Source organism: Typha angustifolia, chromosome 8 (assembly GCF_048772165.1).
Source record: "Typha angustifolia cultivar Huaian chromosome 8, ASM4877216v1, whole genome shotgun sequence".
In the NCBI taxonomy this organism is placed as follows: Eukaryota; Viridiplantae; Streptophyta; class Magnoliopsida; order Poales; family Typhaceae; genus Typha; species Typha angustifolia.
Window position 1 is genome coordinate 4,612,028 of NC_133246.1, and position 223,402 is coordinate 4,835,429.

A 223,402-nucleotide genomic window follows, 5' to 3' on the forward strand; every position below is an offset into this window, starting at 1 on the left:
GAGCTCTTTCAGCTTGAGCTTTTAGATAAGATGTCAAGGAAATACTCTCGAACAAGCTTATTCTTAGGATATATTTTTTTAAGTGTATATCCTTTAAAAAAAAATTCTAAAGTTAATTTTTGTATGTATACCTCTCAAAGCATAAATAGGCAGCTCTTAAATTCTTCAGAAGACCCCACAGTGAAAATTTAAAAACTTAGTGGAGGATTGCAGATCGATGAGCCAATTTTTTGGAGACATAGTCTTCTCTCACACATTTTGAGAAGTGAACAAAGCTACCGACTGGGCAGCGAGAGTCAGTAGACTTCTATTCATTTAGAATGATGAGTCCATACTTTGCTAACATGATCTTGATCACAGCTAGATTGACTAAGTTAAGAGAAGTGAAGATTGCTTGCATAATTGAGACTATTCTCCGCTCCACTTGGTCATCGTAGTAGTTAACTATTTTACCCACCTTGAGATCATCATTAAACAGCCACATCTCTTTGTGGTGATAGTCCATGCCATGTAGATCTTTGACCACAACTAAAAGAGCTTGCTCACCAACCCAACATTAGAAAGCTTTAGCCTCCAAATAATTTATTGTGGTATGTTAAGTTGGTGGCTTAGTTTGGTGGCTCAGTCTAATGTCTTAGGTGTGTTGGCTTAAAAGAGTAGTTCGACGGTACAATAACATATTTATTAGCTAAAGATTTAGTGAGACATAAGTGTTTTTATATTAAAAAAACACTGATCATTTGTCCATCTTAAGTTTAATTTTTAAATATTTTTTAAATATATATATATAATTGCTCCCACATAAAGTTGTGGTAGGAAAAAGGTTTTAACTCTTTGGAATGATATTTTAGCACTCTCATATAAAATTCCAAAGCTTCACCAGAGATTCAAATCTTAAGTTCTGACTCAATGGTAGGAGGTATGTTAAATTAAGCTGGGACAGTTCGGGTCCTTTTCTCTTTAATAATAAAACAAAATGCAAGTTGCTGCATGTTGTTACATCTTTAATAGTATAGTAATTAAGACTTTTATTCTGTAACATGATACCAACCCAGAGTATAAACCTATAAGGGTGAAACTATAATTTGGCATATTTTATATATATATATATATATATATATATATATATTGGTTAAATATGTTATACCACTCAATATTATATATCAAAATCACCTCACCATTGCTATACTTTTATTTTGTATCATGAAGCCATCTTAAACCTTTTTCTTTTGATACATATTTATTTAAAAGAATTGCATGACCATTAAAGTCATTTTATTATCTTTGTAAACTGTATTTAAATTTATAATTTAGTTAAAAGTGCAAGGAAACACAGTGATACCAAATAAAGTTGATAAAGATGACAAAGGCAAAGTGAATTTGGTCAAGTTATAGGGGTATAAATATATTTGAGGTTTTGAACAAACTGGTGCTTTTCTTTTTCACATCTAGTTCAAAACTTAAATTCGAATATATGTGAGTTAAGTTTTTACGAGAAAAATACGAAAAAGAGTAAAATTAAAGATAATTTTATTATTCAAATTAGTAAATTTAAAATTTAAATATCTGAAATGGTCGAATTTAAAAACACTCATTAGATATTAAATTATAGATGACTGAATAAGCTTTTTATGCATATAAAATAATATCGATCGGAGATCAGAGTTTATATGAAAAAATATATATATATAAGTAAAATATGAATAAAACTATTAGCTTATGTTGGTAATACTATTCACCTATGAAATTATGTGCTAATTTACATAGGTACCAACATAAGTAAATTTTAAATCTTAGAAATTGTAGAATTTGAATATACTCATTAAATTTGAAGTTGTAGAGAATTAAATAAGTTTTTAAATATATATAAAATAACGTCGATTAGAAAATATTGAATGAAATATAATTTTATTATTCAAATTGGTAAATTTAAATTTTAAACATCTAACTAGTTGAAGTTAAAAATACTTATTAGATATGAAGTTGTAGAGGATCGAATAATTTTTTCAATATATATAAAATAATATCAATCGAAGTTTATATAAGAAAGATATACATAAAATAATGAATAAATAATATCAATTTCACGTTGGTAATACTATTAACCTATGTAATTCTGTGTTGACTTACATAAGTATCAACATAAGTGAATTTTTAGCCTTCAAAATTGTTGAATTTGAAAATTAGTCAAAGATGAAGTTATAGAAAACTAAATAAGTTTTGCAACTATATAAAATAATGTTGATCGGAGTTTCTATGAGAATGATATAACAAAATGAATAAATACAAGACAAATTTATTATTTAAATTAGTAAATTTAAAATTTAAGCTTTTGATTGGTCGAATTTGAAAATATTAATTACTGATGAGATGTAGAATACTCAATGAATGAGATTTATAAAGCATAATATCAATTGGAGTTAATTAAAAAAAAATATAAGCAAAATAATGAATAAAGCTATTCACTTATGTAAATATGTGTTGACTTATGTAGGTGCCCACATTTTACTGCGAAATGGTCAAATTTAAAAATATTCAATAGAGATGAAGTTGAAGAAGACTGAATAAACTTTTCGACGCATATAAAATAACATCAATCGATGTTCACATAAAATTATAAAAATATATAAGCAACCTAGTAAATAACACTATTTACTTACGTAGGCTATTCACCTACGTAATTATTTATTCACTTTTGTAGGTGCCATAGTAGAAAAGTTGTAGATGACTGAATAAATTTTCTAATATATATAAAATAATATTAATTGGAGTTCATATTAAAATAATCGTAGCGCTATCATAGTAGAGAAATAATTGAAGACTTTAAAAATTACACTGTAAATTTTGTTTTTAATAATAAGGAGGAGAATATGGAGGAGCTAAAAACATCATCATCACGATTCTTTTTTTTTTTTTCTCTCTAAAATAATACATATTTGATGTATGGACGAGGAACATATCTTTATCATTTCTGTATATGATGTTAAATGAAAAGTAGGGCAAGCACAGAACAGTTAAAAAATAGTAAATTAAAATTGCAATGAAAAGATAAAATCAGAGAAAATATAACCTAAATATATATTGGATTTTTAAAGCAAGTCTCCCCTTTTTCTTTTTCCCTCCTCCCTGTGGGTAATTAATTTAGTCCAACCCAGCTGTCTTCCTCCCTCTCCTACCATGTCCCTTCCTTTGATAAACACAATTATTCACTTAAAAGTATAATAATAATAATAATAATAATAATAATAATAATAATAATAATAATAATAATAAAATGAGGGAAGTCTTCCCACCTCCTCCCTATTAACTCTAAACAAACATCAAATCCTTTTTATTTTTCCTACCGACTACTAACCAGAATACGAATCCAAGAAACCGACGAACTCATGGGTCAATCCCCAAGCAGCAACGGAAGAAGACGAGATGAATACTACTACCAAAACCCTCCTCCTCCTCCTCCTCTTCTTCCACCTCCTTCCTCCTCCTCCTCCTCCTCGTCTCACCCCTCTTCCTCATCCTCTCCTGCAGTCCCATCTGGGTCTTCTTATCCATCTCGACCCAACTATTACCAACAGCAACCGAGTTCTGGGTATAGCACCGTGAACCGCCCTCCTTATTGTCCTCCTCCTTACTACGGGGCCAATCGGGGAAGTGGGTGGTTGGCGCCGTCTTCCTATCCGTGGTCTTCTGCGGCGGTGGCGCCTCCGCCCCCGCCGACCGCTACCCCGCTGCCTTACGTCGAGCACGAGAAGGCGAAGACGGTGAAGAACGACGTCAATTTGCACAAGGGTACGATCCGGCTGGTGCCTGACGAGCAGAACCCGGATCAGCACCTGGTGGCTTTCACCTTTGATGCTCTGGTTGACGGGAGGTATGTGCGAATTCGAGTTGATTAGACTCTTTTTTTTTAGTTTGCAAGTAGTTTGGATCATGATCTAACTTAATCACTAGAAAATTCTGGTAGCTCAATGTTATAATTTAGTAAAATCTGAAAGTGTGAAACTCAAGTCATCAAGTTTCATGTGTTCTCGTAACCATATTTGGTTTTTATTGTTTGGAGTCATCAAGGAATTAGAAAAGGTGGGCAGTTAAACTGTATTGATCATATGCCCACTTTGAAAGAAGAATTGCCTCAAATCGTAGATAGCTATGATACTTTAGGAGACAACTACATATGTTTAAATTGCATTATGTGGATGAACCAAGGATAAATAATGGGATATTTGTTACTTATGTGAGAAGAAACTAAATATACACTTCATTGGCATTTAACTAGTTGATCTGCAGCGGAGCTCGATTTTCTTAAGCTCTACAAGTTTTGTAAGTTTAGGATTTAGGCTACTACTTTTTGACTGCATTGTTCCATATCTTACGTTCTTTATGTATCTATACAAACAGCTGCTGAAGTTGTAGGTCAGCGAAAGGAGGAAATACTAATTTTTCTTCTGAATTGCTCATATAGTTTTCTAGTCAATATTCCGGGTTGATCTGGATTGGCCTCAAGCCTTAGCAGAACCTCATAAAACTCTAAGCCAGGGCCATCCTGATTTTCTTTGAGCTTTTTGGTATCCAGGGGCTTAGGTTGTTAAAAGCCTAAGCTGATACAGCTTAAGATCTAATGTACAAGGCAACTAAAACAGAAAGCCTTTTAATTCCCATCTATTTGAGATTGACTATATTACTATTACAGTCTATACCAAATCAATTACTATCATGTCTTTTTCTTATTCCTCCCTTTAGCATCAGTTTTGTCTGCCTCTTCAGCTCAATTAGAGGTGTAAGTGACCCGAGCTTGGCGAGCTGAGTGTAGCTCGGCTCAACTTGAGCTTGAGATGAGCTGGATAAGGCTGGCTCAGCTCGTCTCAAGCTCGAGAAAGCTTAAACTCAGCTTGATAGCTTAGGAAGAAGGGATAATAGAAGGGCAACAAATCAATTGAAAACCATAAACTTACAAAGCCCAGATTGATTACAAGAAAATTATTTTTTACAAAAAAATGAATGAAAGAAGACAGCTACGCATATAGAAATGAGAGAAGGCACCAGCACAGCAAAGGCACCCATTTGATTATATCTTTGACATGGCCGAGTTATCCTGCAACCTCATACTTTGCGCTATACTCGATCACACTCCAGCTCAAAAGGGTCATGGCAATTGAGAAAAACTAAACTTAATCGCATTGCTGGCATCGTAAAATTCCCCAACAAGGCTCCTCCCATAAGAAGGATCAGAGAACCCATCTTTCATCCCAGAGTTACCCCTCCGTAATATATTGTTATGCCTTGGGAGCCTTCCAGTTACAGCTGCAGGAATAACACCAATTACCTCATTAAAATCCAAGATTTTGTACTGGGTATCTCTTAAATTTGAGCAAGAACTCACATATCGTTGCATTAAAGAATATAATGTCTTTGTGAAGCATGAGAGCTGTAGGGGGCAATGATGGGTGGGAATGATTTTGATGATGAGAGTGATGAAGCCTTGTGAGCTTTTTTAACAGCCCTACACTCAACTATCATTCTTCTTCAAAGAAATTTTTTTTTTTTTTCATAATGGCACACTGTTTTGTCCCCATTAGACATGCTTAGGCCAATGGTACACTATATTGTCCCCATTAGACATGCTTAGGTTATCCTAGTTGACGCTAACATATCTCTAGCTGCTTTTTAACTTACTCCGATAAATTTATTTCATATTCACTCTTTTTGAGTTTCTTTTCCTACCCAACTCATCCTACTCAACTTTGGATTTCTTAATTGTCCAATATTTCAATTGATAATGTATTTTATTCAATTAACCTTCATATAAACTTGTCAATTTAGCTTAGAGGCATACAGTGAGTCAATGGTAGTGATAAAGTACTACATATTAGATATTTGTCCTTTCTTACCAAACTGCTCTACTGTTTCTTTTTGCCATTCTCTCGTCAATCTCCTTGTCTTATCAACTATAGCCCAAGGCAACAAAAGCAATCTCTTTTATTTATTTCTTGCCATCAAGAATAGTTCTGCACCTTCATATCCTTTTTGATGCTCGATTAATAAAATTGAATCTTGATGGTTGGTTTTAGACTTACTGATTCCAAACATTTAAAATCTTGTTTTTCCTTTGTGCTAATAGCTTTTGGTTAAACTCGATCCTTATTCATCATTAAAACATTGTAATCCACAAACAACGTGCAAATCTCATCTTGAATATTTTTGTTAGTTAATTTATAACCAATGCAAAGGGCTTATCACTGAATTTTTGTGCAACCCCTTGTCATGGGATATCAATTCATCTCTCCTTCGATTGCATGATTCGAAACCCAACCGTTTGGATATCCAATCCCCGCTATACAGTTTGAATTTATATTTCTTTACTTAGCAATGAGCATGTCAAGTTTGAATCAATCTCAACCTAACTCATGTGATCTTATTACATGAAAAAAGAGATAAAACATCTCGGACATACTTAGGTTCTATAATGTGGATCTTGGTCTAGTAAATTACAGTCTAACAGTACAAACTTAGAAAGTAGTAAGTTGATTAGGGCAATTTGTTTTGTCTCTTTGCATATAGTTTTATTGTATCTGCAGTATCTGCAGCTTTTCTAACCTTGCCTGGTGCATTTGTGCTTATCCCCCCTCTTTTCTCTAATAATAAGTTTTCCTAATGCCATTTGCCTGGTGACAAATTGCGTCCTCCCTTATTCTTTACTTTAATATATTTTTCTATCTTATCAAAGTCCATCGTATACATGTACCTTTCCTCTTTTTTATCAACTTATGCAACAACAGTTTGTCGGGGTTTCCAACTAGTACCTATGCAGTTGGAAATCCACAACAGGCATGAATCTGTAGTGCCATCAGTATATTGCTCCACCACTTGATCTATCCTTGGTCGCTGCTCCATCCTACTCATGTCAATTGTTGTGGCCCAATCAAGCTTGACTCGATAAGGCTTGAGAATAATAATGTAATATCTAAAAATTATGCAATATATAATATAATATGAACATTTAGATTAAGATCTAAAGGCTCATCATATTAGTCATACTAGGGCTATATTTTTTAGTCATGTTATGACTGCAACAGGAGGAAATTTTGGTTCAGTTGTATCTTTTTTATGTTACTTAATAGTTTAGGTTTTCATGACCTCTATGTTTTTGTAGTTTGAATTATTTACATATGGAATGTTATTAACAATAGCCATATTCTCTATTCACATCTTGTTCCATTCAACATGAATCAAACCTAATTCAAGCTTAATTCAAGCCTGAATCAAGCTTGATCTAGGTTTGAATCTGCAATATAATTGATTGGCTTATTTAGGCTCGAGCTCGAAGTTTGCTTTGAATCAATTCAAGCTTGATTCTGAATTCAGGCTCAAAATTAATTTTGCGCTCTCAGTGGCTTTGTTCAGAGATTGGCTCGATTACGCCCCTAGGCCTATACAAAGATCTATGCTACAGCTCATTGTAATATGTAGAAACTGTTATATTTTGTATGAGAGGTTTTATCCAGGCTTTGTGACAAACACTGTTTTTGTTATAAAATCTAATCAAGTTAAATCTTATTTATTATGTATAGGAAACCTGAGATCCTTATAAATGCTGTAGGCAAATAAGTCAATTGCTTAGGATGATTTATAGAACTTGAGAATTGAGATTGCAGGTTCTTTCCCTTAAATATGTCAAGTCTTCTGAAGCTTGGGATTGGGACTGCATGAAAAAAGAACGGAGAACCATACTACCTGGAATATGAGAAAAAAGCATTGTTCTTCTTATTTTCTTTCCTTCTATATCCTGACTAGAGACCTTCTTTGAATGTCCCTCTACACATAGTTTGTCTTGAAAGATCTCAATTTATTTCTCTTGATCCTTATTAGCATATGGTTGCATAGTTATCTTATACCATGTAATGATAGGTCCTAGCATAGTAATGTTAACCTAGTAAACTAGGAACTAATGAAAATCCTATATAAAAAATGGGCCGCCTGCAGGACCAGGCATGCTGACCGTTTGTGTTACGGCACCATAGCATGGTAATTATCGTTTAAAAAGTATGATTGTCATCATATTGGTCGTGATTTAACAAAACTGCATGGCAGCTGGTAATTCTTGTTTGAAAGTATGATTGCCATCATACTGGTCGTGATTCAACAAAGCCATTGTGTAGACATGGTTCAATATTGATTTAGACTCACACTTTGTTTCTCGGTCCTGCCAGATAAAAATTTGTAGGCTAACTTATAATAAGCTCCAATTATTATCTTCTTCTTTGGCTACAGTGTAACTATATATTACTTCGCCAAGGAAGGAAAGGATTGTAATTTCTCTCCAGTTTATCAAGATATGCATAAACCTTCAAGTGTATCTTTCCAAAAGGGGCTAGCACAGAAATTTATCCAGCCTTCTGGAACGGGTTTTGATCTAGGATTTTTCGATGTGGATGATCTCTCAAAACCATTAGATGGAGATATCTTCCCACTGGTTGTTTATCTGGAAGCATGTCCACCACCTCAAGCAATGGTTGAACAGCCTACAAGATCTTCTTGTGCACAGATTACTCAAGCTGTCATAGAAATGAGTAACAGTGAGACATTTCAAGCCAAAGTAATAAGGCAGATATTGTGGATTAACGGTGAACGTTATGAATTGCAAGAAATATTTGGCCTCGTAAACTCAGCAGAAGCAGATTTTACTGGTGCCGACGATGATGACATGGGGAAAGAATGTGTTATCTGCTTGTCCGAACCAAGAGACACCGCCGTACTTCCTTGCAGGCACATGGTGAGATCTTCATTAACAGTGTAATTTGCATCTTCTGGAGCATATTTTTGACCTAACTGAAGTGCTATTACTAATTTGCATAAAAGTTTGAACTCTACTAGCTCCCTGATTATTGCTTTCACTTTCAGTGTATGTGCAGTGAATGTGCAAAAGCACTCACCCTTCAATCAAATAAATGTCCAGTATGCCGACAACCCGTTGAGAAACTAATGGAGATAAAAGTTAACAATGCTGAAAGCTGAAAGATTAAAAGCTGTATCTTGGTATGGTTGTTTCTCACGTCTCTTTGTTATCTTTTTAAATGGAATTGTTCTCGCGTATGTACAGATAGTATGTAGATACTTCAATGACAGAGAGGTGGAATTATATGTTTATATGTTAACGATGGTTATTTCCGTGACTTGGATAGTTGCATGGCCATTCTTTTGTCATAGTTGTATGTAGTCTTGTCCTACAAATGAATTGGAACCTGCATTATTTGACTTGAAAAATTAGGAAGTGCTTTTAAATAATACATACTTGTAAACTTGTATGACGAAAGAGTGCAACACAAATCCTACATTTCTGGTTATCAGAAAAGGCTATAGACAAACACATGTTTGAACGTTTATACAAAACTTTATGTAATGCTCCTTTATTAGCCTTTCACTGCCAACTGAACTTTATGTCTATCACTGCAACTGAACTTTATTTCTTTCAGATTGTTCAGTCTGAGCTATTCAATCACATTCATAAATGGTATTCACTACCAGATTTTATGCAGTCTTTGTTTCACTGGGATTGAGCTCTTATTTTTGTAAGATTTTTTGCAACCTTACCAAAGTTTTCGTAGTCTTTTAAGTGTCAGCCAACCTTTGTTGACTTAATTTGATGAATGTTGAAACCTCAAACCTGGAAGTGTTTGACAGCTTACTGTCCATACTGCCCCTACTCTTGCATCATTGGTCCTTCAAGTGACTCATATTTTAGTCAGTGTAAATGATATCCCCACATTGTTGCAGTCCCACAGTTTAACTATCCTACTGACTTCATCCCTATCTTTAGCTAGATATTTTTTTTATTTCAATACTTTGGAAGCAAAATATCTATAGCTACTAGATATATGAATGCCTTTATCATCTAATTTGATGCCGTATGCATGTAAGTTACCACCAAGGTGACCAACAATGATCAACTCCACTTTCTTACATCTTTCTAGGTTTTTGCCAACTAAAAGGCTGTTTTAGTTTTAGTACAATCATCATCACCATAACAAGTTATTCATCTCTTATATTCCAAGCATTCTTTGATTAGAATTGCCAGACAATTATATTTCCTTCCCTCATCCAACGGAACACTTAGCATAAAATAGAAGGGTGGCAAATTGTATATTTTCATAAACCCAGTAGATATATAAATTTGTTATTCATCATATTTTATGCTGCTGACAGAAGTAAAGACTTTGGTGACAAAGTGGACTGTGTTAGTCGGAGTTTTTACCATTTAATTATATATAATTTTTTTTTTTGTTTACTTTAATATATAAAACTGAACGTAGATGTGCTACATTAAGTCTAATATTATTAAATCCAAAAAATTAAATATACATTTAAATCATGAAAACTAACTTAAAAATTCATAGGATAGGACCTCGGAATAACATCCCTGTCGAGTGGTAAAAGGAAACAAAAGACAGAACTTTTGATTTAAGATTCTGTCTTCGTTTCTTCTCCAACACGCAATTCCCCAGAGCCGAGAAAGAAAGAAAGAAAGAAAGAAAGACAGAGAGAGCCATCAAATGGTAGCTGCAAACCCAAAGTTTCCGACAAACGCTGCTAAGGAGAGAAGCAAATGATGTAGACAACTGGAGGATGGGGGCCGTGGAGCGGATCCCAAAGCGGCCGCGGCTTTAAATGATGCTGCTGCTGCTGCTATTCTCTCTCTCTCTCTATATATATATATATACATACCTAACTAAATTATGCCCCCCCCCCCCCGGTCTATTATTTCTACAGAAAAAAAAGGGGGGGTGGGAAAAAAGAAAAGAGAAGAACTTTTTTTTCCATGTACCCCTCGACTTCGAAAAATACCAGTCAAGCCCCTCCTCTGGGGACATAATTATATGCACCCCCAAAGAGAAAAAAAAAAAAAAAAGGTTGGGCCCCACGGGGTGCAGACATGGGGAACAGGGAGCCCTGGCGTTGGTCCAATGTTTTGACCAAAAGGATGTGTCCGATATTGGGAGGTGTGCCGCTGTGTACAAAGTCCTGTTTTAGGTTTGATTGATGAGAGAGAGAGAGAAGAGGAAAAGTAAGTGAAATTGAATGGGCTAATTCTTTCAGATTTCTTTTTTTTTTTTAATTTCTGTGCCTATTTTAAGTCTGCTGTTAATTTTCTCTTTCGTGCGTTTAATTTACTTTAATTGAAATTTAAATATAAAGTTCGGTGACTAAGCAAAATCGCCACTTTCAAACACAATTTGCTTTTAGATTTAGTAATTCATATGAAAACTACCCAAGCTTGAGAAGTGAAATGTTACCGTTGGTGGTTCAATTTAGCAATTTATACGTAAAATAAGCTGTTCGATTTAAGGATTTTTCCGAGACACAAACTCAAAATTTATTTTATATAAGTTAATTTCTAGTTTAGCCACTTATATTTAAAAGTCAATGTCCAATTTTTAGTTTAGAAACTCTTTTTATTTATTATTATTATGCAAGTTTTATATACACGTAGACAGGAAAGAAAAGTGGCAAAGAATTGGAGTTCGTTCATTAATGATTCATTTCAAGAAGAGACCTCCTTTTATGTATTTATTCCGAAGCCATGAATTGCGGCACTAGTTTGCCAAAGGAATCAATCAATGATAGAATAGTTTGCTGGTACAAGATCGGAGAAGAAAAAAAAGGAATAGAGGACTTGGATGAGGATGAACTTGTTCAAAGTTCAAATAGGTAAAAGGAAGTCTTTGGAGATACTTTGAAACATCTTCCAACCTAACAACTTTTAAGGACTTAATTAAACTTTTTTTCTCCTAAATTTTAGTTTCAGTATCACTTTAACCCCCTCTTATCTATAAAAACGTACAATTGTTTCTTTATAAATTTTAAACTCTAACATTTGGACACCTCTTTATATGAGTAGATTTTATAATATTTTTAATAGTTTATGGGGTCGAATTATTCGCTCTCATAGTCGTTACTTGATTAAAATTCTAGTAGTGTATGTCAATCCATTTCATCTTTTGCTTTCTTTCAAACTTATAAGGGTCTAAAAGAAAGTTAATTTTCTTAAAAACACAAATTATTTGACTAACATAATATATATTATGTTGTCATCTTGAATGCTACCAAAATATATTTGTATATAAGATACAGTTCAGAGTAATAACTATCATTCATCTCTGCATGTATTAATTGCACCTCCGCCCCCCTCTTCTAATAATTCACAGAACCTAGAGGGACAAGTTTTAGATCCATGAGAGAACTCCCCCTTATGATGGATGATGGTTCATCTTCATCATGCTCCAGTTGTTTAGATCCGTGGGTGTGGTGGGTCACTCGTGTGCCATTCATTATTATTTCCTCATCAACTACACCTGTTTCTCGATTTCCATGGCAACCAAAGTAGCCAGCACTGTGATCATCTGACACAGTTAAATGCCCCCCCTTTTCTTTTAAGAAACAAAGAGGAGTGAAACAAGGGGAAAAGAAACTAATAACACCTGAAAGATCCACGAGCTTTAAGGTCTAAATCTAGCTCTTTGAATGATAAAAAAATAATGATAATAACAACTATCTAATATCTCTTATGTTTATAGGGTAGGGTGATCTCCAAAGAATCTAAGATTGATCGGCGTGATAGTATAAATGAGAGAGGTGGGCACCATCGACAAGAAGAAGAAGAAAAAGGAGTTATTAATGTCATCATTCATCTCCATTAGTTGCACCTGTGAGCAGGTGCTGTGTCACGTGATACAGCTGGTCTTTATTAGGGTACGGTAGATCACCAAGAAGAAGAAGAAGAAGAAGAAGAAGAAGAAGAAGAAGAAGATTGTATGTTACTACACTTTTAACGAAGCCTCTCTGTGGCTTTGTTTGTTGCCACTTGCATATGCTTCCATTAAAAGCCAACTCATTATTAATGCCACCTTTGAAGTACTGCTACGCGTTTTTTAAGTACTCATGATCATCGTTTCTGTGGACAATAGCTTAATGGGTTGAAGATGATGGTAACAGTCAATATCTTCCAGTCCGAGAAGGCTGTTTCAGGGACTCTCTGATGGTACCCATTCTTAAATCTACCAGACAAAATGCTTCTACTCCTTACTGTTTGATCCAACTAGTGGAATAAATGCAAGATATAATAAAGTCTCACCTCTAACTTATAACACTTTTAAAAAACATAAAGAAGCGAGAAACTTAGTCAAAACTATAGTAAAATTCTCTCACAAGGGTGTTAAAGCTTGCTCTTAGTGCCATTAATATGTCATTCTTGTCAGGTAGTTTCAACCAAAAAAAAAAAAGAAGAAGAAGAGAAAGAGTCTTCTCTAATAATCAACCCTAGCATGATGACTGCTAGCGAATTCATCGTAGGATCACATCAAAACCTCTTACTAATGGTAGAAGGCAAACGCTAGATTCTCAAATCCTACAAACCCGGAAAAACTTATTACTGTTTTTCTTTGTTGAGGATAAGTAGATCTCGTGGACTAAAAAGTTCATTCAGTTCCACAACTATAAATAAATTAAAAACTATAGTAAAATGGTAATACTTTTTTGCCGGCGTTATAGAAGATTGCCAGTAAAACCAATATCCTCATGATAGCATCTGCGTTTGGAAGTAAATGAAGAGTTTTGCTTTAAATGAAGAAGTGACAAAGAAAAGGTAATTAGAGTTCTGTTGTACGTGGAAGAATTACACCTGAAAATTAATGTGCTTCTCGTCTTGGTATTTACTCTCTGTGAATCTCTTGCTATTTTACCTCAAAGGTTGGGCTTGGTTTTGGACCTCGAGGTTCATAAAAACCCATCCTGAGTGTCATTTATACCTTAGTCTAGTATTTGATTGATAAGAAGAAGAGAGAAAAAGAATGGTAACTCTTTATTATTATTATTATTTTTCATAAAAAAAGTCTCTAAACGTAGTTTAAATAGAATAAAAAAGAGAGATAAGACAACACCCTAGAATAAGCTCCACACTTAGTTTTAATAGAACTGCGATTAAAAAAATTATCAAATGGAGTAGATTGGATGGTGGCAAGCCTCTCTATTGGCCAACATCGACAGTTAGAAGATGGAGATAGATTATATGAACAAGCAAACACAAAAGTAGAAGATGGAGATGGATTTGTATGAGCAAGCAATGGTTTCTTTCCACTTGGTATTAAATATTCTTTCTTGTATGAACAAGCAATGGTTTCTCTGCGATTAATGTTATAAATCTTTCCTGTAACGGGTCAAAATAAAGAAGGTTCTTAAAGCACAAAAGGCTCCAATGGATCGAGCACTTAAATTAATCTGAGATACTAATGGCAACGCATGCAGGGCTGTTTGGTTGGGCCTCAATCAATTGCCATAAAATAAAAAGGAATAAAAGAAACAGATGGTGTTCTTGGAGAGTAACATGAAAAAAGTTTGTGGTCACTTTGAGAGAGAGAGAGAGATGAAAGAGAAGAGGGAGAGGGAATCAGGAGCAGTAAATTGCCAACCCAATTCCTAGGGTTAAATTTGATCACTAATTCCTAGTCTTACCCATAATTTGAATGTAATTTGTGTTAGTATATTAAGGGAAAATTAAAGTTTACTCCAATGTGATATTGTTCCATTTTAAATTAACTCTAATATTTTAAATTTAAAACACTTAATTCCTTTGTGGTTGTTACCATAAATTTAGTAATACTCATAAGTGAACAAATTTTATTAAATAGATGAGCAAATAAGTTAATCGATCCCACGACAATTTGTTAGAAATCATAAAACTGATTGAAATTTGTAAAAATATTTTAAAGATTTTTGCTTTAAAATTGTGTGAGAGAAGTAAGATTATTAGTTATCCTAAAAAGATAATACGGAGTAAAAATTTTAAATAATTTAATGTATACTTTTTAAGAAAAATAACTAGTACCTAATATCCCTAGGATATTCAAATTAGAAAATATTTTATGGGATAATTAAGTTTTTTCATATGATAAATAATAATTGTAATTTGGTATATATCATAAGGTGGTTAAGTACTTAAATTTAAAGTATAGGGAGAGAAGTTAAAATTGAGCCAAACCTAGGTGGAATAAATTTTAATTTCCTTTATTATTAATAACTAGGTAACTTAAAAAGTTAGATTGTTAAACAGTGAATGGATAATATTTATTATACCTTAACATGGTCCTTCATGTGTATGTATACAGAAAATAATCACTTTGATGCCAATCATGAAAAATTAAGAGGAAATTTAATGTTAGCAAGTGGATTCAACTAGTCCTAACGTAGCTAGGTGATACCCTTGTGGAGGAAAGAGTGGCTAAAGGATAAAAATTGCTTTGTAGGTGGTTTGGCTTAGAGTAGCGGCCCGATGATATTTTATCTTGGGATTGTTCAGTAGTATTTGATTTAGAGCAATGGTTCGGTGGCAAATAAGCTTAGAGTTTGGATTGGATAGCTTAATACTTTGGCTTGGTTAGATGAGTCTATTTATAACGAAGTTATTAGGAGGACTAACCTAATTGTGCAACCTACTTTCTAGTATATTATAGGGCTTTAGTACCTTTATATTAAAGGAGGGTTAGCTCTTTGTCTGGCCTGCGTCTATCCTACACAACCATCTTCAGTTAAAAATATTGGTTTCTATTAGTGGTATTATTATTTTTTAGGGAATCAAAAAACAAACTTGTATAACTCACTTTATTGTGGAGTCTGAGTAAGTTGCTTTTGGATTAGTATGCAAAGAAGCTGAGTAATTAAAAGATTCTTTGATTGATTTGCTTATGTGGGCAATTTCTATGTCTCATATTTTAATTTATTATAATAATCAAGTCACTTTGTCATGGTAACAAATCATATAATCTTTAAATCTTCTTCTTTCATACTAGAAATAAGAAGTTTAGAAGACAACAAACACATCAAAACTATACGTAGAATATTACTCCTCAAAAAGAAAGTCTCTAAATCTAAGTTAGACTAGATCACCTTATCCATAGACAATGGACCCCACTCAACGCATTTTAATGTTACCTAATTATCGGTAAATTTAAGGTGTGCTCAATTTGATTATACACTTGTTGTTATTACATGGACCGATCGAGGAAGCTCTTCTTTGCTTCTTATAAAGCAGAGTATCGTGATCAAATCAAGCAACATTCTAAACAAAACTCATCGATCGATTATGAATTATGGACTCTATTGTGGACAACTGTCTTTTACTTCATAACAAGTTCTCGGATTCTAAAGTAAACATGAAACCGACAAAGCTATTGATCTCAAGAATCCTCTTATGCAGCTTTTGATCTCCGACATTAACGGAGCGAATTTCATTTGTAAGAGAGTGAATAAACATTTTTGCTAGATATTTATAAACTAGGCACCAATGGGAGTTCCACACGGTGACGAGGACATTTTGGTAAATTGAGATGGGAGCAAAGAAGAGAAGAGGAGTATTGATTTCCGGTTACCAAATTTGGTTTGGCTTGTCTGACATTCTTAGCTACACGCCCCTGCGATTTACTCATAATCTCACGTGAGCTGCTTCATCTCATTCCTCTCACTCTCCCCTTTCCCCTCCCCCCCCCCCCCCCCCCCCCCCCCCACCACACCCCCCTGAGACCGAGACTTCTCCCTTTGCACACAAAAGGAAACCTCCTCCTATTCGCTAAGTTATATCGCAAAATTAGAAGGAAAAAACCATAAATAACGGCTAAAAGAAGTAAGTCATTTATGCAAGAAGAAAACAAGGTCCTTTTTTGAAAAAAAATTTGTTTGGCGACGTGGCGGAGGTACACACAGTGCCTCCTACTGGTAGGGCCTAGTTTGTGAATAAATATATTATATAGTTTTCCAGAAAAAGGAAAAGAAACTTAAAGAAGAGGAGTAACACTGCAAACAGAACTAAAAAGAGACTTAATAAAGAGGAAGAGACGTTGAGGGAGAGAGAAAAGAGAGGCTTCATACGACCGACACAAAGACTTGAGAGGAGGTTTTGATGGTCACTGTAATGACTGAAGTGATCTGAGATCTCTTTTCCTTCATCACCTCTTTCTTGTTTCTCTCTCTACCTCTGCTCTTCTACTTGTGGAGAAGATGAGTAAAGAAGAAGATATCAAGATCCTCAAGATACAGGTGAGCGGTGGATGTGTGTGTGTGTGTGTGTTTATGTTACCGGTTTCTTGGTTTATTCTTGGCACTTCTCCATTGTTTTGATGGTTTTTTGGGCTCAATTTGCAGACATGCATCCTGAAGGTGAACATCCACTGTGATGGATGTAAGAAGAAGGTGAAGAAGCTGCTTCAGAAAGTTGAGGGTACTTCCACAGTTCCACTCTCATCTCATGCCCATTTTCCTTTCTTTCCTTTCATTTTTCATCTTTTGTTTTGATCTGCTTCTTCTTGTTTGTGGATGTATTAATGATTTGTTTGTTGCTTGTGGATGCCTCTCCTCTTTTCTTTTTCCACTTTCTTGTTACTGTTCATCTCAGGGGTGTACACAATAGCCATAGATGCAGAGCAGGGGAAGGTGACTGTTTCAGGCAATGTTGATCCTACCACCCTCATTAAGAAGCTCAACAAGGCTGGCAAACATGCAGAGCTACTTGCTCCAAAGATCGGCAACAACAACCACAACCATTTCCAGAAGCCTCAGCCTGAGAATGGAAAAGGGCAGCAAGACAAGGGAAAGCCCCAAAAGAGTGGTGGTGGTGGTGGTGGCGGCGGTGGTGACCAGAAGGGTCAGCAACCACCACATCAAGTAAAGAATCAACACCAGCAGCAACAGCAACAGCAGCAGCAGCAGCAACTACATCAGCAGCAGCAACTACATCAGCAGCAGCAGCAGCAACTACATCAGCAGCAGCAGCAGCAGCAGCAACTACATCAGCAACAGTTGCAGCAATTGCAGCAGCTGCAGCAGATGAAAGGATTCAAAGATCTGAAGCTGCCCCAAATGAAGGACCTGAAAGTCCCCATCCAGAAGGACCAGAAATCCGTGAAATTTGCCCACCCGCCCGCCGTCGGCGGCGATGAGGACGACGACGACGGCAGCGATTACGATGACGAATTCGACGACTATGACGACGACGAGGGCTTCGATGATCTCGACTGCTTCGACGCCGATTTCGACGAGGATTTCAAGAGCATCAAGATCAAGCCTATGAACCCACCACCAAATGGGAATGCGGGGAAGGACAAGAAGGGGGGAGGAGGTGGTAATGGTGGGAATGTTCAAGTGCAAAACAATGCCAATGCTAGTGGTGGTGGTAAGAAAGGTGGAGGTGGAAATCAGAATCCCAATCTCAATGGTAATGCCAAGAATGGGGGATCCAATCAAAAACCCAATCCCAACACCAATAATGGCAACAAGAATGGCAATGCAGTCAATGGAGCTAACATGATGGGGCACCCAAAGAAGGGTGGTGGAATTGGTGGAAAGAACGATGTGGGTGGCGGTGGTGGTGGTGGAGGTGGAAGCCATCATCCAATTATCAACCAAAATTTGATGATGGGAGGCAAAGTTAATTACCCTGCAGGGATGGGGGGCATGGGCCAGATGGGGAGCATGAATGGACTCCCCATGGGCCAGATGGGGGGGGCCATGCATGCACCCATGGCCCACATGCATGGCCCCATGGGCCAGATGGGAAATATTCCCGCGGCCGTCCAGGGCCTCCCTGCCGGCCGACCGCCTCCCGGGTACTTCCAAGGGGGGATGGCGGTGCCGCCGGAGATGATAACCCCGGCGGCGAACCCGTATCAGCAGCAGTACATGGCTGCCATGATACATCAGCAACAGCAGCAGCAGCAACAGCAGCAGCAGCAACAACAACAGAGAATGATGATGAACGGCCAAGATCCGGCGTTCGCGCCGATGATGGGTTACATGCGGCCGCCGCAGATGCCGATGCCAATGCCGGCTCAGGCAATGTATAACATGGCCCCGCCACCAATGGCCGCACCCCCCGGTGAGCCATACACCCACTTCTTCAGTGATGAGAACACCAGTAGCTGCTCAATTATGTGAAAAGGGAGTTGACTTTGCTCTCTTAATTTGGTGGATGGTGGTGTTTATGCTTATCTTAATTTCCTTTCTATGACTCAAAATTTCTCCTTTCAAATTACATGGGAGAAAGTAATCCTCCTCCTCCTCTTCCTCCTCCTCCTCCTCCTCTAGTGGAAATAGGCATATGCCGACGGTCCCCTGCATATATTTATGAAAAAAAAAATATGGGTAATTTTGTTTGTTCTTCTGTTAGTTTCCTTCTTGAACTGGGGGGCTCTAGTAGCTAGTAACTTAATCATATCAATAGAATCTTTCTCTATAGGTATATGTTTAAGGTTGTTTTAAGTTCTCTTTCAAGCTTTCATAGCGTATATTGTTGTGTCAAAATAATAGTGGTAATAATAGAGACTGCAAAATATTCATCCTTGCTTTCCACCGCTATATTAGAGTAGCTTCAAGTGTGTATATGCTTTGCTTGGCACTTTGTGGCATTGAAGCTTCTCCTTTTCTTTTACTTTTTTATTTTATTATTTCTTTTCCTTTTGCTTTTTAGATATGCTTCTAAGGAACACTCAAATTGACAAGCCAAATCCTACAACCAGGGAAAATTTAAACGTTGAAAGCATTAGCCAGTAAGAACCTACTCTAAAAATTAGTGGTTGGACTGTGGAGAAATTTCAAAAAAAAAAGAGGAAAGATTAGTTGGCAAAGGTACATAAGGCTGCAGTGAGAGGAATCACATGGCTCATGCGTTGGGATGGGAGTCACCTCTCTCTCTTTTTTACTCTTTAGAGGGGAGTAGGGTTAAAGATAGTTCACTCCCAGGTTATCAAATCAAAGGTTTAAACTCACGTAAAACCTTCCTCCCCCCTATCTTAAGTATAGAAAGAAAGAAAGAAAGAAAGAAAGAAAGAAAAGAGAGAGAGAGAGAGAGGAAGAGATGCTTTAAATTTTTATGGGGAGGCGAGCAAGAAGGATAGAATGATGATGCCCTTCGGTTACTTCTCTCTCTCTCCTCCTTTTCTTTTCACTCGCTTCTTCTCTCTCTCTCTCCTCCCTATGAACTTTTTGACCTAAACTGTACTGCCGTAATTGATTAAGATGTACTGCGGCCGAGAAGCAAGCTTTGGATCCGTTCCTTTCGTACGTGTCACGCGGCTATTGGACGCACTGGCTGTTCTTACTGTGATCAGATTACACATTGTTATAAAGTTTTTGTTTTTATTTTCCTTTTTTTTTATGAGAAATTCTAATCTCGACCTCGATTACTACGATATAGGGGGGGAGCAATCGTACGGACGGGCAGATGGGAAATTATATATATATATATATATATATGAAATAAAACGGAATCATCATGGATGGGGTTAGTACCGGTATTGTATGCATGTCTTTAGAGGATGAGATCCAATTCCATCCCATCCCATCCCATCCCATCCATCACACCAACAATATCGATATGGCATCTGTTGGATTCTTCTTCTTAGTATGCATGCCTGCATGGAGATATGTGACCAGTAAAACAATAGAGTTTTTGGTCCTATCTTTATATATTCAAATCTTGGGGAGGGTAAAATAAATTTGGTGAGGGAATAAAATGGATTTAAGTGGGTCTTTGTAGTGCAGAATTAGAGGGGGAATAAATATGAAATTAACTTGGAATTTGGTTCTTGAACTGCTGTGTATCATCTAATCTTGCATTGGATTGTGGGTGGGGTGGTGGGGGGTGGGGGTGTGGGCCCGGGTTTAGCAATCACGGGTTTAGGGTAATAAATATGGACAGATGCAGTACAGAGAGCGTGCTGGGTTGTTTGACTCCTTTCTAAAACTAGTGATTGACCATACTAGTCCCCAATCCCCATCCAATTGCATCTTCTTAAGTTCATTATGAAATTAAAGTTCTATTTTACTAAGGTCATAATTAACAAGCATTTTAGCCCTCGTTAGGTTTGAGACTAAATCCCGAACTCAATCAGTTAGTCTTATTATTTAGCTACTGAACCAATTTAGAGGTCTTTTAAACAGTTTAAGAGAAACCCTAAACTCAAAGGAAACATAAGTTCATATTTTTAAACAACCACTTGTATGATTTCGATTAAGTTAGTTTTTCAGCGGTTTAAGTTAAAATTTTATTTTTATATCATTTTTTTAGAGCTACAGTAAAATAAATCCTTTTGGTAAGAAGCTTGAGGGGGCAATCTATATTTGTAAATAAACTTTGAAACATGGGTAATTTGGTCAAAGGTCTTCTAAAATTTGCACCACCTTATAGGTGGCTTTGAGTTTTGGTTTTGATTAAATGGAATTAAGTAGGTTATTTTGAAATAATTTATTTTAAAAAAATTATTTTATGTTAAATGTAGGATAAAATCTTAAGCTAGAAAAATAGAATAAACTCCTTTATTCTGGATATATATTTATCCTACATTTTGGTTGATATAAATTCTTCAAAATATATCATCTTCTTATTTCAAAATGCAAATTACTAATTTGTCCTCTCTAATAATATATTACTGAATTGTAATGTGATTATAATATAAATACTTTGATGTAATACAGGGAGTCCCTTTGTAAGACTGTTATGATGAATTAAGTTACATTAATTTTTGGCTAAAAATTCTGAAAATAATTATGATATAGTAAACATAGAAAATGGGAAATGTGGTGAATTCAATCTTTTTATTTCTTATTCCAACGATCGCAATTATACATCATCTTATTCTATATTTTAATCCTCTAATTTATCATTCCTTTTCCAATAAAACACAAAACGAGAAATAATTATTTTTTTTATTTCAAAACAAGTTCTTAGTTTTTTTTTTAGTTCTATTTTTTTTCTTATTCCACAACTAACTGTGCACTTACCCTGTTAAGAATATCGCGCAGTTAACGTATGGGATGTGATAAGATCTCTCGATGAAGAAATCAAGCAAAAGTTTTTCATGCTATCTATTATTGCCAACTCCTTTTGGCAACTTTGGAAAAACCGCAATCTTGGGCGCTTTAATTTGCCAAATACCTCCTCTTATGTTTGCTGGCGTAACATTGTCATTATGACCATGGATTATCTTAAACCTTCCATGACAACTATCTCCAAAAAACGCACTCCTCCATCCTTGATTGGGTGATCTTCTCCCCTCTCCCCAACACAACTGGATCAAACTAAACTATGATGGGTTTTTTTATCACTCGTCTGGTTAGGGTGAAGGAGGTTGGCTTTTTAGGGACTCTGACTCGAATATCTTGTTGGCAGGTGGTGCCCCTATTTGATGCACCACGGATCTATTTGCTGAAGCATGGGCACTTCGCAAGGCGCTTGAACAAGCTAAGAGCTTGGCTATTCAGAGACTCTCAGTGGAGTCTTATTAGCTCCAATTTGTAAACGCTCTCAAAACCAACAACAGGGACAAATACATAAAGAATGTATTCATTGACATCTGTCATCTCCTCGGTACCTTCAACAGCATAACATTGATCCATATTCTTAGAGGAGCAAATGATGCTGCTAACTGGTTGGCAAATCATGTTGGGAAAACCTATTCTGCTTCTATTTGGGAAGGCTCAGGAGTGCCTGAGTTAACTTCTATTTTGTGTTCTAATGTTGCTGGCATCTTACATGGGCGGGGCACCAATATGTAATCCTTTTTGGGGCATCTTGCCCTTTGATAAATACATTCTTAATTAGCAAAATAAAAAAAAAGAAATCAAGCTCAGGAAAGATGAGCCATTGAATTGTGTTATTATTATACTCTATATATTCTTTTGTATAATTAGTTTGTCCCAAGACCGTATGATATACATAGTTTAATTACCCATTATTTTTTACATCCTAATGCTCACCACCTTTTTACAATCAATGGTTTGGATTTTAATACACCTAGAATTCATTTGACGAGATTTATTGTCACTCCTTATCTAGGTTAGTGGTCCTCGAGCCAATGTTGAGCTTATTCTAGGGCCATCGCCTATTTTCCCCTCTATTTTTTTTATTTTTGTGTGTGTGTATTAGGATGTATTATGTATATCTGTCTTATGAAATGAATGAATTCCTTTCCCTACATATTTTCTCCTTAAAAAAGAAAAGGTTTTGTTAAATCTAAAAATAAGATAATTCTATATATCACATCCTAAATTTTATCTATTTTATTATTCACGTCTCATCTTTAAGGATTTTGTAATCTGATATGTAAAATCTCCCTCCGGCATAGGTACGTGCTCACCCATGTGTCCACATAGCATGTGCAGTGGATGAGACAAAATGAGCAGGACCATTATGTAGAGATATACATATATTCACATTATTTATCTCAAGATAAATCATACTATCATTTGAATAAATGTGCTAATATATCAATGCTAGAATTTCTAATAATCATACCATGACAAATCATCTGTTGCCATAACAAACCATTAAGATACAACTAATACTCAAGTAAAATATTATTCAATATGTATTATACAAATTGTTATCTAATATAATAAAGTACAAATATATTCTATATAAATACAACTCTATATAAGTTATCTTCTATATCATCCCACGTCTAGCTCAACTCACATTCGCTTTGAAATGAGACTTCACGATAGCTCAAGTGACTATCACATACCTCATTAGAGGGTTAGAAAAAAAATAAAGAGTCATGAGCTAAAAATTTAGTGAATAAATCTTACCCTAAATTAGTAATACTAAATAGAGAGTAAATTATGTACTGGATAATATGAATCAAAATTAAGCATCATATCATGAATGAGCATATAAATATATTCTCAATAATATATAAATGTATAATAGATATCATGTTATGACTTAAGTATATAATTTTTGACAATGTACACATAAATCTTCAATTATACTATCATCATAACTCTCTCAAATGTAACATATATGATGCAAGCCGATCATGACCATGCTATAACATCAAATGCAACCTCAATGATGCATAACAACTACTCAGTAATCATATATATCAGATAATAATAAAATCATATACATTTTTTGATATTTCAATCATCAAAATCATCATTGAATAACATCATTATACTAGACCACCGTGCATTGTCAACATTCAGTACTCGGTTTCATCATCCTACCCAAATGTTAAAAGCATACCTAGCCATCTGTTAAAAATATATTAGTCATAATCATAACATATCATCCGCAAAGGGTATATCAATAACTATCAATAACGAGTATCCCATCTAATTGATAAACTCACATATGGATAATTCATCACATATGCCTTAACGAACAACATGTGTTTTTCAAATGTCTGCTGCGTACATAGACTACTGACCTCGAACATAAGGCTATAGGATGATATTTCTCACTATCAATTTACCCCAAGGCACTCCTATCCTTGGCGCCTATTTGGATATTCTCACGTTTTCTACCAACTATCTAAATCAAATTTTATGTTTTTCTTTTAAATAATAAATCATATGCATTCATCAAGTATCATAACAAACCATGCATCTCAGTAATTTAGGTTATAAGAAAGTTTGAAGGAATATGATGTAATATAGTCTTTGATCATATATCTATCACATACATACTCATGCTAAAAATCATTTCAATATAATATAGTTACCTCTAATCACTTTTATATATCCTAATATCCATATTTAAGACCAATCTAATTAAATGCATGATAAAATATACTTGACTATAATTATTTTTATATAAGATTATATAATAATGCCGAAGGCCAAAATTGAATGCGTATATATAATATATAATATATCATAATATGAGAAAGCTCTTTGAAAAATAGGACTACTTACTATTTGATTAGAAGATACAAAACACGTATCCAACCAAACGTCAACTTATCACTAGCAGAATCCAATGGATATCAAATAAAAAGTTTAGAATCTGAAAATATTTATTAGTTTTAAGTTAGCCGTTTATTCGATTAGAAATAATTGATATAAAATATGATGATTTATTAGATTTAGAGTTATTACTTTTATTTTTATTAACTAATTAGATTTATAATATAGATATAAGTATGATACTATAAATATACTATTATTATAAAATGCTAGTAAAGAAATAAGAATAAAATTATTTGTTCTCTTTTTATATAAAAATTATAAATAAAAATATAAGTGTAAACAAAATCTAATTGTAGTTAATTTTGTAATTCTTACTCTTGCTTGATTAATTAGGAACCACATATAATTTATCCTTAACTTAATTATATAAGATAGTAAATAAATGAGCCTACTATTTTATTTTTATACACAATAGTATATAATTAATTATTTGAACAATAGCAACCTGCAAACAAATTCTAACACCCAGAATTTTTGCTCTCACTTGCAATTAACTAGAGATCTATATCAATGTGTCCGGTATTAGCAACGTAGGATCAGATCATCAGAGTATACAAAGTAATTTGTAAGCGTTCAGACCTTCAATTGAATAATATGGTCGACATTTCGATACAATAATATGACTAACAGCAACTTCAGCATCATCATCTGAACGATTCGCCATGGTCAAATATAACAGTTGAAGCATTTATATCAATTTGCTCAAAAACAGGAGCCTACACAATTTAAGCAGTCAGGAATTTACAGTAGCAGGAAGCAGTCAATTCCCTCAAGAGATTGCTACAACAAGACATAACCAAGGGTTGGTATCAGAACCAATATTAGTTGTATGTCAGAAGTAGTTTTTGAGTAGAGGACACTGGCTGCAGCTGACCTGGATTCTCTTATTCTTTATCACTTCGGAATCAGCAATTGACACGAAAACAATAACAACATCATCCACAATCTTCCAACTTCTTGAGCACTCTCTTGGTCCATGGCAATTAGATTTGTAACTCTGAGAAAATTCTTGGTTGTCTGTTGATTCTGACTGTTTATTCTTCATATCCAGGTACCCGTGGAGCAATCTCAACATCAGATCCGTCATCAGTATCAAATTCTGATTCCTCTGAGGAGTCAGTCAGTTGGCTCTCCCCATTGCTTGTGGTCTGGCCTTTCTCTGTGGAATTTGTCCATCCGGATAAGACCATCCCTTCTGGTTCTTTATCCTCATCAAACTCCTCCCTGCATATAACACCATAGCAGAATGATGTCTAACCATGAGTACCTATAGTATTGCTTGTGTATGAATGAGCACATGAACTGCATAGCAAAATAAAATCAACTAAATAAACCAGACACAAGATCTAATTCTTAGTAATGATAAATTTGTACCATTTTGTAAGATCAATTTTCTTAAAGAAATGGGAATCCCTCAATAAACCATCAAAGAGCAAACTTTTAGCCAGTTATTTTAATTTATAAGTACCTTTTGGGCATCATCCGAGTTCCTTGATTCCAAGAATAGATTTGGCCCTTGCCTTTTTCTTCAACTTTTTAAAATGTAGCAACATGTTTGGTAAAAGCAGTTTCTTCTCTGACTATGAGAAAAAAAAACATGAAAATTCTGAAACACATTTAATTGGCATTCTAGTAAGACTGAAGTTTGTTGAAGGAAATGAATACAGATAAGAGGGAACGATGTTGGCAGTAAAGGAAAAAAAGAGAGATTTAAAAGTAGGTTGACACTTTCAATTTTTAAAATTTTCACAATTTTGGTAAATTGTAATAAGTTATGGGGTCAAGTACAGAAAAGAAAGCAACCCCAAAAGCAATTTGCCTTCAAGAAAGATTTAAAATTGAATAAGAACTCGCGTATTGGAAGTGATCAAAATGAAAAGTTATTTTTCAAACTCACAAAAGGTCTATAGTTCTATCGCCGATTTTTTTAACATTCTTTAACTATTAAAAAAAAGGTGATGGATTGAAAATGGCATTATATCCTTTTCCTTAATAAGATAGCTATGTTTATATTTCTCTTTGTAAGAATTTAATGCAATTTGCAAATGTATACAATATACTTTCTTGATATTCATGTGTCTAGATTATTTATAACGAGCATATGCATAAGTTGAATGAAGAATTTTGCAAAATTTCAAGTGAAAGACAAGTTTTTTAGAAGTGGTTTGAACTTACAAGTGGTTCGTAAGTTTGTATACATTTTCTTACTTTTGTAAAGACAAATTTTTTATGTGCAGGCATTTAATGTTTGGTTCTAACCAATTTGAGAACAACATGAGTTTTCGTCAAGAGTGCTTGAATCCAATAAAAGTGGTTCGAACGCATGGGTTCAAGTCTAGTTTTCAGAGCCTGTTTTGCAAATTTTGAAGAGCAGTTTAGGCTACTCTTTGAAAATTCGTATAAGGGTTTAAGACCTAACCCTAAAGAATCTTTTTTAGATAATTGGATTCATCCTATTATCTTTCAGAGAGAATTTTGAAGAACATCTCACGGCTTTGAACGAAACGTGTTGAATTAAGTTTTTACTCATTGTGTTTACATTAGATCTGAAAAAATTATGTTTCGAGGGTTATTAAGACAAAAGGACTTAAAAGCAACCGAGATTAGAAATCAATTATTAGAAGCAATGTATCATGGATTTGAGTGAACAAGACCTTACAGATATAGCCGTGAAATCAATAAGCAGTCAATAAGTCATTCTTGCAACTGCTATGATTATTAGTAATTAGTTTTGATCCGACTTTAGATGTGTAGAATTTTACCCATGTTTAAGGTTTTTTTTATACATAATAATCCTTGTGTCTGTGATTGTCTTCTCACACTTTATTTTTTGCATTTATTATATTGATAGTGTGTGATAGATCTAATTTCTTAGGACAATTTTATTTTTTTTAATTAGTATCAAAGTGGACTCTTACTCCAAAGCATGGATGGCCGTGCCGGTGGCGTACCGGCACATGGCACGAGGGGTGCCGCACAACACCCCTCCTAATAGTTTCACCGCTCGCCGTTGACCTCGTTATCGAGCTATCTATTGTCGATCTCCGTCGCCGTTGCTAATCGGCGGCGGCGGCGGCGACGGTGAAGGTAAGTATCTCTTTTTTTCACTCCTCTTACGGCATGGCCAGCAAGTGCCGCGGCACGTGCCGTGCAAGCCGGTGGTCGGCACGGTCCGTGCCTGTGGCACGTCCATCGTTGCTCCAAAGAGAGATTCTCTAGGAGATAAATTTTTTCAGAGAACGATAATCCTTTCATCTTTCATTAGACCTTTCTTATCTGATGGATTAAGCTATTGTTATTGGAAGGCTAAAATGTGTGTTTATTTGATATATTTAGATGAAATGGTTTGGTTGTTGTTGGAACTATTGAAATCCTCCTAATTATGAAGTTGATAATAAAATTATAGAGAAATTTGTCGACGAATAGAAGAAAGTCGATTATGAGAAATTGGTTTGAATAGCAAGACAATAAATGTTATTTTAAGTTGTGTCATTCCTGATGAATTTTGACAGTCAAATTTGTACTTATGAAGTAATCAAGGATGCATTGAATATCCTTGAGAGTACTCATGAGTCATGAGGATACTTCTATTGTCAATCTGTCTAGCTACAAAGACTAATAAAAAGCCTTGAGACTCTCCGCATGGAAAAGAGTGAGTCTATTGACAAGTTTTATGCGAAATCTCATGTTTTAATTTAAAAGACAATTCCTGAAAACAGTATTGCTAAAAAGAAATTTAGGTCATAACCTAAAAATTTTCAGTCTTAAGTCGTTGTTATTGAATGAAGCAAAGACATAGATTCCTTAAAAACCAAACAACTTGTTGTCAACTTGCAAACCTTCAAGTCCTTTCTTCATTCGCCTTGAAAGTCAAAAGGCATTGCCTTCACCACTACTAGAGATGAAAATGAAGAGTTTTGTGAGTAATGTGAGTTAGATCTAAGATGATAGCTCTCTTCTTCAAGAAATTTAAGAATTTTTTAAAAAAAACATAGAAAGTTGCCTAAAAATCAAGACAGGAGAAAGAATTTTTGAAAAGAGGAAAAATCTTAATGGTTTGAATTCTACATTAAATTCTAAAACTAAAAATAGAGTCATTAAGATGAAATGGAATGTTATGAACTTAGATTTAGGCACATTGCATATAAATGTCTATATTGCCTTAAGAGGAAGGGTAAAGTCATAAAGACTACTAAAGATGACTCAGCTGAATTTAAAAATGATGATTTCGAGACTGAAGAAGAAAATTGTGTGGTTTTTACTGCTTATTCATTACTGCTAAACTTTCTATGATCTTTTGAGTGTAGGTGCACAAGATAAAGACATGTCCTATTCCAAAGACGATTCGAAAATTCAACGAGCATACAATAAATTATATAAAGAGTCTGACAAGCTGAAAAAGATGAACATGAACTCTTGACTAACTTGAAAGGCATCGAATCTGAATAGAAAACTTGCAGACAAATTCAAAGAATAGCATGATTTTTTTAGTCAAGACGGCAGATCAACTGGTGAACTGAAAGAACAACTAAGGATGCTGAAACAGAACAAGTGTTTAATGAGAAAGGTGACAAACTAGATGAGGTGACTTGATGTCTAAGTAAAGGTAAAAGATTTTGATGCAATGTCTTAGATGTTTAGTTCTAACCACTTTGGAGATGACATGAGTTTTCATGAAGAGTGCTCAAACCTAATAAAAGTAGTTCGAACACATAAACGTAGATTTGATTTAATGAGTCCGTTTTACAAATTTTTGAAAAGCAGTTTGGGCTATTCTTAGAGGAGGTATATAAGGGTTTAAGATCTAATCTTAGGGGTATCTTTTTTCGGTAATTAGATCTGTCTTATCATCTTTTGGGGAGGATTTTGAAGAACATCTCAAAGCTTGGACGAAACGTGTCGATTCATTTTCAACTCATTATATCTATATTAGATTTGGAAGACATCTCAAGGGTTACTAAGACAAAATGCTAACCTCGAGTTACTAAAAGTGTGAATCAATTAAGAGAAGTAGTATATCATAGGTTCAAATGAACAAGACCTTACAGATATAATCGTGGGGATTGATGGACAGTCTGGAGTCAATCTTGTAATTATTATAGGTATTAGTTATTGGTCTAAATCCCAGCTTGAATCTGTGAGTTTTATCCAAGTTTGGAATTTTTTCACATAAAAATATGTGTCTATGATTATCTTCTCATGTTTTATTTTTCATATTTATTATATTAATAGCGTGTTGTAGATCCAATCTCATAGAGCATTATATTTTTTTCACTCTGCTCTTATTTTCCTCCAACCATGAATAAATAACAGATAGTGTGAAATATCAAGCACTAAGGCTATATATATATATATATATATATATATATATATATATATATATATATATATATATTGTAGTGAATTTGCTATATGGATGATAATTCCAAAACTTTCATGTTGTAACATTTTATTCATAAATTTATCTCTAAAACTCACTAAATTATCATACTATGGTACTTCATCTATGTTTCTCCCAAAGTTGACATAAAACCCAATAGATAATCTCTGATTTATTTTAACCAGGTATATAGAATAGCAAAAAAGGTTTACTTTCTTTCTTAAATTTTCACTCTAAGTTACAATATCTCTTCCAAATTCCAAAACACTATTTGTAATTCCATTCTCGTCTTGCCCTAAATTTTGTCTTTCCAAGCATCATGAAATCCACAAATTGTTGAACGTCATTGCCAGTTAATCATCCAAAAAGCTGCAATTAACTGTCAAATCTACTTAAAAGAAATATTGGTCCAAATATTAATTAAAGGAAAACTACACGAGACTTAATAAACTGAGACTGAAGAAACAGAAGTATCGTAGAATCATATGTGGGACTCTGAAAAAATCAGCATCTCAGGCTTGATAAAATCATCTGTAATGACAGGGAAACAAATGCCATACAAGAATAGTGGGAGGAAAATATCACCAATACCTGTGCCTGATGTTAATGTCGCATGACAATTCCTGTTGAAAATCCTCAACAGTAAGCTGAGTCCCAGTAGTAATTGGAGTAAGAAATTCATCCAAGACCTGGACAATATAGTTAGCACTTAGCACAATCATGCAAAGATACTATAAGAGCACCAGCCAAAGAAAAAAGATTATATACATAGCCTAAAATCATAATTTACATGAAAATAAGAAAATTATACTACTGAAACAAGACCACCTTCCAAACAGAAAAGAATAAAGAAGTCACAACCTTGTCAAGATTCAAAGCATAAATGGCAGCAACATTTTCCTCCAAATCGTCACCATCTTCAAATATGAGTGTTGAACTTTGCATCACCAAAGGTAGGTTCATGCCAAGTTTACTTTTTACTATCTTCTCGACAACATCCCGTAGCGTTGTGGTATAAGTATTAACCTCCAGTAACAGAGGCGTCTGTCTCATTTAAATTTACTTACCATCAGATCTGTTGCATGCTAGAGTGAAATAAATATCATACCTACAAATCACAAATATTATAGATATTGAACTATCAAAGTACCTTGGAACAGACATAACATGATTTATTAGGCTCAAATGGCTTCACTGGCATTAAAAGCATCTCTCGTGATGGATGTTCAAGACAATAAGTCATCCTGTCAAATAAAAAGTTAGCCACGAGACAACCTCATTCATTTCAGAAAAGAAGAATCAGAGATAGAAAAAACTTATTTAAAAATTACATAGGTAAGTGTGAGCATATTTGGGTGCACAATCACACAGAATGTCATGGAAAGGGGGTAAAATAGAGGAGTTAAAATCCAAATATATATTAGTAAGAATTGTTTAACAAAAGTACGACCTAGTACGTTGGTACCCAATGTTCAAGAGAAGGCACCATTGAAAAGTTCGAGAATATACGTACCTACTCTTCTGCAAATCACCCTCGATCAACTTAATTGCCTCAATAGTGATCAAACCAGCAATAATAGCATTTGTCGTTGCAACCGCATGCACAATGTTGCCAGCAATACCTTTGGCTTCAAAAAGGCTATGCAGAGGAATCCCATATGATGATGCCCTGATATTTGCTGCAGCAGTCACAAACTCTAAAGCTAACTGGTCATCTTTGTCAAAGTTCAAGTTCCCAATATCCTGAAACCAAAATTAGTAACTCGCTTAGCAAAGTTCTACAATATAGAGAAGTCACATAAACATGTCAAGTGTACGAAGTGGAAGTAGACCTTCTCTCGCTTCTCAATGAATAATCTCAAAGCCTCCAGAAAGATTCTTGAATTTTCTGCCAGACACCAAACTTCCTGTGGATCACTGAGACCAAGAGAAAACATAGCAGACAGTGTTGAATCCTGATTTTTGCAGTCTTTCAGGTACACATTTTCCTGAGTGAGTTTGTCTGGCAACACATCTGTAATATATATAGGGCGAGGTCTGTTTCTGTTCTTCCATGTATCCTCATTAGCTAATGCATCTTCAGTGTTATGTCCAAAAACATGATCATAAATTTTCCGACCATACTGCTCAGGATTATCGTTTGGGCTTTGCTCAAAAATATCTCTAGGTTTTGAAGTACTACTACCATCGTCAGAATGCACATCAAGATCATTGGCCATATCTCTAGCGCCAAATAACTTGGGAAAAAGCAGGTCTTTTGCCCAAATAATACAGTGAACAAACTGCAAAAAACAGGACATAGTATATACAATGAATAACAATTTTAGATAGTAAAAAACTTAATTTTTCACTTTATAATGTAGGCATATTATGTGGAAGCTTTGCGTCAATTATAAGAAATTTTACAAGAAAAAGTAAAGGTATCTGTGTCACTGAGGAAACATCAAATTGTATTTTTTTTCCCCCATACAATGTTCTGACAGTATCTATACATAATAAACAGTATGTAATGTGCATATATATATATATAGGCAGCTAAAACAGAGCAGGCATAAAGAAAAGCAAAATTGGCAAAGACTGACCTTTGATGGTGTGCTGGTGATTGTGCACACAGGATAGGTCTTTGGGGTAGGTTTTCCATGACATTCGTAGCACTCTGTTTTGCCCTTCACATGGATAGTAACCTGCACCATGATGAAAGCAATTATTATAAATTAATGCAGAATCAGCAACAATACATCTGGTCATCCAAGGAATATATATATAGCTCATATCTTAATTGATATATTTCTGAAAGCTAACATATAATCCACTGCCTAAGAAAACTTCGAAATAATACACCAAATAAGTACTTAAGATTAAAGTAAAATCAAGTCAATAACTGCCACATGTGTCAATGGAACACTGGAATATAGAGTTACAAGCAAAGTGCAAGGCTTTGTATATTTAGAATAACCTATATATGGCATGACTAATTGAGACAGTCTATGTTTTCATATAAATAAACAAGAGGGTAGGATAGACAATAAGAGACCAATCTCTTTGGTAGGTACATAAACTTGAAGTTGTTTAATAAGATTTGATATCAAACAACTAATAAATTTGGTTTTCACGCAATGCAAACAACAACTAATAAGATATTCTAATAATGTACAGGTTGATCTTAACAGAGATACACTAAAAATTATCCAGACTAACAACTAACAAATTTGCAAGCTTCAAACTATTTATATATGTGTGTGTATATGCAAGTGTGTATGTATATATCATTTCATATTGCTCCAACTATTACTTAAAAAGAAAGAATTCTGAGAGAAACCTGAATCAGGAGAAGCTAAACTAATTGATTGAGCAAGACTTATCCAGCTACGCATCCATACCAAAAAGCCTTGTGTGTACATCAAATTATCTTTATCAGATCTCATCATGTGCCATTATGCACCTCTTAAAGACACAGACCGATTTATTTTTTATTATTTCTGTTTGAAAGGGCACTTGATGCTTCATGAAAAACAAGTAACAAAAATTAATACCAGAACACTTGCTTACTTCACCATTAATTACATAGTGAAATAAAGTACCCTTCACCCCTAAAAGATTAAATAGACATCTATTCTCTAGTAACTTTAATAATTATAAGTGAAAACAGGTTCTTGTGAACGAGCAGAGAAACAAAAGTATATGTGATGCTGTCCATATAGGATTTGTTGGTTAATTCAGTATCTATGCTGATAAAAAGGACTTAAGCTGTTAAATGATAGGCGGCAACCAAATTTTAAGAGGTAAAACTAACAAACTCTAGAAATGAATGAGAGGAAAAAAAAAAAGACTTGCAAAGCATCTCATGGGAAAAGAAGAATGCTTATTTACTTGTATGCTTTATCAAGAAATCCAGATAAACTTATCTAACATCTCTAGATTCAGATAATTGCATTGAATATTTGATCAGCTCCATACTGGGAAATCAGTCTAAAGGTTAGATAGCAATATAGTAATAAGAAATCTGACTTCAAAAGCTTGTAAACATAATGTTTAACCAAAACAAAAAATAAGTTTTATATCTAATATTCAATCACATTACCTGCCCCAGGAATCCTGTAGTTCCACTTTCAACCAAAGGGACTTCAGCAGCTAGGCAAAGTCGGTTAACATGTCTTCTAGCATTCAAGTTATCGAGAGCATTAAGGACCACACTGAATTGCTTAAAAAAATCAGTACTGAATTGAGGGTCCTTAATATTTGCATGGTATGGTGTTATATTGATGTGGGGTCTAAACTTTAAGATAGCATCTCGAGCGACCTGATAAGAAGGACATAGAGCACTTGGAACAGTGGCATAAAGAAAATAATGTTGGAAATTAACTGGAAAAGTTAGACAATTAAAATTGCCTACTTTAGCCTTAGATTTGCCAACATGACTCTGTCGAAATAAAAATTGCCTGTTCAGGTTACTAACTTCAATTGTGTCCATGTCAATCTGCAAATAACATCAAATTATCTAATCAGTATTTAGGAACTTTAATAGCTTGGTGAGCAAAAGTTATCAAGATTGAATTTTGATTGTCCTGAAGTTATATCGAGTGGTGAGAATAATAACTTCGAAAAATTCATAACTTCATAAATAAGAAGTGGGAACATATAAAATTGGTCCGAAAGTTGCTTATCGTTGCTAATTGCTATGTATCATCATCTCATGACTCCATTTTGCCATTTTGGCTTAATAATCAAAGAAAATTAAAAAAACCACTTTAGAATTTCAAAATGACAGGTTGAGTTATTTGATGTACTACAAACATCAAATAATATGATGGCATATATAAAGAGAAACACAGTTAGTGGAACCAAAAGAAGATTACTGCTAGAACTACTTCTTCAACTCAACTATTTGCATTTCCTTTTTGTTCCACAAAAGATGAGATATCACCCTGTTTGAATAACGAAACCAAAAGTTACATCCAACAACCCCTTATAGGAGTAACTCAATCTCCTGTAAATACCAAAATTATCACAGTTTCTGTTAAGACAACAAAAATCAAATGCATGTCTCTTTCTCCTTAATAATATTCTAGATCAAACTGTCTTAATGAAGTGAATAGCCTTTAACATTTCTTTCCTAATACATTGCTTCACATCTCAAAATTTCTTTGGTTGCCTTGTTCTACAACAACCGGCGCTAGTTTTTGTGCAAAAATAAAAAATAAAGAATTATTCCTCCATCATCCTCCATCTTCCTATGAAATTTTCTTGAGAAAAGATTTGAGACTAAGCCTCAACCAAGAATTTGCCGCATGTTTCATTTGATTCATTCTCACAAAATCCCTACTCCAACAGGATGATAAGAATCAACCAACAGGATGATAAGAATCAAAGTGAGCGTTTCCTTACTATGTGGATATCTTGGAAGCCCGCGAGCGCGAGGTTCTTGAGAAGCTCGCACCCAATGCCGCCGACGCCAACCATCAGCACCTTGGCGTTCTGCAACCACTCGATTCCATGTTCTCTCACCTCTCAATGCCTCAGAGAGCAAAAAAGAAGAGTAGGAATTGAGAGAGTTTTAACACATCGAGATGAGAAGGGTACCTTGATCGCCTCCGATTGCGACTCCAGAGCCATGAGGATTGATTTCTGGAGGAGATCTGTAAGCGCGGGGAAGCCAAGGAGACGACTTTAATAGGGTGGCAGAGATGGGGGGGTCATCGAAGGGTCGGAAGAAGTCTTCCAGAAATGAGAGGGAGCGGTAGAATGACAACGGATTTTAAATGTAAATTTGCAGTTGACTCCTTTCAACCCCCTGGCTGTCCGAGTAAAAACAAGAGAACATTACAAATAACACCCTACACTTGTGGACAACTTCTTCTTTTTTATTAAAAAAATATAATATTTTGTTAATCTTTGAGATTAAAACAATAATAACTTTTAATTCGTTAACTTATGGGTTTCAATGTTTTATATTTTAGAAGCTTAATTTTATCCTATTTGTCGGAATCTAGTGTTTTGATTTGTCTTTAGGCTGTTTCTAAGTCTTATGTTAGTTCTAGAATTATATCTAATGCAGATAATAGGTTAACTTAATTATAGAACAGCATAACCAAATCAACCCTTAAAACACTAAAATCTCATTCAAACATTAAACTCATGGAATCAATTAATCCAAAATTAATGTTATTTAATCTTAAATATCATATTAAGAGGCTGGTAGTGCCATTAAGAAGCGTGGATTTAATTGTTCTTTTGCATTTATGTATTACTAAGTCTTTGTTATTAATGAAAAAGGATGGAAGAGCCCATGGATGTCTTTGAAAACCAGCTATATTAGTATAATGTGCTAGTTGTCAGGTTTTTGGTCAACTTCATCGAATACAAAATCTAATTCCGAATTCGATGTGAGATTTATTGGGTCAACTATATCTGTATCAGAATCGAAAGCAGTTTGATTTCTATTTATGATTTTCTCTGGTCTTTTCTACTTCCTTTTCTTTTATCTTATCACTTATGTAGATTTTTACTTTCTTGGCGTCAGCCCTCAATTTTCAAACTGACGCTTTGGGTGCTTGTTGGCTCTGTTAAGGTTGGCCACCATCTTCTCCTCTCACTAGAGAAATTTTTCGACTAGTGCTCCCTCCCTTCTCTTTTTCTAGCCAGGCACTAGGGTAAAATAGAAGTTTCTTCTCTTTTTGAGGTTTTCCTTTCCCCTCTTCTCTTTCCCCTTGTTGGCGACTAAAGCTCGTCGGCCCCCTCGCATGAATGGGTGTTTAGGCGGTGGAGATTGAACCAACAAGGTCAAGCTAGCATCGTCTAGAACCCAAACCACCCCTCCACCTAACACATCCAACCTGCTTTATCTCCCCACAACTACGATCCTTTCTATCCTTCTAATCTTGCCTCCTCTTTCTTCTTAGTTGCGTTGTCACCTACCTAGTTGATCTCTTCCTCAGTCACCACAATTGATTCTACCTCCCTCTTTATTAGCGCCTTCGACCATTCTCTTATGCTTCTTTCGCTTCCCTTGGCTATGGTGGACATTAACTCTTTTAGTTTGCTCAAAGCTAAAGCCAACAACCATAAATGACCACCCACTCTATTGCCCACTGCATTACCTCCTCATTGGCTTCCCTGCACCATGACCAATGGCCAAGCCATGGATTTGCCTCTGTGTCCAATAGTGAGCTACCCTACCGTTGGTGGATTTATTGTAATAGTCTACAATAGTTGCTAAGAAGCTAACATATGTTCTTAAGGTCATTTATCTTGATTAGCTTTGTGGTGGTTAGTTGGGTTAATTATGTTGGGTTGATTGGTTTCTGTGCATGTTGGATCTAGTTTGGACAAGAAAAATCATAAGACTATTATCTTTTATGAGATATACTTCGAGTTCAAGTCTCTTGCAACTGAGCTTTCTTGTTAGGCTGAGACTAAGTGGGAGGTTTGTTCTAAGGTTGATACTCTATTCCCTCAAATTATTTTATTTGTTTAAGCACTTATATAGTTACATACTTATACCTCACACTTTACTATTCGTCAGTCTACTCTCAGCCAAGTGTGGGGCTTGTTTTAAGATTACTATCATATCTCTCGTATGTTTATTTGTGTATCAAAATATAACAGTTATTTAAAGCTTAATGAATTATCTATCGATCAACTTTTATCAAAAAGAATAAAAAAAATAGTCTGCATTTTATAAAATAGAAACATGCAGTGCACAACGGAATATAGAATAAAATATAATTGATTATATATTTGATTGATTTTATAAAATGTAGAGAATTCAAGTTGGATTTAAAATTAATTAGAGACTTAATTTGGACAGGAATTGAGCTTAGCTTTGAAATATACTTAGAATGTGCTTATCGAGATTCTCATGTGCTTCTTTTGACACCTCTATGCTCTAAAATGTACCCAGAACTTCGACAACATCACAGGTTGCTAAGATGCGATGGTTCAGAGGGCTCAGAAGCTAAAGGGAATAAATCTATTTTATTCCAATTTATTCCTTTATCAGAAGAGCTTACCTTTTCTTTCAGAGGAATAGCATATATACAAAGTTAATCTTTTTTTTATTTTTATTTTTTAAAGTAAGATGTAGCATTGCTATCTTTACACTGAGATATCAATGTAATGTGATAGAGCTCAATTGGTTAAAATAACTTATATTATATGTTACTATTTTAACACTGAGCTTAATTACTCATTTCTAAATCTCACTATCAGGTTATGTTCTTAGGTTGAAATAAGTTTCAACCCTAATCTATTTTAAGCCCAACCTATTTCGAGTAGTTTTACGAGGCATACAACTTGAATTGAATTTTGAATGGCATAAGCGACAAAATTAAATTAAATTTTATTATTTTATATATATTACTAAATATAAATTAATTTTTAGCTTGATCTAATTAATCAAGCTCGACTCGTTTTAAATATAAGCGGAGTTCGATAATAATAATAGTATATTTTCGTTATATTTGTCAAACTACTACCTTATACAAATTTATTTTTAAACTACTATATTTTTTGCGAGCTTCACACGAAAAATCACTATAAAAGATTATGATTCTTATTAGATTCATTAATTTGTTAAGATAATGAAAAATATATTTTCTATATAAATTGCGTTTGGGAGAGTACCTCAAGGTCTAAATAAATTTATTATGGACAAATTGTTTAAATATTAGTGATTTAGCTTAGCAATTTGATTCGATTTAGTTTAATAGCTCAACGGTGTATTAATTTAAAGGAGCAACTCTGCAGCGTGGTAGCTACAAGCAATAACTCGATGAAATAATGACTTGAAAAGGTAAGAAGATTATTGAGACCAACTGGGTTTTTTTTTTTTTTTTATCAATGTTGTTCGGCTATTCTTCTAGAATGATTTAACTCATCTATGCTCCTGTAATTAGTTGAAAAAAGAAAATTGAAATAGTCCCGCATCAAGATTTGGAGCAATTCCCCTTTTCGTAGCAACCGAAGGCAGCAAAGGCTCACTCCCTTTTTCTCTGGGTAGAAGATGGGCGACCTCTCATCTCAGCAAGGGAGATGGAGAGATCTCGACATGCTCCTCGCCAGGCCCGGCAACATCGTCTCCAATGGCTTCGACCCCTCCCCGACCGTGAGTCCCTCATCCTCTCAATTCTCTACCCCTATGCTCTCTTTCTCTTGTCTCAAATATTTCCGGGGATTCCGGTTCTTGGATGCAGCTGCGGGAGGAGATCGGGGAGTACGCGAGGGTTTTGGTGGTCGGGGCTGGTGGGTTGGGCTGCGAGCTGCTCAAGGATTTGGCTCTGTGTGGTTTCAAGAGCATTGATGTCATTGATATGGACACCATCGAGGTCTCCAATCTAAATCGCCAGTTCCTCTTCAGGTTTAAAACGATCCTTTTGGATTTGCCCTTCTTTTCTCGTTCCTTCTTAGAATGGTGTTAACTTTAGGTCGGAAAATCTATTTAATTTGTTAATCAGTATGCATGTTTGAACTCATTTATTGCATTATTAAGTACTGACTGAACTAGGACTTGTAAAATTTGGTTCCACTCAAATTATTTCCTCTCGTGATTTACTTGTTAGAAAGCGTTTGCATTAATTCATCCACAAGCATGATCTAGTCAACCACAAACATATGATTATAACCTGCATAAGCATTCTAGCATAATCTTTCACTGAGCTTCAAGAGAATCCTGCTTTCTAAAGTGTTCCTGATACATATATAATTATATACTCTCTCTTTGATAATGGTGCTACAGGCTACAAGATGTTGGAAAGTCCAAGGCAGAAGTAGCTGCAAAGCGCGTTATGGAAAGAGTTAGTGGGGTGACTATTGTACCTCATTTTTGTAGGATTGAGGATAAGGACATAGAATTTTACAGCGATTTCAGTATTATTGTTCTTGGTCTCGATTCAATTGAGGCTCGCAGCTATATAAATTCTGTAGCTTGTAGTTTCCTAGGTAAGTTTCTCATATTCAGATAACACATTTGGTTCCTGTAATAATTGCATTTGAGATTTGTTGATTTTGCTTTTTTTCCTTCCTATATTAGAACAGTATGACAATGTGTTCAGTATAGCTGCTTGTTATTAAGGGTATCACATTTTATATTAATGACATACATATGCATGCTTTTATAGTTACTTTCACTCCTCCAATATTAGCTAATATGTGTCATTTTTATGGTAAATGTAGAGTATGACCATGATGACAACCCAGTAGCAGAAACAGTCAAACCTATGGTTGATGGTGGAACTGAGGGTTTTAAAGGTCACGCTCGAGTGATATTGCCAGGGTCAACACCTTGCTTTGAGTGCAACATTTGGCTTTTTCCTCCTCAGGTGAAGTTCCCATTATGTACTCTTGCAGAGACACCACGTACTGCTGCTCATTGTATTGAATATGCACATTTGATCAAGTGGGATGAGGTACTACTAAAATCTCTTCATTTCTTGATACTTTTAAAGCTTTTGGGAGTTTAATCATTTGAATCCATTTTGGTAGGTACACAGTGGAAAACCTTTTGACGCTGATGATCCTGAGCACATGCAGTGGGTTTACTCAGAGGTTTGCTAGCTTATAAGGTTCCTCACTCTTTCATCTAAATTTTAGTTCCAACTTTTCATGTGTAATACTTACACAGGCTCTAAAGAGAGCAGAGCTTTTTGGCATCACTGGAGTTACTTATTCCTTGACTCAGGTACTCTTATCTTATCTCTTTTTTTTTGGTTGCTATTAAGCTTAAGTACTTAAGACTATCTATAGCAACCTGTTCAAGAATGTCACTTAGGCCTTTTATGTAAAGGTTCTGTATTTTAAGCTTTAAGATACTGCAGAAGTACATCGTCGACTGTTTTGGAGTATTATAGGAGTAAACAACATATTCACTCTTAAGAATGACAATTAGACATAACATATTCACATATTCGCTGTTAATAAGGGCATCAAACATCAGGATTATCCATCTTATATAATTTATCTAAATGTAAACATCATATTAGTTTTCATATATGACCCCGTTGTGGAGTTCCAAAATTATCTCTGGGCTTTGTCCTTTTTTCACCCTCTGAACCTGCAAGCAAGCTCTCGTTTCTTTAATATGATGTTAGTGAACCTTTTGTACTTTTTACAAAGTTAAAAATCATTCAGTAGCAAGCTATATCTGTATGTTGTGTAGGGCGTCGTCAAGAATATCATTCCAGCTATTGCTTCTACAAATGCAATTGTATCTGCTGCTTGTGCTTTGGAAGCCTTAAAGATTGTATCTGGATGCAGCAAGACTTTATCCAATTATCTTACGTGAGTCTTGTTTTCTGATAATTAATCTTTTAAATTTAGAAATTGGAAACCTTTATTTTAGCTTTCTGTGACTGAAATGTTGACAGTCTTTGACTCACATGTTTTATGTGATATGTTCTAATAGTATTGACATTATTTCAAGACTTTATCGACCACTCAATCTTAGATATAGATGGTTAATTCAATTCAAAGGGCATTGCAATGTACAATGCTCCCAGGGATATAAAGTCTAGGGAGGGAAATTGTATGTAGCCGGCAGCCTTACCCTCAATTACTGAAGAGGTTATTTCCACAACTTTGGTCTTTTGATCAGTTGAATAATAGGACACTTTAACTAAATGAAACTATGTTTTAGGTGCCAAAAATAGTTTGAACCATGGTTCAAAGTTTCAGTTTATTTCTATTTTGACCCCTTAAAAGAAAAGGAAATTTCAGGTCACAATAATTTGGTTTCAGCTGCAACTTGGTTTCAGCTGATTGTGGTCCAAAACAAACGTCAAACCTAGCAACCTTGATAGTTTTGGCCTTAACCATTGAATTTGGTCTTAGTTTTCAATAAGTTCGGCCACTACAATTCTCTCGGGTGAAACTTCAAACCATTGTTTGAACTGTTGAGGTCACTGGAATATCCGGTTGATAAAATTTTATCTTGAGGAACTTTGATAAGCAAGATTTGAAATTTCATTCTTGGAGTGTTAAGCTGATAAGGGACCAGATTTGCTATTTGCAAGTCTAACGATAATGCTATTGATGTCAATTCTACTGTCAAGGCATAATTTATATGGTGAATGAGGCTAACAATCTTATTTTCTGATCTAGAAAACAATTTCAAAGCTTTAGAATATCATCTCTTATTCTTTTCTCTTTACTGGTAGTAGATACTTATTGTCGGAATTAACTATAATTTTTATTTGCTTACCTCTGTCTATTAGAATATAAAATATAAAAATTATTGTTCTTTAATAGCTTAAGCCAAGGGTTCTGAGTATCGAAATCATGATCGATTGAAAACGATACGTGTCAGCCATATCAATACCGACAAATTTGTAATTATGTGAAATTGTAAAAATTATTTAATGCAGACAAATTTCCAAAAATTTAGAAAAAAATACTAAAATAAAACAAAATTACTTACATAGGAAGTCTAGAAACAAAAGTACTCACTCAAAACCACGTTATATTAAAAGTTGGATTTATAAATTTCTGTGTTGGTCATTATCATTATCACTATGAGAAAATATTAATGGACCGCTAAGTATTTTAAAGAGTGATTGCATCAAACTAGTCATATCAAATGACTAATTTTCTTATTATGTCTGAGGATTAGGAATTTAGAATAATAAATAGCATATGAATTATATGACCACTTTAAAAAATGACTACTCTATGAATCAGAGTTATAGGCAATGGCAGAGCTAGTAATTTTTGTTGGCCGGGAGGCAAAACTATTAAAATTTATTATAGTTCAGTATTCAAAAGTTATTATATAAGTTAGTTAACATCAACAAACTTTTACCGGACAAATATGATAGGGCACTATCCCACTTTTCTCGAAGGAAAAAAAGGTTTTACTTGTACTTGTGATCAGGAGATAATAGATTAATGTTAATTAATCTGAACTTGCTAAAGATTATAGTTATTTTCTAGGACCTCAATGAGATCTAATTTTCAAAAAGCATTCCATTGTTGAAAGAATTGCTATAAATTTTGGGTATCTGTATAAAAAAAAAAAATCAAAATGGTTAAAGGGAATCGTATTTTGATGGTTAAAAGGATCCTATTATATGAGTGTTTCTGTGTCCAAATTTTAGTGACATAGGTTTAACTAAGACATCGTGAATTCCCACCTCTCAAAAGAAAATAAAAAACAATATTGTTTTCAATTTTGATTACCTATTTCTTTTATCTTACCATATAGAACCAACTAATTTATATTATATATCACCCGCTATAAAGCAGAGATATGGTTACAAGATATGTGGATACTTTAATATGGGATACGATAAATTTTTAAAAGTAGGATATAGATTGGCATGAATACGTTGATCAATAAAGAAATAAATAATGTATTTTTAATCTTTTGTCAACCAATATAACATATGGTAAAAAAATGATAACATCCCAAAAATGATAAGATAAAAGAAAAAAAAAGCTACAGATTTAATATCCATATATTTAAAACTTTAGAATAATATTATAACAAAAATTAATATGAAACTCAAAATATTAGTGAAACAATGAAATCTAATTCAACTATACATTTACAACTATTTTGGATCTTTAAATGATTTTCAAAATATATATTTAATTCACTGTCAAATAAACAAAACTTAAAATATCATAAAGGATCGAATGATCCTATATACATAATGTATATGTTTTATAGCATCTTTTAGCAACCCAAAAAAAAAAAGATTGGATGATCAAGAAATGTATTGTAGTCATATCTCGCCGTATCGGAACTATTATTTTTAATTCAGATATTTCTCTAGCAGTATCAGATAGGTATAATGCCATATTGGAGTTTGATACATATCAGATACCGGTACAGAGATTAAACGAAGTATTTGTGCTTCATAAATCACGGGATTACTATTAGCATATGCACAAATTCGATATTTACTCTATATAAAATCTGTAAATACAAAGAATGTTTTGGGGGGATTACGTAGAATAAAACAATATAAGGGTGCGGCTGCAAGATTAAAAATTTGTTTGATTTTCCATATTTTTAGCCTAACATGTTGACAATGGACCCTACTGAATGGTTGGGAATTAATGTGAAGGGAAGGACGTGACATTTCTCATCTAACAAAATTTATGATTGAAAAATAATCATAATAACTAAATAGTTGGGCCTAGGAAATTTTTACCAATCAAGAGAGGGCAATTGTCAAGCTCGACTGATATATATGTATATCTTTAGTTTCTCTATTTTTAACCTATGACTTTTCTCAGCAAATGTGGGAGAGATGATCTCACTACCAAGTGTATCATCAAGATCAGAAGTATTATTGGTGCTGTTAATACTACTTTATCCATTGTTGTTGAACAATTCATATTAGCCTCTACCCTCATTACTGTCAGTCCTTCTTATAATGCCTCATTTGACTAAGGGTTGTTTCTATTATCCAATAATCCATCAATTATTTTGCTATGTGTATAACCTCATACAAAAAATCTCATTTCAGACTTATCACTATCTATAGGTTGTAATACTTTGACAAGAAACTCGAATATTGCGGTGATAATTGCGATATTGTCTCAAAATATGTTTTTAAGAACTAGCTCTGCGAAGCTTCATCTATCTTTGATCTTTAGGTTTCATCTTATTAATTTATATATGGAAAATTATATCAAGAGTGTCATATGGGATTAGATCTACGACATGCTATTAATAATAAAAAAACAAAAAATAGATGTGAAAATACTATCACAAAGTGAAAATAAATTTACGTGGTAAAATCGTAGACATGGGTAAAAAATTATGGATGCAAACTTGAATTAAAATTAATCACTAATAATCATAGCAACTACAAGATTGACTTACAGACTATTTCCCCACGACTATGTTTATAAGGTCTTGTACGTTCAAACTCATGATGCACTGTTTTCCGTGATTGATTTTGTGATCTTAATGACACTTGATATTGATTCTCGAGATATAGTTTTTTAGATTTGATGTAAATATAATGAGTACAAGATTGATTTAGCACTTTCGTCTGAAGTCGTTGGTCGTTCTTCAAAAGTTTCTTGAAGTATAAATAAAAACGACTACATAGGGTTGCGTTAAAAACTCCTTATATACCTTCTTCAAATAAGGTATAATAAGCCCTCAAAGATTCTCTATGAAAGCTTCACATTCACAAAAATTTATGCATTCAAATGTCTGACACCAAAAGTCCATGTTTTGCCTTTTGCCTTTCATATATAATTAGAGCACATCTTTTAACACCTGTACATCAAAGGTCTTGGACTTTTTGGTTCGAATCTCTTTTAATATGGTTAGAACAATTTCCAGAAGATATGCCTTTTCACTTGAAATTCTTTATGATCATTATGAGACTTTAGAATATTTTGAAACATATCGCCAATAAAATAAAATTCTTATAGGATAGACTATTTTTATGATGTAAATATTCATATAATATCATCCTTATATTACATGATGCTATTCGATACTAGAAAATGAGTGTGTATAATGATGCGGAGTTTTATGATTTTTTCACTACCAATTATTTGCCTAAGTAATATAAAGAATTCAGTTATGGTTATATATAAAGTTTGTCATCTTTTGACCTTTCTGGTTATATATAGATTGCTGGCTAGTTATCATTATTATCATTACGAGCATTTTGTCTTTCAACTTACTGCATGCAAACTAATCATAATCTTCTCTATTTTTAAGAGTGTTAGTTCTGCAAAGTAATCAACTAATCATGATAGTTTTTTAGGTATAATGGCCTTGTAGGAACTCACGTCAAAGTCACTGATTTTGTCAAAGATAAGGACTGTCTTGTATGCGGACCTGGCACTCTTCTTGAGATAAAACCCTCAGTTACTCTTTACCAGGTAATTCAAACTAGTCTTCACGCCAGAAGTTAATTTCTTTTTCTTGCTAAGTTTATATTTTGTGATCTTCATTTGATTTTCATATGTAAAGGCTTCTCCAAATTGTGTATTTTGCAAGAACCATATTTGTGGAAGACGTAGAAAATAAAAATAAATAAGAAACACATTAATATAAGGAATGTGGTTATTTGCCATGATTTTTTCTTGTTCATGAACTGGGAACTGTTGGTACAGTGCAGTTGTTTCATTAGAGAGATTGGTCTATTGGAGAGGGGATTTATTAGCTTCTGATGAAGCACACATAAAGAACAATTAGAAGTGCCAGTTTTGATGCCATAAGTGGGTGTGCATTTGTTTCAATCATGTGTTCTAGATACACTTGCCAGCATAATTCCTTTATTGTCAACCGATTAGATCTCCCTGCATATTAGGTATTCTCTTAGTGAAGGTTGCTTAACAATTTGCATATATACACGTATAGACATATATGATGTGATTGTAGACTAGACAAATATCATTTTGGTTAAATTTTTGATCATTTGCTACCTGTAATTGGCAATGATTTAGATCCAGATACTATATCTCAGCCATTTCTGGTTATTGGGTTGGTCTATAACTGTAGGTTTGTAAGATCCTTCCATGGCTCATATAACATTTATTTGAAAAAATAAATTTGTACTTTTTAAAGACTTTTTAAATTAATTATTAATAGAATATTATTTTATTGATTAAAATTTATACTACATATAAATTCAATTACAATCTTATCTTTGATTTGATGAAAGTTATTTTAAAAATTCTTTCTCCTCCGTCCTAGTTTTAATTTTTAAGTTCACTAACAAGAGAAATAAACAATACCAAGTATGGACGATGCCCTATCAAAATAAAATCTACAAGGATGTAACTATGGTATATCATCTATATGTAAATCTATATATAATGTGTTTGGCATTGGAGGGGTTGCTTATCTATCTACTTCCAACTGTTCGTATGCCCTATGAGAATGGTTAAGGACCTTGTATAAGTATATGCTTCATTTGGAACTCTGGATTCTTCAAAGATGGTTGGTGTAACAAGAAAATAAGCATGCGTGTACATGAAAATTATTGCAGAAGCGAGAAACTCTATTAATTCTTATTTGAGCTTAATGATCTGATTATAAAAAGGGCAAGGTTTGTCAGTAATTAATATCATAGTTGCAAGTAAGCACAACTTGTTTATAGGCTGGGGTGGGGATGGGAATGTGGGGAATGAATTACGCTTAGTTAAGAAAATGTTGAAATTTGCTGAGTTATTATTATATCATGAAACCTCTTGTTTGAAAAAGAAGCGAAAACAGAAGTGCTGAGAGAATGGAAGATGTCATTGGATCATGTTTCCTTTTCCTTGATTACACATGTGCAAATTATATTGTTATTTGCAATCCATTTCTAATTGAGTTGTGCACCGCACCTTTTGCCTTTGGAAAACCTTAGCAATAATATATTACCATTTATGGAGGAGCTATTTCCACGTTATTTTACTGACAGATTATGCTCGTCTTTTTCCCTTGTGACAGTTCATTGAAATGCTCGGGCAACATCCTGAAATTCTTTTGTCAAAACCTAGTGTCACACACCAAGGCAAGAATTTGTACATGCAGTCGCCTCCGATACTAGAAGAAATGACTCGATCAAATCTTACTCTTCTAATGTTTGATCTCTTGGGTAAAGTCTCGAGGGACACTCTTCATGTCAGTGGTGCTTGTGAGAAGAATGGCAAGAAAGTATCTTGCCTAAGGAAATTACGAGTTGTATTTCAAGGAGTTGGAGATGGAATGACGGACATGGATACAGCTGGTAGCTCTTGAATTTGTTCATCAGACAACATATCGAACATTCCATGCAAAACAGATTATTAGGTGTTTATAGTTTCAGATCTCAAATGGTACAGTTTTTTCTTTTGACATTCTGGTGATTAGTTATGTTCTTGGAATCATTTGTCTAATTTGAGATCAGATGCAATGTGGGTTCTAGTTATTTGGTACAAGTACCAAATAGAAGTAGGAAATGGTATACAAAACTTTAGTGTGTCAATCCTCCAAACGGGGCCAGGTTGGATCTGTCCACTCTACTGCTCAGTGTCTGAGATTATTACCTTTCGAAGAATTCAAAAGGGAGAAGTATAGATTGTAGAACAATGGGTTGTGATGCCGGAGGAAACAGAATATTGGAGTTGATAATGACTATTCTTCTTTGTTCACTTGAGAAATTCTATGTAAAGACATAATTTTGCCCTCATTCGTCTTGTATTAGATGATTTTTATCTTTTCTCTTTTTGAGTATAAAAAATATATGAAACAATGTGTTCTCATAGACAGTAGTTCATCTTTTCCTTTTTTCTTTTTGCCGACCTATTTGGAATGAGTGCATGCATGCTTCTTTACTGCAGTTTTAAAAGCTTAAGTAGAAACTTGCTTAAATTTTGCTAAAGAGGTAGTAAATTTAAAGGATCTAGAAGGCCTGTTTAGAAAGATTCAGTTGCTTTTATGTGCTATTGCTTGTGCAGTTGGCTTTCTCGTACAAGTGCTATATATATATATATGTTTTGATTAACATACCGTGTTTCATCTCTACTGATTCAAGCAGAGAATACCGTGTCTCATTAATTCTTGGTTCACTCTAGAGCCAAATATTGAAAGTAATATTATGGTATACATACAGCAGCATGGATCAGCAGTTCAGCTCCATACGGTAATTAATAGTCATGACCACAATAGGCATACATTGCTTGTCTGCACTGCTCTTGGAAATTCATAGAAACAACACTGAGAACACCAATAACAACCCGAGAATGCGAACATTTAAACAATCTGGTGGGCAAGGTTAATTAACAAACGGATACTGCTCATACCTGGTGGCACAATCAACGAGCACCGATCTCGCTCCGATCCTCATGCCACAAGTGCTATTCATCTTCTGCTCCGCCGACCGGAGACAAAGCGAACAATCTCCGGTCGTGAGGTTATTCACGCACATCGCATGCCCATATGCAAAGGCATTAGGGTAGGGGGAGATGTTGTAGTAGTTTTGATCCTTGTAAGTTGGTGTAACTGTTAGCAGATCCGAGAGGACATAAGCCAGACTGATAGCAAAAGGATCTCCGCTGGTGTATGTCTTGGAGTTGCATAGCACTTGAGTGATGTTGGTGTTGGGAATGCTACTGACCATTGCTCCAGACATCATCACTAGCATAGCAATTGTGAGGCTGTTCATCTTTCTCCTAGGGAACAGATAAAAAAACCAGGAGCTTTAAAATTTAAATCCTTCTCAAAGTTGTACCTTTGTTGCCTTGGTATTTGACATTTCAAAACAGAACTATGTCCGGATTTATTTGGCTTTGTATGATATTTAGATGCCCTCTCCTAGCTAGTTTCCGGAGTTCTTTGGCTTTCTCTGGCATAGGAAAGTTATCTTCATGGAGTGTTGTATTTGACTTATCTTTCCAACATTAGATGCTTCTTTAGTGATATAAATAATTCACAATCTTACGCTGTTTAGAGACTAGCAATTTTAATCCTTTATATTCCAACAAATTAATATATTAAGCTCTTTTGTCTAGTATTCCAATAGTTGAGACACTCAGTGATTAAGAATTCAACTAAAAGAATAACTCAGAATAAGGAGAGTCTATGAGTGATTCATTTATATATACACTTAATTAATTTCCTAGTAATGTCTCATTTATAATGTTAAGAAAAAAGGATCTTAAAAAAACAAATAAAAATGCCCAGGTCCGGTTGCCGGCGATTCCTTCAGAAAAGAAAACCATAGTTAGCTTTGCATCATTGTTTGATTAAAGGCAACATTAATATGATTTAATCCTTATTACGAATAATTTACAAAGAGATAATTAAGGAAAAGTCCTCCAAGAGGATAGCCGAGAAGGCAGGGAAATCACTCCCTCCGCCAGTGTAAATTTGCATCAAATTAACCCTTGCAGGACGTCGACGGCCGTCGTAACCCCGTTCGGGACCATCACTCCGACCAGTAGAAGGCGACGGAGGGGAGAGAGACTCGGGAGACCAAACGGGGAAGAATTTAATACTTTTCCCAGTCATTGATTTGAATTAGTTTTCATGAACCTCAGGATGTACACCTTTTGCTTTAATCTCAAAATAATACTTAATTAACTATGGAAATGTTGTAATTTTTTTTTAACATCAAATTTTCTAAACTTTTTAATATTTTTTTATACCAAAATAGATTGTTTTTTATATTTATTATTACGAAGAAATTTTTACCTGTAGCTATAACTAAAACATTGAATTTATAAGTATTTTATGTTTTTATTTAACTCGAGTTTGACGTTTTTATTTTACAATAAAATATTGAACATTTCAGCATTTTATTTGTAAGAATTCATTTAATTTAATATTTTAGTTGCTTATGTTAAAACTTTACTTTTATATAAAAACTTTTATCTTGGTAGCATTTCTACCCTAATGGTAAAAAGCTTATGAATTAAACATTTTTTGTATTGCTATAATGCAATAGACCTATTTTGATAGTAAATTTGAGGAGCAATCTATATTAATAAATAAATTTTAATACATGACTACTTTGGTCAAAAGATTTAATAGATACATTTACATATAATATGTATTAATAAATAATTTTTTGAGGCGAGCCTATCCAACTGAGCCAAAGCGAGCTAGCTTCAGCTTATGCTCATTAGGCTCGACTCACCCAAATTCGGCCCGAACCTATCCGGTTTTAGTCGAGCTAAGCTCGGCCTGAACCCGATTTAGGCCTGGCCCGACTCGAGCCCAATATGGTAGTGGGTGGCATAAGCTAAGCCTTTGCCTACCCAGCCCGACCCGAAAGCTCGATCCACTACTCTCATCTATAGCCTAACCCATAATGTATACATATTCATATAATTATTTTAGTCATACATTAGATATTTAGTAAACTATATATTAATATATATGTATGTTTTCATGAAAGATAACTAAAACTTCTTCATATAAACCCATTAAACCCGGCCCAATAAAATATAATAATTTTATATTTAACGCATTATGTTAGAGCCATTATACCCAACCCAAACCCAATATGTAATGGGCTAGTGGGCGGTAATAGGCTAGAATATTCTAGCCCGACACGAACCTGGCCCGGATCGAGTAATTGGTGGGTCAGGCCGTGAACAAATATTTAAGCCCGATTGGCCCGAAAAGTCTGGCCCAGCCGATGATCATGTCTACTACAGGCCATCCCCGTGGGGCCCTCTCCCAAGTTCCAATAGGCATCTTTTATTAGCTTTAAAAGCCCACAGTCTTCATCTTGGGCTTGGTCTTGGGCCAAATTCCACCGTCCCGGCCCATTAGATTAACCTCTGGAATCTCTCCTCCCACAGAAATGAGAATATGAGCTGGATCGGGTGAAAGGCTGGAGGGAGGAGCCACGTGCTCCACAGTCATCTGCCACCTTACCTTCCCCCACCCAACCGACCACCGCCAATGCTGTCACGTGTCCCAACTCAATACAAGGGCTTAGACGTGCATCTGATACCAGAAAGAAAACAAACATTAATTGCAATCTCCTCCATTAATTTATTACTTAATACTTCACTGGATGCCAACTCCTGCAAACAAACATCTGGCTTCCAAATTAGACCCAATCTTCGGACCGCATGTCTCGCCTTTATATATTATATATTATATACTTTTTGTTGTCTGACATTATAGATTCACATTAGATCAACTGAGGGTTTATAAAGTAAATAACTTTGAACCTTTGACCTCCTCTAAGTCTAGGAAGAAGACAATATATACCAGTGGGAATAGGGCTTTGAGATGACATGTATTCTGATAACAACTGAGGGATGGCAGCATCCCCAGCTGTTTGGTGACTGACATGCACTACTAAAGCATATATGTATATATAGATGGAGAGAGAGAGAATAAAAACTGGAGCAATTTTAATAATTCCTGCAACTGGTAGTGAACTGTGAGACAAGTCCCCTGTAAAGAAGAAGACTTATTAGAGTTTTCCACTGCTCCATCTCATTAAGACAGCTATCTATGATCTGTACTCCCTATGATAGGATGATCAAGATAAAGGTGGGTCTTACTTTTCATGATATTTTCATTGATGTTATGATTCATAACTAAGTTTAGCGTTAGTTAGTAGGTCATAAAATCGATTCCAATTCTAAAAACTATTTATTATAAATTAACTATTTAATTATTAGTGATTTAATTCGTTCTGGTTTACTAGAGAAGTAGTTTAGCTGAATAATATTTTATAACTTAGTATGTTGGTTAAAATTTAGTAAAACTTATGTGTCTTTATATTAAGAAAATGTGACCGACTCTTTGCTTAACTCATGTCTAGTTTTTACTAGAAGCCTATGTTAGGATCTAAATCAGATGATTTAGATAAAAATTAGCTGATAAAATTTGGTTAAAAATTAGCAATTAGTGTTGGGTTGAAGAGAAGAGACAAAGTAACCCTCACAAGGCTACAATTACTTAATGATAAAGGTACAAAATAGTTTGTAAAAATGAGGGGAAAAGATTTATTATGATTGCTATTGGATTGTTCAAATATCACCTAAATTTTTTTTCTAAAAATAGTTTTGAGACCTACTCATTGAATCGAAACAAGATTAAAGTAGAAATTAGATAGTGGGTCAAGCCACACCATACTAACACAGTTGACTAGGGCATAACTAGCTTAAGCTGTTAACCATAAAATTATTTCTTCTACTAGTGTTACAGATTTTAATGAAAGTCAAATATCACCTCAATTTTACCTAATTACAATTACAACTTCTATCAAAAAATGTAATGAAAAATATGGTCCATGAGATAAAAAGTTCCTTTAAAAAAGGCTCATATTATATTAATATATAATGTTTCTCGAGTTTAAATCTCATTAATATTAATTTAATTGGGGCATTATTAAATTTTTACTATACAGAGTTATATGTTTGGTTGGGACTCTTTTAATCAATTAAAACAAGAGTAAAAATTTTATACTTCTAAACAATAAATGAGTTTTGGGAACCCAGGGCTTCTACTTAACTCACTAACTAGTCTAAAAGTTTAGGTTGTTAAAGAACAAAGTAACTTTTATATTTTATATTCTAACATCTGATTACATTGATATCTCTTAATATATCCTCTGAATAACTTCTCCAGACCATTGTGATTAAAATTTCTAGGCTATAACATGCATTGAACCTGCTCACCAGAGCTGTTGCAATGTATATTGCTTTCATCCAGCTGTGCAAGAAACCAAGCTCAATAACTACTGGAAAGTAGTTAACAAATGTCAAAACTATTCTGATAGGAGTAGTCATTAATGTTGTATATGGACATTATCCATTACTGGATTTCCTAGTTCCTGGCTGAAATCTTATCTGCTAGCTAAATGGATAGGATTCTGAGGATCCAAACCCGATAAATCTGAGCTGGATAGGATTTGATTGGTGGGTTAGACTCTATAGTGTATCATCCTTGGCCACCACTATGAGAGAATTTAAAAATAAATAAATAAATAAGAGATTATTATGTTTGAAAAAAAAACTAGAGATAAATAATAGAGAATTTTGGCTAAGTGAAGGTGAAGCAAGTACTGGTCCAACGGTCCACATCATCAGCTGACGTGAGATGTGGAGCTTAAGTAGAGTGGTTGACGTGGAGGGAAGTGAGCCTTACTAGTTATGACTTAAAATTCAACTCTATAATTAAAGAGTGGGCACTTCTATTTTCGTCAAGAAAGAAGCCAATTTTAATTAATTCGATCTATTAATATGATTAATTCGAGGGGGTTAAAACCATAAAAGTGGAATTTAGCTTATAAAAAAGGGAGGCCGAAAGACATTCCTCAAGTTGGTGGTGCCATGGGAGCAGAGGAGGATGTGGTGGAGAGTACGTTGGATGATTGATGTCTTCGTTGGCAAAGTGCTTGCCTGATGCCCCTCATCCCCCCCACCCCCTTCTCCCTTCTCCCTTTCTCCCAACTGGATAAATATTAGAACGCGTTTATAAATCCTATGCACCAAAATAATTCCATCTAAATTTCCTGGGGCCAAAAAAGAGGGATTAGCCAACTGCCGTGGGGCCCAAAATCCACACCGAATCCACATGCCCTCTTCCCCCCATCACCAGGCTCAACTATTAAACCCCCATTGTCCACCCCCCCTCCCACAGAAACTACAAGAGAAAGGAAGGAAGGAAGATCTATGGAAGTAGATGGTGATAAGTAGATAGAAAAAGATCCCAACTTTCATCCATATTTATCATTCTCTCTCCCTATCTCTCGATCGATTTGTTGACGGTGGTAGTCTATGGAGGTGGAAGATGATGTCTTCTTTGCAGATCTCAGCAAGCAGATTGCGCTGCTAATAATGGATGAGGAGGAGGAATACCCTGTGCAATGCCCGCCGCTTCCAGCCCAGGTTAGTGCCCACGTCTTATAGGAGATTTATATCTTAGATGTTTGGTTTGCTAGAAGTGCACAGATTCATTAGTGTTTGTTTGGAATTGGAATGGAAACAGGAGGGAATGGGATTCCCTTACTTTCCTCAGGCCATCATCCCACCGTCATATACCTATGAGGTGGCACACAGAAGGGAAAGCAAAGGAACAGGGGTGTTCATCCCAAGATCCACACTCCCAAGGAAGAAGAACAGATCAAGTAGGCCCAACTCATTCAATTCCAAATCACAGAGGCTGCAGCATGAGAGATCTGGAGTAGCAGCAGTCTCCCATGTTACTAACAACACTAGTCAATTGTACTCTAAACAGGCCTCTGTGGCAAGAGGTGGTGCAGCAAAGGCTGGCCTCTTCTATTAGCTCTATTACTAACTCTAATATTCTGGCCCTTTAAGTTTGTTTTACAATTGTTAAAGGTCACATTAGTGATTGCTTGTAAACTTGCCAACAATAAGATTTTGCCATAAGCCCCAATTGTATCTCTGAAGAGGGCTCAGAGTAAGCTGCAGCACCCTCTTCTTTTGAAGTCTGTAGAATATTATTGATTGCTATTTTGGGTGGGCCAAGGTGCTCATTGTATGTTTTTTAATCAGGCTGGTCTAATGGAAAAGAAGGTGAAATAATTTAGCACCTTTTGATCTGTGTTGAGCTCATATTATATTCAGTATCATGTGATAAGATCCAGCTAGCTCTGAGTGAGTTAGGAACTTCCAGCCGTAGCTGGAGGGTAGTGGCAGCCTGATCTGAGTGGTTGCCAAACTTTCAACCAAGTAAAAGTTTACTTATATTTGACTGGTAGTCAATCATGTGTTGCAAAACTATACTTCAATCAAAAACATTATTAGGTAAATGGATTTAAAGTAGAGCATGAATTCAATTCTTTAAGTATGCCGTTAGATGTAAGTTAAAACGCATTAATTGTGCATATTTGCCGGCCCTAATAATGCCCGAAAAGGAACTTAGAATTTAAATAAGCTGATACATTGGTGCTATACTCTCACCAAACCTAGTCTAAACAAATTCTATCATGGCTAAACTAGTTATCTACACGACGAGCTACAGTGTCCAACTCGGCTAAGTCCGATCCTCATACTAGTCAGGCAGGCTAAAGGCTGGAATTTGAACTCAATCCAGATGGGCCAAAGCCCATGCCAGACTTTATCCTGCCCATGCATAATTATAATGCCTTTGATATTAGACTTTATCCTCTCCAACGCCTCGTTTCAATAAGAATCATGATGTCACGAATATTTCTTGAAAAGCATCAGAGTAATAAGATATTTGTTGAAGATATGAAAATCTATAGGACCTAACTTTTCTCCATAGCCATCCATGCCAGATAGCACCAGAAACAAACTTTTTATCTGGAATCGTAACTTAGGGGACATCAAATCTTTATCATTATAGATGTGTAAACAAACCTCCAGTTGGACGTCTGCTTAAATAGAGAGGATGCTAACTTGACCCTAAAATGATTCACATCACTTCATTGTAATAAAAGAATAAACTGCAGCAAACAATGACTTCCTTGCATATATAAATCAAGAACTTATTACATCTATCACCATATATTGACATATATTTCAGTATCAGAAACCTTTCAATTAGAAGAACTATTACCCATATATAAATGTATATATATATATATCTTACAATGTAAAGAAATCAACTCTATTAACAATCAGCAGCCAAAATTGCCGGTTTTCCTCTTCCTGACTACCTGAAATTAATTAGAGGAAGTCCATGCTCAGCTCCAATGGAGCTTCTCCTCTTTCTCTCTTTCTCTCTCCCCCCATTCTCACTGGGAGGGAAGTTAACTTTTTTTTCACTCATTGCAGACTGCATTGAGAAGAACATGGCCTAGCATCAAGTCTACAAAGTACTGGTGGCCCACCACCCCATCCCTCCACCTCGCCTTCGCCGGCGACCGCCCGTAGTGGACGCCGTCGTTGCACCGGTTGTCGTAGTGCCAGGGGAACGTCATGTCGAAGTCGTCGATCACCCCGCCGCCCGAAAGCAATCCTTTGTCCTTCAGCTTCTCCAACAGAACGCCATTGAACGCCTCCATCTTGCTGGGGTTGAAGGCGAGGTCCCTCGCGTACCCTCCCGTGGCGATCGTCGACCGGTAGAATATTCTCGGCATCGTCTTTCCCCTCTTCTCGACCACATGCCTCATCACCTCCTCCCAGAACTTCGCAGCGTACTCCGCCCCCTCCGCGAACGCCCGGATGCTCTTCCAGTAGATGCCGTCGTGCAGGCCGGAGTTTAGCACCACGGCGTCCGGGACCCGGTCCTCCTCCTCCTCCGTCGAGAAGTACTTCCACAGCATCCTCTTGAACTCCTCGTTCCTCAAAGATTGCAAGCCTAAGTAATTCTCAGTCGCATTCCAATGCCCATTGAAGATGCTGGTGATCCTGACCGACTCCGACTCGTTCCTCGGGTTCGTGAAGCGCAGGTCGAATCGCCGCGGCACGGCGGAGATCTCCGGCCGGCCGAGGATAAAATTGAGCATGTTCCGGATCGTGTCGACGTGGTTGGAGTCGCCCCAGAAGAAGATCCATTTGTTCCTGAGGCATCTCCATGCTGAGTCCTGAGCGAAGATCTTGAAGGAGCAATGGGCGGAGTAGACCCAGCCGTTGCTCTCCAACGCCCCCAATGGCCCCTCGCACCATGGCTTCTTGCAGGGGAAGTTGGGGTCGAGGCATCGGTATCGGCCTTGGTCGTCGACCTCGCAGGATTCCTCCCCGCCGTGGCGAGTCCACCGGCCCGACCAGATCTCCTTCGCGAAGTCGGCCCTGCGGCAGACGTGTAAGTCCGGTAGGGTGCCGGCATTGCTCCGGCGGAAGCTAATCGGGATTCTCCGCACTTCTTTACGGTAGTTGAACCTTTGCGGCGAGAACTTTAGCCCCTGGAAGCTCCGGAAGAGGAGGACGATGGTGAGCTGGAACTCGCCGGAGGAGTCCGGGTGGACTTGGAGCTCGAAGGAGTAGGAGCCGTTCCCGTGGTCGACGACGGGCGGGCGCGATTTCCAAGAGTCCCCGGAGAGGTCGGTCTCGAAGTAGTCGCCTCCGAGGCAGCGCGGCCGGCCGGAGGCGTCGAGGGCCGAGAAGGTGAACCGGTGGATCTCGGCGGCGGAGAGCTCCACGCGTGGGGCGCCGTCGAGGGCGGGGAGGGAGATGTTAGTGGCGACGGAGTCACGGCAGGGCTCCCCTCCAGGGGAGAGCCAGCGGGAGAGGAGGGTGGAGGTGAAGTTGGAGGGCATGGGCACGGAGATCCACTTAAAAATGGCGGGTCTCGGCGGCGGCGGAGGAGAAGTAGAAATGGAGTAGGTGCCGACGTAGAGGTTGAGATGGAGAGGAGGAGGAGGAGGAGAGAAGTCGAGCGTCCACAGGGAGAGAGAGAGGGAAACCAAGAGGGCCACGGAGAGGAGCTTCGAGAGCAACCAACGGTTGGGGAAGGTGGCGGTGCCTTCCTTATCGCCTCCATGGGAAGCTTGCTTCTCCATTGGAGCGAGTGCCGACATTCTCGGGAAGAAGGAGGAGGAGGAGAAAGAAAAAGGAGAAACGGATTGGAGTTGGGGACCTTGAGGCTGGGGACCTCGGGGTTGGGGTTGGTTAATTAATTCCATAGACGAAGAACACGGGTCAAGTATCGAGGGACCCGATTCTGCCCCCATTATTTACGCAATAAAAAACAAAAGGATTTTGCCGAGATAAAGGTAAAGATAAACTAATCTAACCAACCCTATACATATTCTGTTTTGCAACTCTTTTCCTAAACTAACTAAATACTAAATAATAATAATAATAATAATAATTTATCCTTTTTCTCACCTGCAAATCTGCAAGCAAGCAAATCAATACGTTAGAATCGAGAAGAGGATCCTTCTCCTTCTCCTTCTCCTTCTCCTTCTCGAAAAGAAATAAAAGGGTAAATGGGATATTACAGCGACGATGGATTACTATATTTATATGACATCGGGAGGGAGGGCAGCCGGGGAAGTACTATAAATGGAAGAACCAGCTCATCCCAGAAAAATTATTGGCTCCGTACAAGTTGGTATGGTTTAGTTATGATGTACTGTTTGTAAAACGGAATTAGGTGCAACTCACCCACTCTTGGTTAGTTCTATCTCAGTCTCGCCTCCGTCCACGTACTTTGAATACCTACAAAAGAATTTAGTAGAGCTGGTGGTTGTAATTGATATCATCATGCCATTGCTCTTTTGGATAGATGATAATTAGGTAGGCCTACTTGGCTACTTATGGAATCAATCTAAGGCCCATCATACCATCGATCATCGCTTCTTTCTTATATTATTATTATTATCATTACTTCTGAAATAATCTTTCTTAGTATATACCGTGTTCTTAATTTCCAAATATATTTTTAGCGTATTTGGCTAGGCCCTACTCGCAATCTTATTTATTCGAATAGTTTATCTTTGACACGTCATTTACCGCACATGAACTCGATTGTTAGATTTACAGTGCTGAAACAGAAGTGTATCTCCAAATTTACATTTGGATTATTAATTTCTAAAAGAAAGAAGCAAAATTGCGGCTATATTGGCGGCCACTATGCCACAGGAGATAAGCAAAGGATAACAGGAAAGAAATCTAAGCTGTTCCCGGACAAGATCCACCAGAAAAGATGGAATCAAAAGGAGACGATTTCGGCGCCTTCATCGAGAGATTCGAGCTGCATCCTCCTCCTCCCTCTCCCCAGCAGCCTCCACTCCCTTTGCAAGGTCTCACTTTTGCTGTCAAAGATATGTAAGTTTTAATTTCTTCTGCTCAATTCCTTCAGAATTTGCAGTTCTAAAAGCTTTTTATCCACTCAATGCTTGATAAGCCCTTTTGGGTAAACGTGAATTTACTTGTAGATTTGATATCAGTGGCCATGTCACTGGCTTTGGCAATCCAGACTGGGCAAGGACGCACCCAGCAGCTACATCTACTTCTCCTGTTGTCTTGGCAACTATTGCTGCAGGTGCTGTATGTGTTGGTAAAACTATCATGGATGAGATGGCTTATAGGTTAGAGATTATAGATGTTTCGCTTCTATTAGACCATTCATTGAAGCTATTATATCATGATTCAATGATTCATGTTAAAGGTTTGTTGCAGCATAAATGGGGAGAATAAGCATTACGGCACACCTGTTAATCCATGTGCTCCGGATCGAGTGCCAGGAGGATCGTCCAGTGGGTCTGCTGTAGTGGTTGCGGCGAAGCTTGTTGATTTCTCTCTAGGTTGTGTCTCACAAGAAGTTGCATTTTGTAGTGCCATATGACCTTATTGATCATCTGTTCGTGTGTAGTGTGGTGTAGATTATTGGTTCATTAACTCACAGCATTAGATTTTGAGTCAATTAGTTCTCTAACTAGTTTAAGCAATCTACATGCTTTTTTGCTGCAATGAGTTGGGTTTTCTCTTCACTGTCTTTAATCAATTTATTTTTCTGATTGTAATTGGTTCTTGATGCTCTCCATAGGTACTGACACTGGTGGAAGTGTTCGGGTACCTGCGGCCTATTGTGGCATTTTTGGATTTCGGCCTTCACATGGCGTTGTTTTGAAAACTGGGGTCATTCCAATGGCTCAACGCTTTGATACTGTCGGTACACTTCTCACCACCTGATAAGGAAATGGTTAACTATCTAGCATCTTTAATTATTTGTCAGTAAAGATTGTACATCAAGATGCTAAGTCATCAGCTCATGTCGCTAAACCTTTCCATCAGAAACTATGAAGACAAACCTATTGAGTGAATAATTGTTACATTGTTGTACATTTAATTTAATGAGCATGTGTGCTATAACTAAATTACCAACTAACATGCCAGTTCCACAAAAGGGCTGATACGATCTGTACTATCTCATAGCATGACTGCACTTGACACAGACTGACATGGAAAGATTAAGAAGTTTGTGAGAGTGAAATACTATAGAGCCAAGTGTACCACAGAAGTGCTGATAATGCACAATAATGCATTGTAATTTTTCATTCACTTAATTATTTTTGACAACTGATTAGTTTCAGATGAAACTTCAAATTATAATTTCAGCACGAGCACCAACAGATTTCCATGTTTCAAAATTTTATGCGAAATGCCTATCCATTACTCTAAGCTCATGCTGTTGTTGACCTCTATGCTTAGTAGTTCTTTGACATCTGTATTAGTTGTTTGACACAAACTTTTCATCCAGGATGGTTTGCTAGAGATCTCACAACTTTAACTCGAGTTGGCCGAGTATTGTTACCGTTACCGTTACCTATTGATGCTACCAAGAAACCTACTCATGTTATAATTCCTAGTGACTGCTTCCAACATTTAGGTTCTCCAAGTGACCAAACTTATCATATCCTCAATGTATCAGTTGAGAAGACCTTTGGTGGTAAGTGCGTGTTCTTTCTGTTAAACTTGACTCTGCATTCACTTCTTATTTCCTGGCATACTTCAGCTTGTCATTGTATGTTTATGTACAATTTGATCACTTCAGGTAATACAATAGACAATAAGGACCTTGGAGACTATATTAGCAACAATGTTCCAAGCATAGGAAATTTCATCAGTAAATTCTGTGAGAATCAAGCATATTCTATACCAGCATTGGCAGTTCTTTCACATTGCATGCGGTTGATTCAAAGGTTATAATCTTGCAATCATATCTGATTTAAATTTCTGGAGTTGTTTTTATTTGATCTTTCTGTGCTTTCACTTTCAAAGTCTACTTGTGGAATAAGTGATGGAAAAGTCAGAGGTTTCTTGTCATGGAACCCCATAGTGAAATGCTATAAATTGCTTATCTATATACAGTTCCATATTTGCAAAAAGTTATTTTTCATTCATTAAATGTGTACATGATTTCTGTTGCACACACACACACACATCTTGCAACCATATTTTTCATCCATGTCTAGTACATATATAATACTTGTTTTGTTTGGTATGACTGAGTTTTGTTGTGGTGCTTATTTTAAGATGCTAGTTTTACCCCCAGGTTAGGTGTGATATAGTTTTGTTAATTCTGTTTTGGTGCTTGGGATTTGATTTGGACGGTAAGTCCAAGTAAGCACAAATGTTATGCTGCTTTTTATTTTATTTAAATGAAACAGGGCAATGCTTGCCTTTTGTCATACATATATATATGTGCATGCATGAACTATCAGGAAATTATGGTTTTCCATATAAAATTCTTGCACTAAGATGTTGACCTAGGGGGATTATTACTTATTACTTGAATGTCTTCGTAATTAGACTTGATCAATCTAAACAAAATTCGACCATATATTGATCATTATGACATCAGACCAACTAATGATTGTAATCTGAAATTTGCACTGTTTTTATATTCTGCATCACCAAATTCAACTGTGGTGTATCTTGTAGCTTCATTCAGAATTGGCTCATGTACTCAATAATTCTAATCAGCTGCACCCTTCAAGAAGAAACACCAATATGTTCTTTATAGTTCATCTCGCATATAAGTTTGTAATTGTACCATCTATTTGCTTACATTTGTATTGATATCTTCCTCAGTTGTTAAGATGTGTTCTTATATTCCTTACGGTAAATAAATTAAGTCGTTGGAGATATAACCTTTATATTCAGAGACATCCAATATTCCTCATGGTATATACGTTGAACTTACCTTGAGATTTGTCCTCACCATTTGAAAGGAGTTTATCCCTCCACGAGTTCATATCTAAATCTTACTATTAAGTGTTCATATCTCGGAAGTACTTGATAGTATAATAATGTTTGATTTTTGTTCAATCCTCTCATGATAGAAGTTGCAGAAACATTTGGTAAATGACTCCCAAGATTCTTTTCGTAGAATTGAATATTTAATAGTGCTATTATCGAGTTTCTTAATGAAGAAATGCTCAATTGCAGATTTGAATTCAAGAATAACCATGGAGAATGGGTCAGCACTACAAAGCCTAATTTAGGTCCTGGAATACTAGAACGAGTTTCGGAAGCCCTTACAGCAACATATGAAGACATAGAGTCCTGTCATGCAGTAAGAACGGAACTCCAGTCCGCCTTGACTGCTCTTTTGGGGGTAATCCTACTTCCCATTTTTCGCCTGTCATCTTTTTTTTCCTATTTTCTTTCCTTTGAACTTATTTCTTCTTTATATGTGCTAATTATATGGACAAACACAAATAAATTGAATGTATAAATTCACGTCCAATATAACAAAACTCTTTGAGTCACTTGTTTTAAATACTCTTTTATGCTCCTTGCTAACCCCTCTCTTGATGCTTTTGCTTACTCCATGATTACATACAACAAACACCAATGGCAAGATGAACTAAAATCTCCCTCTTTTAGTATTTAATGTGATATATACTCTTTACAGAGAATTAAATCAGTTTGGCATTCAAGTAGTTTCTCTAGCAATGTTTTTATTTTCTCCTGTAGGATTATGGTGTCCTTGCAATCCCCACAGTTCCTGGGCCTCCACCTAAACTGTCCATGGAAGCTATCACACTGGAGAACTTTCGCGCTAAAGCATTCTCCTTGCTATCTATTGCTGGAATGTCCGGATTTTGCCAGGTATTAGCTAGTTTCAGTATTCACAACGCGAACACAAGAGAAGAAAGACTATATCAAAACTTCTTCTTCTTTTTTTGTTTGCAGATTAATGTGCCGCTTGGCATCCACAATAACCTTCCAGTGTCTGTTTCTCTCCTAGCAAAGCATGGTGCAGATCATTTCCTTCTCAACGTTGCGCATCAGCTTTACGACACCCTCAAGGAACAAGCAAGCATCACCTGGGAATAAGTTCACTGAAGAAGTTGCAGAAGATTGTCTTGCAAATGGTAGAGTTTAGACTCTTCCTGCTTCTCCTCCATCTCTCCCATCCTCTCCTTCACGTACTGCTTTCAAGAGGTTGGATAAGATGCTTCATGCATGAATTGCACTCTTTGTGCAAGTTGGTGATTTGAGGCAAATAGGCAAACAGATAGCTTAACTATCCTTGCAATTTACTCCCGGTTAAAAAGTAGTATAAATGAAACTGGCTCAACTCTGGTGGATGAAAATATTTTTGGGCCCTTTTGCAATTTACCTTTTCCAAGTATACTTGCAAAAACCACCTCTCCTTGTGTCTTCCAATGAAGTCTAGGTGATATTATATTTTGACAACAACGAGAGGAATATGTACATTTAAACCAGACTTTTTGTCTGAAAGCTGTCCTGAGATTACCTACCAAATCACACTTGGGTATTAAAGGAAGAGGATTTGAACCATGAGCAATGATTCCATACTAATAATTTTTATCTGCTGATAAATTAAAGAGTATATAAAACATCTTACATATGTGACTAGATTAATCGATAAAAAATTAAATTTAAGTATTTTTTTTATTACTTAACCGTTTTTATAATAATAGGAGTGTCAATTGTTACTAATTTATTATAATTTTTTTATTCTTACAATCTAGAAAATTGACCATATAATCGCGGCTTCTATTAGGAGAGATAAATTAATAATTTTTATTCAATCATTTGCTCAGTACCATTAATGTTATCAGCAAGTATGGGTCGAGGTTGACGGCGATCCTTGGGATGGATATCTTTCATTATTTACTGTGTCACTTATCCTTGGAACCTTGGCTATGGCCAGAGAGTTTAATGGCGTATCATGTATAACAGGGCCCTTTCTGAACCTTTCTTTATCTCTTTCATTTTGTTAGTCGGAAGCAGACCCAAAATGGATCGTTTATTTAATCCTGAGGGACTCTAATGGTAGGCCATTATGTGCAAGAGCAAAGAAGGGAGCTTAGAGTTAGGAACTCTTTGGTCAGAGGCAAAAGGAGCTTTAGAGGCACTGCGGACTGCGGGCAGTATCTATCTTGAGAGCGAAGAATTCGGAGCTGGAGATAGAATGCTCACGAACTAGTGGAGCTGCTAATTAATGGGCTAACGTTATACCCACATGTAGATAAGAACAGAGATTCTCGAATTTATTATTATTATTATTATTATTATTGAAGAGCTCGATGGCTTAGATATGGAGATAAAAAGTCAACTCTTTTTTAGTTAAAAGACACAATTCAAACGAAATCATTAACAACTAAATATTTTCTTCATAATAAATCTGTCACTTGGGATGGTACTTCTCTTGTTGTTGTTGTTATAGCTGCGAAGTCCACTTTCCCTGCAACAAGTCTTTTATTCTATTTAGAAAAAATGGGAAAGAGATCAGTGAGCTATGCGGTGGTCAGAATCCCTTCTCTCTCTCTTCTCTCACTCTTTTTATTTTTTAATTACAAATCTAATTTCTCCTTTGGACATCAAATTTGCAGCTAAGATTCTTTGGAAAAGCTTCGGTTACTTGATTCGATTCGATTCGATTTCGATTTTGATTTTGATTTTGTTCCTCCTATGGCTTGTGTGGAAAGCTCAGATCGACGCCTTCACGGACGCGGCATTCAAGGGGAACCCTGCGGCCGTGTGTTTCTTGGAGGCGGAGGGCGGGGTGGTGGACGAGCAGTGGATGCAGTCGGTGGCCAAGGAGTTCAACATCTCCGACACCGCCTTCCTGTCGCGCGCCATTTCCGCCGTCGATTCCGATGCTGGCGGTGGCGATCCTCCCTCTCCCCGGTTCCACCTCCGATGGTTCACCCCGGTTTCCGAGGTCAGTTGAGGCAACCCATTTCCCATTTAATTTCAGTTGATTTCATTTCTAAATTAAATTTCCACTGTTTGTAAAATAATGCAATTGAAATGCATTTAAATCATTTCAATTATCTCTCATTTTCCTATGTTAACCTTGATCACAATTCACAAATAAGAATGAAACAAAATGAAGGTTGAGATTTATTTTTTTAAAATAAAAAACTTGTAAGCAGGAAATCATACTGAAATCCATCCAAATCCACAGAAAAAAATTGATATTCTGAATCAATTGAATTCCAGGAATTTGTGGTTTCGAAACAGGTTGTTAAGCTGCAGAGCACAAATAATGTGCAGAGAACGTATACAGCTAATGAACTACTGAATAATCAGAAGAATTTCTTCTTCATAATTCATTTTTCTTCTTCATCCATTGTCAAGAGAATCTCAAAGGCACAGGAAACATTGTTTGTGATCAATGGTACTCTTGAATTTGGTCCATTATACATTTTGAATGTTTGATTTGCATAAAATCTTTTTCCCCCCCATTTTTCAGGTCAATCTTTGTGGACATGCAACACTAGCGGCTGCACATTTCCTTCTCATATCTGGCCTGGTAAAATGTGACACAATGGAGTTTCTTACAAAATCCGGAGTTTTAACAGCTAAGAAAGTCCTTGGACTAAAGCATCTAGGTACCTCAAACTTTTCACTCAGTGAAGGGGAAGAGAAGTTCTCTATTGAGTTGGATTTCCCTCTGATCCCAGTGGTAGATTGCAACTCCTTAGAGACCCCATCAATTCCAGAAACTCTGAATGATGCTTCGATTGTAAATATGTGTAAAACAGCCACTGATGGTGACCTCATTGTACTCACTCTTCCTTTGCAATATCTATGACTGGGTAGATTAATCATAGTGTAGTTTTATCTTTCCTTGATCACTAAAGTTTCATTCAGAAAAAATATTCAACCATGTGGTAGCCTTTGTTTTCAAAGAATCCATGTTTGCAAAATTTGAACTATTTCATTCATCGGCATGCATCATGTCTGATCCATTAGCGGGACTATTTAGCATGTCATCGAAGTATATTCTTTCTCCTTTTCTACTTCAATTTAGTTGCTTCCTCTTATAATGCACTTTTGAGTTTAGAGAGATTATTTTTAACTAAACTCAAGAAGCTGAACTCTATGTATGTAGGTGGAACTTGCTTCAGGGAAAGAAGTTGCTGATATAAATCCAAATTTTACTGAATTAAAAGAATGTCCTGGAAGAGGAGTTATTCTAACAGGGCAAGCTCCTGCTGGATCTGGATTTGATTTCTTTAGTCGCTTCTTCTGTCCAAAATTAGGAGTCAATGAGGTAATCCCATAAATTATATTTCAATTCACCTTTATTGTTCTGCATGTTTACAGAATTAAATCTGTATCATATGTTTGTCAACATTCATGCTTTACAGAGGTGATGTGAAGATAAAAAAAGTTCATATTTCTCATATTAAATAGTCCAAATGGAGTATATTCCTTACTAAAGTTCATCTGATAGGATCCTGTGTGTGGTAGCGCGCATTGTGTGTTGGCACCCTATTGGGGTAAAAAGCTGGAGAAACAATGCCTTATCGCTTACATGGTAATTCCTCTTATACTATTATTTGGTTGACTTCAAGTGGATTTTAAAGTCAATTGCTCTAATCCAGAAATATGATGATCATCTGCAATTGCCTCTATTGACTCAGGCTTCTCCTAGGGGTGGAAGATTGGACCTACAGTTGGTAGAGGAGACCCAGAGGGTGAGGATTAAAGGAGAAGCTGTTACTATTATGGTTGGTACCCTGTTAGTCTAATATCAAGCACCTTATTTGAAGCTCATTATGCTGATTTAAGGCTTCACACACAACAGCCACAGATTTAGCACTGCTCTCACAAGATCTTGACCCACTCCCCTTTCAATTACTAAGCTGGTTATATGTCAGGTTTTCTTTCTTCACATGTCTGAGTCTTCTATTTTGCCATCCCACTTAATTTGTATGTAGGATAATTAAAGTGTGTTATGTTAATGAATTTTTTTTTTTAAAATTTTGTTTGTCTTGGAGGATCATGAAACATCAATTAGCCGTGGTTTCAGATAATCAAGAATATTAAGGAAAGCCCCTGATCCAGGAGGATCAAGGGCTGTGCAACTCTTTTGATACGAACTCTAACAAGCCATGGTAGATAAAGCAAAGAAAAAGAAAACTGTTGTGATTGTGCTTTGAGTAAGACTTTCCTCGGCACTGTTGCATCTTTCTTGTAGAGAGAGCAACATTTTAATGAAAACACCTCGATGATTTGAGTTGATGAGCCTAAAGGGAGAAGTATGGACACAAAATTGTCGTATTTTACTACCCTTCTTTTAATCACTCCAGCATTTCTTTTCAACAACTTCTACAATAGGTGATCATTACTCTCTCTATTTAATTTTTAATTTTTAATTTTTTTTTTCATATAGCATATCAAATATTATTAGAAGGATGACAATGCGAGAGTAAGTAATGAATTGATCCACTTTGGAAAGGCATATAATATATTTTTGATGTGAATACATGATGAATTTGATATATTGATGTGATTATTCAGCATAACTGGGGAACCAGGAAACGATTATATTGTGCAAGTTCTATGTTACTGCTGTACTGAAATCATGGTTTATGATGGTCTCTGATGCTCCATTCATCTGTAGGACATAATTTGGTACAATTATTCTTTTTCATACAACTCCAATACATACACTAAGCATACTTCACCCAAAAATAAAAGCAGACATACTCTCTGTCCACTTAAAAAATGAAGCAAAAAATATGTAATTTGATAAGATGTTAAAAGACCACATGAAGTTGCGAATAAACTTAAATGTCTATGCTCTCTTTCCATTATTCCATCGAAAATTACAAATGAGCTAAACTTGTCTGAGACCAAAACCATTTACAGTGCTTTAGACCAAACTCTCCTATGGTACTTATTATCCTGATAGTTTTCTTGCCTTTGTACTAGAATCAAAATATACATGTAAACAAGGACGCATCACCAGAAGGAGCAAGGGACTACATATTAATATAGGGAATAAATAAAAAGGAAAACACTATAAGGACGAAACTGTTTAAAGTTTCCTTATTTCATTGAGATATAGAAACTTCAGCCCCTATCTAAGAGAACAACCTCGAGATGTATACAAAATTGTCATTAGCTTTTCTGTAGATTATTCCTTCAATCAGAAGAGTTCCTTCTGAAGGTTTAATGATGAGATTATATAAACCTTAGAGCACACAGGGGTGTTCAGTTCATATTACCTCCAGCAGCAAATAACTTCTCAAAGCGTGTAACAATGTGTTTGCCATATGTGAAATCCTTCAGTTCTTTCATGTGAACTTTGATGCGCGAAAGAATGATTTCTCTATTCTCATCATCACAAATCTCAAGGGCCTTCTGTACAACATAATTTGCAAAGCGATCCTTTATCATTGCCTGCCAATTAATTCAGCATCCAACTATAAGATACTGATAATTGAATTTTAGTACAAGTCTAGCAATTAATCAGGAAAGCATGACACAGATTCTCCAAGATACAAAAAATTTTCTCATAGCATGGGAAAAAATGCACGTCAGCATCTAGTTACTGTACATTCTTTCCTGACAAGCACCAATTTCCAAACATCAGTGCTTATCAAATTTTAGGTATGCTCTGACAAATCACCATCATTAAAGATAATGATCATAAAGTAATTGAGATGGTAGTTGAAATAGCCTTCATCTCATATTATGGCCTTAATTCAGACGTTCGTAAGAACAGTCTTAATTGCGAATCGCATATCTTGTGGTTAAAATCTTTGGCAACCATTGAAAATTAAGTTAGCATCTTAAATTTAGAAGCTTTTCTAGGCATTGAAAAATAAGTTTGGTTACTAAGTAAATACACACATTCTCTAGTGCACAATACCATGTAAGCAGAATAATGATTTTATGCTGCTCTAATTATACCTCATCATATATAGACCCAATTCTGTCAACATAAAGATTCATTTGTTACCTTTCTTCAGTAAGAGATACATAAAGCATGTCATATAATAATGTTTTACCATTTCTTTTAAATCACACTTATTTTCCATTGGCAAAAGAATAACCTAAAAGACGGCGCTGACAAAGACAGCTGACCGATTATGACTAGCAAATTCCATAGAAATGTCAAAGGAAAAAAAAAAAAAAAGGATTCTCAAAACTGGTCCCTAATGGGGAGCTATGTTCTAATACAAAAGGATAAGGGAGATCACGCGGAAGAATTTAATAACTTCTTCTTGCCTTGCAAAAAGTAATTTTCAAGATCAAGAAAATCTGATCAAAATTTCATTCTTCTATCATCTTCAGCAAATATACCACAAACTAAGGTAGTGCCTTTACTAATAAAACAATTATTGCCATCACAACCCAACAACCACTCCACAATCCTACAATTTTTACCACAACCATTTTATGCCAACACAACCACAACCGACATTGGGTTTCAATGCCAGGTCTTCGACAACCTCCTTCTGCAAGTCCCACACAACAGTCCTCTATTTTACTCAATTCTGGGCACAATACTACTTAGTTTAGTACTGCTACAGTGTTACAGAAAATCTGCAAGAGTTACAGTTGATCACTGAGCTTGTACACAGATTAGCTACAATTAGAAATGCCTTCTTTCTGCTTTAAACACCTATGGTGTTCATTTTGTAGGACAAAAAGGAAACAAACAAAAAAAAACCAGTATGTACTGTTGATTTGCTCCAGAAACACAATATTGTTTTGTAAAAGTTAATGAAGATAGAGACAAATCTCATTCACATAGCAATACAAAGTACAAATTTCATATGATATGAACATGAATGCATCAATTGAAAAGGAAATGATTCAAGTCAACCCATACATATCTTCAACATGAATAGCGTTCATTTTTGATAGGTTGTGGCAGCTATAAAAAAAAATATTTTTTTTAGAAAAAAGAAAAAGCAAGGGCTTCATGCTGTTCATTATGAAACAGCTGATGTTTCGATGATCATAAAGACCAGCAGACCCACTGTGGACCAGCTTGGTCTGGTTGGTGTCCTAGAGAAAGATGTATCCACTCAAGATTTTAGAAGACTGTAGAGTGCCAGGTAAGCGGATAAGGGGCCACATGGTTCCTAGGTGCTAGGCAAGTGCCTAGGCGGATACTTAGACATCAAATTGGTTCAAATATAAATACCTAAAATCATGTAAGCTTAAAAGAAAAGTTAAAATGAATACATAAAATCATATCCGAAATAGTTCAAAAGTTATCTAATGTTATTTGATATAATGGTATAAGAAGATCTTATTAAATACAAGAAAATTAGTCACATATTTAACACTGTAAACTTCAAGAAAGAAGGGCATTTTGGCCATTTGATGTTGGATCCATCTGTTAACTTTAACAGCCATATGTTAGGAATATTTTATATATTTTCTTAAAATTTTAACCATAATGACAGTAGTAACAGAGTAAAAGAGTCCAATGATTTCAGTGACACTTAATTAGTCTAAAGCACAAAATTTATCAAGATCAATATACTTAACAAGTTCAGAGAGTAGGGCAGACCTGCAAGGGTTCATTTCCATCAGTAGAATCAATCATTTCCTTTATTAGAAGCTGGCGTTCTTCGGGAGTTCCATATGTCAAGCATTTCTCAACAACATTTGAAGCAAATTTTTGTTGGCTCATCATGACTATCTGTCCTGCAAGCCTGTAAATTATGGCAGATCGCTCTTCTTGTTTTCCATGTTGCAGGACATACTAAACAAAGAGACAGTACTACAAAAATCAGTGGATTGTGCATGGCTAACATTAACTGTATTTCAGTGATTGCATAAGTGAAGAGACGAAAGCAAAATATAATAGAGGAAAAGGCAGATGACCAAACAACATTTTAATTTTTAAGTGTTACCCAGATGTTACTTGAGAAGACCTCTGACTTATCTTAAAGCTTGATGATATGACTCTAAGAAGACTCCAAACCCACCAAAATAATTAGCCAAAAGAAGTTCAATCATAGAACGTAGTTACAAAAATACACGACAAATCAGTATTCAGAAGACTAGATCTGTCATATTATCTAAGTTCTAAAGTCCTTTTCTGGAGAAGGAATGACTAAGACAAGGCAATAAAGAAACAATGGCACTTCAAGATTGGCATACAATATCATACATAAATGAAATGAGTTAAGTAAAAAGGTAATAACCCTTACAGCATACAGAAAACTACTAGAAAGATGCATGGTAACATTCAAGTGAGGAGAAAATTCAATTATTACATTACAATGTTAGGTACTGAAGGAACAGTAACTAAGTTTTTGCATAAAATGTACCTGAATAACATAATTCCCATATTGGTCCTGTGTCAAAGTGCACACAGATTGCATGATCTCATCCATCACTGTGCTTTGAGTTTTTGGATTCTTACAGTGCTCCAGAACCCTCTGTGACAGAATTCATACCACATGAAAGAAAATTAAATCTATTTAATTATTTAAGGCATCAAAAGTAAGTGTCTTTTGCACCTGAATGACTCTGCAGCCATATGGGTGGGTAGAAAGCATTAGAACTTGTCCATAGACAGATGATATGATAAACTGGATCTTGTCTTCTGGGATAAGCTCAATACACTTCTGGATTACATGGTTGCCATTCTGATCTCTAATGCACTTAGTGACAGAACCATCAAGTTCTGATGCAAGTTGAATCCGCTGATCCATGTCAACCACTTCCATAGCCTGAAAAGAACATTTTGTTAGAAGTAGATCCAGGAAAATTTATCACAAGAACAGGCACATTACAGATCAAGATCAATTTTCATGTGATGTGTATGCATATATGCACTAGAATTAGGTACAACTGATAATAACTACATATATGAACGGGCATCAAGAAATCTTGTGTTTATGACTGCAGTATTTATAGAAAGACTAACTGCTAGGAAAATAATGGAGATGACAATAATAGATAGCTTATTGGCAAACAGAACTGCAAATTTAAACAAATACCTAGCATTTAGTTGCTATTTACACCTAAAACTGCATACAAGACATAAATAAATTTTAACCCATATGGTACAGTTATGATGTTAATTTGGTCATTTCATCTCCTTCGAGAAATGGACATATCTGACAGTTGCTTCAACAATAAAAGGCCCTGCCATCTAATTATGATAAATACTAACAGCTAGTAACACAATAGATAGCCCCGAATCCGTCTATATTTAGTCAAAACAGTTTCAAGTTTATAATGGCAAAGCAACGTTTAAACCTTGTTCCATTTGGTTTTCTGTCATATCGTGGATGGCACCTATCAAACTGCACTATTAAACTCTTGGGGGCATGAGTGTGTAGCATGAGGTTCAGATTCACTACAATTTAAAAGGTGGAAGTGATCAAACAAGATCAAATATGACATAATCAGATAGAAGGTTTGGGGCTGTGGTAACATGTTTCTTTTTTGTTAAAGAAACTGGGTTAATGTAGTTCACCTTTTCTTGCATGTTGAAGAGCAACAAATTGTATATCTATATCATCTGTTGTGCATTAGGCATTAGTTCCGTTTAAAGAACAACCTATAACAGATCTACCTACTCTTGGACTACTACACAAAATCTACCAATATTAAGTTAGATTTAAGCGGCATAAAGTCCGATTCTAACAGGATCTCAAGCATGAGGTCTCTAGGATTGGTCAACCCACATATGAAATGGAAAGAATAGAAGAAGAGGTATGCTGTCTAAACTGCAGGTGCTATTAAAGCTGCATTCTGGGTATGGAAAGGTTCTTGTTTTCTTCTTTCTTGAGTGAATCAAATTAAACATGCTAAGATACTTAAGATTTCGGAAAAAGTTAGGTTGATTGATGCCTTCAACACAATAAGAATCTATAGCACAAAGGGTGTCTCAATGCACAAAATCACAATACATACAAATTACAACTTCTTATATTGTGGGGCATAGTCAGAGAATGGAAATGTCTACTTGTCCATAATTAGGGTTCTTGGGTCCTGTAGTGATTGATGTAGCTAGTGAGTGTTGCATGTCCAGTACTATGCATCCACACTAGATGACCTTCTCAGGAAAACAAGAAGAGAAAAAAATAAAAAGAATAAACAAATCAAATGAATATCACAGTATTGAACTTATATGACATTTTAATAAAAACTTAGATTCTCAGCATTCCTGAAAATAACAAATTGATACAGAATGTAAAATTAATCAGAAGAGATAAAAAAACTGGGATAAATTTAAGGATTTGAACTGCAGCCTACACCAGAACTACCAAAATAGATATATGAGTAGACTAAATGGCTAACTAACCAACCTTCTGGATTACTCTGCAACCATACATTTGAAGACTTAGATGCAAAACATGACCAAGAAGTTGAGAGATCAGCTGATTTCTCTGGTTTTCTGTACCAAGCTCAAAAAACTGCAAGATTGTTCATTCAAGTCTCAAAATATTTATAAAAAACTAATAATAGCATTAGCTTGTAAAAAAAAATACCAGCATACTTTCTGAATGACATAATTCCCAAATACATCAGTTGTCAGAGCAAGGGCATAAGTTACTATCTTAGGGAAGATTTTGGCTTTCTCATCAACTGATGCGGTTTCAAGTTTTTGTTGAATAAATCGACTTCCATACTGATCTGTACTGCTTGAGAAAAGTTGAAACAAAAATGTCAATCACGGAAAGTATAGAAGAAGTTAGAAAGAAGAAAAGGCGCAAGATCATAGTATCACCAAAGTACCTAAATTTAATAACATGATCCACTATATCAATAAGTTCTAATGATTGAGCTTTGCTGTTCTTCAGTTCATCCAACAAAGATACTTCAAAGCTGTCTCTTAGAAGACTATTTTTATGGTTCCACAATTCCATAGATCTGCTATTTGCAATTCCGCGCAGGTAAGGGAAATGTGATTGTTGATCACTCTGGCCTAAAGGGTTCCCAAGACCCAAAGAACAACAAACAGAGCCAGTTGTTTTGAATCCCAGATGTGGGAAGCCAGATATGGAACCAGGATATAACCTTTGACTTGCCAGACCAAATTTGCATGAGAAGAGCTCATTCTGCTGAGCTTTCTGCTGTAAAATAAGCGCTTCAAGATATGGTTCCCAACCTCGAGGAACAGTGGGAAGACCTACCGATGCAGCATTGATGCAATTATTTACTAAAGGATAACTATTCATGCTTGGAACAGCTCGTACTGGAGCACCAGAATCCTCTTTGAATGATAGAGGGTGCAGTGTGTCCAATACTGGAGCCTGGAGATCAGATCCCAATTGGTTTCCCATTCTATTATAGTATTGCCCTACTGTACTACCAAAAAATGTGGCACCTGCCAAGTAAAGTACCTAGTAAGATTTTTGGTTCAGTTAGATAACCAAACAATAAGGTTTCTGTTATACCTGAATGAAGTTTATTGTTTGACATTGGAATGCTTCCATCCATTACCATACCATTAGACAGGTTCAAGCCAGACAAAACAGCTGATATATCAGTATAATCTGGTGTATAAAAAGAAGTACCTTGAAAACCTTTTGCGAGTGCTTCCCTGTCGACATTCGCAGCCTTCCCTAAAGAAGGTGTAATGCAGGGGCTAGGAAATTGCCTCATTTGTGTGGGATCAGAGAATTTACTATTTGTGAGAGAGGATCCATCAACAGATGCCAAGGGATTGGACATTGAATGAAAGCTCTGGGTTCTAAGAAGGCTGGGAGAAGTCACTCCAGATTGCTGGTGATCAATATCTTCCTGTCCATTGAGTCTATTAGGCACTCCATTTGGATCAATAACACAATTGAACTTATTGGAGCTTCTTGACTATGAATAATATGCAGAAAAGGATGCTGAATTACCAGAATCCTCCTGCAATTCAACAGTTTACTTTCGCATATTATGTAAGACATCATGAAAGAAAAGAAATGAATTAAAAAAAAATCAATGCATCCAAATATATTCTGTTTTGTCCAGCAAACTGATAAGAATAATATTTGCCAAGCCACAAACCAAGCAAGAAATAGGTAACATATATTAAATGGACTGCTTTTACAACTTAGAAGGAAACAATAATTGAGCTAGGATTAGAAAAACTTGTGGTATAGTCATATAGAAGTTCTATCTGCAATTTGTGGTATAGCCATGTTAAGTGCTACCAACTGAGGTTTTTGATGTAATATTGCTTTCAGCTAGATATTCTTTTGCAATCTGAGCCTTTCAAAAGTATTTATTACTATTTTAATGACAAACCTCCTCCACGCTTTCATGTAGCCAATAGCAGTATAATATTATATTTTCCTATCTTATGTACTAAAATAAGGGGGATATTCCATACTTTCAGTAGGACCTTTATATGCCGTGTGCAGTCTTTTAAAGACTTAAGGGAGTTATTTTCTAGGTAAACCACTAAGAAATTGCATGGAATACTCAGAATTTACAAACTCAAAACTCTTCATCAATGTTTTCTGAAATACAAGCTCAAAATTCCTTTTTATGAATGCTCTCTGAATACTCTTCAGTATCATTTGCAGAACCGGATGGCCACATTTATAGCTCATCCTAAGATCCAGAGTGTCCAATTCTAAATGCAGACATACAACAATCGTAGACATTTTTTCCCTGCATCCCCTTATGGACCCAAGGGTGATGTGACAGGACTGCACGGACCTTGTATTTGTGTGCTCAAATGTACCGTTACTGTATGAACAAATCTAATATCTACCAAAACAAAGGTAAAATGTCCTTTAATTCTATCTCATGAAACTTTCAACATATTGTATCTTCAATAATTTAAAAACCAACTACTAGCATTGGTTAACAACGCAAAACAGTTAAATGGTTAACAAGAGATCATAGTACAGGACAAAAGAAAGCACCTAAAATTCACTGAACTGATCAACTAGTACTAAAAGAAGAATGTAATGCTCTTACCTTCAACAAATCTGCGTAGCTCTTTCTTCTTGCCTTCGATCCAATTAGACCATCAGAGCCCTGATGGAGCCAATCAGAAGAACTTTGCTGAGACATGATCCTCTGTGCTCCGCTGCTCGCACAGTCACCCAATCCATTCCTCCTCAACTCTCCGACCACACCAGGGGGAAGCCTCTGCACAGCCACCAGCTCCTCCTTGCTCGATACCGTCGGCCAAAACCTCGAGTTCACATCGTCATTGGTATAGTGGTTGTTTGATAAATTACCTGAGTGCAAACGCATCTCCTTCTCCGGCAATGGCCTCTCTCCACCATCAATGTCGAAGAAACTCCTATTAGTTGCTCTTGATCCTTCCACGGTTGGCGGAGCGCTGCCACTACGCTCGAAGGCCACGGTGGCTTTGCCATGATTCTGCTCCGTAAGCAGCTTCTCGATATCCTTCTCGACGTCGCCAAAATCCCCAGGAGCAACCGAACCCATGTTTAACCTATCTAAGTACCCAAAAAATCCAAACAAACAAACAATAAAAATGTAAATTTTGTGAAAAAGAAAACTAGCGAGAGAAGAAGAACAGCTCTAACTTAGACAGCATGCATTGAATCAGGCACAAAACCAATCACCTTTCCGAGAAACCCAGCGCCAGTCGATCAAATAATAGCTACCAAGAACGCCTTTTAATTCAAAAATCGGGTTTCGTGCAACGGAGAAACGAAAAATAGTAGATTTTTGACTCGAACTTGATTGAATCTTGTACAAGTTTAACGGATTACGGAGAGATCAATCGAAAGAACGAGAAATTCTAGGGTTTATGGAGTTAAAACCCATCAGAGCTGAGGAGGAGATCAAATAAAGACGAGCGAGAGCCAGAAAAGGAAGATGGCGGAAAGCCTGAATGAATTAGGAAAGGAACATAATCAAATATAATAAATTACAAATTGCCCCTGCATAAAATTAAACTTAAACTTGTTTCATCTTGCTCCCAGTAATTAACATGAAAATATTTTTTTTTCATCAAATAAATTAAAATTTTATTAGAGAGAATTTGTCTACTGCAATAAATATTAGGGTTAATTATGCTGACACCCTGAACTATACCCGATTTTTATAGAGACTTCTTAAATTTTTTTTATGTTATAATGTTACCCTTAAACTTTAGGCAAACTGAACAGGTAATAGTGGCGGCAAAAAACGCATAATGACCAACTATACCACTAACAAGTTAAAGAGGTCATAAATTTAACCATAACCAGTAAAATAAAATAAAATAATTAAATTACAAATCACCATCTCCTCTCCAAACCTGCTATCATTCCTCCTCCCCAAACCACCCAACCTCATCGCCGGTGCACCTAGCCTCTTAGCGACATAACGACCAAGGGCCTTCACAAGCTGCGAGACAATGAGCCTAGCTCACCAAAAGGCAAACTCATCGCCTTGATACTCGCCCTCATTACCCTCACCCCCATTGCGCTTGCCCTCACCGCCCTCACTGCCTATGCCACCCTCCTTGGCCACCTCCTCTTCTATCCGATCTAACTCCTCCACTATGTGTGACCTTGCCCACACCGTGTCGCTGTCCTCAGCCATCCTCGCCTTCACCACCCGTCCTCGGCCACCCTCACCCACGCCGTGCTGCGTTGCCTTCTCCCTCACCACCCTCGACCTTGGCTGCCCTCACCTTCACTACCCATGGTTGCCCGTGACCTCGCCCTCCTCAGACGTCGCAGGCGAAAGCTCCTCCTCAAGGCCGGCGGACGGTGCTTTGGTGAGCATAATTAAATCTCATTTAATTATCCTAATTTAATTAAAAGATTAAAACAAAACTATATTTAATTCTCTATTAATTTAATTGAAATACATAACGATGGTCTTTAGGTCATTTCGGAAAAATATTACTGCCACGTAAGCTGATTACTCACGGAGGAAAGAAAGGGCGGTAGATGATAATGCGAAAGGGCGGGCAGGCTTCATGGATAAGCGAAAGGTGCCATGGAATAAGGAATATCTCGAGTATAAAGTGTGACAACTAAATGCACCTCGAGGTGGAGCCAAGGAACTGGGGGACCTTCTCGAGCTCTAGAGCTAGCCTATTCAACAAGCTCAAACCACCACTGGATATAGAACCCTTGCTGGTGGAACTAGAACAACCCGAAGATTCGATCATTTTTGGTATATAGATAGGGCGGCCTGCCCTTAGATGTGTATCCCGTGGTGGCTATAGATTGTATATTCACTTGATTTGGATCTTCAATGAGTTCTGCGACTATAGGATGGATCTAAACCTAGAACTGAAAAGCCTCCGAGATGTGTAAAAATGAACCTTCTTTCATAAACAAGATAGAGGAAGAATGAAGGGAATATCTTATCGAGGACAAAGAGAAGCAGGACGAAGAGCAATGACATGATATGTGCGTCATGGTGGAAAAATATGGGTATTTCAATATATTTCCCGACAAATAGAAGATAGTAAGACCTACGGAAACACGTATGGGTTCGGGGAAGGGATCCCCCGAATATTGAGTATCCGTTGTTAAACTAGGTTGAAAGATGAAGTTGTTGACGGACAAACTTTGCGTTAACATCGACTGGGATGGGATGGCCAAGCCCCGGTTTCCAGGGTTAGCGTATTCCCTATGTTGAGCCTACTCAGATCAGAAATCCACTTTTTTATTCTCTTTCGCCTATCGGTCGGCTTTAAGCAACCTTCGCATTTCTTGCTAAGATCCCAAGTCTCCAAGTGAGCCCTCTTGGCCACCCACGACCTTTGCTTTTTAGAGAATCTCGCTCCGGTGTCGTAGGACTTGTAGCTCGGTAGTCCACCGGGTAGGTTTGTTTATCCTTCTTTTTTCGAGTGTCTTCTTGGATAGTTATAGCATCCCATAGGCGCGAGATGTACCTTGTGGGGAGCGGCAATCCTTTCAGGCAGTGGTCGTTTAGTCCATGGTCCGTTGGATGGTCGATGCAAGGCCAGAAATTGGAACACATTGATTCCACTTGTTCCTGTCCTTCGCTTCAGGGCTTGTCCCTCGGTGTGGTTAGTACTCCATACTGTCGGGCAGCAAAGCTTACACGGTTCACCAGGGCCTCTTTCCTCCTCCTTTTTCTACTCACTCATAGGGGTCTGGACCCTCACAATGGGGGAGGGAGTCGACTGAACATCTCAGCCATTTGCAGGAATTTCGCCCGCATCCGATCCGCAATTCTTGTTCACCCCAGATGATCGTGTTGGGTGAAATGTGACCTCGTACTATTGTATCGAGTGAGCAACAGCCGTTTCATCACAGTACTGACTTATGGGCTAATGGTTCACACTTTGGCCAAGTATCCTATAGAGCAAAGTATTGAAGGAATGGCCATAGGAACGGGCACATCATGACATCTCCCTCAGTCTCGCCCGAATGACTTGGTTGGTACTAGAAATGTTAGAAAAAGTAAACGAAAAGAGTAATAAGAAGTTGACACTTCCCGACCCATAATTTTTTAGATTATTAATAGTAATTTATATATTTATTATTAAATTTTGATAGAGAAAATTAATGCTTTCACATTAGTAGAGCGGCAACATGATACAAATGAAAATTCAAATTAGTATAATTTTAAGCATAATCACTGGTGTAATCTAAGATTTCCCAGCCAAATTTAGTGGCCAATTCGCATTAAAATTCTATTTATCTTTCAACGTCGATTTCAGTCTCTTTTATATGAGAGGCTAAAATTCCTGAGTCAATATCCTACTTGCATGAAGAGTTTTGTAGTACATTTAATGTTTGACAAAGTTTTTTTAGTTAATCGTATCAAGACGAAATAAACTTACTTAAAACACATACTAAGTATTAGTAATTATATTTCTATCTTCCTACATTATGTCTTAATATTATACAACGTAACTCAGGAGTAAGAGTATCATTTATCTTTTATATTTTTCTCGAAATATGAATATTTCAAGTTTGATCTCTGGTGACGAAATATACATACAACACTTATACTGCAATAATATGTTAGTATATTAGGTAGGGGTGAAAACGGGTCGGATTAATTCCGACCCGACCCGCTATCCGACCCGACTAGGATCGGATTCGGATAAAAAAATTTTATCCAATTCGGATACGGATAGAATTTTTGAAAAAAATTCGGATACGGATTCGGGTACGGGTCAGATATATTTTTCGGATTCGGATACGGATATCGGATATCCGTTTACCCGCATATATTTTTCAAATGATTTACAGTTTTTACTTTGCTTATTTAAATAGTAAATATTAATACTGTTACTAATAATATGTTATAAATTATTTATTGAGATTAATTTCTATAATTTTATATATTTAACATACAAAAAAGTTATTTGTTGTAAAACTCTTAATTTTATATTAATTATATCTAAATAAAATATTATAATTATTTTAAATTTAATTAATATCCGTTTAAGATCCTATGCTTTATCCGAAAATTATCTGTATCCGTTTAGTTAGGATATGGTTTTAAATTTTGCTATCCATCTAATATCCGTATCCGAACTAAAAATACGGATCCGGATATAAATTGACCACTATTCGATCTGTATCCGATCCGTTAGGGCGACCACACAAATCACATACTAAATAGTTGAAAAAACAAGAATCCAAGGTATGCCACAATACAAATGGAAAAATATTATAATATTCATTATAAGAGATGAGATTATAACACACTATCAATAATAACATATAAAAATAATATGGAAACAAAGTTTTTACGTGAAGAAATCTTAAACTAGGTATAAAAAAAAATCATTGAAATAAATCACTAAAAGATATAATAATAATCTTACATATTATTCAATGATCTCTACGACTCAATCTGAAACAATCTTGCTCGCTTACACTGCTTCCCTTCTAAACTTCAGTGATGCTCGAGATTGATTTTTCCGTCTCAGTGACCTTTGAGACATAGTTCTTTTAGACTTAATATATATGCGTTGATGATTCGACATCTACAGTTGCGAAGTGATTTCTAATAGCCAACAAATGATATCAAGAGATATGATAAATTAAAACCCCCATATATCTCTTAAAGATAAGTTAGAATATTTATTCTCTAGTAATTCTCTTAGAGATAAGGAAATACTCTTAAAAGATTCTTCGTATATTCTTTTAGAGATAAGACAAAAAGATCTTCCAACGCAAAAAAGAAAAACCATGTTAGAATAGTCTGACTTAAGTTTGCATACCTTGTCTCTATAACTTCAAACAGTTACCGAACTATGTTCGAACACCTTGTGATGTACCTCTATAAATTCAAACTGGGTGGCCTTAACTAAAAATTCCCCTAAGCTTGAAAATCTTTAATTTATATATTCAAGTCACTTGTACATATATTAATTCCTTGACTCCAAAATCTAACTTCTGCTTTAATATTTTTTATTAAATATTTCATAATTTCTTATAAACTTGTGCATATGCTTAGACATAAAATCTAGATATGTTATATGAATAAAATTATGTTTTAAAACATTATTTGTTAATGGGATAAATTAGATAAAATCTTACAATAATAACTCTACTTTCATCTCCTACACTATGTTCTAATATTGTATAACATACCTCGGGCATAAGGGTATCAATTATCTCTCATATTTTCTTGAAATATGACCCACTTAGTGGCAGAGCAAAAACGTATCAATTTGCATCTATGTGACAAAATATACTTAATACCCCTATCTAAAGGTGAAAGATATGGCCCAATCTACCCATGCCCAAATGGTCGGGCCTGTTGGCCCAGCCCCAAGCTTGGCCAAGAACTCCCATAAGCCCAGCATGTAGCACTATGATATAACATTTAGCCCAACCAAGCCCAGGTAGGAACCGAACCATTCCTGCACCAAGAAGAACGCAACAATGAGTACAACTATAGCAAGCTCGTCTTTGGCAGCTCACCGACTACAACAAGGTCATCTTCGTCGATGCCTACATCATCGTCCTCCGTAACCATGACCACCTCTTTTGCTTCCCTAGCTCTCTGCTATCAAAGACTACCCCATCGTCTTCAACTCCAGCCTCGTCGTCATTCAGCCGTCGAGCTATGTGTTCAACGCCATGATGGCACTGCATCATCGGGTGGTGTCATGCAACTATAGAGTTACCCACCTTGCTCTAGTGCCGGTGGAGATTGCATAACGAGATGGAGGAGGGGTTGAGATGGGCTTTTAGGCTATCAGAGAGGAGGAAGACGAAGAAGGCGTAGGAGATGGAGTTTAGTAATGGCTCGCTCGACCTAATTTTATTAGTAATTTTTAACCAAAACATAAATTTTAGCAGCATTTTTATTGAAACGCTTTAGATAAAATTTCATATCTCTTAGTCTACGAAGATTTTTACTTAAAAAAATACTCAACAGTTAAGTATTATACTAAAATACCTAACGGATATTTTAGTTAGAATTCCAATAAAATAGACCTCTTGTAGTATTTAAGTTTTAACTGCTACCCATTCCAGCAAATTTCTCTTACACCTACCACTAATTTTACTTTTTTAGTAAATGATTTTAGTCAAATATTTAATCTAATATTTAGTTCGGTTTTAATCCTGCGAACTTTATAAATATTAATTTAAATTTTTTTTACTTCTATTATTATTAGAATTCTAGTTTAATTACTTATTACTGATCGATCACATCGAAATTGATGATTATGAAATTGAGCCAAAAAAAAAATAAAAAATCTCTTGTCTGATTTTAATTTATATTAATAATAATTTAAATAGAATTAATTCTTAAGTTTTCGGGCCCCCAACTGGACCCGGCTTCTCCGTCCTCCTCCTCTTTCCTCCCGACTCCTCCCACTATTCTCTCTCTCTTTCTCTCACCATCTTTGAGGAGGGAGAGAGAGAATGGTACAGGTGAGGCCACAGTTCGTTCTTTTCGGGGATTCCATCACTGAGCAATCCTTCAGGCCCGGCGGCTGGGGGGCGGCTCTCGCCGATACCTATTCTCGCAAGGTCGGAGATCTATACTCTCATTCTTATTCCATGAGTCCTCAGATCTCCCTTCCAAGCTCTATGTTTTTTGTTAATTAGAACGAGAGTAATCCAAATAAACAGCGTTTCTTTCATCTGTTTATTTGCGACAACATTATGCGTGGAATTGTCATTTCTTGTCCAACAGAAGCTGTTGGGTTTTTCTTTTCTTTTTGTTGCCTGGTGGTAGTATAAGTTGGTCTGATTTAATTCTATGAGTTCTAAGATTAGTCCTTTTTCTCCACAAAAAAAGAAAAAGAAAAGAAAAGTGGAGGAGAAAATATTGAGTTTTTTATTTTTCCTTTCTCCTTCCAACTAATTGCTTATATGTCTCTCATCTTTATTTTCTTCATATCAGGCTGATATAGTTGTTAGAGGCTATGGTGGATACAACACAAGGTGGGCTCTATTTTTGCTCAATCACATCTTTCCTCTGGTAAGGGAACCATTGGAATTCAGTAACTTTCCTCATGCTTGGTCATTGAATTCTTTCTTTTTAGTTCTCTCAGTAGGAACTGATCGACATAAATTTATTGTGCAAATTTCTAGCTGAAAGTTTCTTTCATCTAGCTTGTAGCTTAATATATTTAAGATTTTGGTTGGTTATGTCAGATATTGATATAGCTAATTTTTGTCAGGAGGTCTTAAGTTTAAATCTCGTTAAACCCTTGTGAATCCCAATTTTTTGTTATTTGTTCTTGTGCGGTTTGCAACGCCAATATCCTATTATCTATCATCTATCAGTATTGTGCAATGTATAGGGGCCACACATGAAAAGATGTTAAGGCATGATATACATGTTGGCCAATTACCAAATGATTTACATTTTTGGGTCAATCAGTTCAACCAGCAAGTGCTTAGCTGCGTATGTTCCTCAAAATGAGAATTGCGTACTAGCCATCTGCTAATACTTTTGATGGATACTACGAAAGGAGGCAAATACAAAGGAGGATGTTAAGACCAACTGTTTTCTTGAAAATCATTTTACTAAATGTATAGTAGGCTGCAAGCACTTAATACAGGGATTGGAGTTTTGGACAGTTTTACAGCATCGTTATGTGTACTTTCACTTTATCTTACAAACAAAGGCTGTGGGTAGACAATGGTACGATTGGTGGAGAAAGAAACTGTGATCAGCCAACTTGCTTGAAGAGAAGCAAAGTTAATCCGAACTTATCTTTCACACCACCGTACTATTTAATTTCCCCTTGTGAAAGATAAATCTACTCCGTAAATAATGCTGTACTAGCAAAAGCTCTCTAGTCTAAGAAATGAATCAAGGAAGATCTCTAGATGATGATCATATGACCCCTTGAATAGAGAGCAAGCTTGCTAAACTAGCCATATGAATAATTACTGAATTACTATAACCTGCATTATGTTGCTACAGTAATAGCAGAAAAGGCTTCTTGATATTCCTAAGACCATGAAAAGATTGATATATTTATAAAGTTCTATTTATTTGGTGATCTGATCTACTCCAACCATTGACACTTTTTGTTGTGATCTCCTGTCTCCACCACAAGATTGTTACAACTGGATACGGTCCTATTATTCTTTCCAATTTTTTAGTTGTTACTGCATCAATTGCAACTCTTGCTTGATAAAGTTTGAAACAATCAAAAGTGGCTGTTCATATTGATGCTTTGGTAATTTGATTGTCTAAAATTGAGAAGAAAATGATGTGATAACTCAACCAAGGCTGTATAATAGCTTAATAAACATCCCCAAAACAATGCATAGTCACTAAGGTTGTAAAAATAGCTTGTGGGCTTGCGAGTTTCATGAGCTCGGCTTGATCTCTAAACAGGCCAAGACAAGCTCAAAATAATAATCGAGCTAAGACTTAACTCGCTCAAGCTTGACTCGAATTAGTTCAGTATATATGTTTTATAAATTATAATATATATTTATGTGTTGTGGCATAATTGGTTATGTGCTTCAACTTCAAATAAAATGACCTGGGTTTGAATCCTAAGTTTTACGATGTAAAAAAAATTTAATATTTTGAATTAGTTTTATCACATTTAGTCCCACATCGGAAAGCTAAGAAATAAGAATCATCTTTATATCTATCCACCTCTTAAAAGCATAAATATTGTAGTTATGAAGTATATATTATAAAAAGTTGAAAAATTAAACTAGCTCGAACCGAGCTAGACATTTCCCTTTTTTGAGCAGCTCAGCTCATTTACACCCTTAATAGTCACCCAAAATAATGATAACATTCTGTTCTTGTGATCGTCATTTAAGAATCTTTAACCAACGCTGCACTAGTATAGATTGGTATGTGAAAGCACAATAGATATTGCAACCTACTTATTTCATGAAAACTATTGTTATGTTATCAATTGACTTCACAATCTATCTTAATCTTAGTTTCAGAATGGGACTGGACCGGGTGTTTAGATAGGTGAATAATGAACCAACTGTCAAACTGGTTTGGTTTTGTTATCAGACCAAAAAAAATAACCTACGCAATTAGAAACTGTCTAACATGGCAGTTGAACTGGCAATTCGTGCAACTGGCCGTTTTTAGTGAACTGGCCAAGTCTTACATTTTTGCAACGTTACTTAATTATTGTTAATATTTAGTTTTTATATTCTTTATTCTAAGGGTATTTTAGTCCTAAAATTTTGAAAATATTTAGTTAATAACATATTTGTGTTTTAAAATTTTGTAATTGTTAATTTATCAAATGGATTGATTTCTATAGTTCTATTTGATTTCATGTTTCTTGCTAATCAATTATATTTATATGTTGAAAATGTTTAACTAATAATACATTATTGTGTTACTATTCATGAATTGATCAATATGTTGTTAGCTGTGATATGCAAAATTATAAGTTCTTAAAATTTGATGTTGTTAAACATAAATATTAGTTAAAAATGGCTAAATAATAGAAGACATAAAATTATACTGCTTTGATAGATATTTTTTTGGTTTTTATAGTTATTTAGAAATTAGAACTACCTATATATTATTTAAATCTCTCTTCATTACTGCAGACATGCTCATCATCACCACCACCTACTGCTACAACCATATTTTTTGGTGCTAATGATGCAGCCCTTCTAGGAAGGACAAGTGAGCGACAACATGTCCCTGTTGAAGAGTACAAGGAGAACCTCAGAAAAATTGTTCATCACTTAAAGGTAACAATCATAGCTTATTTATCCTAATATGTTTTTGGGGTGCACATGATCATGGTTATACTTGGCGCAACCAATTTAGTTCTGAATTGAGCCGGTGTGTTACTTTTAATATAAAAAAAATGACGTCAATAATTTAATGTTTCTCTTCTTTTTCCACAATAGTTCTGTCGCTTTTCATAGGTCTGATCATTGAATATACCATGAGCTTGTGATGTATTACTGCACTAAGCAGTAAAGTAGCCAGTTAGAAATTTCAAAACCTCTGGCAACTTTTATATTGATTTACTGGTGTCATTTATGTAAGGGTCTTTACGAAATGTCAATATTAATTTTAAACAGTTTAATCAATAATTTTAGAATCTGAAGTATTTTCTAGTTTTTGAAGTACCAAACGGAACTTTGGCAGAAACACACTAAAGCTTCAACTGGGAATATACAAGGCAAAGTGGTTGTAAATTTGTGATGAAGGTGCTCACAAATTTTTAAGTGATTTTGTTTGAAAGGAAACAGTGGATAATTGGACTTACAAAAATGTTTAAAATGTCAAGCAATGAGGTAGAAATAACAAGGAAAGTATGTGCTACTATCTAGAGAACAGCTTGCATCAGATCTGACATGATTGTGTGATTATAATGTTAGATTACTAATAGTCTATTCAACAACTTACATACCATCACCACAAAAGTTCCTAAAGCGATGCAGACATGGAAAGCTGATAGTTATTATGTTGTTAGTTGTTGTGCTTTCTTTGGCATGGACAGCATGATTCACTCGCATTTTGAGAGCAAATGCTACTCAAGCTAAAGATGTACATTTCACTCTTGAATACCTTTCGCCTGCCTTAGTAGTTGATAGTTGTCATGACAGACCATTATGAATGATCAGATAGGTAGAAGGTACAAATAGCAGCTAGATCTGGCATAGTTGCTGAATCAGCTATTTGACAGTTGAAGAGAAAAAGAGGTCCATTTGTCAAAATACATCCAAAATTTTATAAAAAAAATGAAAATCTAATTTACATCACATTTGCTGTGTAGCAATTTTTTTTTTTTTTTTTTTTTGGAAGTGCATCTCTTAGGTATTACATTTTTTTTTTCTGAGTGTGCATACAGATAACACTATGTTATTAATAAATTAATTATCTTGGAGACATGTTGAGCTTCTTATCCAGAAACTTCGAAGCCATCTACCTATTGTCAAAATCAACACCTAGAAATCTAAAACTTTACAGATCATGACAAGTTATATCAGCAACTTTTATTCCTTTTTTTCCATACAAGCTATGAATATCGTTACAACACTTTAAATATTGTTTTATATCCTTATTATTGTGTATAGATACACAAATTCTGTTATATTACAACTTGGTAAATTATATGATATTCAGGAATTGTCACAGTCTATGCTGGTAGTGTTGATCACGCCTCCTCCTGTCGATGAAGATGGGCGTGAAGAATATGCACGGTCTGGCATCTTTCTTTCTTCTATAGGAATCTGAGATATTAAATCTCTGCAGATTGATTTCCTTCTGGTAATTTCGGTGGAGATTTTGGCGATAAAATTGTATTGTATTGTAAGACTACAAGTAAAAGCCTAGAATGATAATTCAAAAGATTTATAAACATATTAAAGTTGGAAATTATTGACATTTAATTGTAAGGTACCAGTTGGTTTGCTTTTACATGAATTCCTAGTCCTAGTTTTTAGCTTCTGTCATGCTTGGCCTAAAATATATCTGTTGCATCCAAGCTAGGTCTTGCCAAATTCAGTTTAATGGGGGGCCAATCAAGCCCCAGTTCATTCTTTATATCATTCTGCAACAAATTTCTTGCAGTAATAAATGAGGGGTTAGGTTTTGACCTCTGTCAAGCCAACAGTTGAACCAGATTTCTAGATCTGTTTAATTAAGCCAGCCTGGTTATGCACATACCTAGGTAATTGACTACAAAATTTACTTCAGGGGGTCAAGCACTATAAGCTCAAATGATTTCCTTCTTATAGAACCTGTTTGATGCTGCACGCCTAGTAATGCTTCTAATTTATTAGTGCTATTGAACATCCTCATACTCTTGAGATGCTACTTTTGGCTACTCAGTTTCTGAAACAAGCCTTGATTTGTTTGTCCAAGATCTTTGTATGGAGATAATGCAAGGAAACTCTCGGAAAGGACAAATGAGATCACTGGTGTTTATGCAAAGAAGTGTCTTGAGCTAGCCAAAGAAATGCATCTTCCTTGCATTGATATCTGGTCAAAAATGCAAGAAACTAAAGGATGGCAGAAAATGTTCTTGAGGTAAGTTTGATTTTTGGCTCCATTGTATGTTTATCTTCATATTAAGCAGCCAGATGGATTAATTAGCATTGATACTTAATTTCCAAATATTATCAAGTATCAACATAAGCAGTTGACTGTTCTTGTTTCCAATGTTTTCCTTTTCATATTTGTTAGGAAGACAAGAACATCATGTGGTGCTTGATTTTACAGAAAAGTGATCCTTATTAAACTGTGTAGCTAATGAAAATCAAGGATCAAGATCTAGAATGCCTAATTTGAAAAGGTTTCTTGTCTAGACATCAAACACCAGAATATGCGGAACTTTTAGAAAAAGAGAAATTGTTGATTTTGATTAGAACAGAAATTCAAATTCTCTTTAGTGGTTTGCGAATATCCAACCTATTTGGTTGATATGGTAATTTAATCAATGATGTGGATTGCCTAGAGATTGAAAGAGAAAATGTTTTCCTATATCGTCCTGGTTAGAGAATGTAAGTTGTGGTCTCATAGTAAATTGATATGTCCTGTATTAGCATAACAACATCCTTTTTCTGGAGAATAGTCTCGACTGTTACAACATTTATGTTGCATTTACACTCACATCATACCTATTGTTTTGCAGATTCTGGTTTCCAAGCCATGATTACACAAAGTCACAGATAAATTTTTTAAATATCTTTACCAGTTTCCTCCATTTGTATTGTACTATATTGCTTTCAATAGGCATTAGATAAATCCAGAAGGCCACTAGTCATTGTAATCTGGGTAAGGTACTTCATGTTGCATCCTTCCCTAGTTTTAGGTGACCAGAGGACAATCACGATGGCTATCATTTTACCACTCTGGTATGGTTTTTTACTAGAGCTGATCATGCTGTCTCAAATATCAGTTTAATGGGCAGTTTTGTGTTTCTATTTTCCAGCGATGGCTTGCACCTAACATCAGAAGGAAATGCAGTTGTCTATGAAGAACTAGTGCAAGTATTCAGGGATGCCGGTCTCTGTGCTGAAGAGATGGACTATGACTTTCCTCACCATTCCAAAATAAATGGAGATCATCCTGAAGCTGCATTTCATCAGCTAAGATCTTTACGATCTTTGCCCATCTTTGCATTATCTGGATCTCCCAGCTCCCTCTGTGACGGAGATTTTATTGCATAAGTGATCATCATTGACTAAACCCCAACTTTACATGCACAAGTGATTTCAATTATTGTTATTGTACAAACTTTACATGAACGTCATTTCATTATTGCTATTAAACCACTTTTACAAGTTGCAACTCTTCAGGGTGTCTCTTTCCTTCTCTGTTTAAGTAAAAAAAACAAGCTTATCTATCAAATGTATAGTTGTTATAACACTCTTCCTGATAAAAGGAAAAGGAAGAACAATTGAACCTTGTGATTCACTAGTACTTGTCATTCATCTGCTTCAACTTTTTCGCAAGAACAACCTTTGAATAATCTTTTAATCATGGTTTATTTTCAGGCCCAAACTTATCTTGGTGTAGGAAATGAAGTTAATCTACTTCTTAAGAAAGGGCATTGCTTTTTATTCCTTTGTTTCAGCTGATAATCTAATAGATCTCAAGTAAATTTATACTTCAACATTGGATTCAACCGAGCTCGAATTGGCTTTACTGGTATCAAAAACAAAGTAGGAAGCCTAGCCTGTAAGAGGGTAAAGAAGTAAAACGGAGATTAAGTTAAAGATCTTTCTTACTCAATTACCACTTTTCTTCTTCTTCTTTTTAAATATCACATATCTTAAATATGATATTTAACAATCTAAATATTGACCATTTAGTTATATGTATTAGCTTAATAATATTTATCGGATATATACTAGTCAAATCAGCGTAATATATGAATTTTCTATACTACGATATAACTATAGAATTTAAAGACAGCAAGGTGATATAATTATACAGCAGGAAGATATACCCCAAAAACTAAAAGAGAGAGAGAGAGAGAGGCGTAATACGTAAAATAACTTTGGAATAGAAAAATATTACTACTAACTAAATGTGGAAAATGAGTCAGATTTGGGGGCTGGCTTCGTACGTCGTAACCAAACCCTACTTATATAAGAAAGAATGAACAGCCATCAAAAAAACCTCTTGTGATTGAGGAAAGCGGGAGAGAGAGAGAGAGAGAGAGAGAGAGAGAGAGAGAATCGGATCGTTCTCGTATCTCTTCCCTTCCTCTTTTCTCCTCCAATTCTCTAGTGTTTTTTTCCCTTCTCAATACCAAAGGATAAAACTTAGATTGCGCTCATCTGCATCCTATCTTTCGATCTAGTTGGGTTTGGATCGTTTGGGGCCTTTTTGTTTCCTTAATCCTAGGGTTCGCGAGGTGGCATTCCAGCCCGATCACCATGACTGCGACGGCGTCGTCTTCATCCAAAGGGCCACGGTACGCGCCGCCGGATCCGACCTTGCCGAAGCCGTGGAAGGGTCTGATCGATGGGAGCACTGGCTACATCTACTTCTGGAACCCGGACACGAATGTCACCCAATACGAGCGCCCGGTTGTCGCCGCCGCCCCAGCTGCCCGAACCCCGCCTCTCGCAAAACCTGAGCAAGGCTCATTCTGTAATCAGGTAATTTCTCACTGAAATTTGCATGTAAAATCCTGAATTTAATCAGTTTTGCACTTCAAACCCTTGCCGTATCTGCAAAATGAGCAGAAAGCTCCCTTGGTTAGGCTGAAGATAACACCTTTTGAGTGGATGCTATTGAAAAGGAGAATGATGATTGTAGAATCGCTGCCTTAATCTCAAACAGCGGTTAAGTTCTGTTGAAATACCTAACGGCACGGGTTGAATCACAAATTCACTAATATGTAGGCTGATATATGCCAATTTTCTCTCTTCTTAATTCAAATTGCATCTGAATAAGTAATTCCAATCCGATCCTTTTGAAGGTGGTAGTGCTCTTGAAGCACTTGAAACAGCATGAACATTGCTGGTACTTATACCTTCTCTATTAATGCTGCAATTCCACTGCTAGAGATCCTATGCTGCATGATGAACACTAATCTATTGGTCTTTGGGAACTCATTTGCTATTGTTATAGAATATGAGATATATTTATGCTTGCTGACAATGATTTTGAACAAATTGTTTTTCAGCATTCAGAAGTCAGAAGTAGCAGCTTGAGTTCAAATAGTTATCCACTAAAGGCTAGTCATGAGTCATCTGCTAGTGCAGTTAGCATGCAAAACCTGAAGGCAACTGCTCGAGGAGATAAACCATCGGATACGGGAGGGAATTGTTCTATCGAAGCCTACCGTCGTCAGCATGAGATTACTGTCATAGTAAGTGCTCCGGTATTGCTAGAATTTCTGCTTTATTCTTATTCTGCAAGGATCTTAAATGCCCATATTTATAATTGCATGTCATGCATGCATATATAATAGACTCTAATATAGAGCAGATATGAAAATAGAAATATGATCTTAAATTGTGATTTCAGTGGTTGTCTCTTCGCTAGATACCTTTTTCTACAAATATTGATAAATGTAAAGCCTAGTTTAATGCATTTGCACAAGAGCTAAATGCCCATACGGTAAGGTTGAGGTGCTGAATATGTTCTCTTACAGATAGCATCTAGAAAATGCAAATAGATGCTTTTGATGAAGAAATGTTGTAAAATGGATGATGTGGGATCTACGTGACCGTTGCTGTGAGTGGGACAAATTCTCAAGGAAAAAGTTTCTATATATTAGATAATTCTTTTTGATTGGCTGTAGAAGAAAGGAAAATTATAACCCTATGAAATCAGTTGTAATGGATTTTAGAATTTCTTTATGGGTGTAGGCAAGGTTCTGAATTTTTATTTCCAATTCTGTTTTGATCTCAATTGTTCCCTCGCAACAAAAAATTACAAATCTTTTGGCATTTTCAGATTCAGTACACTTCGCTAAACATTATATTAAAATTATAAGTTTGAAAATTAGAAATAAAGGACACAAAGAGAACTACAACTAAACAAAGAGAAAAATAGGCCACCAGGATAGGAGCCAAGCTTATTCTTAGCTATCATACTCCTTTCCTATCGTAGGCTAAAAGAACACTGCATAGATATTTGCTTCCTAAAAAGGAGACCTCCTCTGACGATGGTAGAAGAAGTGAAATGTAAGTAGGGAGTTTTGATCTCTCGGCAATGATGATAACATTGCTAGGAAGGTCGATGGACTGACCTTGGAGGGTGACTAATTAACAATGACATGCTCCATCCATTTTTAATGGGATAAGTAGCTTTTAATTCACTCTACCTTGTAGTTTTCCTCAAGAATGTTAAGATGATTCTCATATTTCTCTCTTGTTGGCTCTTGTTGCAACCACCCATTGTGGCGCTAGCAATATGCCCCTATTCCCTTCCCTGCAAGTTGCCTCAGTACAACTACTTGGAGGTCTCTGTGCAAGTATTTAAGAAGATACAGATGGCCATATTACTCTTTGTGCTGATGTAGGATGATATTCATGATGGTAGTGCCTAATTGTTTTTGATGTCTTGACACCTAGACTAATTCAAACCATATGTCAGCCAGCCCGATAAATCAATTTAAAGTTAAAGGACTAAGGATCTGGTGCTTACATTAGGGATGCTTTGAAGATGGAACTTAGAAAGTTTGTGTGGTTTTATTGTATCCTTATCTTGGTTTGGGTGTATTAGGAGATGCAATATTCGTTTAGTAATGTGAGTGTCAATATAGTACCATATTACTAATATATAAATCCTAAGGACATATAGAAAGTTGCACAAATTGTCATAAAATCAAAACTATGATCCATGTACACTCTTCTTGACTAAAAACATATCCAAATTTTGAAGAAAAATACAAAACAAAAGATTATAATCTAAAGTTTATCAAGTTCTCCCCTCCCCCTTCATACCAATTTGATGCTTCTCAATTTCTTATATTCTCTCGTTTTAATTATTTCTATTATTGATAGTTAGGTGATTAGTTTTATGTTTTTAGTTGACAGCCAGTAAGCTTTTGTCGTGAGAACTATATAAATAGATTTATATGGAATTAATGTTGTGTCTCCAGCTACTTTATGTTATTATCATGTATGTGTTCTTTGTTATAAATTTTTTTATACAATTTTAATTTCCTTCCATTCACTCAGGACTTCTTATCCTGTTTCTTGTTGGTGACTCTTTGAAATTATTTCACTTTGAACTTTGCTTTCAGGGAGATGGAGTCCCAGAACCCTTTAGAACATTTCAGTCTACATGCTTTCCCTCGGAGATTCTCAGAGAGGTAATTATTTCAAAATCCTATATGCGTTTTGGAAAAAAAAAAAAATTCTTAAACTATCGGCACCAGTCTTGCTGAATTGGTTTTGCAAGACTAAACGGATGTTTTTGCATAATTCAAGCTTTACCTATTAGTATCTTGTAAGATCTAATTTTTATTTCCATTTTTGTAGTTTTTGCAGCAGGTGCGATATTAGCTCCTAGGAGCTAATGTCGTACTCTGTGAAGGTTGTCTGCCCTATGTTGGGAAGCCTGCATGCAGTTGGAGTGCCCTTTACAATGACCCAATTTGCTCCAAGGAGAGGCTAATGCTGTTTGGGCTGCTGCATTGGGCTGCCTTGTTTGGAGTAGACTCTCTGAGTCAACTATTCATGACCAGGGATGCCCGTGTTGGTTGGTCCAGCCTGCACCTGGTCTGAACAATAAGAAGGCCCCTCTCATGCTCCAGCTTGCATACGCATCTGGCATAAACTTAACTCTAAAACATAAAAGAAAACTTTTTGTATTCTACTTCATGATGAGACTCAAATATAAAAGAAAAAATAATCATGTGAACATTTTGAAGGCTATAACTTGTATCCACATTTAATTTATTGGTATTTCAGGTTCTCCAAGCAGGCTTCTCTGCTCCCACTCCAATCCAGGCTCAGTCATGGCCAATTACTTTACAGGGACGTGATATTGTAGCTGTTGCAAAGACTGGATCAGGGAAAACCTTGGGTTATCTCCTTCCAGGGTTCATTCATCTCAAGCAACTCAGGAATAATTCTAAGATGGGTCCAACGATATTGGTTCTGTCACCAACAAGGGAGCTGGCAACTCAGATACAAGATGAAGCTGTGAAGTTTGGTAGATCATCAAGAATTTCTTCTGTGGTACGTTCTTCTATAAATTAGTTTTATTGAGGTCTCTGGTTTAGTCAAATGGATCTGCCAGATGCCAGACATGCATCATCATCATCATCATCATACTTGCATATACTATATTGTCTTCTTATTTCCATCATAGTGCTTTTTATAATGTCATATACCTATTTTACCTATGCATTTCATTGATGATGTTGTTAACATTCTGCTCATACAAATCTGGATAAAGTGCTTATATGGAGGTGCTCCAAAAGGTCCTCAGTTGAGGGACTTAGACCGTGGTGCAGATGTTGTGGTTGCAACTCCTGGACGTTTGAATGACATTCTGGAAATGAGAAGAGTGAGCCTCCACCAAATTTCATATCTAGTTCTTGATGAAGCTGACCGTATGCTTGACATGGGATTCGAACCACAAATAAGGAAAATTGTGAAAGAAATACCACCACGTCGCCAGACTCTTATGTTCACTGCCACATGGCCAAAGGAGGTCAGGAAAATTGCTGCTGATTTACTGGTTAGTCCTGTTCAGGTTAATATCGGCAGTGTTGATGAGCTTGTTGCAAATAAAGCCATAACTCAGGTTTGTATGGAAATTTTTGGTTCCATTTCATTGTTGCTAGATATCATTTGTTTCATCTTTTTCACCTAATGCTTATCTTTTTCTGTTAATGTAGTATGTCGAAGTAATTACACCAACAGAGAAACATAGACGACTTGAACAAATCCTTCGGTCACAACAGCCTGGTTCTAGAGTCATAATATTTTGCTCTACCAAGAGAATGTGTGATCAGCTTGCTAGGACACTTACTCGTCAGTACAGTGCTGCTGCTATTCACGGTGACAAATCCCAGGTTGAGAGGGATTCAGTTCTGAGCCAATTTCGCAGTGGAAAATCCCCTATTCTTGTTGCTACTGATGTTGCTGCTCGAGGTTTGGATGTAAAAGACATCAGGTTACTCCATCTCTCTTCTTTTTTACATTGCAATTTTAGTAACATGAATAATTGAAAACAATAGAAACATGGTTCTCGCAAAAAATAAATGTATATGTTTTTCCTGCTTTCTTGATTCTTTCTTACTTAAGTTCACTTTGTAAAATCTTGGTGCTACAGGGTAGTGGTCAACTACGATTTTCCAACTGGTGTTGAGGACTATGTTCATAGAATTGGAAGAACTGGTAGGGCAGGTGCTACAGGAGTTGCCTATACTTTTTTCTGTGCTCAGGATTCAAAATATGCATCAGATCTTGTTAAAGTTCTTGAGGGGGCATGCCAGAGTGTCCCTTCACAGTTACGGGATATGGTCTCTCATGGTGGATATGGTGGTAAGTTTCGCTACTCGAGGTATGATGCACGTGCTCAGGATCATTCATATGCTGGTGGTGGTGTACGTGATTCTGGCCATGGCCGAAGTGGTGATTGGGGGCCAACCATTGATAAATCATACAGTTCTGATGGTCAAGGCTCTGCTCATTGCGGAAGCTTTCATGACAGGTCTCTCTCTCTCTCTCTCATATGGTTATGTATGTGTGTGTGTGTGTATATATATATATATGAAAAAAATAATGTGTAAGATAATATAGTAAATGGTTGCTCTCGCCACCTTAGTTTTGGCATGTAAAGACACTGAAGTTCGGGTCCTTACTAGTTATTATTTTGATGATCCTCTCATTTGTCAGTTGAAATCAATTATCTTTTTTTCAAACGAGAGGAAGGGGACAGTTTATGACACAGTAAGAGAAGACATGATAGCAATTAATTTAACAAGAAACCTTACATTAGGTAGAGCTGACGCCACATATTTGAGACTTGTTGGTTGTTTTGTTCTTGATTCGTTTCATATTGTTATCGCTACTTCAGACAATTTTTATTTGAGTAATCATTTCAACTTTTTCAACTTTTAGACTACCACAGAGCACACTAACATGATGGCATCTTGATCGCTTGATGTAGTATCCTATTTACTGCCTACAGTATTTCAGAACATTGTTTGAAATAAAGGTTGGAGTGGGCTGTACTGGCAAAGAGGATATTTATTACTAGTTATTTCTGGGACCAGGCTAAAATCAGGGTTCCCCTGTGGGCTTCTCGTTTTGGGCTTTGCATGTAATTTGTTACATGCACATGATGGACGTTAGAGTACATGCATATGATAGATGTATAGATGTGTGCAAACTGAATTTAACATTTTATTAAAAAGTTCATACCTATAGATCTCTGGCTTGTTAGCATGTAATCAAGTGACTTGAAATACTCGATTACTGCAACTCTGAAGCATGACGTTGTCTTCTTATGGACTATGTGATGCTTTGTTGGTATTGATGTAGATGTGAATATCCTTTTTGAGCTTGTGAATTTTGATGATATTGCAGGTATTATGGTGCCCATCAACGCAACTCTCGTGATACAAAGAGCGCCGTAAGCACAACAGACCATGCAGTGAGAGACTCATTCCATAGTAGGAGCCTTAATTCTACCTTAAGCAACGATATGGGGCATGGTGACTGGGACAATATCCGCCGCAGGAGTCGCAGCAGGAGCCCGAACGGTGATGTCCATAATAGCCCCACTAGGAGCCATGGCGGCGAGGGATACGGTGAGCCTGCAGTTTGTATGCAGTCTCAGTAAGTTTCTTCACACTACAGTAGTAAAATACTAAAGTCATGGATGGCTTCCAAGAAGCGGAGGACATCTGTTCATGGAGGATGGTTCAGATTTTTTTTGTAGGATAGTAAGATGGTTACTCTTATCCTATTTTGGGTGTATGCTGTGTCAGTTTTGCATCCTCGAGTAAATAGGATGTGACTAGAATCTTAATGCTTACTTTGTTGCTTCCGGATGGAGAACTTAATGTACATATGGAACCGAACTTGTTCTGTTTGTACTGCTACAGTTTCTCCTCATATGATCCTTTTAACTGTTATTTCGGTGTGGTTGTTGCTTGTCGTAATTATGGTGTATGACAGACTTTCTTTCAGAAGTTTTCTTTTGTTGCAGACGAGGTCTGTCACTTACTTTCTTGCTCGATTAATTACATTTTATATTTGAATTAACTACAGTTTAGTCTTAAAGTTACTGTACCCCTGAATTTTGTTTTGTGCACCAAACTCTTAACTAAGTTTCAATTATTAGATTTTTTTATTCTAAAGTTAACGAGGTTTTTTTTTTTATAGAAAGTAGTTAGTGAAAAGGTGGACATATAGATACAAAATGAAGTTCACGCTGTAAAAATATAGATACCATCACAACAAATTATCATAGACAGACGTTCTATATCAAAATACTTTTATGTTATATATTTCTAATCTATTATATTATAGTTGCATTATACTCAAGTAAATTGATAATTATATTAAACAAATGAGACGAATCTTCTCCACGGATTCTGGTCAAAATTTAGCCAGATTTACAGCCCAGAAAGCTGCTAAACTAGCAGGCATCATCTGCTTGTAGTCCGGAGCTTTAATAGATAATAATAGAGACGTGTACAGAGATAATGGATTGCTGGATAAGTGTTTCTTGTAACTATAGCATTCCTTGGTCCCCCAACAATCAACCGAGAAAATCCAACACACTTCACCTGTCGTTCTGCTATCTATTGTTTGATTTTGTTTTATTCTCCCAATCAGTTCAAGCAAATCATCTACTTGGGGAACACGAAAAGAATGCCCCTTCACGTTTCCTAACGTAAAACAGAACCACTCCGTGACCCAACAAATTTATTGCCCTGTTCTTCTACATCTACTCATAATACTATAGCTAACTAAGTAAGTTCTAAGCTTATTTACATCACACTGTCACCTCTAAATCTATCACAGAGTGTCATAGATACACAATATTTATATAAATTTATCCTTTGCCTAAGCATTTTTTTATCAAATTAAATCGTTAATTTAGACATTTTATGTGGCATCCAGCTAAGAAATAGTCAAAGAAAACTCCTGGTCCTTCCAAGAAGTGTTCTTTGCATCTATATCCTTTATTCATATAACATCAAAAAGAGTGTTTTTTTTTAAAATAATTTCCACCTCCATAACCTCCCAGAGTTCCAGCTCGTACGACAGAGATCCCAAGTGGGATGGAGCCAAAGAAAACCTAATCGAACAAGCAAGGGTAGTTCAGGTAATTCACAGCTCATATGTTTCTCGTCTTCACCTTTTTTCGTTGGACGTGAAGTGGTCCACCTCTGCAAGGTATATATATATATATATATATATCTCATAACAAAGACATAACCAACGTGGCACTACCTTCTTTCTCAGGCTAGATTTCGAATTCCTCACTCCTCTCTCTCGAACACCAAATCGACCAATGCAGTTGGATCTTAACTCCTTTCCTGAGATCTACCCTTACTTTGGATTTCTCTTACATTTACTTCGGAACTCAGATATGTAGAAATCTATGCTCTCTCCAATAGATTCTCCAATCTCACCCTTCGATGCAGGGCAGGGCAGGGCAGAGAAAAGACACTGGAAAACGACTGGTCTACTTGTATACTATATTACTATCACTACATAGGAAAGATAAATAAAGCTTGCATTTACTCAACTTAAACATCATTACAAATTACTCCCACAAATCTTTATGGCTTGTCAAAAAGGCAAACTCAGTTCTCCTTTCAGTATCATGAACAGTGTGATTCATAATGTTCCTTCTCTTTTTGATATAACAAATCGTCATATTTATCTTGGGTGGTAGTTGGTTGCTATTAGTTAGGAATGATTTCAGGAAAAAGGAAAAGAGAAAAAGGAAAAGCTACCATCTGTTCATTTCTTCATCAATGTGACATAGGAAGTGTGAGAGATTTGATTGCAATGAAATAGTAAAAAAAAGAACAATAAAAATTAAGAGTGTCCCCACCCATGGAATTTCCTACCAAAGTGGTTAAGTGGGGAAGCAAAGAATCTCATTCAGTTCCATGCTTTTATTGTGTGTAAGCATCCAACTTTACCTTCTTGCTTCTGCCATTTGCTCTCCTGCTTGTCCATCCCACTAATTAATTAATCCTTCTGATGGAAAAATCCATCCAAAGTTTAGCATCTTTCCTCTCCCCATTTCGTTTAAGGAGGTGCCCAAGTTTCCCTTCACACGCATTCCTTCGTGGGTATTGTTTAATTGTTTGGAAGCAGTGGCTTTATTACTCGTATTCTTCTCCAAGCTCAGGCTAATCTATGAAACTAGCAGCAGCTGATGTTTAGCCTTTGATTAGCTTCTTTTTGTTTACGTCTCTTCATTTACTTCCAATTGTTTTCACAGTACTGTGAGTAAGATTACGTTTGGATCTCTGGTTTGTGTCTTGTGGTTGGTTTGTGGATCTCCTCTTCTTTTGGACTTCCGCGTCGGTTAAACGTTTAAGGACCCACACCTGTTGTTCTTGCTGTCTTTTGCACATCCTACGTCCCAAGACAACTCATAATCCTGGCATTCTGAGTTATTGTTTGCATCCTGGAAGAGCTCAGAATGCCAAGAGATTGCATCAATAAAAACAGTAGCAGCTGAGTAGTAGTAGTAGTAGTAGCTAACAAGTTGTTAGGAGTTATTCACCATGCATGTCTCAACTGGATCATCAGATCATTCCTGGCAGCCCCTGGCGACCGCCGATACCACCACCGCGAGTTACTGGTTGAATTGGCGAGTGTTGCTATGCGCGATTTGGGTGTTCTCTAGCATGATCATAGCATCCATTTTGATATGGAGATATGAGGGTCCTGACTCCGAGAGAGAAGGAGAAGGCGACGGCGAAGGCGAAGGCGAAGGCCGGCGAGCTACCGTCGGAAATTTATACGACGATGAATCTTGGAGGCCATGCCTTAAGGAAATCCACCCTACTTGGCTACTAGCTTTTCGGGTTGTGTCGTTCTTCATTCTTTTGGTGTTGCTCACAGTCAATGTCATTGTGGATGGAGAGAGCATCTTTTATTACTATACTCAGTAAGCCTACTTCCTCATTATACTTTGCTTGTGATTAAAAGTTATATTAATCTCATCCAAGTATGTTGCATCCACTGTAATGTTTTGCTGAGTGTACGTGTCTCTTCAAACTTCTGCAACATGTAATAAGTGCTAAATAAGAGTGCCATTCAAGTCTCAATTCTTGTTCAAATGCCATGTCAATTTGCACAATATCATGTAGTAAAGGCCTCTTTCTGAGAAAGGATATGTTGGTTGCAATCAACCAAGGTCATGAGGTGAACTCAAATCATTCTTATGGTTATCATTTTTATGATTTCTTAGCATCAGGCCTTCTCCTCAGACTACACAGAGGATGAGATGACACAATTGGTGTTCCAATCTGTTTGCATTTATGTATACTATTTGTTCTGCTACATGCTAGCTCATCTACTCGATTGCTACTTACTACGATGTAGAAACTCTGCCATGTGTTCAAATTATTTTAGTTCATATCAGCATTATATTTTCAACAATTTGTTCTTAACGGATGATTATTTCTCTCTACATGCTACATGCTAGTTAACTGTCAGCTTATATCTGGCATGTTCCAGTAACTAAAGTAGTGAAGCTCCTTATCGAGTTCTTCATACCAGTAAAATTTAGCTGATTTCTGAATGTGCCTATGATGTTGTTGATTGGGCAGGTGGACATTTCTGCTGGTGACCGTGTATTTTGGGGTATGTTATTTTTATCACTTGGAAGATTTCTGGTTAATCTTTTGCTAATTTTACTTGGCGTAGGCAATTGGCTGTATGCTGATAATTTAATCGGATTTCTTCTTTCACTGATTGTCTAGCTTGGCTCGTTGTTGTCCATTTACGGGTGCCATCAATATCTCAATAAAGTTGGCGGGGATAGGGTTGAGTTTGTAAGGTCAGACACAGAACATGGAGGATATTTAGCTCCTACAACAGAGGCAAATGCAAATGTGCATCCTTCGAAAAGCTCTGGTTCCTGTGAAAATGACAATCGAGAAACTGCTGGATTTTGGGGTTATCTGTTCCAGATTATTTTTCAGGTAGCTTCCTTGACTAGAAATGTTGTTTTAATCAGTTATCCTCCTATCCATGCGGTGACAAAATATGAATAAGATAATTGATAGTTAATAATCGTAACGCATTGACTTATCCCACAAAATAAAGCATTCTGTATGTTTTGTAGAACAAATAAGTAATAGAAGCTGATTTTGAAAATTTCTAGCATCAAATTGGTGCCGTAGAACCTTTTTATATGTTGGGTTGTATTTCTTGAGATTGAACCTTCGATTGGTTCAATGCATATCCTGTGGATAGGTTCTAATACTGATGTTCAATAATATACCCGTACAAAGAGCTTACCGGGAAAGCAGCTTCATCTTAAAAGTAGAATGAGGATGTGCCAAATTTAAACTTCCAAAGAATTTATACTCAGAAAAAAAGAATTCTTTTCTTCCTTCAAACTTGCTAATCAATCAATTTAATTATTTAACCTGTTACTTTATTGCCAGACAAATGCAGGTGCAGTGATGCTGACAGATAGCGTATTTTGGTTCATTATTTTCCCTGTTCTTGCCATCAAAGATTATAATCTGAATTTTGTGAGTATTCATGTTTTCCTGCTCTTATACTTTTTATTTTATACTTTTCCATAGACTATCTGGTAGTACTGCTTGTTCATCCTATGGAACTGAATTATTAGAAAATATTCTACTTTTTTAGTAGTACTAGATTTCTTTTTTTTCATCTTACCCTAGGCTATATATGTGCATATCTGCAAAGTTCCCGACAGGCTAATAATCTTATCCTAGAAAACAACTGATGTGCTTCAGATAAAAGGTTGATTGAACTACAATTCTGAAATAATCTGCACTTCAGTATCATTCACCAAAGGGAAATACCTATGAGTATAGGATGTTTCTTTTTATTTCTCTGGTAGCTAAGACATCTGGACTATGAGATGTCATCGAGTAACAGTTTGATAGGTAAATAAATTTAAGCATATCTTTCTTCTTCTAAAATAGAAAACATCACTTGGTGATAGTACAGCTTGTTACATTAAATTCTTCTTCTTACTGACAAACAAGTGGAAATGCCTTCGCAGACGCTTATTTGGATGCATTCAATTAACGCAGTCTTCCTTCTCGGTGATACTGCATTGAATAGCTTAGTAAGTTCTTATATTGTAGCTCAATCAATCAAGTGATTCTTTTGGTTTATCCATTGACATTTTCTTTGGATGGTTCTGCTAGCGCTTCCCCTGGTTCCGCATTTCATACTTCCTACTATGGACAGCTATTTACGTCATTTTTCAATGGGTCATCCATGCTACCATCCCAATTTGGTAACTTTTGTGATAATGTGCTTTTGTTGCTTGACAACTTGTATTTTTTATGTGCTCATTCTCTACTTTTTCCCTCAAACAGGTGGCCTTATCCTTTTCTTGATTTAAAATCTCCGCAAGCTCCTATATGGTAATTCCCTTTTCCAACAATAAGAATTGCTCTTGTTTGTTCCAATCTGCAATATATGTTGTTACATCTAGTTGATTGATTCATTAATTTTAGGCAACTTCTCATCTTAGTCTAACTCCATATCTTAGTTGATAACATGTGAGCAATTAACAGACAGACTAGACTGGATACTGGAATGAAATAGCTTTTACTTGAACAAGAAGATACCTCTCTTCCTAATCTTCTATCTTAGCTATTGCTTGAAACTTGTATTCTGTTTATCACTTGAAACTTGGATTTCTTTTATCTTATTGTCATGCTGCACATATTTTAGCAAATAGATCTTAACATGTTTTCCTTTGCTACACATGATTTCTCAGGTATCTCGTGGTGGCATTGATGCATATCCCCTGTTATGCTGTATTCCCCTTACTTTTGAGATTGAAATATCTCCTACTAGCAAGGTGGTTTCCGCAGTCATTCCGGTCTCCAAAGTGATACGAGATGAAGCAGATTCATCTTGTATATATCTATGTTTTGTTTAGCTAGCTGAAAAAAGACCGAGGTGACTCCTAGAAGCAGCAAAGCAGCCAGTCAGAGTTTAATGACAGGGGCATCCTATTGAGCAGCCAGGATCAGCATTTATGACTGAAAACAGATTGCTAAGCTCGAAAGCGACGAACGTATTAATATCTGAAGGGATGCCAGACATGAAAAACAAAAACAATTTTACTGTACATATTAAGCTACATCTTTAACCCTTCTTTGATTGTTAGGCTAATGACTGCCACTTGACACATATAGGTGGTCAAAATGTTCAAGAATTCTATTCTTTTATACTCTCCAATTCATACCATATATAAGTGAGTTTTGTATTGAACAAATTGTGAATTGCAAACATATAAATCAAACCCATATTCATTTCTTTGTACCTTAGAAATGCTTACTTGGAATCTCTTGTGCTTGTTTCTGTGAAAGAATCCTTTATGGGATATAATGGAGGACCCCTTTGGATGCTTTTGATCACTTCTATTGTGGGATATTATCTTGGAGGAGTTGGGATTGGTTGCTTGTTCTGCCACTACTGGCAGACCCTTTCTGAGAAAAATATTCTACAGGCTGAAGCAAAGAGTGTGCACTTTGTTTTATTCCATTGCAGTCCTCCCACTTGTTACATCTCTTTTGGAATTCCCTGGTCCATCTTTGTAGAGTCCCCAGACTGCTTGGGTTCAGGAATAAGTTCAGAGAAAGTTAACATAGAGACACTCTGCTCTGTGCTGTTACTGAGTCCTTGACATTCTGCAGAACATCAAGGGGTGGCTGTCTGCTTTGATGTAAATGTAAAGGGAGAGCAGCAACACTTGATGTACCCCTTAATCCTAAAAATTTAGGATATTCTTTTTCCTGTTGTTGTTGTTGTTGTTATTATTGTTGATATCAGCTCTTTCTTATCCGGTAGCCGGTGGCGGTTGCATAGGCTGGACGAAAGGTAAACCATCGATGTAGTATCTAATAAAAAACTATTATTTAGTCGGTGTATAAAATATAAAAAATAATATTTTAAAAAATTAATTAGACTCAGATGTAGTCTTTTAGTATCTATTTCATTACAATCCGAGACCATCCTCAACTCTTTAACACATTTTTTCTCCTTTCTTTTACTCCCGTAATTAAATGAATATGTTATCTTATAAAATATAACTAACAAAATATGTGTTTAACAAATATAATATTATAAAATATAATCAAGCAAAAAATTATTTATTTATTTAGATACAACATTTAGAAAAACATATATCTCTTAATATAAATATATTTTTAAATACAATAAACTAAACCACCCTCAGTGTTTTGTTTCTACGTATTTTTCATTGTAAATTTTCTATTTAATTATATATATATATATATATATATTTAGATTTGATATTGGAATACGTTCTAATAATACAGTAATATATTCTAATTACTAAAAAAAATAGCAACTAAAAGCGAGAAAGTTTTAATTAAAAAAGGTAAAACAAAAATGTGGAAAATGAGAAGGATTTGGAGGCTTCAACCATCCATTAGTCGGCTGGCTCCGTCGCCCGTCTTCTCCAAAGGCACTCGAGAGTGAGAAAAGCGGGAGAGCTATCTTCTCTCCTATCATCTCCTCCCATTCTCTAGTGTTTTCCCTTCTCAATCCCAAAGGATAAAGTCTAGATTGCTCTCATCTCCATTCTTTCTTTCGATCTAGTTGGATTTGGATCGTTCGGGGCTTCTTTTCTTTTTTAGTTCTAGGGTTCGCGAGGTGGCATTCCAGCCCGATTACCATGACCGAGTCGGCGTCGTCTTCATCCAAGGGGCCGCGGTACGCGCCGCCGGATCCTACCTTGCCGACGCCGTGGAAGGCTCTGATCGATGGGAGCACTGGCTACATCTACTTCTGGAACCCGGACACGAATGTCACCCAATACGAGCGTCCGGTTGTCGCCGCTGCCAACGCCGACTCAACCCCGCCTCTAGCAAAGCCTGAACAAGGCTCATTCAGCAATCAGGTATATTTCTCACTGAAATTTGCATGTAAAACCCTGAATATAATCAACACCTTTTGAGTAGATGCTGTTGGAAAGGAGAATGATGATTGTAGAATTGCTGCCTTAATCTCAGACAGCGGGTAAGTTCTGTTGAAATACCTGACGGCATGGGTAGAATCACAAATTCACTAATATGTAGGCTTCTATATGCCAATTTCCCCTATTCTTAATTCAAATTGCATCTAAATAAGTAATTCAAATCCGATCCTTTTAAAGGTGGTAGTGTTGTTGAAGCACTTGAAACAGCATGAGCCATTGCTGGTACTTATCCCTTCTCTATTAATGCAGCAACTCCTCTGCTAGAGATCCTATTCTGTATGATGAGAACTTGACTATTGATCTTCTGGACCTCTGTTATAGAGGATGAGATATATTTATGCTTGCTGACAATGATTTGAATAAATTGTTTTTCAGCATTCAGAAATCAGAGGCATCAGCTTAGGTTCAAATAGTTATCCACCAAATGCTAGTCAAGAGTCATCTGCTAGTGCAGTTAGCATGCAAAATCTGAAGGCAACTACTCTAGGAGATAAGCCATCGGATACGGGAAGGGATTCTTCTATCGAAGCCGACGGTCATCAACATGAGATTACTGTCATAGTAAGTGGACTGGTCTTGCTATAATATTTATTTTCCTACAAGGAACTTAAAAGCCCATATTTATAATTGCATGCCATGCATATACAATATAGACCCTAAAATACGGCAGATATGAAAATAGAAATATGATCTTAAAGTGTGATTTCAGTGGTTGTCTCTTTGCTTGAGACCTTTTTGTACAAATATTGATAAAGCCAAAAGCCTAGATTACTCTAAGATAACATCTGCTCAAGAGCTAAATGCCCATACGGTAAGGTTGAGGTGTTGAATATGTTCTTACAGATAGCATCTAGAAAATGCAAAGAATGGATTTTTGATGAGGATATTGTAACCCTGTAAATTCTGTAAATTCTTGATGAGGATATTAGAAAATGCAAAGCGGTTTACGTATGAGAGAAACTACTGAAGTGTTCAATGTTTTATGTGGAATTGCTAAACTCTTCAAGGTTCATTTTTTTTCTTTCTGAAAGAAACAGTAAAAACCACAATCCTCTTCTTTCTTTCTTTGAAAAGAATCATTCATGTTGGTGGTCACATCCTTATTGTTGTCAAAGAGGAAGGAGCCAGTCATTTGGCGACTTAACCCGGCCATGTACTCCTTGTCATTCTCCATCATGGTCACGGACTCCACTAGCGAGTTTAGGCTCTAGTCAATTCTGAACGACCCAAGTAGTCGAATTCTCTCCCTATGCACCCAATTAGCCAGATTTCACCCTCTACCGGGTGAACAATCGAAGTTATCTATATGTTTTGGGGGATCAGAGAGGGTTTTTATGGTTGGATTACCCAGAAATGGTGACATTGTTCAAGTACTCTTTGTTGTCGATATATTCAAAGTAATATTAGTTAAATCAGGTTGAAGGCAACTAAATTCATTATGGTATTATTTGTTTATTTTTTTTTAGTTTTGGTTAGAAAAAGGAGTAATTACTTCTCTAGGTCATCTTTTTAAAGATTTCCTGACATTATTTTCCAATTTTAGGAAAGGCAGAAATTGGTCGGAACAGTTAATTGGGGCACTGCGACACTTTTTGGAGTCTTCACGGGTTTGTTATATGGTGGAACCAAGGAGGCTGCTGCATCTGTGGTAAGATATAATTTTTTTTCTGAATTTTTCGTTTTTTTTTTTCTGTTTTAGAAATAGCATGTAAAAGCTCATAGTATTGTTGCTGTGGGTTTATTTAAAGATAAATATGAGGTAGATGAAATCAGTTTATTTATTTTTCTTAAGAAGAAAAGTACATTATAGAGATTTTTCGTTCTCTCTCCTGTTAATGTTGGCAGTTAAATGTAAGATGTACGGCTTGAGTAGGAACGAGGTGAAATTTGATCTCCAAAATATAAGCATGAATGTTTAATCTAATTATCATATTTTATTCCTGTAGTACAGTAGAACCAAAGTAATAGGAGATAATCAGAGATTCAGAGTTGATCTCCATGATATGTTGGTGCTCAGACAGCATTAAGATGTTGTCAGCAACCTATTTTCCTACAGCGTAGACTCATATTGATCACTTCAAATTGAGATGCATCCTAAAAATGTCTCTAAGCATTTCGAATGCCAAGACAGTAGTCTCAACATGTTGGAGTCCATGATCTTGTGTCACACCAGTCTTTTCCATTAGGTGAGATATATATATATATATATATATATATATATATATATGACTTAGTAATCTTGACATGGTAGGAATTTTTTCTCTTAACAAGTCATTCCTAGGACCTAATATGCTGATAAATAAACTACATTATCAAAAATATATGTGTGGCATTGGCTTTGAGATCTTTTCTAGAACCTGCAATGGTCCTACAAAGTCACAGGAATCACCAATCTTCACCATTAGGCAATATATATATATATTCTAAATCACCTGATATGCTGATAAATAAAATACGATATCAGAAATATATGTGTTCAAATATTGGTTTTATCTTCGAGATCTTTTCTAGAACCTGCAATGGTCAGACAAAGATCATCAATGTATCTTATTCTCTCAATACTTCCTGAAGTAGGAATGCAAGACCTAACTTTTCGTCTTTCATCATATTTTACTTGATAAAATCATGTTTCCTTCTGTATCGTGGATATCAGTCTTTGCAATCCGGTCCTCTACAGAAGAGATAGGAATTCATTTTTATGGTTTTTGGTTAGTATTTTGTAACATTTTACCACTTCTTTTTTATTCTAGCACTTATCCCTCTTTTTGGAACCAAGCACTAAATTGGAATTGGAACGAAAATTTCCTTTATTTCTTGTTTATACTAATTACAATTTTTTTCTTATTCCACAATCAAATGGGTCCTAAACGTGGAAGCAAAATCTTGAGTTCATGTTGTGGTGACACCTATTATAGTTTATAACTGCAATTCTCTCTCTCCCTCTCTCTCTCTCTCTCTCTCTCTCTCTCTCTTCATTAGTTGAATATATCTTATTTGTAGAGCAAGGATGCAGAAGTTATGCTGAAGATGGGGAGCACACCGGACAAGCGTGAGCAATACAGATTAATGAGAGATGCCATGGAGAAGAGGTTCAACAGGATAACCCGTGGTTCATTAGTTGGTGGTGTTCGCCTTGGCATGTTCACTGCAACATTTTTTGGCATACAAAATCTTCTTTCTGATAAGCGGGGTGTGCATGATGTACTGAATATTGCTGGGGCAGGATCCGCTACTGCTGCCATGTTTGGTCTTATATGTGAGAATCTTGACTTATTTCGTCTGCTCTAAGCCTCAAATATTCTGCCTAGAATGTTAGTATTTTGTAACATTTTAAGTGTACATAAAAAAGTTCTTTAGAAATGAAATATTGCCACTTTTTTTTTTGGTTAGTTGATATATTCATCTCAAGTTCTTGATTCACCTGTTCTTCAGGATGGGATGAACACTGTTCAACTAAGCAAGGTTAAGCAGTAATGTGACACCTAAAGTTAATTGCCTATGGATAAACACTTGGGTTCCTCAAAGTTTTCTAGTAGAATTAACTATATGATACTAAAGTGTGTGAGCTCAAGATATTGTAAATAACTAAATTGTGAATAATATGCTTCATTTCATATTTAGGCAAGGGTTATTATGATACAGTTTTCTGTATTGTATTGTATTGTATTGTATTGAGGCTTTGTTGTCTGAATTGGATGTATATTTAATAGTTCACATTTCCACCAATGCCAAACTCCTAATTTTTGAAGGCTGATATTTCTTGCATTGAATACAGGTTAGCAAGCAGTATATTGAAAACTTGCACATGGTTAGCTATGAAATTCTAATGGCAGGCTGCCAGGCTCACTATGTCTTATGCTACTTCCTTCCTGATTATTGTTATTTTTTCTGTAATTCGTTTGTTCACGCTGTAGCCACAGGGGTTCTTGTATTTCCATTGTATACTTTTCTGTCTATTTAATTGGTTATCTACAGTCTTCGTTTATTTTTGTTAGTTCCATTTTTCTCCATGTATTCTTAAGTTTATGATTGTCCAGATTTCTTTTCGAAATCAACCTGGAAAATTATAATTTATAATTGCTATGATAGATGACAAGAAAATTTCCTGTCAACTGACTAGTTAATTTTGACCTTCAGTACCAGGTTCGATGATGTGGCGCACTAGGAATGTACTGCTTGGGTCAGTTCTCGGAGCTGGAATTTGCTTTCCTCTTGGTAATGTTTATCTCGCATAACTTCTATGCTTGCCTCTACCAGTCACTGTATTTTTTTTTCAAGAATCACTTTATCTCAGTGACAAAGGTATCCTTCGCATTTTAATCTTCAAGACAAATATATGGAAGTTATACCAAATATTGAGAGTATGGCACAAAATGACCCTGAGAAATACAACACATTATTAGTATCATATGAGTCATTGTGAAAAAGAGCTTTGGAAACTGATACCCATTATTTTTCTAAATTTACTCTCTTGAGGCAACTTAGTTCAGAATCCATATTCTCGACTGAATAAATTATAAATCTATTAATAAAAATTTTGATTACTATCACTATGTAAGTCTAACTGATCGATTTGTTTGTCTTCATGACCAACATAACTACTCTGTAATGTGCTTAACAGTTCACTTTTATTAGTAACAAAGTTGCCTTTTAGAAGTTAATGCAGGCTAGATATGACTCAACTTCCTTTTCTGTTTCTCAACTAAATCTGTCCATAAAATTATTGCAATTATATAATATGTCTCCGGCTTATTTTATTGAATACATCTGATCAGGTTGGTTACAATTGAAGCTGGTAGAGAAGGCTAATCAAGAGATTGCAAGTTCTAACCCATCATCTGATTTGACTGAGAGAGGAGAAGCAAACCATAGTCGTGTTGGTGCTGCAATTGAAAAGCTCGAGGGGAGGTTAAAGAAGTAATACTTAAATTCCAATTACAATATTTTCGTACCATCTGTTGGCTGATGGAAGGAAGAAACTGTTGTCGGCTCATGGAAGGAAGAAAGGGAAAATTCGAATTAAATTTGAAGATACGGAGTTTTTTCAAAGTGGAACTTGCATAGGCAGAGTTCCTTTGATCTTTCAGGACTTCTTTCCGGTGCAGCATAAATCACAAGATTTGCCTGGATCAATGCCCTGTCTAAATTTATATACTTAATTTTGTCATAGGAATGTTCTATTACTATCAAATACTGTATGTATCTCTCAGGGTCTTTATTGTTTTGAAATTTAAGATCCTAACCCCTTGCAGTTTGATATCCCAATCCCTTTCGTCTTGAGTTCAACTGGTTTGAAACTTTTTCCTTACGTCGTATAAATATACAGGTATCAAACAATCACTCAAAAACATTTATTTTCTCCCCGTTCTTGGGAGTCAATTGCAGGGTCTGGATACAAAGAGGAAACGCTGAATGCGGTCTCGAGAATGCAGTCGGACTCAAGTGCTGTAATCTCCAGTTCTCGTGCAGTACCTACCGTTTCTCTTTACTCTATATTCTTTTATTAACAGTCCAGCCTACGTTCTTCTCTTTATTGTAAATTTGTTTCAAGATATTTCGTGCTTTACTTTAATCTCTGTCTTCAATTTTTATATAAGCAAAGCTGTTGTCGATGCACCAAGACCAAGAAAAGGAGACGCATTCTATTGCATGCATGTGGTGGCAAAAGCGAAAGCAAAAATTACTTAACTCATCGACCAAGCAAAGAATATGTTCCTCTCCAATATCTCCATTGGTTTTTTATTCTTTCCAATGCTTTTCCTGTCTCTCCACTTTCTTACACACAGCTGAGTCAGCTACAGTTGAAGCTATGCTCTTCCAACTTCCCTCTGGTTTGCATCTATTACATCTCTTCTTCTTCTTGATCATGGCGGCTGTGGCCGCGGCCTTGCCCTTCGGGAGCCTGACGTGCCGATCCTACTGCGGCAACATCACGGTGGACTACCCCTTCGGGCTCCAGGCCGGCTGCGGCCACGCCGGCTTCCGCGAGCTGCTCTTCTGCATCAACGGTATGTTGATGCTCCACATCCCCTCCGGCTCCTACCGCGTCCTCGACATCGACTACGCCTACCGCGGCCTTACTCTCCACGACCCCGCCATGTCCGACTGCTACGCCCTTCGCCGCCGGCCCCACAATGCCGTTGCCAATGATGGCTTCGTCGTCGAGCGGTGGCGCGTCCCCTACCTCCAGCCCGACCCGGACAACGTCTTCATGCTGCTTGGATGCAGCGCTGACTCTCCCCTGTTCCAGGTATAAAAGCTTATGCAGTTAGAGATGGTAGTTTTATTCGTATATAATTCTCTATCTCAGTCAATCAGGAACAGTTTTACATTTAAATAAAGGAGCTCGTGCTTTAATAATTAATATCGTGTTAATTAATTAATTAGTTATTTTCTTTTACAGTTTTTTTTCCATAATTGTATCGTAATTGCTATTATATTTTTTAAAATATCATAATTAGGCACCCAGATGTTTATCTTTTTCAAGAATACCGTTCTTTCAATTAAAATTAAGAACTTAAATTTTAAGAATTGTTTAAAATGGTTCAAAAACTGTCTAATGTTAATCTGATATCATATTACAAGAGAGTTAAATATAATGTGAAAAGAAAGAGTGGTATTTTACACCCTAAACTTTTAACTTTAGGATAAGGGTATTTTATCAATTTAAATCTATACACTTTGAAAAACTACCTGTCGAAAATTAATCATAAGTAATTAGAAAATCTCTTTCTTTTTAAGCTTAAGTTATTATCACAATGATAAGATTAGACGAGATTCAAAAACATGACTTCTTATTCTGATGCCGAGTTAGTTTAATTTCATTGTATTCTCTAAAATCTAAAAGCTGTTATCAAAGAAAAATAATTCTACTAATGTATATATACTCTGACACCAGGGATTCCCGGACAGGCATCTGCCCTGTCGCAACATCTCCGGGATGGGCTGCGAGGACTACTACCGCTGCCCCGTCTGGGACCGCCGCCGCTCCCCGGCCTACGGCGAGAAGACAAACCCGCCAGAATGCTGCGCGGTGGAGTTCGCGGCGATCCGGGAGATCAACATGAGCCACTTAGGATGCGAGGGGTACAGCAGTGCCTACAGCCTCGCTCCGGTGCGGCCGCCGGGGCCGGGGGCGTGGGCTTACGGCATTCGCCTCGCCTACTCGTTGCCGATGGATAACAAGGGCTTCTGCGGGGCGTGTCAGGCCACCGGCGGCGTGTGCGGCCACGACAGCAGCAGCGGCGCCGATCTCTGCCTCTGTGGGGACTGGAACTCCACTTCCAACTGTGACTCTAAATGTACGTAAACGCTTCCTTTCGATACAACAATGCATTCATTCTGCATGCATTAGCAATGCTTTGAAGAACCCAATTCCCAGATGAATCTTTCATGTCACAATGAATAGAACCTCTGGATCCAACTTTCCATCCTCTTTTTCTCGATGCCATTCAAGATTTTAGAACTACGACTAACTGTTTCTTTCGTCTTGGCTTTGGCGCAGTTAGCTCGCTTGCTCCGGCGATCAAGTCGAGATCACTCACGGCAACGCTAGCATGGGGTAAGTTTTTAAGCAACTCCTTTTTCTTTTCTTTTTTCTCTCTCTCTTTTGTCTCCTATGAAACTAATAACCAAAATAATGGAATGAATTATCTCACATACTACTGGGAAATTTTAAATCTTTAAAAACAGTGGCTTTTATATTTCATTTCAGAGTTAAAATATTTTAATGGGCTCAAAAATAGAACTTAATTTAAATAGATGGGTAGTTTTTATGAGTGTGGGAGGATTTAGACTCATGACTCTGATTCTAAATTTCTAATACTATAACTACCGACTACTCTAAAGGGTTTAAATGATCAAAAATATTAATTTGTATATTTCATATTTCAACAGTACATTTATACCAACCAGAAAATAATCTTACGTGGGATAAACATATCGCTCATCTTTCTGAAACAAGTTCTTTATCATAACAGAGCATTTGTTTGCCTAACGCAGGTTTGCTATTTCCTTTGTGGTTTGACTACCAGCTCTCAAGAAGATCATGATTGCTCTCTCTCTCTCTCTCTCTCTCTCTCTCTCTCTCTCTCTCTCTCTCTCTCTCTCTCTCTCTCTCTCTCTCTCTCTCTCTCTCTCTCTCTCTCTCCCTCTCTCCTTTGACTTGCTGATTGTGTTCATTTTTTTTTCCTCCCCTAGAGGTGTTTTTTCTCTATCCTATGTGCGGTCGTGTGGAGTTTTCAGTAATCCCTTGTCTTTTTGAGGTATTCTAAATCTCAATTAAGCTACAAAACAACCCTTGAGGGAAGTCAAAACTCCCACCTCATGGAGACGTATTTCTCAAACCACTAGGATATAAAATGATTTTGGACGTTTATATTTTACGTGTTAGGATTAGCCTAATTATAATCTATTTCTCATTATCTTCCTAGTAATATACATATACCCACAGTACTGCTCATCTATTAATATGAACATCCAAATTTAGAGGAAGACTAGTTAAGCCGTAAAGATTCCAGCTTAGCTGGTCAAACATCTAGAATAAATTGATTCCAAGAGGAGAAGAGGAGAGAAATTTAGCATAGAGATATATTTTCTCTCGTTTAGATAGAATGTTTGAAAAGATAAACAAGAATAGAGAAGAAAGTCCATCCCATCGTAGCGTGAGAGATAAAATAGTTCCAATATTTCTGGGAGACAAGATCTACTTCTTCTATCTTTTCAAAGCACTATCAACGTTTTCTACGAAAGAAAACGAAGCACTAAGAACATTGTCTGTGTGGCTGCTTTCATTAGTTGACATTAGAATGGGAATCTAGAAGGACTATGTGTGGATGGCCGACTAGTTACTTTCTAGCTACCTGGCCATATTTTCTTGGGGAGAATGTGACCTGTGATATGATATTCACCAATTGAATGGTTAGATACATTTTATGAGATGAGTCAAGGCTGGTTTGAATTCATTGGAAAGTTTGGATTATTTATACACTTTTTAATTTACCAGCCACAGTAAACAAAATTATATTTGCCTAACATATTAATAAAATCTATTTTATTAGCTTCTCAAAAAGTGCCGCGGAATATATAAAAATTTATTTGTATCACTTTGTCTCCGTATAATTTAAATTAATATAAAATTGTTTATATATCTATTCAAACTATAGAAAAAATACAAAAGAAGATTTGGTTTCTTTAAATCTAAAACAGAACATACTTTCTTTTATTTTCTTTTATCTAAGACTATAAATATTAAATATTAGCTATTATTTACTTATGACAATATACCTCCTTTTAAATATATGATCATGAAAATTTTTAATCATCTTAAAAATATAGAGAGAAGATTTATCTTTACTCTTAAATAATTGAATTATTAACATAATATGAGTACTATGATCATTTATATTTCCTTTGATAAGTTTGGATTGAAAAGTTGAAGATTTTATATTATTTCAAACCATAAAAAAAAGGGTGATATAAATAAAAGTTAAATGGAGTATTTAATTTTAGGGATAACCACTTAGGAGTAGTTTTTAAATTCACCAACAAAAATTGTTATCCTCTAATAAATTAAGCTTTTTAAGGATTTTCTATTGTTTCCTCTTCTTACTACTAGTTTTTTTTTTACTAGCTGGATAGCTTCAAGTTTAATAATTAGTTTTTATCATCTGAGAATCCCTCAAATATGAGAGCTTAGAAAAGAGTTTATATTTGAATTAATTACATTTGACTCTTTTTTCGAACATCCACCGTTTTTCACATATATTTTCAATTTTTCTTTTACCACGTAGATCTCCTGAACGAAGAAATTTTTTATGAATATTTTTCTTAGTTCAAAATATTATATACATATATAAAATAAAATTTAGAATGCCCATGTAAATAAGGGTGAGGTTTAGGGAGATTATATTCTAAGATTTGTGGCAGACTCTTTCACTTAAACATACATGACATCCCTCTCTACCAATAGTGCTCATAGTTCATTCTATTATAATATGAACTGTCTCAATATTCTCAGATACAACCTGAGCTTTATAAGTTCTTACTGCTTTAGTACTATTTTACTTTTGTAAGTGTGAAGATGAGATCTCCTATCATACAGTGAAAATGTGATCATTCATGATGATCCTTTGTCTGGTCCAGACTTAAAACATGTTAATTTAATTAGATGTTGATGGGATGAAATTAGTGAGCATGAATATTTAGGTGGAGTTAGGTAGGTGTAAAAGAGATACTTATTCATGAATTAAATAAGATTAGATTAATGGTAGGTGTCCGAATAATTATCCGTTGAGAACATATCAACTAAATATTATTTAAATTATAATAAATAATTTACTAATTATTTGCACCGTAAATACACTTGATCCAGCGAGACATTTTTTCAATTTTTCTTTTCAAGTTTGCTCATGTTTGCAATCAATAAATTTGAATAAAAAATTAATTATGTTTAGTAGTTATTAAATATTTATATTCTTTTTTTGTTTCGTAGTTTTATTATGCATTCCACAGTTATTGAATACACTTTGTATTTTTTTTATATGTAATTCATAGTTATTAAACATTTATATTTTTTATAAGTTTTACAATATTATTATGAAATTAGTATTTATTGAACATTCGTATTTTCTGGTTCACCGTTTTATTACGAGATTTAGGGTTAACAAACAACTATATTTTTCTAAATATTATAGTTTTTTTATATAATTGGCGGTCATTGAAAACATATTTTTTGATTCATAATGTTATATTTACTGTAATCCGATGGTATTAATTGCATCTCTTGGTGACCAAATTGAAAGATGAACTAAAAAAAAGTCTCTTACAATGAACAAAAGAAAGTAAAACGGATCTAAATGCACAATTTTTTTTAGTATAAATCACTTAAAAATTATAAGTATTAATCTTAATATTTATAAAGAATAAATTTATAATCTCTGTTATAGATTGGCAGGACTCAGCTACAAAGTTCCTGCGTGATATTTGATAAATATTTATTATAAACAAAATAAAATGATAATTTACTTGAAAGATCTCCAGGTTGCCTCCCATGAGACCCACTTGTTATTATTATTATTATTTTGCTTTTAATTTTAAAGTCTTCCACTTGTCAATTGGGCCAACTATTTGACTTCTTAAAAGAGAAACCTTAGATTTTTTTTCAAGAATATATACATTTAGTCAACTTAGCCATTAATGTGAAGCCTCTACAGCCTGTGTTTTTGATCTTCCCATCACCATGCTAATATTATTTCAATTTTGTCTACTGCTCTCAATTAAATACCAACACGACTCATTTACTAATCGAGTTAAAATGTATTGAATCATGCTTAACATGGAATACCTTATCTTGATCTAATTCTAAACCAAATAAACCTTGGTTGCAGCTCTCTTTGATGTTGTATAAATAAAATTATGATACACGCATGAATGACTAAATAAAGATAACCCTGAGGCATTTTTTTAATTAGTTTATTAAATGTCATCGCATTCGCAGCAGTTGTATGTCTATTATTGGGGGTGCTGCGGGGTATGAATTATTTGGCATATCAAACACTTAGTCAATTTCTTTTTTAAAAGTCAAATTACTGCTAAAAATAATAATAATTTCTGTAGTACGGTATTGTTTGAGTTAATATTACTATAATTTTTATTAGCTTAATAAATAATTATCTTAAACAGAGATTCTTAGCGAATTAATCATTAAATTAAGAGATTTATTACAAATCACATCCTATATTTTACCTATTTTATGATTTACACTTCTTATTTTAAGATTTTATAATCCGATCTTTCAGTTTTTTCGATAATTCTAATTTAACATCCTGACGTTATTTTGACTAATTAACGTCGACCAAGTTATTAAAATATTTCCACCGTTCTTTCTTATTTTCTAGTTCCTCCACCATCTTCTCCACCTATCTTCTCCCACAATCGTTGTCGCCGCCACCATCAATTTTCCTCATCTTTTTCCTCCCTCTCACCGACCTCATTTTCTTATTCTTCTTCTGCTGTTTTGGAAAGTGAAAAATAAAATAAAAGAGACAATAGAATTTAGGTATTTATACGTTGTTTTATACATTATAACGAGATATTTCTTTTTTAGTACCGTCTAAATTAAGCCAGGATGTTAAATGAGAATTATGAAAAAAAAAATAAGAGATCAAAACAAAGTGTGAATAACAAAATAGATAAAATATTAAATATAATTTATAAAAGCTTCTTAAATCAACGCGTGGTTAGAGGGAATTGCTAGAAGAATTATACGCTTGTTAGGAGGGTGATTTACTAATCACTTTTCTTAAATAGTTTTTTATTTAACATTGTGGTGCGGTGATTTCTTAATTAAGAATCGTAATCGGCAAAAATTATAATAGATTAAAACATAATTTAAACAGTGTTTGTACTGTGCGTACTTTGGTCAAAATCTAAGCCAACTTTATGGAAGCCAAATCCGGGATTCAACTTGGCTGCTTAGAAGTCCACATATTTTCTATGCACGGTAATGACTTTGCCAAAAGTCATTTTAATATCTTAAAAGCATGTCGGCAATTGGCTCTCATTGGGTTGGAGTTAAATCGAGTAGGAACGAATTAAGTTTAGATTAATACAAATATGAGTTATTTATTGAACATATTAGAATATTAGATATGAACACAATAAACCGTAAATAAATTTGTTGGTGTCACCAAAGAATTATGAATGAGTTATCGGCGTGATATATTAGTTATTTGAGTTTTAAATAGATTATGATATCACAAACAAGTTGGAGGTTATAAACGAGTCGAGTCATTAATCGAACCGAGCCCTTGAACTAAACCATCATGCCATCAAACCACCACATAGTTTCTTCATAATAATTGTTTGGGATTGAAGTTGATCGTATCCTTAGCCACAGAGAAAGGATAACTATTAACTTTACAAGAGTTGGTCGGTAAATTCACTCTCAATTTATTAGGAGTTAAAACGACTTTAAAACTTTTCTTTGGATAAGATCTATTGTAAGGCTAGATGCACAAAATAAATATGCTCATGTTTAGAAATGCGTTATATGAGCTTCACACTAGCGCATGTCGGCATCAAATCCATCGCAAGCCTAAGCAGATTCAGTGTAATGATGGTTGAATAATAAGAATACAATTTTCTTTTATCATTTATGAGTTCAAAGGTAGATATGGGTTGGACAAAGTGTATAGAGACACTTAAGTCTTACCAAATTTTAACCAATATAATAAGTTACCTAGTTTAAGCTTCAAGCCATGTATATTACAAAAAAAAATTACTCCAAACGTTGTCGAAACCTGCTCTAGGTCATAGCTCCATCGAGTTGCTCTAAGAAAGATATAATCATGCATTTAGGAGAGCTCTCCTAGGCGCACACGATATAGATATGGTGCATGGTAGGCCGTAAGATTTTAACGTATCAATTTTTTTTTAATATATTTATCTTTTGAAAACTTAGATTTTCAAAATTTCTGTCAAACAAACAAAGATTGACACAACTTGTCTAAACTTTATTCTTACAATAAAAAGTGAAGATAGATAAATACATTCAACATTTTATAGAGCGAAGCTCCAATAGAAAAGCCTGTTAAAGAACTATAAAAAGACATTTACGACTTAATAATTAAGTTGGTAAAACATGCATGAGTAGATTGACGACAACCCTGCACATGCGTCCGGTTGTGTGAGTAGGACGACCGGAGTTCCCTGCTCCACTCAAAAACCCTCGTTTTTCTTTTCTTTTTTCATTTGTTTGAAGTGTTACCGTTTTTGAGATATTTCCAAAAAAAGAGTTAACACGAAAATAGTAAGCATTAATTAGACAATATTTAAGTTTGGTTTTTGGACAATGCCTGAGAAGTTCCTGCATGCGATAGATGGTAAAAAATATAATTACTTTGATTGTTAGTAATAATTACTACTAATAATTCCTAGACGTTGGTCGATAATAAAGCAAAACCTTGTTACAAATTAGAGGTATGCGGAGTACAGTGGTAGTAGTTTTGACAGTAGGAGAGAATCACATAAATTAAATTATTTTTATGATACATAAAAATAATCCGATAATAAACTAAAATTTTCCCTCAATAATGTTATTAATTGATTTTCCAGCGCATCTCGGGGGAGATCGAATGCAGCGGATCCACGGGAGGCCACCTGTCAGTCTGACACACATTACAAACAAAAATACACACTCATGTCCACGTCCTTTCCAAACTTTGCAACCCTAACAGGGCGGGCCCCTCTCTCTCTCTCTCTCTCTCTCTCTCTCTCTCTCTCTCTCTCTCTCTCCGGCACGTAGAGCCAAACGGAAGCAAGCGTTTCCTCCGGTTCGAAAACAAAAGATTTCCTCCGTCTATATTTCTATCCTCTTCTTCTCCCCCTTTCCTCCGTAGCCTCGGCCATTCCATCTCCTTGAGGAGGGAGAATACAAAGGAGAGGAAAGAATCGACGAAGAAGTAAGACGCTATGGAGGCGACGGTAGCGGCACGGCGAATCTTCTCGTTGACCCCGTGGAATCCGAAACCCGTTACTCGAGCTCCAAGTATTGTCTCCTTGGCTTTCCCCTTTAAAAGACGCCCCCACTTTTGCTCGATTCCCTCCGTCGTCTCCACTTTGTCGACCGCGACTCCGCTCGTGAAGACGTCGACGCCCGCATCGTTAAAGGAGGTGATTGATTCTTGATTTTTCTTTTTCTTTTTCTTAAAGGAGGTGATTGTGTGTGTTTCTCACGATTCGGATCTCAAGTATTTATTACCTTCCGAGAATAGCTGATCGAGAGGTTGATCGATGGAGTGGATCTGTCGGAGGAGGAGGCGGAGGCGTCGCTGGATCTCCTCCTCCGGGAGGAGAATGAGGCGCTCATCAGCGCCTTCCTCGTCCTCCTCAGGGCCAAAGGAGAGACCTACGAAGAGGTGGGTAAAATAATTAGTGCTCTTTGGTGATTTATGCGGTTTGGGAGAACTTTTTTTGTGTGTGTGTGTTTTTTAACTCTATTTATGTAGATTGTTGGATTGGCGCGGGCAATGATCAATCGGTGCACGAAGGTGCACGGCCTGGAGAACGCGGTCGACATAGTGGGAACCGGCGGCGATGGGGCGGACACCGTGAACATCTCCACCGGTGCTTGCGTCCTGGCCGCTGCTGCCGGCGCGAGAGTTGCAAAGGTGAAGTCTTTTGCTTGTTTGGAGAATGGTGGAAATTGTATTAGAGTCTCGTGATGCTTTGTGGTGGTTTGCAGCAAGGGAATCGTTCGAGTTCCTCTGCCTGCGGAAGTGCGGATGTGCTGGAAGCATTAGGGGTCAACATCAATTTGGGTCCTGAGGTAGTTTTTGTTTTTTCCCTTTCCTTTTTCTTTCTGTTAATGATGATTGCTTATTTCACAGAGTGATAGTCGATCGAATTGTATTCGTGATTAAAACGCCCCTTTTAGGTCTCTATGGACTTCACTATACAAAAGTTTATTCATTTTGAATAGTCAACTTTTGTGGCTTTGGTAGGAAATGGATGAGTAGAAATTCTTCCAGTTGACATCAATATAGTAAAAGTGAAGGAAACAATGAAGTATTTCCTACTTTGACAACAAAATTGATAGATAGAACTAAGATGAAGCTTGGAAGAGTGGAGCATCAAACAGAGAGGTATGACAGCAAGGAAGTAACATATTTATTAGAAGAAGAGGGAAAATATTTTGTTAAAGAAGTACTTACCGAAGTTTCCAATTAATCCACTAAGATCTTTTACATGAAGATAGATTAATCCACCTCTAGTGAACTGCATTTTGGATGTACCATTTGACTGGTGACCCTTTGGCAACTTAAGGTAGTTGTCCATTGATTCTCCAGTTTTTATTTCAATGATTTCATCAACATTTTACATGATTACATTTGAGGTACTCCTTAGTGACTGCATTTAGTCACCTTCCAATATGCTTGTCATGCACAATATGAATGCCTAATGCAAATAAATACAAGGTATCATTTGAAAACACAAATCCAAAAGAAAAGTAGATAATTGTTCAGCAAGCATGGATTAAAGGGATTAGGCAATAACTATAACAATAGTCAAATGTAAAGTTTTGCATGCTGGTTTTTGAAAAATAATCCTAAAATAAGGGTTTTGTTTATAAATGTGTAAGATCAGCCTCTGAAAATATGAGAAAGGTTGAAAATTCATTAAAGGAGGAGGACTTTTGTTATTAGAAAGCTGGGACAACAGTAAAGCAATGAAAGAGTCAGTTGAAACGTTTAGGTTTAGATTTCTCTGGTATATATTCTGTAGATGCTGAAACCTTGACCCTTGTCGTTACTTTGATGGCTCAACTATTGGATCTGATTGTGTGGAAAGATATATGCACTCTTAACTAGGCTTATCAAAGGTTAAAATAATTTATTCTTCTTATCTCCTTTTTTTCCTCTTGAGTTAATCTGTAGAGCTATTACTATATGGGAATGGAACCTATTTCTACTCTAATTGATGTGATTCATAGAACATGACAAGCTTTAATTTACATTAGTTATTATCTTTTTGAGTTTCTCTGCTTACTGTATTGCTTCTTGGGAAAATGCACGTTTAATCAAGTATTTTTCTATTTTTGTTGAACTGTACTCATCAGTAACTTAGATTCAACAAATTTCATGGTTTGTCTTCATGGATTAACTTTGTTATAATCTTATTTTCATGGCATAAGGAGGTGAAAATGTGTGTGGAGGAGGCACGCATAGGATTCATGATGGCTCCAAATTATCACCCAGCAATGAAAATTGTTCGTCCAGTGAGGAAAAAGCTTAAAGTAAAGACAGTGTTTAATATTCTAGGTCCTATGCTCAATCCAGCAAGGGTACCTTTTGCTGTCGTTGGTGTTTACAATGAAGACATAGTAAGTTTCCTTTTATAGTGGTTATGCATATTTACAATATTTAGCTGTTCACATTTTATGCATTTTATTAACGTAATTATTTTTGAGGGGTGATTTCTTTTATTGTTGAAGAGAAAAATATGCAGATGTTTTACAAGGATGATTGTAGGGGCATATAGAACAGATCTTGCTAGCGGACCTCACTCTAATTAGTATTAAGTCAATTTTAAAGCTCTTTCTCTTTGAATGGAATATGAGCTGTTTAAATTGTTAATGGATGATGATTTACATGTCATGCCATCATGGTCTTTTCTATCAATTGGTAGTATGTTTATTCACTTTATACTCTTATGCTACTTGCTATCCTGATAGATGAGATCATCAGAAGTGACATATCTTGAAACTATGCTTGGATAGGTCATGAAGATGGCTAAAGCACTGCAACGATTTGGGACAAAAAGAGCATTAGTAGTTCATTCCAAGGGACTGGATGAAATAAGCCCACTTGGTATGATAACATCTTCATAAGTTTAAAGGATTGGTACTAGGATTGTTGTTCTTACTCCCGAAAAGTTTACTCTTATTATTGCTAACAAACTGCGGAAATTGCTCCAGGACCCGGATATTTCTTGGATGTTACTCCTGGGAAGATCGAAAGATTGCACTTTGACCCGCGTATATACCTAACCTTTCTCAGCATGTTATATACGCTCTGAACTTTTCAGGCATGATTATCCTGACCACTGGTGTGACTAATGTTTGCTAATGTTTCCTTTCAGTGGAGTTTGGAATTCCTCGCTGCACTCTCAAGAGCCTGAAAGGAGGAGGTCCAGATTTTAATGCCAAAATTATGAGGGATGTCCTTTCCGGTGAGAAAGGTCCTATTGCAGATGCCCTTGTAAGTAGTCCTTTTCCTAAGTCCCTATCAACTTTACCTAATTTTGTCCTTTTTGTCTTGTGTAGCATTGGTTATTTGAGCTGTATATACTAGTTTTGCATTTTTGGTCTCATAGTTCGATTAGAAATATTTCTGTAGTAAATCGAATAATATATTTTGTGGTCATTTGAACAACAGTAGCAGAAACTTCCGTGCCCACTTACTACTCAGTGTTGTATGTTTATAACTGATGCTACTACTAAAAAGGCTGATGCAGACCTGAAACTCAGTCCAATAGAGACATTATCTTGGTCATAATTCGTATGCTGATTGACTCGAGATATTTTGAATATGTAGATCCTAAATGCGGCAGCTGCTCTTCTGGTAAGTGGTCATGTGAGCAGTTTACATGAAGGTGTGGCAGTAGCTCAACAGACACATCAATCCGGAAAGGCCATTAGGACGCTAGAATCATGGGCAGAGCTTTCAAATGTGTGTATATTTTGATATTTTCCTCACTTTGATTCTGCGGAATTGATGCACACACTTAATGGTTCACGTATCTCACATTTTTCCCCTTGTTATGAATGCAGAGATTTTGAGATTGAAAGTGCCATGGTTGTGTTACGACAATCCTACAAAAGATTGGGAGATGTAGAACCTCTGAAGAAGTACGAGGGGGTGAAAGATTTCTGTGTTTCTACTATTGTAGCCTTGCATGTTGGCAATCGTGCTAGTCATTCCTCAGAAATTATGTTATTTTATTGCTTGTGTTTTTCCAAAGAGATCTCTCGTCAACCAGAGCAAGAACCTTGTCGGGTGATCCTTCTTTTGTTTCTTGTAAATTCCTCATGCCTCTTGTTCCCATTTGTTAACTTGAAAGTTTTAATTCAAACAAAAGAACTCCAAAGTCAGCAGCTGTGAATTGCGAGCAGTTTTCAATGTAGGCCAATTTTAGTTTGAAGGCTTGATGTTGTTGCACAAAGTTATCTGCCTCTAAACTTATCTTTCTTCGTAAGTTAGTCTTTAATAAAAGGAGAGCTTAGAACTCTCGAAATCTTAGTACTGACTAGATAGATTCGAAGGATCATATTATTTGGAGATTGCAAAGTGAGTCAAGCCCTTTTATCGTCTTTACGTATCTTTCACCGTCTCTTTCTCTTGTCCACCCACCTTTGTGTAACTTTTTCATGAGATAAACGTCAAGAGGTCAAACTAAGTTCCAGGTTTCGTCACTTCACCGGCTTTGCTCCTACCTTGCTTCATACTATACAGCTAGGAAAAGGTGGGAATCCTTACTCACATCTAAGAGTCCAATTTCCCTTTATTTTAAATTAATTCACATTATCATTAAATAGATGTTCAGGCACAACAAGAAACAATAGCAAACACTCGAGATGAACCTAAACACCCATTGCACTTGACAGTAACATGAGTTGTTCCCTCTTATTATCTTGTGTTTGCCACCAAACCACACCAAAGAAACGATCAAATACATAGAAAATGTCTATGCCGCAGGGCTGGCAAGGGCCCCGGATTCGGTCAACAGAGGCACCAGCGTCCCTGCATTGTGTCTTGCAACCATATCTGCAAGAGAAAGGTAACAGTCTCCTCAGAGAAAGAAGAACAAGAGCCCCAAGTTACTGAGGGAGGCACCATTTTAGTACGCGAGAAGAAATACTACAATAGGAGATGACATTATACAAAGAGTAAACAGAGGTTGTTAAGTCTTTTGGTAAAATAGCAAAACTGAGATAAAACATCAACTATATCTTATCCCACAACGAATTGAAGCTCAAGGATTAAAAGACAGCCAGCCAGAAAGGGACTTACTGTCACAACCACCGATATGCTTTCCACCAATGAAAATACTCGGAACTGTTCTCAGTCCAGTCCACTGGGCCAGTGCTGACTGAATTTCTGATCCATCACCTTCATGAAATGAAGTAAAATGTCTCAGAAAATTCCCAACAATATTTTAAAAGTATATATATCAGTAGGTTGGAATCTAGATTAATCAATCAACGAAAGAAGTGAGTTCTCTAAGGAGGAAAGCATCATTTACATAAAATAAGACGAGGTAATTTACTTGACCACTCAACCATAATGAATGGCTGGTTACATTTCCCTTCAGATTGTAATTTTCATTACAAAAAGATTACTAAAAATCCTGATGATAATGATCAAATTTGCACTATTGGTTCTACATCTAAAGCACAAATACCAGATTGCTGTATATTGCAACAATTTGTAATCTTCTCGATCCTCATTTCCTGTTTTATACCATTCTCTCAATCCCACATAATCTACTATAGATAAACAAGCAGCAATACACAAGTATCAATGAATATATATCTCCCTTCATCTAAATGTAGGGTCATGCTGAACAACAACAGGAATTCAGACATAATGGATTACTGTCATGACATAAATTATCAATCGAGAGACGAGCGTTGAGACTAGTATCTTATCTTTAGAACAAACTGATTCCCTCATGCAGCCATGTTAAAGACTTGACTTGAAGGATCCATTAGAAAAGAAACAATATAGCATGCTAACCAAGATACCATATGAAAATGTATGTCCAGCAAAAGTAATGAAATTAAACAGAAGACATCATTTACTATCTTCTGCTGCTCTACAAGTATTAAATACTATTATCTCAAAATCTAGAGAATAAGAATGGTAAAATAACAGAGCATACTCACTTTCCTGATCCAACTCAACCACCTTATACTTTGCTCCCAACTGAGTTAGCAACTGTTTAGCCCGTACGCAGAATGGACAGTATGACTTGCTGCAATCATCAAAACACAATGTTATAGTCCAATAGGAGAGAAGGTTATTCTATCTTAGTAACATAAAGAGCTAGCATGAAGCCATGAACAGTTAAGGGCATAAATGTGAGTAAAACCAGGAACTCACATTATATTTACAAGAAATATAACGTGAAAAAATTCATTAATCTTCTATTATTTTTTCTTAAGAATAATTTCACTTATACCTCATAACCTATCACCATTTTAAGACCTTGACAGCCCCTAGGATTAAAAATAAATAAAAATTCGTGTAGGGGTCCATATTAATTCAAGGGTGTATATGTGGATATTTTTTCTTATTTCGAGGGTGTAGAGCGGTAGCTCAAAAAGTGTACATGAAAAACAATAATAGTTTGTAGAATTCTAAGTGAAACTATCCCTTATAGTCAATTCAGAATTAGGATAAAATGGTGCCCTACTCAATCATAAGTATAAATTTACCTTTCCTACAACAGACAATTTCCCCCAGGTCTTCTCAGTCCTCTTCTTTCCCCCGTTTTTTTTTTCTTTTATTTTTCACAAGTTTTTGAAGAGAATGAATTGTTGTTTACTACCAAATACTCGCACTTTCCAATTATCCAAAGGTAATAATCATCATAGAGAAATAGAATTTCCAACGATCTCCACCCCATTTGTTGTGTATAACTTGAAGAAAAAAGAAAATTGAAAGAAGAAAAAAAGATGGAATCGTGACGACGAGCGATCCTCCAAACGTATTTAGGGTTTTGAGATGGTAAAACAAAACCTAACCTAACGTTAGAGAGGAAAAAAGAAAAAGAAAAAGGAATCGAAGAGAAAGGAGGGGGGAATCAAGGAGAAGACCTGAAGACGACGACGGGAGCGGAAGCAACGATCTCCTTCGCCTTCGCAAGCGCCATCTCCGATCTCGATCTCTTCTCCTCCGCTGACAACGATGAAGAAGACCAGATGCCCCCCATTGCCCGTCTTTTAATATAGCCGAGAAGGTTTATTGAAGACAAGTGCCCCCCTCTCCAAGTCTTCTGGGATACACACGTCGTTTCCATCTGAGCGATCAGTTTGCACGGCCACGATACGGCCACGTCGACGAATCTCGTCACTTTACACCCGCTTTGAATTCCCATGTCCTGCTGGGATATCACGCAGCCCCATATATTTGCCATAATTTTTTTATGAACTTTTGAGTTAAGTTTTAACGATGAAATTAATTTAGTATAAATAGTACTTTATTGTTATACATTCTTTAGTTAAATTAACGAAGAGAAGTGAATGAAAATTAGTTATGAAGTGAGTATTATATTAGATATTTGAGAGAAATTAATATAGTATGTAAGTGATAAACTTCTTATAGACTTTGAACCCAAAAGGGTATCTATTCTGTGAGTAAAGGTTAATGTACAACAAGACATTTGAATAACTGCTTCTTTTTGAGTGCAAAGTAGTCTTTGTATCTTAGGAGACCAACGTCCGCTGTTCTAAAAGGAACCGATGGAGAGCGAATTAGTCTTAAGGAGATAATATCCAACACCAGACTCGACTATACAGATTTTATATTATGTAATCTGTAAGTTTATTTAATTAATTTATTTATTTTAGATCAAATTTTTTATGATTTTTGAAATCAGATTATTATCGCCAACAGATATTTCAATTCTGCCTTATATGCAAGGCTATGCAAATCTCTGGATCAGGCTCTTTACTTTTAGTCAATATTTTTGGTGGAAAGTCTAACGCAAAACATCATTTACTAACTCACAATTATTAAAATTATAAAAATGCATATGTATTTAGAGAAGCCAATCAAGCTATAGATTGACAGGCAAATTTCGGTAGGTCATTAGGATATGATGATACTTAGGATGGAGGTTTCCTTTGTTCCAACTTTTAATGAAGTGATATGTACTCAGTAGCGCTGAGTTATAAAATATTCCTTTCCAAATAATAATCGTGCTAAAGTTATTGGATAATTCTATTATGACCCTTCTAAATTATCAGTCATTTTTATATACATCCTCCCCCCCCCCTTTTTTTAATACATCCTAAAGTATTGAAAGCCTCCTAATTTACTCTTCCATTAGTTTCTGGTTATGTTTTCCATCCATAAACTGATACGTGACTCACATATAAATATCTTTGTGATTCTCGTACCCTGTATTTAGATGGCAAATTTTTCTCAGATCTGAGTAGTTTAGAAACAATATAAAAGGTGCTTATGAAAATAAGAAAATAGTTAAAAAAATCTAAGTAGAATTATCTATATAATTATATTCAGTTTTTTTTTATATATATTCTGATACAGATAGTGAATGGATGATAATCTTAATTACCATATCATGTACAGATATGGATCAAATATTATATACATCTGTACATGTTTTCGAATTTATAAAAACTTATGAAATTAACAGTCAATATATATATATATATATAATAGGTATATATTCTCTGTATACGAATAGCAGGATGGATTTTTCACATTTATTTGGGGCTCACAAAGTGGACACGAATCCCGAAGAGCCACCACTACCAAGTAATGGATGCCAATAACAGTAAATAATATAAAATAATTATTTATTTGTTTGTTATTTAAAAAGAAAAATTAAAAGCTTACGTACCCAAATAAAGGGGCCGGTGGACCCACCAAAAAAATAATGCAAACCCCAGGAGACTGATAAAAATAATTAAATAAAGCTTATGATGCACACAGACTATTAGCAAGCTAATGAGGTCTTAAGTAGCAAGACATTCATATTTGACCATTATTTAACTATTTCATTAAAACGATCAAAATTTTTTATATGAGCACTAAAGTCTTGTTTCCAGAACAATTACGAACACACAAAACTGACAACTTAAACAAGCTGATAGCAACTGTGAAGACTGCTTTAAGGATCAACATGCAATCTAGGTTCTCTTTTATTCGATTTCGCTATTATTTTGGGGAAGAGAGTATACCGAGTTCTCTAAGACGAAGTCTTCCATGGCATCCTGCTTCAATTAATCTCACCAGGGAGCTACTTCGAAAATTAGAGTCCTATTCACAGAACTGCTGGGGATAGAATCTTCTCTTTAAGTTTCTGCGCAACGGCGTCGATGAACTCCTCTGTGTTTAGATAAAATTCCCTTGATACCCTAAAGTAAATAAAAAAGAGACCATTTTGATCATACAAACCACACTAGAAAAGGGAAAATAAAAGGAGAGAAGCAACTATAAAAGCGAACACAGAAAAGCACAATGTACATAGTATGCCATCATCGTGAACCACTTAAATAGTTAGTTAGACACCCATAAATTGAGTATGAATTACAAACGGATGCCATTTGAATTCAAATTTTGAGACCATGTACTGAGCTATCGTCTATTTCTATGCACGCACCCAGAACATTTTGTTTTTGGTACACATAGGTCACCCTAAATTATTAAAAACATCTCAAATTTGCACCCTATTAATTCACCATTCTCTATTACATTGTTCGTTCATAAATTGTCATGTGACTCACATAGATAGATTTTGTGGCCTTTGTACCTTTACTTTTTGATAGAAAGAAAAAAAAATGTTAATATAGAGAGGTATTTCTGTCTTCTCACATTTTTTGTCAACAGCATCAGAGGGGTTAGAGGTGTCCAATTTAGGGGTTTATGTGTACCCAAAAAAAGAGTTAACGAAATATGTGGAAATGGACAATAGTTGAGCTGATGTAACTTACGACATGTGTGTTACCACTGATAGAAGGTGGGCAGAAAAAACATGAGGAACAAGTTGCATAGATACCGATACAAGAGTCAAGACAAATGCATAAATTCCCATGTCAATCAGTGACCTAATGTTACTTGAACTGTATGTGATATTTTGACAGATAATTGTCACACGAAATCACCTATTACAGAAGTGATATACTACACGGTAAGAACTCAACAAGAGCATTACAGAAGTGATATACTACACAACAGAGAGTTGTTTACAAGGCATAGTTATATCAAGTGCAAGCAGAATGTTTACAAGGCATAGTCATATCAAGTACGAGCAGAACACTCATCATTTCTTTCTTTCTTTTTCCTTTCATATATGATACACTTGCCAAAAGAAAATCCATTAATGTGATATTCCATGTATGTGTCTTAATACTCCAACTTCATCTTAACAAATGCCACAAGTTCCAGCAAGTTTATTTATAGTTATGAATTATAACAAATTTCCACCCTGTGATTCGTAATCAACAGTTTCATTGTGCAATTTGTGAGTTGGTAATGATAAGAAGTGTGTTGATTAGGATACATCAAGCTTACTTCACAAAAATAATATCTGAAATTTGTACATGATTAAAAGGAAAATCAGATGAATTATACTGACCTGGGACCATGGATAAGAAGTGCAAGATCCTTTGTCATTTTACCAGATTCAACTGTTTCAATACATGCAGACTCAAGCTTCAGCACAAAATCCAGCAGCAAATCATGTTTATCAAGCTTTGCTCTGCATAAAACAGACCATAGAGGTTAAATTGGAAGGATGAACAATTTTATAACAAAGCATCTTGGACATTATTTTACCTGGTCTAACCTACAAAACTATGACATCTGAAAAATCTACAAGTTAAGATATTTCCAATTAAAAATATCAGGTACCTATGCTCAAGTCCACGGCTCCATGCAAAGATGGAAGCAATACTATTGGTGCTAGTCTCTTGTCCCTTTTGGTGCAGCCTAAAATGTCTAGTTACAGTCCCATGAGCTGCTTCAGCTTCTAATGTTTTACCATCCGAGGATAACTACAGAAGAGAACTTCCATGTGATATCCAACTACAATATAGTAAACTCAACAAGATCAAAAGACAATGAATAAATGGTAGCTACCAGAACTGATGTCATTAAGCCCAATGAACCAAAACCTGCAGGCACCCATAAATTTTAAGGAATCAGCATCGTGATTCCATGAGACATTCTGGGAAGTGAATGAAGTAAAATAGAGAAAACGAATGGACTTGATCGTAGAAATGTCAAAGAAGGAACAGCTGTCCCATAAGTTTTCTATACTGCCTCAAGAAAGTCCTCCTAAGAAAGGGTAAACCCAATCATTTAAGAATTGCTTCAAACATCCTTTAATGATACTCCCTTCCTTTAATGTCAAAGAAGGAACAGCTGTCCCATAAGTTTTCTATACTGCCTCAAGAAAGTCTTCCTAAGAAAAGGTAACCCCAATCATTTAAGAATTGCTTCAAACATCCTTTACTGTTATCGCATCCCTAAACTGAACCATGTATGACAACCTCAGATTTCTAAAAAGATCTCCGAGAGTAGGAACCTTTTTCATCATTTTAGTGTCACATCTTAGTCACTCATAATCTCACATTTTCCTATAAATAACAGAGTCATCTAATCACCAAAAGTAAAAGCTGCAAAATATGTGATATAAGGTTACAGAAGAGGGAGACAGAGGGTACCAGATTTGAATGATTTCAGGGTATAACTTATTCCTACGAACGTAAATTACACATTTGCAGTTCTTTTGCAAGCTTGTTCTATCCATATAATATAAGCATGAGGGAAAAAAAGTTCTATCTCATGCAATGTATGACATGCAACACAAAGATGATAGATTTGTTACTACATCAGTGTGAAAGGAAATCATATAAACCATCTTGAAACCCACCAGACTATAAAATCAGATATAATGGAACAATAGTAAATACAATTAATAAAATGAAAGTGTATATCGGAAGATTCTTAAACATATAAATTTGAGATTCTGGCATATATACATACAATATAACTCATTCATTAAATAATCTAACATAAAAAATAGCATGTCTCAAAAATCTAAAAAAGGGACCAATAATCCTTATGCAAAAGGACATGCATCTCTCAAACATAAAAGTAACATAAAACTTCCCCTAGTACTATTCTGATATGACTTGTTCCACATCATTACTTCACTGGAGTATCATATCCTCTTTTATTCCTTACCATTTGACAGAAGAAAAAAAAAGAGGCAAGGTACTAAATGGAAACAACCAGACATACCATGGCTGGTACATGATTGCTTAACCTGCAATATTGTTTCAACTAGAACTGGCAATCTTTCTTAGATCCAATATGTTGAATGTGGCCTTACAGTACAACAAGAGTTAGCTTTCTTTTATTTTAGATTGTTGCCTCTGTGCTTGAGGATTTGACTGTAATGATGACATATTCATAGAATAGCTACATAGGGATTGGCAGAAACTTGAATTCAATGCAAATTAACAAGACAAGAGCAGCACATGCATTATATTCATAGGGCATCTCAAGTATCTCAAGTTTACAAACATTCATCAGAGAAAAACTATATGAAACTTGAACGCTGGATAACTAAGTGAACCAATCAACAAGGATTACGAGAGAGTATAAGAAAGATGGGAGACACAAGAAACTGCACAGCAGCATCAATAGTCAAACATAGTGTAAGTTACTCATTTTAATTCTGCAGAGTGGAAACCTAGTAACAGAAGAACTTTATGCACCTCAATGAGATTGTGGAGAAAACATAGAGAGGTTGAACAAAAAAAAAGACTGGACTATAGCATGAGAAAGAGCATGAAGATACCATGAATAAGGACAAGTATTGGGAAATAATACAATGGTGAGAAATGGAGAGGCATTAGTAGGGAATTATACTTCATTTTTGGAATTGTTGCAGAATTTCTGTATTTTATAATTTTGTTGCAAGGTATAAAATATCATATTTTTATCTACTAAATGGCCGAACAAGATTTTGGAAGCACATTCAAGACCTTGGGCAAGGAAGTCACTCTGAACATCTCCATCGTAGTTTTTGCAGGCCCACACATACCCACCATCACTTTTCACTGCATACGCCACCATGTCATCAATCAACCGATGCTCATACCTAAATGAGTGAAAACAAAGTTGGAGATATTGTTGAACAAATGTTTAGTAAGACAAATGGTTTATTCTCGTATAGATAATCACACACCATATTGACTGCTCTTCAAACTTTTCCTTCCATTTCTCTTCATACACCTCCTGAAATATGTCTTTAAACCTAAGATAAGTCAAATTTATCCAGAGTCAAATTCTGTCCAATTCACATTAAATGGATCCTTTGGAAGTTAAGCCACAAAAGGTGAAAGTCCCCTTCACATTACCAGAAAGACGCAAAATTATAAAGATCACAAAGCAGATGCAAACTTAACAGTTATTGACATTAACATAAAAAAAATTATTTTCCTCTCTGACAGTCATTATTGCGAAAATAAATAGATTTAAGAAAACAACAAATAATTAATTCATTCTTTAAGACCACATGTGCTCTATCAGGGCTTTCACAGGGATAGGATGAGCAATAGTGCAATACCACTTTCTCAGTAAATCATTCTTTCGTTAATCCAGATGCTGAAGAAACAGCATAGCCGAGCACTCAAATCAAGGTTCTTTCCTAGTCATTTAGTGATTAGTAGGGTTTAAAATGTTGGGAGTTTTTTCCCCCCTTTGAGAATATTTTTTATTTGTTATAATAGGAACACAACAAACACCCATTAGTCCAAGAAAGGGAATTGCTGAACTCAAATCAACAAATGAGTGAAAAAGTTAAGATGCATTTGGAAGTGCACAAAAAAATCAAAAATTATACTTGCCACCTTAACATGCCAAAGGCAGACACAACAAGATTAATATCCAAATGCTTAATGAAACATATATGCAAAGGACTAGCAAATCTAATCAGACAATTAGATCCATTATGTTTGCTATTTAATAGACAAGAACAGTGATGGGAAACAGCAGTACCTGCCATCATATTTCTTTAGAATTGTGTTCTTGGTGCTCAAGTAAAGAGGCCATTTTTTTGCGAGTGCCATCGACATTGATGATTCAGCAAATGCTCGAATAGACTGAAAAGAGCTAGACCAGTTTTAGCATCAAAGACTACAAGAAAGTAAATGAAACTATGAAGTATGAATTTTATGACTTTTGAAGTGAGCACCTCATCTACATTGTACATTGCCAATGCAATACCAGGCCCCTTAAAATCATAAACATTTAGCTCCACAGGTGCATCTCCATCTGGGACTAGTTTTACCAAAGCAATACAAGAGAAAATACAGAAATAGTCAAAAATACAACCAACATGAGTACTGATGCGCTACAAGATAAAAAAGGTAAAATATTGGAGCTCACCAAAAACCATTTTAAGTTTCCCTGGACCATTAATAACCATATCGGTTGCTCGATATTGATCTCCAAATGCATGCCTCCCGATGCATATAGGTTTATTCCAACCTGCATGTTTAAGAAATTGCTTATAGTCTAATATTCATAGTATGGATGGTCTTTCAAGTTTAACAATCCAAATTCCAACTTACCTGGAAGAATCCTCGGTATATTGCGGCACAAAATTGGCTCACGAAAGACAGTTCCTGAGGTGAAGTTAAGAAGGAGAGATTTAGGAAGCATTTGAATGTGTATATTGGAGAGAACAAACACCCTCAAGATGAAGGGCAACCACACATAAAGGGGCATGTTAGCTCAGAAATATCAAGAAAACATAGAAGAGAAAATTAAGATCAATCATACGGTTAGCCATTGTAGATAAATGTTTCTATCACATAAAGTTACACATGGAATGGACAACAGAATAAAACTTAATGATAAATTCCTTAAATCACAGCATTAAAATTGACTGCCACCTCCAAATTAAATTGATTTAGCTGCCAAAGGTAGAACACAACACAAGGGGTGCATGAGAAGGTCCTTAGGGATACAGATAGACATGGGGTACCACTATGGATCCCAGTTGAAGGAGATGAAGAATGCAGGGGGATGCAAGGAAGTAATAGAGATTAAGAAGAGGAGACAACCAACTCTTGGACTATTTTAAATGCGCGTGCTTGATGACGTAATCTTAGACAATTTTTTATGAACTGTTAGTAAAAAAAGAAAAGAAAGAAGAGAAATAACTGGGAGTTGGCGCCTACACAACAAGTTGCTTCCTTACTAAGCCGTCCTGGCAAGCTCAATCAAGTCAATTATTATTCTTTACTTGACTTATTATTAAGAAAACTACTCACTATCAAAATGAAAGACGATCTAGAATCTACCAAAGAAGATAGTCTGATTAAAAAAAAGTACTAGTAGTTATTTTAAGGTTCCAAAAATTAATATCGGGATCGGCCGTCCGGAAAAATAATACGTATCGGCAGTATCGGCCACATCGGCCGACTGTATCGAATCAGACTATTTTAATTAAATAAATTTTAAATATTATTTAAAAATGTTAAGAAATTTCTAAAAATTTAGAAAAAAATATAAATAATAAGAAATAATAATTACTCACATAGAAAGCCTAAAAAGTAAAAATCTCTCTTCCTCCCTCTCTTTTTTTCTATCTCTCTAACTATTAGTTTGAGCTATCCCACTCTCTTCCTCACTCTCTCTTTCTTTTTATCTTTTCCTCTCTCTTTCCCTCACTCACACACACACACACTCTCTCTACCTGACTCTCTCTTCCTCTTTCTCTCGGCTGCTGTCAGCAGCAGCTGTTGCAGCCCCCTGCAATAGGGCCGAAACCAATCAACTGGCTGGGATTGGCCAAAACTGAGAACTATGGTTAGTCTAGACTTTTCTCTCTTCTTGAACTCTGTTAAGAACTACATATTATATAATTGACATTGAAATAGCAAAGAGGAAAATAAGGTGACAGATATCCACATGATGACCATCATGCAATATCCAATGTTCTAGCATCCTCCACTTCACAGAATTTGTTCCATCAACTAACATATTTAAGATTTTAAGGAATTCCTATGCATTTCCATGAAAGGTGTCTACCTATCATTTCTGACTTTAAAGGGCCTAACAAGGATACAAATGTTATCCAGAGGCCATAAAAGGAGTTGGCACATGCGTATTAAGTCCAACATAGAGGGACAAAAAAATTAGTTAAGATTCACCTTCAAGTTACTTAAGTTCGAACTTGGTTGATTCCTATTATCAATAGTCAAAACTGTTAGCAGATCAAACCTAGTAACACATTTAGACTTAGTAAACAAGATTTAACATTAAAAAATCATGCCCTTAATAGAAATGCTTTGTACACAAGTGGTCATTCTTAAAATTCAGAGAAATTGGTCTCAAATTATGAATATACCCTTTTCATGTTGTATGATTTAGATCTGTTGGAAATTTCAACAATAATCTGGATTATTCATACAGTGCCATCCGTAGATAGATGCCAATCATTATTGAATTATGATTTAAAACTAAAACGGCCATGCACTTATGATCAAATAATGTAGTCTTGTAGGCTTTTCAGAGAACACCATTGCTACACATCTACTGGCTTATGGAAGAATATCTGGCATAAAGAACTAAAACAAGTGCACAACGAACCATTTAAGATGTTCCTTATGGTGCCATTGGGGCTCCTCCACATGGACTTGAGCTTGAACTCTTTCATCCTAGCTTCATCTGCGTTAGGAATAGAGAGAAAAATCAATAATCACTACCTACAATAAGTCCTTGATGGATGAAAGATGTAATAAATAAATAAATAAAAATGGCATTGTCATAAATGTTAGCCTGATAAAATTAAGTCTTTGTTTTCACAGACTGAGGAAGAAGAGAATCATCTAAGTCATGAAAAAGATATATAGTTCACCAGACAAGTATAATTCTGTCTTCAGCCTGACAAGATTTCCATGTTCATTTGAACCTAGGTTATATCTAAGACAATTCTAGGCGTATTTCCTTAAGATTATCACATATCAAAATAGCAGCCAGCTGGAAGAGTTTAATAAATAACAATGGATTATAATAAACAAAAGAAATAAGGTAGTTCCCTAGTTATGTTAGAATATAAAATTCAAAAATCATCATTCTCTAATAGTTTAAACTTTTGGATTAGTTGATAAGTTAATGTGCTATCAGAACCAAAAGTGATGGGTTCAAATTTTGGCAGGCTCGTCTGAGTTAATATAATAAGTCATTCTACCAAAGCCAAAAGTGACCTTAGTTCTCATTTTATTTTACATTTCGTCAACAAATGCATAACTAATTGAAGATTCTCTTCTTTTTTTTTAAAAAAAAATTATTGAAGATTTGCGTTTTAGCTTAATTTTCCTAATAAATCTCCTACAAGTACTACAAAGTAACCTTAGTGTTCTTTTTTATCTTACATATGGTCAGTAAATGCATAACTCATTTAAGATTCTTTTTTTTTTAAAACATTGGAGAGCGACATTTTAGCCGACTTTTTCCCCAACAAAACTCCTACTAAATACAACAAAAGCGGTCTTAGTTCTCTCTTTTATTTTACATTTGGTCAACAAATGCATAACTCATTTAAGATTTTTTTTTCAGAAACATTGAAGAGTTAGATCCTAGCTAATTTTTTTCCCAAATAGGTCTCCTACCAAGTACTACAAATGTGGTCTTAGTTCTCTCTTTTATTTTACACTTGGTCAACAAATGCATAACTCATTTAAGATTATCTTTTTTCAAAAACATTGAAAAGTTACATTCTAGCTAATTTTTTCCCAAATAAATCTCCTACCAAGTACTACAGATGTAAAGTGTCAGTTCTCTCATAGTTTCATGCTTCCAAAAGCAGGTAGAAGTTGATGCTGCAACAATCAAATGCAAATAGCACAACATAAAAATGCATTCCAATAAAACTCCAAACAAAGACAATAAAGGCAGCACAGTATAGAAATGATAGATCACATAACATGCCTCGGAGACTGAAAATAATGGGGAAAAAAGAAAGAAAGAAAGAAAGAAAGAGCCTATGTCTACCGGGAGTTATAGTCGCACACTTCACAGCAACATTATACCTGTGCAAAGAAGGGATGAGAAGTATAAATTTAGAGAACAAAGTTCCAAAAGATATTGAAGTGGCTATGTAGTTCAACAATGACACTTTACATAGAAATATGAAATAATAATTATATAGTAAAAAAAGAAGTCCTATAACAGTAGCCTCATTTGAAGCTTTTTGACATGAAATTGCAGTAATAATAAAATGGCTGAAAGAAGACACATCCTTGTTCAAATAGTTCAAATGCAAGAGTATTCAAACAAATTGGGTAAGAAAATAAACCAAAATGTTATTTGACCAAATTACAACGCGAAACATTAGAAGCCAAAACGCTTACTTGAGGGTAGCCTCCGCACTCTCAACAGTAACCCTGTCATCAGTAGCATCTCGATTCAACAGCCCCAAATCAAAATACTTAATATCCAAGTCTAAATGTGGATATATAAGCTGCAATTATCAGAAAGAACAAAAAATAAAAAATAAAAAAAATCAAACATTGATACTCGTGACACTAAAAGAAACAGAAAAATCCCACCTTATCCTTTATCATCTTCCAAATGACCCTCGTCATCTCATCACCTGCAGAAACGACAGTCTCATTTGATTGAGAAAAAGAGAGAGCCGAAAGAATAGGGTTTGAGAGATCACCGTCCATCTCAACGATCGGGTTTTGGACTTTGATGCGATCTGAGGCGGCGACGGAGGCGACGCAGCGGAGGGAGCCGTTGAAGGCGAAGGTGCGGCTGGGGAACGCGGCGCCGCAGAAGAAGGCCCCATGGGAGCTAGGGTTAGGGTTTTGGAAGAAGAAAGTAGGGTTAGGATTCCGGAACGCTGTCGAAGAAGAGGAGAGCGGCATCGCCATGGCTCCGAGACGGAGGCGCAGCATCAGAGCAGAACAGTGGAGCGTGAAGAGAAGAGGAGAAACAACTTCTTAACAAAACGTTGGTGCATGACTTGTCAGCAAGTCAGAGGATGCCAAGTAATCGGACGTAGTAAGTTCCTGCAAGCAGACATTTAGACAATCTTTGAAGGACTTAAACCCTTTCCTCTCACGCAAGAGGCGGCCTCGTCGGGTCGGAGTTTAGCCAAATTGAACATGTCGCGTTAACGGGTCAAATAATTTCATAAACCCGTTTCGTTTAGATAGTGGGAATAGATCCGACTATAATCTCTCGTTTCATATTTACGGAATAACTAGAAGGTATAACTACACAGAGACCCCTAAACTATTGTATATTTCATTTAAGTTTACAAATAGATTGATTACAAACATTCTCCAAAAATTAATCATCTTGCATCTGATCAAACGAGTTAGAATATTAAACACGAATATAATTTATTTATTAAACAAAGGTCATAAACTTAAGATATTAAAATTTATATAAATTAACCAAATTATAAACAATTTCTTTTAAGATTATAAATCACCTTCTGAGTTATAAATAATTTTTTAAAATTATAAATGTATTAGTCAAAGAATAAACTGATTAATCATTAGTCAAGTTATAAATAAATTATTTTGTTGAAAATGAATTGGTAAGCCAACCATAAATAAATTAAATAGGTTGAAATAATAAACACGAACACAGATCGTCTACTACTGGAGTTAGACGAATTGATAAATATAAAACCTATTCAAGACGGGTTTAATATTGAGTTATTGGTCGGATAAATTTTTGTCACCCCTAACTACGTCACATATATTCACATTCAATTTTTTGGAATATAAGCAAGGCAATTTTCATTAGTTCTTGGACTTTTTTGGTAAACAATTTCTCCAAATGCAGGTGCCATTTTACTTGTAGAGAAAATAAAGAGTTAAAAAATTAAAATTTAACATAACCAGTTTTTCCATTTACACCATCAGAGGTGATTCAAAGTGTCACAATAAACAAATAAATATATAAAAATAAATAATAATTGTTTAAGTGTACTAATAGATCCACAAAAAGTACTTGCAATGAAAGTGTTTTAAGTTTCTTTTTTCTTAATTCAGTTATGATTTAAATGCAGTGTTGATACCAAATCTAGTAATATCATAATAAAATCTCAGTGTCATTCATACATGAGAAACCATCTGGCAAAGGCTTACCTGCATCAGAATTCATCTGGTGGCATTCAATTTAATTTGGCAATGGTGGCATTCTAATCTAACTTGATTTCAGAAGTACAAGCTTTCAGCTCAAACCATTAATTATGTAATAAAAACTTTGGTCAGCAGAAAGAGGATATCAAACCACAAAATAAATTGAAAGAAAATTTCACTGGATTGAGATGCAGAAGCTGGAATTAAATGGCAAAAGTACAAAGGAAAAACAAGAAAAAGAAAATTTGTTACCACCTTTCCAATATAAATTTAGTTTGTGGTTAGAAAAAACTTCAACATCACTTAAATAAAAGTATATATCTATAACTTTACTTATATTTTATTATAAAATATAATTATTATATTAAATAAGTTTATATAATATTTTATATTTGATTATTAAACTGTGAATAAGTATGTTAATTATAGTAAAAGAGTTGCTTAAAAAAACACATGTAATAAAATTTTATGCGTACATATAACTTACTTTATTCAAGATTTAACTATAATATATATAAATAAGCATTTAATTATAAAATACAATTAAGAAAAACTTAATTCATAAGTATTCTTTAAGAACCAATCAAATGCCACCCATAATCTCATACACAATTGAATAGCCAAGTGGCTCTGCCATGTTATATAGATGTATTTACAATCTCAAGTTCTAAGTTTGGCACATTATTCAGATAACATAACTTCGAAAAATCACATATAAACAGGACATTCATGTCTGACTCACTGGCTTCCAAAATCCATGGTACAATGGAACTATAAATCAGCAGAAGATCCAAGAAGAGCCATTGTTACCTTTTGAAGGACTGTATCAACAACACAATAAAAGAAGTTAGAGATTAACATCTTTTACGTCCTTATCAATTATACTAGAAGACAAGGAAAACTATGAAAAGAACCCTCTTACATCAACATTTCTGGAAGCATCCTTCAATTGCTCTGTTAGTTCTTCCTTTGCCCGTGCAGCTGTAAACATAAAAATACATAATGAGTATATAATCGTCTGCAGAGAACTCTCATCCTACTTTCGCAGATGAAAGAAAATTAGGTGTGTTAAATTGTTAACGTACAGTAGAATGCCAAACTGAACACTAACTCGAACAAAGGAAACAATCAACATCACAGCTCCTAGAAATAGCTAAGATTTTGTGATTCCATATATTACACGAATTATCTGAGTACACTTGCTAAATTAATGGAGCATGTTTTTTCTTCATGAGGTTTGGGCTCTTGAAAATGTATTTATCTCCTGTAAACCAGTTTGGCCACATACAGTATTGTTACAAACTTGGTTGATATCAGAAACATCTAAAGCAGTCTAAAGTAGAAAATCTATACATTACTGGCCAAGTTTATGATGGCAGAGGAGACATCACTAAAATTTAGGAATTCCCATGTTCAGCAAAAAATTAGTAAGATTTCGGCAAATTGTATTCTAAAACCAAAAGAACAGGAAAGGGAGTGACCTTTAGCAGAAATCCCTTCTATAGCCTTTGATGTTTTCACAGCAAACCTTTGAAATGATGGGCTGTTATAAAAAAAAGACCACAATGAGTACAATATAATAAATACATAATCTTATGTGCTGGATAAATTCACATACATTTTACGTCAACAACAGAATAATTAAGGAAAAAGCATTCACAGGCATTGGAAATACCAAAATAATATCATCATCAACAAATAACATAAGCAAAAGCAAAACGGGAGTTTCTACCTTAACAGTCTAGTGAGGAAATATAGAACCAACAAGAAACATAGTTAACCAGCAAAAACTAAATTCCATGGGAAAGTCAGCACAGAAGTGCAAGGTGACCTCAAACTAAAATTACTGTCAAGCTTAAGAGAAAAGGTATCATCAGACAGTCTGCCCACGAGATAGCCATCTAAAGATTCTAAACAATTTTCGGGAAGGTAAGCACCATAATGTTGTAACTGGTCAAACTTTATAGGAACGAATTCACAAGATTGAAAGTTCAATCTCTATTTCAATATATTGTTGACTATCTGAAACAATGGAAACAAAACGATAAAGTGAAGAATTAAACTGGCACAACTCAGTCAATAAGATGTTCTTTGGTTTTGCCATCATCCAATGTGAAGGGTCACTATCTTTATCCAATGCAAGCATAGAAACTATGATCTCTCTTCACTGTTTAAAACGTGATGACGCATTTCTCTCTCATCAAGGCGAACAATTGGGCTACTAAATCCCACGATTTAACAATGACCAAGTAATCAAAGTACAAACTTATCAAATTTTGGATCCAAATAGGGGCCAAGAAAGAGAACAATGAGGAGAATACGACTAATAAATGTATGTAACAGTTGCACTATACCAACTTCGACCAAAAGCACCGCAAGTTGGCTTAAACATGGCAACCAATTACAACAAGCAATATGGCTTCAAGGGAACGAGTCCATTGGGAATCGAAATCATCCTCAATGACCAGATTATGAAGCGGAAATCAAAACAACCAACCCAAAAATAATCAGGAAAATACACGGTTATAGGCAAAATTTGACCTTTTTTAAGGCCAAAAAAGAAAAGTTACCAAATCATATCACTACTCGAACAGATCATCGAAAACAACAACAAAAACATAACATAAAACGAAAGAAAAGTACTTAAAGAAGGAATATCTAATCCAAATGATTGAGTTCCCCTGATCGACGTAACTCATAAGTATCTAATTAGATGTTAAAAAGTTACGACTTGGGGAAACTTACTTGTTGGCGAGGCCCTCAACGACGATCTCATTGACAAGGTAACCAACGACTCTGCCGAGGAAATTCCCACCCGCCATGACGACGTATAAGCTATCTCACCTCACTCGATCAAATCGAATTCGAATCGAATCGAATCAAATGAACAGATTACGCGAGAGGGTGGGTACAAAGTAGGAAACTAGAGAGGAGAAACTACTCTTTTCTTCCCTTCTCGAATCCACTAGAGAGGGGGCGAAAGATACGCGAGGTCTTCCGTGATATAAGTAGGAGGGCGATAGGTGTCGACGGTTGAGATACGAGCATATGCAGGCCGAACGGTTGCGATGCGAAGTTCGAAAACCCTATAAATTTGTCGTAGTTTTGCGTATAAGCCCTGGACTGAAACGCAAATAAAAGTTTGCACTTTTATAGATTATATATATATATATATATACTCTTAATCTAACCGTCGTTATAGTCAGTTTTCATATTCGGCACCATTTTCTTCAAAACCATATTATATTAAAAAAAATATTAATCAAAAAAATTTAATTACGTGTGTCTAATTTTTTAATTATACGTTCTTTTTTCATTAAAATTGATTATGATAAGTATAATTATACCTTAATTAAAAATATATTATTTAATATTAAACTATTTAAATTTGGAGATAGACTTGAATTTAAAAATGATTCCCTATCTCTATCAGTTATTAAATTTAATTTAAATTAACATTAAACTAACAAGAGATATATGTAAATAATAAAAAATAATAAATAGATAATTTTTATTAAACTTTCATCAAGTTAATTATAAAAAGAGATTAATACTCTTTTTATGATATATATATATATATATACATTACTCCTAGTTAAGGATATATATATTTTACTTAATAAATTATTAAAATAGAATGTGCAAGGTGACATATTTTTAAATAATAATTACTTATTAAATCAAAAATATCTTTTAAATTTGTTGCATTTCTATTATACTTTTAAGAACTTCAATCATTAAATTTTTATCAAACGGATAAATAATTAACTCTACCGTACGAAAAGAATCCAAACAAACCATCCTTTGTAGTTTATTTACACAAATAGACATTCCATCTTAAATAGTTGATATTAAAAATGGGTTATATAAAAAGTTGATTAATTTAATATTTTACTCATAAATAAAAATACTAAAGTTTGCGGTTCAATGTGGCTCTGGGAATTACTATATATTATTTTAATTTATAAAACTTTTATATATTTTTATAAAGATATATTTTATGATTAAAATAAATAATCAAGAAGATGCTTAATGAGACAATAAAACGCCATAGTCTCAGACACGTACGCTTGCAATAATTGAGACGTCTCTATTGTATTTATATTATATGTTACAAAATTGACTCCACCGACACGCTACAAACCTCTAAAGAATCTAGATAAAAGTTCTTGACCAAACTAATTTTATTTTATAATTTATAACTTATTTATCAAAATAGACAACACCTAAATTTAATTATTAAAAATATCTATTTATTCTAATCTTAATTAGTAAAATGCTTAACAATTAAGTGTTTTTTTAAATAAGACTTTCTATCTAAGTTGTTTTAATAAGTTAACGCTAATAAAATTAATATTTTATTTTAAAAATTACTAATTAAGTGTTTTGGTTACGGTTTTAACTTTAGATATTAATGAGGAGAAGCCTTTTAAAAAAAATTAATTTAACACAAAAATGAATAATTATATATATACACCCTCTAAAACATTACTCATTTAAAAATAGATGTCTCTATCCATTTAATATATTTATTTTTCCTCAAGAAAAATGTCACGTGGATTGCACGATGATTGCTTTACTTTTGGTTGAGAGTGAAATAGAAAAGGAGTAAAGATACTAGAGATATTTAATTACAGATAATTTAATAGGTATCATTTTCCGAAAAGATATAGAATCGATTCTAATCCTAAATAATTAATATAAAATAAATTATTTAATAATTTACTACTAAGAATTTAATTTTATTTACTTTACCTAATGTAAGTTAGAAAAAGTAGAGTATAATGAAATAAAAAAACTTATGCAATTAAAAAATTACTAATAAATATTTTAAGCTCAAAATTTTAAGAAAAGATTATTATAGTAATTGACATATATGTATTAACTTTAATTATAATATGTATTTTAAAAGTATAATATTTAAAAAAAGTGTTTAGTGGCAATCATGTAAAAGACCTTAATAAAAGAAATGCATTCAATTATTCAAACCATCGATAGAGATAACTCCCTCTCTCTCTCTCTCTCTCTCTCTCTCTCTCTCTCTCTCTCTCTCTCTATCTATCTATCTATCTATCTCTCTCTCTCTCTCTCTCTCTCTATCTATCTCTCTCTCTCTCTCATCCACTTCTTACTGGCATCGCGTGATAGAAAGAGCCCACCCAAACCCAAACAACACAGCGCTGCCTCTGTTAACAACTTTCACGCTCTCCGAGGATACCAAAACAAAAGCAAGAACTGCTACTAGTCCAGAGGAGGAGGAGGAGAAGACGACGAAGTACCTCTCCTCTCTATGGTCGGTTTCGAGCTCTGCCATGGATTGGAGGAAGATTTCTCTCTCCTTCGAGCGCGCATTCTCTTCCCTCTCCTCTAAGCGCAAGGTGGTCTCTGGCTTCGGTGTCTTTTTGGTAGCTTCTCTCTCCGTCGTCTTTCTACTCTCCTCCATTGATGCTCCTGCTAGCGCCTACTCTTCTGCTCTCTTCTCTTGGTTCCTGAAACCGCCAAAGATTGAAACTTTTTCGTCGAGCAAGGAAGGAGGAGTCGATTTCGAGAAGGCCCATGATGGGAATTCGTCAAAAGGACCTTTTGATGGAAGGGAGATGGGTAATTTGACTAGTAGGGGGAATGGATCCAGCAACTCGGTGATTGCGGGTGGGATTCTGGAGAAAACCCAAGATGGGGAACTTGGTTTAAGGGATAAAAATGGAAGTCTTTCGTCAAATGGTTCATCTACTGGATTAGTATCAGATTTGGGAAAGAACAGTACTGAGAATTGGACTGAGGAGATTAAAGGCTCGAATAGTTCAGTGGATTTTGATAGCAAACCCAGCGGAGGGGATGACGTTGGGAGTTCCGGAGGACAAACAATGCCATCAGAGAAGATTCATGGAAGGAATTCTTCTTCAAATGAGACTACCGGTCGTGGAGGAGGCATACCTAAAGCAACTATCTTTGAGACTAAAGATGGAGATGGAGATCATCAGAGGAACCAATCATACGGACAAAGAAAGAACTTTAGTCATAGCAGCAGTGAAGCAAACCTTACGGCGAGGATGGCGGAAGCTGGAGCAAATGAAAAGGGAGAGCCCTCCCAGAAATGTGATATATTTGATGGAAGATGGGTGAAAGATAAAAATTATGGTTATTATCCTGCAGGTTCTTGCCCATATATAGATGTTGATTTCAACTGTCATAAGAATGGGAGGCCTGACCGCGATTTCTTGAAATGGAGATGGCAACCTTATGGCTGCAACATTCCAAGGTGATTGCATTTTCAGGATCATTTTTCTCTCTTCACTAAAAATTTCTTTTGATAGTTTCACTCTGGCAATACCAAGTAGATTTATGAATTAAAGTTGGTGTTTTTCTTTTTAGACCTCAGCATTGGGATATACAATAGCAGCCGGCCTTGCTATTGCAAATTTGTCCTCTCCTAAAGTAAATACTATTCTTTTTGTGTCACAATTAGTTCCTTGTCAACATCTATAGATTAGGATTTCTTTTAGGAATTCACAGTTCAAATTTTGTTTTGCATGAGAAGGGAATAAAGAAGTACAAATGATATTTTATTGTATCTGATATCACATTTAGAATATTTAGAGATGTGTTTTGCTGCAAGCTCCAAATAGATCTTGCACATGACACTAGAACTCAATCCTAGCAAGCTTAGTTTTGACTTTTCAATACAATGTGTACCCTGCCTCTATTTTCTTGATGCCCCTTCTAATTTACTAAATATTCTTTCTTTAGATCTGCTAATTTCTTCTCTGATATTTTTGCTTGTACAATATCTAAAATGCTGGTCTTATAGATCGATAATTAGATATTAGATTTTTTCTGTTTGGAATGAAGATTAAACTACATTATTGAATAATAACATTATCCAATCAAAGGAGTCTGGCTTTTGTGTCCTGGTATTGGTGTAATATATTGTTGAGTTGTTGTCTATATTCATTTAAATGCATATTTCATTCAAATAGTTGGAAATGAGTTTGTCAAGTCTTCACCAAGTGATATTGTAGTTAGTGGTGCCCCTTACCATCCTAAAGGCTGACATCTTGTCCTATCGATGAAGCTTAATAGCAATATCTCAATGTAACCGTCAACCATTTTGATTATTTCTTAAAGTTGATAAGAAGGACATTGCTGCCGGACTATTAATAAATTAACTTTTAGGCAATGAGAACAACAGAATGGTGACACACAAACATAGAGAGGAGTTGTTTCTTTATTCTGGTAGCAATTGGAATTGAGGGAAGGCATCATTTATATCCTTTTCTTTTTCTATTGGCTATCTTTTACTATGTCATATTTCTCTACACCTGAATGTTAGTTAATCAAATAATAATTTTCTTCTTTTATGCTTCTGACAGATTAAATGGAACTGATTTTCTGGAAAGGCTAAGAGGAAAAAGGATTATATTTGTTGGTGATTCACTAAACCGTAATATGTGGGAATCTTTGGTTTGTATTCTTCGTCATACTGTTGGCAACAAGAAAAGAGTTTATGAGGTATCAGGAAAGAAACAATTTAAAACAAGAGGCTACTACTCATTCAGATTCGAGGTACTGATTTACTTTGCATACTATACAGGCTTTCATTTAGGAAATTATATTGGTTTGATTAATTATCCAATAAATCTCAATGCAGGATTATAAGTGCTATGTAGATTTTGTGAGATCACCTTTTATTGTTAAAGAGTTCTATAAGAATGTGAATGGATCACTAGATGAGAAACTGAGGTTGGATATATTGGATGAAACAACCTCAGCATATCGTAAAGCTGATATCATAGTTTTCAATACAGGCCACTGGTGGACTCATGAGAAAACATCAAAGGGGTGAGTATAGTACTATAACTATTCTTTCTAATTACCATATGATTACATTTCTTCCATGTGGACTGTTGATGCTTTGTTATGCACTTTAAATTAGGTTATGTCCTCATAATTACAGGAAGGAACTGGCAGTTTGTAAACGTTATACCCTGCATGATTTTTTTTTGGTCGTCAGAAGTATTAATCTATTCTCCTTCTATTCTTTTTTTCATTTAACTATGGGAAGCAGAATACACTACTATCAAGAAGGCAATTATGTGTACCCTGTTCTCAAGGTCATGGAAGCTTATAAGAAGGCTCTTACAACCTGGGCTACATGGGTAGACAAGAACATCAACTCCAAAAGAACTCAAGTTGTCTTCAGAGGATATTCTCTCACCCACTTCAGGTAATCCTATCATTATTTTTGTTAGCAACTTAGCATTATAGTTTATACTATTTGTAACCCTGAAATTCTGGAATTTGAGTATTTGACAAGCTGTTCTAATGGGCAATGGCTCTACATAAAAAATGATCTATGCTTTTTGCTAAAGAAGTTAAGGCAATTTTAAAAGCTTGACTTTTGCATTAGTTCATCAAATTCGAATTGCGAATTACACAGTAAAAGATAAGCTACACAGAAATTGTCGACATGTATAAGCAAGGAACAGGCCTGATGATACTGGAAAAGGAGTGTTATGATTTGGACATCTTATGTCCAGAGTGCTTCACTTTATGTGAGTTCTGACGGATGCACACCTTTTATACATCAAGATATTTCAGCTCAGATTGAACAATCAAATCCTATAGGCAAGGGATAAAGGTCTGAATGGTCTAATAAGTGGAAGAGGGTAAAATGCATGATTGTTTAAACTTGATGGATGGAGTTTTTGTTGTTCTAAGACGCTTGCTGCCTTTGGCTCTTTGGATCTTATGTTTGTTGGCTGAGACAAGTTTGAGGAGGTTTACTTATTGTCTTTGTGAGCCTTCATTCCAGCTAACAAGGCAGAACGTACTACCTGCCAACTGGCCATATAGGTCTTTGAGTAAACCCTCCCTTGCCTGAACTTTCTTGGCTGTGAACTGGCACCAATATGTGAAGAGTTCATATCTGTACAAAAATGTCCAGAGACTGGTCATATCTTCTGTTAGACATTTCCCTAGTAGGAGTTCTTCTCTACCGACAACTGGTTGACTTCTGTTATACTGAAAAGGAAACTTACCTTATTAGCACTCTCTATGCTAGGTTAGAGAGTAGGGATCAATAACTGTATGCCAAAATCCCATGGTTTCAAATTTCTTTGCATTCGCTGAAGTCTTTGTGAATTCGGCACCTTTCTGCTTTCAATATCTTACATCTCTACCAAAAAGTTTTTGAATCTTTAGAAGTTTCAATGTGTGACGCCCACAAGGTCACATTGTAAAAAACTTTTTGCAGATCTTAAAAACTTAACATCAATTTCTACACCAGAAAACATGGCAAAAAGCTGTAGAAAATACTCTGCAGACAAAAAATATGATGAGAAAGGAATTTTCTGTCCTTAAAGATGAATTTACGGTGTCTGCTCAAAGTAGGGTGCAGTTGAGCCAAGCTTGTTTCGAGACATGGTAACATATGCCTAATTTCACTGTTGATTTGGTTGCAGGGGTGGACAGTGGAACTCTGGAGGACAATGTCACAAGGAAATGGATCCAATTTTTAATCAATCTTATCTTCACCATTACCCTTCAAAGATGAGGGCTCTGGAGCAAATTCTGCGACAGATGAAAACCCCAGTGTTATACCTCAATATCAGTAGGCTCACAGATTATAGGAAGGATGGTCACCCTTCAATATATCGAAAGAAATATAACTCGGTGGAGGAGCAGATTGCAGCTGAGAGGTCTCAAGACTGCAGCCACTGGTGCTTGCCAGGAATACCGGATTCGTGGAATGAGCTCCTCTACGCTTCTCTGCTGATGGCTGGCAAAGGATCTTGGAGTTGATGAGAAGGTGTTTCTTCTGTGTCATCTATGACATGACTTCCAATACTCTTGCAGAATTTCCAGTTGCAAAGCTTGGAAATGTCAGTATAGATGTTTACACATATTCAAAAAAGATCTCCATCTGTAACTATCACCACATGAAACGACAGGAGCAACCACGAAGGGCATTCCAAAACATTGCAATAGATTCTATCATTCTATTTATTTTTGTTTGTAAGTGAGAAACATCTCTCCCTAGGAAAGTTTATGCCAACTTGTTATAATCTTTGTAGAATATTGATTTGCAGGTGCATAATAAATTCAAGTTTGTCATAATTGCGCGTGGTAGCACGATATTTTGTTACAGTGTATCTTAAAGGTATGATATACATTGTCGGCCGGTTTTAAGTTAACTAACCTCATCTAACTTGATTTAATTTAATTACTACTATTTATTAGTTATTCTTGTGCACTGTAAAGAGTCGCACTCTTTAATCTTTCATCTGTCCACGTCTTAAGGTTTTGGATATTAGAGATCTATACTTTTTCACACAGTTGAAGAGACTGGATGCAATCCATCATGGGTGAAAGAGAGGTTTGGAATTATGAAAACAAGTCGGCGATAACTGCTACTAAACAGATTTAGACCCTCTGATCCTGAAACTGGAAAACCATCTACAACAACAGAAGATCTACCATAGCATAGCAGGTGATTATTATTTCCACATAAAAGAGCTGGAAAAGAAGAAGAAAGAAGAAGAAGAAGAAGAAAAAGTGACTCCAATCAGAGTGCACCCTTGCCGTTTTGTGACTTGCCGATTTGCCATTGCTCACGCCGAGGCTGCACCGGAATTTGGCGAATCCGGTGGCCGGAAGGAACATGGGCAAACTGGTTAGTTCTTGGAAGAGAAAGTAGGAAGTAGCCTCACTCCTCCTTTTGAAGCGTGGTGGTCTCAAGACCCACAGAGTTGCTCCTGCCAGAAATCCTCCATGCTATCAAGAGGCAAGAGAAAAGAGAAGAGTGGAGAAGAGAGAAGAGAGGAGAGAGGGAAGAGAGGAGGGATATATCTTACTTCTTAGATGAATCTGCATGTCTTACCTTTAAATAGCTGTGTATGGTTGGAAGTGGACAAAGAGGCCTTCAATAAACTAAGCCTAAGCCTACTGAAATAAAAGGGCCCTTGCCTTTTGGATTAGACTGCAAATTTGTACAAAGTCTTCTCTCTAAAAGGAAATATGATATTATCTTCAAAATCCTAACACGCCACCCGGCCACCCTAGTCTGGTCCGCACCCTTCGTTTCAGGAATAACTTTTTTCTTATTCTATAATATAATATATATTTTTACTTTAGAATAACAAGTACACATCATAACGGTCTCGTTCATCAAAATTAATTAACTTTTAATATCTCTCTCATCTCATCGATCTATTTCATATTAAATCAAATGATATATATTTTTCTATTTATTCAATAATTGCACTTATTCCTAAATCTATATCAAGAAGTAATTATCTTGCTAAAGCAAATTGGTGCAATCATCATAGATAGAACTGTATCCTAACTTAGCTGCTGCTTCTTTTCTTCAAATCCTTTCACATCAATTAAGGAGATTGGTCCTGCTGCACTACCCTTCTGTTAAGAATTATTAATAACATCACTTTCCTGGATTCACATCACGAGGTTAGGTATCTAGCTCTTGATATCATTTGAGTTACTGTCCTAAGTCCTGTGTGGTTTTACACACTAATACATATCAATCCATGCAGCTCTTGTGCATCATGATTTCATTTGCATCCTAACCTTTTCCCATACTCTTTATTTGAGTTAAACTAAGATCTTAAGTTATTAAGTAACGTATCAATAATATATATACTGCAACGTGGACAAAATGACCCGATAACTTAAAGGATCAATAATGTATGTCATATATATATATATATATTTTCTGAAAAAAAGAAAAGAGAGGATCAGATGATGAATTTAGTGGAAAAAGGTGAGGGCTTTCTTTCAGTAGAAACAGGATTTTTTAGAAGCTAATGCTTTTGTCTACCTGTTCACCCACTATCTCATCTCATGCTTATCCAAAACAAAAAACAAAACTTTTTTACATCATCCAGTCATCAAATAAAAATCCCATCCTTTAACCTTCTCTGGCAATGATAAACTTTCCAAGCAAATCAACATGGGCATCTTTAGTGGATCACTATTCCCACCACCAATAATTGAAAAGGGTACCAAAAAGGAAAAATTGGGTACATGCCTGAAGTGGGAATTAGTGGCTGGGAGTTGAGGGAGGAAGGCTCCCAATGGTTGAAATAAATTTTGAATAGCCCATTTGAACATATAAAATAATTTGAAATTAAAACAAAAAAAAGAAAAGAAAGATTAAATGGACTGAGAGTAAAAACTCATAGGCTAGAAATTCTTGGTATAGTGTTATAATAAGATTAATGTGAGATGAATTGAAACTAGCCAAAGGTGTTAAATGGACCTTTTGTTTTCTTTTGGGTTTTGGAGTTGTATAACATTTTCCTTTTGGCAGTGATCTCCTCTTCAGAAATGCACCCAATTATGACACTTAGACTATCCACTCTTTCTCTGCTTTCTATGTTGGCTGCCCATATTTTTGCTCATGCAAAGAAACAAGCAGACATCACTTCATTGTCTCTTGGTGGATCTTTTTTGTATCAGCAATTGGATTATTATATTTGATATATTCTCATCATGGTGGGCATGATTTCTGGAGATGATTCCAACGTTGTTGAGGTGCAGCTGAGGAGAAAGATTGGAATGGAGCCTACTGACTTTTTTTTTTTTTGGGGGGACCTTTTTTCAGTTTTTAAGGGACCATCCAACTAAATCCCAGGTGTGCAAATCAGTAAATGGCTTGGCTTGGCAGCTTGACGGCTTAGAGAATCGGCTCGGTTTTATTTTTAAGAACGATTTGGGGATGCAGCGGCTTAAAATTTTGATAGAATGATCGTTTGTTGCACGATAATAAGATGGTTGCTTAAATTATCTAATCTATTATTTACTATATTTTAAGATTTAAGTGTCTTTATATCAATAACAGAAAATAGTTATTTGTCTTGCCTATATTTAATACATGAGCTTAAGAATTTTAGAAAATTTATTAAAAAAACCCTTTTTATTATTTTCTTTTATTATATATATATATATATATTGGAGCCCTAACATCTTATTGTTTATTTACTTATTACTTGATCATTATATTTTATGTTTACATAGTTTCTATTGAAAGACTTTTAAATCGTTATAAAATCTTTTTCAAAATATTGTAATTCTCACTTCCTCGGTTATATCTAATTAATGAAGTTAGAGTTTGAAAAGAGCATTTTCCTTTTTAATTAAAGTTGCTAAAGATAGTCCGAAGAGAGGAAGAGCTATCTAATGTCACACATCTCAATACAGTATCAGAAAGAAAATCGCTGATAAATATTTTACAGAAATAAATTCTAGTTAGTTATACGAGTTTTGTTTATTTTAGCAAAATAAATTTTAGTTATTTTATACCGAATGATAAAATACTTTTGATTGGATGTAAAGTAATACCCGGTAGTAATATATATTTATTTAATTATAATATTTTTTATTACAACTATGAACTTAAAACACCTCGTATACTTGCGCTACGAGGAAATGATCATATATACTGTAAGTTAATGCGGGGCAATAAGCCCGTAATGTAAGAAAATAATTTTGCACCATATGTAAAATTACAATGCCCTGTGAGATAATTTTAGACTAGTGCGTAGTTATAAGCTTGCACTGTGAGAAAATAATCCCGCATTACGATTATATAACTGAACATTACGGAAAAATAACCATGCACTATAGGGTAATTTTAGACTAATGCGAAATTATAAGCCCACACTACTAAAAAATAACCCTATACTATGTAAAATAGTCATGCATTGTGAGGTAATTTTAGACTAGTGCATATCCGGATCCGTATTTTCAGTTCGGATACGGATTCGGATACGGATGGACGGATAGCAAAATTTAAAACCATATCCTAACTAAACGGATACGGATAATTTTCGGATAAAGAATCAGATCTTAAACGGATATTGATTGAATTTAAAATAATTATAATATTTTATTTAAATATAATTAACACAAAATTATTAAGAGTTTTACAACAAATAATTTTTTTGTATGTCAAATATATAAAAATTAGAGAAATTAATCTCTATAAATAATATATAACGTATTATTAGTAATAATATTAATATTTACTGTTTAAATAAGCAAACTAAAAATTGTAAATCATTTAAAAAAATATGCGGGTAAACAGATATCTGATATCCGTATCCGAATCCGAAAAATATATCTGACCTGTATCCGAATTTTTTTCAAAAATTCTATCCGTATCCGAATCCGTATTCGAATCGGATAGAAATTTTTTATCTGAATCCGAATCCGATCCGAGTCGGGTCGTAGTTAATCCGACCCGTTTTCACCTCTACTAGTACAGGATTATAATCTTGCATTATTAGTTATAAGCCTACACTACGAAAGAATAACCCCACAATGCAGTAATAGTTTTGAACATTACGAAAAATAACTATACAGTATAGGATAATTTTAGACCAATGTGGAGTTACAAACCTGCACCGCGGAGAAATAACCCCACACTGTATGTAAAATAACCATGCATTGCGAGATAATTTTATACTAATGCAGGGTTATAACTTATAATCTCGTAATATTAGTTATAAGCTCGCACTACGAAAAAATAACTCCACACTACAATAATATTTTTAAACATTATGAAAAAAATAACTTTAGACTAATACAGGATTATAAGTTTGCACCTTGAAAAAAATAACCTTGTATTGTGATAATATTTTCAAAAAAATAACCATGTACTAAAAGGTAATTTTAGACTAATACAGGGTCATAAGTCTACATTTTGAGAAAATAACCTTGTACTGCAATAATATTTTTAAAGTTATTTGAAAGAGTGCAGGCTAATATTTTTTTTTTCATCTATGCAAAATGTACTAGTCTAAGAAGAAAGAGATGTGATTTCAATTGTAGGAGAGATGGCCAATATTTAATATATGAAATAAATAGAAGAGAAAATCTCAACTGTAACTTGAGATACCAATATTTAAGAGAAGACGACCTCTCCCAACAGAAACGGGAGCTGCCCGTGCGTGGAAATGTCATGTATTGCGAAAGCTAGCCACAAGATTGTGGTGTATAATTAAATGTTATCTAATCTATGAGTAAAATAATAATTATGATTTATTATTAAATTATTTTTTAAAAATTTTATGAGATAAGATGAGAACGTATAATGAATTAATATACTAAAACAAGATAAGTTGTTATTTAATTACTACACAAGAATAAGTAGCTTATCTAGAAAGACTATTGTTTAGCAACTTAGCTAAAAAACACACAAAAACTTTTTAAGAATAAATAACACAATAAACTTGATAATTTCATAATATTCAGATTAACTTTAATACACTTGTACTGTTCATATGGAAAATCAGTGTTCGGGTAGAAGAATCTTTGAACGCACCTATTCATCATAAAATTTAAGAACTAAACGACGAAGGTAGCTTGTTGTCTAACAAAGACAAATTGAATGGGACTCCACACACCAGTAGGTAACTCAGCCTACTTAATAAAGAAGACATAAAAAATGTACAATGAAAAACAACATGGTCCATTTTGTTGGACGAATTGGTCAGTTACCTGACACTTCCATTGGGAGGGCTTCACAAACCAATTTTCACCTGAAAATATCACCTAAGCAGCAGCTCTACAAATCAACCAGGTTACTTCAAACGTTTGAAGTGTTTCATGCATGTTTGAAGAGTTTCATGCTGAGCCAGTGCAGGTAAACAGCCACAACTATTACAGGTAGTGTCAATGGCACAAGCAGGCAGTAGTATCTGTCATGAAGGAATTCAAATACAGAAAGATCAGCAATGAAAGTGCAATGCTTGGTTGCATGGAAAAAAGAATGCTAATGAATATAAGTTGGAACAGAGTAGATGGTTGTAATATTCTGTATGGTAATAACTGCATCTGAAATGCTGACATGTTATGGTTTGGCTCATGCTACCAGTGCATCAGACCATACAATTTTGCCAATAATTGAGCAACTCTAGAATTTTACATGTGAAATGTCAGCACATATCTGACAAACAAATTCTTTCATTATCACTCCCTTCTCTTTATTCCAAGTTGTTTATGCAGAACAAGTTTTGGAATCTCATGAGGTAGGTTGTACAAGCAGATGATACACAAGTCATCTGTATAATGTAGAATTGCAGCTAGCTGAAATGTAGAAGTAAGCCTTTCCAGCGTTTACAGTGATAAATATTCCACTTGATCTAATTTAGTGCAATTAACGTTTAGAAACGGCTGACCAAAACTAAAACCTAGCTTTCCAAGTCCAGCCTTTGTTTTTAAGGACTTTCTCCATTGCATTCAAATGCCAAAGATTGATGCCACAAGTGCTAATTTATAATTTATATTTTACCAATATGTGGCATCAGAAGCTTATGAGGATATATGCTCCCATTTTATTTGACAATAATACAGGTGAAAGATGGAAGGTGTGATGACGTCACGCTGTGCAGCTGTGGAACATATCCAATTCAAGACTCAAAACCATAAGCTAAACTTAGCAGCAAGCTCACACGTCAAGGTATTAGAAAATAAATTAAATGGCCAAGACTCAAGCTAGTAGCAATTAATTAAAGTATGAATCATGTCAATAGCAGCCAAATTCCAGTCATGAAATTTCAATTTCTCTTTGTAAAGTGTCCAAATTCATGTAGTTTTCTTTAGCTTGCCTACTAGGGCAGAAATTCAAATACAAAAGATAAAGCCTTACTTCAGTCCTGTTTCTGCTAGGTGAACTTATGCATGATCACAGACGATAAATATATAACTCATTTATAAAAGAATTCCATAGATCCAGAAGAATGCTCAAGAAAAATTGTTCTTCAAAATCTTCTGATGTGCTGGATCTTTATATTCTAAATTTTAAAGTTAGCTAAACTCTTATCTACTTCTCTCCAAGTCTGTGAGATATGGTTGAAGATTTTAATTATTTTTCTTTGTCCATATGGTAATACCTTCATATGTATTATACACCTTCAAAAAAGGCACTATATATAATCAACAAAAGCAGTCAATGCTAATAGTGACTATAGGGAAAAAAAAAGGTCCAAAAAAACCCAGATGTTAATGAAGAAAAGGGATGATCAAGATCTGCTACAATTTTGTGGACAATAACCTCATATAAATACATTGCAATATCTCAATATGGTACCAAATAACTAGTAACTTGCCCTTACATCAAACAAAGAAGAAAAACTTTCACTTTCATTTATATGCTCACAATATCATGAACTCTAAAGGACAAATTCAGACAGGATTCAATTTTAGAGTTTATAGATACCTGTCCCATATATAGTGAATATTCTTTGACACAGATATATATGTCCACATCTTCTACTCAATTTTTCAGCATCTGTTCAAACCAAAACCTAAGGTGGTGTTTCATTGGTGCATAACCCTCCCTTATTTGTAAATTAACTCCTCTTTATTTGTAAATAAAGTGTCAAACACTAATCTCTTTCTAGAAGTATGGTTAAGTGTGGTCAAATTGTACAACTTTCAATTCGACACAGTTTTCTTTATCAGGCGAGGGCAGGCACCCAATTTCTTATCAAAATGAGCATATAAACTCGTTACTTGGGTTTAAGGCTTATACACCAACCGAGGTTTTACAAGACTGCAGGCGGACAAGGGATTATGATGCCTAAGCACCAGGAAGGCGCCCAAAATTCAAGACGGTTTAAAGATAAACAAATATAAGAAAGAATAGTCAATGAAAAAGTTAAATTCATACATACAATCTAGAAATATAGTATCGTATTCTTGTTAAGAACCACACTAAGCAATTCAAATCAATTAATTTATCAGGATCTACAATAATTTTGAATTTCGAAGTCAGCATACATACCAAAACATGGTTCAAGATATTAAGGCCGGTTAAGAGGGACCTAAGGGGAGCCTAGTTATATTCTGTCTAAGGCTGGAGACTAGCATTAAAACGGAAGTATTTTAAAATAATGACACTAACCGAACAATGTTTAGCATTAACTACAAATATCAAGACTTGCTTTCGTGTTACTAATTTTACTGAAGCTAAATCAAGTTACAAAACCAATCTTATGATGTGATTCGTTAAATACTTTCCAATTGATTGGTCTGACTATTGCAAGAGTGAGAACACGATCAGTAAGTCTCCGAGCATCACCAAGTACAACAACGGCATAAAACTAACAAGAACGACGAGTTAACACAGAACAAATCACTTAGCCTCATAGGAAAATGTTCGTGCCTGGTAAGGTGCCAGGGACCAATCAGAAAGAGTAATAACTAATATCTACAATTATCACGCACCTGTCATTCTGAATGGCAGACAAAACTTGATTCTCAAATGGCGGAAGAAACTTGGATAAGATGGCCGCGGAGAAAAAGCCCAAGAACAGAACAAATCCAAATGCAATAAAGATTGATCCTGATAAGAGATCTCCTCCGGAGCGCAAAATTGATGAAGACGGCCTTTCTAACATGACAAAATCCTTGGATATTTCAAATAATCGAACTAATAGGATTTGGATGTCTTGTAATTAACCTGAGTTCGAGGACGCCGATGAGGAGGATGAAGGTAAGAAGCCACGTGTAGGTGTCGATGTCGATGCCAGCTAACATGGACCGAACGGGTTCAGCCGGATCTATTTCAAAGCCCGAAATCTACGGAAAGTTGTTCGTCGAGCTCTTGAAGCCAACGGTGACGAGATTGTCCTCCTCCTCCGCCTCCCTTACGGGTGGCCATGCGCCGAGCCTCTGAGTGGGAGGTGACAAACAGCGAGGAGGCAGAGGCGATCGCGGCGGAGGAGGAAGAGCCGATCGACGGCGAGGACGAACAAGGAGGTAGAAGGCGAAGAAGAGAAGTGTGGAGAAGATAGAAATTGAGGGGTTTTTTGTGTGCATATATACCGTTAAAAAAATCTCTTTAATTTGCTTATACACCCCTCTAAATTTATATTTGCATATATGCCCTCAAAATATATGCTATCTGCGTAGTACTCACCGATTACATCTTAAATTAAGTCTTACTAATTTAATACATAAAATAAAGTACCCTTAGCTAAGATTAATTAATGAGAACTAGAATAATAATATTTTTATTTCTTACGTCTAAATTATTTTAATTTTAATATATTATTCAAAAAGTAGGATTTAAAGAGCATTAAAAAATCGTGTTTTATGAGCTGCGCTATGCCCCAACATATTTATAAATTACACCCTCTATTATTTATTTTACGATTTCACACTTATTTTTAAGAATTTTATAATTCAATCTTCTTTTTTTCGTTGTCTATTCTCGTTATAATATATAAATTACTTAAATTACTTATTTTTTTTTCTTTTTATTCTTCCCATAAGGAAGAAAAAAAATAAAATGAGAACAAAGAGGACAATGGGAGGTAAGATAAGGAAAAACAGCCACTTCGACTAAGGCGAGGTGGTAGAGAAGGTAGATGAGAAAAATGGTAAAAATATATAAAAGTTAAGATTGAATTCGGAGATATTTTAACAATTTGATTGATGTCAGTCAAAATAGGATTACAAAATTATTAAAAATGAAATGTAAATCACAAAATAGATAAAAGGATGGGGTGTGATCCGCAAAACTCCCAAAAAGAAAAAAAAAAGCAAAAAAGAAACTGAGGGCTTTTTCGACTAAACGGGTCGGTATTTGGGCTGGGCCACGGGCTTATGGTATCAGGCCGGGCCGGATGGCAAAGAATTGCGATTCTTATCGGATATTATCCGACCCGTTTCAGCAGTATCCAAACCAAGTTAAGTATCCAATCGTATACTAACCTACGCCAGAGTCAGGTTCCGTCCTACTACGTGCAGTCATATCCTACTTCGTCCGTCCGACATTGACTTGCACATCATGTCTGACTCTGACCCAAACTTCCGTGCCTGACCAACCCTGTCTATCTTTGCGTGAAAATAGCAATGACCAACAAGTGCCCACCTCACCAAGATTTCGTGCACCACGATCCACAAACTTCAACGGTCCTGATCACATCTTGTTAATTACACCCACACACACATATATATATATATATGTATATCTATATATATATATATATTTATTTTTATATTTACCTTCTTTTTCACAGTTTCACCTCCAGTACCAAGATTCTCGGGTGAGCCTATTCCCCCTGGTTTCCTGGTGAGTCCAAAATACTAAACTGCCCCGGATACTTGCCTCATGGTTGGTTGTAGAGTTTTTTTGATAAGTGAGTTATAGACGTATTCTACGTGAGTTATAGTTAACGTAAGTTCATAGACATATCTAATTTAGCAGAAGAGCAGTATAGTATACAGATAACATGTTAAGTAACTACTTATCTGGCATAATACTTGATGTACAGATGTAGGATGAACAAAACTGGAGAGCTGTGAGGGTGTTTTTGGGAAGAGGAGGGTTTTATGTAGAGCCTATGGTATGTAGGATGTGAGGTTCCCTCAATACTTTTTTGTTTTCTTTTTCCTGCTACACGTCAATCAATCAATCCAATCAATCAAAACCAACTTGTAAAATAATGGAGTGGCAGTGGAGTAACCAAAATTAAATCATAAAGAATAACCCCCCCCCCTCTCCCCTTTTTAATATTAATATTTATGTAAGTATCTTATTAGGATTAAGATGGATGCCTCCAGTGTTGTAAAGGAAATGTGAGGGTACGAAGAATCTCACTAATTGTAGTCAAAGTAAAAGTAATGGGGCTTCAAATCATCCTAACGATTTGTTAAACACCGAGCTCAAATTCTCAATCCTTCGAGGTGGCACGTGCGTGTGGCTGGCTTTGCCTTAAGATTCGCGTTCTCACATGATCTGATCGGAACTTACTAGCCCACGTGGCTGCCATTCGGAAGGAGTTATAAAGGGTATTATAATAAAGAAAAGAAAAAGGGAAAAGAAAGGCCAAAATTATTTTCGAAATGATTTCCGTTAACTGAAAAGCTCCGTGATGAAGCCCAACATTCGTTAGGATAACTAATCGGGTAAACCTTTTTTTGTCGCTAGTTAGACTACGGCGTTAGAGACGCACGTGCGGACTCCGATGAGCGTTCGGAAACCGCGAAGTCGCGACCACGTTAGCGAGCTTTAATTAACTATAATCTATTGGTCGTATCCTAATTAACGAGTTCCTAATTAATTAACGATGTGTTTAATCTAATCCGGGTTTCTCTTCGTTTAAGAAAGTTCCTTTTTATTAACGCGGAAGAAAGCCCGCAGTCTCCATTCGCGGAGGAAACAATCACACCACACTCCTTACTCTCTCTCTCTCTCTCTCTCTCTCTCTCTCTCGCTCTCGCTCTCACTAGTACTTCCTCTTCTCTTCTCTTTATTCTTAGTGTAGACGACGACGAGAATTGAGATCGATCGACCCCGCACGATCTCGTCTCGATCGCGATCGCGATCCGATGGAGGAGATGTACACGCATCGGACGGTGGAGGATCTCCACGGGCTAATCGCCGCCGCCGCAGGAGGGCTCGGCGTCGGATTCGACGACCGGATGGGCTCTGCGGGCTATGTGGTGGCCGCGGCCGGAGACGACGACGACGCGTTGAGGGAGATGAAGGCTCGGATCGCCTCCCATCCCCGCTATCCGAACCTCCTCCAAGCCTACATCGATTGCCAAAAGGTACCAAAGCTCTTCTTCTCACTTTCGCTAGTTGCACTACGTTTGATCGTTTTGTTTCTGTATAGGTGGGAGCACCGCCGGAGATCGCGTCGCTCTTGGACGAGATCCGACGAGAGAACGGAGGGCGGACGATCTCTGGATTCCTTGGAGCGGATCCCGAGCTCGACGACTTCATGGTTTCGACTTCCTTCTTCTTTTCTGCACCTTATTAAATATATATATCTCTCCCTCTATATATATGTATTCTCGAACAAAGAATTAATTATACGCAGGAGACTTATTGCGACGTGCTGGTGAAATACCGATCCGACCTCTCCCGGCCGTTCGATGAGGCGACCAACTTCCTCAATAGCATCGAGTCGCAGCTCTCCGATCTCTGCAAGCCGCCTCCTCCTTCCACTAGCTTACCCCATTTCCCTGGTACTTCATTTCTCTCTACTCGTTCTTCTTCTTTTTTCGTTAATACAAAAAAGAAAAGCAACATAGGATATGATTGGGATTATTGCAATTGGAAAAAGGAGTTTGTCGTCATGGTGTAATGGAGAGAGGGAGGAATGATCTCTGCAGCGACTCAAGCTCAACTGTAGTTGACTCGTTGCTGCTGCTGCTGCAGTAATCTCGACTGCATATTAATTGAATGAAATCTCTATATGAAAGAAGCTGTTTTTTTTTTCTTGTTTCCTTCCCCTTCTGGGGTTTGTCGTTTGCTACTCACATTTATTCGCCATTAACATTAACTTCAAGGCCGCCCAGAAAATAATAAGCTTCTTTCTTTTTTTTTCTTCTTGTTCCCCTCTGTGCCTTTCTCTGCCTTTGTCTTCTTTCTGCTCTTCTCTTTTGCCCTTTCTCCAGTGCACAGTTAATAAGAGAGAGAAAAGAAAAGAAAATTAACTTGGTTTTGGCCTCTTGCCCATATGGGCTTTTCACATTATGGCTTACTTGTGTTCCTTAGATGCTTGCTTCTCTTGCATTATATTTATATATCCATAGATCTTTGCTTCTCTCGTAGTTTGGGGTGTGAGAGTTTGGAAAAAAAAAATTGGCCGTCTTGGGAAAGGCCTATGAATACGATATTAAACTTAAGACACACCTTCTTTGTGCCGTGCCTAGGGAGTTGTTCTATCTTATTATATAATGTTTGGATATCTTTGAAAATTACCTAAGACAATGGTTTGTTGGATTCGCATACGCTTGCAATGTTGTAGAACATGCACTTTTTAGTGACTTGCCACATATACTTCTCTGGCAATGTTCTTCAGACCTCCTCACTCTTACCATAAAGTCTCTTCTTATTCTTTCCATTTTGCTCCTTGAGTTTTATTATAACCAACCATTGACGTGTGCATTTTAGTATTTTTCCCTCGGAAATGCTTGGGTTGATGAACTAGAGGTATGCAAAGTACTTAATCTGGTAATATCTAGCAATTTCTCAGTAATTATAGTGCTTCTTTTGCATTACTTAATCCTGTTTTCTCAAAGGTAGGAAAATATTTACTTCAATGTCAAGCATGAAAGGGAATATATATATATTAGTAATAGCACATATTAGATGAGTAGTTTGAGGATGTTTTCTTTTGGTTGTTTTTTTGCTATTATGAATATATTGAGAATATATGTAAAAGTTATTTATTTATTTATTCCCAATTTTATCCCAGTTACCATTGAACATGGTCAAGGAGGTAGTGGGCTTGTGCTTTCACACTGTTCAGTCTGTTCTTAAGTCTATTATTTCAACTGTGGCCCTGCTGTTGCTCTTTCTTCTGTACTGTATTGTTGGACTGACATACTCATATTCATTTATAGTTCAACTGTGTCCAATCTAGCTCCCATCAATTGCATATTTCATTCCTGACTACCTGACAACACTGGTCGTTATTACAACAGATATAACTGATACTTGCATTTTGAGCTATACCAGTATTAATATGTAGCTAATTCGTTAGTTAGCATACTGCTTATTACGTGCATTTGAGTGTGATATGGTTTCAGTCTTTCAGTTAGTTCCTTGTGAAATCTCTTCATTTCATTCCGACTTATTGTTCTTCATGTTTAGTAATCCTGAGATCTCACGAACGGTAAGTGGCATTTGAGGGCATTATCCTTTGGTGTCAGGGTTTGATAATATTAAGATCTAGAAGAAGTCTGAAATATTTTGCTTTAATCTCTTGGATTGCAATGTGCTATTGTATGGAAGGTAAGAGATCAAAGTGCAATGTGACCCTTCTGCATCTTAATGGTTAGAGATTCTTTTAGGAAAAGGCTGATTAGTTGGTGAGGATCTTATATTGCATTGTCAAAATAATAGAAGTTCGATTAAGTATGTTGTAGTCAAGGATCTCATAGTTGTTCTATCACATCGAACGCCATCTTAAGAGTATTTGAGGAATCACTAACTTGATTGCTGTGGATCACGCTAGCAACTTATACAAGGTGTATACTGAGTGGCTAGGAATCAATTACTATCCTTTTTCCTTAGACCTCACTTCACATGCTAGACCTTCATTATTTTTCAAAACCTGTGTATCTTATAGTAAGCTGTTGTTATATCTTCACCAATACTAGGATGTTATTTTGAAGAAAAAGAGGTATAATTTGTAATAGGAATTCATGCTGGGAATTGTTATGCTCAAAGTACTTCATTATCAATTAGAAATGTAAAAGAAAGTACAGATATATACAGTGATCAGCGAACATGCATGGGATTACCAACATGTTGAAAATTAACTCCCTGAGCAGATTCATCTTTCGTTATAGTCAACTTTAGCCATATTTTTCTTCTTCAGTTTTATGTTGTTTGTGGATGCTCTATAACCCTCCTTAAAATTTTACTTCATGACATTCCAAGTGGCCATTTAAAACTTCAGTGGCCAAGAATTCTTATACATGTTAGAATAGCTGCACATACTACGAGTAAACCTGGTTGACCTATAATATAAGTTTTTCTTTAGACGTTCATATGTATGCATCTATTCTTATTGACTATGGCTTCGGGAAGCTGCCACCTTTGTCAGTAACTAGTGATAAAGTTCTAAGTTGTTGTCATTCTAATATAATCTACCTGGTTACTATAATATGGCCAACTTATCTCCAGATAACTAATCTATATTTGTGTTTGATCTCTCAATGTTCCACAAGAAAACTGGACTCTAGTGTATGATAACATGGCTTCTTTTCCAGCAATACTTTATTCCAGCAGCATTAATGCCTTCTCCTTTTGATTATAGAATAATAGAACTACAAAGAGTTGTTGGTATTAACACACATAGGTACTCCATTTGTGTACTATTAAGTACTAATGTTTGGTAGCAAAAGTCGATTATACCCTTCTGGGTAGGCGGGCTTTTGCACTTTAGTGAAGGGTAATGTGGGCAAAGAAGTTTTGGGTTGGCCCTAGGAGATGAGTTACTGGAGAGTGGCAGTTCATTAATGGCTCCCAGCCCGAGGACGCCCCCCCACCATTTGCGCCGGTAGTCTGCGCTTAATTTACTCTCTCTGCCATTATAGCCTTCTTTCGCGTATCACCACCTACACTTTTCCCTTATTACTAAAAAGACCCTTCAAATTTACGTGCGGAAAGTATATCGTACTTGCGTAGTTGTCTCGTGGGGCTTTTTGAAATTTAATTTAGTCTCCTTTTCTTTTCTATTGGTAAATTTGGGCTTTACTGAGTGCTTATATTTTCTATATTAATTGCATATCTGATTATGTTTGAGTGCACACAATGCAAAGTTTTCTTTTACGGGCTATATTTTTAAAATATTATAATTGCTGTTAAAATCCTTGGAATTTTCTTTTAATTGCCAGGAATATTTATAGAATAATATAAAAATATTTATCATATATTTTTATATTTGAAAAAATTGAGTATTTTTTAGGGCATGAGATTTAATTAATTTTTCTTACTCGTAAGTTTAATTATATGCATTGTTAAAAGAGCTCAGTAAGCCAGTAATTTAATCCCTAATAATAATGTTCTGAAAATAGGTAGTGTTAACGTTATAATATTCTAAAAGAAATACTCTTTTGCAAAATAAGAAAACTGTTATTATTGTTGTTATGGGTTTTTTGAGAGGTGAGAATATTATGTTTTGGGATTTGGCTGTTTCGGCTGCATGTTAGTTGGGTTTTGCAATTAAAATGGTATGGTTATGCCAAGATGAATTTGTAGCTCTGTGGTCGAGGTGGATATTTTGCATCATGAGGAAATCCATACGACAAGACAGCATATAAAGGGTTAAAGTTAGCCTGTTTCTTTCCTCCTCCCTCCCCACAAAGATGCCAAAAGGAACACTCTCGTGAACGCTTCAAAAGGTTTTCTTACACAAAGAAGAGAACACCCAACCTTTGGAGAGGAAAAGGAGCTTGTCATATGGAATCCTGGGCACTGTAGACCTCTGACTACTCAACCTTTGGAGAGGGAAAGTAGCACACGTGGCTACATTACACTGGAGTTGTATGCTCTCTTTGTTTCATGCTTTTATATATATTTATATACATATATGTAGGTATGTATGTATATATATATATATATGCTCCCTTCCTTATGTGTGCATTTAGGACCACATGCATGCACTCGTGGGGGTGGTGGGCCTGTGGTATATATATAGCACGTACTTGTTTGATCAGCAACCATTGCATGCATGTGTTGTTGCTATTAGAACTCATGCAGGCTTACCTATATCATAATGGAAGCATGCATAGGGCAACAGTTTATGCTGCACGCCTGCATCATAACAATATCATGGTGATTGGTTTGGAGAAGACTATAGTGGATGAGCAGATAACTGGATGATGATGATCATGATGATATAAGGGCTGTTGATACGGAGTTCAGCTCCTATGCTTGCTATATTCATATCTGAAATATGGTCAAAGTCCTATTATTTCTTGGATTTTAGAAAGTTGTGGATCTGAAAGACAATAGTAAAAATGAATTAGAGCGATCACTTAGTGCTTTACTTGCTCTGAATCTCCCTCTTGTGTGCTTTGGAAGATGGAGTCAAGTGCTTGCAAGTTAACTATTTTTAGGGATGCAATTTAAGCTACAGATGAAGTGATTTACACATTGCTATGGTTTTAAAAGCACGACTTATTCTCTGGACCAGATGAGGCTACCGGATCGCCGGAAGAGGAAGTCAGTGGAGGTGAAATCGAGGCCCAGGAATCTCATCTGAAAGGTGAGGATAGAGATCTGAAAGACAAGCTTCTGCGCAAGTATAGTGGCTACCTAAGTAGCTTGAAGCAGGAATTCTCAAAGAAGAAGAAGATAGGGAAGCTACCAAAAGAAGCACGGCAGAAACTACTTGACTGGTGGAGTGCTCATTATAAATGGCCATATCCGACGGTAAGCGATCGATTACATTGATGCTATCACATACATATACAGTTTAGTTTTTCATGAGAAATTATTTAGGTGTAAACATGCCTCCATATTAATTCTACTATTGATAGACTAAATTACTTTTTTTTTGTTTTACAACAATTAATTAAATATTGATTTGTTTTTTATTTTACGAAATCCTTTAGTCTTATGTTTCTATTGGATATAATGCATCTTCTACAAAAAGATAAAATAAGGGTTAGAACGGTCAAATTTTAATTGTTTTAATGAAAAATTACTTAAACTGTTAGTTTAAGATAATTAATGGTTGCACAGAGATTAAGACCACAGGGGGGGTTAAGTGGCAAATGAAAGTTCATGGAGCCATTTAGATTTCATCAACATTTAATTGTTATTGCTGCCATTTTAGGCTTCTGAACCTGCTAGATTACAACCATTTTATATTTTGGCACTCTCACTTTTTGAGAGATATACTACGGAAACTCACTAATTACCCTGGCCTCGTCTGTTTTGAGATAATCTAGAATAGCTATTCCAGATTCTTACTCCTAAAATTGTACCGCTAATTTAGCACAGGATACTGTAATATGTCAATTGTTACTCTAGATTCTTACTCCTACAATTGTACATCTTATTTAGAGTAGGATATTCAAATATGTCAAATAGCTATTCTAGATTCTTAGTCCTAAAATTGTACCTCTAATTTAGAGCAGAATATTCTAATGTCTAATGCGAACATGTAATTTAGAATAGTGTATAAAAGTTTTTTTTTTTTTATGTGATATAAAATAGAAAAACTGTACAAATGAAAAAATAAAAATTAACTTGGAGCTCTTGATTTGACATAAATTTAATTAAAGTATTCTCATTTATTATAAGTATGCGCGGGATAATTATAAGCATACATTATATATTTCTAGTGCATGCAATGCATACTTCTAACTATATAAGAAAGTTGAGAAACCGAACGAATAATTATATATTTTTGATGTGATATAAAATTAAGAAATCTTACAAATAAGAAAGAAAAGTTAACTTGACATATAAATTTAATTAAAGTATACTTATTTATTATAAGTATGCAATGCATAATCATAGGTATACGTTATATACTTGTAGTGCAGAAATGCATACTTGTATTATATAATTAGATAGTTGAGAAAATTGAGCTAAAAATTTGGGTGGGAAATTCAAGCCAAAACTTTTAATTTGTTGAATAAGATAAGTGGGTGTAGTGAGACTGTAAAATAATTTGATTGATGAGTATTATAATTTAAATAGTGTTTTTAATCTAGAATATGAATAATTTGATGCTTTCTTTCTTAATCTAAAATAAGGAAAAAGATAATTCCTTAAGCTGTTTGTAGCTGATGATTTCTCCAACTGATATTGTAACACAAACAACTGTAACCTTTTATCTTGTTATGCTTCAATGGCGTAGGAAGCTGATAAGATCGCATTGGCCGAATCAACTGGCCTAGATCAGAAGCAGATAAACAACTGGTTCATAAATCAGCGGAAGCGACACTGGAAGCCATCGGAAAACATGCAATTTGCCGTCATGGATAGCCTCTCGACTCCTTTCTATGTGGATGACTGATTTAGATGATCTTCGGTTGAATGAATGAATGAATGTGTGAGAACGAACTGACTAGATTCTCTTCTCTGAATTCCCAGTAGGAATTCTCCCCAATTGCAGATGATGTAGGGAATTATACAGTATGTTGTAAATACTTGATAAAAAGATTTCTATGTATCGGATCTTTTTGTTGTAACTTTTGACTGCTTGGCAACTTGGGTTAGTTCATTTGATCCATAGGCAAGTTTTCTATACTATCTTTTAATACATATATATATATATATATATATATATTATTCTAGGACAACTAATTATAAGGCTTGTAATTGTAGCCTTTTGTTTCATATTTTAGGTCTGCATACTAAATAGTGTACCCGGATAGAATTTTTCTTTAAGGTTAAGTATATTGAGCTCTCCTAAATTATCACCATTTTTATAAACATCTCTTGGATTCTTTTGACTTTGTTACTTAATTACCATGCAGTTATTAATTTTTTTAGTTAGAGAGATGAAGGAGGAGCAAAATTGTGACAGATTTGTATTAAAAAAATGGTTAAAGGGTTAGTGATTTTAATTGAAGAAAACCTTTTGTGGCCAAAACCGATTCTGGTTGACGCATTAAAAGATTGTTATTTATTCACCTGGGAACACAATGTTTGATGGGCAGACTTAGAATGGCCAAAAACTCTACATTTGCATGGTTATTTATGCATATGCTTTCACTCTTCTTCCAGTGATTGGCAAATTTAGTACCCTTAGAAAAATGAGATGTTTCAAATGTTTTCAACTAAGTTTTTAGTTCCCCTTAGCCAAATAAGATGTTTTATGTGTACCAAGAATAACTAAATGCTACTTAGCTTCATTAGCAGTGAATATATATATATATATATATATATATATATATATATAGTTATAGTTATATGTTTAATGTTAATATAAAGTATAGTCTACCAAGATTCAATTCAATATTAGGAGGAGGAGAAAGGACATTCTAGTCCAAAAAATTACAATATACTTTCTCACTTATTTTTATCCTTCCTTTTCTTCTTTTTTTCCCATAATAATAATAATAATAATAATGCAATATTAGAATACTTACACTAAACTCCTAAACTATTGTCCATTCCAATATGCAACCCTCATTTTTTTTTAACATATTACTTTCTAAACTATGAAAACTATAAAATATTTCTCTTTCTTTTCTTTAGAATAAGGGTAAAGATTGATGCATGTATATTATTTTTAAACTAAAAAATTAGGGGTTTTCACATAATTGTTACTAAAAAACTTTAAAATATTATAATTGTCAACAAAGTTATCATGCTATTTCAAAAATGTCATTCTATTAATTATTATTTAACTAATCATAATTAACATATAACTTTGCATAAATTATGAATAATTATTTAAAAATTATTTAATATTATACCCAGTATCATATAATAGTATAACCAAGTATATCTTATTAATAAATATTTTACACTCTAAACTCAAAAAAAGATAGGGGTATTTTGGAAGTTTTAGTGAGAAGATCTACGTGGATTATTATCACTATAATAAGTTTTCCCCTCTGTGAGCATGCCCAAGTTCTATTGGGCCAACTTAACCCATTTAAAGCCCGTCTAAGTCTAAGCCCAAATGGTTTACTCCCGCTTTCTTCCCCCCCTCTCCCACTCTCCCGCTTAAACCCTAAACCCCGTCTTCTCCGCTCTCACCCACTCTCTCTTACTTTGTCCTGTGATTGTTTCATGGCCATGGCGGCATCTCTGAGGCGGAGAGCGTACCCTCTAATGACGGCGGGCTCCTCCCTCCTCTCTCTCCGGCGGCAGCGCCTACTCGGCCTGCGGGCCTTCTCCGGCGGCCGCATCAGGTTCCTCTCCAGCCTGCCGGATTCCGAACCTTCTTCTTCTTCTTCTTCTTCTTCCTCCTCCTCCTCCATCGCCACCTCCCCCGTCCCTGGTCGGAAGGTTCTGGAGAGCTTTCGAGAGGAGTTTGAGATCGGCTCCCGCGTCATCTCCATCGAGACCGGCAAGATCGCCCGCTTCGCCAACGGATCGGCCGTCTTCACCATGGAAGATACGAACGTCCTCTCGACGGTCGCCTCCGCCAAGGGGAATGATGCCGCTCGCGACTTCTTGCCCCTCACGGTACTTCACCTTCTTCGTTTCCTTGTTTAATATTCATAAATTCCTTCATGAAAGAATTAAGTTTGTTCCCTTTTGCTTTCCTTATGATTTTCGTTAGTTGCAAGCTTACCTTTCTTTTCTGTCTATTGTTTGAGGATAATTTTCGGAGTTTCTATACTTGGATCACTTATGCAGCTAAATAAATGACCTTTTTATGTTTTTACCGTTAGCCTCTTCATACAGTAATTGTTCGGGAAACATACTATTTGGATATTTCAGAAACAGATAATGCGGTTGACTTAGTCTCAACAATATAATTATCTGTAATGAGACTATTTGTTGTTGATAGTTGATAAGTCACGACAGAGACTTACATTTAGCTAACTTTTGTGAGGATTTTTTCTTTTGGTGTGTATATTTCGTTGCAAAAGTATCGCACTGGTTGTCAACCTATTTAAGGAAACCTCCTCTTTCATCCCTCTTTGGGACCATTTTTGAAAGATAGAACCATCATCATGAAGGCGGAAATAAAGAGTGCGGCAATTTGAATAAAAAATGTTTATTGACATATGTATTGAAGGCCTTGTCCTTAAGGATGAGAAAGACACCTCAATAGTTACAAGATATAGGTTTGCTTCAACAGTGCTTATGGTATAGCAAATTTAGTCTCGCATATTTCATAAATGAAGATGTGGATTACAGATTAGAATAGGTATGCTCGATTAATTCTGATACCATTTAATGGAGTTTAAGAGGAAGCTATATAGAAGTGAAGTTTGTCTGAGTAAATCTTTCTATCCTTTGGCACTATTAGTCTTAGGAGCTGTTTAAGGAGATTATTTATTGAGAAGTTTGTGAGTTCTATATGACTTTCATCCATCTGATTAATTGTTGAATACACCTATGAATGGATTAATGCATTTGATGTTTTTAAAGTTTTAGACAATCTTTACTTTTATTCCTCAGTTGTGTTTTTTAGAACTGGGGATAAAGGATTTGCAGTCCCCTGCCTTACTGCTTGGCCATTTCACCAAATGTGATCCAAATTGGAACCATATCATACTGAGCCTTTTGCCACTATATGGTGCCGGTTATAACACAACCCAATGAAAAGGCTCCAACTGAAGTGGTATATATATATACAAACGACTGTCAATCCAACTTCAACCCTCTAAATTTGACACCAAATTCCTGACAAAAGTAAAAACTAGCAACAATGGTAATTGCCAGAGAAGCTACAACGCCAGTTGGTAGGTAGCTACATGTAAGATTGGACCAATAACAAAATTTCTTCTGAAATGCAGGATTTTTCTTGGTAAACTCATATAGGTTTGATGCTCCTGATTAGAGGATGCTTGCATGTTCATGTTCAGATAAATTGATATTTCATAAGCTACATCATAATTAGGCATTACCATACCATACTTGACGTTGCCTATCATGTTGTAGAAAGTAAGACTGGAACAGTTGTTGTCCATTTCCACGGATTTGCATGTCTCATCATAAGTCTTCAATGTTTTTTTTTTCTAAAATCAGTATTACTGTGTTTTTCATGATTTTTGTCTTTAATTTATTAAGTGTTTTATGTTGGAAGGTTGATTATCAAGAAAAACAATATGCTCAAGGCATCATTCCTACGACATTTATGCGTCGGGAGGGTGCCCCTAAAGAACGAGAACTTCTATGTGGTCGTCTAATAGATCGGCCTATTAGGCCACTATTTCCTCCTGGCTTTTACCATGAAGTTCAGGTTTGCTTGCTATACAGATATTTCTTTTATTTTCAGGCTTCTCTTTTTATTTTTAAATATATTGATCTTGATTACTACTGGTGTTTATAGGTCACAGTGAATGTACTTTCTTCAGATGGGAAGCAAGATCCAGATGTAATGGCAGCAAATGCGACATCTGCTGCTCTTATGTTATCTGATGTTCCTTGGAATGGTCCAATTGGGGTGATACGTGTAGGGAGGATTGATGGGAAATTTGTTTTCAACCCTACAATGGATGAGGTATGCCCTTAATTTTTGTCACGTATTCATTGTGTTGGTGAATAGGTATATTTTCTTAAACAATTATCCTTATTACTGTTCTTATTATGGTGGCTGACTCCCTAATCAGTAATCACTCACATCAATTAATAAGTACCAATGCCTTAATATATTGTATCTCTTTTTCCATTCATGAAGTTGATTTAGTAAGTTTCTATATTTTGCTTTATTGTGCAGCTAAGCTTGAGTGATCTCAACTTGGTCTATGCATGTACACGGGATAAAACATTAATGATAGATGTACAGGCCCGAGAGATTACAGAAAGGGACCTTCAAGCTGGATTAAAGCTTGCACATCTTGAGGTCTTTCTATCTCCTTTTATTTATGACTTTGCATGAAGCTTGATCGTAATACAATTACTCTTATACTCAGGCAGTCAAATACATTGACCCTCAAATTAGATTGGCTGAAAGAGCTGGGAAACAAAAGAAAGAATACAAGCTATCATTGATTTCTGATAGCTCATTTGAGAAGATCAGAACCTTATCAGAAGTACCTATTGAGGAAGTCTTCACAGATCCAACTTATGGCAAGGTATAGCGTCTTCCTCTTTCTTGTTATTTTTCTGTTGTGTGGAAGAAATCAACACCTATGATATTCTGTCTTTCTTCCCTTGATCCGTAGAAGCTTAAGAGAAAGATTACTATTTTTCTTTTGGAATAGCCCATCATTTGTTCGTTTAATGGAAGTATAATTCTGTGAATTAATTCCTTATGCCAAACTTATCAGCTGACGCAATCTATCATTTTCTTTCCTTAGTTTGAGCGTGGAGAAGCGTTGGATAAAATTACTCAAAGCGTTAAATTGAAACTTGAGGAAGAGTGTGATGAGGAAAGCTTGAAGTTTCTTTCAAAGGCAGTTGACACTGTAAGGAAAAAGGTATGTTATGTTTCCTCATATGATACTTCCTTGTGTCTTTTTATAATGCATACACTATGGCCTCCTTTACAATTCTTACTAACTATTTTAATATGCTTCTATTGCTGTCAGTGCCTTAAAATTTCTCATGTGTTTTTCTCCTTAATTTGACCAATTTCTTTTATGGGGTTTTAATTATTGTTTGACTACTAAAGAGAATTACTTATCTTAGAAATAATGATACAGAAATATTTTGGTGATGGATGTTCAAGTGTTCTTGGAAGCAACTAACAGCCAAATATATCCTTTTGGATTCGGTTTGTGTGATAATCTAGCTTTCACTTAAGGCATATGTGATATATCAAGATCTCAAATTTTGTCATCAGTTATACTAACTTGACACTGTTGTTGTTTATGGCCAATATTATTTTTTGATATACTAAGAGGCCTTTTCTTTTACCATTGCATTTATGCTTTACCTATATGGAACCAAGACGACAATACAGTTGGGCTGCACTCTGAGCTCATAAATTTTCTAACTCTGTCAACTTTATAGAAATTTTGACCTTTGGAAAGTGATAATGATTGTGCTTTATATTTTCTATTGGAAGTTTTTATTGTGGCAGACCTATCTTTGTATTTTTTTTTATCTGCACAGAACTAATCCTCTTCCCTTAGTTGATGTGAGATTTTGGAATGAAAAAAAAACTTAATAACTTGGCAGAAACAGATAATATCATATTGCTGGAATTGAATTATGTTAAAAGTGGCACGTATGTTCAATTTGGTGTTGTTCTTCATGGTCTGATACTATTCTAAGTTTGGTGTGATATACCCCAAGTGTGTCAAATTTCCATTCATGACGTAGTTAAAATGGTACATATGTTCTGTGACAAATGGCATGCATGTTTATACTGCTGGAATTGAATTATGTTAAAATTGCATGTATGTTCAATTTGATGGTGTTCTATACTTCTATGTGGTTTGATATTCTAAGTTTGTTGTGATATACCCCAAGTGTGAAATTTCCATTCATGAGAAAGTTAAAATGGCATTTTTGTTCTGTGACAAATGGCATGCATGTTTATATTGCTGGAATTGAATTATGTTAAAATTGCATGTATGCTCAATTTGGTGTTCTATGTGGTCTGATATTCTAAGTTTGTTGTGATATACCCCAAGTGTGAAATTCCCATTCATGAGAGTTATTTTAAATGTGTAGATTGTCCGCCGCAGAGTTATTGAGAAAGGTCTTAGGGTTGATGGTAGGCAACTTGATGAAGTTAGGCCACTGTATTGTGAATCTGGAACTTATCCAATTTTGCATGGATCTGCAATATTTTCACGAGGAGATACTCAGGTATATGAAAACTTTTCTTTGTTAAATATCTTTTTCTTCTGCTGAATCAGTTGTGGATACTAGAAGAAGAAAATTTTTAATATCTTAATTGTAGGTTTTATGCACAGTTACCCTTGGTGCTCCGGGAGATGCTCAACGACTGGACTCAATTGTTGGTCCACCAACAAAGCGCTTCATGCTTCATTATAGCTTTCCACCATTCTCTATCAATGAGGTTGCAAAACGTGGTGGTTTGAACAGGCGGGAAGTTGGGCATGGTACTTCCTATATAACTTTATGCTGTTCTTCAAAAGTTATCTTGGGGTAGAACATACTCCTCAATGGTATTACTTTATATAGTAAGACGGGTTTGTGTACTTTTATAATTTCTACAAGGAGTCAACAAATAATTGATACTTGATGCCATTTCTTATAGTTGTGTTTTCAACTTTTCATTTGTAGAGTGGTTTGCTTGTTTAAAGTAGATTGGTCAGTACAATTGCATTCTGGCCAGGATGCTAATGAACCATATGTGAAAGAAAGTAGAATCATTTAGAGAGGTTGGAGGACCTTTCAGACTGAGGCTCATGAATATGGATGCACCAAAAATGTGGAGACTTAGAGTAACTGCTATTTTGATGACTGCCAGATCTCTTCTACTAGGATAACTCACTCGTTCAGTGAACCATAGTAATATATGTGTTCCGAAAGTCTGATCTTTATGAACATCAGCTACCTCACAAGGTCATTGGAACCCATTGGTATATTTCTTTTATTTGATTCTCCTGTTGTCAGGAATTTTTGACTTCATCTCCTTGAGGGTTGCACAAATCTGACAGCCTCTCATAAAAATTTTAGCAGTTCTTCAGGAGCTTTCACAACTTGGTGTTGTGCTCTAGCAAGACCTGAAGGCTTAGTGATGATGCGGATGGTCAGTTGTATACATCACAGAGTAGTAGTTTTGTGAAGATATTAGATGTAATTTGGGGTTTATCTTATCAATTGTTCTTCCATTTATTGAGACTAGGAGCAAAACTAATTGGGACATTATATATCTTGATTTGTTTTCTTGTGAGTTGTGACATTTTGCTACTTTAGTGTACTAGTGAGCACTTCATGATTGATTGTGCATATGCCATGCAAGCCTGCTTCTCTGTATCTAATGTTAGTTTCAAATTAGAACTTACTGGGAACTGCTGTATATTCTTGTCTTGTTATGTAGGCACTCTTGCAGAGAAGGCTTTGCTTGCTGTTCTACCTCCAGAAAATGACTTCCCCTATACTGTTCGGGTAAATTCAGAGGTCATGGCATCTGATGGTTCAACATCAATGGCAACTGTGTGTGGAGGTATTATAATTCTATACTTCTATTGGTGTTTCAAGTAGGCATCATTCTAGATAGGTGGTGTTGTGCTAAAACTTTAGTTTGCAGAGAGGCGTTCTTAATATCATGCTTCTTTTGGAATCACAGACAAATGTTTAATTTTGAGTTTGTAACTTTGTACTTTAGCAAGTTAAGCAAACAGCATGGTGTAACTTCATATGCTTCATCATAGCATATAAATGCATACTCTCCCTCTAATTTGTTATTTTGATATGCATATGCATTACTGTAAGCATGTAGAAATTTCTCTTTACTGTCAAAAAGATGTCATCTGATCTTTCCAATCATTTTTTTTTTTGCCTTATTAGTTTCCTTATCAGTTTTGTTTTGGTAAATGCTGACCTATATTATTGTTGTAGGTAGTATGGCTTTGATGGATGCTGGTATACCTGTAAGGGAACACGTGGCTGGTGTTTCAGTAGGTCTTGTTAGTGATGTGGATCCAACAACTGGAGAGATTATTAATTATCGTATACTTACAGATATACTGGTAGTGATTTGCAAAACTTTTTCTTTACGTTTTTAAGCTATGATCTTACATTGAAGTTGTAATTAGCAAACCATCTGGCTTTGCTGAAGTTATCCTTAGCCATCATCTGGTTTGTTGATTCTGTAGTCACATTCAATGAAGAGAAGGGCACTAACTTTCTTGTCTTGTTCAGATCCAATATTGTAGACTTGCCTCTAACTTCAAGGAGACTACTTCATGGCACAGAATTGTCTTATCTACTCTATTGTTGTTGACTTGTTTCCTGATGATTTCTAACATTTATAGGGTCTTGAAGATCACCTGGGCGACATGGATTTCAAAATTGCAGGAACAAGGAAAGGAGTTACCGCTATCCAGCTAGATATAAAACCTGCTGGAATACCATTGGACATAGTCTGTGAAAGTTTAGAACCTGCACGCAAGGGGAGGAACCATATTCTCGATCGCATGGAACAGGAAATAATTGCAGCACGCACTGTAAATGATGGAAGTGCTCCTCGATTAGGTGTGTAGTTTGCTAAGTTTTTCTCTTGTTAGACCTTTTTCCTTTTATGTGGGTATGACGTATTTCTAGTTTTCTTTTACCCTTTTGCAGCTACATTGAAATTCAGCAATGATTCTCTTCGAAGGTTGCTTGCTCATAGAAAAAGAATTGAACAAGAAGCAGGTACCTAGTGACGTTTAGGAAAGTTTTCATTTGACATTTACTTTGGTAAACTGGATGGTGTTGAGTGGCAATGCACAATCTTATCCAAAATGCATTGCTACCTATAGAAGTAAATTTTGTCATCCTTTTTAGTGCAGTGCATTTTGTGCTTACATAAGTGTAGGTCTAGAAATGACATCTTCTCGCTGCCACTTTCTCTTGAGATTGGTTTAATCATGAACAAGCTGTGGTAAAGTCCGTTCAGGACATTTCTGCAAGAGTTGTGCTTGTTTGTGATGATGATGTTAGATGTTCTTTGAGTAGGCTCAACAGCTTGAATGAAGTGTTCTACAAATTGAGAGGATGAAATTTTCTTTTTTGGATGCATTAGGATCATTGGATGGTTCCATTGTTGCAGGTTGATGCCATACATGTCTTACCCACTTAGAGCGCTGTTTTGTCTCTCCAAATGTGGACTTGAGGGTAGTTGAGGGTACTGATAAATTAATTATTAGAAGATGAACTCAGCTGAAATTTATTCCAGATATCAGAGTATGGTAGGTTATACAATGGCCTGGAATAAAGCCCCTAAATAGTATCTTCTCTGTGTGTTTGTTCAAAAGTAATTTTCAGTTGCACGCACAAGCTTAGGAAATGCAGATGTTTAATGAAGAAAACCTGGAGAATGAATAAGTATGAAGAATTGTTCCCAGGCTGACCTTGTGCGGGTCAGTCCGGCAGTCGGATGCGTGCCAACAAGTAAGTCGCACACATTTGACAGCTTTGATCGTGCCTGTCCAATGGCCTCATGTATCTGTATTCAGGCGCGATTAGAATTGTTGGATGCACGTGACTTTTGCATTGTCACTCATCCAACGGTAGTCTAAACCGACCCACATGAGGTTGGCCTTTATGGTAACTATGCTCACATCTGAATAGGGAAGAGAAGCTGCACCACTGAGCATATGTGGAAATATGTTTTGATGTTATAATCTTAGTACTGCATTATATTCTTTTTTTTTAATGTCATTGGATATGCATTGTTGATGCATTTACTCCTGTAACAGGAATAGTTCTTTAAAGATTTATATACACACATGCACACACGCACACACGCACTTGGAGAATTAGGTTCATTTATTATAATTTTTCAATATTTTCTTGCTCTGTACATGCAATCTATCTTCTTTTCTTTCTTCTTTTTGTTAAGGTGCACGAGTGTCTGTAAGTGATGGCACAGTTACTATAGTCGCCAAAACTCAATCAACTATGGAAAAAGCGCTGGAAAAGGTATTATCATTTAACACATTTTTGTTAGCATAGGTGTGCTATGCATATATCACATGCTATCTGTAAAGCAGTACACATGAACAATCTGCAAGGAAAGTCCCTACGGAAGGCACATGCATAATATTGTTTATAAATCATTTTGTCACATTTGGAGTGTGGTAGATACACCAATCTTGGATGTGGGAAATACAGTTTTTAATGTTTTGTGCTCTACAACTTTTAGTATCTACTAGGTTCGTTTCAAAATGAACATAACTTTCAAGCAAAGCAAGGAGTCGAAAGTAGGGTGCTAAGAAAATAACACATAATTTGCTTGCAAGAAGCTAAGTGGAAAGGATTGGGATATATTAGAAAAGATATAAAAGCTTGTTCGTCAGGAAAGAATCTGGAGAAAAGATTTACAATTATGTAACTCAAAAAAGATATATAGGAGGGTTTGAAGATGAGAAAAGAATTAATAGAGGAAATGTCTTTTAGGGTTTCTTTGTTTCTCAATATTGCAACAAACATTTTCTATTTCATTAAAGAAAGACGTAACATTTTGTAGATTTTAGAGTGGATAAGAAGATAATTTTCTACTGTGCAAAATTTGCAACGCTAAGTTGGTCGTGCAATTGAAGATGTTGCTAAATATTAATACTAAGAGATGAAAGGGAAAAGACAAAGTTATGAAGTATCCCATTATTTATAGGTAGAACTTAAAAGAAGGTAATATTTCTTTAAAGCAAGATTATACCATAGTCATTAAAGCATAAACGAACATTGACCTTGTTAGAGGTCCTAGTCACTGGGTTACTGGGTAAGCCAGTGGGTCACCTTGTCGGACAACTGATTTGTTGAGATTATTTTAAATATCTAGATAATATATTTATAGTCCTTAATAATTCTAAAAATTAAAAAGATATTTTGAAAGGCAATACAATTGTTTTTCTTCCATTATTTAGCAATTTAAGTACATCAAATCATATGACTTGTACGAAACCATATCTTAATTACACTTTTAATTTTAAAAACTGTAATTATTCTAATTTCAGAACTGAATTACCCTTGGATTAAATAATAGAGTAGTTAAACATTAAGGACAACTAGGTAATTTTGAAAGAAATGAATAACTTAGTTTGCAGAAACCCATCTAGGATGCATGTTTTGCTTGTTGATTATTGGCTCGACTTGGTTTTTACCGAGTCAATAACAAAATTGAACTGGTTTAGTGGCTTGTTCCCGGTTCACCAGTCCGGTTCGGTTATGATAATCATGGATAATACAATGATGATTTCTTTTTGGAAAAAGACGCATATGATATGAATTTGGATGACTAAGAATATTCAAATAAGGGATTCTTAGAAATCTAAGGGAGTGATGACTAATGGAAAGAGTTGATGAGGTCGAAAAGATTGCTGCAGTAAAAATTATTATAGAGGAAGAAAGACATAACAATGGGGAAAAATTTAGAAAGGGCTAAAGGGGATAAAGAAGTAAATGAAGAGGTTAATGAATATTAATAATAATACCCATGGCAAGTTAATGAGTTATTTATTAAATTGTGGGATTAAAACTTATACAACCTGCTAATATTATGGAAAGGGCGGAACAAGGACAATTAGGCATAAATTAATTAGTATTTTTAATGCTGAATATTCTTTTGAAGTATATGAAATCGGAGATCTGTAAGGTTGTTTCATTATGTTTAGTCGCTTATGTTTCCAAGAACATGAAAGACACCGAAGATGGACTAACAATGCCTATGTACCTGTATACAAAATCATCCATCTATCTTATGTGTTATGTTAGGAAAACTTAGAAGAATAGATCAAGAAAATGTTATGGCGTGAGATTAGTGATAACGTTATTCTAGGTTGAAAAGTTCAACAAGGAGAGAAGAAATTTAGGTATTGTTTTAATTGACTTAAAGGAACTTGTGATAAGATTCGAAGGAAATTAATCTTTGGGTTCTGGCAAAGCAAGGTTCATCTCTTTTATCATGTACATGTTTGATAGAGAATGTCTTGTGTAAGTAAAACAGGACAATAGAATCACAACAATGTTGCACAAAAATTAATATGAAGATATTTGCATTGTTTTCTATGAGCTTACAACATTCAGAGAAAGAAGTTCAAAACTTTACTATTTCTTTGATAATTTTTAAGTGCTCGATGTTGGGCTAATCTTAAAGATAAGATTTACACGATAAAGAAAACTTAGAAAGAGTGGTTACACCGCTATATATATAGATAGATATGCACGTTTGCCTCTTTCTGTCACTATTATATCTTTATGTGTTCTAGTTTCTACTTTCTACCAGATATCATGGGTGCCTTTCTGTACTGCAGGTCGAATTTCTTGTAGGACGTGAAATTGAAGTTGGCAGGACCTATAAAGGGGTTGTTTCATCCATCAAAGAGTATGGTGCATTTGTGGAATTCAACGGTGGTCAACAAGGTCTGCTTCACATTTCTGAGTTATCACATGAACCGGTAATACTCTCTCGTCGAAGCTGTCATTTGATAATATTTTTTCTCGACAAAAGGCAGAAGGCCCATTTCACCTAAACGTAAAAAACAGTTTTACATAACCTAAGCAAAGATACTATGAACTTTCCAAGTTCATAGCCAACATTTCCTGCATATCCCCCTTACAACATCACTAACAACTACGACATAACAGCAAGCAAACATCAGGAGTTTAAAACCAAGCCAGTATGAAACAAAATACTATAGACCCTCAAGGTCATAGTAAACTACATAGCCACCATTAGTTTGGAACAGAAAAAGAAACTCCTGAGCTAAGAATTCCTCCAATTAGTCCTGGTTCTCCACATCTACCTGCTGAGCTATTATTTTTGCCTTTAGCTGCCTCTTCCCCCCTGCATCCCTGCCCAGCAAAGGAACAAAGAGGTTACTTTATGCTGGATTTCCTTCCAAGTTTTAGTTTTATTAATTAAAATTCTGTTGTTTCTCTCTAACCAAACACTCTATATGAAGGCCACAACCCAAATGGCAGTCCATCTGTTAAGTTCTTTCTTTTCTGGACCCCATGGAATTAAACCAATTTTTTGCATGTTTAGGGACTCTTCTCAATCCAGGAGCAGCCTGAAAACCACTGATTAACAATCACTCATACACTGTTACAGTAGACCCCCACCAGGGCTCACAAAATCATACAATCATTATCCAGAACAAAACAAACTGCTGCATACAAAAGACTTTCAAAAACTGTAAACTCCAGCTTCATACATCCAAACACACTGGATTCTCCATGCTTGAGCCATGCCGCAATATCTCCATATTCTTCAAAAGTTCCTCTGCTCGTGCCCCTGCTGAGGGTCTTAATGCAGAATATTAGCACCTCCCAGATTCTATCTGTGTGTTGACATATATGCCATTACTTTCAAGCGATACAGACGAGTTGACTGTAACCATCCAAGTCTTCCACCTAGGCATATCTTCCTTCGTAACTTTAATTTTCTCCGATCCACCCGTAACTCAGCATGTTTCCTTCTTGTGACTTTGTCTTCATTCAATTGAAAATATCCCTAGCGTATGCAGTTCTCAGGAATAGATGCTCCATTGTTACTTATATATGACAGAATGCACATCTGCCAGCCCTGGCCCAATTCCTTCTTTTTATATCATCCTGGTTCAGGACCAACCAGAGAGGAGACCTCACCGTGATAGGACTTTTCAGTTTCCACAGGCCTGGCAGCATTCTTGATAATCTTCTACCATTACCGATAAAGCCCATGGTGAGGCCAGTTATTGGAATCTGTATGTTTAAGGATCTTTTGATCCGTATCAATTAATACGGATCTGAAGTTCTGAACCTTGGCCAGTATGTCATATGTCACCAAAGTGGAAAATGTCAGTCGCTCTCTGAGACAAGTGGTTAAAATTTTTAAAACTGTCTTTTTTCAATTGCACCAGCAGCCTACCAACTTAGTATATTTTTGAAGTTTATTTTCCTGAATAAATGCTCGAGCTCTCAGGTCTCTTAACAGTCAATCACAATATTTAATCTTATTTTCGTTATAGAATCAGCTTTCTTTTTATTAATTAACATTGTTGAGAAGTCGTACAGCTGAAATCCAGGTTCCGTCCATTATTTTGTGTTTTAAAGCAGATAAATGCATATTAATTTCACTTTTGCATCATTTTGTAGATTTTATTCTCCCCATCGGTACCTGAAATAATCACAAAAGAAGTGAGATCTTATCTATATCTACTTATATGTGACATTTATCATCTTTTCCTCCATCCAGGTATCAAAAGTCTCTGATGTTGTATCAATTGGCCAAGAGCTATCGCTGATGTGCATCGGCCAAGATGTCAGGGGGAACATTAAGCTGTCGCTGAAGGCCACTCTCCCTCAGCGTGGAACTGAGAAGAATAATTCGGAAAATCAAGATTCTATTGTTTCCCCAAAACAAGAACATAACTTTTGGGCCTCTGTTGAGAACATGCCCATCAATGCAGAAAATGTTGAGCCATCTGATGATGAAGATGACAATGATGTTAAAGGAGAAGAGTCTTCTGGGTATTCCACTCCAGCAATAGTAATTCGAAGTGCTGCTGAATGTGATGCTCAAGATACTGTGGCTGGTCAACCTGTCATGAAGAAATCTGCAAAGGGTACAAAGTCTCCCAGGCCTTATACACCTGTGACAAAACGGCGGGAAATTGGGGTATCAACCATGTCTAACAGAAAAACTGGAAGTATGTCAACTGACAAGAAAGTGGAAAAAGAGAGAGAACTTGATTCTTATGCAAGAAGCAAGGAAGAAACTGACAGCAGTGCTAAGAACATATCACATGTTTCAGAACAAATTGTAGATGAGAGACCAAAATCTTCTGGCTCTGCCAGTTTTCGGTCAGGATCGTTGAAGTTGGGAGACTGTGTGACGGTGAAGGTATATCAGATACGCACCCATGGTTTGGTGCTTGAATTGGAGGATGGAGTCCGTGGAATGTACAAATTTGAGGTATCACCATTTTAAATATTTAATAATACTTGTTTTTCTTTACAGTTTGAGATTCGTTTCCTCTTTGGGTAATGTTTCCAACAATTTCCAGTAGTACTTCATGAAGTAGAGTCTTGCATAGGATTTCTGATCCAGGCAACCTTTACCCACTACCTATTTGTAGATATTCCTTTTTATTTCCAAGCCTTCTATATATCTTTTAATCATGCATGAGGATGAGCCTTAGTAACCAAGTTTACAAACCTTTCACACTAGGAGTCTCAGACAACCCATGAGATAGATTTTTGCAGCAATCTGTTTACGAAAATTTGGGTGGACTTCTATAAGGGTATTCAGAATTTCCTGTCTGGTAGGATCCTCTTTAGCGGACATTTGGAATAGTTATATATTTTGCATTCTCGAAGACCATAAGACATTTGCTTGTAATGTCTTAAACTTGATGTGACAAAATGGGAGCTAGTTCTACCTAGTTCTAGCTCCGAACATCAATTCAGATTGGCGGTAGATTTTCCAAAGAGGACTTGCTATGTTATTTATCAATTCACCTGCATAGTAACAAGACTAATTTTACAGTAAATAAACTTTCAGATAAATGGCAGAAGGGATTTTGAGGTGGGGAAGGAACTACGCGTGACATGCTCGAGCTTCTCTACAAAGGGTGTTCCAGTCTTTTCATTGGTGAAGTAATATCATATATGAAGTTTTGTTTGTCGTTTGAAATGGATACCAGGCTTGGAGAGATGCTGGTAAAACATACCGCCATTGGTCCATCACTCTGAAGGAAGACATCTGTGATCTGACGGGTCGGAAATTTTTTATTTACTCTCCTTAAGATCGCAAAGTTTTGTAGCAGCATGGATTTTTGGATCCTATTTAGATGGCATTGCTTGTGCAAGCACTACAATGTCAAAGCATATTTTTTCTGCATGGATGTCTGCTGCCCTCAGCAGATTACAATTGCCATATGCTGAATTGAAGTGGAAGGAAGAGTTAAAGTTTTCAGGCTTCAGAATCTCCTTCAGATGATACTGGAACAAATTGCTGTCGGGACTTCGTAACATAATCATCAGATAATAACACACTCTTGTTTCAGTGAACTTTCGGGAATTGTACAAATTGTTTATTAGTAATGATTATATGTTTATTTACTGTCAATGAAACGAAAAATTAAATCTGATGATTGGCATTTCTTAACTATTTTATTTTGTCAAGTTTAATTACATTGAGGTTTTTATGTAATATACTAATGCCTAGTGGGTTTGTTTGTGCAGAGTTGGGTGTGTTCTCGAAAGTGCAACATTCTATAGAATTTCTCACTCATCTTCTACTTGTAGTTATTCTTCTCTTCTTTCCAAGCCTTGTTGTATGTTACTTACAATTAAGTAACTAGGATGAAAACTTCCTTTATAGAATCTTGGGCGCAAGAAGGGTAAATTTGGCAATTTATGGATAGGCCAGGTATCTAAATAGTTTTTTTTTTGGGGGGGGGGGGGTATCTTTTTAAAATAATATAAGTTATTTTTTGATTCAGCGATTTATATCTGGTTAACTAGAAAACAATTTATATGAAAATTTCTCTTATAATACTTGGCAATTTTCTTAGTAATTATTATATTAAGTTTAGTTTTAGAAGTTGCCAATTGCTGTCTGCTGATGTTTGCTGTCTGCTGATGTGGCAAATTATACTAGTTTTGTATTTAGGCTTTAAAGTGTATTTAGATTGGAGGGTAAGTTTGCCAAAAACTAGGGCTAGGGTTTGGCCGAAGAGCCTTTTGTCCACTGAGCCCAAGTTCAGCCGGATTCTGACAGACACCAATCCAAACCCAAAATCCAAGAACAAATCTTGCAAAAAGCCGAAAAGGGGAGGGCGCGGCGCATCATCCTTTCACTACGTTACATGCAATCCTCCACATGGCCATCGCTGCAGCGCCTAATTCCACTGCTCGAATCACATCTCATCCTCCCCTCCTCTCCCTCTCGTCGCCTCCTCCTCTTCGAGTTCGCCCCCTTCGCTTCTCGTCGCCGGCTGCTCGAGTCCGGTGCTCCGCCGACCGCCAGGCTCTCTTTAGCCGCATCTCTCCCGTCTACGACAATGTACTCTCTTTCCTCCATCCTCCGTCCTCCATCGCTTTTTTGGACCTCAGGTCAGTGGGATTAACATTTAAGCTAAAAATGAGCAGCTGAATGATGTGCTGAGCTTGGGGCAGCACCGGACATGGAAGAGGATGTCCGTCTCTTGGAGTGGGTATTGCATCTAGTTATTAGTATTTTTTAAAATGAATTATCAGGTAAAAATGCAATTTTTAGATTTTGAAGTAAAATGTAAATTGTTACCCTTTTTTCTATTTTTTTGGCTCTTTTTTCGATAATTGGTAGAGCGAGGAAAGGGGATAAGGTTCTTGATTTGTGCTGCGGCAGCGGTGATTTGGCGTTTCTTCTGTCTCAGAAGGTTGGGCCAGATGGAGAGGTGGGGTTTGCCATTGTTAACTTCTTTTATTTTTACATGTTTAGCTGGAATTTAGATGCTTAGAATTATGAAACCTTGCAGCCCTCCAAACTATTCGATATAAAGTTCCTAAAATTTGTTTTTAAGTATTAGATCTTAATTCCGTAACTTGAGCGTTAATGCTTTATTTTAATAATCTGTAGTTGATAATCATGAGAGAAGTGATTCTTTCTAGTCTCTTTGGAATTAGTGGATTTGGATCATCTATAAGCATATCTTTCAACATGATGAGGATATTGCATAATGTTATATTGCAGAACATACTTACTAAGGGAGATCGTGGCTGGCATTTCTTTTATCCATCTTTACACATACTCTCTCTTTTTCCCTGAAGAGAAGAGAACATAGTCTTATTTTTTTTTTCTCAACTTCACAGGTGAGAGCCCTTGATTTCTCGAGCAAACAGTTGCAGATTGCTTCTACTCGTCAAGATCTATATTGGAAGGCTTGCTACAAGAACATTAAGTGAGCATCTTTAATGTGAAAAATATAAGCTCACAATAATACATAGAGTTCACATAAAGGGTTCTTGCAGTATGTGGACTTTTATTTGTCTAAAGTATATCATTGGCATATTGAGCTTTTGCTCATCCAAGGAGATTAGAATTCCCTGATCTTCATCTCTTGTATGCTCCTATACCCCAAAATTTGGATACCATCATACCATACTGTGCCAATACTGTATTAAGACTTCAGAAATATGCATGCCTTTTGAGCTTACTTATCCTGTATAGAGTCTCTTCTTCTTTTGGGCTTATGCTGACATAAATGCATATATTAGATGGATTGAAGGTGATGCACTTGATTTACCTTTTGAAGACAGCTACTTTGATGCTGTTACTGTTGGTTATGGTTTACGTAATCTGGTTGACAAACCCAAAGCCATGCAAGAGATATTTCGAGTTCTAAAGCCAGGTTAGGTTCTTCTGTCTTTTTCACTAGCCATACTGGGAAGCCATAGATTCTTATTGGCCTAAATTTTAATGGGTTTTTCAGGGTCAAGAGTGTCCATTCTAGATTTTAACAAGAGCACATCACATTTTATATCCTCATTTCAGGTACTTGTCAATTTATACCATTATTTTCTACTGAATATAGTACCATTCAACTATTTCAACTCTTTGAGGAAGAATCTCCTTGGCATTTCCTAAGACTGCTTACAATTACAGTAGTTGGGCTTATTCCATTATTTCATGGAGTCTAATTTTTCTTTTGTTTTGGATTAGTTGATCAAGTTACATATTCTTGTACAGAATTGGATGATAGACAATATGGTTGTTCCCGTTGCAAGTAGTTATGGCCTTTCAAAGGAGTACAAATATCTGAAAGCTTCAATAGCTGATTTTTTAACAGGTTTGTAATTCTATAGCCATTGTCGGCGTTCCAAGAAGTGATTTCTATCTGTACATCTTTATCATGTAACATGCATGCATATTTTTTTAATATAATTTTATACTCTTTCCCTCATTAAAAATTTTTTCCCTTTAGAAATTCATCCTGCATTGGACTTCAATTGAGTTATTCAGATGAAAATTTAGATTGACTCAATATGCTAATTGTGAATGTGAAACAAATTTTATGATGCCTGTCCAGCAAGTTGGTACAAGATCTAAACTGTCCTCTTAAGAAGCCTTTTGGTTTAGCATTTGCAGCTTCATAACAGTGTCAAATGAAAAGTAAATTATACCATATTAATGTCACTCAAGTTACTAAACTTGCATGCACCCTATTGCAAGTTATTATGGCAATTTCAGTGAATGGAACTTAAATATCTCACTCCTCTAGCAACCCCTCAGGAAGGAGATGGTTCTTCTCTGTATCGATTAAGATTTTGGGCTTTATGTCTTGCATCTCATAGTATGAATAATCATTGGTTGTTTCCTCCAGCAGGCTGACTTATTATTTCACAGAATATCAGCGTCCCTTTATTGTTGTCAAATCTTGGGTGTTCTTTTCGCAGGGAAAGAGTTAGAAAAGCTTGCTAAAGAAGTTGGATTTTCCAATTCTTTGCACTATGAAATCGGTGGCGGTCTCATGGGTAACCTAGTGGCAACTAGATGACTAATTTTTAGCGACTGCAATATGCTTTTTATTGTTTGAGTTTTGTAAGATCATTCTCTTTTGAGGTCATTTATAAAGGAAAATATGTATGTATGTATATCTTACTTCTTAGAGTCCTTGTTAAGCTTCCTGTGGTATATATATATATATATATATATATATATATTGATGAAAACTATGTGAAACAAACTATTCTCTTGTTTTTGTTTCATTTGTGTTGTGCCTCTTGTATTTAAAAATTAACCAGTGCTGGTTATCTTGGTGTGACTTTCTACACCACCACCTTTCATTAAGAAATGCTGCTAGGTGCTCTTTACTGGGAAGTGGGGAAGATGAAAGGAGAAGATTAAAATATCATTTAAACTCCTGCAATTAGGCCAAAATTCCGAATGCCTCCCTGATGTTTGTGTTATATAATCTCCTTATAGGTTGAACTTATATGCAACTACCTGTCATATGCTAATTTTAATATAACAAAATACTAATAAAATGCCCTCTTTTAATATTACAATTTTGGGTTAAACTCCTTTTGTGTTATGCTTGTTTCAATCTCCATCTTCTCATTTTTATATTTTGAACATTGCAAATATTACAAAAAGGAGATAATATAAAAGTTAAAATGGCCAAAAATTTAATAATTTAATTAAAATATATATATATATATATTTCTATCTGTTATTTAACGGAAAAATTAGCGTTGCACAATTGGAGCATCATCCTTTCGTTATGATGCAACGCCAATAATGAGAATCTAGCTTAAGATCGTTGGTTATTATAACCACTATGACTAAAGACAACTCAGGTGATGTTAACGTAACGAGGCAAGTCAACAGGGTGCGAATTATTTTTAATCCAATATTTTCTCTGAAAAATTATATTTCACATGCTATAGAATTTCATAAATTTATGCTTCAATTCCTCCCCTTTCCGTATTTATATTTAAAATGGAAAAAAAATTCAAATATTCTTTTTTCTGAAAACATTCTTTCATCTCTATGGCAATATATATATATATATATATATATATATCTTGATTATAGGGTATACCCCATCAAACTTATTTATTTATATATATATATAAAAAGAAAAATTAGATGTTACATAAAGGAAGTAAAATAGGAGAAAGAAATAAAATTCTTAGGTTGATTAAAAAGAACTTCCCAACATGGCCAATGCAGCTTCATAGGATTAAGAAATTAATCCTAGGAAAAATGGAGACAATTATTAGATGTTTTGTGAGTGTCTTCTTCTCAAATATTATATTATTCTTTTTATTATATTCGCTATCTGATGAAATAATAGAAATAATTCCACCCCAAACCCTCTGAACTATTATTATTCACAGACTCTTTAAACCTTTTTTTATTATCTAAATACACTCCTTAAACTATCTCTTAAACTAAAAAAAATATCTATATATATTATCTTGAATTAAGAAAAAAAATTAATTATACTGACTCCTAAACTTTAAAAAAAAAAAAGTTTTGATTTAAGGGTATATGTAATAAAAAAAATTGAAAGAGATTATAGGTAAAAAATTGTAATAATTCATAAGAATTATCTCAAAATTCTTTGAAATTAATATTCTCTTATCTTTGCAATAATGTTTAGTGTAATTTGATCCCAACCTTTTATTTTATTAACGACATACTATACATTATTGATACGTAATCTAATATAATATTAGAGCTAGTTTTTCTAAAAATAAAAAATCAGATGTGTTATAATAGATGTTAGTTTATTGGGATTTTTATAAATCCCACCCTACATTTTGCCTATTTTATGATTCATACTCCGTCTTTGGGAATTTTATAATGCGACTCCTCATTTTTTCTATGATGTTCATTTAACACCTTGAGTTAACTTAATCTAACCATAATCAAACTGAATGATACCAGAAAAAGGATATTCTGTTATAATCCACTATGTAATTTATAACATTCCTAAATTACCCTTATATTTATCTCTAATTTTATTCATAATTTGAACATCCATACTTGTTATTTTTTTCTTAAACTATGGAGAACATCACCTAAATGCCAAGCTAATCTTAGAGCTTTCAAACTCCAAGCCATGGAGATCTTAAAGCTCCCCAAATGCCAAGCCGATTTTGCTATTTGTGACCTCAAAGATGGGGAGGAGATGAAGAAAATTTGGAAAAAGATAGAGAAAAAAAAGGGTTTGAGCTAGAGAGACGAAAAAAAATTGGTAAAGTTGGGGAAAGCTTCTAAGGCTTGTACGGGGTAGATATTTTGAGAGATTCTTGTGGGTTGTAAGTTTTGATATTATAATTTTGTGAGGTAGGATTTAGTTACAGATAAGAGGTTTTATATTTTGTAGGGTTAGGGTTTAGTTTGGGGAAGAAGGATTTTGTGGGGATTTAGATTAAGTCAGGACCTTTTGAAGATATTTTAGTCATCTTTGAACTAGAGTCACATAAACTATATAACATGGTTAATATCAATTGAACATTATGAACAAAAAAAAATGAGGCGTCGCGTTATAAAATCCCCAAAGATAGGGTGCAAATCACAAAATAGGCAAAATGTAAGGTGATATTTGTAAAAATCCCTAGTTTATTAACTTGAAATATTATAATTACAGTGTAAGATCAAACATAGAGGGCGTGAAATATAATTTTCTCTATGTATTAATTTTATAATTTCCAACTCCTATTTGAGCATGTAAATTGTACATATGGAATTTTGAGAATTTTCTAAATTATTATCTCTTCCTAGAAGTAGTAACGTAGCATGGTAACCACCACTCGATTCCTGGAATGGAAATGGTTAACCGTTAACGAAGAGATAACCACGTCATGGAGATCATAGAAAAGGAAAAAAGTGGATAGAGAGAGAGAGAGAGAGAGGAGGACGATGAGTTCCTCATCGGCGGCGCCGCTCCAGTGGAGGTTGTCTCAGATCCTCGGGGAAGCGACCCCAGGGGAGAAGGTCGAAGACGGTAACCGGTTCTTATCTCTTCATCTTACACTCTATAGAGTAGAATTAGCCATACTGGTCCATTAATGGTGGAATTGCTTGGCTTCTTTGAGGAATTTGAATTCTATTGTGCAATTCTTGATCTCGAAGTACAGTTCACGGCATTTCGGCGGAGTATTTGATGATTCTACTAGCCGATATGTGTTGAAACTTCTTCATTTTTTTTTTTGTTGTTGTTAATTTTCTATCCTGATTCTAAAGTCGGGTGCTTCACTTTTCAAAGCGTAATTTTTGTGAAAAACTTTGTAGGAATTTGTGCTTGAGCTTGTCGTTCTGATGGCTGTGTGTGTTTTGTTCTACGATTTTTCCCAGAAATGGAACTGTTTTTGATGTACTGCCTTTTGCAGTTGGGTGAGGGAACATCACTTTTAATGTGATGTGAGTGTCATGAAACAAGTTCTCTTGTAAATATTAATATATGAAGAACTTTTGACGAAAGAGAGCTTTGTTATTTATTTATTAAGCTAAAAGATTGATTGTCGTTGTTGTTTTCTATGCAAAGTTGCGCCAAGAATGGCAGGCATTGAAAGAGAATCCTTATGTTGCATCTCCCATTTGTTGACTATTTAGCATCATTTTGTAACTTTATACTCATGGTCACTATCTTATAAGTTGCTGATTGGTTTTATGCTGCTGCAGTTGATACAATATCTGCAATGGAGTTTGACAGCAGAGGCAACTACCTTGCAGCTGGAGATTATGGCGGCCGAATCATCCTTTTTGAAAGATCAAGTTGGGATTATGTAAATCGTGAACTCCATTAATTATTCTGTCAATTTGGTTCTTTTAGTCTCCACATATGCAATTTGATTTGCATCTTAAGTTTAAAACACAATATGGTCATTCTATTATGCTAAATATCTATAAACAGTATCAGTTGGGATCTCGGAATCAGCTGGAGCAGATGGATTATCCTGCTGCATTGCCTCCTAGATATGTTTACAAGACAGAGTTTCAAAGTCATGAGCTAGAGGTATTCTTTTACTTTTTAGTTCACACCTTGACCTATTTCCCACGAAATCATAGTGCACAGAATTGTGCCTAACAAATCCTGATTTCATTTATCTTTTGTAGTTTGACTATCTGAACAATTCAGAAATTGGGGAGAAGATCAACAAGTTGAAATGGTGTACACAGCCCAATAGTTCCCTTTTCATTCTTTCTGCAAATAATAGGACAATTAAACTATGGAAGGTAAAGGTGCTTTTTAATAGGCAACTCATTTTTGAAAGACATCTCATGAAACATGTTTAGAAGCTTCCTTCAGACTGTAATGTTTCTATAGCTTGGATCTAGGTTTCAGAACATAAGTCTAAGAAAGTTAAAGAAGTGGAAGAAAGTCTGCATGTACCCTCAGAGAATGTATTACTTGGTGAAAAAAGTTTTCTGATTGGGAAAAACAATCAAGCTGCCAGGAATGGTTACTATCTTGAGTGGACGAATAAAAAGCCAAGGAGTGCATCTCCAACATCTAATGAAGGTCCTAACAAGGTCAGTTTTGTATACTTTTCTCTAATCATTACTGCGTATGTTTTTCAAATTCCTTATGCCCTTATCAACCAGCTTAAAACTCATGGTTGCTCAGTTGAATGGCCCATAGTTCTGAGCCTACTTCTATCTGCCTAATCATGATGGCCTCAATTGGAGGATGGTAAAATTGAAATTATTATGATAGGTACAGTTTATGGTAGTTGATATATCAAGAGGCTGATCAGACAGTTCTGACCATTTCTGGACCATACAAGTGTAATGTAGAGATGTAGCCACCAGTATATGTGAACATTTAAATTATAATCTGCTTTAACATAGCAGCCTCTTGCTCCTAATCATCCTGTTCACAATTGGCTGAAAGAGACAGTACGGGATCTCATGTGTTCTGCATCTTTATATAAAATATAAATGTAAATGATCTATATTCTAAATCTGTATCTTATCTTATTAGGTACAAAATATAGGAGAGGGTAATTTTGCGAAGTGTCGGAGGATCTATGCTCATGCGCATGATTACAACATTAACTCCATCTCTAATAACAGGTAATATATTTCTTTTCTTGCTCTCCTATCTATCTGTATTGAAGCTATGGCTTATTACATGAGAATTTCATGACCAGATCATTTCTTCTCATTATTCAGGAGTAAGCGCCCCTTTTTGACATATTGTGAAGTTAGCTATTGAATCTTGGATAACCTTTGTAGGATCCTACTTTATAGTTCCCTGTTGTACCTAATCTTTGTTTTCATATGCAGTGACGGTGAGACATTCATATCTTCTGACGAACTTAGAATAAACTTATGGAACCTGGAAGTTAGTAACCGATGCTTTAATATCGTTGACATGAAGCCTTTAAACATGGAAGATCTCGTAGGTGATTTATTTTGTAACTTAAAACTTTAAAAGGCAGTTTGTTTATTTCATAGCGTACTCTTTACTTGCTATTCTGTGAAACTTTTCTTTTCTGTGTTCTAGTTAAAGAAAAAGTAGACAAGCTGATAACACTAATGGAAGGAAGTTATCTCTGTTTTAAATCTTCTTTCTGATGCACATTTGTTTTGTCCTTGATGGAATGCTAATAGACTCTTTTGTTGCAGAAGGATTGGAATTAGTGTTCCTTTTCTTGTCTTTAGAATAGAAACAACTGTAGATGCAACACTTGACTTAATCTTGAGCCTACTCAAGTATGAAACTTGGTGTATTAATGACCTAGACCATCTCTGCATAACTAATTTAAACACTATAAGAATTTAACCATTTCATTAGGATCATGATTTTTAATCTTGGAAGCTCCCAATTACCAGGTGTGTCAATACTTATGTCACATTGTGCACCACAGATATAACATGAAAGTATGCATTATGAGTGCTGGTCTGTAGAAGAAGCTTAGGATTAGGTTTGAGTTGTGCTTGATGAAGAAAACTATGCGAAGTAAAGTGTCTTGGGCAATCTCTGTGTCAGCAGGATATGTCAGTTTGCACGAATTGTGTGGTACCGTGCGACTCAGGAGATATGATGCGAATTGGTTCTAGCTATTTGTAGTCTACCCTTGACATTCCTCATCTCTCACTCCTTCCCTATCCTAGCATATCTGCCTTTGCAATGTCATTGGTGAAATTGTGGACCTAGTTTTACGGAAATAGACATACATCCATTATTATTGGCAAATCTGCTTTTTGAGGACTTTGTTCTCCCAATGTTTTTGCTCTAAAGGCTTTGACTTTATCAACCAATAAAACTTCTCATACCTCAGCTGATCTGCTAGAGTCTTTAACTCAATACTTCAAAGCAGGACTCAACTTTCTCTATTAAACTTATTCACCTACTTTCTTATTATCTTGATGAATTCATAACTCCTGTCATGATCAATAGACTGTCCAATATTAAAAGGAAAAGATACTGATCAAACCTTGCACAGTCAACAATATGATCCAATTAAAAATAGATTATAACCTACTTGGAGTTCATCATCTAATTCAGAACCTTCAACCTGGATATAATCTATTTTTAGTCGGATATCGTTGACTGCACAAGGTTTAGATCAGAAATTTTTTGAAATATTGGACAATCTATTGATCATGACCTTTGAGCAATGTATCCTTTTAAAGTCATAGTTATTTCCATGGCAACAAATGAAAGGTAGAAAGGGCATAATATATTGTTAATCTTTAGATATTCGACTAAAATGTCAGTGCATTTTATCATTTTTAAAACTTTTTTCTTCTGACCAGCTTTACTAATTGCTTTCATATGTCAAAATTTTCAGTCAGAGGTGATAACTCAAGCCGAATTCCATCCATCTTACTGTAATTTATTAGCCTTTAGCAGTTCAAGAGGTTTTATCCGTCTAGTCGACTTGCGGCAATCAGCACTGTGTGACCAGAATGTGAGAATGTGAGCTTTTGCTTTGGTGCTTCTGCCTTTATACATTCACTACTTCCTTTTACTCAAACTCATGTTGCTCTTTAGAGTTTCTTTAAAGTGAGGTGCTAATATGAATATCATATTTCTGTAACAGACTACAAGATCGTGAAACCCATATATCATCATTCTTCTCTGAGATAGTTTCTTGTATCTCTGATGTAAAGTTCGCAAAAGATGGAAGACATATTCTAAGTCGCAACTACATGAATCTGAAGGTATCATAGCTGTATATTAGAACCAACTCTATTGGTTCTGAGTTGCTTTAATTAGTTTACAAGCTTGGAAAGTTAGACTCATTTCTAGAGGGCTATGTTGGAAGCCTGTAGTTCACCTTAACAAGTACTGCTAGAAGCCTATAACTATGGCTTACTGTATATAATTTAGATCCTCCATTGGCTTATTCATCTCATTTCAGTGAGTATATCTGGCTTGACGAGGCCCCTCTCTCATTGTTTCAACTTGACCCAGTTTCTCTTTTCCCCCACTTCATCGACAGTCCCACTTTTCTACATATTGACCTTTTGTTTCCCAATATAACCCAAAGTTCTTGGCAATACTAAGTTCTCAATGACCCATGAACAAAGTCCTCTCAAATTTGTAACATGATGATGCAATTTTGTACATCAGTACGTTGTGCAGTTGTATGATAATATAATGGAAAGAATTGATGCTTATAATGATATTTTTATTATTTAATTTGTAGGAAGGTGTTGATTTTATTTGGCTGTTGTTCTATACTTTCTGAAAAATAGTAATTTTATATTAGCGAGAAATAACTTCAGTCAGCCTTCAACTTCTGCTGTTGTTTCCTCCATTTGCAGCTGTGGGACTTGCACATGGAAAGATCTCCTGTTGCAACTTTCAAGATACACGAATACCTTCGTCCTAAGGTACTTTCTTTTCCCCTTAGAAAATATGATTGAATCTGGTATACATGAGCACCTTTGTCCTGAGAATATGCTACTGAGGAAATTTATTTGATTCTGAAGAGAAATTTCCTAGCTACTTTTTTTTTTTTCAGGAAATAGCTACTGTGTTGTTAATTTTGAATTCCTTAAACCAAATGAAGCCAGTGTGACTAAATCTGAAAGTGAATCAGAAAAGTCTGACAAGATTGCCAGATAGTAAGAACCCCCCACCCCAAACCTCTGTCTGTGAATAAGGTGTCTGTTTTGATCCTCTTTTTTCTCCGCTCTCTCTCTCTCTCTCTCTCTCACACACACACACAATTTTAGAACAAAAACTGATCAAAGACCTTCTTATTGGGTTTGAATAAGGGATAAAGGGTTTGGATAAGTACTCATGATAAGAGCAACACATACCTTTTCTATTACCCACATTCTTGACATTCACTTTAACAAGCACATTTTGGAAAGCTTATCATACACTGAGATAATATTGCAATTGCATACAAATTGTTTCACACTTTATCACTATTCATGAGTTCCTTATCGCTCCATAGTTGAACATCCCGTAAGTTATTAGTAATCTTTTACTGTTTTTATGTTATTTTTCTGGCTAAAGGATCAGGATCTGCAATTCAAGTGCTCTTCTCACAGAGATGTTATTTCCTGCAGCTATCTGAGTTGTATAACAGCGATTCCATCTTCGACAAATTTGGATGCTGCATCAGCAACGATGGGCATCACTTTGCTACTGGATCTTACAGGTCCGTGCTAAATAATTAACTGCGGCGAGAATATGCATCCTGTCTAGTATTGCACTCTGCTGTTCTTAACATTTTTTTTCTACACTGAATTTAGCAATACTCTCAAAGTTTTCTCTCATAATGGTGGCCATGATGATGCAATTACATTGGAGGCTAGCAGAACTTCCAACAGGTGGGCTTGATATTCCATTACTGGTTACTAATTTAATCAACTTCTGAATTCTGAACTGAAGGAATACTTCTTCCCCTCCTAGACCCTGTCTATATGTAGTAGGACGCTATCCATTTTATCAGTTGAAGCAAACCAAATATATATTAGTTTGTAATTACTTTTGCCCTCTGTGCAAATTTAAATTCATTCATTTGGAGCTTAGTTGTCCTTAAACTGAATTCAATGAGAGGTCTACGCCAATCACGTTATATATTGTTGTTACTATGATCTATCCAAGTGTGGAGTTTGGACATGTCTTAGGAGTTTTCAGTACATGTAAGTCATGAACAATCAGATCTAGAATTATAATATATCCACAACTTGTATTGAAACCTATGTTTGGTCATCCCTATCAGTAGCTCTTGTAGTTTGAGCCATTGTGGATCAGGTTCCAGAAATATAGCTGCTTGATGACTTCATTCATATTTGTGCTCAGGAGATCACACCCCAGTTTTCACCCAAAAGTTACAGGACTGCTCACCAGTTTTGCCCGACTCAACCGAAGAGGTTAAGACTGGTTCTCTAATCTTTTGTTCATGAGTTCACTTCATTCACTTTCAAAGCTACAAATTTAGTTTCTCTTTCTGTTGTTCTCACTGCAGGACATGAAAATCCAAGCTCTGACAGTAACGGCGATATCTCTTGCGACTTAAATTCCAAACTGATTCATTTGGCATGGCATCCTACAACAAACTTCATTGCCTGTGCTGCTAAAGGCAGCTTGTATATGTATCACGCATAGAGCATAATTTCTTCTTTCAACTCTATGGTTTGTTCGGCGAAAAATGGCGGGCTACACGTACATATTATAAGTTCTAGATGAATCACAAAATTGGTGAACAATGACTGGACCAAGGTAAGAGGAGGCACAAAGATGCATTGCTCCCAAGCTTTTGCTGCAGCTAGTTAGATAATTGATAGTGTAGTTGCAAGGCTCGTGGGAGTTTTCTTTATTTCCTCATATTGGAGCCGATGACAGAAAAATTAAATGTATTCTTTGTTCCAAGATATATGATGCATGAAGGAAAGAAAAGAATTAAATGTATTCTTTGTAAATTTAAAGATAGCTGGATGCATGCCACTGAGTGTTTATAGCACTATAAGCTATTTTTGTCCCCTTCTTTTTATTTATTTATTTTTTTAGGAGGAATTTGTAGCACGTAAGCTTGCAAATGCTTAAGGTAAAATACCTTGGATATTTGTTGGATATTGCTTATGATATAAAATTCCTTGTAGCATATAGTAACATAAAAGTACGATATCATACTGCAACGAGGAATCTAGGAGGAGCCAATTTGATAGTGCTTAGATGGTTAAGGAGGGTAAAAAAAAATCAAACTGCAGTGTCTTTTTTTGATCACATGCTATATTATCTATTTTGAGATTCGTATTCCGTTTTTAAAGATTTTGTAATTGGAATCATCTTTTGGCGGCGGTAATAATAATGACAACAACGACAATGGAGAAGGTAGATAGAGAAGATGGTGGAGAAATATACAAAATGAAATAACGGTGGAGGTATTTTAGTAATTTGATTGACATTAATTAGTTAAAATAACATCAGAATGTTAAATAAGAATTATCGAGAAAAAATATAAGCCGGATTATAAAATCTTTAAAGATGAGGTGCGAATCACAAAATATGTAAAATATAAAGTGTGATTCGTAAAAAGTCTTCTTTTATTTTCAATATTATCGTCCCACATCCAATGCAATCTTCTGCTTACTATTCTTCTATTCCTAAAAGTTATAAACATCTTTGCTAACGACCCTTTAAGCCCTTAAATTTGTCTTAATCAAAGTAAGAGAATCAAACTTAAATATGCTATTATTAAAGTGGACTCCGAAACTCTCTCCAACATCCTCAACCTTTCTGCCGTTGCTTTAACGATACTAATCAAATCGACGATTTGGTTAGCGAACAATAGAAAATACAGTTTCTCTTTAGTATGGGTTAACTCGATCATATCTCCCTTATTAAAAATATAATTCTTTCTTATGATAACATTGATTATAAAAAAAAACTACTTATATTACCTAGCCTGATTTATAAAACACTAGAACTTTCAATATTTATATGTAAGACTATCAAACAAGATAATATTGTGTAAAATCTAATGTTTATTGCTCTTTCTCCTACATAGGAAAATAGAAATCTAACTTTATAAATACCTTAAACCCACTATTAAAAATATAATTATGTATTATAGTAATATTAAATAAAAAAGTCACTTACTGTGTAAATGGATCCGGGTCCGGAACCGAAGAATGATATAGGATGAAAAGACTGAAGCGGATCGGATATTACCCAGCCCGTTTGATCTTGGTCCAATCGGTTGCCGGTTACCCCTCTCGCACCCAAACCCCTCTTTAAAAGCTAAAACCCTAACGTCTCCCTCCTTCCTTTCTTAGAAGCTCCACACTGAGTGGGAGGAAGACGAGAATACAACGGCAATGGCGATCTCGAAGCCAAAGAAGAAATCCCTCCCAACCTCCTCTGAAGACATCGATGCCATCAAATCCGAAGTTGCCTCTTTCGCTTCGTCCCTTGGCCTTGCCCCGCCCACCTCATCCTCCGCCGCCGGATTCGACGACTCCGACTTCCGCAAGTCCGGCCCCATCAATCCCCAGAAGAATAAAAACCCGAATTTCAAGAAGAAGGACGAGGACCACGACTCAAAGCCCAAACCCAAGCCACATCCTCTACAAATCGACCCTTTCGAGCGGCCGTCGGATGACAAAAAGGCTTCACAGAAGTATTCTTTAATGAAGGCGACCGCGCTCTCTGGGCAGTGGTACGTCGATGCGGAGGAGATGGAGGAGAAGATTTTGGGACCGGAGGGGAGGAAGAAGGTGGCAACTTTGGGCATTGACGAGTTGAAAAGGTTGGCTGCGAGGAAGAAGGAGGTGGCAGAGAGGTTGATGGAGCAGTATGCTCTGGAATATGAGGCGTCGAGGAGGAAGAAAGGAGATATGAGGCTTTTGGAGATGACGGCGAGGTCGGGGACGTCGGCTGATAAGGTGTCGGCGTTCACGTGCCTGGTGGAGGATAACCCAATTGCAAATTTGAGGTCTCTCGATGCGTTATTGTGTGAGTCTCTTTGATCTAAACAGTTATTTATCTTAAGCTAACTATTTTCAAGGAAATTGAACCAGAGTCTTGTTTTTCTCAATTAATATTGGGCATTCTTTATAATGCCATTCCATCTTTTTGCATCTTCACATGAATTTTCAAGAAACCTTTCTATTTGATGCAGCTATGGTGGCATCAAAAGTTGGGAAGCGGTATGCTTTCACTGGCTTTGAAGCTCTAAAAGAATTGTTCCTTTCAAGGTTAGCAACTCGCTTGGATCTGTGAAGATAATGTTTTACTTGATTTGCCAATTGCCTCCTGTTTATTATACGGTTTATTCCCTCTTCAGCATTCTGAAACTTTGATCTCTGTAAGATACAAGTTCTTAATCTATCTACTATCCTGGTGCATCTTCTCACTATGTAAGAATACCATATATATGGCTGCTCTTTGCGGTGTCATTGAATAAACTAAGGCCCCTCTGAACTATTACATTTTTCCACGTCCAACTCCTCATTGTTCTTTTTGGACACATCGACCCCCTCAGCTATGAAAAATCTCTGACTTCCCTAATGTCGTAGAGGGAAAATGCAATAAGACAAATCTACCCTCAACTTAAAACTAGTGGAAGTAGTAGATGATCTCTCTTAATAGAGATGTTTTTTTTTTAAAATTCCATCTTTGCCTCGTATTTCCAAACTCAACCCTAAATCTCTAAAGTACTCGCTTTTCCTTCTTTGTTCTCCTCTTCTCATTTTTTGCCCTCCTCTCTTCTGCATTCCCTTGGTTAACAGAGACCACACACCTCCCCTCTCTAGTTCCACTCACCCTCACTGCTCTTGCCCTCTAGGGTTGTCAGTCTAGCTTGTTGTTTGCAAATTACCTGTGTTTGACTCAAAATTTTGTTCAAGATCGATTTGCTTGTTTAATAAATGAGTCGAACATGAGCTAAGATTTGAGTTTGAAATACGAGCTTGACTGTCATAGTCAAATGTAATAGTTGTAAATTGATTATTTTAATAGGTATTCTAGCTGTTAGATTGAGATTTAATGGTTAGGTTTTTAGTTCCATAAGTTTATGCCGAGCTTTGGACGAGCTTGACTTAGCTTGCTAATCCAAACAAGCTGAACATGAGTTGCCTCAAATTCTTTTCGAGCTGAACACGAGCTAAGAGTTCAACTTTTTTTGCCAGCTTGGCTCTTGTTAGAGTTTGATAAAATTATTTTGAGCTGAACACGAGCAAGGGCTAGCTCGCTTGTGTCCAACTCATGGGCACTCCTATCGTCGTCAACGTTGCTCGCGAGGCCTTTGACAGCAATGCTGACACAACTGGGTATGTCACCATCAACGGCCTCTACAACACTGCCACCATTGCCTCGTGTGCCGTCGGGCTCAACGAGCTCTAGATCCTTGGGATCTAAGGGCCTTTGTACTTTGCGACAAAACTTGACTCCATAAGTTTTGAGATCTCCTATGACTTGGTTTTTCATTTTCAATGTGATGGGGATTGCTCAGTTTTGAGTGACGTCTATTTAACCATCACATAACCCGATATTGCTGAGATTGCTTTAGGAAAGGTGTGCCTTTCCCTTCTCTTACCCGCTTGATCAACATTACCATGCTTGTGATGCTTGCCAAGATCCGAGTTCACCTTATTTTTTTGTGTGCTAGGTAGCTAACCGGTGGATAAGACCCCATTGACCAACAACATCAATAGGATGGTTGTTGCTACTCTTGCCTTTAGGAAAGAGGAGTCTGAGAAAGTATAAGGGAGCATGCTGAAAGATTGAGGTTGGGAAGAGCAAGGAGAAGCTTTGGAGGTCTTGTGTTATGAACCAGATTTGACCGATTCGGACGTAAGAAAATTATAAAAATTTAGGTGGTGGTAGCCTTGTGAGTTAAGGTTCTAATAGCTCTGGGTTCACCTAAATGAAAGGTCTGGATAAAAATATATAAATAAAATAGCGGAGGAAGGTTGAAATAGGATAAAACGGTAAATATCTGACATTGCGGTGGTCGTCGAAGAGTGGCGGACGACCAAGGGTGGTGATAGACGGCCTTATAGTAGGGTGGTTGCTTGAGGAAGGTGGTAATTAGGGTTTGGGTGCTTGGAAGAGTTCTACAGTTACGATATACTTTTATGAAGATAAAGACGATCTAACGGCTATGATAAAAATGGTAAATATTTCGATGATTAAACAAAGTAGGCCAACCCCTCTTTATATAAAGGTCGGACACAATGAGTTTTATTCGGACTAGCTTTAAAGGTTTATATGATTTGAACTAGAAGTTGCCTTAGACTAATCCTAAAGGCTTATACGCCCTAAAGTAAGACTTGTCTTAAAGACTTACATAAGCGTGAATTAATTGAAAGATAAATAGACTCGACTCAACTTATCCAATATAGTCAAATCGTAACATCTGGAACACTACAGAAAACTTGGACATGGAGAAGGAAAGAAGGCGAGAGATGCATATTTAAGAAGGATTTGAGTGTAATTTTGTATGTAAAATTCCATTTCTTTCTTCCCTCCAAAATAAGGGTAAAAGCTTAGGAAGCTGGTCATATGACCAACACATAATAATATATGGACAGAAATTTGGGAACTTTTTCATAGTTAGGAGTTCATTGTGTCATGAGGGTGTATGTGAAAATGGACAATAATTGAAGTGGTCAGCGTAACTGTCCTGTTCATTTATGACCTGCAAGAGGTTGCTGAGTTGTTAGACTCTGAGGAGATATGTGGACTTATCCTTTTGCAGTGTAGCTGATATCTTTTGCAGCTATTAAATTATGCATGTTCTGATGTTATTTATCCATAAAGTCTGACCTGCAAGGGGTTCTTCGGCTATTAGGTGAGATAGGTGGACTTATCAAGATTTCATGAATGCTTTTTTGGTTTACAGAAACACATTAAGTTTTCATATGTTATGTAGTGGCCAAGTACTTGGAATAGAACACTGTTGCATATTCTAGATGGCGTTAAAGTTAGAAAAATGGGGGAAGATATTAAGATCCATTAAGACAAGTACAATTTACATTTTTTTGTCTTTAAATGTTGGAGAATATAGAGTGATATTCCCCCCTTGCCTTCAAATTTGAACAGCTTATTTACTGTGGTTGTGGGTATCTAGCAGTGCTAACATCATAAATCATCTCCTAGATTTTATCATCTATTGATTACTTTTATTATTTATATCTGACCCTTCCCTAGTTTCCCCTTTTATTTTATTATTGTACACAAATGATTGTTCTGATCTGTGCCAGCAACCAGTACTATGCTAATGCGGTAATGGGAATTGACAAGCTATCTTGATTCTTCCCATTGTTTTGTAGCACTGGTATTATGTTGATCCATTCCTATTTGGCATGCCTTCTCTGGACCACTATTGTTACATCTGATTCATACAGGTCTATTTGTCCTAAGGGTGTCCCATTGTGGTGACTTGAAATGATTTTTCATGTCTTATGCTTATGCTCTTTGGTCATACAAACTGGATCTAATTGCTGTAAATGTATTTTTGCTTATTCATATTTTTTCTCTTTGGAACCACAATAATGGACTGACATGTGACCACCTGATTCATTTATATTTTCCAGGTTACTACCAGATCATAAATTGAAATCTCTCTTTCAGCGCCCATTAGATATTCTGCCTGAAACAAGGGATGGTTTCTCTCTGTTACTCTTCTGGTACTGGGAGGAATGTCTGAAGCAAAGGTGCTTTCATACTTATCTAAATTTTGAATGAAAGATTGGTTCTAGTTCCATACATGTTATTGAGTTTTAATACTGGCTTAATTTTTTATTGGTTACTGGTTAGCCATTGGACATGATTGAAAGTAGTACCACATCACTGGCAATATAAACATATTTATCAATTTGCGTCATTCCTTGCAATTAGGTCATTTTTTCATCCACGGAGGCATCTTTGTGTATCTTTATTCTTTTCCTCATCTAATGACCATCATTTGACTTCTGTGTCTTTTTCTAGATTTCACATTGTCAGTTTGATCGTTTTACAGAGGGAAGAAAGGGGGGGGGGAGCATTTAATTTCAATGTATCTTCTTCTTGATGTTGTCGAATCTATTGTTATGTTAAATCTTAAAAAACTGGAAGCTTGACATGGCTATCAGTCAGCGAGACAATTTATCTGGCTGACTGCTTCCTTTGCTAGACAAAAGAGTGTGCATCGACTGTTATTGCACGCTTCTCCTTTTTTTTAAGAGGGTAGAACTTACTGTGTCTGCGAGATTTGTTTAAGTTCATTGGCTTGATTTTGAAATCCTCATGCACTTTGTTTGGGTTAGTTCATTACTCACTGAGTTTTCAAACACATACATCAGGTTAGCTTCCCCTTGATTTAGTCATGCACCTCATATTAGATCGAGTGATAGTTATGGGTGATACTTTTGAAGGTTAAGCCTTCAGCAGACAGAATTTTCGCACTTTTGAGTAGGAACCAATTATTGAGAATGATTGTCTGAACTTCTGTTGTTTTAAAACAATTTGGAATCTTGACTTTCTAGATGAAGATAACATTTGAGTTGTTTATGTGACATCAATGTAATTCAAAATAAATTTTCCTTTGACGTGTTATTCTGAAGTTGTCGTGCATATTTATTAATGGATTACTTATTAAGTTCTAAAGCCTTTATTGTGTTTTTGATTATAGATATGAAAAATTTGTAATTGCATTGGAGGAAGCACTAAAAGATATGCTGCCTAATCTCAAGGACAAAGCGATGAAGGTTATTCGCGATATTCTTTGTTTTCCCTTATTGACCTACAAAGTTGTCTAATAGACTAATACATTCTTCTATAACTTCTGCTGAAGAATTCGTAGGTACTTTCTTGTAATATTGTGCAGCGTATGCTATTTAGTTTTTGAAGAATTGTTTGTTGGCTGGAAACAATGGACATGTTTGGTTGTCAAAACTGTATTTTTCAGAAAATAAGTATTAAGGGGACACTTGGAGAAGCCAGATAACATGTAAGAGATATAACAGGCATAGAAAAATGTAATGGGAAAGGGTGTGATGGAAGAAGATAGGAAGGAGAATGATTGGATGTGCCCTTTCATTTTCTTAGTTCTTCTTGTATAAATGTTTCGAGCATGCATTTTTTAATGACTAGGAAGAATCCCATAAATAGGCTAGTTTACTTGATCTTGCATGTGTTCTTGATTTCTTCCTGAAAAGATTCTCATTTTATGTTCATTTTTTGGGAGCAATGTTCTTTTCTTTCCCTTTCTGCTGCTGCTACTTTTTAAGAATATTCTTCATTACAGATTCTTGCATTTGCTGACTACTTTAGGGATGCTGCAAGATTAATTGTAATTGTTTTATAAAAGATTCTTTGATGCTAAATGATTGTGCATGTTTGTGTTTTCAGATAGTCTTCATCCTATTAAAAAGTAAATCAGAACAAGAACGCAGGCTGCTTACTGCTCTTGTTAATAAAGTAAGTAAATTTTCTAGTCCTGCAAGCTTCACTTATGCTGTTTGTGATCTTTTATTTTTCTTTTTGTTTGACCTAATGTTGCTTCAGTAAATGCTAATGACTCTAACTACAATACAAAAGTTGACAAAGTTTTGGTTGCATGCAGCTGGGAGACCCAGAGAGGAAGGCAGCATCTAGTGCTGGGTATCACTTATCTTGTCTGCTCTCTGCACATCCTAATATGAAGGTAAATCAACTAACTTGTACCCCTTTTCTCCTGTCAATGAGATCACGTTTGTTGAGTTCCCATGCCTTTTAAGCGTTCCATGGATGAATGCCTATCAACTTATTTTACTTGTCTGGCATATATTCACTTAGGTCTTTTTTTGCTTTATAGCTTTGTCAGGTGACTCAGGTCCATATCATGATGTATAAGTTTTCTGATGCTTCATTCCCTCATCTTTTGTTCCGTAGAAATGGCTGTATATCCAAATATGTAAACTATGGGGAGAATGAAGATGACTGTCTAGTTCAAGGATTTATGGTCTCCAGAGTCTTCGCATGGAGTTCTCTAATTCAGCATCAGAGACGAAAGCTTGAAACTTTATGTTTTCTATTATTCAATTAACTAAAATAAAGTGGAAAAATCAGTAGACTTTAGAAGTAGTCCAAAATAATAGCATTCACCTCCTAGCATTCTAGGTTTTCCTCAAATCAAGACTCTGTCTCATTGCTTCCGTTATGGTGTACTCACTGCACATATTTGGTTCTTCCTGTGTTGTCGCCTTGTTGAGCTTGACTAAATATCATGTTCATGTATATGCACATTTATGCAGGCAGTGGTGATCGATGAAGTGGATTCATTTTTATTTAGGCCACATATTGGATTGCGTGCCAAATACCAAGCTGTATGTCTCTCAGTTATACTATTCTTCTGATAATATTTTGACAACTTTCAAATCTTGCACTGCTATTTGTTTATGTCATCTCCTAAATCCTAATTACAAATTATTTTATCTTCACATTCTCAAATCTTCTATTTTGTTAAATTGATTTTTGAGTTTCAAGAATGTTGGTTGCATGGGAGGAATTTTATGCATCTTATAGCTTTCTTGCTACTAATCCAAAGAATTGTAAACAAGTATTTAGGAATTATTTCTCTTACAAGTTGAATTAAGCTAATAAAGTAACAAAGAACAAGGAAAGCTATTTAGAGAAGCTGCAGATAAATCTTTGAGGAGGTATGGAAGATGATATTTAATGTTAAAGTTCATAAATGAAATAGCAATATTTCATCCAATTCAGTGGAATCTTTCACCTATTTCTTCATTGTAATGTTGGAGCTTGGTCAAAGTAGAGAGCCTTTGTTTGGCACTGTAACATAGTTAGACTCGAGTCAGCCAGCAGAAGCTTATTGTGGCTGAGTAACCATCTGGTTTTTCCAATTGTTGGAATGCATTAATATTTACTCGTATATATTTTCATCTTGTTCAGGTTAAAGTTGAGCTTTCTGAAAGTTTTGATCGGCTCTGATTTCTGAATTGCTTGAATTGAGATCTATATCGAAGTTAGTTATTACTTACTGGGATTAATGTTTTTATGATATTAATTATTGTTTACAGTTCAAACATTTTTCTTTAGGTTTTAAAATCATTTCCTTGTGGAAATTGTATAATATTTATATATTGTCCTAACATCAGGTCCTTTGGCCCCCACTGCTGTCATCTTTTGACAAAAGATACCATGAAAAGAAATATTTTTATTTTCCTTTGTATATACATACCTACGAGTCATGACCTCTTCTAAATTGGTAGTCTCAGCATGTTAACTACCTTTTCTCCTGCAGGTCAACTTCTTAAGCCAGATGCTTCTTAGTAAAAAAGGGGATGGACCTAAAATAGCAAAACGTTTGGTGGATGTTTACTTTGCACTCTTTAAGGTTGGTCTTATATTATATTCATCTTTATTCATTATTCTTTCTTTCCTTAATTTCATTGCCATTCTTTTTTTTGATGAAATTTCCCTTTTTTTTGGCTGAATTGTAATAATTTCAAATTCTCGATAGTTGCGGTTTTTAAATGCCTGTCTTTTGTACTGGTACTGTTAAATTTCTGCATGAAATGATCTAATGTATGCCAATTGAAGTTATATAAGGGACCATGGAGGCATGGAGCAATATCGCTCCAAATATACTTGCTTTCGATTGGAATATTGAATCTAGATGAAGGCTAATTGTCACGACTCAAAATAGGAATCATGACCGGCCATGTATCTCAATATGCTTGAGATGCACGAAGCCTTAATAATACTCTCTACGTGTACGATGACAAAATAAATAAATAAAGTGAGAATGTGCTTTATTAAATTTTATTACTAATTGCAATAAAAATAAAAACAATATTAATGTTTTTGAGTCTCTAAACTAAATAAATAAAAACTTCTAATCTAAAGCACAAAATCTAACAGAGCGGAAAGGTAAATAGGTGAATCCTAAATTGAGATAGAATCCGAGTACATCTTGCTCAATCGCCCCGCTGACTATTACCTGAAATAAATAAACAAATACAAAAACAATAAAACCCATGAGCCAACAACTATAGCTCAGTGAGTGGAATCCACTCGAAAACCAAATAAATTTTAAATCATATTAATGCTGAATAAATTAAACTAAAAGCAACAATATCTATCACAATATGTAATAGGCATGCTCTCTAAATAATAACAATGATAACAATAGAGAGATGTCACAATTTGTAGCTTTGCACGTTTTTAACATATTAACATCTTTTTGATATTTATACTGTCATATGTCTCAATGGGTCTAAACCCTGTGGATCCACATCAACTAGAAGTCACATCGAGATGACGCTCGGGACCTTTCTTCATAGCTGATCCGGTTAGGGTCATCAGAGGGTATCACCCTATGATCAACACACTATGTTTTTTCTTCTAACCGTTGAGAGAAGTTAGAGTCACCTAGGAAATTTTCTCATTCTTCCTAGGACTGTTTCCTAACCCTGCCAGAGTCACCTAAGAAAGTCACCACAGTGATTTAATTTAGGACTTTCCCCTGGACTTCCAGATAGACTTGAGTCACCACGGAAAATCGCAAACGATTTATACCGGGACTGTTCTCTAAGTCGTATCAATACTAGTCTCATTTTTCTTTTCACAAATTTCAATATTTGCACGAAGTATGGTGATGCACTGAATATAATAATTAAATGCACACAGAAAATAAAACAATTAAATTTTTGCACGTACTGATGAAATAAATAGATTTGCGCACAGAAATTGCAACAATTTAATTTTTACACATAAGGGTGAAATAAATAAATTGCACACAGAAAATTTACATGATCTGACAAAAGATACGAAATACAATAAAATAAACATGTGAGTGAACCCACTCACTTGAGTCTAGGCAAGACAACCGAAACCTCAAATCTCTAGCTCACGTACTAGAATTCACCAGGAAGGAGTCACGAGGTGGTCTCCGATGGCTCCGACGACGTTCCGGTAGGCCAATTCCACGGCGTGACTCCGTCGGCGAGAAAAGAAAGAAAACGGTGGAGGAGAAGAAGGCTAGGAGGGGGTGTTCAGAAGAGAGAGAGGATTAGGGTTAAATTTATAGATTAGGAGAGGATCAAACCTAATCCGATTTGGATTCGATGAAATCCATCCTTATCTGCACTTCGTTGCGTAGCGGAGAGGGAGAGGGGAGGGGCTGCACGTGCAGAGCACGTGCACCCTCCTCTCTCAACCCCAAATTTTTTATTTTTTATTCCTGGTTCTAACACTAATTATAATTGTAGATGTTAGATTTTGATTTTCTCGTGATAGATGAATGAGTTCCCTAACAGACTACAATATTTGGTGATCTCAAGCACGAGAGTTCTCTATCTTGTTAACTGCTCCTAAAAGGTAATTTCCTTTTGCTTGCAAAATCTGGCTGAGTAGACTTTAGGTCATTTCTGTAGCACATCTAATCTAAATTGCCAAATGTTCCATTTTGTTCTTAAACATTTTCAGAGTTGAGCAATGAATTCTTTGGCGGTAGGTGGTACACCTCTATTCCAATTGGATTTCATGAGTACAAGGAATATTTGGTTTTGAGATTTCTTTAGAATAAGATTATATTGTCAGTTTATGTGGCAGCTTCTAATATGTTTCATGAAATTTCTTCTGTTTACTCAAGTATTTATCAACTCCTCATTAGTATGTGATGGTGATGAAGCATAGAACATTATATGGGTCGTACAATGGAACTCTGGAGAAAGTTCTTAGAGACATGAAGAAAGTGTATATAAAGATCAGTCTGCTTCCATGCTTGGTAGATCAATTTAGAAGTTAAGCTCTTTTTGCTAAGATATTCAATGGGAAAAGTTCAAATTAAGGAGACATGTAAATAGTACTTAGGACATGCTAACAACACAGTCCCTTGAAATCCTAGGTTTGAATTTAGAGGATAGCCTAGATGCCTAGTATGTAGAGATGTGGTCTAGGATATATTTTATGAAAAATAGTGAATTTCTACAAGAATTTGGTTGATCAAAAGTGACATTGAATTGTTATTGATCACCTTAATTATTATTGAACAGGATTAAAATTGTTGAACTGAAGCTTTGTGTTGCATATTTATTTTTTCAATTGTCTTAAGTGATTAAACTAAGACGTGTTTGAAGATCAAGTTTGACACTGAGATTTAAGGTTGAGCATATGGGTGTAGTTTTAGTAAATCCATTCATTAAGATGAAGAGAAAATGACTAAGTACCTAAGAGGGAATATTATTGTAAATCTTGATAATGAAGGAAGATTGTTTGGGATATTGCAAGTGGGATTTGTGATGAAAATACCCCTTAAGTTAGGACTAAAATTTTAAAAGACAAAATATTAGCAGCCGTTTATAAATCAGAATGTTGGACTCGTATTAAATGCCAAAGGCATGTTGTTTAAATGAGCATGTTGAAGTGGATGAGTGATATTATGAAGAAAAATATGAATGTAATGGGTATATTTGATACATGTTGGGTATCATTACCATTGTTGTCGTCAATTGTCATTACAATGAAATGTAGGCTACTGAAGCATTACAAAAAGCTGATAAGGCTTCAAAAGAACTGACACAAACTGTTGATATTCATAAGGCCAGTAGAAACCTGAAAAAAAAATATAGAAAAGACATTTTGGGTTGTAGGAGCTAGCACTTAGACATGCACCCACATTTAAGTTCTGAGAGACCGAACGCTTTTCAACACATTGCTATACCTGTTGTGTATGTCTTCTTTTGTATGGCATGAAAAATTAAGTGATGTTAAATTGGTGACATATTCAGTAATAGGAGCTAGCACTTTTCTAAGAGATCGAACACTTTTCAATACATAGCTACACCTGTTATATATGTATTCTTTTGTATGGCATAAAAAATTAACTGGTTTAAATGCACTCTTTTTTATTACTTATTTTACTTGTAGTGGAGATTGCAGTACTTTATTTTGCACTATTAATTAGACCAGTGTTGTACTCTAGGATCTGAAAGGTACCTATGAGTGCTATAATGATCTGATGTTAGATAGGGACTTTTAGATATCCAATAAGTTTCACTGGTTTCCTTCCTTTTCTTTTTCTTCTAATCACTGTTTGGTGTGGCATTCTTTAATGCTAAGTCACTAATTTGATATGTTATTCTCTTGTGTGATTTCAGGTACTTATCTCTGAGTCTCATGGTAGTAAGGTACACAAGAACAGCAAATTTGGACAGAGAAATGGTGAAGCTGCGAAACAGAAAGGAATGAAAGAAAAGGTTAAAGCCCCTAGTTCTCATCCAAACAAAGATGAATCTTCACTAGAGTCGAACATTGAGATGGATTCTCGGCTTCTTTCTGCGCTGCTAACTGTAAGTATGTTAATATATCCTTCTTGCCTGTTTAAATTGGTATATCCATATACAAGCAGCTATCTGTGATTGTGTATGTTTCTTCTGTATACTTAGGTCCTCTTAAAGAACATTAATTTCAGGTTTGCTCATTATATTGCATCAATCACAGATGTTGGTCTTCCACATTAATTGACAATGATGATTGAAGAGTAAAGTAATAGAACTTTTTTATTTCATTTGGGAGGTAGAATAGGGGTGTTTGGGGTGGGGTTGGGGTCGGCTGGTATTATAGAAGCGGATGATATTATAGAAGTACAAACACCAACTCTTTTCAGATTGGTCAGTTTAAGTACTTCACATACTTTAATTTAAAACTTCAACTTTGTTGCTTGAATACGTAAATGGGATGTTCTTCAGTATGGTTAATCTATATGCTTGTAGGCCCATACCGAATACTTCAATGTATGGTTAATCAATGTAGGGGTATTTGGCGAATTGATGTATATGCAGTAGTTTCATATTGGCTTCATATTAGCTGCTAAGCTTCTCTTCCATTTTGAAAGAGAAGCTACTTTCCTTCTATTTTTGTTGTCTTTGGTGTAATTTGAATGCTTGTTCAATATTTAATGCTATTAGTCTCTTCTAATTTTGATTTTCAATCTTATGCAGGGAGTGAATAGAGCATTTCCATTTGTCTCAAGTAATGAAGCGGATGATATTATAGAAGTACAAACACCAACTCTTTTCAGATTGGTGAGTTTAAGTACTTCACATAACTTAATATAAAACTTTTAACTTTGTTGCTTGAATATGTAAATGGGATGTTCTTCAGTTTGGTTAACTTTCGCTTGTAGGTCCATTCCGAAAACTTCAATGTAGGGGTTCAGTCATTGATGCTTCTTTACCAGATCTCATCCAAGAATCAGATAGTGAGTGACCGTTTTTATCGTGCTTTGTATGCAAACCTTCTGAGCCCTGCTGCTGTTACTTCATCTAAGGTGAGTTTCTTTCAATTTTCTTACCAACTATACAGCGTTTTATGTGCTTGTCATTTCCCTACTACCAGTTCAGGCCTTATGTGCTTGGCTGAATTAACTGTTCTATTGATGTGTCCTACATTAATAGTATGCATGGCAAGGAAATGAGGAATAAGGGCCAGATTATTTTCCACTTGCCTTGCTGCACTAAGTGAGACAGAATGCGATGGGATAAGCCAACAACTAATGGCCACAACAGTTTTGTTTCGTTGAGAGGATTCGTAGCATCGACTACATATAGTGGCAGTGGACTTGATGCCTATGACTATTTGACTACAGTTTAAAAATTTCCCTTGGGACCATCCAAAGATTAGATACACTAGAATTATAATTTGCAATTAATTTCCATTTTGCTTTGCTGACATGCACGTAAACAAATAAGTAAAGCCCTAGTAATTCACAAATTAATTAGTGAAATTTATGCAAATTAGTTGTAATATTTGTCAAACATCATGTAGTATTTGGCAAAACCATAAAAACATGATACCATTTGAAGGGAACCTTTTTGTAAATGAAATCTGAGAAAAAGATTGATAGAGCCAACCCAAGTTTTTTGACTTAAAGTCTTCATACTTGTTGGATCATGTTCTGTGATTACTCTTCAATTGTTTGGAAAAATTAATACCTTTACATTGTAGAAAGTAAATATATTTTTTTGGACTAGTAACAGTTTACATATGTGTTGTTCCTTAGATTTTGAATTTGGCCCTATGTTTGATAAGTATTGATTAACATCTTTTGAATGCAAAACATGATCAATTTTTACACATGCATTGTCATCTGGTTATGACAAATTCAGTTTGAATCTTGATAGAATTTGGTTTCACTCTAGACTTCAGATGCGTAGTTTGCTAAATAGTTTCACTAGGATTTTCCTTTTTCCATTTGGAAAATAATCCCCTATTTGATACTCTCATCATTGAAACTACTGCTTAAGGAATGGTTGGTTCCTGATATTCTTTTTCTAGTTTTTTGTTTTTTCATGAAGACTTCGATAGTATGGAATGTTTCCTATATCTCCTCAATTTGTTCCTGGAAATGCATGCATTGAGTGAATTAGGAGAAAAATTCCATATGGATAGAGCATTTAAGAACTAAAGGACATGTCCATTGTAAGAACAGGAGAATTTTTATAAATAATCTTGTTGTTAATCAGCAATTTTGCTTTTTCCTTTTTGATTCTTCAGAATGCTGACTTGCTTGATAATCTAAGACAACCAGGGAAGTTGTGGCAGAGTAGTTAGTTGATTAAGTGCTAACTTCTTTTTAGATGTTTTCTCCTCATTCTGTTTCATGACAAGAGGGACGGGGCTCTTAATCTCTGATCATATATTCTCCTGTTGTTCTTATTAATGTCATGTCCTATTTTCTTCTTCATCATTCTTTCTTATTTTTAAAAAATGCAGCCAGAATTGTTTCTTGGACTACTAGTAAAAGCTATGAAGAATGATGTGAACCTGAAGCGAGTCACTGCCTTTTCTAAGCGCCTTCTACAGGTTAGTGATGAAACATTTCGGTTTCATGTCATTCTAACTAATGCGACACCTGAATAATCTTACATGTAGTCACTATATAAATCGAACTACTGATTGCTACATTAAATTTTAGTTACTTCTGTGCACTTCCATGTTAAATACTTTTTTTCCCAATTTATCATTGTTATTGTATTATTTATTTTGAGGTTCAGCTTATTAAGTTATTAATATCCACAGTATACTTATGCTAATATTTCAAAATAAGAATAGCAGAAGGTGGCTTTCAAAGAGTCGATTAAGCAAAGAGAAGCTTTGAGGGGTTAGGGGATCCAATAGATGATCTCCCTCATAGTTGTGTAGAAAGAGAGAAGTAATTTAAATAATACTGTTTGCAAATTCTTCGTCACTTGGCTCATTGAATTGTTGGAGGATCGGCCAAAATAACAGAATTTGAAAAAGGACTCAGATAGACATTCCTGAAAAGTTGGAGCATAACATTTTGTTGTCGTGGAGATGGTCTCTTCCAACTTGCTAATAATCCTTGATTTCATCTAGACAGTCACTCTATGCTTGCTTTGGCATGAAGGAAATTTTCATTAGCATATAATTTAGCCTAAAAAGACGTATGCTGTTGTTAAGATTTGCCCCTTCCATTTAGTATGCATTAATTGAATCTTTTTATGAATAGGTAGCACTTCAGCGGCCTCCTCAGTATGCTTGTGGATGCCTGTTTATACTATCCGAGGTTCTTAAAGCAAAGCCACCTCTGTGGTATGTTGATTTCTTGCTTCATTAGGATAGTGTGAGACATCGTATATTTGGAGTTGTAATCTTGATTTCATATATCTAAAATTGCAGGACAATGGTGCTCCAGAGTGAATCTGTTGATGATGATCTGGAGCACTTTGAGGACATTGTCGAAAGCCCTGAGGACTTAGCTTCTGTTCTACCTGACAATTCTACAAATTCAGTTGGGCAGACTACTGCACAAGTTGGTGAGAAATCACTGGCTTCATATAACGAAGAGGATCATGGTTCTGAGTTTGCAGATGGTCATAATGATAGATTAAAAACAAGAAATGTAGGAGATGAGGACAAAGAGGAAAATCATACACTTAATAAAGGATCGGTACTACCTGCTGGATATAATCCACGACATAGAGAACCTTCTTACTGGTAAATATATAACATCCTCCATCTTGTTTGGTTCTCTAAATCTGCTTGCTTGGCATTTTTTAAGGGCATGTAGTATCTAAAAAGTAGCATCTACCATTACAGATGAACCTATCAGTTATGCAAATAGCATGAATTCATGGATGAAATCCTTATTTGTAGTTTATGTACATGCAAGCATCATTAGTCACATATTCTCTGTTCTCTCAATTTTTGGGTCTATATGTGGCATGTGACGCATGACCAAATTATTTGTTGTTGCCTTATTGGTACCATATTTTGCCATTACTTTATTGGTCTACATGGAAGTTTATTGATCAGTATCTTCAGCTCCCATGCAAATGCCTTTGAGCAAGGATTGCCATGGTGGCACGCGTTGTGGCACTTGTCAGCTGTGCCACAGTAGTAGAGGCTCCACTGTTTACCCCATGTAAAAGAGGGAGAGACAAAGAGTAGGAGAGAAGGAAAGGGAGACTACTTACCATGCTGCCCTTGCCAACGACTCTCTCCTCTTTGTTGTCGCCCTCCTCTTTCTCTTGTCCGTGCCCTAGATGGTGAGATGGAGAAGACAATAGGGAAGTGGGTTGAGAAATAAAAGGATCCACAGCAGATCTAACTTAAAATAGCGGATGAAAAGTCAGATCCGCTTTGCAGATCCTTTATTTCTCGACCCGCTTCCCCATCATCTTCTCTGATCTCATCATCTAGGGGAGGAGAGGAGATGGAGGAGGGGCAATGACGATAAGGAGAGTTTCTGTCATGATAAGTAGCCCAACTTATTCGCAGACTGTCTTCCTTGTCTCGCATTAGTCCTTTCGCCAGGTGTCGTGCGGCACTCCTCATGCCACATGTTGGTATCGCGCCGGCACGGCAAGTGCTGACCAGCATGATGATTTTCGTCTTTGAGCATATGTAGATACTTATAATTGTGTTTCTTAGTATGCCAACCAAGAAAAGATGTGCTTTATATATAAATTTCTTTGTATTTGGTTTTAATAGCAATGCAGACCGTACAAGTTGGTGGGAGTTGAATATGCTGTCTTTGCATGTGCATCCATCTGTGGCTACTATGGCTGGGACCCTGCTATCTGGGGCCAATATTGTTTACAATGGCGATCCTCTGAGTGACCTATCACTTGCTGCATTTCTTGACAAGTTCATGGAGAAGAAGCCAAAATTGAGCAAGAAAGAGGGCAAATGGCATGGTGGATCCCAGATTGCACCTGCAAGAAAGGTTTGTTTGTTTCTTAAAGATTTTCTTTCCTGCATTGATCATATAGAAATCTGTTTATCATCACCTGAAATTGCATTAAATCTTGCTGATTTCGTTCTTGTTTTTAACTTGATGAAAAGCTCATACTTTCACCTACTATCTTGCTCTGATCATGATAATAGTGCATACAATATTGGGAAGACCTGACCCTTATCCAATATTGACTTGGAATAAACCTGTCAGTGGATCTTTTTTTTCTTTAACATAATATTGTAGGGAGGAAAGAGGGATTTAAATAATATCATATCAAGGATGTCTCTAATCCATGAATGAGGTACCACAGAATTTCTTGGTCCTAGATTTCACACAGTAGTTGGCCATCTGATGTCAGTGTCTTCATAATATTCTTTTAGGAAAAATATATTTTATCCCTTATGATTAAGCCAAAATTCGAACTGCTCCTCAGAATTGTCATTTATGATACTTAACCCCTTATGGTTTTGATCTTTCTGTAATAACCTAACAATTGTTAGTTTAATATAAAAAGGCCAAAATGCAACTTTTAATTTATACTGATCAATTGGAAAAATGGATTTTTTTTGGCAGGAAAATCTATGAGATTGTACTCCTTTCACCTCAAAAACCTCTCATATTTTTAAATTTAGAGACATGAACATCCCAAAAGAGAACAGATGGTATAAAATGTTAAAAGTTTGATTGTTATCTTTGGATGGAAATATTAGATTGCACATAAGTCGAAACTACAACCAAACTATACAAGGGGGTAAAATGTATGTTTCCCTATTTTTTTTAACTTTTGTCTTATAATATAGGAAAAGGTGATTCAGATTACACATGAATTGGTCAGTATATCACCTCCCAACTAGTTTTTCTACTTCAAAGTGCACATGACCCGAGTACCTAATACAACTACAATTGGAAAAATATGATGTATGTCTTGTGAGGAGTTAATCTACATAAACAGGTTTGATCTCCAACTATACCTTGACTGTGAGGTCCTTTCTTCTCATGTTGTTGTTTCTGATTTATTCGTCTAATGAGAATTGTCTATTGGGAGAATAGTCTATATTAAAGAAAAATTATTCCAAGGTGGCTTAGACTTCACATTTCTCTTCAGTGTTCATTGCAGAGCAAACTTGTTTAATCTCTCCTCAGTTTTCATGCTATATTTTTTTCCAAGTCCTCCGTCAAAATTCAGTTAGATGGGACTGACCTTGCTTTATACTTGAAATCTTCAAATCTGATTGTTGTCTATTAATTCTTATGGATATTTTGTACTCCAAGCAAGTGCTTGAATTTTCCTCTCAGTTCTGTACGGCATTTGCTTAATTGGCCTATACTATTCCAAGAAAGCATGGAGCCCTACAATATTTGACCAGGCAACCAGTTCTAACTGAACTAACTTAGTTCGCATAGTTGGATGAAAGGGGTAAATTACACGAACTTCACGGCTGCTTCCCTGCTCTTGCTAGTTGTCAACTTGAAGCATGGCTTCCCGGCTCCCCGCAGCTCAGAGCTGCTGGAACAAGACTGCTGTGCTACCATCTTGCTTTCTTTAAAACTTGGTTTTAGCTTGCTGCTTACTTCCACTGCTTTTAACCCTGTTTGCATGGGCTCATGCACTGATTTACCTTCAATATCCCTGGGGCACTGAGCTTCTTGTGTGTCTCTGCAGATTGACCTGAGCCATCACCTTATTGGGGATGAGATACTGCAGCTAGCTGAAGATGAAGTGCCTCCAGAAGACGTCATCTTCCACAGGTTCTACATGAACAAGACAAGCTCCTCGAAAAAGCCAAAGGCAAAGAAGAAAACCTTGCTTGATGACGAGGATGCTGAGGAACTGGTACTGGATGCAAGTGACGAGAGCGAAGGAGAGATTGATGACATGTTGGGATCGGGGCGTCAGACACTGGAAGAACCTGAGGGGGACTATGACTATGATGATCTCGACAGAGTTGCTAATGAGGACGACGATGACTTGCTTGGAAATGATAGTGATGTAGAGGCTGGATCTCCTACCAATCATAATACTAGTGAAGGCGTACATTCCAGCGATGATGAAGGTAGTCTTGATATGTGGGATGATGATGCTAAGGAACACAACGATGTCGATGATGATGATGATGACAATGATGCAGATGACTACAGTAGTGGTGGTGATGATGATAAACCCAACCTGGTAGTTGCCAATGGAAAGAAGCGGAAGATTGGTGCAAAAGGTCGACCATCACCATTTGCAAGTTTAGAAGATTATGAACATCTAATGACTAATAATGAGGAGAAAACAACAAAGAGAAAACAAAAGAAGAAAAAGAAATCCGTTTGAGGAAAATGCTTACTCATTAATGTGCCATTATGTTTTTTGTAATTTATTGTTTTGTAGATACAAATTTACAATTGAGCTGCTAAGTAGCAGGGTTGGCACTCTGCCTCTGGAGGAGGTTGCATTTGGAATCGAAACATTTTTGATATTGACGATCATTAGAATTCTGAAAAGTGATATGCAGAAAGTAAATCAGAAGATAAAATGAGAGAAACTGATTTCTTCTGCATTAAACTCCATATTGAGTGTAGCTCCAAAACTAGTTTACTCTTATAATTATATCTCAAATGAGTTTAGTGGTGCCATTATTATTTTTGATGTGGTACAAAAAATTAGTGGATTTAGAGATATTCTATATTAATGATTAAAATATATTTTTCAGTGGATGGATGAGGAGAGAGGGGAGAGAGAAAGAGGAAGAAGAGAGGATGATTAAAATGATATGTTAGATTGAAATGATGTTTTCTCATGGGCAAATTAATAGTAGTATTTTGTTGGTATATATAAAATAGTTGGATAGATAAAGAGAGAAGAAAAATTAAGTTTAAGTAGACTGCCCTTAAACCTATTTAATCTCAAACAGGTGTTTGAATTCAAATCAGTTAAGTGTTTACTGAACTGGTTTAACACAAGAAATTAAACTCAACCCAAACGCTAAATAAGTTCTTGATGAGGTTTCTTATGAATGAAGGGAACCCAGAACTAATTTTACTTAACTATGTACACCTTGCAGCTGACTAAATTATACACTAAAGGCTTTTTTTTAGCAATGTTTTTCGTAAACACTTAAAGAGTTCTGGGCTACTAATTATCAATATCAATAGTTCAACCTTTTGAGACTTGACTGGCCAACCAAAGTATTGTTGTGATTCTACTGGAGAAGAACTGCAGCATGGTGACAAGCTGGATAAGAAATAATTCATGTCAAGTGTAAGCTTGCTACAGAGAAAAAGAAAAAACTTGCACCATTGGAAGTATACCTGCAACTGATAGTCTAAAAGGAAAAACAAAAATTCAAGTAACTAATCCCTACCAAACTAGTTTATAACTGCATGAACTTCAATTGAGCACTGAGCCTGTTATAATTCACAGCAGCATGAATTAGTACTCATGGTTTGAAGTTTCGTCCGAAAATCTGAGAATTTCATTGAAACATTTCGCGTTTCGGTGCTATTTGATTCGAAACTCTCCCCTAAAACTAGCATCTAACCGAAACAATCATACTAATAACTTTTTTAATGCATGTCTTAAAGTTTAAAGCTAAATTTGTATGTTATTAGATTTTATGTAACGCATTGAAAATAAGATAAAGAAGACTATTTATTTAAAAAAAAGGTCTGAAATCGACACAAAGAAACTATAACTAAAACCGATCTAAGACCAAACCGAAACCGAAACTTGGAACTATGATATTAGCACCAACACTAGGATACAGAATAGCTCATTAACTATACAACATAGTCCAAGTAGAAATTAAGCTATCTCTTGTAACAACAACACTTCCAGAGATCATTTGCTCTGTTCTTTCACCACTGTCACAGGGCAAGTCGCATTATTCACACAGTACCTACTAACACTTCCAAGAAAAGCCCTGCAAGATCCAGGAAGACCTCCATCAGCAATGATTCACTAAATTAATAAAAGAATTTGCTTAGCCAGAAGTTATTTTATGACGGCTAATAACACTCGACCGACCTCTTCACTTTGCTCAATCCTCTGCTTCCCATCACAAGGCAGTGCAGTGGCATACTCTCAATTGCTTCAAATAGCTTCTTCATAGGGTCACCCCAATATATCTTAGCAACAACTTCCACCTGCAATTAAAACACCACGTAATGATCTTCTCTTCCTTCTTTCCAGTGACTACGAGATCATTAACAACTACTTTGGATTATAATTACCCCTTGTAGATTTGCCACGTGAGCCAGTATATCTAGTGTTTCCTTGTCGGGCGAAATGCCATACCTCTTGGCGACGGAGGGATCTGAAAGCTCATTGAAAGGAATCAAAGCTGCAAAGAAGAAGAACATCTTAAGCTCATATGAAGGATTTAACTATCGTTCTTCTCTAGCTAACATCTTAAGCTTTGAGAGAAGACTTTTTACGTGAGCCGGTGCGTTCCCAGAGATGAACCACCCCTTGCTCCTTCTGGTAGCAGGAGACGACGTGGACGAGTACCAGACGATCGCCGCTTCTGACGACGTTCCTCGATGCCCATCTCAGCGCTGCTCTGCTGCACGGCGAGAAGTCCGATGCCACTCCGACGTGTCTCTTTGCCATTGCTAAGGAAGAAGCAACTCGACGAAGGACAACGCCACAACCCAGAGTATTAAATAGTGAAGTTTCCACTTTCCAGGACTAGAAGCTTAAAAAGGAAAATAGATGAAAGATATTTATTTATTTATTTTGCATACATAATTATTACGTACCCTTCAAATATCTTGTATGGATACCCTTTATAGTTAACTAACAGTTAAGAGAATTTTAAAGTATATAATCCTTTGAATATTTTTTTTAACCACCAGGAGGGGTTATGATTTAGCTAAGTGTAATTAACTCATTTAAAACTTATTATTGGTTTGAATAAATAGTAATGTAGTCCTATACCACTAAAAGCTAAGATGAAGATGATTTAAATTAAACAAAGTTTAAAACATGAAGTATTTAAGTCCAAAATATAGAGAGGTAAGAATATATTTAACTCTTAAGATATGCTCGCTTTCTGTGATAAGATTGAATCGAACCTAACTTTACGTGGAAGCACTTGACTAGATTGATTCCCCAAGATTTAATGTGCAAAAGAAAAAGTTGAGAGAGAGAGAATATGATTCCTAAGTTCATCATCCAATGGAACGAATGATAGTTGTAGCAAAACACAATTTGAATACAATTTGATGGATTACCGCCGATTCCTCCTAGCGATGATCTCTGTGTGCTGTGTTACCTTTGTTTCCTCTCGGCCAAGATTTTCTAAACTAGTCCCTAATTAATTATAAAATCCTATATTTTAGTGATTTGTTTGCAATTTAAACCCCCATCTTCTTACATTTATCGCTATTAAAAAAAATTATTTCCTTTTCAGGAAGAAGAGTTTCTTATGTAGCTGGGCTCTCCTGGCAGGGCACTTACAGGTGAAAACAGATTGCAAACAGATCGAATATTGTTCAATTCATATTCAGATCCATATTTTTAGTTCGGATGTAATATTGGACTGATAGCAATATCCTAACTACAAGGATACGGATAATTTTCGGATAGAAGATCGGATCTTAAATAGATGTTGATCGAATTTTAAATAAATTATGATATTTTATTTAGACATAATTAATATAAAAATATTAAAAGTTTCAAAAAATATATATATATTAAATACATATAAAATTAGAAAAATTAATCTCTACAAATAATATATAACATGTTATAAGTAACAATATCAATATTCATTATTTAAATTAGTAAACTAAAAACTGTAAATTATTTAAAAATATATGCGGACAAATAGATATCCGAATGCGAATTCGAAAATTATATTCAACCCATATTCGAATACGCATCTGTATCCAAATTGGATAAAAAAATTTTGTCCAAATTTTGTCCAAATCGGAATTCATGGTATCCTTTTTCACCGATAAGTGCAGGCATTCAATTTAGTCCCACATCGGATAGCGGAGCAAGTATGGGAGGTCGGGAGCAGCATAAAATCAGCGGTTGGGGCAACTAAGTTTCATACTTACCTGGACGGGGTCAATGGGCGATCAAGAAGGCCCATGGCCTAGGCCAGCGGCCTCCATTGCACGTGGGAGGAGCGCTGGCTTACCATCTCCCCAAGTGGGAGAGTGGACGTCATCATTTGTGGCAGAGGGGGTACGCGCCATGCGCGGCCCCTACCCAAATCTTATATTCTAAATATTAATTTTACTTTTATCATATAATTTATTAAAGCTGTCATATAATTCAGTGAACCATTGGAGTGGAGCCGACTACTTAGCGAGCATTTCATTTCGTTAGGCTATAAATTGAAATTAATCAACCCAAAGCACGTCTCAATTACACGCCTAATTTTTATTGTTCTAAATTCCAATGTGTACAGGGGTGCAAACGAGATGACCCAGATCAAGCTTCAAGCTTATTATTACTCCTCATATTCTTCGTTGGGTTTGAGTTTAGATAGGTCTCTAAAACTTATTTAGTAAACAAATATATTTTTTTATACTTAATTAAATTTATTTTTTAAATAATTAAAATTAAAAAATAAGATCAACTAATCAAGTTCGAAAAGACTAAGATAATTAGTAAGTTTGGGTGGTGCAGCATTGATTTATGCCACATTGCTTTAATATTCGAGACGGTAATCACCCTCTGATCTGATGCTTATTTTCTCCTATCGTGTAATAATTAAGAGTAATGTTAATCTACCTCTCCTAAACTAGTGGATTTGTATGACTAAAGACTTTTCATAAAGAAACAATAAAAACGAAAGTAGTTGATAGGTCAATTTGCACGCACGTGTACAATGTGCCTGCCTCGAGATTTTTATAGTCAAAAATAAAAAAATAATAATCTGATAATTGTAATAATCTCTCTATTTTTTTAATAAAAAGAAATTGTAAATAATCTGGAGATATTATTATG

At 35.6% G+C, this 223,402-nt stretch overlaps 25 protein-coding genes, 1 long non-coding RNA gene and 1 other non-coding gene across 37 annotated transcripts; 19 read left to right on the forward strand and 8 right to left on the reverse strand.

Annotated features, from left to right (window-relative positions):
- Positions 1-3,331: 3,331 nt before the first annotated feature.
- LOC140765460 (probable E3 ubiquitin-protein ligase LUL2) lies at positions 3,332-9,152 on the forward strand. The gene is made up of 3 exons (XM_073104570.1): positions 3,332-3,871; positions 8,269-8,770; positions 8,899-9,152. The coding sequence occupies exons 1-3, from the start codon at positions 3,387-3,389 to the stop codon at positions 9,010-9,012; spliced, it is 1,101 nt and encodes a 366-aa protein (XP_072960671.1). The 5' UTR covers positions 3,332-3,386; the 3' UTR covers positions 9,013-9,152.
- Positions 9,153-16,834: 7,682 nt separating this feature from the next.
- Positions 16,835-19,353, forward strand: LOC140764284 (uncharacterized). The gene is made up of 3 exons (XM_073102760.1): positions 16,835-17,079; positions 17,185-17,260; positions 17,435-19,353. Exons 1-3 carry the CDS (start codon positions 17,041-17,043, stop codon positions 18,970-18,972), a joined length of 1,653 nt encoding a protein of 550 aa, XP_072958861.1. The 5' UTR covers positions 16,835-17,040; the 3' UTR covers positions 18,973-19,353.
- A 6,043-nt stretch (positions 19,354-25,396) lies between these two features.
- LOC140765655 (SUMO-activating enzyme subunit 2-like) lies at positions 25,397-35,874 on the reverse strand. Its single transcript, XM_073104834.1, has 11 exons — positions 35,747-35,874; positions 35,552-35,641; positions 34,560-34,643; positions 34,248-34,466; positions 32,749-32,850; positions 31,999-32,448; positions 31,680-31,909; positions 31,317-31,410; positions 31,028-31,210; positions 30,758-30,855; positions 25,397-26,010 (listed from the first exon to the last, which is right to left on the reverse strand). The coding sequence occupies exons 1-11, from the start codon at positions 35,777-35,779 to the stop codon at positions 25,821-25,823; spliced, it is 1,773 nt and encodes a 590-aa protein (XP_072960935.1). The 5' UTR covers positions 35,780-35,874; the 3' UTR covers positions 25,397-25,820.
- A 3,211-nt stretch (positions 35,875-39,085) lies between these two features.
- LOC140765559 (NEDD8-activating enzyme E1 catalytic subunit) lies at positions 39,086-48,364 on the forward strand. The gene is made up of 9 exons (XM_073104705.1): positions 39,086-39,269; positions 39,358-39,521; positions 39,900-40,102; positions 40,337-40,569; positions 40,646-40,708; positions 40,785-40,841; positions 41,319-41,440; positions 45,895-46,012; positions 47,571-48,364. The coding sequence occupies exons 1-9, from the start codon at positions 39,168-39,170 to the stop codon at positions 47,859-47,861; spliced, it is 1,353 nt and encodes a 450-aa protein (XP_072960806.1). The 5' UTR covers positions 39,086-39,167; the 3' UTR covers positions 47,862-48,364.
- A 384-nt stretch (positions 48,365-48,748) lies between these two features.
- Positions 48,749-49,221, reverse strand: LOC140764492 (antifungal protein ginkbilobin-like protein). Its single transcript, XM_073103078.1, has 2 exons — positions 48,905-49,221; positions 48,749-48,818 (listed from the first exon to the last, which is right to left on the reverse strand). Exons 1-2 carry the CDS (start codon positions 49,219-49,221, stop codon positions 48,749-48,751), a joined length of 387 nt encoding a protein of 128 aa, XP_072959179.1.
- A 4,984-nt stretch (positions 49,222-54,205) lies between these two features.
- On the forward strand, positions 54,206-55,137 carry LOC140765386 (uncharacterized). The gene is made up of 2 exons (XM_073104445.1): positions 54,206-54,460; positions 54,561-55,137. The coding sequence occupies exons 1-2, from the start codon at positions 54,350-54,352 to the stop codon at positions 54,855-54,857; spliced, it is 408 nt and encodes a 135-aa protein (XP_072960546.1). The 5' UTR covers positions 54,206-54,349; the 3' UTR covers positions 54,858-55,137.
- Positions 55,138-56,015: 878 nt separating this feature from the next.
- LOC140764989 (uncharacterized) lies at positions 56,016-58,162 on the reverse strand. The gene has a single exon (XM_073103889.1). The coding sequence runs from the start codon at positions 58,123-58,125 to the stop codon at positions 56,323-56,325; it is 1,803 nt and encodes a 600-aa protein (XP_072959990.1). The 5' UTR covers positions 58,126-58,162; the 3' UTR covers positions 56,016-56,322.
- A 785-nt stretch (positions 58,163-58,947) lies between these two features.
- LOC140764990 (amidase 1) lies at positions 58,948-63,573 on the forward strand. 2 transcript variants are annotated; one of them, XM_073103890.1, is made up of 9 exons: positions 58,948-59,272; positions 59,383-59,489; positions 59,616-59,751; positions 59,994-60,119; positions 60,708-60,896; positions 61,002-61,149; positions 62,399-62,567; positions 62,930-63,064; positions 63,149-63,573. In XM_073103890.1, exons 1-9 carry the CDS (start codon positions 58,963-58,965, stop codon positions 63,290-63,292), a joined length of 1,464 nt encoding a protein of 487 aa, XP_072959991.1. In that variant the 5' UTR covers positions 58,948-58,962; the 3' UTR covers positions 63,293-63,573. The 2 variants fall into 2 exon arrangements, with proteins under 2 accessions (XP_072959991.1, XP_072959992.1); XM_073103891.1 differs by having other exon boundaries at positions 59,056-59,272; positions 59,383-59,535; positions 59,627-59,751.
- Positions 63,574-64,122: 549 nt separating this feature from the next.
- On the forward strand, positions 64,123-67,182 carry LOC140765659 (uncharacterized). Its single transcript, XM_073104842.1, has 6 exons — positions 64,123-64,732; positions 64,920-65,150; positions 65,685-65,996; positions 66,327-66,488; positions 66,672-66,755; positions 66,862-67,182. The coding sequence occupies exons 1-6, from the start codon at positions 64,703-64,705 to the stop codon at positions 66,967-66,969; spliced, it is 927 nt and encodes a 308-aa protein (XP_072960943.1). The 5' UTR covers positions 64,123-64,702; the 3' UTR covers positions 66,970-67,182.
- A 478-nt stretch (positions 67,183-67,660) lies between these two features.
- LOC140765657 (pumilio homolog 3-like) lies at positions 67,661-77,002 on the reverse strand. 5 transcript variants are annotated; one of them, XM_073104838.1, is made up of 10 exons: positions 76,747-77,002; positions 76,127-76,613; positions 74,605-74,950; positions 73,943-74,534; positions 73,704-73,848; positions 73,513-73,620; positions 71,713-71,925; positions 71,521-71,631; positions 70,755-70,949; positions 67,661-68,626 (listed from the first exon to the last, which is right to left on the reverse strand). In XM_073104838.1, the coding sequence occupies exons 2-10, from the start codon at positions 76,604-76,606 to the stop codon at positions 68,438-68,440; spliced, it is 2,379 nt and encodes a 792-aa protein (XP_072960939.1). In that variant the 5' UTR covers positions 76,607-76,613; positions 76,747-77,002; the 3' UTR covers positions 67,661-68,437. The 5 variants fall into 5 exon arrangements, with proteins under 5 accessions (XP_072960939.1, XP_072960942.1, XP_072960941.1 ...); XM_073104841.1 differs by having other exon boundaries at positions 73,943-74,336; positions 74,725-74,950; positions 76,127-76,617; XM_073104840.1 differs by having other exon boundaries at positions 74,725-74,950; positions 76,127-76,617.
- A 5,897-nt stretch (positions 77,003-82,899) lies between these two features.
- Positions 82,900-89,833, forward strand: LOC140765693 (GDSL esterase/lipase At5g62930). Of its 3 annotated transcripts, XR_012105219.1 has the most exons (7): positions 82,900-83,100; positions 83,477-83,554; positions 86,131-86,277; positions 87,665-87,741; positions 88,406-88,570; positions 89,175-89,397; positions 89,475-89,615. XR_012105219.1 is itself a non-coding variant. In XM_073104896.1 (6 exons), the coding sequence occupies exons 1-6, from the start codon at positions 82,993-82,995 to the stop codon at positions 89,710-89,712; spliced, it is 813 nt and encodes a 270-aa protein (XP_072960997.1). In that variant the 5' UTR covers positions 82,900-82,992; the 3' UTR covers positions 89,713-89,833. The 3 variants fall into 3 exon arrangements, 2 of the variants coding, with proteins under 2 accessions (XP_072960997.1, XP_072960999.1); XM_073104896.1 differs by lacking the exon at positions 89,175-89,397 and having other exon boundaries at positions 89,475-89,833; XM_073104898.1 differs by having other exon boundaries at positions 89,175-89,615.
- Positions 89,834-90,665: 832 nt separating this feature from the next.
- Positions 90,666-97,604, forward strand: LOC140764699 (DEAD-box ATP-dependent RNA helicase 14). 2 transcript variants are annotated; one of them, XM_073103401.1, is made up of 8 exons: positions 90,666-91,152; positions 91,683-91,868; positions 93,753-93,821; positions 94,423-94,692; positions 94,913-95,263; positions 95,358-95,635; positions 95,795-96,175; positions 97,054-97,604. In XM_073103401.1, the coding sequence occupies exons 1-8, from the start codon at positions 90,928-90,930 to the stop codon at positions 97,307-97,309; spliced, it is 2,016 nt and encodes a 671-aa protein (XP_072959502.1). In that variant the 5' UTR covers positions 90,666-90,927; the 3' UTR covers positions 97,310-97,604. The 2 variants fall into 2 exon arrangements, with proteins under 2 accessions (XP_072959502.1, XP_072959503.1); XM_073103402.1 differs by lacking the exon at positions 90,666-91,152 and adding an exon at positions 93,991-94,230 and having other exon boundaries at positions 91,797-91,868.
- A 2,007-nt stretch (positions 97,605-99,611) lies between these two features.
- LOC140765965 (uncharacterized) lies at positions 99,612-103,992 on the forward strand. Its single transcript, XM_073105318.1, has 8 exons — positions 99,612-100,612; positions 101,277-101,310; positions 101,430-101,651; positions 102,120-102,209; positions 102,713-102,778; positions 102,861-102,952; positions 103,035-103,082; positions 103,442-103,992. Exons 1-8 carry the CDS (start codon positions 100,227-100,229, stop codon positions 103,557-103,559), a joined length of 1,056 nt encoding a protein of 351 aa, XP_072961419.1. The 5' UTR covers positions 99,612-100,226; the 3' UTR covers positions 103,560-103,992.
- Positions 103,993-105,110: 1,118 nt separating this feature from the next.
- On the forward strand, positions 105,111-110,938 carry LOC140765824 (uncharacterized). Its single transcript, XM_073105079.1, has 6 exons — positions 105,111-105,595; positions 106,049-106,234; positions 107,217-107,321; positions 108,674-108,929; positions 109,811-109,888; positions 110,449-110,938. The coding sequence occupies exons 1-6, from the start codon at positions 105,371-105,373 to the stop codon at positions 110,592-110,594; spliced, it is 996 nt and encodes a 331-aa protein (XP_072961180.1). The 5' UTR covers positions 105,111-105,370; the 3' UTR covers positions 110,595-110,938.
- On the forward strand, positions 110,878-113,811 carry LOC140765823 (uncharacterized). Its single transcript, XM_073105078.1, has 5 exons — positions 110,878-110,962; positions 111,059-111,923; positions 112,572-112,974; positions 113,178-113,234; positions 113,675-113,811. The coding sequence occupies exons 2-5, from the start codon at positions 111,285-111,287 to the stop codon at positions 113,722-113,724; spliced, it is 1,149 nt and encodes a 382-aa protein (XP_072961179.1). The 5' UTR covers positions 110,878-110,962; positions 111,059-111,284; the 3' UTR covers positions 113,725-113,811.
- Positions 113,812-119,975: 6,164 nt separating this feature from the next.
- LOC140764730 (anthranilate phosphoribosyltransferase, chloroplastic-like) lies at positions 119,976-124,325 on the forward strand. Its single transcript, XM_073103460.1, has 10 exons — positions 119,976-120,346; positions 120,448-120,591; positions 120,682-120,843; positions 120,918-121,001; positions 122,367-122,555; positions 122,952-123,042; positions 123,150-123,209; positions 123,314-123,432; positions 123,769-123,903; positions 124,005-124,325. Exons 1-10 carry the CDS (start codon positions 120,146-120,148, stop codon positions 124,011-124,013), a joined length of 1,194 nt encoding a protein of 397 aa, XP_072959561.1. The 5' UTR covers positions 119,976-120,145; the 3' UTR covers positions 124,014-124,325.
- A 409-nt stretch (positions 124,326-124,734) lies between these two features.
- Positions 124,735-127,212, reverse strand: LOC140765279 (glutaredoxin-like). The gene is made up of 4 exons (XM_073104273.1): positions 127,053-127,212; positions 126,120-126,208; positions 125,245-125,343; positions 124,735-124,998 (listed from the first exon to the last, which is right to left on the reverse strand). Exons 1-4 carry the CDS (start codon positions 127,166-127,168, stop codon positions 124,919-124,921), a joined length of 384 nt encoding a protein of 127 aa, XP_072960374.1. The 5' UTR covers positions 127,169-127,212; the 3' UTR covers positions 124,735-124,918.
- Positions 127,213-128,944: 1,732 nt separating this feature from the next.
- On the reverse strand, positions 128,945-138,986 carry LOC140764729 (isocitrate dehydrogenase [NADP]). The gene is made up of 15 exons (XM_073103459.1): positions 138,671-138,986; positions 138,558-138,601; positions 138,360-138,469; positions 138,001-138,038; positions 136,597-136,674; positions 134,571-134,624; positions 134,386-134,487; positions 134,192-134,277; positions 133,996-134,099; positions 133,184-133,252; positions 132,981-133,096; positions 131,065-131,099; positions 130,837-130,979; positions 130,562-130,684; positions 128,945-129,341 (listed from the first exon to the last, which is right to left on the reverse strand). Exons 1-15 carry the CDS (start codon positions 138,906-138,908, stop codon positions 129,248-129,250), a joined length of 1,434 nt encoding a protein of 477 aa, XP_072959560.1. The 5' UTR covers positions 138,909-138,986; the 3' UTR covers positions 128,945-129,247.
- Positions 138,987-140,713: 1,727 nt separating this feature from the next.
- On the reverse strand, positions 140,714-143,089 carry LOC140765432 (uncharacterized). Its single transcript, XR_012105184.1, has 4 exons — positions 142,854-143,089; positions 141,590-141,651; positions 141,031-141,089; positions 140,714-140,929 (listed from the first exon to the last, which is right to left on the reverse strand). It is a non-coding gene; the product is annotated as an uncharacterized lncRNA (long non-coding RNA).
- Positions 143,090-145,221: 2,132 nt separating this feature from the next.
- LOC140764578 (protein trichome birefringence-like 2) lies at positions 145,222-150,811 on the forward strand. The gene is made up of 5 exons (XM_073103213.1): positions 145,222-146,367; positions 147,479-147,671; positions 147,757-147,947; positions 148,174-148,332; positions 149,570-150,811. Exons 1-5 carry the CDS (start codon positions 145,421-145,423, stop codon positions 149,907-149,909), a joined length of 1,830 nt encoding a protein of 609 aa, XP_072959314.1. The 5' UTR covers positions 145,222-145,420; the 3' UTR covers positions 149,910-150,811.
- Positions 150,812-161,284: 10,473 nt separating this feature from the next.
- LOC140765569 (homeobox protein knotted-1-like 6) lies at positions 161,285-168,844 on the forward strand. Its single transcript, XM_073104716.1, has 5 exons — positions 161,285-161,687; positions 161,753-161,863; positions 161,960-162,107; positions 166,793-167,031; positions 168,470-168,844. The coding sequence occupies exons 1-5, from the start codon at positions 161,466-161,468 to the stop codon at positions 168,626-168,628; spliced, it is 879 nt and encodes a 292-aa protein (XP_072960817.1). The 5' UTR covers positions 161,285-161,465; the 3' UTR covers positions 168,629-168,844.
- A 1,425-nt stretch (positions 168,845-170,269) lies between these two features.
- Positions 170,270-185,011, forward strand: LOC140764940 (polyribonucleotide nucleotidyltransferase 2, mitochondrial). The gene is made up of 16 exons (XM_073103813.1): positions 170,270-170,754; positions 172,328-172,483; positions 172,574-172,744; positions 172,961-173,086; positions 173,157-173,318; positions 173,544-173,663; positions 174,865-175,002; positions 175,097-175,259; positions 176,204-176,329; positions 176,725-176,855; positions 177,141-177,360; positions 177,451-177,522; positions 178,712-178,791; positions 181,122-181,265; positions 183,047-183,766; positions 184,355-185,011. Exons 1-16 carry the CDS (start codon positions 170,356-170,358, stop codon positions 184,451-184,453), a joined length of 3,027 nt encoding a protein of 1,008 aa, XP_072959914.1. The 5' UTR covers positions 170,270-170,355; the 3' UTR covers positions 184,454-185,011.
- A 509-nt stretch (positions 185,012-185,520) lies between these two features.
- Positions 185,521-188,508, forward strand: LOC140765177 (2-phytyl-1,4-beta-naphthoquinone methyltransferase, chloroplastic-like). 3 transcript variants are annotated; one of them, XM_073104123.1, is made up of 8 exons: positions 185,521-185,860; positions 185,947-186,011; positions 186,143-186,233; positions 186,649-186,737; positions 187,054-187,187; positions 187,269-187,330; positions 187,526-187,625; positions 188,233-188,508. In XM_073104123.1, exons 1-8 carry the CDS (start codon positions 185,678-185,680, stop codon positions 188,331-188,333), a joined length of 825 nt encoding a protein of 274 aa, XP_072960224.1. In that variant the 5' UTR covers positions 185,521-185,677; the 3' UTR covers positions 188,334-188,508. The 3 variants fall into 3 exon arrangements, with proteins under 3 accessions (XP_072960224.1, XP_072960225.1, XP_072960226.1); XM_073104124.1 differs by having other exon boundaries at positions 185,719-185,860; positions 185,947-186,007; XM_073104125.1 differs by having other exon boundaries at positions 185,722-186,007.
- A 2,603-nt stretch (positions 188,509-191,111) lies between these two features.
- LOC140766238 (serine/threonine protein phosphatase 2A 55 kDa regulatory subunit B beta isoform-like) lies at positions 191,112-198,225 on the forward strand. The gene is made up of 14 exons (XM_073105721.1): positions 191,112-191,294; positions 191,972-192,075; positions 192,204-192,305; positions 192,407-192,526; positions 192,629-192,823; positions 193,275-193,366; positions 193,580-193,694; positions 195,091-195,218; positions 195,343-195,463; positions 196,070-196,138; positions 196,826-196,917; positions 197,012-197,089; positions 197,565-197,635; positions 197,731-198,225. The coding sequence occupies exons 1-14, from the start codon at positions 191,210-191,212 to the stop codon at positions 197,868-197,870; spliced, it is 1,512 nt and encodes a 503-aa protein (XP_072961822.1). The 5' UTR covers positions 191,112-191,209; the 3' UTR covers positions 197,871-198,225.
- A 1,301-nt stretch (positions 198,226-199,526) lies between these two features.
- Positions 199,527-219,084, forward strand: LOC140764726 (protein SLOW WALKER 2). Its single transcript, XM_073103455.1, has 16 exons — positions 199,527-200,219; positions 200,386-200,461; positions 203,804-203,923; positions 204,880-204,955; positions 205,599-205,667; positions 205,813-205,893; positions 206,483-206,554; positions 207,493-207,585; positions 211,352-211,543; positions 212,195-212,278; positions 212,380-212,523; positions 213,969-214,058; positions 214,726-214,808; positions 214,896-215,213; positions 216,210-216,444; positions 218,120-219,084. The coding sequence occupies exons 1-16, from the start codon at positions 199,583-199,585 to the stop codon at positions 218,771-218,773; spliced, it is 3,024 nt and encodes a 1,007-aa protein (XP_072959556.1). The 5' UTR covers positions 199,527-199,582; the 3' UTR covers positions 218,774-219,084.
- A 1,074-nt stretch (positions 219,085-220,158) lies between these two features.
- LOC140764727 (universal stress protein PHOS32-like) lies at positions 220,159-221,094 on the reverse strand. Its single transcript, XM_073103456.1, has 4 exons — positions 220,876-221,094; positions 220,672-220,781; positions 220,466-220,584; positions 220,159-220,361 (listed from the first exon to the last, which is right to left on the reverse strand). Exons 1-4 carry the CDS (start codon positions 221,048-221,050, stop codon positions 220,280-220,282), a joined length of 486 nt encoding a protein of 161 aa, XP_072959557.1. The 5' UTR covers positions 221,051-221,094; the 3' UTR covers positions 220,159-220,279.
- A 1,402-nt stretch (positions 221,095-222,496) lies between these two features.
- On the forward strand, positions 222,497-222,657 carry LOC140766353 (U1 spliceosomal RNA). The gene has a single exon (XR_012105393.1). It is a non-coding gene; the product is annotated as a U1 spliceosomal RNA (small nuclear RNA).
- The last annotated feature ends 745 nt before the right edge of the window (positions 222,658-223,402 follow it).

What these genes read in the sequence shown, in the direction of transcription:
- LOC140765460 (XM_073104570.1), top strand. Translation starts at nt 3,387, where the DNA reads ATGGGTCAATCCCCAAGCAGCAACGGAAGAAGACGAGATGAATACTAC. An exon ending in GATGCTCTGGTTGACGGGAG is followed by an intron (nt 3,872 to 8,268) that starts GTATGTGCGAAT and finishes CTTTGGCTACAG; the next exon opens with TGTAACTATATATTACTTCG. An exon ending in TACTTCCTTGCAGGCACATG is followed by an intron (nt 8,771 to 8,898) that starts GTGAGATCTTCA and finishes TTTCACTTTCAG; the next exon opens with TGTATGTGCAGTGAATGTGC.
- LOC140764284 (XM_073102760.1), top strand. Translation starts at nt 17,041, where the DNA reads ATGAGTAAAGAAGAAGATATCAAGATCCTCAAGATACAG. An exon ending in TCAAGATCCTCAAGATACAG is followed by an intron (nt 17,080 to 17,184) that starts GTGAGCGGTGGA and finishes CTCAATTTGCAG; the next exon opens with ACATGCATCCTGAAGGTGAA. An exon ending in GCTGCTTCAGAAAGTTGAGG is followed by an intron (nt 17,261 to 17,434) that starts GTACTTCCACAG and finishes TGTTCATCTCAG; the next exon opens with GGGTGTACACAATAGCCATA.
- LOC140765655 (XM_073104834.1), bottom strand. Translation starts at nt 35,779, where the DNA reads ATGGCTCTGGAGTCGCAATCGGAGGCGATCAAG. An exon ending in CATGTTATGTCTGTTCCAAG is followed by an intron (nt 31,211 to 31,316) that starts GTACTTTGATAG and finishes TAAATGAGACAG; the next exon opens with ACGCCTCTGTTACTGGAGGT. An exon ending in GACATTAACATCAGGCACAG is followed by an intron (nt 26,011 to 30,757) that starts GTATTGGTGATA and finishes TGTTATATGCAG; the next exon opens with GGAGGAGTTTGATGAGGATA.
- LOC140765559 (XM_073104705.1), top strand. Translation starts at nt 39,168, where the DNA reads ATGGGCGACCTCTCATCTCAGCAAGGGAGATGGAGAGATCTCGACATG. An exon ending in TTACTTATTCCTTGACTCAG is followed by an intron (nt 40,842 to 41,318) that starts GTACTCTTATCT and finishes TATGTTGTGTAG; the next exon opens with GGCGTCGTCAAGAATATCAT. An exon ending in ACTTTATCCAATTATCTTAC is followed by an intron (nt 41,441 to 45,894) that starts GTGAGTCTTGTT and finishes ATAGTTTTTTAG; the next exon opens with GTATAATGGCCTTGTAGGAA.
- LOC140764492 (XM_073103078.1), bottom strand. Translation starts at nt 49,221, where the DNA reads ATGGTCAGTAGCATTCCCAACACCAACATCACTCAAGTGCTATGCAAC. An exon ending in CTCGTTGATTGTGCCACCAG is followed by an intron (nt 48,819 to 48,904) that starts GTATGAGCAGTA and finishes TGGTGTTCTCAG; the next exon opens with TGTTGTTTCTATGAATTTCC.
- LOC140765386 (XM_073104445.1), top strand. Translation starts at nt 54,350, where the DNA reads ATGGAGGTGGAAGATGATGTCTTCTTTGCAGATCTCAGCAAGCAGATT. An exon ending in GCCCGCCGCTTCCAGCCCAG is followed by an intron (nt 54,461 to 54,560) that starts GTTAGTGCCCAC and finishes GAATGGAAACAG; the next exon opens with GAGGGAATGGGATTCCCTTA.
- LOC140764989 (XM_073103889.1), bottom strand. Translation starts at nt 58,125, where the DNA reads ATGGAATTAATTAACCAACCCCAACCCCGAGGTCCCCAGCCTCAAGGT.
- LOC140764990 (XM_073103890.1), top strand. Translation starts at nt 58,963, where the DNA reads ATGAACTCGATTGTTAGATTTACAGTGCTGAAACAGAAGTGTATCTCC. An exon ending in CTTGGCAACTATTGCTGCAG is followed by an intron (nt 59,490 to 59,615) that starts GTGCTGTATGTG and finishes TTCATGTTAAAG; the next exon opens with GTTTGTTGCAGCATAAATGG. An exon ending in GAATGTCCGGATTTTGCCAG is followed by an intron (nt 63,065 to 63,148) that starts GTATTAGCTAGT and finishes TTTTGTTTGCAG; the next exon opens with ATTAATGTGCCGCTTGGCAT.
- LOC140765659 (XM_073104842.1), top strand. Translation starts at nt 64,703, where the DNA reads ATGGGAAAGAGATCAGTGAGCTATGCGGTG. An exon ending in GATCAGTGAGCTATGCGGTG is followed by an intron (nt 64,733 to 64,919) that starts GTCAGAATCCCT and finishes TGGAAAGCTCAG; the next exon opens with ATCGACGCCTTCACGGACGC. An exon ending in CAAAATTAGGAGTCAATGAG is followed by an intron (nt 66,489 to 66,671) that starts GTAATCCCATAA and finishes TTCATCTGATAG; the next exon opens with GATCCTGTGTGTGGTAGCGC.
- LOC140765657 (XM_073104838.1), bottom strand. Translation starts at nt 76,606, where the DNA reads ATGGGTTCGGTTGCTCCTGGGGATTTTGGCGACGTCGAGAAGGATATC. An exon ending in GCTACGCAGATTTGTTGAAG is followed by an intron (nt 74,951 to 76,126) that starts GTAAGAGCATTA and finishes CTCAATGGACAG; the next exon opens with GAAGATATTGATCACCAGCA. An exon ending in GATCATGTTATTAAATTTAG is followed by an intron (nt 73,849 to 73,942) that starts GTACTTTGGTGA and finishes ACTTTTCTCAAG; the next exon opens with CAGTACAGATCAGTATGGAA.
- LOC140765693 (XM_073104896.1), top strand. Translation starts at nt 82,993, where the DNA reads ATGGTACAGGTGAGGCCACAGTTCGTTCTTTTCGGGGATTCCATCACT. An exon ending in AAATTGTTCATCACTTAAAG is followed by an intron (nt 86,278 to 87,664) that starts GTAACAATCATA and finishes TATGATATTCAG; the next exon opens with GAATTGTCACAGTCTATGCT. An exon ending in GGGCGTGAAGAATATGCACG is followed by an intron (nt 87,742 to 88,405) that starts GTCTGGCATCTT and finishes TGTTTGTCCAAG; the next exon opens with ATCTTTGTATGGAGATAATG.
- LOC140764699 (XM_073103401.1), top strand. Translation starts at nt 90,928, where the DNA reads ATGACTGCGACGGCGTCGTCTTCATCCAAAGGGCCACGGTACGCGCCG. An exon ending in AAGGCTCATTCTGTAATCAG is followed by an intron (nt 91,153 to 91,682) that starts GTAATTTCTCAC and finishes ATTGTTTTTCAG; the next exon opens with CATTCAGAAGTCAGAAGTAG. An exon ending in TTGGATGTAAAAGACATCAG is followed by an intron (nt 95,636 to 95,794) that starts GTTACTCCATCT and finishes TTGGTGCTACAG; the next exon opens with GGTAGTGGTCAACTACGATT.
- LOC140765965 (XM_073105318.1), top strand. Translation starts at nt 100,227, where the DNA reads ATGCATGTCTCAACTGGATCATCAGATCATTCCTGGCAGCCCCTGGCG. An exon ending in ATCTTTTATTACTATACTCA is followed by an intron (nt 100,613 to 101,276) that starts GTAAGCCTACTT and finishes TTGATTGGGCAG; the next exon opens with GTGGACATTTCTGCTGGTGA. An exon ending in AAGATTATAATCTGAATTTT is followed by an intron (nt 102,210 to 102,712) that starts GTGAGTATTCAT and finishes ATGCCTTCGCAG; the next exon opens with ACGCTTATTTGGATGCATTC.
- LOC140765824 (XM_073105079.1), top strand. Translation starts at nt 105,371, where the DNA reads ATGACCGAGTCGGCGTCGTCTTCATCCAAGGGGCCGCGGTACGCGCCG. An exon ending in AACATGAGATTACTGTCATA is followed by an intron (nt 106,235 to 107,216) that starts GTAAGTGGACTG and finishes TTCCAATTTTAG; the next exon opens with GAAAGGCAGAAATTGGTCGG. An exon ending in TGGAATTTGCTTTCCTCTTG is followed by an intron (nt 109,889 to 110,448) that starts GTAATGTTTATC and finishes ACATCTGATCAG; the next exon opens with GTTGGTTACAATTGAAGCTG.
- LOC140765823 (XM_073105078.1), top strand. Translation starts at nt 111,285, where the DNA reads ATGCACCAAGACCAAGAAAAGGAGACGCATTCTATTGCATGCATGTGG. An exon ending in TTCCAACTGTGACTCTAAAT is followed by an intron (nt 112,975 to 113,177) that starts GTACGTAAACGC and finishes GCTTTGGCGCAG; the next exon opens with TTAGCTCGCTTGCTCCGGCG. An exon ending in CACGGCAACGCTAGCATGGG is followed by an intron (nt 113,235 to 113,674) that starts GTAAGTTTTTAA and finishes TGCCTAACGCAG; the next exon opens with GTTTGCTATTTCCTTTGTGG.
- LOC140764730 (XM_073103460.1), top strand. Translation starts at nt 120,146, where the DNA reads ATGGAGGCGACGGTAGCGGCACGGCGAATCTTCTCGTTGACCCCGTGG. An exon ending in AAGGAGAGACCTACGAAGAG is followed by an intron (nt 120,592 to 120,681) that starts GTGGGTAAAATA and finishes CTATTTATGTAG; the next exon opens with ATTGTTGGATTGGCGCGGGC. An exon ending in GTGTTTACAATGAAGACATA is followed by an intron (nt 122,556 to 122,951) that starts GTAAGTTTCCTT and finishes ATGCTTGGATAG; the next exon opens with GTCATGAAGATGGCTAAAGC.
- LOC140765279 (XM_073104273.1), bottom strand. Translation starts at nt 127,168, where the DNA reads ATGGGGGGCATCTGGTCTTCTTCATCGTTGTCAGCGGAGGAGAAGAGA. An exon ending in GCTCCCGTCGTCGTCTTCAG is followed by an intron (nt 126,209 to 127,052) that starts GTCTTCTCCTTG and finishes TGATGATTGCAG; the next exon opens with CAAGTCATACTGTCCATTCT. An exon ending in GGTTGAGTTGGATCAGGAAA is followed by an intron (nt 125,344 to 126,119) that starts GTGAGTATGCTC and finishes CATTTCATGAAG; the next exon opens with GTGATGGATCAGAAATTCAG.
- LOC140764729 (XM_073103459.1), bottom strand. Translation starts at nt 138,908, where the DNA reads ATGCTGCGCCTCCGTCTCGGAGCCATGGCGATGCCGCTCTCCTCTTCT. An exon ending in CCCGATCGTTGAGATGGACG is followed by an intron (nt 138,602 to 138,670) that starts GTGATCTCTCAA and finishes TCGTTTCTGCAG; the next exon opens with GTGATGAGATGACGAGGGTC. An exon ending in GTGTGCGACTATAACTCCCG is followed by an intron (nt 136,675 to 138,000) that starts GTAGACATAGGC and finishes TTCCTAACGCAG; the next exon opens with ATGAAGCTAGGATGAAAGAG.
- LOC140764578 (XM_073103213.1), top strand. Translation starts at nt 145,421, where the DNA reads ATGGATTGGAGGAAGATTTCTCTCTCCTTCGAGCGCGCATTCTCTTCC. An exon ending in TATGGCTGCAACATTCCAAG is followed by an intron (nt 146,368 to 147,478) that starts GTGATTGCATTT and finishes TGCTTCTGACAG; the next exon opens with ATTAAATGGAACTGATTTTC. An exon ending in CATGAGAAAACATCAAAGGG is followed by an intron (nt 147,948 to 148,173) that starts GTGAGTATAGTA and finishes TATGGGAAGCAG; the next exon opens with AATACACTACTATCAAGAAG.
- LOC140765569 (XM_073104716.1), top strand. Translation starts at nt 161,466, where the DNA reads ATGGAGGAGATGTACACGCATCGGACGGTGGAGGATCTCCACGGGCTA. An exon ending in CCTACATCGATTGCCAAAAG is followed by an intron (nt 161,688 to 161,752) that starts GTACCAAAGCTC and finishes GTTTCTGTATAG; the next exon opens with GTGGGAGCACCGCCGGAGAT. An exon ending in TAGCTTACCCCATTTCCCTG is followed by an intron (nt 162,108 to 166,792) that starts GTACTTCATTTC and finishes TCTCTGGACCAG; the next exon opens with ATGAGGCTACCGGATCGCCG.
- LOC140764940 (XM_073103813.1), top strand. Translation starts at nt 170,356, where the DNA reads ATGGCCATGGCGGCATCTCTGAGGCGGAGAGCGTACCCTCTAATGACG. An exon ending in GCGACTTCTTGCCCCTCACG is followed by an intron (nt 170,755 to 172,327) that starts GTACTTCACCTT and finishes TTATGTTGGAAG; the next exon opens with GTTGATTATCAAGAAAAACA. An exon ending in GTGGAATGTACAAATTTGAG is followed by an intron (nt 183,767 to 184,354) that starts GTATCACCATTT and finishes ATAAACTTTCAG; the next exon opens with ATAAATGGCAGAAGGGATTT.
- LOC140765177 (XM_073104123.1), top strand. Translation starts at nt 185,678, where the DNA reads ATGGCCATCGCTGCAGCGCCTAATTCCACTGCTCGAATCACATCTCAT. An exon ending in GCTTGCTACAAGAACATTAA is followed by an intron (nt 186,738 to 187,053) that starts GTGAGCATCTTT and finishes TGCATATATTAG; the next exon opens with ATGGATTGAAGGTGATGCAC. An exon ending in AATAGCTGATTTTTTAACAG is followed by an intron (nt 187,626 to 188,232) that starts GTTTGTAATTCT and finishes TTCTTTTCGCAG; the next exon opens with GGAAAGAGTTAGAAAAGCTT.
- LOC140766238 (XM_073105721.1), top strand. Translation starts at nt 191,210, where the DNA reads ATGAGTTCCTCATCGGCGGCGCCGCTCCAGTGGAGGTTGTCTCAGATC. An exon ending in AACTCCATCTCTAATAACAG is followed by an intron (nt 193,367 to 193,579) that starts GTAATATATTTC and finishes TTTCATATGCAG; the next exon opens with TGACGGTGAGACATTCATAT. An exon ending in TGTGACCAGAATGTGAGAAT is followed by an intron (nt 195,219 to 195,342) that starts GTGAGCTTTTGC and finishes TTTCTGTAACAG; the next exon opens with ACTACAAGATCGTGAAACCC.
- LOC140764726 (XM_073103455.1), top strand. Translation starts at nt 199,583, where the DNA reads ATGGCGATCTCGAAGCCAAAGAAGAAATCCCTCCCAACCTCCTCTGAA. An exon ending in AAAGAATTGTTCCTTTCAAG is followed by an intron (nt 200,462 to 203,803) that starts GTTAGCAACTCG and finishes TATATTTTCCAG; the next exon opens with GTTACTACCAGATCATAAAT. An exon ending in CACCAACTCTTTTCAGATTG is followed by an intron (nt 212,279 to 212,379) that starts GTGAGTTTAAGT and finishes TTTCGCTTGTAG; the next exon opens with GTCCATTCCGAAAACTTCAA.
- LOC140764727 (XM_073103456.1), bottom strand. Translation starts at nt 221,050, where the DNA reads ATGGCAAAGAGACACGTCGGAGTGGCATCGGACTTCTCGCCGTGCAGC. An exon ending in CTGGGAACGCACCGGCTCAC is followed by an intron (nt 220,782 to 220,875) that starts GTAAAAAGTCTT and finishes TCTTCTTTGCAG; the next exon opens with CTTTGATTCCTTTCAATGAG. An exon ending in GGATTGAGCAAAGTGAAGAG is followed by an intron (nt 220,362 to 220,465) that starts GTCGGTCGAGTG and finishes TGGATCTTGCAG; the next exon opens with GGCTTTTCTTGGAAGTGTTA.